At 46.0% G+C, this 288,358-nt stretch overlaps 1 protein-coding gene across 3 annotated transcripts; it reads right to left on the bottom strand.

Annotated features, from left to right (window-relative positions):
* Positions 1-75,259: 75,259 nt before the first annotated feature.
* GAL3ST1 (galactose-3-O-sulfotransferase 1) lies at positions 75,260-268,043 on the bottom strand. Of its 3 annotated transcripts, XM_073554809.1 has the most exons (4): positions 267,856-268,043; positions 173,568-173,694; positions 88,281-88,414; positions 75,260-87,003 (listed from the first exon to the last, which is right to left on the bottom strand). In XM_073554809.1, the coding sequence occupies exons 3-4, from the start codon at positions 88,412-88,414 to the stop codon at positions 85,848-85,850; spliced, it is 1,290 nt and encodes a 429-aa protein (XP_073410910.1). In that variant the 5' UTR covers positions 173,568-173,694; positions 267,856-268,043; the 3' UTR covers positions 75,260-85,847. The 3 variants fall into 3 exon arrangements, with proteins under 3 accessions (XP_073410910.1, XP_073410909.1, XP_073410908.1); XM_073554808.1 differs by lacking the exon at positions 173,568-173,694; XM_073554807.1 differs by lacking the exons at positions 173,568-173,694; positions 267,856-268,043 and adding an exon at positions 158,983-159,520.
* Positions 268,044-288,358: the final 20,315 nt, after the last annotated feature.

The following is a 288,358-nucleotide window of genomic DNA, read 5'->3' as shown; positions in this document are numbered from 1 at the left end:
GCCAGTAGCAACCACTAGGACTGAGTATAATGCTGTGCAGACTGAAAGTCGGACACAAGGGAATGACAGTGCGTCACAAGGTGGAGACGGGGAAGCTCCAGGAGTGGAATCAGACACTGTTAGCAATGGGGACCACTGGTTCCAGGATGACCGATTGGGGGGTGGTGACTCCCATTCAGACGGTGACGACAGTGGAAAAGAGTGCAGTAATACCTACTCAAGTTTAAACAGCAGGTCTTCCTCCCGTCGCCGGAGGCGTAAGGGCCGAAAAAGGGCTGAACAAACTGCACCCTCTGACAAAATGGAAGAACTGCCAGGGAAGCTGACCAATTTGACCGAGGTCACACGACAACTAAAGGAACAAATCAACACGCTGACAAAGGAAATATGCACGTGGAAAGAGCGAGATTACAGTATCCACCAGGTAGAAGCACGTGTCCAAAGCTTGGAGAAAGAGCGTGAGGAGCTCTGTCAACAATTGGCAAAGGAGAGTTTGAAGGGGGCAAGTATGGAAGTTGCCTACTCTGCGCAGTTGGAGCGGGTGCGCCACCTGGAACCTGAGCTTTCGGCAGTCAAGGTCTGGTTTGGAGAGAAGGAAGCACAGGAGGTCCAGGACCTCGTTAAAAAGTGCTCTGGTGAGAAGGAAAATGTGACAGATGTACAGGCTGAACTAAAGGCAATTAAAGAGCATAACGTACAAGAAAAGGCCCTGAGACAAACGGCTGAGCACAGAGTGGATGAGCTGGAGAAGGAAGTCTCTGAGCTCAGTAGTCACCTGTCAACATGGCAAAGTGTGAATCAGGCATTAAAAGAAGACGTGGAAGTGCTCAGAGATGCAGTAAGAGGTCTTCCACAGGTGGAGGCATTGGTGGTTGAAGATTTACAGCGGCCATGTCCGAGGGATAACAAGGCAGAGTTACAAATGCCTATCTTGGTGAGGGGGCCTGAAGAGTGTAAAACTAGGGATGACTGTGCTGAGAACGGAACAAGACAATTACCCGGTTGTAGAAGAGGTCTTGATGGAAAATTCCGTGGCCAAGCGAGAGCCTTCTGTCCATGAAGAGACTGGGCCCTCAATCTTCAAGTGCGTCATAGAGGTACCCGAAGACGTGCAAGAAACCTGTACCAGTGAGGCTTTTAAAAAGGCGGTCAAAGCATGTAGGGTGCACTGGCCACCTGAGACTCAGCAGTTGGTCGTACTGTCAACCAGGGAAGACACAGAGAAGCGGGTGGCTTTCCTGACGGATATGCATCTGCTATGTCTCCATGCAAAACAGATGATCATGTTGAGTAATGTGAAAGCCGATCGACGTCTGGAGCTTGCGAGGGAAGCAAAAAATCGTCTGGGCTTGGTGGTAGACGTAATTCCGGTACTCAAACATCTGGTGGGAAGTCATTGGAAGGCTTGGAAAAGTGATGCAAGACCTTGTGAATAGATCCAGTGTGGTGAGGGTGAGGATCCCACCTGATGATGAAGTGCAGGTATCTGGTGAAGATGGCATGGTTCCATTCGTTGTTGTTGGCTCCGTGGAAAGCCTTAGGAACTTCCGGATGCTCCTGGAGTATCGGGTAACGTACCTGAGGGAGATGGAGCAGCTAAAGCTGGACCGAATGCAGGATGATAAACAGATGTGGAACATAATGTGGTGGCCGCCTTCATCTTAGGGTGTAAGGACCAGAAGGTACCCTCCAAATAATGAAATGGCAGGTAGCCGAAGACTTTCGGCAAGACAAGAACGTTGAGAATCTGCAAGTGGCAGTTCTACTCTCTGTATGAGACTGAGAGACCTGGACAGTAGCTCCTGTGATGTACTAGATGGGTCAGACTCAGACCAGACAGTGGGCTCCACTGTAAGTGGGACTTATGACCGCACCAACCGGGAGAGCCGGTCATGTAAAGAAAAGTCGGGTGATGGAGAGTACTGGAAAACTGTTGAGACTAAAAAGGGTCTACTGACACAGACGGACTGTGACTTGAGGGCCAAAGCCCATGGCCGATATACTGACCGCTGGGGGCGGGGAGGCCTAACACAGTTATGATGCTGAATGATGCCCAAAACAGACTGAAACGGTCCTCTCGACTTGTAGCGCACTGCGACATTGGGTACCCGATCTCGAGGCACCTAGTGTGTGACAGATGTTCAACCCCACAAGTTTGAACAGGGGAGAGGGTATGTGGTGCAGTAACCTCTGTTAAAGCTAGGGGGCGCTGCATATGCGACTCAGAATATGAATATGCATGTGGGCATTTCCTTGATGGTGAAATAGTGACCGACATGGTTGTAAACGTCCGGTATGTGTCGCAGAGGTTCTCTGCGCTATAAGCCAAAATAGCGTTGTCATGCTGGGAGTTGTAGTCCACAAGTTATTTACCTATAAGGGCGGCTTATAGGGCTAGTCAGAGAGCTGGGCGGGATCGGCTAGTCACACATACACTGCCCTGGTATGGGGGTGGTTTGTGATATATAATGTGACTGAGGTCTGATCACATAGGTTGTGTGTTTGATCCTGAGTGGTCAGAATTCAAGGTCCCGGAAGGCCTTGGTGTGTTGGAAGTGTCTGGGATTGAACTTCCTGAAGAGCACATGGAAAGGCCCAGACCTAATAGAGTCTGTGACGACTCTGTGTAGGGAAGCTACTGCCCGGCTGTGGCTCTACAACTAGTGGCACTGTCTGGAACAGTGATCCCAGTGCGGCTGCTTCCCTGATAACCCGTGAGGGATAAACCATGAGTAATGCTGACCGGGGTCAGTAAGAGACTGTGTTCTGGCTATACAGCATGCGTGCTGGATATGGCACAGCCTGTGTGCCCACAGGCCTGAGAGAGCAAAGCTCTTCTTTAAGAATTCATCTGTCTGATGTAAGACTGTTTGCCTTGTGTTCCTGTAACATTGGTTTATGAAGGAAATAAACCACACAGACTGTTACTTTAAGCAAGAGTGTTCCTGTGTGCCTCAATATCGCAGAAAAGCGAGTTAATCCCCGTCCACTCATATGGCGGATCTCTACAATTGGTGGAGAATGCGGGCACTCTGGTAGCCTTGTTGCTAGGGGCAACGGACGAGGTCTACAAAGTCAGTTGCTACGGGCAACGGTCCAGGAGGCACATGTGAGGTGTTTTGCTGTGACTCGGCGAGGTCACAATGTTTTTTCACAAGTCAGCTTGCGGTGGCTCGGTGGGGTCACGAAGGTGACAAGTGTCTGGCTGTAACTCGGCGGGGTTACGAAGCTTGCTGTGGATCGGTGGATCATATGGTGGATCTCTACAACCCACACTCGAAAGTAACATCACTATTAATGAGATCTAAGGTGGAATCTGTGCTGAAAGAGATCCCAGAGTGAGTTAAACAAACAACATAATATAAAATAATTGCTTAAGCATATACTCTTAAGGGCCTGTCACACTAAGCGATATCGCTAGCAATATCACTATATCGTCACTGGTTTCGTGACGTTATAGCGATATTGCTAGCGATATCGCTATGTCTGATACTTACCTCCGACCGGCTCCCCTGCTGGTTATCGCTGATCGCGCGAGAACGGCCTGGACCGTTTCTCATCATCAGCTTCCTGCTGGGCTTCCTGTGGTGCCGACGAGCGACGCGTGGACGCGGGCGGGAGGACGTCAGGATCGCCGCGTCTGACAGGTAAGTAGCGACCGCCGACCACTGCTATGTCGCTGGTGAGATCTGCCTGTGTGGTAGCTTACTAGCGACCACTTAGCGATGCACCAGTGATCCATATCGTTGTCAGGATCGCTGGTGCATTGCTAAGTGTGACAGTACCCCTAGAGTATATGCTGCCTACAGAAGATAGGTGCAGGGTAAAGAACAAACAGCAGAGAGATAAACCCTAGCTGGTCTTTCACTGACTGGCTTAAGCTGTAGTAGTATGGCTGGACATTCAAATTAGATAATTACCAGCAAGTAATAGTAGCAGAGGGAAAGTATATAACGTCGCACCCGAAAGGTGATAGGGCAGACAAATTAGAAAATAAAAACACCTGTTACCCTAAAAAAACTCAAGCAAGGCTAACAGAAATTAAACACCCAGAGAAATTATGTATCTTTGTGGCTCGGCAGGCAGAGAAGCTGACCAATAAGCAAAGACTCAAGGCTTTGAATTCTGACGCATGATAGTTTAGGCTGCAATCAAAATCATTATTCTCAGCAGCACATCGCCGTGTGTAAACAATAGATTGTGCTGCCAATAACATGATTTATGAGGAGACAGAGCAATCTGTTAGTGATTGTTCTATCCCCATCATTTTTTGTTGGCCTTTGTAAAGAGACTGGTTAACAAGTGCCAAATGACTTGAAGATAGTTAATTGGTGCTTGTACAGTATATGTATCCATGTACGGTATGTGTATGTGTGTGTATGTACGGTATATGTATGTACGATGTATGTGTGATCCAGCAGATCATGGATAACTTGCTGATTACTGGGGATTCAACTACTGGGCCCCCAGCTCTATTCATTCACAGGTCTGCAACTAAAAAGCTGTTTGATTATTTTCATCTAATTTCTATGTATTTTGGTGTGCTGAAAACGAAAAAAATATTGAAAAAAATCCTAGACATCAGGATTTGCCACAAATGCAAAATTCTATTCAAATTTAGTAAATTTTTCTCAATTTTTTTTTTTTAATCTTAGGGTTTTGTAAGTCAAAATTACTATTAATTAATTCACATCAATGCATTGAAGATATACAATGCCAAAAAAATATAACTTTCAAAGAAAAGAACTTGCAGAGTGAGCTAATGAAACCAGCATCAACATGTTGCAAGCTGAACGAGTGGGCTCTGACATGCCCGGGCTTGTTTCAATTGTTTTATCTTGGTTCTCGCCTGTTCACACTTTTTAATCTCAGTTCGTGTTAGGTCGTCATATTCAATCGTGTTTCCCAAACTTAGCATTATGGCTCAGTGGAAGTGTATTAATTCGCCTGACAGTTTCTGTTACATTTGTGGTGAATATACAGTGTTGAAGCAACAGCTGAATATTACAGACTTTGTGAAAAAAGTATACTTCGCATATTTCGGAATAAAGCTTGGAGATCAAGATAAAGCTTGGGCGCCTCATAAAGTGTGCAAACGGTGTCTTGAGGACCTCCGAAATTGGTTCAAGGGTAAGAAAAAAGCTTTCCGTTATGGGATTCCTATGGTATGGCGAGAGCAAAAGAACCATAGTGACGATAATTACTTTTGTTAATGTGATGTGAAAGGGTATAATTCAAAATGGAAGCATTCCATTTCATACCCCAATATTCACTTAGCAATTCGTCCTATCCCCCATGGCACAGATATACCAGTACCCAAGGCCCTTGCTACCTTGGAAGAGATAACTAGCTCCAGATGATGAATCAAGTTCTGACTTTGAAGATGATACCAGACCAAAATTGTTTTCCCAGGAGGAGATGAATGATTTGGTAAGAGATTTGAATATTCCCAAAGATGCCGCTGAGTTACTCGGATCAAGGCTCAAAAGCAAGAATTTATTGTTGCCAGGAGTGTCTTTTTCATGGTTCAGACATCGTGAAGACGAGTTCGTTCCTTACTTTGCCCAGGAAGATAAGTTGGTTTATTGCATCGATGTCGAAGGTTTGATGGGTCAATTCAAAATCCAATATGATTCAGCGCAATGGCGTCTTTTTATAGATTCTTCAAAAAGAAGTCTTAAAGCAGTTTTACTCCACAACGGCGGTTTTTATGCTTCCATCCCTGTAAGTCATTCCGTACACCTCAAGGAAACCTACGAGAACTTGGAATTGGTTCTTCGTAAACTTAAATATGAAGACCACGGTTGGCAAGTGTGCGGGGATTTGAAAGTCTTGTGCATGCTGCTCGGGCAACAAGCTGGGTATACCAAATACCCACTCTTTTACTGTGTCTATGGGACAGTAGAGACCGACAAAATCACTGGACCAAGAAGAATTGGCAGCCGAGGGTGCTCACAATTGGTGAAAAATATTTCCTCCGAGAAACTTTGGTTCCTCCCCAAAAAGTTCTTCTACCACCTCTCCACATCAAATTGGGATTGATGAAGCAATTCGTAAAATCACTTCCAAAAGATGGAGAATGCTTCAAATACTTGGTCACCAAGTTTCCAGGCCTCTCGGAGGCAAAATTGAAGGAAGGTGTGTTCGTCGGACCAGACATTAGAAGGCTTATAGCTGATCAAGAGTTTATCAATACCATGCCGCATTCTCAAAAAAAAGGGTGGATTGCATTTAAAGAGGTCGTAGAGAATTTTTTAGGCAATAACAAAGACCCTGACTACAAAAAAATCGTCGGACGAATGCTGAAAGCATTTCAAGCTTTAGGTTACCTGATGAGTTTGAAAGTGCATTTCCTCCATTACCACCTTGACAACTTTCCTGAAAATTTCGGAGCTGTGAGTGAAGAGCAAGGTTAACGATTCCACCAGGACATTAAAGAGATGGAAAGAAGATACCAGGGAAGATGGAGCATTACAATGATGGCAGACCAGTGGCGTAGCGTGGGGGGGCGGTCCACCCCAGGCGGCACGTGTGTGGGGGCGGCGCGGCAACAGCAGCAATTCCTCACACCCCGAGGACAGACCTGTCTGCAGAGCCCTGTGTCCCACTGTCTGCTGTGTGCGCTGCTCTGCTGCAGTCCTGCCCGCCTCCACTGCTTTCCATATGCAGCAAGATTGCAGCACTAGCACAAATGACGGCAGCCATGACTGACAGCGGACCGTACCACTAACGTCTCTCCACAGGGGGAGCTTCCTCCCAAACAGACCTCTAGTGGCCAGTGACAGCATTGTTCCACTAGTACCTACTCTGCTACATAATTGTCCCCGCCCCTTTTCTGTAACCTAGCAACCGCTTCTTTTGTTGCTGGCTTCGCTGTCTCTCTTCCCGGCATGCTTTTCGAAAAGCAAGATGGCGGCTGCCAGCTCTGATGGTTTCCATGGCAGAGATTGTGATGATTCGTGAAAGAAATGGAGGAGACATCGGTGTTTCTGCTGTGCCTGACGGCCAGCAGTGGGGTGCCGCTGTACAGCAGGAGCAAGGGCAGCAGCAGGCAGGTAATGAAGGCACATAGGGAACTGGGATAAGTGAAGAGTCTCCACGAGCTCAACGATCACTGGGTTTTGGCCGTTGCAGCTGAAAAGAGGAAATCGGAAAAACCGGAATTTTGGCTCGTCTTTCATCGTTTTTAAGAAATCGCAAGATGGAAGGGGCCAGGAGCCATTTGGTGAGCTGCATTTCTTGCTACATGTTCACAGATTTACCAGTGGAAAAGTCAAACTTCACATGCCACAAATGCAAGCTTGTGTCCCTGTTGGAGGAAAAGTTGCAAAATCTCGAAGAGAGGTTAGCTACGTTGAAGATCATTAAGGAAGGTGAAGAGTTCTTGGACAGAGCAGAATTATCTCTTCATGTTACAGAAAGAGAAGAAATTCGAAGTGCACCTGAAGAAACAGAGGAATGGAGACATGTGACCCAGAGAAGCAGGAGGATCAGGAGGCAGTCAGCACCCATACTGCTCAGAAACCAGTACCAGGCTCTCACGCAGGAAAATGATGAAGAAATACATCAGGATAAGACTTTGCCAACAAACAGCAACCTTGTACGCCCTCAGAGTCCTCCTGGATGGAGAAAGAAAAATGTTGTGAAGAAGAAACGGAGAGTGGTGGTCATGGGGGATTCCCTGTTGAGAGGAACAGAGGCCGCTATCTGCAGACCGGATATAACTTCAAGAGAAATGTGCTGTCTTCCAGGTGCAAAAATTAAAGATGTGTCTGACAGGATATCAGGACTCTTCAGACCTACAGATGACTACCCATTCCTGCTACTACATGTGGGGACAAATGACACCGCAAGAAATGACCTGGAAACCATCTGCAGAGACTTTGAAGACTTAGGCAAGAAAGTGAAAGAACTGGGAGCGCAGGTGGTCTTCTCTTCCATCTTCCCAGTGGATGGCCATGGAACAAGGAGGTGGAATAAGATTCTGCAGGTGAACAACTGGCTACGTCGATGGTGCCGTCAGCAACGATTTGGACTTCTGGATCACGGAGTGAACTACTTATACGATGGACTACTTGCTAGAGATGGGGTGCACCTTACGAAGACTGGCAAGCATGTATTTGGAAGTCGCCTTGCTACACTTGTAAGGAGAGCTTTAAACTAGAACAACATGGGAAGGGAAGCAAAAGACCAGAAAAAGCCATACACCTGACAAATGCTATTGAGAGCTCTGCTATTAGAAGTGGAAAGGAAGAACAAAGACGAAAGAATCTAATTAATAAAAATATTGGAGAAAGAGAAACCAATCACAAACTAAAATGTTTCTATACTAATGCACAAAGCATGGGCAACAAACAAGGAGAATTGGAACTACTAACACAGGAAAAGAAATATGATGTCATTGGAATCACTGAAACTTGGTGGGACAATACACATGATTGGAATACAAGACTAGAAGGATACAACTTATTTGCAAGAAACAGACTTGATAAACGAGGAGGGGGTGTCGCATTGTATGTTAGAAACGCGTATATCTGCACAGAGATTGAAGCTTCAGAGACTGGGAGTTCTGTGGAAACTGTTTGGGTAAGAATACAAGGACAGAACAATGGAAAGGACACCATTGTAGGCATTTACTACAGGCCGCCTGTGCAAGCTGAAGATATGGATGAACTCTTTATGCATCAAATCGCCAAGTTCTCCAAAAAATATGACATAGTTGTCATGGGAGATTTCAACTATCCAGACATTTGTTGGGAATCTCTCTCAGGCAAAACTAACAGGTCAAGGAAATTCTTATCCTCTCTTGCTGACAACTTTATCTTCCAAAAGGTAAGGGAGAAAACAAGGGGAACTGCTACCTTGGATCTAATCCTTATAAACAGGGAGGAAATGGTTGAGGAGGTAAAAGTGGCTGGGACCCTAGGAGGTAGCGACCATGCTATTTTAGAATTTTGGATAACTAGAGGCGGAAGACCTGTGAAGACTCAGACGTCAAGGTTAGATTTCAGAAAGGCAGATTTTAAGGGATTCAGAAAGAGAAATGGAGGGATCCAATGGCTGGATATCCTAAAAGACAAAAATGTCCAGGAAGGATGGGAAATCTTGAAAAATGAAATTCTCAAAGCACAGTTGTTAACAATTCTGAAAAGAGGGAAGAATAGGAAGCATTTAAGGAAACCAGGATGGATGAACACAGAACTTAAGCACATGCTAAAAAGGAAGAAAAAAATGTTTATAAAATGGAAAGAGGGAGGCATATCTAAAGAAGAATATAATGCTGTCTGCAGAACCTGCAGGGCACAAATCAGATTACTAAAGCTGAAAATGAATTGAGGCTTGCAAGAGATGTCAAAAGCAATAATAAAGGATTTTGGGGATATGTCAAAAGTAAAAGAAAAGTCAAAGATGCTATAGGATTTTTACAGGATGAAAATGATGAAATGGTAAGACAGGATGTTGAGAAGGCTGAACTTTTAAATTCCTATTTTGCATCTGTTTTCTCTCAGAAAGGAAATGTAACATCAACTGTTATTCACTGTCCTATTAAGGGAATAGAAGAATCCAGGATATCTATAAACAGAAAGATAGTAAGGAAACACTTAGCTAACCTAAATGAATTCAAGTCTCCAGGTCCAGATGAATTACACCCCAGAGTACTGAAGGAGATAGCAGAAGAAATTTTTGAACCCCTCTCCATAATCTTTGAAAATTCTTGGAGAACAGGAGAAGTGCCAGAAGACTGGAGAAGAGCAAATGTTGTTCCTATCTTCAAAAAGGGGAAGAAGGTGGACCCAGGCAACTATAGGCCGGTGAGTCTGACTTCTATACCAGGAAAGATCTTTGAACAAATTATTAAACAACATGTATGTCAATACCTGGATAAGAATGAAGTGATTAAACAGAGTCAGCATGGGTTTGTAACTAATAAGTCATGTCAGACTAACTTAATTTCCTTCTATGATGGTATCACTGATTGGGTGGATCAAGGAAATGCTGTAGATATAGTTTATCTTGACTTCAGCAAAGCATTTGACAAAGTCTCTCATACAATCCTTATTGAAAAAATGACTAAGTATGGAATGGACAAGGCAACTGTTAGGTGGATTCATAACTGGCTTAGTGATCGGACCCAAAGAGTGGTCGTAAATGGCTGCACATCCAGTTGGAAGAATGTCTCAAGTGGGGAACCACAGGGCTCTGTCCTGGGCCCTGTATTGTTCAACATCTTTATCAACGATTTAGATGAAGGAATTGAGGGTAAACTGATTAAATTTGCTGATGACACAAAGCTAGGAGGGATAGCTAATACTAGAGAAGAGAGAGAAAGGATTCAAAAAGATTTAAATAAACTGGAGAAGTGGGCCGCAACTAACAGAATGGTTTTTAACAGGGAGAAATGCAAAGTACTACATCTGGGCAATAAAAATGAAAAAAGCATATATAGAATGGGAGGAATAGGGCTAAGTGACAGCACATGTGAAAAAGACTTGGGTATACTAATAGATCACAGACTGAATATGAGTCAACAGTGTGATGCAGCAGCAAAAAAGGCAAATGCAATTCTAGGATGTATTAACAGAAGCATACAGTCTAGATCACGTGAAGTCATTATTTCCCTCTACTCCTCTTTGGTCAGACCTCATCTGGAATATTGTGTCCAGTTTTGGGCACCACATTTTAAAAAAGACATCAACAAACTGGAGCAAGTTCAGAAAAGAGCGACCAGAATGGTGACCGGTCTGCAAACCCTGTCTTATGAGGAAAGGTTGCAGGAATTGGGAATGTTTAGTTTGCAAAAGAGAAGACTGAGAGGAGACTTAATAGCTGTCTACAAATATCTAAAGGGCTGTCACATTGTAGAAGGATCAACTTTATTCTCATTTGCACAAGGAAAGACTAGAAGCAATGGGATAAAATTGAATGGGAGGAGACACAGATTAGATATTAGAAAAAACTTTTTAACAGTTAGAGTGATCAATGAGTGGAACAGGCTGCCACGAGAAGTGGTGAGTTCTCCTTCAATGGAAGTCTTCAAACAGAGGCTGGACAGACATCTGACTGGGATGATTTAGCGAATCCTGCTTTGAGCAGGGGGTTGGACCAGATGGCCCAGGAGGTCCCTTCCAACTCTACGATTCTATGATTCTATGATTCTTCCATTGAAGTCTCCTTTTCTAAGAGTCCCAAATTCATCTGTATCACTAAACTGGTCATTGTATGGAGGCTGGGGGATCCTAAACAAGCTGCACAAAATCTAAGTCCTTCATGGACCTGCTACCGAGTCCCGAATATGGGGTCTGGTGTATCCGTGGTTATATACCATCAAGGGAGGAAACGGCTGAGATCCTGGCAGTGTAGCCCCTCACATGCCAAAGTCCTTGCAGCATCAATAGCTAAGGGCTCAGATGCCCTTGTTAGGTGTCAATGAGCTCCAATGGGAGCCACAGAGTTATAGGGAATGTGTCCATAGGAGTCACCCTCCAAAGCCGTCTGTATGGATGTTGTAGTTTAAGTCATAAGGTAGACTGAAGTTTAATCTATAGCCCAACATGTTGGTCCAGCGGAAGGCAAAAACCTCATGGGGCAGACACTAATAGCTCTTTATTAGGGGAAAATAATTCCTGATTCCATGTGGGAATCGGACTATTTCTGAGGATTAACATCCCATAACAGAATCTAGCACCCATAACCTGCAATAGTATGTTTATCAAGAAAGGCATCCAGGCCCTTCCTGAATTTCAGCAGTGAATCAACCACTACAACATCATGTGGCTGAGAGTTCCATAGTGTCACTGCTCGTACAGTAATGAATCCATGGTCTCACTGGTCTTACAGTAAGGAATCCATGGTCTCACTGCTCGTACAGTAAGGGATCCATGGTCTCACTGCTCGTACAGTAAGGAATCCATAGTCTCACTGCCCTTACAGTAAGGAATCCATAATCTCACTGCCCTTACAATAAGGAATCCATTGGCTCACTGCTCTTAGAGTAAAGAATCCATGGGCTCACTGCTCTTACAGTAAGGAATCCATGGGCTCACTGCCCTTACAGTAAGGAATCCATGGGCTCACTGCTCACGGAGTGCGGGAACCTGAGGCTGCAGGTCACAGGAAGGGTGATGAGGTGCAGCAATATAGCGCCCCCTGCCGGTGCCTCAAAACTGCTCTGTTCCCCAGAGCGCACTGGCACTCTCTCCGGTGACAGTGCCTCTTTTACACCATCTTCTCTGGTGACAGTGCCTCTCCTACACCCTCCTCTCCTCTCCGGTGACAGTACCTCTCCTACACTCTCCTGTCCTCTCTGGTGACAGTGCCTCTCCTATACTCTCATGTCCTCTCTGGTGACAGTGCCTCTTTTCCACCCTCTTCTCTGGTGACAGTGTCTCTCGTACACTCTCCTCTCTGGTGACTGTGTCTCTCCTACACCCTCCTGTCCTCTCTGGTGACTGTGTCTCTCCTACACCCTCCTGTCCTCTCTGGTGACTGTGCCTCTCCTACACCCTCCTTTCCTCTCTGGTGACAGTGCCTCTCCTACACCCTCCTCTCTGGTGACAGTGCCTCTCCTACACCCTCCTTTCCTCTCTGGTGACTGTGTCTCTCCTACAACCTCCTGTCCTCTCTGGTGACTGTGCCTCTCCTACACCCTCCTTTCTTCTCTGGTGACAGTGCTTCTCTTACACCCTCCTCTCTGGTGACAGTGCCTCTCCTACACCCTCCTTTTCTCTCTGGGGACTGTGCCTCTCCTTCACTCTCCTCTCTGGTGACAGTGCCTCTCCTACACCCTCTTCTCTGATGACAGTGCCTCTACTACACGCTCCTCTCCTCTGGTGACCATTCCTCTCTTATACCCTCCTCTCCTCTCTGGTGACTGTGCTTCTCCTACACCCTTCTCTCTGATGACAGTGCCTCTCTTACACTCTCCTCTACTCTCTGGTGACAGTGCCTCTCCTCTCTTCTCTTTTGACAGTGCCTCTCCCTACACTCTCCTCTCTTCTCTTTTGACAGTGCCTCTCCCTACACTCTCCTCTACTCTCTGGTGACAGTGCCTCTCCTACACTCTCCTTTCTGGTCACAGTGCCTCTCTTGTTCTCTCTGGTGACAGTGCCTCTCGTACACCCTCCTCTTATCACTCACCCACTATCCAACTTATGTTCTGACTAGGTCTGCCTTGTGCCCTACTATGCCTTTCCGATTTTTGCACCCCTTGCATATCAAATCTCCTACACTCACCTAAAGCCTTCTCTTTGTAGTCTAGTGGTATGCCATCCTTGCCAAATCTCCTGAGGCTCACCCCATAACTTATCATATCTGTGACTCCCTTACTCAAGGCGTGGGTAAAGAATAACACAATACAAAGCTGAGAATTTGCCTAAACGTAAATTAGTGTAAGTAGTCCTACATGATATATAAACTGTTGCTCCTCTCTCCAGAGCCCACCTATTTTTATTTTGCAGAGCTCTACAAATCATGCTGCTATATTGTCCACATGGATTAAAAGTATATTTCTGTACAGATCAACTTGGATGTCAGAATGACAGTTTTCTATTAAAATTAATTTTTACTCTGCTGCAAAGTAAATTTCACAGTACTGTGTTTCAAAGTCTAGAAATGTAGAAATAATAACAGCAGAGTTAGTAGCAGACTAAAAATTAGATCTTTGAGTGTAGTGTGGGCTCTTCGGATGCTTCCGGATTATCAGTGACCAAAGGGGCGGCAAATTTTTCGACCGCCCCGGCGCCACAAGCAGTTGCTACGCCACTGTGGCAGACTACTGTTGGACGCTTCAGAGAGACATTACAGATGCTGCTCACAAACGTAAATGTGCCAAGAGGAGCCTCACAGGGAAGAAGAATCAATTTTAGTGAGTGTTAGTAAGCTCATTGCAGTTAAAAAAATGATTTTCATGAAACATTTGTAATTAAAAATTAATTTTATGAGTCTATTTTCATTTATTTTAAGGTATTGTCTTATTTAACATAGTTACTTAAATTGTCAGAAAACGTGATGTCCTATGACAAAACGGAGGTCATTTTCGGATTCAGCGCAATCAAAAACATAAAGATTGCGTGGAATAACCAAAACAGCTCTTGAAAAATTTTTTTTTGCAGACCTGTGAATTATCTATAGAGCTGCTGAGCACTGCGCTCGGCTATTTCCATCAGTTTCATAGACAATGAATAGAGCAGAAACCAGATGATACAGGCACCAGACATAAAATGTAATATATACATTGTTGGGCTCTGCCACGAGGAGTCGCTCTGCACACTTTCCGTCATGTGCCAACTAAATTGTCAGCCATGTCTGCAGTGTTCTAGTCACTGACATAGCGGACACTAGTTGTTACCTGACTGCAAGACTGACTGCCTTGGGAGCCAGCAGAACTGCATGATAACGGATATATATATATTTATGTATTACACACAGTGAAAAAATATAAATAAATATATTTTTTAGATGTGTGGGGGCCCAAATGTAACTTTTGCTATTGGGCCTTGTGATTGCTACGTACGCCCCTGCTTGCAGGGCAGTAATAATGAGGGCAATCTGCCTTGTTTCTCGGAGCCCGAGACTCCAGGGGTCTCGTTGCCAGATTGCTCTCATCATAAGAAACGTAGCGGGCAGGGAGGCGGGCCCTGACACATTTCTTGCACAGGGGCCCCAAGCTGTCAGTGTCCGTCCCTGTGTTAACATATATGGTATTGCTTCACAGGGGAGAACCCACTTAAAGGGGTTCTCAGGTCTCATCATTGATAGCCTATACATTTGATAGGTACTTGATAGGAGATCAGAGGGGGTCTGACACCTGGCAGACTAACCGATCAGCTAAAAACTGCTCGATGTCTGGACAGAGCACAGCAGCACCTTGTCTGGCTTAGTGGTCGCAGACAAGTAATACACTTTATCTTCTATTGAAGTGAATGTATTGTAGCACTTGGCAGCAGCTACCAAGCATTTCACAGTGCTGATGTATTCCACCAATACATCATTTAGTTCTGGTCGCTGCAGTTTTCAGCTGATCATGCGAGTTTAGGACCCCCACCAATTTCACATAGAGATATTCTATTTAGCCTGTCTGATTTGTTCCACATGGGGTAACTACTTACGTCACAAATTGGAGTGATTTTTTTCATTGGGTCAGCTGGGTATTTAACACACACGTCGACTCTGTAGTAACGCCATCAGAAGAAGCAGGGCAAAATGTGCGCGTCGGGGCCTGGAGGCATGCTTTAAACAATTCTTCCACACTGCAGATGATTATAGGTATTGTATATAACTTTCCTTATGGCTGATTGATATCTTTTTTTGTCAGAACTCTTTTCCCATGACATGGTTTGCCATTGACATATGAAATTCTATTAGAGGAAAAAATAATGTCTGGATAATAGTGACCTGTACAGCCATTAGTTCTTGTCTAAAATTTGGCCATTTAACACACACTTCAGGGCTCTTTTTCCTATGCATGTGCACTTACAGTAAATATTAAGGTATGCTACAGCTTTCTAGTGGCCAAACACCACAATAACGCACAGTGACACTACAGGACTAATTTTTTGTTATATTGATTATATTGTAGATTATTTTTGTGAGTAATTTATGAATAATAATTTTTTGTTTTGAGTTTGGGATGCACTAGCACTTTAACAGCTGAATTTTCAAATGACTCTATAATCATGCTACTGAAATCCTGAAAATGGTGTTAAAATATCTTTATCTCAGACCTTGCTGCTACTTTTTACTTTTGTTAGTATTTATGCCTTTCATTTGAGTATCCATTCCTGAAATTGTAAGTGTTTTAATTTATAAACTAATAAATATTGTTTTAAATTAACCTTTTAGTCGCTTCAAATGTATGTTCCTGATTAACAGATCAGGAACAAGTCCTATGTTGTATTAATTTATCAAGGAAGCGCAGCCCAATACTTATGGGCAGAGTACTAATTATGGACAACTTGTGATTAATTAGGCAGTATAAATTCTGTATTATATTTCCATGCTGAAAAAAATTTGCAGGAATACTAGCACAGGAAATTTTGCCCACCTCAGATTGACTTGTTACAGTGCCGGAGCAATATAGCAATGTATTTCTAATCAACCAAGTCTGGCTTTTTATTTTGATGCACAACTGGCACAGTAGAAATGCCGTATTATATATATATGTTGAAAAAATTTTCAGGAATCCTAGCACACAAATATTTTTCCACCTCAGATTGATTTGTTTCAGTGCCGGAGCAATAAAGTGATGCTATTTCTAACCAACCAAGTCTGGCTTTTTTTTTGATACATAACTGGCGCAGTATAAATGCTGTATTATATTTCTCTGCTGAAAAAATTTTACAGGAATAAAGTGTCGGAGTGCTATTTCTAACCAATTAAGTCTGGCTTTTTTAATTTTAATGCACAATTAGCACAGTATACTGTATTTTGTGGTTTATAAGATGCACTCCAAATTTTAAGGAGAAAAATAGGAAAAAAAACCTTTTTAATAAAATGGTGGTTCTTCTTACAATGTTGGCATCTGATTGCTTATCGGGGTTGGTGGCTGCGAATATGCATGGCCGGTAAGGTATATTCGCATTATAAGATGCGCCCCAATTTTCCCCCAAAATTTTTTGGGGAAAAAATGCGTCTTATAATCCGAAAAATACTGTAAATGTCGTATTATATGTCTCTGCTGAAGACAAATCACAGGAATAGTAGCACATGAAAATTTGCCCACCTCAGATGGACTTTTTCATGGGGCTACCGTGACACAGAGTAAATGGTATCCATGTGCATATTTAAAAAAAAAATGTCATCTGCAGATTGAAATTATGACATTCGTGACAGGGAACTCTTGGCAATCAGGTGGGCTTCTGAAGAGTGGCATCATTTTATGGAGGGAGCAGTTCATCGGGTTATGGTAATCACGGATCATAATAATCTTGTATATTTAGAATCTGCGAATCGTCTAATGCCTAGACAGGCAAGATGGGCATTGTTCTTCACTAAGTTTAATCTTTTTGTTACTTATACAGAGAACAAGAATATAAAGGCAAATGCCTTATCTTGTTCTTTTCCTGGTGGTGGAGATAATTGTGGACTGGTTCCTATACTACAAAAATGGGTAGTTATTGTGTCTATATGCTCTGATCTTGAAAAAGAGGTTATTGATGCTCAGGGGGACGCCCCTGCTGCTTGTCCGTTAGGTAAACTGTGCTTGTGAATCTCTGTCTGAGAGTCCTTAATGAAAATCATGATTCGATCTTGGCCAGACATCCTGGTAATAAAGCCACCACTGATCTTCTTACTTGGTGTTTTAGGTGGTCAGGGGTACATCAGGATGTCCGGGAGTATGTAGCCGCATCCAGTGTCTGTGCATGTTCTAAGACCTCTCATACTCATCTGTCGGTGTCTCTCCAACCATCGGAGCTTCCCAGTACACCTTGAACTCACTTGTCAGTTGATTTTATCACAGATCTACCCATGTCAACTGGGAATACTGTCATTTTGGTGGTGGTGGATAGATTTAGTAAGATGTCTCATTTTATTGCATTACCAGCTTTACCTCTAACGCCAAGACTTTGGCGCATATTTTCATCAGGGAAATTGTAAAATCACATAATATCCCGACCGATATTGTGTCTGACCTGGGGGTGGAATGTAGTTTTGGAGGGCGTTTTTCACCCTTTGGGGATCCATCTGTCATTTTCTTCATTATACCCCCAGTGTAATAGGCAGATTAAACAGGTTAACTGGAATCTGGAGACTTAGGTGCTTTGTATCTGAAAATCAGGAGGATTGGGTTACCTACTTACCGATAGTAAATAATCGTTGTCAAGAGCCTGCTGGTAAGTCCCCGTTCTTCGGGGCATATGGATTTCATCCTCAGTTCAGCTCATTTATTATGAATAGTTCTTCTGGAACACTTGAAGAAGAATGATTTTCTTCCTCAATTACTTCTGTGCGGCAAGGGGTTATTGATAATTTGAGGAAGATGGGTTCTAATTGTAAGAGTGTGGCTGATTGGAGACGCTTGGTGAGTCCGGACCTGCGTGTTGGTGACTTGGTGTGGTTGTCCTCAAGGAACATTAAGTTGAAGGTTCCATCTTGGAAACTGGGTTCCAGGGTCATCAGTCCTTATAAGATTGAGGCCGTCATCAATCCTGTAGCATTTCGCCTTCCTTTGCCACCCACCTTTAGGATCCATAATGTGTTTTGTCGATCTCTTATCAAAAAATATATTGCGTCCTCTGTACCATCACTGCTACCTCCATCTCCAGTCATTGTGGATGGAAATTTAGAATTTCAGATAGCAAAGATCGTTGATTCTCGCTTAGTTCGTCGGTCACTTCAGTTTGAAGGGTTTCTAAGGGATACCATTATGGAATATCTCAATGTTAATAAATGTTTAACTCCATATCAACATGGATTTATGAAGGATCGCTCCTGTCAAACTAACCTGATCAGCTTCTATGAGGATGTAAGCTCTCAAATGGACCAAGGAGAATCATTGGATGTCATTTATCTCGACTTCTCTAAAGCATTTGACACTGTCCCACATAAAAGATTGATAAGTAAGATGAGAAAGCTTGGGCTAGGGGAAAATGTGTGTAGATGGGTAGGTAGCTGGCTTAGTAATAGAAAACAAAGAGTGGTTATTAATGGTGCATACTCAGATTGGGCCAGGGTTACTAGTGGGGTACCACAGAGTTCTATATTGGGCCCCCTACTATTTAATATATTTATTAATGATCTAGTGGATGGCTTACACAGTAAAATATAAGTATTTGCAGATGATACAAAACTATGTATGGTAGTTAACACAAAGGAGGACAGTTTGCAACTACAGACGGATTTGAGTAAATTGGAGAATTGGGCTGAAAAATGCCAAATGAGGTTTAACACAGATAAGTGTAAGGTTATGCACATGGGAAGGAGAAACAGATGCTACAATTACTTACTAAATGGGAAACTGCTGGGGAAATCAGACATGGAAAAAGACTTAGGCATCTTAGTCAATAAGAAGCTAAATTGGAGTGCCCAGTGTCAGGCAGCTGCCACCAAAGCAAATAGGGTCATGGGATGCATTAGAAGAGGTCTGGGGACATGAGATGAAAACATAATTCTCCCTCTGTACAAATTACTTGTCAGACCACACTTGGAGTATTGTGTGCAATTTTGGATGCCGGTGCTCAAGAAAGACATTACTGAACTTGAAAGGGTTCAAAGGCGGGCTACTAAAATAATAAATGGAGTTGGTTCACTACGATACCAAGAAAGTTTATCAAAATTAGGTCTATTTACTCTAGAAAAGAGAAGACTTAGGGGAGACCTAATATATATGTACAAGTATATTAGAGGGCAATACAGAGATCTCTCCAATGAACTGTTTGTACCAAGGACTGTGACAAGAACAAGGGGGCATTCTCTTCATTTGGAGGAAAGACAATTTCTGCACAAGCATAGAAGAAGGTTCTTCACGGTAAGAGCAGTGAGGCTCTGCAATTCTCTTCCTGAGGAAGTGGTGATGGCCAACTCACTGAATGAATTTAAGAAAGGAATGGATGCTTTTCTTGTGAGTAACAGTATAGATGGTTACGAATAACATAATATTTTAGGTAGATGGTTGACCCAGCTTAGGGGAAGGAATTTTTTTCCCTATGGAGAAAATTGGCTTCTACTCTGTGGGTTTTTTGCCTTCCCCAGGATCAACAATGCAGAACAGCTGCACTAAAAATAGGCTGAACTAGATGGACATAAGGTCTTCCTTCAGCCTTCAAAACTTTGTTACTTTTGTACTATGTTACTATGTTACTGGAAGGGATACGGTACTGAAGAGAGGATGTGAGCACCAGCATCTGATGGCCATGCGGCCAGGCTAATCCGGTCTTTTCACGTGGCAAATCCTGATAAACCCCGTCCTGAGGTTCTGGAGGTCCATCATAGAAGGAGAGTACTGTCAAGGGGTTACCGCGACAGAGAGGAGCCAGAAGACCATAGAGTCCGAGTTCTCCTATTCCTGCGCTGCATAGAAGCACTTCAGCTTCTTATTTAACTGTGTTAATTTCTTTGGGGAGTGCAGGGGTTAAACTGCTCTGTTGAGAGCTCCAGAAGCTAAGGCTGTCTTCTGTGCATTGTTAGCCACTCCCTTCCCCTATATAATCTGGGTCCCGACTAAAGGGGGTTTTACACATAGCGATATCGCTAGCAATATCGCTAAAACATCACTGATTTTGTGACGTTATAGCGATATCGCTATGTGTGATACTTACCTCCGACCGGCTCCCCCGCTGTCCGTCGCTGATCGCGCGAGATCGGGCGGCTCCATTTCTCGTCGAGCGCTTCCTGCTGGGCTTCCTGCTGTGTGAGACGAGCAACGCGTGGAGGCGGGCGGGAGGACGTCAGGATCGCTGTGTGTGAAAGGTGAGTATCGTGCGCTGCGTCGCTGCTGCATCGCTGTGAGATCTGCCTGTGTGGCAGCTCACTAGCGATCATTTAGCGATGCACCAGCGATCCTGACCGGGTCGGATCGCTGGTCGGATCGCTGGTGTATCGCTAAATGTAAAAGGGCCTTAACGCACATCATCAGAAAAACTTATGCTGCATGGCTTGGAGGGAAGTTGTTAGTGGTTGAGTAGACGGTTGGTGGATTTATCTGTGTCTGTTGCTTTGTTTTTATCAGTGAGATAATTCCCTTTCTTCTCCTACTTTGGTTTAACACCATCCTTCACTCCCCGCTGCATACCACTGTTATATGTGAGTGTATATTTGTACGTTTGGCATTTTTCTTTACCCCTGTTCGTATTACCTTGTGAGTCTGGTTGATGTACTACGGTGCACTACTACTCCCCTCATCCCTGGGTGGGGAAAGGGTACAGACTGAGGGCGATTCAGGAGCTAAGGCAAGGTAAGTAGCTCTGGCATCTTCAGAAGTCATCCAGGAAACAGAGTGAGCTAGGGAGCCCCCTACCGTTAGGGACAGGGAATTAACTCCTAGTCCCGGGACACCTGACAACAGTCGTGACAAACTTGTTACAGTGCCGGAGCAATGTAGTGATGCTCTTTCTAATCAACCAACTCTGGCTCTGGCTTATTTTGATGCACAACTGATGCAGTATAAATGCCATATTATATTTTTCTGCTGAAAAAATTTGCAGGATTACTATCACAGGAAAATGCATCCACCTCAGGTGGACTTCTTACATTGCAGAAGCAATATAGCGATGCTAATGATAGTCATCCAAGTGTTAGGAACGGCGGAACGCACTAAATAAATAATAAAGTGCGTTCGCCGCTCTGGGTCCACCATGCAGAAGGTGTTAACACTGCTGCTAAATAATGGCGAACACTAAATATGGCGGTATTATTGCACACGGGTTGGACATCACACGGTGTGCGCTGGGCACTGCTACATTTTGCAAGCCACTTTCTGGTAACACCATCTTACATGCATCTAGCAGCCACCCCCGGGCATACTATTAAATCTATACCAGTGAGGGAGCTCACTAGAATCACTAGAAATTGCAGTGATGACAATGCCCTAAAAGGAGAAACCGAGTCATGTTGCAACAAGCTGAGCAAAAGGGGTTACTCTAATTGGTGTCTTGATAGAGCAAAGAAAATTGTACAAAAGAAAAAAAGACATGATTTGTTATCATCTAAGGTATATAATAATGATAAAAATCCAGATAAGATGGTTTGTTCTATCCAATACAGCTCTCAGTTTAACACCATTAAAGCACTCATCTTAAAACATCTACCTATTCTGTTTGAAGATGAGGTTCTGTCTAACATTTTATCTAACGGCTGTCAAGTAGTTGCTAAAAAAGCCAACACCTTATCAGACATAGTGTCTCCCAGTTTTTTTAGTTCTAAAACTGGATCTCGGACATGGCTACACTGCTGCAGTTTTTACCGCTGCGGTCAATCTAGATGCAGAACATATGAACATTCTAATAATGTTCATTCCTTTTTTTGATGGTACTAATTGTAATGAACATAAAATAAAACAATATATCAATTGTAATAGTAAGAATGTAGTATATGTGATTGCTTGCTCCAAATGCAACTTGAGATATGTGGGCTGCACATCTCGCATGCTTAAGACTCGCATATCTGAACATATAACTGACATCTTATCTCCTTCCAGCATTAATCGCTCCATCTCATCTGCATCCAGACACTTCATTAATGAACACCAAAGAAGTACTGAATTTTTTCGTGTCATGGGAATTGAGAGAATAATACCACATATAAGAGGTGGAGATCTGAAAAAACGTCTTCTAACACGCGAAGCGTATTGGATTTTTTATCTAAATACATGCTTTCCTAATGGACTGAGTGCCAGAAGAGAAATTATGTTTCATTATTGATGTTATTATGAAAGTTGTATTTATATATATATGCAAAAAAAAATTTTTTTTACTTATTTAAAAAAATTTTTTAATTTTTTTCTCTCCCCCTTTTTCTCTAAAAATTGTGGTTTTTGTCACATTATTTCTTATATTTCACACATGTTCCCCTCCTTCCCTTTCCTTTTTTTCTTTTTTTTTTTCCTCCTTTTCCCTTCACAGGGGAAGTAGTTTTGAGAAAGAACAAGCTATTGTTCGGAACGCGTAATCTACTACTTGTTACTCATGTAAACACACCATTTTTTGCTCAGTCTTGGACTTGTTTTTAACAATAAATTGGACTTGAACTTGCAAAGCTGGACCTTTTTTTTTCTTTTCCTTGCGCTGGGCGTACACTGTTGGCTTCACAGTGACGCCTAAGGCATTAGCATAAATACTGAGCCTGTTGTCGGACGCTAGCACTGTGGAGGATGCTGTTGTGGCTTGTAGCTTGCCACTGGCTGGCACAGACTCTAAAGCTAAGTCCCTATACACACTCGTAATATCAGAGGGAGGGGATCTTAATAAGTCATTCGCAGGTTCATGCATCCATCATCATTCACACAGTAGCAACTAGAGACTATACTAACGCATGGCCGAGCGGCCATGCAGACCTTTTATAGGCGTGCGCTTCCGGGACCGTCCAGATCTCTGAGATGGACCAATGAGATCAGGAGAAGGACCTGAGCATGTGACTCCCGATCCCCAATGGGAGATCGTCTCGTGAGCATGCCCAGTAGCGCAAAGAGAGGACTCAGCCTCTGGAGCTTTTTGCTGTAATGCAGCCTGCATTGCTATTGCTGACCCGAAGGTGGCAGCAACAGCCAGACCCACAGAGCAGGTCTGGGCAAAGCGTCTGGGATGCTGAGACTGCTGAGCAATCTCCTCTGTGGTGGATAGACAATGAGAGACCGCAGAATATGAGGCTCTGAGCTGCTGCAGGAACCCGACACCTACATAACACCAAGTCTGTTTGTATGCTTTTGATGCACAACTGGTGCACTATAAATTGTGTATAATATTTCCCTGCTGAAAAAAATAGCAGGATTAAGTGAAGGGATTTTGCTATGATTTTCAGCAGAAAGGACATGTAATTAATATTATTTTGTCCTACACCATCCCTTAAGCACAATCTCTCCCTTAGTGCTGCTATTATAATTAGTCCCTGTACCTACTCTTCATGTGTCCGTTAGCACAGTGTGGCAAGCATGGCGTCACAGGTCTTATATAGACCCAATGACTCCATGCGGCCAGCAAGTCAAAATAATGCTGCCACCAAGATGGCTGTCTAAGAAATGCCAAATATGTCGGTCGGGGACTTGAACTTGCACGCGAGCATTCAAAAATACTCACGAAGTAACAAGCATCTCGAGCACACTGATGCTCGAGCGTGTAGCGAGCAGTAACAAGCTCATCACTAATGGTAACATTCTATCCACTGCTAAAAATTCAGAAAGGATTTAATCCATTAAAGGGCAGACCTATTGTGTCTGGTAATACTTAATATTGACCAAAACATCGGCATATCCCTAGATGAAGTATTAGCCCCTTCACGACATACGCATGTCGTGGCTCTCACTTTGATGTGGGCTTTAGCGCTGAGCCCACATCTTTCCCAGCACATGTCAGCTGTTTTTGAACAGCTGACATGTGCCCCTAACAGCTGCAGTGTAATCGTGATCCACCTGCGGCTGTTAATCTATTAAATGCCGCTGTCAATCTCTGACAGCAGCATTTAATGTGATTGAGCCAGAAGCGTGTCACTAATCCCGCCCATCGGCACCCATGTCACATGATCGTGGGTTGCCGATGGGTTAGCAAGACATCCTTGGGTCTGCAGCAGACCCCTGTGGTTGTCATTGCTGTATTGCTATAAGTGCCGCCCAGCAGTCGGCACTCATAGCAAGTGAACATTTCTGCTACACACAGGTGATCTGATGTATAGCTGAGGCGATCAGAAGATCGCAGCTTCTAGTCTCCCATGGAGACTATTGAAGCAAGTGAAATGTAAAAAAGTTTCAAAAAATTATAAAATAAAATAAAAAATATAAGTTCAAATCACCCCCCTTTTTGCCCCATTCAAAATAAAACAATACATTTTTTTAAAAAATACACATTTTTGGCATCGCCACGTTCAGAATCGCCTGATCTATCAAGATATGAAAAAAATTAATCCTATTGGTAAATGGTGTAGCGAAAAAAAGTCAAAACTCCAGAATTACGTTTGTTTGGTCCACGCAACATTGCATTAAAATGCAATAACAGGCGATCAAATTGTTGTATCTACACCAAAAGGGTACCATTAAAAACATTAGCTCAGCATGCAAAAAATAAGCTCTCACCCAGCCCCAAATCACGAAAAACGGAGGTCTCGTAAAATGATGCAATTTTTTTCACAAATTTTGTATTTTATTTCACCACTTAAATAAAAAAGAGCTTATACATGTTTGGTGTCTACAAACTCATAATGATCTGGAGAATCATAATGGTAGGTCAGTTTTAGCATTTGGTGAACATGGTACAAAAAAAAAATTGTGGAATTGCACTTTTTTTGCAATTTCACCTCACTGAATTTTTTAACCAAAAGTACAACTTGTCCCACAAAAGAAAAGCGCTCACATGGCCATATTGACAGAAAAATAAAAGTTATGGCTCTGGGAAGCAAGGGAGCAAAAAAAGAAACACAAAAACAAAAATAGACTGTGGCGTGAAGGGATTAAGACCTTTTATGTTGGTGCTCCCTTCGTACACTAGAGATAGAATGAATCTCCTGAAAAACTGGAGGGTATTAAAGTGAATCACCAGCCTTGGTTGGCAAATATAGATCAGGCCCGGATTGGCAATATAACCAACCGGGCATTTTCCCGCTGGGCCGCTGTCACGTGGGCCGCTTGCCAGCTGCTGCGGCCACTGTTGCTCCTGCCGCCGGCCCTCTGCGGGCATGGGGGTGATAGTTTCAAGTTCCTCCCGCACTGCAGGGAGATAAGCCGCCACGCCCCCCCTCGCACCCCATCCTCGCCTTAGCATGAGACCCCCTCCCCCCCGCAGCCACTCACAGCGTCGCACTCGCTTGCCTGCTCGCTCTGTTCGCAGGACCTGTGATGAGGTCACAGGAGGGGAGGAGTCAGGGGGGTCACATGATCAGGAGCCTTTGTCCAGACCCCCGATCATGTCACCCCTGACTCCGCCCCTCCTGTGACCTCATCACAGGTCCTGTGCGCTCAGCCTTTCCTCTACCGTCTGCAAGACTCTGCTTTGCTGTTGTCATGGTGCTGGTTGAGGTAAGTATGTGTGGGGTCAGGATTTACAGTGTGGATGTAGCAGAGCTGTGTGTGTACGAGGTGTACGGAGCGGAGCCGTGTGTACGAGGTGTACGGAGCGGAGCCGTGTGTGTAAGAGGTGTACGGAGAGGAGCCCTGTGTGTACGAGGTGGACGGAGCGGAGCCGCATGTGTACGAGGTGTACGGAGCGGAGCCGTGTGTACGAGATGTACGGAGCAGAGCCATGTGTGTGTGAGGTGTACGGAGCGGAGCAGTGTGTACGAGGTGTACGGAGAGGAGCCGTGTGTGCACGAGGTGTACGGAGAGGAGCCGCGTGTACGAGGTGTACGGAGCGGAGCCGCGTGTACGAGGTGTACGGAGCGGAGCCGCGTGTACGAGGTGTACGAGGTGTACGGAGAGGAGCCGCGTGTACGAGGTGTACAGAGCGGAGCCGTGTGTACGAGGTGTACGGAGCGTAGCCGTGTGTGTACGAGGTGTAAGGAGCGGAGCCGTGTGTGTACGAGGTGTATGGAGCGGAGCCGCGTGTGTACGAGGTGTACGGAGCGGAGCCGCGTGTGTACGAGGTGTACGGAGCGGAGCCGTGTGTACGAGGTGTACGGAGAGGAGCTGCGCGTGTACGAGGTGTACGGAGCGGAGCCGCGTGTACGAGGTGTACGGAGAGGAGCCGCGCGTGTACGAGGTGTACGGAGCGGAGCCGCGTGTACGAGGTGTACGGAGCGGAGCCGCGTGTACGAGGTGTACGGAGCGGAGCAGTGTGTACGAGGTGTACGGAGAGGAGCTGCGCGTGTACGAGGTGTACGGAGCGGAGCCGCGTGTACGAGGTGTACGGAGAGGAGCCGCGCGTGTACGAGGTGTACGGAGCGGAGCCGCGTGTGTACGAGGTGTACGGAGCGGAGCCGTGTGTACGAGGTGTACGGAGCGGAGCAGTGTGTACGAGGTGTACGGAGAGGAGCTGCGCGTGTACGAGGTGTACGGAGCGGAGCCGCGTGTACGAGGTGTACGGAGAGGAGCCGCGCGTGTACGAGGTGTACGGAGCGGAGCCGCGTGTACGAGGTGTACGGAGAGGAGCCGCGCGTGTACGAGGTGTACGGAGCGGAGCCACACGTGTACGAGGTGGACGGAGTGGAGCCGTGTGTGTATGGAGTGGAGCCATATGTGTACGGGATGTACGGAGAGGAGCCAAGTGTGTACAAAGCATACAAAGCGGGCTTTTCCCACGGACACAGGAGTACACGGCGGAGCCCCGAGGAGCATTTTAAAACACACACATGACGTTCCACCTGAAGTGATGTGCTGGAAGCTGACCGGAAATTAGATAATTTCTTGAGGAGATTGTGACGGAACCAGGAATGCCTCAGATCCATCACCGTGTCCTCCTCCGACAGCGCAGACAGCAGGATCGCCTTGGAATCGGGGATGTCGGCCATGTGAGCGGATCATGATAGGTCCTGCACCGGGAGGCTCAGGTGGGCACTACAATGGGAGCCGGGCTGCTATAGTATCTTTATAGAATCTTTCTTTATTTCTTTCTCTCTTTTTCTTTCTCTCTTTTTCTTTCTCTCTCTGTTCTTTCTTTCTCTCTCTAATCTTTCTTTCTTTCTCTCTCTGTTCTTTCATTCTTTCCCCTTTCTTTCTCGCTCTCTCTGTTTTCTTTTTTCTCTCTCTCTCTGTTTTCTTTCTTCCTTAGTGCCAGTCAGTGTGATCAGCAGTGCTAAATGGGTGCGATTAGGTGTGGACATGGGTGTGACTAGTTGTGAAATGGGTGTGGCTGGGCGTGGCCGAAAATTTGCAGCGCCGCGCTGCGCGCCGCAGTCTTTGTCTGTCTTTCCCTTCTTCAAAAGTTGGGAGGTATGATAGGGGTGGCTATGACCAGGGGGTCTGGTTGCCCAATAGAGAGCAGTTCTGCCAGGAATTCTGTAATCATGCATACAAAAGGGGACAGAGATTTGGGAGTACTGTACCTAAAAGCAATAAATAGGGCTGAGCTGAAATACTGAGCACAGCTATGACTACATGTTATATAGTCGTGTTAATCTCCTCACTTCTTGTAAACTACAAGTGTACAAAGATATTATATAGTCACCATGTGACTAGTGGGCCTGTGTAACTTCAAATGCCAGGGCTGAATTTTAGTCCCAGTCCGGCCCTGATATAGATATTGAGGTAATGATCTTCTCGATACCACATGAAAAAGGTATCGAGGCAGTATAATACTTTCTCTCATCAAAAGGTATTCAATTCCAGTCCCACATTGATATAGTACTTGACCTCATGAAACATACCCTCAGGGCCTACGTCACCACCTGGTACAAACGGGCAAGTGCTGGGGTCCTGATCAAATGGGGGGCCCACTTGCCATCGGGGCAATTTATGGGGCCTGTGAGTCAGGGGGGCTGATGCTAGCGCAGGGTCCCCATGTTGTGCTTTAAAGGGAATCTGTCACCCCTTTTTTGAGATATCATATAATGATATCATTCAATTGTGTCACATAAGGATGCTCTTAGTACTTTTGCTTCCCCATGACCCTGCACCTTTCATGCATAAATACCTTTTTTATATCGGTTCAGATGTATGTAAACTGCCACGGTCCGGTCCGATGGGTGGGGCTTATTCAACTGCTCCCCCCCGTCTTGCTATACACAAGAAGAAATGCGTAGAGCAAGACAGGGAGGGGGGGCAGGTGAATAAGCCCCGCCCAGTGGACCAGACAGCGGCAGTTTACATACTTTTGAACCAATATAAAAAAGGTATTTATGCATGAAAGGTGCGGGGTCAGGGGGAAGCAAAAGTACTAAGAGAATCCTTATGTGACACACAATTGAATGATATCATTACTGTATATGATATCTCAAAAAAGGGGTGACAGATTCCCTTTAAACTGTTTGAAATACCTTTCCCTGTTCCTCCACAACGCCGGTATCTTCCGCGTCTCCTGCATCCAGCAAGGAACAAGGAGAGGTGAGTATTTGACTAATTATTTTTATATATGGAGCAATATGAGGCCCATTCAGTATGGAGCATTATATGTGTGACATCGGCGGTTATGCCCGCCGATGCCCCTTTCGCTGCGGCGGCCGCTGCGGCATCCCCTCACCTGCGCGCTCCCGCTCAGTCACGTGGCCGCCGTCAGTTCCTCTTCTCCTCGGCTCCTCCTTCCCGCCCCCTGGTTCGCGCTCGCCGCCGTCTTTCCTCGCTCTCCCATGATGGGCGGCGCTGAGGGGCGGGCCTGGTCTCCCCTGCGATGGGCGGCGCCGAAGGGCGGGTTTGGGTGACGAGCATCCGGGGGCTGCTGTACTTCAGGCGTCCTCGCAGTTAGGAGGACGCCTGACGATCGTGTAGCTTTCCTGCACTCTCTGGCCTCTACAGTTCTACTGTAGCTTTCCGCGTTCCGCCTGACACTCCCTGTCGCTCTCTGTCTCCTGCGTCCTTCCCTCCCAGCCTGCCTGTGCACTGTCTCCCATCTCCGGTGCCGTCCTCCTCTTCTGCCCGTCTAGGTCCTCCAACGTACCATTGCCTTCCCTCTCCTTCTGTCCTTGGAGCCGTCCCTCTTGGTTCCGGCTGTCGCGCCTCCGTCCTCTGTGGTCCTGCCCCAAACGATCCCTGTATAGGGGTCGGTCTTCACCTGGTGTGCTCGACCCTGGGGCTCCGGATCCGCGATCCAGAGGGTCCACTCTCTATCTTAGGTACCGCTAGCGTTACAGTATCGTCAGGCCATGGACCCCGCCGGTGCCGCGGCTGCCACTCAAAAGGAACTGCTCTTCCTTAGAGAAAATCAGAACCGTATCATGTCATTCATGAAGTCCATGGACACCCGGCTCTCCGCTCTTCAGACCGCAGACCCAGCACACGCGCCCCTATTAGTCAGTCTCCAGCAGGAGCTCGCACAACAGCGCGATGCTCAGTCTCACATTTTGGGGTATATGGCCTCCGTGGATGATAGGCTGCTTTCTTTGCAGTCCTCTACGGCCGCTTCCACCCTAGCCCGGGACACCGTCTCTACTCCCCCTCCCCGTCTCGGTAAACCACCCAGGTACTGTGGGGACCCAAAATTGTGTAGGGGATTTTTAAATCAGTGCAGGTTGCACTTTGATCTTTCGCCCCAACAGTATCCCACGGACCGTGCTAAAGTGGCCTTTATAATCTCCCACCTTGAGGGGGAGGCGTTGGCTTGGGTGAATCCATTATGGGAGAGGGATGACCCGGTGGTGACCAACATCCAGTGTTTTTTGGAGACATTTCGCAAGGTTTTCGATGAACCTGGACGCCTTGCTTCCTCCACTGAGGCCCTTTTTAACCTCTGCCAGGGGTCCCTTACGGTAGGGCAATACGCCATCCGTTTTCGGACCTTGTCCTCGGAGCTGGGGTGGAATAATGAAGCCCTGGTTGGTGCGTTTTGGAGAGGACTTTCTGGTAAAATCAAAGACGAGTTGGCCGGGCGTGACCTCCCTACCACCCTGGAGGATCTCATCTCCTTGGCTACTCGTATTGATCTGCGTTTTCAGGAGCGCGCCCGAGAGTCGGCTAGGGAGAAGAGGTCCTTTAGGTTATACCAAGCTCCTATTCCGCGCACCGTTGCCCCTCCTAGTAACACCGCTCCTGAGCCCATGCAAGTTGATCGCATCAAGCTGTCTGAACAACGGCGTAGGGAGAGAATGTCCAAGGGACTCTGTCTCTATTGTGGAGGGGCCAACCACTTCATACGCACTTGTCCTGAGAGACCGGGAAACGCATCCGCCTAGGCCAGGTAGGAGAGGGCCCCCTAGGTGATTCTACCCCCTCTCTTCCACTTACTGTTTCAGCTCTGCTTATTTCAGGACGGGGGCGTAGCTCTGTGGAGGCGTATGTGGACTCGGGCGCGGCAGGCAACTTCATCCACCAGGAGGAGGTGGACAGGCTCCAGATTCCCGTGGTCGTCCTAAGTAATCCTCGAGCAATCACCTCCGTTGACGGCAAACCTCTTCCTGGGCTCGTCACCTCGGTAACCACTGAAGTAAACCTGCAAGTTGGCGCCCTCCACTCTGAAAGGATTGCCTTTTATGTCTTGCCTCAGTTGTCCCACGCCATTCTTTTGGGGCTACCTTGGCTCAGGCGGCATGAGCCTGTTATCGATTGGCGCTCCGGAGAGATCCTGCGCTGGGGGCACGCCTGCCATGCAAGCTGTTTACGTAACCTGGTTCGTCCCCAGCCTCAGCGCAAGCCTACAGACCTCCCTGGTCTTCCTGTGCCATATCACGCTTATGCTGATGTTTTCTGCAAAAGAGAGGCGGATTCCCTGCCACCGCACCGGTCTTATGACTGCCCCATCGACCTGATGCCTGGAGCGATTCCTCCCAGAGGTAGAACATACCCTCTCTCTCCAGCCGAGACCACTGCCATGACGGAATATATCCACGAAAACCTCTCCAAGGGGTTTATCCGAAAGTCTTCCTCTCCTGCAGGCGCAGGTTTCTTCTTCGTCCGGAAGAAAGATGGATCACTGCGGCCTTGCATTGATTACCGGGGCCTGAACAAAATCACCATCAAGAATCGTTACCCTCTTCCGTTGATTCCGGAGCTTTTTGACCGGTTGAGAGGAGCCCGGATCTTCACGAAGTTAGACCTGCGGGGAGCCTACAATTTGGTCCGAATCCGTGCTGGGGACGAGTGGAAAACGGCCTTCAATACTCGTGACGGGCATTATGAATATCTAGTCATGCCATTCGGCCTTTGCAATGCCCCCGCTGTGTTCCAAGAATTTATCAATGAGGTATTCCGGGATCTACTCTATTCTTGTGTTGTCATCTACCTGGACGACATCCTCGTTTTCTCCCCCGATCTGCCTTCTCATCGCAGGAGTGTACGCTTGGTCTTGCATCGTCTCCGAGAGAACCAACTCTACGCCAAGATCGAGAAATGCCTTTTTGAGCAGTCGTCACTACCCTTCTTGGGATATGTCGTTTCCGACTCCGGTCTAAGCATGGATCCCGAAAAACTCGATGCGGTTCTCAAATGGCCTCGTCCTGTGGGGATTAAGGCCATCCAGCGGTTTCTTGGGTTCGCAAACTATTACCGCCAGTTTGTGCCTCACTTTTCCACGGTTACCAAACCCATCACGAACCTGACCCGTAAAGGAACGAAGACCAACAGCTGGTCCCCTGAAGCGGAGGAAGCTTTCCAAACTCTGAAACGTTCTTTTGCCTCAGCACCCATTTTGCATCGGCCTGTGGCCAGCAGACCCTTTGTCCTGGAAGTGGATGCCTCCTCCACTGGAGCTGGGGCGGTCTTGTCCCAGCAGGCTTCGTCCGGACGGCTGGTTCCATGCGGTTTTTTCTCTAAAATCTTTTCACCGGCGGAGTGCAACTACTCCATTGGAGACCGTGAATTACTGGCCATTAAGATGGCCTTAACTGAATGGCGGTATTTACTCGAGGGAGCTGTACATCCCTTTACCATCCTCACAGACCACAAAAACCTGGCCTATCTGCAATCCGCCCAAAGGCTCAATGCCCGACAATCCAGGTGGGCCTTGTTTTTTTCCCGCTTTGACTTCCAACTTCATTTCCGACCGGGTAATAGGAACGTCAAGGCCGATGCCCTTTCCAGGTCGTTGCAGTCTTCTGAGAGGGACGAAATCCCATCCTGTATCATCGAGCCTTCCAGGATGATCACCGTGGCTCCTGTGAATTTTGCTACCCCTCCGCCCGGTAAGACCTTCGTCCCTCCAGGCAAACGTATAGAGGTGTTGTGCTGGGGACATTCCTCCAAAATTGCTGGACACGTGGGGACCAAGAAGACTCTCTTCCTGCTTTCCCGGTATTATTGGTGGCCTACGCTTCGCCAGGATGTGATGGACTACGTGGCCTCTTGCACAATCTGTGCCCAGAACAAGGTGGCTAGGACCTTGCCCGCCGGTCTTCTTCATCCGTTGCCAGTTCCTGAAGCCCCCTGGCAACAGATCGCCATGGACTTTGTGACCGATTTGCCCCGCTCGGCCGGATGTACCACCATCTTAGTCGTGGCAGATCGCTTTTCTAAGATGGCCCATTTTATTCCCTTATCGGGACTACCGTCCGCCCCAAAGTTGGCTGAGATCTTCATCCACCAGGTCTTCAGGCTGCATGGTCTTCCTCAGCGGATTCTGTCGGATCGGGGGGTCCAGTTCACCTCCCGCTTCTGGAGGGCACTTTGCCGGCTTATGGGTACATCTCTCGACTTTTCCTCCGCATATCATCCTCAGACCAACGGGCAAGTGGAACGAATTAATCAGGGGTTAACCACCTTCCTACGTCACTTTACCAACGCTCATCAAGACGACTGGGTTGCGCTCTTACCTTGGGCTGAATTCTCACACAATAATCATCCCAGTGAATCTACCACCAGGTCACCTTTTTTTGTGGTAACCGGTCAGAACCCAAATATTCCATTGCCTTTTTCTACCTCTACCGAGGTACCCGCAGCTGATTCTCTTGCTAAAAAATTCTCGCAGATTTGGAGAGAGACCCGGGATGCGCTCAAGAGTGCCAACGACCGAATCAAGAAGCATGCAGACAAGAGACGGAAGGACGTACCCCCGTACCATCCTGGTGACAAGGTCTGGCTTTCAACTCGACATATCCGTCTGAGAGTTCCCTCTTACAAGCTGAGTCCTCGGTACATTGGACCGTTTGAGGTGATTGGACGTATTAATGCCGTGGCTTACAAACTAAGGTTGCCTGCTTCGCTCCGGGTGCCCAACGCCTTCCATGTCTCGCTCCTGAAACCCGTAGTCCTGAACCGGTTCCAACCGGTTTCCATCGTTCCCCCTCCTGCCATCTCTGATAACGTCTTCGAGGTCAAGGACATCTTGGCTATGAAAAAAGCCCGGGGTAAGACCCTTTTTCTTATCGATTGGGTGGGTTTTGGCCCCGAGGAGAGGTCCTGGGAGCCCCGGGAGAATATCAACGCCCCTCGCATTCTAAAAAAGTTTTTGGCCAATCTCGCTAAGGGACGCCGTAAGGGGGGAGGTACTGTGACATCGGCGGTTATGCCCGCCGATGCCCCTTTCGCTGCGGCGGCCGCTGCGGCATCCCCTCACCTGCGCGCTCCCGCTCAGTCACGTGGCCGCCGTCAGTTCCTCTTCTCCTCGGCTCCTCCTTCCCGCCCCCTGGTTCGCGCTCGCCGCCGTCTTTCCTCGCTCTCCCATGATGGGCGGCGCTGAGGGGCGGGCCTGGTCTCCCCTGCGATGGGCGGCGCCGAAGGGCGGGTTTGGGTGACGAGCATCCGGGGGCTGCTGTACTTCAGGCGTCCTCGCAGTTAGGAGGACGCCTGACGATCGTGTAGCTTTCCTGCACTCTCTGGCCTCTACAGTTCTACTGTAGCTTTCCGCGTTCCGCCTGACACTCCCTGTCGCTCTCTGTCTCCTGCGTCCTTCCCTCCCAGCCTGCCTGTGCACTGTCTCCCATCTCCGGTGCCGTCCTCCTCTTCTGCCCGTCTAGGTCCTCCAACGTACCATTGCCTTCCCTCTCCTTCTGTCCTTGGAGCCGTCCCTCTTGGTTCCGGCTGTCGCGCCTCCGTCCTCTGTGGTCCTGCCCCAAACGATCCCTGTATAGGGGTCGGTCTTCACCTGGTGTGCTCGACCCTGGGGCTCCGGATCCGCGATCCAGAGGGTCCACTCTCTATCTTAGGTACCGCTAGCGTTACAATATGGAACCCATTCTGTATAGAGCATTATATGCTGCCCATTCTGTATGGAGGATTACATGGGGACCAATCTGTATGGAGCATTATATGGAGCCCATTATACAATATCAAACATTTTATGGGGCCCATTCTGTATTGATTATTATATGGGGACCATTTGTGATGGTGCTGCAGTGCAGTACAGCGCAACCTTCACCAGAGGATGCTGGGGAGGGAAGAGAGATTGCACACACAGCGCAGCACCACTGAGCAGAAGCACAGGCACCACCTGGTGGCGAAAGAGAGGTCAGACGAGCTGAGTCAGAGACCGAGATTGAATGAAGTACCAGAGGTCACAGCAATACACGTAGTCAAATACAAACCAGAAGTCAGAACCAGATGGGATCAGAGATAACAGAGACGTGAGACAGTCAAACAGGTCAGAATACAAGCCGGGTCACATACCAAGAGGTCCAAACACAGGGAGCGAACACTAAGGCTAGCGGGTTGGCAGGAAAGGAAAGTCACGGGGATCAGAGTACAAGGGCAGAGGATAAAACAAGGTATCAAGGGGTTAGCTGCTCTAGCCTGGGAGCATGAACTATCACTGACATTGGTTTGCAGGCCACAGCAGACTGAAGTAGCCCCACAGAACCCAAAACGAGGCAGAAAAGGTTAACTCCCACATGACTAGACCGGGGAGAGAATGGCAAGAAACAAACCCTGGCATGGATCATGACACCATTATTCTGTATGGAGCATTATATGGGGTCCATTTTTCTGTACGGAGCATTATATGGGGTCCATTATTCTGTATGGAGCATTATATGGAGTCCTTTATTCTGCATGGAGCATTATATGGGGTCCATTATTTTCTATAGAGCATTATATGGGGTCCATTATTCTGTATGGAGCATTGTATGGGGCTCATTATTCTATGGAGCAGTATATGGGGTTCATTATTCTGTATCGAGCATTATATGAGGTCTGTTATTCTGTATGGAGCATTACATGGGGCCCATTTTCTATGGAGCATTATATGGGGTCCATTATTTTGTATGGGGTCCATTACCTGTATGGAGCAACATATAGGGTCCATTATTCTGTGTTTACCATTATGTGGGGCCCAATATTCTGTATGGAGCATTATAAAGGGTCCATTATTCTGTATGGAGCATTATATGGGGCTCATTATTCTGTATTTAGCATTATGTGGGGCCCAATATTCTGTATGGAGCATTATAAATGGTCCATTATTCTGTATGGAGCATTATAAGGGGTTGTGACAACACAGCAATTCTTCTTAATTTTGCCAGACATAAATTCCGTAGGCCCAGAATCATAGACTGTTGTCTGAATTATTGACTCTTCTTGTCAGTTGAATTGATTTTTGTAAATTGACGAATGGTTGTTATTTACCTCTTGCATCAGCAGTTCAGTACAGTTTATTGTTCTGTTATCTTTGCAAAACAGTGACGCAAGGTCACTGAACAATGATGTTTGCAGAAATATTGACTACACATTATACCAGGTCATGCAGTTTATTGACTTGCAAACATTGAAGGATAAACTATAAGTAATCAAACAATGCGGGTTAACATCATCACCCCTTCCCCCTGTGAATGATCGCTTGAAGATGAGTTGTGAACTATATAAGGAGACCGAGCTGGAAGAACACAGATCTGCTCCATTGGCCAATATGAGTTCAATGGGATGATCCCTGATCCATACGGTCTCAAGTCAGCAGACTAGAGCAACTACTGACCCCGTTTTTCCACATGGGTTCACATAGAGCATTATATGGGGCCCATTTTACTGTATGGAGCAATATACAAGGCCCATTATACTGTATGAAGCAATATATGGGCACATTATTCTGTATGGAGCATTATATGGTACTCATTATTCCATGTGAAGCATTATGAGGTCCATTATTCTGTATGGAGAAATACACTCACTGGCCACTTTATTAGGTACACCTGTCCAACTGTGTGTTAAGACTTAATTTCTAATCAGCCAATCACATGGCGGCAACTCAGTGCATTTAGGCATGTAGACATGGTCAAGACAATCTCCTGCAGTTCAAACCGAGCATCAGTATGGGGAAGAAAGGTGATTTGAGTGCCTTTGAACGTGGCATGATTGTTGGTGCCAGAAGGGCTGGTCTGAGAATTTCAGAAACTGCTGATCTACTGGGATTTTCACGCACAACCATCTCTAGGGTTTACAGAGAATGGTCCGAAAAAGAAAAAAAATCCAGTGAGCGGCAGTTCTGTGGCCGGAAATGCCATGTTGATGCCAGAGGTCAGAGGAGAATGGGCAGACTGGTTCGAGCTGATAGAAAGGCAACAGTGACTCAAATTGCCACCCGTTACAACCAAGGTAGGCAGAAGAGCATCTCTGAACGCACAGTGCGTCGAACTTTGAGGCAGATGGGCTACAGCAGCAGAAGACCACACTGGGTACCACTCCTCTCAGCTAAGAACAGGAAACTGAGGCTACAATTTGCACAAGCTCATCGAAATTGGACAGTAGAAGATTGGAAAAACGTTGCCTGGTCTGATGAGTCTCGATTTCTGCTGCGACATTCGGATGGTAGGGTCAGAATTTGGCGTAAACAACATGAAAGCATGGATCCATCCTGCCTTGTATCAACGGTTCAGGCTGGTGGTGGTGGTGTCATGGTGTGGGGAATTTTTTCTGGGCACTCTTTGGGCCCCTTGGTACCAATTGAGCATCGTTGCAACGCCACAGCCTACCTGAGTATTGTTGCTGACCATGTCCATCCCTTTATGACCACAATGTACCCAACATCTGATGGCTACTTTCAGCAGGATAATGCGCCATGTCATAAAGCTCGAATCATCTCAGATTGGTTTCTTGAACATGACAATGAGTTTACTGTACTCAAATGGCCTCCTCAGTCACCAGATCTCAATCCAATAGAGCATCTTTGGGATGTGGTGGAACGGGAGATTCGCATCAGGGATGTGCAGCCGACAAATCTGCGCCAACTGTGTGATGCCATCATGTCAATATGGTCCAAAATCTCTGAGGAATGCTTCCAGCACCTTGTTGAATCTCTGCCACGAAGAATTGAGGCAGTTCTGAAGGCAAAAGGGGGTCCAACCCCTTACTAGCATGGTGTACCTAATAAAGTGGCCAGTGAGTGTATATGGGGCCCAATATACTGTATGGAGCAGTATATTGGCAATATTATTCTGTATGAAGCATTATATGAGGTTCATTATTTTGTATGAAGCAATATATGGGGCACATTATTCTGTATGGCGCATTATATGGGCCCATTTTTCTGTATGAAGCATTTTATGAGGCCCATTATTCTGTATGGAGCATTATATGGGGTTCATTATTTTATATGGAGCATTATATGGGGTCCATTATTCTGTACAGAGCCCCATGTTCTGAGGCGGAAATTTAAAAAAATCCTTTGTGAGGGTATTGTTCCCCGCGCTCTGAGGCTGAAATTTGTTAAAATATTCTGTGGGGATATTGTTCCCCATGTTTTGAGGCTGAAATTTTTAAAAATATTTTGTGGGTGTATTGTTCCCCTTGCTTTGTGGGTGAAGTTTGTAAGCTGCTTCTGTGAGAGTACTGTAACCCATGCACTATTATGAGAAGCTTGTGAAAGGATATCCCAAACATTTGACCCAAGTCATTCAAGAGCAATGGTACCAAAAACTAATGAAATGTATGTAAACTTTTAACTTTTTAACTTTGCAGTAAGTAATAAAAATGCCTTAAAACATTTTCTCTCTCTCCTTATTCTGCCATTTGGCAAATATTAATAATTATGGTAATCCTAATTAACCTAAAATGGGAAAGGTTTATTCTGATTTCATGTCAGATAATGAGGAAAACATACATATGTGTCTTTTTATATAAGTTAAGGTTTCAACTGCACTTACCGACCTTGGACTTATGGATACATCATATCCTTAATGCGACAGTCACAGTGATTGCATCCATGTGCCTATTGAATCTTGTAGCAGGGCAAATGGAATAAACTATGCTGTGATTGGCTATTCAATTGCAGCGTTTCTCAGTGTTTCAGGCAAGCAGCTTGCTTGAAACACCGAAGTCCAGCCTACGACCCGTGCTGTAAGAGTGCTGATCATAGGCTGGAGACTAGCAACCATGCTGTCACCAGAACCAGATTTAATTGTTGCAATTGATGATGACGTCAATTGCACCGGAGTGCAGATACGCGATCTGAACTCCCAGTAACCGCTCTGCACATCCTCATTCTCGTTCCCAGACTTAAGTAGAGTGGTCACTGAGACTTCTGTCGTGCTGTACTGGGCCTTGTGGTGCCACAGACTTTTTTCAAGTCTGTGCCATCATTTTTGCTGTTCCTGCTGCTGAAGAAGAAAGAAGATTTGCTTCATTACTTCCAGATCTTTTCTAATTCACCCCAATCCCCCTTTCACCCTTCCCCCTTTACACTCTTTTTCCCTTTTCCGTTCCTCGCAACCTCCCTCTGCCACCGATTGCTGATCACTACTTCATCACTGATCAGCAATTGATCCCAATTTTTGGCAGTTTTTTCTTTTTCATGCATCCTGCAGACGCCGAGTGTTGATTAGTGACGCAAATCACTGATCCGCACTCGTGCTCGTTGTTTTCCAGGACTTTTTCTTGTCCCTGTCTATTTTTTTCTCCTCCCCGCTTTGCACCACCTCCATGTGTGAATCCTCAGCCACTGATCAGACACACACTCGTGCTTGCTTTTGGCAAGGACTTTTTTTAATCCCCTTTTTGCACCAATACAGCTGCTGAATGCTGATCGCTGATGCACATCAGTGATTGGCCCCCGGTTGTTGTTTTTATTGTGTAAAAAAAAAAGGAATCAAATAGAACATAAATTAGATTAGTTGATAGGACTAGATTAGTAAGGGACAGAAAAATTTACTGTAGTAATCATAGTCTACTACAGTATTTTTTACTGAATTACCGTATATACTCGTGTATAAGCCGAGATTTTCAGCCCATTTTTTGGGGCTGAAAGTCCCCTCTCGGCTTATACACGAGTCATATACCTGGGGGGTCGGCGGGGGAGGGGGAGCGGGGGTGTCAGAGATCATACTTACCCCCCGGCGTGGTCTCTGCAGCCACCCCACTTATCCACGGTCTCCCTTCCTGCCTTCAGCAGTCACGTGGTACCGCTGAAGGTAGGAAGGGAGACGGTGGAGAAGCGGGGCTGCAGAGACGGTGCCAGGAGGGGGTAAGTATAGCGATATTTACCTGTCCGGGGTCCATCGCTGTTTGTTGCTGCGTCCTGTGTCAGTGATGTTTAGCCAGCAGAGGGCGCAGTGACGGCGTGGTTAGTGTGCGCCTGAACGTCACTGACAGACGACGTGGCAGACAGCGGTGAGCAGCGATGGACCCCGGACAGGTGAATATCTCAGGTGCCGGGTCCTGAGCAGGAGAGGTGAGTATGGCATTTTTTTGCAACAGCAGCATATGGGGGCATAGTATATGGAGCATCTTATGGGGCAGCATATGGGGGCATATTCTATGGATCAGCATATGGGGCAGCATATGGGGTATATTCTAAGGAGCAGCATATGGGGGCATATTCTATGAGGCAGCATATGGGGGCATAGTCTATGGAGCAGCATATGGGGGAATATTCTATGGAGCAGCATATGGGGGCATATTCTATGGAGCAGCATATGGGGGCATATTCTATGGAGCAGCATATGGGGGCATATTCTATGGGGCAGCATATGGGGGTATATTCTATGGAGCAGCAAATAGGGGCATATTCTATGGGGCAGCATAGTCTATGGAGCAGCATATGGGGGCATATTCTATGGAGCACCATATGGGGGCATATTCTATGGAGCAGCATATGGGGGCAGCATATGGGGGCATATTCTATGGAGCAGCATATGGAGGCATATTCTATGGGGCAGCATATGGGGGAATAGTCTATGGAGCAGCATATGGGGGCATATTCTATGGAGCAGCATATGGGGGCATATTCTATGGAGCAGCATATGGGGGCAGCATATGGGGTATATTCTGTTGAGCAGCATATGGGGGCATATTCTATGAGGCAGCATATGGGGGCATAGTCTATGGAGCAGCATATGGGGGAATATTCTATGGAGCAGCATATGGGGGCATATTCTATGGAGCAGCATATGGGGGCATATTCTATGGGGGCATATTATATGGAGCAGCAAATGGCATATTCTATGGGGCAGCATATGGGGGTATAGTCTATGGAGCAGCATATGGGGGCATATTCTATGGAGCAGCATATGGGGACAGCATATAGGGGCATATTCTATGGAGCAGCATATGGGGGCATATTCTATGGGGGCATATTATATGGAGCAGCAAATGGGGGCATATTCTATGGGGCAGCATATGGAGGTATAGTCTATGGAGCAGCATATGGGGGCATATTCTATGGAGCAGCATATGGGGGCATATTCTATGGAGCAGCATATGGGGTAGCATATGGGGTATATTCTAAGGAGCAGCATATGGGGGCATATTCTATGAGGCAGCATATGGGGGCATATCCTATGGAGCAGCATATGGGGGCATATTCTATGGGGCAGCATATGGGGGTATATTCTATGGAGCAGCAAATGGGGGCATATTCTATGAAGTAGCATATGGGGCAGCATATGGGGTAAATTCTATGGAGCAGCATATGGGGCATAGTCTATGGAGCAGCATATGGGGGTATATTCTATGGAGCAGCAAATAGGGGCATATTCTATGGAGCAGCATAGTCTATGGAGCAGCATATGGGGGCATATTCTATGGAGCACCATATGGGGGCATATTCTATGGAGCAGCATATGGGGGCAGCATATGGGGGCATATTCTATGGAGCAGCATATGGAGGCATATTCTATGGGGCAGCATATGGGGGAATAGTCTATGGAGCAGCATATGGGGGCATATTCTATGGAGCAGCATATGGGGGCATATTCTATGGAGCAGCATATGGGGGCAGCATATGGGGTATATTCTATGGAGCAGCATATAGGGCATATTCTATGAGGCAGCATATGGGGGCATAGTCTATGGAGCAGCATATGGGGGAATATTCTATGGAGCAGCATATGGGGGCATATTCTATGGGGGCATATTATATGGAGCAGCAAATGGCATATTCTATGGGGCAGCATATGGGGGTATAGTCTATGGAGCAGCATATGGGGGCATATTCTATGGAGCAGCATATGGGGACAGCATATAGGGGCATATTCTATGGAGCAGCATATGGGGGCATATTCTATGGGGGCATATTATATGGAGCAGCAAATGGGGGCATATTCTATGGGGCAGTATATGGAGGTATAGTCTATGGAGCAGCATATGGGGGCATATTCTATGGAGCAGCATATGGGGGCATATTCTATGGAGCAGCATATGGGTTAGCATATGGGGTATATTCTAAGGAGCAGCATATGGGGGCATATTCTATGAGGCAGCATATGGGGGCATATTCTATGGAGCAGCATATGGGGGCATATTCTATGGGGCAGCATATGGGGGTATATTCTATGGAGCAGCAAATGGGGGCATATTCTATGAAGTAGCATATGGGGCAGCATATGGGGTAAATTCTATGGAGCAGCATATGGGGCATAGTCTATGGAGCAGCATATGGGGGCATATTCTATGGAGCAGCATATGGGGGCATATTCTATGGGGTAGCATATGGGGGCATATTCTATGGAGCAGCATATGAGGGCAGTATATGGGGTATATTCTATGGAGCAGCATATGGGACATATTCTCTGGAGCAGCATATGGGGGCATATTCTATGGGGCAGCATATGGGGGCATATTCTATGGAGCAGCATATGAGGGCAGTATATGGGGTATATTCTATGGAGCAGCATATGGGGTATATTCTATGGAGCAGCATATGGGGGCATATTCTGTGGAGCAGCATATGGGGCAGCATATGGGGGTATATTCTATGGAGCAGCTTATGGGGGCATATTCAATGGGGCAGCATATGGGGCATAGTCTATGGAGCAGCATATGGGGGCATATTCTATGAAGCAGCACATGGGGGCAGCAATGGGGGCATATTCGATGGAGCAGCATATGGGGGCATATTCTATGGAGCAGCATATGGGGCATAATCTATGGAGCATTTTATGGGGGCATAATCTATGGAGCATCTTATTGGGGCATAATCTGTGGAGCATTTTATGGGGCATAATCTATGGAGCATCTTATTGGGGCATAATCTATGGAGCATCTTATGGGGACATAATCTATTTAGCATCTTATGGGGCCCATCATGAACTCTATGGAGCATTATATGGGGCTCCTGATTCAATATGGATATTCAAAAACATTTAACCTACTGATGTCTCAATTTATTTTACTTTTATTGGTATCTATTTTTATTTTTGAAATTTACCAGTAGCTGCTGCATTTTCCACCCTAGGCTTATACGCGAGTCAATAAGTTTTCCCAGTTTTTTGTGGCAAAATTAGGGGGATCGGCTTATACACGGGTCGGCTTATACACGAGTATATACGGTAAGTCAAAGTTAGTGTCAGACAGTAAAGAGTACAAAAAAAATTTAGATTAGTTGATAGAATTAGATTAGGGACAGTAAAAATATACTGTAGTAAGCTGTGTCTACCACAGTATTTATAACTGAATTGAGTCAGTGTCAGAGTAGAAAAAAAATCACATCTATGTGAGCGTCCTACAGCCGTTGAGCAGTGATGACTGACGCACATCAGTGATCATCCTCCGGTTGTTTCATTTTTTCTTGGGGTGGGAAAAAAGAATAAAACAAATTAGATTAGGGACAGTAAAAATATACCGTATTAATCTGTGCCTACTACAGTATTTTTTAATTAATCGAGTTAGTGTTAGCGTGGAAAAAGTATCACATGCATGCATGTGTCCTACAGCCGTCGAGCGCTGATCACTGACGCACCTCAGTGATCAACCTCAGGTTGCTGCATTGTTTTTTTTGGGGTGTGTGAAAAAAGAATAAAAGGAAAAAATTAGATTAGGGACAGTAAAAATATAGTGATATGTGCCTACTACAGTATTTTTTTACTTAATTGAGTTAGTGTCAGATAGTACAGAGAAAGAATCACATCCGTTCGTCCTACAGCCGTTGAGCGCTGATCACTGACATACATCAGTGATCAACTTCCAGTTGTTGCATTTTTTTGGGGTGTGAAAAAGAAAAAAGTAGATTAGGGACAGTAAAAATATACCATAGTAATCTATGCCTACTACAGTATTTGTTACTGAATTTAGTTAGTGTCAGATTGCGTGGAAAAAAAGAATCGGATCCATGAGTGGGTCCAACAGCCGTCAAGCGATGATCACTGATGCACATCAGTAAGGCCGGTTTCACATTAGCGCTTTTTCAGCACGCGCACGGCCGGGGGTAGCTCCGCCCCCGAGCCGGCTCTCTGCCCGGCGTGCCCGCCCCTTCCTTGTAGCGCCGCCTCCTAGCGGACAGCGGCGCCTGCGATCGGCGCACCCTATCTTTAGCATAGGGTGCGCCGATCGTGCGCAGGCCGTGCGCTAGTTGCGCTTTGACCTGCGCTGCGCACTTTTGACGGTGCGCCGTGCGCGCCAAAATCAAACTTTTCGGATTTTGGCGCGCACGGCGCACCGTCAAAAGTGCGCAGCGCAGGTCAAAGCGCAACTAGCGCACGGCCTGCGCACGATCGGCGCACCCTATGCTAAAGATAGGGTGCGGCGATCGCAGGCGCCGCTGTCCGCTAGGAGGTGGCGCTACAAGGAAGGGGCGGGCACGCCGGGCAGAGAGCCGGCTCGGGGGCGGAGCTACCCCCGGCCGTGCGCGCGCTGAAAAAGCGCTAATGTGAAACCGGCCTAATCAACCTCCGGTTGTTGTTTTTTTTGAAAAAAGAAAATTTAGATTAGGGACAGTAAATATTTACCTTAGTAATCGTCGTCTACTGTAGTATACTGCAGTATTCTTTACTGAATTAGGTTAGGGTTAGTGTCAGTGCGGAAAAAAGGAATCTCATTCGTGTTTCCATCGTATAGCCTTCGCTTCTAATCATCTAAAAAAAAAAAAATTACACCAAGCACTCACACACACCTGAATAAAATGTGGAACACACACAAACACAGCATACAGTACATGAAAAAATGTCCCGCTTGTCCCAATCACTCTATTCAGCGGACAAGGCATATACCTTCCTTTCCTTAGACACTGATAGCGAGGGAGAGGATCTCACCTTCCTTTATTTTTAAGCCTCCTCTTCCTGAAGTGATACTGAACCACCATGCAGACGCACCAGGGCAGAAAATGAACCAGCGCTGACCATTACTGACCCCGTATGAGCCACCGCTGCTCTAAGGCACCGAGTTTTGCTGTCTCCAGATGCATCAGCAGGTTGTTGTCGGTGTAGACAGTGAACTTGGAAGAAGCGAGGTAGTGCTTGAACCTCTCAGTCACTGCCCAGACGATAGCCAGTAATTCCAACTTAAAGGAGCTGTAGTTGTCAGGATTTTTTTCAGTAGGGCGAAGCTTTCTACTGGCATAGGTGATGACCTTCTCCTTGCCCTGGTGTATTTGAGATAGAACCACTCCTAGACCGACGTTGCTAGCATCGGTGTAGCGGATGAATGGCTGACCATAGTCCGGGTAAGCCAAGATCTCTTCTCCGGTGACAGGTTGCTTAAGGTTGTTGAAGGACTCTTCCAATTTGGGGTTCCACTCAATCAGGGAACTCTTGGTTCTGGACTTTTTGGGACTGGCCTACTAGGAGGTCTTGAAGGGGAGCAGCCATTTTTGTGAAGCCTTTGATGAAGTGTTTGTAATAGCCTATTAACTCCAAGAATTATCGAACCTCACTGACTGTGCTTGAAGAAAAAAGGGAATCCAGCTCCAAGGAATAAAATCAATTTCTTTTATTTAATTCCAAAGATAAAAGTATGACAAAATCATGCATCACACAGATACCGGGTATACCGGTGAGATAAAGTGCCTGGCTGAAACTGAACGCGTTTCGAACACACACATGTTCTTAGACTCAGTTGATTATACACAGGCATGAGACCTATTAACATAACAAAGAATAACAACAAATATAAAAACAATGCAAAAGATATATATGCAGAAAATATGCAAAAATTGACCTATATTAAACAAATAGCAAAAACACGCACAATTTTGAGAGCAACTAAAAAAATAATAATGTAGCATTAATCCTTTTTTCAAGTTTAGACCTAATGGAACTCTTGCATTGAGCCAGTAAATTCAGAAGGCTTCTTTATCCCGAAGTCTCCTCTATCTGTCGCCAACTCTTGGATCCACATGGATCTGTTCAATTGCAAAGACTTTAAAAAAACGTTGTCTGTCTGTTGTGAACAGTGAAAAAATGATTAGACAGATTAGAAATATTTTGAGTAGAGTGACATGATATATCATACAAGTGTTCTCTGATTCCACTTTTCAGATTGCGAATAGTGGAACCCACATATAATAAATTGCCTTCAGAACATTCCACTACATAAACTATATAGTTAGAATTACAATTCAAAAAATCTTTTATTTTGTAATTTTTTTCATTTTTGCTATCTGAAAGGATAAGAGCTGTCGGGTTAGCTATTGAGGGAGGGCTAAATTAACCCTTCACAGTTGAGCCAGTGATGTCCAAATTATTCCACAGAGTGTTGCTAGCAACTCAAATGACCACAAGGAGACGGGGGTCTCTGTACGAGAGGATCGAGACAGATCACTAGTCCCCTTTATTTTAGTCACTTTTATAATCTTTTGCTTAATTATGCAAAGTTCTCAACTACCTATAGCATCATGGTAATACTTCACTTTATAAGCCAATAATATTGCAAGAAAACCGGAAACTACATATATGTCCATATCCAAATAGAAAGTAGTGTAATGGCATATTCTTCAGAGTAATACACCTCCGGTTCCCTTATCTTGCACCTGATGGGAACAGTCTGGTTTCATGACAGCCCATCCCAATTATAAAAATTTATCTTAAAGCAACAAAAATGGAGAAACGAAACCTTCAGAGAATGGAGAAAATGAAACTTCAGCTCTGATTTTAGTTTTAACCCTTCACAGAACCGCACCTATAAAAACCTGTGGTGGATAACCAATGAGCTGATTTAGGATTTTTATTGGAATTATAAAAACTTGGAGATAGGCGATTCCCCAACGTGGGTGCACGCCCAGACACAATTTTTATACCGTTTTTTAAAATAGCATCCATGGTTTCATCATTTCTCAAAATATTTAGGTTGCGGTATATAATTTCAGAAATAGCCTTGAAATGAGAGCTATAAGTAAGAACCAAGACAGCTTGTTTTGTAGTTTCAATATTCAAGGTAGCGTTTTTTTGTAGTTTGTTGTAAATCGGACTGATAAGACTCTCCCTGGTTCTTTTATCTGCAATTTGAAAAGCCCGATTAATGGTCCAGATGGGGTATTTCCTATTTGTAAGGCGATTTTTTTTATGCTGTTCTTTTCAGCATTGACAGAAGAAATACTACTACAGTTTCGTTTTGCTCTCAATGTTTCCCCTAAAGGGATTGACTTAATTGTGTGGAAAGGGTGGAAACTCTGGGCATGCAAAATAGTATTACAAGCTGTTGGTTTGAGGTATGTACAGCTGGTGATGGTTTGTTGTGGAAAGCCTGATAAACATAGATGTAAAAAATTAATTAATTTTGTATAAAAAATATGTAAATTTTAAATTGAAAGGATTATTGTTGATATAATCAAAAAAGATGGACATTTTTGCAATATCGTCATTCCAGACAAGCAAGAGGTCATCTATATACCAAGAATATCATTATATAGATGCAAAAAATGGATTATCTGTGTTGAAAAAAGAAAAAAATATATATATATATCCAGGGAGCAGTCACCAGGCGAGGCATTCAGTCTGACACTGACAGACAGACGGACATGGACGGTGACAAGCCTTCACGCTCTGCGTCTGCGGAGCCCAGCGTACCCCCTCCTACTGTAAGTAGCAGGGTCGGACCTGGCTATCCAGAGTTTTTCTTTTCCTCAGTGGCTTAGCAAACTTTCTCTCTCTCTTATAGGGAGATCCTAAGAAGACCAGCCGCAAGTGTAAAATGTGTGCTGCCAAACTCCCCTCTACATATGGGAAAAAGCTTTGCCAGTCCTGTACAGATGAGGTCTTAAGGCCCCGTCTCACTAAGCGATCTCGGTAGCGAGATCGCTGCTGAGTCACAACTTTTGTGACGTAACAGCGATCTCACCAGCGAGATCGCTGTGTGTGACAGCGATCAGCGAGCGGCCACCCTGCCGATATCGCTGATCGCTGCAAGAAACCTCTGGACATTTCTTTGGTCGCTGATCTCCCGCTGGCCAGCACGCATCGCTGTGTGTGACAGCGGGAGACCAGCGATCAGGTGTAAAAAAATAATAAAAAAAATAAAAAATATAGTTATTCTCACCTTCCGATGTCCCGTTCAGCCATCCTGCCTCTCTCCACGCTCCGGTCCCAGTGATCCTTTGCATGAATGACCGTGAGACTTTGTTGTCCCTCAAGACCGTGACATCTCGCGGTCATTCGTGCAAAGGCTCACTGGGACCGGAGCGTGGAGAGAGGCAGGATGGCTGAACGGGACGTCGGAAGGTGAGAATAACTATATTTTTTATTTTGAATCTATTTTCTACAGCGATAGCCAGTGATGCCGGGCGCTCGGCATCGCTGTGCTGATCGCTGGTGAAGCTGTCTGTGTGACAGCTCACCAGCGATCACATAGCGACTTACTAGCGATCCTGACACCTTCATATCGGTGTCGGGATCGCTGGTAAGTCGCTTAGTGTGACGGGGCCTTTACTCTCCGAGCAGCCCTCTCTCCTGGATAGCATCAGAACCCTCATAAAACAGGAGGTGTAGACCTCCATGGCTACTTTCTCCCAGATCCCGGTACCACAACCACCTCCCTCTAGAAAGAGGAAGAAAGCTCCGGTAGAATCTGACTCGGACCCGGGCGAGATTCAATCCTCGGATTCGGTGGATGCTTGGGAGAATGAGGGTTCCACATCCACTACTACCCCTAAATAAGGGAACAAAAAATATTATTTTTCTGAGGACATGGGGGAACTGATCAGTATGGTTAGGGGCACCATGGGGGTAGAGGAAGAAGAAGTGAAGTATGATCAGATGCAGAAAGCTCCTACTGCAGAAAGCAACAGGTTTCCTGGCTGATGCTTCCGCTGAGTCGGTCCGGGTAGCCGCAAAGGCGGCCGTCCTCTCCAACTCCGCTAGGAGAGTGCTTTGGTTAAAAAAAATTTTGGGAGGGCAACTTCACCTCCAAATCCAAGTTGTGTGCCAACCCCTTTCAGGGACACTATGTGTTTGGGCCTGTCCTGGATGCCATCCTGGACAAGGCCTCGGACAAGGAAAAATCTCTCCCAAAACACAAGAATCCCCCCGTGACCAACCCTCACAGAGAGAGTATAGGGGAAAGGCAAAACAGGTAGATGGGGTTATCCCAAAGGAGGCAAGGGCAAGAACATACTTGTCCTTATCCAACAACAGACCCCAGACAAGCAATGACGGCGCCCCGGTCGGGGGTCGGCTCTCACTCTTCTTCATCAAGTGGCAGTCCATCTGCACGAATCAGTGGGTCCTCCGTACCATATGAGATAGACTAAAAATAGAGTTCGAGAATCCTCCTCCGCAATGCTTAAGGGTGACCTCCCTACAATCCCCACATCTCCAGGACTCCTTATTAAAGGACATACAAAATCTACTCCGGTCGAACGTAGTGTCACGGATGCCAAAACAGGAAGAAATATTAGGTGTAGGATTTCTGCGTTTACTCCGCAGGGATCCAGACCCTCACATTCTGCAGTCTCCTGTTGTTTATCTACTGCAGAGGAGATTGCAGAGGAGATTGCCTTGCAGCAAATCTCTCTTGAGGCTGTCCTTCTGTCTTCCTACTGAGCATGCTCATGGGACGATCTTCCATTGAAGATCGGGAGTCATGTGCTCAGGTCCCGCTCCAGATCTCATTGGTCCATCTCAGAGATCTGGAAGCTTGCGGAAGGTCCCGGCTGCTATAAAAGGCGCGCATGGCTGTTCTGCCATGCGCTAGTATAGACTTACTTGCTGCTGTGTGTATGAGGATGGATGTATGATTCTGGTGAATGACTCATTAAAAAATCCCTTCCCTCTGATATTACGTATGTGGTTAGGGACTGAGTTAGAATCAGCGCCAGCGCTCCTCTGCTGCAACATCCACAGCTGCTAGCGTCCGACATTGCACTTGCGCCTTAGCCTTGTAGTTTAGCGGCAGTGTCCACGCCACACTGCAGTAGCAGCCCCTTTGCATCCGCAGTTGCAACGCTCCACACACGGTAGGTCTAGACGGACGTAGTGCCGCCGTCTTGGGCTACTCCTGTGACCTGATACCGTGTGTGCGTTTTTCTGAGTACTGTGACCTCAACAGGCTCAGTCTTTTGTGTTTTTATACTTATTTGGCATCTCTGTGAATTAACTGAGATTGCTCTGCGCACCTGGGTGAAGTTTAACCCTGTGCGCTTTTCTGCCATATTGCTCCTGCCACCACTTAACAGCGGTTATATCACCTACTGCACGGTGGACTCTGAGCGGCGAATGCACTTTATTATTTTTGTTAATTAGTGCGTTCCGCCGTTCCTAACAAGAAGGACACGGCCATTACTCTCGTCTCTTCCTGGTAACGAAACCATCGGGGAAAAATAGGATAATAATAAACCTGAAGCCTTTTAAATGAATCGGTCCGGTACAGGCGATTCAAGATGGAATCGATCAGATCGGCAATCCCGCTCATCAGACAGAATTGGGTAATGGCAACGTGAATCTGAAGGATGCATACTACCACGTGCCAATCCATATAGAGCACAGGAAATTCCTCAGATTCCCTGTCTCTCACTGTCAACAAGTCAGCCATTTCCAATTCAACGTCCTACCTTTCGGCATCTCATCAGCGCCGCGGGTCTTTACCAAAATCATGGCGGAAGCAGTAATATTCATCCGGCGCCAGGGGATATGAATTATCCCATATCTGGACGACTTCCTTATCACTGCACCATCTGTCCCACGTCTGAAGATGGACGTGGCGAAAGTCCTGGAAATACTAAACTCCCTGGCTTGGATCCCAAACCTAGAGAAATCAGAAATCCATACCTCCATGAGGAGAAAGTTTTAAGGGGTTCTCTTGGATTCAAAGGAAAGAACATCCTTTCTGCTCAGAGATCGTCATGTCGACCTTGTCTGCAGAATAAACAGATTCAGGGACCAGAGGGCACCGACCCACAGAGAGTCAATGTCTATTCTAGGATCTCTGACCGCATGGATCCAGGCGATCTCTTGGGCTCAGGCCCATACACGTAGCCTACAGACCCACGTGCTTCTGCATTCCAGAAGACGTCAGATTCCGTTGACCCAAATAATTTCCCTTCCTGGTCATGTAAAATCAGCCCTGAGATGGTGGGTGAATTACCGAAATCTTCAGAAGGGGGTTGACTGGGATCAACTTCCCCTGAAAACACTTCACTCAGATGCCAGCCAACGAGGTTGGAGAGCAGTAGTAGAGGGATCCTACTTTCAAGGACGATGGCCACCGAGCATCAGCAACGCTTCCTCAAACTTGAGAGAACTGAAAGCTGTAGAGGAGGCCCTAAAAGCATCATCATCAATAATCCAAAACCACCTTGTCTGCATCTACTCGGACAACATGACCACAGGGAGGTACGAAGTACGCCGGTCTGAAGGTGATAGCACCCAGGATTTTCTCCTGGGCAGAGGCGACTCTACTATCAATTACAGCAGTACATCTGAAGGGGTTAGACAACACCCAGGCAGACTTCCTCAGCCAGAAAGACATCCATCCAGGGGAGTGGTGCCTAGACCAAGCAGTTTTTTTTGTCCCTAACCTCAAGATGGGGGTGGATCTATTTGCCAACAAGCACAATGTGAAAGCAGAAGCATTTTTCTCCCTCTACCACACGGACGGGGCTCAGGGAATAGATACCTTCTCCCAACTGTGGAATTTCAACCTCGCCTACGCCTTTCCACCCATACCCATGCTGGCAAAGACGTTACAAAAAATCCAGACAGACCGAGTCCCTACAATCCTAATCGCCCCTCTGTGGCCTGGAAGAAGCGGTACAGTGCCCTACTGGACATGGCTCAGGAAGGCCACTGGCTTCTACCTCAAAAGGTCAACCTACTTCACCAAGGTCCTCTACTACACCTGGACCTTCACAAACTGGACCTGGCAACATGGTTACTGAAGCCGAGATCCTGAGAGCCAAAGGTCTCTCGGATAAGGTAATCCAAACCCTCCAGAAAAGCAGGACACCAATAACCAATGCCATGTATGCCAAGGTCTGGAAAAGGTTTACGTCCCGGTAATCCTGGTGCTCCCCATACTCCCCTGACCCCTTCCATCCCAATATAGTGCAGGTCTTAGACTTTTTACAAAAAGACCTAGAGATGGGCCTTACTCCCAGCACGCTGAAGGTGCAAGTATCAGCTCTTAGCACCTTTTTTGATCTTGACCTAGCCAGCCACCGCTGGATCAGACGTTTTATGATATCAGCAGCCAGGATTTGGCCTAAACTCAGAAGCCAGGTGCCTCCTTGGGATCTCAACATCGTGCTCCACAGCCTAACCCAAGATCCATTTGAGCCCTTAGAGTCCCTGACCATAAAAAACTTAACTCTTAAAACCGTCTTTTTAGTCGCAATCACTATGGCTAGACGTATAGGAGCGTTACAGGCCCTGTCAATACGAGAACCTTACCTCTCAATTACTACAGATAGTATCATCTTCAGATTAGATCACTCCTTTCTACCTAAAGTGGTCTCAGACTTCCATAGGGATCAGGATATTGTGCTACCCTCATTCTGCCCAAGCCCTTCTAACCCTAAGGAAGAGACCTTCCACACTCTCGACGTTCGCAGAGTGGTCCTATTTTACCTACAGCAAACTGAAGCCTGGCGGATTGACCAAAATCTATTCATCCAGTTCTCAGGATGAAACAAAGGCAAGAAGGCGGCAAAGAACACGATTGCAAATTGGATCAGTCGATTTGCCTGGCCTGCTCATCACAGAAACTGGAGCCGCCAGCTTCACTGAAGGCGCACTCTACCCTTGCTATAGCAACATCATGGGAAGCAGGGTAACCCAATCGCAGGGGAGCGCAAAGAAAAGGGAGAAGCTTGAAAGGTTTTCTTCTTTATTAAGTTCCACTACGCGTTTCAACGGATAACCTCCATCTTCATCAGGTGAACTTATTAAAGAAGAAAACCTTTCAAGCTTCTCCCTTTCCTTTGCGCTTCCCTGCGATCGGATTACCTTGCTTTCCATGTTTATATCCTCTCTAGAGGCACCCGACAGGAGCAGCATCGGATTACTATTACCAGCGCCCTGAGACCTGTCAGCCTGGCGCTCCATATATCTGTCTCACTCTGACTATTTCATAGCAACCTCATGGGCAGAGAGGGGGAATGCTTCTTCAGAGCAAATATGCAGAGCCGCCACCTGGTTGTCTATCCACACGTTTACCAGACATTACAGGCTAAATTTCAATAGGGATTTAACATTTGGCAGACGAGTTCTGCAGGCCGTGATCCCTCCCTAGAGAAATTAGCTGTTGGTATTACTTCGATGTGGCTGTCGTGGAAGGTGACTAGAGAAAATAAAATTAGTCTTACCGGTAATTCGGTTTCTAGGAACCTTCCACGACAGCACTAATTTCCCTCCCTATCTGATGTTCTTATTGGATGATTCCTGCACTTTGTGGTAACTATATATGCTAGTGTGTCCAGGAAAACACTGGTGGTTGCAGGAAGGAGAGGGGTATTTAACCTCTTTGTGTTCATGTCCCCTATTATGGCGGGGAAGACAACCTCTGATGTGGCTGTCGTGGAAGGTTCCTAGAAACCGAATTACCAGTAAGGCTGGAGTCACACTAACCTGCGCAAAATACGGTCCGTAGTTTACTTGCGTAATACGGATGAATGACCACTAAATAGTGCTCCGTAGGTCATCCGTAAGCAGGGTGAGGTCGCGTATTTTGCGCATGTGTGCATCCATATGTAATCCGTGTGGCATCTGTATGCAATCCGTATGGCGAGATTTTCTCGCAGCCTTGCAAAATGGACATTTAACGGTTTTCAGGCCTGCAAACAATTTAAATCATTAGCCTGCACCCTATTTAGACACTCAGAAACAGGTGGATGCCTACATTCTGTACATTTGTCACCTTGCTTTCACGAGGTGTGTTGGTGTTCTTTGTGCAGCATGGCAGAGGGTCTGCGATTCAATACAACTGAGCAGGCTCTCTTTACCTGGCTTTTGTCATGGCGCTTTGGGCAACCATATCCTGTGATAGTGGATCCGCGGAGGAGGAGACGCATGTGGGTCCATCCACTTTTGAGGCAACGACTCACAAGAGGTCATTTTCACCGCCTCTATTCTTCTCTGCTGCAGCATCCGGAGAAATTTTACCAGTACTGTCGCATGAGCATTGCCACATTTGATCGACTCTTGGAGACAGTGCGCCCTGGGATAACCTTTCAGGATACAAGGATGCGCAAAGCCATATCTGCAGAGGAGCGACTTCTACTCACAATACGGTATGTACTACACAACCACATTCTCTCTATTCCTAATGTGTGTGCTAAATTATGTTTTTTGCCCTTCTTGGACAAAGTTGAATGCCATCATCTTACTCCAAATATGAAGCACCTGACACACCAGAATGTTACATCTAATATGTCCAGCATATCACTTAGTCATTGTGCCACCAAATATGTGTGTGTTCTTCTCTATCATTTCCTAACAAGTTTGGTCGGCAAGTAAATGATTTTTTTTTACTTTAGCCATTCTAAACTTTACTATTTCTGTTGTTCTACAGCTTTCTGTCCACTGGCCTGTCTTATGCCGCCCTCCACCATGAGTTTCTCATAGGAAAATCCACCATTTCAGGCATAGTGAGGTCTACATGTGCACAAATCTGGACAAGACTCCATCAAGTGGTCATGCCCGAGCCCAGGATGGAAGACTGGCTAAGGATATCAAGGGAGTTTGAGGAGGACTGCCAGTTTCCAAATTGTATTGGGGCCCTGGATGGCAAACATATCAGGGTGCGTAAGCCGCCGAACTCAGGCTCCCAATTCTTCAATTATAAACAATACTTTTCTGTTGTATTGTTGGCTCTGGTAGACCCTCAATACAAGTTTATAATTGTTGACATTGGGGCCTATGGAAGGACGGGAGACTCTAGAGTCTTCAATACTTCCATAATGGCTCGGCGGCTACGCACCAACCAGTTGGATCTACCCCCACCACGCCAGCTACCAGGCTCCCCCGAACAATTAGTCCCTTATGTCCTTGTGGCAGATGAGGCCTTTCAGTTATCGCGCAATGTCATGAGGCCATATCCCCGACGCAACCTTGACCACAGGCGCAGAATTTTTAACTTGCGCCTATCACGTGCTAGGCGACTGGTGGAGTGTTCCTTTGGGATTCTTTCTGCCAAATGGCGAGTACGTCAGTCTGCCATTCAGTTGAGTGAGCAAAATGTGAATGAAGTTGTGAAAGCCTGTGTTGTTCTGCATAACTTCACCAGGATACATGATTGCTCCTCCTCTGATGGTGTTATGCGTAGGCTGGACAATGTGCGCAGGGTGAGACCACCTATCAACCCTCAATGTAGACCGCTCTCAGGCCTCAAAGTGCGTGATATTTTCACTAATTACTTTATCTCACCTGAGGGGGCAACTTCTTGGCAAGAGCATGCTGTGTCTATGTTATAATTTGTTGCTTTAAGTGTGTCAAAATATATATTACTCAAGCCTTTATGATTCTATGAGTGTTTCAGTGCATTGGTTGGTGTCTGTTAGTATGTTGTGAGGGATTGTGAAAAATCACACAGAGACGTTAAGTAGAGTAGACAAATATTTAGTTTTGTCCTTTTTTTTTTTCGCTTAAAGGCAAACATAATTTTGCCATAACACAAATTTGGCAATGGCCAAAATGACCCTTTGTGCCTTCTTTAACTTGTTGTAAAATGAACATAACAGAACAAAACAGCCACAAACATTAGGCCAAAAAAACATTGCTGCATCACTAGATTAACCTAGATTTGCCAACAAAAGGTGAGCTCCATCACCAAAATAAAGGCAACGAGATAACACTCACATTTCCACATAATGTTAGCCAAACATAGAAAGATTCCACCATGACAGGCAAGGCTACCTCACAGCTTTCACACAGATATTACCTGTCTGTACACCAGACAATATTTAAGCATGCTATACCGGAAAGGATGAAAATACAAAACTCACTTGTTAATACATAGAGAAAGCGGGTTATTCTGAATGCTTGTCGCCTAGAAATTGTCAGAGACACCGCACTGAACTTGCTCACTGAGAAAGTGCACGTGTCCTGAGTAAAGCGAACAGTGCTCAAAGCTACCTGTGGAGCGGGCAGCAACCGAATAGATGCGTACTTCAGAGCTGCAGGACCTGAAGCACGTGACTGCTGGGGGCGTGGCCTAAACTCCACAGAGCTAGGAGCTGCAAGACAATTCCTAGCAGAGTAACTGCGAGACAAAGTTACCAAGGGGAATAGACAGTGAGAATAGTCAGGACGTAGCCAATGAGTCACACACAGAGATAGCTGTAGGGTACCAAAGGGGGCGAGCAGAGAGTAGTCAGGTCACATGCAATGAGCCATACACAGATAGTTGCAAGGTACAAGAGGGGTGAGCAGAGAGTAGTCAGGTCACATGCAATGAGTCATACACAGATAATAACGCAGTACAAAATCAACAGGCAAACTCACAACGGGAAACAGAATCGGGTCAGAACCATATAAATAAGCTATAGCAACAAACAGGCACACGGGGGTCAGCACACTAGGCCAATGGCAAAAGTATAACTGGCAGGGATTGAAGCTACCCAGGGGTTTATGAAGCTCTCCCAGAACCAGAAAGAGGCCACAATCATTAACCCCAAGTGTGCAGGTCAAAACCTGCACAGAGCTCCAGACATTAACCCCCGGTGTGCAGCTCAAAAACCGGCACTGGGATCATGACAGAAATTTTGTCCTAGAGATTGCTAACAAAAAAGGTGACTACTTAACTAAGGCGAGCACGCCTTTCCTATGCGTTTGCAAGTGAGTAGTGTATTTTCATCCTTTCAGTTTACAGCATAGCGCATTTAAAGATTCTCTTTTCTACACACATATAATATCTGTCTGAAAGGCGTGAGGTAGCGTTGCCTGTCATGATGGATTGTTTCATATGTTTGGAAAACATTATTTAAAAATGTGAATGTTACATTATGTTATAAATGTTGGTGAAGGAGAACACCTGTTTTTACATTTAGATTAGGAGCACCAGTTACATCTGACTGGACATCTCCAACCATCAGAATCATAAATCCTCATATGTTGGGGAAGGGGAACGTGGATCAACAGCCTGTGGGTGCTGCTGGACATTGTGGCCAACATCGCCCTGTGTGGGGCCATACTGGTGCCCATGATGCTGGAATTGTCCAGCCTCCTGGGACTGTTGGGGATACTGGCCAGAGTACTGATGATGGTGAGGGGCTTCTTGTTGGCTGTGGTAGGCCCGTGGCTCATACCCACCAAGATAGCCAGATCATCCCCAACCAGGCTTGGGTCCAGCCTCCAACACTGGGTGGGTACAAGTGGCCATATTGGTGGGGTTGGCTTGAGGAAGACATTTGGTGCTGCGGTATAGATGGTTGTGTAGGGGGAGGAAGGGGTTGAGGTGTTGGCACACGTATTAGGGGCTGTTCAGACCCTGCTTGAGCAAGCATCTGTGTAGATGGTCTCATGCGCATTAAATTTCGTGGTGAGAGCTGCCACCTCTCCAGAAATTCAAAAACCTCATATGGGGTATTGGGGGGGTGCTTGCATCAAGCAGGATCTGAATACATCCCCTAATATGGAGCCTGACCTCACGGGTAAGGGCACGGAGATAAAGGGTGAGGCTACGTGCATAGGCCTCCTCACCATCATCTGTTGTTACTCTGGACAGATAATTTAGGACCCCTTTGTCCACATTGGTCCTACTCTCTTGAAGAGTGACCTGGCACCTTCTTCTTGTTCGCCGTGATACTACAGCAGCCTGTGGGGAGGACCTGATCTGGGCAGTTGGGCTGCTGCTGAAGTTGCCCGGCTTCCAGGATGGGTGATGTGGCAGCAGCAGACCGTCCTGGTGGTGTGGTGTGTAGGGCAGCCATTGTGTGGTCTTGTGATGCCTCATCTTCAGCCATCCTTCTTGTAGGGGGAGAAGATGGGCCAGCCACCTCATCCCCTACAGGATCTATAATGGGCTCTGCCTCTGAGGCCGTTCCTCGATCCGTAAGGTTGGATTGAGTTCTGTTATGAAATAGAACAGAGGCAAAAATACATCAATATTTTTGTCCCTGTAAAGTATTTGTGTAATGTATTTGTGTAATGTGGTGTGAGCTATGTACTTACGGTCTCAGATCCAGAATTGGGGCGAGGAAGTTCAGCCGGTCATAGTAGATATATTTTCTCTTGACATGCCCAGCATCCCCACTCCTGGACCGCTGCTGGCGTTCCCGGCGGAACTGGTCCCTGATGCTTCGCCAGCGTTTCATCACATCTTCCACTGCAATGTGACAGGAAAGATTGTCAAAATCATATATTTGAGAGGTCACATTTTCTAACAGCAGTCTAGGCATGGGGCCTTCTGGGGTGTGCTTTCTACCCATGGTGGCATATGTAATTGGGCCGATACACAGGGTCTCATTAGCTACACTTAAAGTAATTTTATTGGCTAGGAGGATGAGGAGCTTGTGGCCTAACCCCTAATTATGGCTGTGTGAAGCCACGTGTCACATCCAAATGTAACGGCCTCATGAAGCTAATAAAATTACATGCCCAGGAAGGGGGGTGCTGATTGTAGAATCATTTTGAAGCGTGCGCTAAGGTTAATGATGTTTTTATGGTTGCACTTACGAATTTTATGCTGCTCATCACGTGGTCTGTCACCAAAGTCATGGTACATCTGGCGACAGATGCGCCTCCATGACGCCTCCTTTCTTGTCCGGTTCGCATAATTTGCATCACGTGGGTCCCATATTTCGGGACGCTCCTACACCAGCACAATGAGCATCTCAACGTTAATATATGTGGACGCCATGCTGCTGCTGTACTCCGTGGAGGCGTACTTCCTGGATGTCTGGAGCAGTTTTTGAGCTCATTTGCATGTCTAGGCTTCCTGATGATGGATTGGCCCATTTCCTGTCACCAGCCAAAAGACCTGCGTATTGCTCGCAGGTCACACGTGTGTTCCGTGTGTAATCCTTATTTTTTACGCAGACATTGACTTGCATTGGCGTACTACGGGCGTAGTACGCTGACAATCGCAGCATGCTGCGATTGGCACGGAGCGTAGGATACGGAAGAGAAAAATACGCCTGGTGCGAGTGACCCCATTGAAAATCATTTGTCCGTGTGTAATGCGTGTTTTTTGCGCCTCTCACGCGCCCGTATTCCTCGCCAGTGTGACTCCGGCCTAAGACTAATTCTATTTTCAATGCTGAAAAGAACAGCATAAAAAAATCATCTTACAAATAGGAAATTCCCCAGCTGGACCATTAATCGGACTTTTCAAATTGCAGATAAAAGAACCAGGGAGAGTCTTATCAATCCGATTTCCAACAAACTAGAAAAAAATGCTACCTTGAATAATGGAACTACAAAACAAGCTGTCTTGGTTCTTACTTATAGCTCTTATTTCAAGGCTATTTCTGAAATTATATACTGCAACCTAAATATTTTGAGAAATGATGAAACCATGGATGCTATTTTAAAAAACAGTATAAAAATTGTGGCTAGGCGTGCACCCACGTTGGGGAATCGCCTATCTCCAAGTTTTTATAATTCCAATAAAATTCCTAAATCAGGTCATTGGTTATCCACCACAGGTTTTTATAGGTGTGGTTCTTTTCCTTGCAAAACCTGTGCACATTCTAAAAAGACCATGTTTTTTTCAGATAGCAAAAATGAAAAATTTTTGTCACTGTTCACAGCAGACAGACGTTTTTTAAAGTCTTTGCAATTGAACTGATCCATGTGGATCCAAGAGTTGGCGACAGATAGAGGAGACTTCGGGATAAAGAAGCCTTCTGGATTTACTGGTTCAATACAAGAGTTCCATTAGGTCTAAACTTGAAAAAAGAATTAATGTTACATTATTTTTTAATTGCTCTCAAAATTGTGCGTGTTTTTGATATTTGTTTAATATAGGTCAATTTTTGTATATTTTCTGCATAAATATCTTTTGCATTGTTTTTATATTTGTTGTTATTCTTTGCTAAAATCTCTTGACACACCTGTTGAGCCTTTTATATAAATAGGTCTCATGCCTGTGTATAATCAACTGAGTCTAAGAACACATGTGTGTTCGAAACGCGTTCAGTTTCAGCCAGGCACTTTTTCTCACCGATATACCCGGTATCTGCGTGATGTATGATTTTGTCATACTTTTATCTTTGGAATTCAATAAAAGAAATTGATTTTATTCCTTGGAGCTGGATTCCCTTTTTTCTTCAAGCACATTTCCTGGTGTCTGGCGGAGACACCAATCCCTGCTCGGGGTCCATGGAATCAAAGGCTTTTTCCTTGGAAGGGGTGAGCTGAAACACTTTTGTCTATTGAACCTCACTGACTGCAGTAGGTACTTGCCAGTCTCCGATGACCTTGTCTGGATCTGGTGCCACTCCTTCTGCACTCACGACATGGCCTAAATACTGCACTTTGGGCTTCAGGAGATGACACTTCGATGGCTTCACCTTCAAGCCGAATTGGACAATGTTTCGAAGACTTCTGCCAGGTGTTTCAGGTGATCTTCATACGTCCTGGAATAAACAATCACCTCGTCCAGATACAACAGCACAGTTTCAGAGTTCTTGTGCCCAAGGCAGCACTCCATGAGTCTCTAGAAGGTTCCAGGTGCATTGCACAACCTGAATGCATACAGTTGAATTCACACAGCCCCATTGGTGTGGTGAAAGCAGTCTTCTCTTTGTCTGCCTCTGCAACAGGAACCTGCCAATACCACCTGGTTAAGTGTAGAGTAGAGAAATACTTGGCTGATTTTAATGCTGCTAGTTACTCTTCTATACGTGACAAGGGGTAAGTGTCTTTGTGAGTGATTTTATTTTTTATTTATTTGCCTATAATCTATACACATGCGCATGGCACCATCTTTCTTTTTGATCAATACCAGGGGAGCTGCCCAAGGTTTGCAGCTGTCCCTTATTACCCCTGCCTCCCTCATCTCTTTTAGCATACTTTTGGCAGACTGGTAATGAGCAGGAGGGACCGGACCATACCTCTCTTTAATGGGTGGGTGATCTCCCGTAGGGATGTGATGTTAGATCCTCTTGACTTGCCCAAAATCCAGGGGGTTCTTACTGAAAACCCTCTTGTACTCTTGAACTACTCGATAGACCCCATTTTTCTGGTGTGAAGGAGTGGAGTCAATGCCAATGTGCATTTTCTGACACCAATCCTTCAACTGACCAGAGGAGCCGTTGTCCTCGTCGACTCAGATGGGTTCAAGGGTCGTACTGTCTGGATAGCATTGTTACTCGCTATCACCGCTAAGTCTCCATCAGGGTGGTGAGTAAAATCAGTATCAGCCCAATATCATTTATACAGTATGTGAGGCATAGTGGTTATTATTATTATTATTATTATAGCTCCATTTATTCCATGGCGCTTTACATGTGAGGAGGGGTATATATAATACATACAAGTACAGTAATCTTAAACAATACAAGTCACGACTGGTACAAGATGAGAGAGGACCCTGCCCAAGAGGGCTCACAATCTACAAGGGATGGGTGAGGATACAGTAGGCGAGGGTAGAGCTGGTTGTGTAGCGGTTTGGTGGATCGGTGGTTACTGCTGGTTGTAGGCTTGTCGGAAGAGGTACGTCCTCAGATTCTTTATGAAGGTTTCCATGGTAGGCGAGAGTCTGATATGTTGTGGTAGAGAGTTCCAGAGTAGGGGGGATGCACGGGAGAAATCTTGTATGCGATTGTGGGAAAAGGAGATAAGTGGGGAGTACAGGAGGAGAACTTGTGAGGATCGGAGGTTTCGTGCAGGTAAGTACCGGGAGGTCACAGATATATGGAGGACTCAGGTTGTGGATGGCTTTGTATGTCATGGTTAGGGTTTGGAACTGGAGTCTTTGGGTAATGGGAAGCCAGTGCAGGGATTGACAGAGGGGAGAGGCCGGGGAATAACGGGGGGACAGGTGGATTAGTTGGGCAGCAGAGTTTAGAATAGATTGGAGGGGTGCGAGAGTGTTAGAGGGGAGGCCACAAAGCAGGAGGTTGCAGTAGTCAAGGCGGGAGATGATGAGGGCATGGACTAGGGTTTTTGCAGATTCTTGGCTGAGGAATGTACGGATCCGTGAAATATTTTTGAGTTGAAGTCGGCAGGAAGTGGAAAGGGCTTGGATATGTGGTTAGCTGATAACTGGTGTCCAAGAGGGCATTTAACGGGATGCGATCGATCACAACGGGTAGAATCGACCATCCTCCAACATACTTGTCTCTCCAGTTGTCTGGACCAGGCTGTCTTACTCCTGGGGGGTGGTCTGCTGCCTCAGGGGTTGCTTGTTTAAAGGACACTCTCTTTCGATGTGACCAATCTTGTCGCAACATCGGCAGATGGGTCGTCCAGATGAGTCGAAGCAGTCTGACGGCCCCCTCCTGGCTTAGGACGGGGGTCTCCTCCTCTGTTGTCGCCATGGCAGGTCATCCGGGCTCGATGCTAGTTGGATCCTCTCTATAGGGGAAGATGCCTGGAGAGACAGGACAGTTTTAAGCAAGGTAGCCATACCCTTAGTCAGTTCCTGTACTTGCAGGCGCAAATCTGCAGTGGAGTCAGAACCCTGTGTGTGAGCATATGGTTCAACAGGTGTTTGAGGCACGGACACTGCCCCCTGGTGGTACAGAATCTCTGGGAGGTTAGTGGGCCCAGTTTTGGCATAATTTGTCTCCTCTAATGCACAGATTGCCCTGTCTTTGAACTGATCAAAGTCCATATCAGGATTTTGCAAGGACATTAAGTGCATTTGGGACTTATGCGAGTTGGATAGCAAGCCCTTAATGAAGTGCTCCCTCCCTTCCGAGCCCTGCTGTGCGCCCAAACAGTGATTTCCCCCTAAATATGGGGTATCGGCGTACAAAGGAGAAATTGCACAATTTTGGGGGGTTCATTTTCCCCTGTTACCCTTGTGAAAATAAAAGAAAAATTGGGTCTAAAGTAACATTTTTGTGAAAAAAAGTTAAATGTTCATTTTTTCCTGCCACATTGCTTTAGTTGCTGTGAAGCACCTGAAGGGTTAATAAACTTCTTGAATGTGGTTTTGAGCACCTTGAGGGGCGCCGTTTTTAGAATGATGTAATTTGTGGGTATTTTCTGTCATATAGACCCCTCAAAGTCAGTTTTTTAGGGACCACGTTATATTTGAAGTGGTTTTGTAAATTTTGTTGGAAAAATGAGAAATTGATGGTCACCTTTTTACCTTTATATCTTCCTAATAACTAAACATTTTGTTTAAAAAATTGTGCTGATGTAAAAGTAGACACGTGAGAAATGTTATTTATTAACTATTTTGCGTGACATATCTCTCTGATTTAAGAGCATAAAAATAAAATTTAGAAAATTGTTAAATTTTCCAATTTTTTCACAAATAAATGCAAGTCATATCGACGAAATTTTACCACTATCATGAAGTACAATAGGTCACGAAAAAATAATCTAAGAATCAGCGGGATCCGTTGAAGCGTTCCAGAGTTATTACCACATAAAGTGACAGTGGTCAGAATTGTAAAAATTGGCTTGGCCATCAATGTGAAAATACGCTTCGGGGATATCAACCTATGGTAATTAAATATTAACTTCTATTCTGTGGGTCAGCATAAAGACATCTTTACCTTGCTTTACTTTTGTATACAGCAATACTATTCGTGGGAGCACCCTTGTCCCTCTAGGATTGTGTCCCTACCATGGGTTTTTGGTGAGTTTTTGACGCTGCGTATTTTCGCTGCATTGAAAACCCAGCGTCTTCCAGTTCCAGCAAAGTGGATGGGATTTTTGGAAGTCTCCTGCCCGCTGTGCTTGTATTTTACTCCTCGTAAACTCACCTGCAGTGCGTTTCATATCCGCAGCGTGTCAATTTCTCTTGCGGGTACTCTGAGTTTTATGTGTGGATTTCTCCCATAGACTTGCATTAGATGTGGAAAATCTGCTTGTAAAAAACGCACAAGTTTTTTGGTGTGTTTCCGACATGAAAATGCATGAAAAACTAATGTTATGCGCACATGACTGTATCAATAACGTTTTGTCAAAGCCAAATACCTGGAAGTATCAACCACAAAGCAACTTTATTTATAACATACCAACAAGAGACAAAAAAACAAAGCGTCAAAAGTGTGATAAAAATGCATGTAAAAAACCCCCTCAAAAAACGCTATGAAAAGATGCAGGTAACTAGTGATGAGCGAGTATACTCCCTGCTCGGGTTTTCCGGAGCATGCTTGGGTGGTCTCCGAGTATTTTGGTGTGCTCGGAGATTTCATTTTCATCGTCTCAGCTGCATGATTTGCGACTGCTAGACAGCTTGAATACATGTGTGGAATGCCTGTTTGTTAGGGAATTCCCACATGTATTCAGCCTGTCTACAAGTCACAAATCATGCAGCTGGGACGACGAAAACTAAATCTCCGAGCACGCCAAAATACTCGGAGGACACCCGAGCAACGAGTATACTCGCTCATCACTACAGGTAACCTAAATTACATATTAGGTGCAGAAAACCTGCAACATCAAAACCTCACCAAAAGCTCAACGTGAGAACGTTTCCTTATTGTCACAGCTGCTCTAAGGTGGCCGCACTCCAGGCAGCGGGCTACCCAGGAAGGAAATGTGTGATCATACTTTCCACAATATCTGAGAAGTGTGTTTTTTAATTAACTAATTCACATGATGGGGTTAGTAGTTTGATCAGCAAAATCGCATCACAATTAGTTCACAACAAAAACTATAATGGGTACATGCTCTGAGAAAATAGTGATAGAAAGTACACGAGAAACGGGACGTATGAATGACCAGGTCATTAGGGTATGTCCCATGATGCATGGTAGCTTTCCACAAAAGTGGGGCAATTGTAGCACAAAATGCCTCTAGTCAGTGACTGCAGTGCATTTCTGATGCTGGCCATCATTCTTTATGAATCCCTCTTATGACTTAATAATCTATGAAGCTTGTGCGAGTGCTAAGCACCTTTAGCAACTAGTAAAATTGTATTGGTGTCATAAATGCATAGGCCTAAAGTGAATGCTGCTATACTAGGGGCCATTTTTACATGCTTGAAGACCTTGAGCTTCACTATCTGACATAATGCCTACGATGATGTAATTTGGTGGATTATCATGGAAAACAGGTTGCATGATCATATGCATTTAGGACTAGGTCCCCAGCAAGGAATCCCCTTCCACTAGAACAGTTCTCTTTTGGAGGATATAGAGAGCCTAATGAGATCGGCGGATGCTGTGTACCCTGGCGTTATTTAGCCAAACAGGGTATCTATAGCAGACAACCCTATTACCAAATATCCAAATTTTTGATAGGTGGGCCAATGAGATAAACTTGAATTAGGTCTAGCCAAAAATGGGGTTCCCAAATCCAGTACATTATATTTTTCACTATTATTACTAATTGTCACGGGGCAGTAAGGGGAAAACAGGTGGCGTGGAAGCAGGGACCCTGAACTGCCCCTAAGGCTAAGGGGGTATCCTGACTTTCCTTAACTTGGGGGTACACTTAATGGTAGTGAAGCCCAAGTCCCCGACCTGTCCCTATCTCCTGTTTAGCCCTGATCTAAACCCCCAACCCCCTCCCCAGGAGATGAGACAGGGAAATAGTGCACTGCACAAAAACCAAAGGAAAGATCGAACAGACAGGTTAAAACAAAACAACTGTCATGATCCAGGACGGGGTTTTGCTTTGGCCCGTCCTAGTCAGACAGGGGGTTAATTGTTTCTGCCTCTCTCTGGCAGAGGGCGGCTATTTAATGCTCACTGGACCTGGGTCCGTTGTCAGTTATACTCCTGCCCTCGGCTGAGTTAAGTGACCTCTTATATACGTGTGCCTTGTGCCTGATAACTTGTTGCTTGTTTGGTTGTGATCTGGTTCTGTCCCTGTTACGAGTTCTGCCTGACCCTCTTGTACCGCACTGTCCTCTCGTGTATGACCGTCTGCTTGTGACTCGACTGCTCTTTGCTCTTCCTTTTTGTACCGCACCGCCCTCTTGTGTATGACCTTTGGCTTCGTCTGACCTCCCATCTGCTTGTCCCTCCTGTACCTCGTTCGCCCGTATTGTGTATGATCTCTGGTTTGCCCGACTCTGAGTGTTCTTCCATCTTAGCAAGCAGGACGCTAAGCCCCGCCCCTTGTGGTCACATGACCGTAGGTCCCGTGCCTGCTTGCTAATACTTCAGCGTTCAGGTCCTGTGCGTCTGTACTTTACAGCTGTTACTGTCCCCGGGACCCCTACAGCATTGGTGAGTCCCTGCTCAGCGCCGGCTATACGCCGGCGCTGTCAGGATCCTGACATTATAACTGACCATTACCAATTTTTTTTTCTCTGCTCCCATTCACCTGTGTATGTGATGGATCCTATGCACGCTTTTTCTGAGCAGGTTAAGCACCTAACTCTGATGTCTCAGAAACTCCTTGGAGAACAACGAGTCCTGGCTCAGTCTCAGCAGCTGATCGCTGACACTGTGCAGGGGTTTTTTTTATCGGGGGCTTGGGATGTTACATTAATTTCCCCGGAGTCTCCGGTTAAGTTACCAGATACCTTTTCTGGAGATAAAAAGGAATTCAGAGTTTTCAAGGAGGGATGTAAGCTTTTTTTTTCTTTGCGACCACACTCATCAGGGAGTGAAAGCCAGAGAGTGGGGGTCATTATATCTCTGTTAAGGGGGGCTCCTCAGGCTTGGAATTTCTCCCTTACGATTACGGCCCCTGAGCGTATGACTGTGGATGCATTTTTTGAGGCCCTGGGGCATATTTATGATGAGCCAGATCGGATACGTATGGCTGAGGACATGGTGATGAGTGTGTGCCAGGGGAAACACTCAGCCGAGTGGTTTTGTTCAGAGTTCAGATGCTGGGCTGCTGAGGTCTGCTGGAACGATGCCGCCCTCCGTGGTTTGTTCCATAGAAGCCTGTCTGAACATCTGAAAGACGCCTTGGCTCTCCACCCTCCACCTGATTCCCTGGATGAGGCTATGACACAGGCCATTCGAATGGATCGCAGACTACGGGCGAGGGGAGTGTTGCAGATTGAGACACCGTTATTTTTCCAAGGAAGGGGAGCCGGTCCTACATTGGAGACCATCGACCTGAAAGAGAAAGAAAGAAGACAACGACTTGTGGGAAAATGCTGTTTTATGTGTGGCGATTCTGGACATTGGAAAAAGGATTGCCCCTCCTGAACTCTGACCAACAAGCGACTGAGCCAGGGTGATTGCCATGGAGATCACCCAGGCTCTCAGGTACCCTTTTCTGCATTTTCAAAAATGTTGTTGCAAGTGGAACTTTGTTGTGAGAGTGTCTTCACATTCACTTCTGCCTTCGTGGATTGCGGATCGTCATTAAACTTTATTGACTCTGACTTGGTATCCAGGTGTAAGTTAGGGACAGTTAGGTTGGAGACTCCTTTTCACATTGTTGCCATTGACAAAACACCACTGGTTAAAAATGACGTTATGTTTCGTACAGAAGAGTTTCTCCTTAAAGTAAGTTCCTTGCACCAGGAGCATATTTCATGTATTGTTATGGACAACCTGCCTGCAGGACTGGTGTTGGGGTTCCCCTGGTTACAAGTGCATAATCCAGTGATTAATTGGGAATCTCGGGACATTGTTAAATGGGGTCCCTATTGTTCTGAGAAATGTCTTGTTACTGTGTCTGTGTTGTCCATGGGTCTGGAAGGTATTCCGGAGTGCCTGAAAGACTATACGGACGTTTTCTCCGAAAAAGAGGCCGAGGTTTTACCGCCACACCGCCCATTTAATTGTACCATTGACCTGGTTCCAGGTGCTAAATTGCCCAAAGCCCGCTTGTATAACCTTTCAGGTCCAGAACGGGCTGCAATGAAGGAATATATTTCCAAGAGTCTCCTTAAGGGACACATTCATCCTTCTGTTTCTCCCGTGGTGGCGGGGTCTTTTTTTTGTAAAGAAAAAAGACGGTGGTTTACGCCCATGCCTCGATTTTCGTGAGTTAAATAAGATAACTGTGAGGAATACGTATCCCCTTCCACTTATTCCTAATTTATACAACCAATTTTCCGGAGCTAAGTGGTTTTCGAAACTAGATCTACGGGGAGCGTATAACCTTATCAGAGTCCGGGACGGAGATGAGTGGAAAACTGCTTTTCTCACTACTGAAGGGTTGTTTGAAAATTTAGTCATGCCTTTCGGTCTGACCAATGTGCCAGCAGTCTTCCAAAATTTCATAAACTATGTGTTCTCTGATTTTATTGGACGTTTTATGGTGGTATATTTGGATGACATACTGATCTACTCTCCTGATAAAAAGGCTCACATTGGTCATGTTCGGGCAATTCTCCAAATGCTCCGGGAGAACTGTCTCTTTGCTAAACTTGAAAAATGTCTATTATGTGTTCAAGAACTGTCATTTCTGGGGTTCATTGTGTCTGCAGTAGGGTATTGCATGGATCCTAATAAGGTGTAGGCCATTGTCGAGTGGGTTCAACCTTGTGATTTGAAGGCTCTGCAGCGTTTCCTAGGGTTCGCCAATTATTATCGTAAATTTATAAGGGGGTTCTCACAGGTGGTTAAACCCCTCACAGACATGACTCAAAAGGGGGCTGATATCAAGAATTGGTCAGCCGCAGTGGTAGCTGCGTTTCAGTTTTTGAAAAAATGTTTCATGTTTCCCTCGGTTCTTATTCAACCGGACCCGTCTGAACCATTTATTGTCGAGGTAAACACCTCAGAGGTGGGGGTGGGGGTGGTACTGTCCCAGGAACCCGCCACTTTGACCAATTTGAGACCTTGCGCCTTTTTCTCGAAGAAATTATCTCCTGTGGAGAGAAACTATGATGTTGGGAATAGAGAACTTCTGGCCGTAAAGTTGGCCTTTGAAGAATGGAGGCATTTTTTGGAGGGGGCTGTCCATCCTATAACCGTAATTATGGATCACAAAAACCTAGCTTACATTGAGTCAGCTAAAAGGTTGACTCCCAGGCAGGCTAGATGGTCACTTTTTTTTCCCGATTCAACTTCTCGATCACTTTTCGGCCAGGATCCAAAAATGTCAGCACGGATGCCTTGTCACGCAGTCTAGATCCGGTGTGTCCCCGGAACCTCCATTCTTCAGCCTGGGGTGGTGGTGGCAGGTGCTTCTAACATGTTGGAACGGGAGATTCGGGAAGCCCAGTCTCTTGCACCTCCGACTGAGCCGGTGGATAAACTTTACGTGCCAGCTCAGTTTTGTCTCAAGGTCCTCCGAGAGTTCCATGACTCAGTTCTAGGTGGACATCCAGGGATTTTGGCTACCCGGAAGGCCATTGCTAGAGTTTTCTGGTGGTCTTCTTTAGCCTCTGATGTTGGGGAATATGTGTCTGCATGTGATGCTTGTGCCCGTACGAAAACGCCCCATAACCGGCCGGCCAGGGAATTGGTACCACTGCCAATTCCTGAGAGACCATGGACCCATTTGTCCATGGATTTCATCACCAACCTTCCCCCCTCCAAGGGTAATACCGTCGTTTGGGTTGTGGTGGACAGGTTTAGTAAGCAGGCACATTTTGTACCTTTGGCAGCTCTACCTAATGCGGAAACATTGTCCAGATTGTTTGTTGAGCATGTGGTGCGGTTGCATGGGGTACCCTTGAATGTGGTGTCTGATAGAGGAGTGCAATTTGTTTCCAGATTTTGGAGGGCTTTTTGTAAGAGGTTGGGTATTGGTCTGTCCTTTTCATCCGCTTATCATCCAGAGTCTAATGGGCAGACCGAGCGGACCAATCAGTCTCTGGAGCAAATTCTGCGTTGCTTGACCTCAGCCCGACAGGATGATTGGTGTTCTGTGTTACCGTTGGCCGAGTTTGCATTTAACAACCGCATTAACCAGTCTACAGGTACATTTCCCTTTTTTTGCAACTATGGGTTTCATCCACATTTTGGAGAATTTTCCCTTTTGAATTCTTGGTGTCCTGGGGTGGATGAGATGATCCAGTGGTTGGAGGAGGTATGGCGGGAGGTCCAGAGTAACATTACTAAGGCTCAGGATAAATTTAAATTTTTTGCAGACAAAAAACGATCTGTGGGACCAGTGTTTCAGGTTGGGGATAAGGTATGGTTATCCACCAAGAATATAAGGCTCAAGGTCCCCTCCGCGAAGCTTGGACCCAAATTTATAGGTCCCTATGAAATTACTGAAGCAGTTAACCCGGTGGCTTTTCGGTTGCGTCTCCCGCCATCTCTGTGGATCCCAAATGTTTTCCATAGGGCCCTTTTGAAACCTGTGAGGTCTGGTGGGGAGGGACCATCAGTTTCCCCGCCACTGGTTTTGGTAGACGGGCAGTCCGAGTACGAGGTGGAACGACTTGTCGACTCCAGGTTGGTCCGTCGTGCCCTTCAATATCTGGTACAATGGAAAGGCTATGGTCCGGAGGAACGCTCGTGGGTTCCTGCTCGATCGGTTCATGCGGATCGGTTGGTCCTGGCCTTTCACGTCAAGTATCCTGAGAAACCTGGGGGTCCGGTGGCCCCCCATTGAGAGGGGGGTACTGTCATGATCCAGGACGGGGTTTCGCTTTGGCCTGTCCTGGTCAGACAGGGGCTAAATTGTTTCTGCCTCTCTCTGGCAGAGGGCGGCTATTTAATGCTCACTGGACCTGGGTCCGGTGTCAGTTATACTCCTGCCCTCGGCTGAGTTAAGTGACCTCTTATATACGTGTGCCTTGTGCCTGATAACTTGTTGCTTTTTTGGTTGTGATCTGGTTCTGTCCGTTACGAGTTCTGTCTGACCCTCTTGTACCACACCGTCCTCTCGTGTATGACCCTCTGCTTGTTACTCGACTGCTCTCTGCTTGTCCCTTTTGTACGACACCGCCCTTTTGTGTATGACCTTTGGCTTCGTCTGACCTCCCATCTGCTTGTCCCTCCTGTACCTCGTTCGCCCGTACTGTGTATGATCTCTGGTTTGCCCGAGTGTTCTTCCATCTTAGCAAGCAGGACGCTAAGCCCCGCCCCCTTGTGGTCACATGACCGTAGGTCCCGTGCCTGCTTGCTAATACTTCAGCGTTCAGGTCCTGTGCGTCTGTACTTTCCAGCTGTTACTGTCCCCGGGACCCCTACAGCACTGGTGAGTCCCTGCTCAGCGAGGGCTGTACGCCGGCGCTGTCAGGATCCTGACAACACTTAGCTTGCTCTGCTGTAATGCTCCTGGACAGCAGAGTTAGCTACTTGAAAACAACATACAACTGAAGCACCAAAGAACTCTGCCAGCTCCTTCAGCTTGGTTGGTCTCCAAAGGGCAAAGAGTATCACCAACAGTGAGTTGCAGCACCAGGTGGCCTAATAAAGGGAGGTGGGAGTGGCACCCACCTGCAAAGATAATTAATCACCATGCAGTAACTCCAGCGGCCACCGGGGGGGAAACCACCAACAGACTAACTAAAGCTGTAGTAACACCATCGGCCATCGGGGGGAAAAATGACATTAACCCCCGATGGCCGGAAAGGAAAAAAGTTTAAATGTGAGCAGCCCAAACTGACAGATCCAAAAATGGATCGTGACAGTACCCCCCTTACAATGAGGGGCCTCTGGATCCTCAACACCGCATCTCACCAGAAAACCACCTACAGTGCAGATGCCTAGATCCACCAGCGATCACCTCAGCAACCATCTGACTCACAGGCTTATGAAAAAGGCGGTTATATATATGCTCCGGAGGTGACACACATCTCCAGAGCGCCGACCTGGGGAACGAATTGTGTATGGGCATAACAGTGGGTAACTCCAGCTGGTAGGTCATTGGGCCAAGAATGGCAGACACCCGATAAAGACCGATAACTCGAGAACTCCAGACCCCAGCAGCACACTTTCACCGGATGTTTTTGGTGGACACCCATACATACTCATTCACACACAGGTCCGGACCTGAACGTTTATTGCCATGCACATGTTTTCCACAAGATGGTGAACTCTTTAAGGGACTGACAACAGAGGTGTCCCCCGGTGTCACAACACTCACACCCCTACAATTCAGAGAGGGAACCACCTCCCTCCTCCGACCCCTCCTCCTATGAGGACTCCGCCTCTCAGGGTTGGCTAATGGTGAGGGTTGAGACTTGCCCCTACTCCCTGGCAGCACCTCTGCTGCCCCCACTGGAGGAGAAGGGGATGGTTGTAGAATGATGGCAGAGACAGTGGCCCCCGGGCAGAAGCCCTGACATGACTGACCTAAGCGGACTACTTCCCTGGACCGCCAATCTATCTCCGGGTTGTGTTTTTCCAACCAAGGGAGGCCTAAAACGATGGGTGATGGCATACCCCCCCAAGACGTAGCATGACAGGGACTCTTCATGCCGAGTCCCTATACGCAGATGTATATTTTCTATGACTTGGGTCAACCTCCCCTGGCTCAGTGGGACAGAGTCAATGTCCTGGACGCTTAAGGGTTTGGCCAGCATCCTACACTTCAGGCCATGAGTCTGGACAACGTGAGCATCCACCAAATTGACTCCGGCTCTACTGTCCACAAACACCGGTATGCTCTCAGGCACCCCGCCAACCACCACTTCTGCTGATATAGTACACTGAGAGGGCAAAATGGAGGAAATATACTCTCCCTGGTCGTCTCCCTCCACATGACCAGGGGGAGGCGGCTTCTTTGGTGGTACGGAAGATTTGGCGCGCACTGGGCAGACTCCTATAAAATGGCCAGTCTGCCCACAGTAAAATCATGCTCCCACACCACGGCGAACCGCAGGCAACCCCTTTTTGGAATCAACTGCTCCGAGCTGCATGGGTTCCTCCGACTGTTCAGGTGTGTCCTCCTCACTAGCAAGAACTATAGGGGGCACATATGGTGTATGCCTCTCCCTGATGTGTCTATCCATCCAGATGGCAAGGGACATGGCAGCCTCCAATGACCTGGGGGCGGCGTACTGCACCAGAGTATCCTGCAACTTTGGGGACAGACCCTGCACAAAATGACTCCTAAGGGCAGGGTCATTCCACTGTGTGTCAGTGGCCCACCTCCTAAACTCAGAGCAGTATTCCTCAGCAGGCCAGCCCCCCTGCTTGATCTTACGGAGTTGGGTTTCCGCCAGGGAGACGCCATCAGGATCTCCATACACCGACGCCAATGCCACAAAAAACTTGTCCACTGATCGTAGAGATGGTGAATTGACTGGCAGGGAGAAGGCCCAGGATTGGGGATCACCCTTAAGAAGGGACATAATGATTCCCACCCGTTGTTCCTCACTCCCTGATGAACGAGGACGGAGCCTGAAGTATAACTTGCAGGCCTCCTGAAAAACCAAAAATGTATCTCTCCCTCCAGAAAACCTGTAAGGGAGAGATATCTTAGGTTCTGGTTGAGCCTGTCCCTGAGCAGAGGTCCAGGTCCCCACCAACTGCTGCAGTTGTTGCACCATCTCACCCCGCAGCACCCTAAACTCATCGGTAGAGTCTGCAGCAATTGGACAAAGGTCTGCATTTGGGCCATGGCTTGCCAGAAAAAAAAAAAGGGTGGTTGGTGATAATGTCACGGGGCAGTAAGGGGAAAACAGGTGGCGTGGAAACAGGGACCCTGAACTGCCCCTAAGGCTAAGGGGGTGTCCTGACTTTCCTTATCTTGGGGGGTATACTTAATGGTAGTGAGGCCCAAGTCCACGACCTGTCCCTATCTCCTGTTTAGCCCTGAGCTAAACCCCCAACCTCCTCCCCAGGAGGTGAGACGAGGAAAAAATGCACTGCACAAAAACCAAAGGAAAGGTCCAACAGACAGGGTAAAACAAAACAACACTTAGCTTTCTCTGCTGCAGTGCTTCTGGACAGCAGAGTTAGCCACTTGAAAACAGCATACAACTGAAGCACCACAGAACTCTGCCAGCTCCAGAACTCCAGCTTGGTTGGTCTCCAAAAAGGAAAGAGTATCACCAACAGTGAGTTGCAGCACCAGGTGGCCTAATAAAGGGAGGTGGGAGTGGCACCCACCTGCAAAGATAATTAATCACCATTCAGTAACTCCAGCGGCCACCGGGGGGGGGACCATCAGCAGACTAACTAAAGTTGTAGCAACACCAGCGGCCACCGGAGGGTAAATATGACATTAACCCCCGATGGCCAGAAAGGAAGAAAGTTTAAATGTGAGCAGCCCAAACTGACAGATCCAAAAATGGATCGTGACACTAATATTGTATGTTGTATAATTCTTATTACCTATTATTGTTACATCATTCTCATTAAATCTGGTCAAAATTCTGAAACTTACATATTATTATGAACATTCTAAGCCCAAGTAAAGAACAATCCTTCAGCCATAGCTCCATATAAATTTCACAGTGAGTTTTCCCTCACCAAAATGTTTGAGGATGACTCATTGTGAATCAGGTTTCCAGGATTTTGTGATTTTTTTTTTTAGATTTATCTTGCTTAGGACTTGACAACCATGACATATGACAAAGTTAAAGGGCTGGAAATATACCTACCACATCATTGGCGGATACCGATAGATGAACATCAGGAACAGTATATGAGCCCTTTGCAGTCTAATAATGTGAAAAACTACTTTCTGCTTTGGAGATGGATGTGGACCCCCTTACAACCAGGGTCCCTGTGCTGCAGGACAGGTTGCATCAGTGATATGTCTGCCCCTGTACCACACAGAACCAGTGAGTGTGTTTTTACCCCAGTGGTTGTTCAAATTCTCAGGGGTCTTGGTAGCAATAAACTCTGCAGTGTTTGTAAAAACGTCAACATAGTTGTCTAGGCCAGATAAAGAAAAGAAGGAATGACATTAATCAAAAAAGACATGACCTGTGAGGCATTGGAGATCATCATTGTGTTTGATCAGTGCTTTAGTTATTTATGCTGTTTGCAGCGTCATACATTTCTACAGACCACCAGAACTGGTTTCTCACCCCCTTTATGGTCACTTTATGGCAGCATTAGTTACATTGGTCTTGTTAAGAGAACACCTATCTTTGTCCATGTGATTAGGTGTTTCTGCGTTCCACTCCACTTGGCAAAAACGGTGACCAAATATATAAGAATTTGGGTTGTGGATATTGCTTGATAGCACAGGGGAGTTTTTTATGGCCAGCCTGGCAGAAAATTTGCCTAAAAACCTCACTGAATAAAAAGTCGTAATCTCCTGTAATTGTGCTAGTTGTGATACGTAATGACAGAGAGATGACTTTCGCAGACTTCTGTAAGAACCCTTTTTTTTTTTTTTGCATTAATGCCCTGTGTACCTGACATCAAACACAATAGGGGACTTCCTGACACATGTCTTTTGAAGGGTGTCTTATTAGGACAACACCCGCCTATACTGCTACTATGTCTATAAGTCCAAAGAGGAGAGCTATGACTATGTGTCAAACTGACAGACTTGAGACATCAACATACAGTCTTTAGTATCAACGATCACTGTCAAATGTTTAGAAAAGTTTTCAAGAGCTGGGCTTGCCGCAATTATGGCTCATCCATGTGCACAGATGTAATATATATATATATATATATATATATACTAACAAGGAAAATAGTTACTTGTAAAGAGATACCTCTTAAGCGCAGTGATTAAAAACTCTTTCACACAGTTGCAGTCAATAGGAATTTTATACAAGTAACACAAAACTTAACATACTATGTAACAAAAATTACAAAGTCAGCTTGTTAAATGGATATCCAGTAAAAGACAATGTTTGTATGCAGTAAGAGATTGAAAAGAGGGACATAGCTAGGACACGAAAAACATGTATGAACAGATTAAAAATGTACACAATAAAATAGGGCCCATGTTGGGAAACAATACAAGACTTCACCGCAAAGTCCTGCAATTCTTCTTAGAGGTAAAACACCAGATAGAACAATAGTTTCACTAACGAATCACTAGCTAACTACAGTTATGTGCTTCTATGGCTGCATGTTCAGCATAGCACCAGAATACCTCAGTGTTCAAACTGTTGGTGGGTTAAAAGTCTACATGTTGCCTTCATCATTATTTTACTGTTTCAGAAAAACTAAACTTTTAAAGTATAAAAAAACCTGCTGGAGTGTAGACTACTGAAAAGAAAGTTGGTGTAGCAAAACTATCTCTTCAGAAGCCACAATTTTCTCTAAAATTGATCTCCACTTTTCACCTGAAAAATGTTCCTTCATATAATTAGGCCAAAGTTCAGGAAGGCATATTTCACAGTCTGCAGATGGACAGCAATGCCAGTGTAATAGGCCATAGTATATCCTGAGTCCAGGGGTTAAAGCGGCCTAGGCTTGATTATACCCCTGGTATATTATGGCCTAGGCCAAGTTATGCTCCGGGGTATAAATTGACGTAGGTCATTTCATACCCCCTCATACCAGATTATATCCACATTGATATCAGCAGTGTTGAGTGATATACACAAGAATAACTTAATTTTTCAACATTTCAGGTTTGTCTGTGAGAAAATAACTGACTTAAATCTTAAAGTTCTAAACACAGACTTTTATTACTCGGACCAGAAAAACTTCAGTAAAAGTATTAGACTTCCACAAAGATATAATGAGGTAAAGAATCCTGCCGCACTTCTCAGTAGTTACACATTGAATGCAGCTGTTAGTCTGAGTATGATAGAAAGAGATCTGCACATTTTTCAACCAGAGACAGGGTGAGAAAATCAGTGAAGTGATAAGATCAAGTTAGAATTGCATTCTAAGGGTCCCGTTACACTAAATGACGCACCAGCATTCCCGACAACAACACGACCTGGTCAGAATCGCTGGTGCATCCCTACATGATCGCTGGTGAACTGTCAAACAGGCAGACTCACCAGCGATCAGGACCAGCGAGAACTCTGGTAACCAGGGTAAATAGCGGGTAACTAAAGCGTGCGCGTCGCTTAGTTACCTGCTGTTTACCCTGGTTACCAGTGTGCTCGCGTTGGGAGCTGGTATCCAAGGTAAACAGCGGGTAACTAAGTATGCGCGGCGCTTAGTTACCCGCTGTTTACCTTGGATACCAGCTCCCAGTGCGAGCACGCTGGTATCCAGGGTACACAGCGGGTAACTAAGGGACGCGCGCTCTTAGTTACCCGCTATTTTTCCTGGTTACAAGCTCCCAGCGTCTGCTTACAGTGCTGGGAGCTCGCTGATCGTTTGTCTCCCGCTGCCACACGCAGCGATGTGTGCTGGCCAGCGGGAGACCAACGATTAAAAAATGGCCCAGGACATTCCTGCATGATCAGCGATACCCGGCGGGGAGGCCAGTCGCTGATGCGTGGCACACACAGCGAGATCTCTGGCGGGATCGCTGATGCGTCACAAAATCGGTAATGCATCAGCGATCTCGCTTAGTGTGAAGTACCTCTAAGGTAAAAGCACTTATCCTAATGGACAACAGTGTAATCTCAGACGTAAGGACTGTTGTCCACTACCTGTCACACTGTGTTGTAAAATTGATATTCATCATGGGATTAACAACAAAAATACCATCCCACTACGTGGAAGTCAGTTTTAAGTTCTTAAAAAAATAGCATCTAAAATCTACCTAATTAATAAGGGATCATAAAATAGATGTATTGTAGCCTGGATGGGCATAGTTTGACCTAGGACTGTTGATCCCCTGATGCATACTCTGACCTGGGCCAAACTACACCCGGGATTAATCTGGACAGGGGTGAATTTGGCCAGTTCCACCAGACAGACAGTGGGTCTCCTGACTCAAACTTACAATTTTCTATGTTTGTGAGGTTGTAAGTTTGGGTTAGTAGATCCGAGGACAGCCTGGATATTGTGATCCACATATGGACCGTCTGAACGTAGCATTAGGGTTTGCTCACACGAGCATATAAAAACATCGATCCCATTCTCATCCAAAAAATTGATATGATTTTTTTCTCAGTAGTCATCCATGTCCGTATACAAACGTTTTTTTTACTCAGCAGCTATTAATCATTTACAAGACCATTGTAATGGATCTGTAAGAATCGATGTCATACTGATGGTCAGTATGCCATCCATTTTTTTTCTCACACCCATCAGATTTCGGCATGAAATCGCAGCAAGCTATGATTTTTTTCTCATTCCAAATAAAGCTGAGAAAAAAATACACACATCTGCACTGCCTCATTGAATAACATTAGTCCGAGCGCAATCTGATTTTTTTCTTACATTGCACTCATCCGATTTATACAAAAGTGTGAGTGATCCCTTAGTTGTATCAACTACTTCTAGTATCAAAACTGTTTCCGCTTTTAATCTTACTTTATTGTATGCTCCCATAAATTGCAAATATAGCTGTTGATTTTGGTGGAGAAATGATTTGTATTTACCGCACATTTTTCCCTTTACATTGAAAATTCATATCCACACTTATGGTCAATTTATGTACTTTATTTTCATCTTACTCACTGTGCTGTTAATGTTATATGGATCAGAGAGAAATCCTCAATATGTATGTAGTAAAGGCAGGTACCCTCTCGCACCTACTCATAACCTATGATAACCCCTGCACAATGACAGTACCGGCATAGATTCCTGAAAACAAGGAGGTCTAGAAAAATTTTCTTTGCTTATACAACTGACACATTCTAAATATACAATTTTCAGGTTTATTTAACAAAAAAATAAATAGAGCAAAAAATAGAGCAAAGTACAATAGTACAAACAGTCATAGTCAATACCGGCCACAACCAATCAGACATGAACTATTCACTTTAGTGCAGGACAGAATAATTACATGTAGTGTCTTAGCAGTTGCTAAGTAACTGCACATTTACAGTGGTGTGAAAAAGTATTTGCCCCCTGCCTGACCTCCTTTTCTTTTGCATGTTTGTCACACTTAAATATTTCAGCTCATCAAATAAATGTAAATATTAGACAAAGATAACACAAGTAAAGTAAACACAAAATTCAATTTTTAAATGAAGGTCTTAATTATTTTGGGAAAAAAATATCCAAACCTACCAGGGCTCTGCGTGAAAAAATGATTGCCCCCTAAACCTAATAACTGGTTGGGCCAACGTTAGCAGCAACACCTGCAATCAAGCATTTGCAATAACTGGCAATAAGTCTTTTACAATGCACTGGAGGAATTTTGGCCCACTAATGCTTGCAGAATTGTTGTAATTCAGCCACATCAGAGGGTTTCCAAGCATGAACCACATTTTTTTTTTTAACCAATAATTTTTTATTAAATTTTCAGAAAATATTTGAACACACAAAGGGTCAAACAAAACCCATAAACACATACAATAACAAAATACAATAGGTACCTGTACACATTCTACGTATACTCAATAAAACTTGACTTCTTTACCATCCCACAGTGACAGCACGGGAACTCCTGGGTTAAAGCATGATGACATAATCCCAATAATGTAAATTTCATAGGGCCAAATAAGGTTTTACATCTTCAGTGGAAAGGGGCTGACCTCTGCTATCCAGCCATGGATCCCATATACCCTGAATTCTCTTTTTCGCTGAGATGGAATGAGCCAATGCCAATTCATATTGACAATGTATATTAACTTTCTCTTTTATGGATGGCAAACTCATCCCCCTCCACCTAGCCGCCAGAGCTAACCTGGCTGCAATCAAAATATGCGAGAAAGAACCTCTAAGCCCATGCGGTACTTTATCTATGCCAATATGTAAGACTCCCATATTGGACTCCAAAACCAACTGTACTCCATGGACCTTTCGTATTAGATCACCAATATTTACCAAAAAATTAGCAATAACCGGACATGACCATCACATATGACCCAGTGTCCCCTTTTGCCCACAACCTCTCCAACACACCTGAGATTGGTTAGGACCAAAATGAGCTAACTGCACGGACCTTGGTACCACCTTAAGTGCACTTTTTTAACTGTTCTAGGTGATTTAGGCAAGATGATACTCTTGGCACCTCTCTTAAACCCTCCCTCCAAGTCTCTGCGTTAAGGGATATGCCTAGCTCCCCCTCCCACCGAATCATATATGGTAATTTAGTATCAACAGCTGGTGTATTCAAAGCACAATATGGGATGGAAATTCCCTAGATACCGACTCTGGTCTTAGAACTGTGGTCCAAGGGAGTATTAAAAAACGACAACTCTGGTGATGTGTGGATCAGATGCCTAATTTGCAAATACTGATAATATAGGTATCGTATACCTGGATGTTTTGAGGACAGTTGGTCAAAGGAGAGGAGGTTCAGAGCACCATTCATCAAGTTCTGAAGAGTTTCAACCCCTGCATTGATCCAATTATGCAGACCAATGTAAGGGATATGCTGCTCAAAAGCTTTCAAAGAAACATCAGTGAGGGGGATTTTTAATAACTTCAAGGCTATTTGTCCCCAGAAGTCTAAAGTAACCGCCATCGTCAGAAGGGGTGGGGTAAACGAAGTTTTCTTAATCGTCTCACTTTCTAGTGTAAGATGGGTTGAGCCCCTACGAGCATAAAATACTTCAATCTGTAGCCACTTATGAGCATTATCCATTAACCACCAGTCCCTTGCCCTAACAAGGACTGCTGCCCTATGGTATGCAAGCAAGTTAGGGACTCCCATTCCTCCTGCATCATGCGAGTAATACATCAACTTTCTAGCCATCCTCAATCTTTTATGAGACAAAATAAAATGAGTAGCCATTTTTTGAAGAGACAAGATAAATCTAATAGCAACTCTGACTAGAATACACCTAAATTAATATAAACTCTTAGGGAGAACCATCATTTTAAAAATATTAATCCTGGCTATCCATGATGCTGGAATAGATTGAAATTCGTCTAATTCTAACTTGGACTCTTTCAGGAGGTTGGAGACGTTTCTCTTTATAAGCTGTTTAGAGTGTGTAAGAACTATAACTAAATAAGGGATCCCTTCATCTACTCATTTAAAAGGGTATTTACATTCCAATAATCCTCAAGTCATGGACGGAACCAAAACAGGAAAACCTAATGATTTAGTGGCATTAAGTTTATAGTACGATACTTTAGCGAATTCCTCTAACGTGGTGACAATGGCAGAAAAGGATGATTCTATATCGGTGCACAAGATAATTAAATCATCCGCGTACAGTTCAATTTTGTGAATTATCGGCCCAATTTTAATGCCCACTATATTTGAAGAAGCTTGTACTCTTTCAGCTAGTGAAAGTGAAGATGATGGGAGACAGGGGGCAGCCCTGACGTGTTCCGTTAGTTATTGCAAATGAGTTTGACAAAAATCCCGACAACAATACCCTAGCATTGGGGTTGGAATACATGGCACAGATCGCTGACAATATGGGGCCCACCAAGCCAAACTTCGTCAAAACGCTCCTAAGATATCCCCAATGCACCCTGTCAAAGGCTTTTTCAGCATCCAAATACAGGAATGCACTGGGGAGTCCACAGAGCTCCGCTACTTTGATTAAGTTAATCATTCTGCGTGTCCCATCTTTTGTTTCTCGACCCGCCAAAAAACCAACCTGATGATGAGAAATTAATGTGGAAATAATGTGATGTAATCTTAAAGCTAATATTTTAGACAAAATTTTTACATCGCAGTTTAGGAGTGCAATAGGCCTAAAGTTGCTAGGACACGTTGGGGATTTCCCTGGTTTTGGCAGAGTAGAGATTGTAGTTTCTAAGTAAGTTTTAGATATAGACTCCTTATCCCACCATAATGTATACACACGTAGAAGAAAGGGGGTTAGAATCTTCTGGAACTGACCATAGTACTCATTTGGCAACCCATCTGGACCTGGGGCGTTATGACCTTTGGTGGACCTAATGATGGTCCAAATTTCCTCTTTAGTAAAAGGCACCAAGGAAATTTAATTGTTCCTGTGAAACTTTTAGTAAGTTAATGCTTTGCAAGTACTGATCAATCACCACTGGAGAGGGCTGGGGCTTATCAGGTACTTCCCCTGAATTAAAGATGAGTAAAATATCTAGCAAACTCATTCACAATCTCCATTGCCTGAGATGGGGATGATATTTAGAGATTCCAATTGCTTGAGATGTTGCACTTTAAATAGGACGCTTGCTGTAAAAAATCCCCCTTATAACAGCCTTATGCGCTGACCACAGGGATTCATCAGTTACTTCCCTATTATCATTTTCATGGAAATTATGTGTCAATTCCGCCGACACTCTCTTTACTACTTGTAAATCCATAAGGAGAGACGTATTCAGCCGCCAGTGTAGCCTGGTGACGCAGAGCTAATTTCAGGGATACAGGGACATGATCCGACCATGAAATCAGACCAATATTCACTGAAATGCATCTACCCAATGCCTTATTGTCCAATGATGGAAGGAATAGACAGTATAATCCTTTTCATCAGCATGGGATTATCTCCAAAAATCTTGTAGATGGTATTCATTTATTAATGATTTCAACTCCCTCCGGACTCGGACTGTCATATTGGAACAATATGCAACTCTGTCCCCACATATGATTCTCTCACACTTGGCTAATTCTGATGTTTTCTGGAAAACATTACGGATGAAGGGGTATTGTGCTTCATTTGGGGCATATAATACTACCAGAGTGCATACCTCTCCATTTAAGGAGCAAATTAATATAAGAAATCTGCTGGGTCTGCATGCATATGGAGATTTTTAAAAGCAACCGTATTTTTGATCATTGTACAAACCCCTGCTTTTTTACTCGTATTGTTAGCAAAAAAATGTATGAGGGAATTGTGGATGATGAATCCTGCAATAGTCAGCCTACAACAAATGCGTCTCCGGTAAACAGATAATTTCGGCTCGTGACTTTCACACTTCCCTCTATAACATAGATCTTTTCACCGGTGAATTCAGTCCCCATACATTCAGGGATAAAATTTGGATACTCATGATATAACACAAAATTTCCTATACCTATTCATCTTAAGCACAATTAACATTCCCCGCACCCCCACTATCAAGACCTGGTTATGTGTACACAAGCCTACCCAACATATACAATACTGTGCGAAGATATCAAGTATACAAGTTCTAAAGTATAGCTCATACAAAAGACAGCAAAGCTGAACAAACATGAAAAACAAAAGCATGAACCAAAAAGCAGGATGCAAATTTTCAGATGTATCCTACAAACATCAGTTATATTCTGCAGACACAATAACTGCATGAGACATCTCCACCTTCTCTCTCAAGTGAAGTTGCTCACAGTCCTGGATCACAAAGATAGTAACCCTCCACAAGGCTCTAGAAAAAAGAACCATATTCCCCCCTCCATATCAGGCCAGAAAACCACTCCTGGGCAATCTTTTTCCCTTGTGACTGCTGCTTAGGAACAAAATGAATTTTCCAACTGGTACGTTTATCCTCCACTTGTTTAGGGGAATGACAGACCACAATCCGCCCATCATATAAAATCAGCAGCTTTACTGGGTTAAACCCCCATCTATAACTTGTACCAACATCCCGAAGGGCTTAACACATGTGTGCAAACTCTCTCCTTTTAGCCAAAGTCACAGCAGATAAGTGGGAAAACTTGGAGACTCTGCAGCACCTCAGGCAACACTGGACTCTTTCTCATATTTTGCATGAATACATCCTTGGTGGTAAAAAAGTGCAGTTTTGCCAATGTATCTCTACGGAGATCCTGATCCACATGTCTTGGCTTAGGTGTTCTGTGAACTCTGTCAACCATCAAATCTCTGGGGGATAATTCATGAAGAACAGCCTGAAGACATTTTTGCATAAAGACAGGTAACTCTTTATCAGTAACCCCCTCGGGTATACTGCTTACACGGATCTTGTTCCTACCGGGTCTATCTTCAAGGTCATACACTTTATCACTGAACCGTGACAATTCCTCTCTGAGCACCTTATTTTCATCCACCAGAGCATTAAACGATGTAGTGTATTCAGCTGTTTTATTTTCCATATGGCTTGTGCGCTCTACCAGGGCTGATATCTCCCCTTTCATTTCATGTAGCATAACATGCATATCTTCCTTCAGGAAGGCCCTTAGGGAAGTGAGAAGTCCCTGCATATCTTCTCTTGTTAGTGGGCCAGCACACTGCTGCTGATCTCCCGCAGCACCCGCACCTCCCCCAGAGCCCAGCGAGGAGTGCAAGGACCCGATGGAGAAGCCGGCACCATTTTACCTGCGGTCCCCACGGGCCTTCCCCTGGCAAGCAAGTCGGGCAGTCTTGGCGGGTACCTGTGCTTCTGGGCTCGGCCACGTGTCATCATGTGCCTCAGGCAATGTGGAAGCTGATGCCGCTTATGCTGAGGAGCAGGGAGGTCTGTAAAGGCCGATTTGAGCTGGTTTAGCTCCGGTGTCTCAGGAGCTCTTTAGCTATGCAGCCTCCACATTCAGCTTGCAGGCCACGCCCCCATGAACCACATTATTATTATTATTTATTATTATAACGCCATTTATTCCATGGTGCTTTACATGTGAGGAGGGGTATACATAATACATACAAGTACAGTAATCTTAAACAATACAAGTCATGACTGGTACAGGATGAGAGAGGACCCTGCCCGCACATTTTTAAGTCATGCCACAGCATCTCACTAGGATTAAGGTCAGGAATTTGACTAGGCCACTCCAAAGTCTTCATTTAATTTTTCTCAAGCCATTCAGAGGTGGATTTGCTGATGTGTTTTGGATCATTGTGCTGCTGCATAACCCAAGTGCGCTTCAGCCTGAGGTCGCGAATAGATGGCCAGACATTCTCCTTCAAGATTTTTTTGGTAGACAGCATAATTGATGGTTCCATTTACCACAGCAAGTCTTCCAGGTAGTGAAGCAGCAAAATAGCCTCAGACCATCACACTACCATCACTATATTTAATTGTTCTTATGATGTTCCTTTTCTGAAATGCTGTGTTACTTCTATAACAGATGTAATGGAACAAACACCTTTCAAAAATTTTAACTTTTGTCTCATCAGTCCACAGATTATTCTCCCAAAAGTTTTGGGCATCATCAAGCTGTTTTCTGGCAAAGCTGAAACAAGTCTTTATGTTCTTATTGCTCAGCAGTTGTTTTCGTCATGAAACTCTGCCATCCAGGCCATTTCAGCCCAGTCATTTTCTTATGGTGAAGGTATGAACACTGACCTTATCTGAGGCCTGCAGTTCTTTGGATGTTGTTATAGGGTCTTTTGTGACCTGTTTAGACCTTTTTCCATATTGATAGATCTCAATTACTTTGTTTCAGAATTTATTTGGATCGTAGCATGATGTCTAGCTTTTGAGAATCTTTTGGTTTAATTCACTTTGTCAGGCAGGTCCTATTTAAGTGATTTATTGATTTAGAACAGGTGTGGCAGTAATCAGGCTTGGGTATGACTAGGGAATTTGAACTCAGCTTCTCAAAGATGTGATAAATCACAGTGAATTTATATATATATATATATACATATATATTTTTTTTTTTTTTTTTTGGGTGGGGGGAATCACTTTTTCACACAGGGCCCTGTAGATTTGGATTTCTTTTTCCCTCAGTAAAAAATGCCTTCATTTAAAAACTTCATTTTGTGTTTACTTGTGTTATTGTTGTTTAATATTTAAATTTGTTTGGTGATCTGAAACATTTAAGTGTGACAAGCATGCAAAAGAATAGGAAATCAGAAAGGGGCAAACACTTTTTCACACCTTTGTATGTCTCTGGTAGCATAATATAAATTCTCAAAATGTAATTATAAAATGAGTTCATTTTATAGACCTTATTGTGATAGCAGAGCAAGACTTCCTAATGGATAGTCATCTTATTGGGCTGCTATGTGTCATTATAATAAGAAAAAATATGCCATCAGTGTAATTAGTCTTGGAGCTGGGGCCTCATACGTGATCATAAAGATACATTATCCACCCCTCTCATCAGAAAGAGCAATTTTTTAAATTATTTTTATAGAGTCTTCTATTCATAAAATCCTCCCAGCTGTCCATGTCATGTGACTCAGTCCGAGCCATCATGAATTGAAAGGAGTGCACAGTTAATGATTCTCTCAGTGTTTCATTGGTACAAAGATACCCTGTTCAGAAGCTGTCTAGGCTCCACAGTTTACTCACCCTGCCGAAAAATACTGATTCTAGGAAAATATTTTATAGGTTATATATAATATGACATCATAAAGCTTTTACGTTTCTTAGCATCCTGTTGTTATCTTGGATACCAGATTGCTTTTATTCCATTTTCACATATACGGTCATCTGAAATACTGTTTGTAAGTCCCAACACATGAATTCCTTTGTACACACCAATTACCAGTTCAGCAGAGACCTAATGTTACCCCAAAGTCGTGTGACCCACAAGTCTGCCCCCAGCCGACTCATGTACTGTATTTCAGGAGTCAGCATATTCCAACACAGCTGCTTGTGCTTGGGTGAAATGTTTTTTCTGAGATTATATCCTTGGATAGACACTTGTCCTAAAGGTTGCCATGGCTGTAGCCCAGATTCTTGTATTTTGCTTGCATCTACTGGGCCACCTCCTGCTATACATTCTTGTTTAAGTTCTTCATTTCTCCGCCTTAATTCTATGACATCCGTTTTCATCCTTTCCACTCCATACTTCTCTACCTTTCTCCAGAATGTTGCGTTGAAATGTTGGTAGATAAGTGTGTCTAGTGCATTCCATTCCTGGGCTAGTCGGTATAGCTCTGGGCTCAGACGTGAATGACTGGAGTCTTTCCGGGCATTCAGTTTAAAGTAAAGTATGTCATCCATTTTCCAACACATTAAGTCACGCAATAGCAGCAAGGACTCATCAAAATACTCTAACAGCATGACCAAATGAAAGTGCCTATCAAGGTGATTTAGTAACTCTGATACCCTGGTTTTCTCTATTTCCATTTCATTGTCATAACCCAGATCAAATGTCAACAAGTTATGTAGGTAGTGAGCATTGAATCCGCCAGAGTCATAGTAGTTTCTTGGGCTCTGTAGAAAGGTGTCCATCTTCTGCTCACTAGAAGCACCTGGTAACTTCCAAGTTAAAGGCACAACATGTGAAAAGTAGTGAAATGAAGATTCAAAAAGCAGAGCTGGATTTCTCAGCACTGTGACAAACACTGTGTCTGGGGGTATAAGTAGGTTCACCTCTGAATGGCGGTATCGCATGTGGTTGCATATTATATTATAGCATATGCCAGGATGGTATCCCTCAACCTGCCAACGCTGGAAATAGCTTGGGTAGTCAAAATCATTGCGACCTCGTGGGAAGGCAAAGTGGAGCCTATGCTTCTCTCCATAACGGAACAGGATGTTAAGGATTGTGCTGCTACCTGTCTTGTGAGTTTTAAGAAACATAAGATTATAGTGGGGGAGGCATCGTAGTTTGGATCTTTCAGTGGAATTGGAGTTGGTTAATAGGGATTTAGGTAGTGCAGGTGGATGACACTGGAAAGATGCAGGGTCTCTGAGAAGAAAAGAAAGTTTTCAATTAAACAAATCTTTTACATATTACATAACTAGGCTAATTAACAGGCAGCCCTACTTGCTATACCTCCCACAATTTTGTAGATCCACAGAGAAGGAACCCTTGGTGGATTAACAATGAGAATAGAGGACTTTGAATATCACACTTATTATATGTCTGTAAAGCTGTTTCTTCCTTTTGGATTTACAATTTTTGTGGGTCCCTTAGAAGGCCTACCATCAGCAATAGTAATTGCCTACAGCTGTCAAAAGTCAGTACAATAGGAACAGGATGTACAGAGTCAGTCCCACACTAAAATGAGCCACAAAGACTGGATTGGGACCCATCGAGACTTAACCATAATGAAGGGTTTCAAGTCACTTCTTTTGAGCACTAATAATACACAAAGTTGATCTTTAGGTAGATATTATTATATCGCCTTTATATAGGCATTATAAGTGCGCTCCTGACCTCTGCCCTGTTTCTGTTCAAGCAGATTTGTCACTGGATTTCACAATACAAAATAATTTCATAAGGTATGCAATCTCTCACAGCTGGTTGGGCGAATGTGCTTACTAGGAAAATATGAATCTGAAAATATGAAAATGTCATAATGGCTGTATAATCTTTTTTAAGGTTTAAACACAATTCCGCCCACATAACCTAACTGACATCTCCTCTGTGTCCATCCGCCTTGCAACTCTCATACTGCTCAGCCAGTCTGGGTGGGTAGAGATTGAATACAGGTTGACTATTAAGCTCTCTCTCTTTAGATGGACTAATAAAATGATCAGTATTATATTAGGATTATACAACCATTCTGACATGGATTATCAAAGAAATCATACAATCACACAATGGGTGTAAGAAATCTATGGAACAATATATGGAATTTGCATTGTGAAATCTGGTGATAGATCCGCTTTCAGAATCTATGTGTAATGGACAGCATACCAATTTAAACTTAGACCACAGAATAAATAGTGAGCTGTCAAGTCAGACTAGGTTTACACACATACAGCGCTCTCTGCTAAGCAATATGTTGCAGTTTTTGTTAAAGTCCCTGTAAAAAAAAAACAGTATTCTGATGGAAACATGGCCATAGTGACTCCGTCAGGTTCATTGAAGTGAATGATTCCGTCGGAATACTGATTTTCAGAGATTCTGAAAACCCCTGAGCTTTGTATATGGTTGAACCTAGCCTAAGTTATAATTATATAAACAGTATATAAGATTAATAACATTTTACATGTTTATACTGAAGTCAGATTACTTACTCTGTGCTGCTGAAACTAAGTGGAGGAGCTGCATATGAATACAGCAAGATCAAAAAAGTGGTAAGAAGTGTTCCCAAGACTAATCCTTTCCATACTGATCGGCAGATCTTGCCCTGGGTCTGTATACACATCATCTGCAAAAGAAGACACAGATAACTGTTATGCTGGATGACTATTATCTGGTTTATGTATGTACTGTATGAAAAATACATGCAATAGAGAAATTGCAACCAACTAGTAACGTAAAGAATTCATATTCGTCTGCTACCTGAAAGAAACTCATAGCATACCAATCCACAATCATCAACATTTAGGATATCGGTGTAAATATTTCATGTTTTTATGTCTAAATATTGCAATTAAATCAATAAAACCCCATAATAATTGACCATGACAGTAGTCATTGAATACAATTTTCCAAGTAACACACTTCAGTGGAGATGTTGACCTCTTATGCACCTTGGTAGCTGAAAAAAAAAGTCATTCACAAGCACAGTTTGAGGTGTTAATGATTCATTAATGTTTACCCTAACAATAACAATTCTACATACCCGGCCAATTGATTTCATGAAGAATAGTTAAAATAATTGTACTCACTTTCCTGTGTATACATGCTCAACCGCAAAATGCCTTCAGGAATGTCTATGGAAATGTTAGACTAGGTTGCTTGTCTATTGCCACTTAGTTACTTTTTAGTTTTGGAGGCTGGGTATTGTATAATATTTCTGACCTTGAGAGCCACATTCAGCTTTGAGAGAGAGTAGCGAGGCACATTTAGGTCTAAGAGAGAGTCGCAGGCCATATCCAGGTCCCCCCCCTCACAGTAGCAACACAGAGCCCCCATTACTGGTATAATGACAGCCAAAGCTTTTCCACAGAAATCACACCGCGACAGTATACCAAGATCCAAAGGCTCTCACCATGCCTCCATTCATTAACAAACAAATAGGGATGCACTCTGTAGTGCTAAAGCATGTAAATATGAATAGCATTAGTGCTCTAGATAAGAAAAAAATGGAGATATTTAGCACATAATTTGGCCAATTCATGCATGCCCAGCAGCCAATGACAAGGCAACTCCGGATTGCTGTGAACATGATTTTGCCCTACAGAGCGCAACTTTGCTTGTTTGTTATATATAGAGATGGCTACTCCTATTTTGCACCTGTACACACCAGTTTTCTGATTTAGAAGTGCCAATCAGTGTAACGGGCTGGGTGGTGGAACCCCTGTGCCAAAGCCCAAGGAAGACCTGGTGGGGCATGACTAGGAGCCTCACCCAATCCGACCACGGACACGCAGCAGTTAACGACACCACAGTCTGTGGGGAAACATTGCAGGTGATCCAGGTGCTACTCCAGGACTGACCTTGGGTAGATGGTGGCTGACCCATAGGAGCGGAGAGCTGGAATGGCCCCGGGGGAATGTCCAACAGATGTAGGCAGGTAAAGATGATGAAAGGAACCGCAGGTATAAACAGGACAGTGTGAAGGAGAAGTGAGAATTGGTGTCTGCAGCTGGCTCTGCTGCTGTCAAGGTGAGCACTGGCAGGTGCAGTTGGCTCTGCTGTCATCGAGGTGAGCACTGGCAGGTGCAGCTGGCTCTGCTGCCGTTGAGGTGTGCACTGGTGGGTGCAGCTGGCTCTGCTGCTGTTGAGGTGAGCACTGGCATGTGCAGCTGGCTCTGCTGCTGTTGAGGTGTGCACTGGTGGGTGCAGCTGGCTCTGCTGCTGTTGAGGTGAGCCCTGGCGTGTGCGGCTGGCTCTGCTGCCGTTGAAGTGAGCACTGGCAGGTGCAGCTCGCTCCGCTGATGCTGAGATGAGCACTGGCGGGTGCTGCAGACTTGGATACAAGTGCAGGGACCTGAGAACTGACAAGCGGGTGAAGAACAAACTCACAACATTGTACAGGCACCTCCATGTTGGAGGAGGCGGTTTAAATAGAAAGAGACCTCCAGCAATTGGCTGGGGACACTTTAGAGGAACGCGCATGGCCCCTTTAAGAGAGAGGACATGTGTGCGCGTGCACTCTAAGCACAGTGCCTGAATATCTGCTATGAGTGTGTGCACCCCAGGCAGTAGACAAGGAAAGAGCAGGACGGGAGACTCGTCGGTGAGTACGCTGGTGTTTCTGCACAGAGAGGGACTACAGGCAGAGATGTGGGCGCTACAATCAGTTTTTGTTATTTGTATATTAGCTGTTTGAACGAGCACTCCGCCCTCCAGCCTGTGGCGTTTTTAATTGCAGCAGGATCCTACTTACCCATAAATTCAGGCTTTAGCCTAAGAGAGGTATTCACACTAGACACATAGGTTCCCAGCAAACTGGAGATCGCCTTGTCATTGGCTGCTAGGCATGCATGAATTGGCCAAATTATGTGCTAAGTATCTCCATTTTTTCTTATTATCTTGAGCAGTAATGCTATTCATTAATATTTCATATTTATGTGCTTTAACACTGCAGAGTGCAACTTTATTTGTTTGTTATATATACAAATGGCTAGTCCTAGTTCGCACCAGCACACATCAGTTTTCAGATTTGGAAGTGCCAGTTTTTTGCTATTTATACCTCCATTCAGTATTATAGCATCAATCGCTCCCACCACATCCACAATACATGTTTCAACCAGCTTCAACCACATCCTCATCATCCAATCTCCAGCTTACCATACTTAAATTATCTCGAAACCCCCAAGGCTACAATACACACATTCAGATCTGCACTTCTTTGCTGGGATACTCACAAAATTCCCAAGCTGGAGACATGCTCTTCATATTTGTTTGCTAGATCTGGTGGTAATGAATCAAGCTGGCAGGAAGCCGCGAGCCACACATCATGGGCCCACGAGCAACACGTGGCTCCCGAGCCACAGGTTGAGGTCCCCTGCCTTAGAGAGAAGCAGATAATATAGCATAGAGCTTGCAAGCTCTGCCCTCTTTACCTAGCGTTCAATGATGACAGACTGCCGAGCAGTCTTATAACCTAGACAGAGAGCAGTAAACTATATGTAATGTCTGTCAGAATCCACAAGCTCAAAAAAGCTACCTCAGACAGACTTGACTCGAACCAGTCCATCTGGGAAATTCCAGAGGAACCCTGGCCTTTATGCTACAACCCCTGTATAGGCATTCAGTCTTACAATGGTGTCCACTGGATTGCTTCCACGAAAGGGCTGTTGGCCGGAGGAGTACATCAGAGGCAAGAGAATGGTCCAGTATCAGGGTCTGAAATAGGTGGTTGGTGCAGGAACAAAGTCAATAGGCAGAAAAGTAGTTAAAAAATGAGCTAAAGTCAAAATCAGGAATTTCAACAGGGAATACAAGCAAAATAACTAGAAGTTCACTTAATCTAGTCAAAATATAACTGGCAGTGGACACAGGATTTCAAGAGCTTAAGTAGCCTTCACCCCCACTCACATCCGACAGCAGGGAGCAAACACAGACATAAGTTAACTCTTAATCTCCTAGCACATATGGATCTATAAATCCCAGAGGATACAAAACTAAAGTTGCCAACCCGCAATGAGAGAAGTTCCGCCTGGAGACAGGAGCAGTGACAGGAATGGCAGGCACAGCAATTCCAGCCATTATGAGCGGCCTCTAGACCCTTGGGGCCATTCTTATATGGAAAAGATCTATGAAATCTGTTGAAAAGGTTGTCACTTTGAAGTTATTAGATCACAACCATTATTTTTCCTCTGGTCCATAATCCTTTCATCGAACGAGATATTGAAGAGAACCTCTCACAATCCAAGAGTTGAGGATTTACTTTATTGTACCTGATATTCAATACAGGCCAAGAAAAGAAGTTTTACTGACATAGTGATCAGGCAAATGATATATCTTAGGCTAGTTTCACACTAGCGTTTAAACGACGCGCGCATGGCGCCGCTAAGCCACGCCCCCTGCCGGCTCCCTGCCCGCCCCTTCCTGTTATCACCTCCTCCGAGCGCAGAGGGCTGCATGCGTTATGGGCACCCTATCTTTAGCATAGGGTGCGCAGGCCGTGCGCAACTATCAATATAGCGTGCGCTGCGCATTTTTGAATGTGCGCCGTGCACGCCAAAATGCAACATGCTGCGTTCGGCGCGCACGGCGCACCTCCAAAAATGCGCAGCGCACGCTATATTCATAGTTGCGCACGGCCTGAGCACCCTATGCTAAAGATAGGGTGCGCATAACGCATGCAGCCCTCTGCACTCGGAGGAGGCGATAACAGGAAGGGGCGGGCAGGGAGCCGGCAGGGGGCGTGGCTTAGCGGCGCCGTGCGCGCGTCGTTTAAACGCTAGTGTGAAACTAGCCTTAAGCAGGGATTTATGGAATATGTTGGGTATACGAAAGAGGGAAGTTTTAAACGGAAGGCTACAGGTTTGATTATCTCAATGATTTCATATGGACCAATGAAATTGGGCCCTAGATTACCAGAGGGAACCTTAAATTTAATACTCTTGGTACCCAAATCCAAAGCAAGGTCCATCAGAGTGTCTTCTACTTGCCGAAAAGGCGAGTCAAGTCTGTGCCCTCCGCAGGTTTCTCAGACCAGATTAGACTTAATTTGTCTTTGGATTTTACAACTTCAGGCGTGTTCAATTCAAAAGTAGAACAGGAACCAAAGATACAGTTGTGCTCAAAAGTTTACATACCCCGGCAGAATTTTTGCTCTCTTTGCCTTTTTTTCAGAGATTATGAATGTTAACACTAAAACCTTTTCTCCACTCATGGTTAGTGGTTGGGTGAAGCAAATTAATGTCAAACTACTGTGTTTTCTCCTTTTAAATCAAAATGACAACCCAAAACATCCAAATGACCCTGATGAAAAGTTTACGTACCCTGGTGATTTTGGCCTGATAACATGTACAGTAGTTGACACAAATGGGTTTGAAGGGCTACTAAAGGTAACATTCTCACTTGTGACCTGTTTGCTTGTAATCTGTGTGTGCATAAATGCTGAGTAAGTTTCTGGGATCCAGACAGACTCCTGCATCTTTTATCCAGCTACTGACGTTTCTGGAATGTGAGTCATGGGGAAAGCAAAAGAACTGTCTACGGATCTATGGGAACAGATAGTTGAACTGTATGAAACAGGAAAGGGATACAAAATGATATCCAAGGAATTGATAATGCCAGTCAGTAGTGTTCAAACAGTGATTGACAAATGGAAAATCAGAGGCTCTGTAAAAACTAAACCACAGTCAGGTAGACCAACAAAAATGTCCACAACTGCCAGGAAAATTGTTCGGGATGCAAAGAAAATCCCACAAATAACATCAGCTGAAATTCAGGAGTCTCTGAAAACTAGCAGTGTGGCTGTTTCAAGATGCACAATAAGGAGGCACTTGAAGAAAAATGGGCTTCATGGTCGAGTTGCCAGAAGAAAGCCATTACTGCACAAATGCCACAAAGTATCTCACCTACAATACACAAAACAGCACAGAGGCAAGCCTCAAAACTTCTGGAACAAGGTACACTACCATTCAAAAGTTTAGGATCACTTACAAATTTCCTTATTTTTTGAAAGAAAAGCACAGTTTTTTCCAATGAAGCTAACATTAAATGATTCAGAAATACACTCTATACATTGTTAATGTGGTAAATGACTATTCTAGCTGCAAACATCTGGCTTTTAATACAATATCTTCATAGGTGTATAGAGGCCCATTTCTAACAACCATCACTCTAGTGTTTTTATGGTACTTTGTGTTTGCTGACTGTGTAAGAAGGCTGATGGATTGTTAGAATACCCTTGAAAACCCTTGTGCAAGTATGCTACCACAGCTGAAACCAGTTTGGCTGATTAGAGAAGCTATAAACCTGACCTTGCTTTGAGCTAGTTGAGAATCTGGAGCATTACATTTGTTGGTTCCATTAAACTCTCAAAATGGCCAGAAAAAAAAAAGAACTTTCATGTGAAACTCGACAGTCTATTCTTGTTCTTAGAAATGAAGGCTATTCCATGCGTGAAATTGCCAAGAAACTGAAGATTTCCTACAACGGTGTGCACTACTCCCTTCAGAGGAGAGCACAAACAGGCTCTAACCAGAGTAGAAAGAGAAGTGGGAGGCCCCGCTACACAACTGAGCAACAAAACAAGTACATTAGAGTCTGTAGTTTGAGAAATCGACGCCTCACAGGTCCTCAACTGGCAGCTTCATTAAATAGTGCATGCAAAACGCCAGTGTCAACATCTACGGTGAAGAGGCAACTCCAGGATGCTGACCTTCAAGGCAGAGTGGCAAAGAAAAAGCCCTATCTGAGACTGGCTAATAATAGGAAAAAGAACACAGACATTGGACAGAGGAAGATTGGTAAAAAGTGTTATGGACAGACTAAATCAAGTTTGAGGTGTTTGGATCACACAGAAGAGCATATGTGAGACGCAGAACTGAAAAGATGCTGGAAGAGTGCCTGACGCCATCTGTCAAGTATGGTGGAGGTAATGTGATGGTCTAGGGTTGCTTTGGTGCTGGTAAAGTGGGAGATTTGTACAAGGTAAAAGGGATTTTGAATAAGGAAGACTATCACTCCATTTTGCAACGCCATGCCATACCCTGTGGACAGCGCTTGATTGGAGCCAATTTCATCCTACAACAGGACAATGACTCAAAGCACACCTCCAAATTTTGCAAGAACTATTTAGGAAAGAAGCAGGCAGCTGGTATTCTATCTGTAATGGAGTGGCCAGCGCAGTCACCAGATCTCAACCCCATTAAGCTGTTGTGGGAGCAGCTTGATCGCAGCAAGTGCCCAAAAAGTTACCATCAAGCCAAACCAACTTGTGGGAGTGGCTTCTGGAAGCATGGGGTGAAATTTCTCCAGATTACCTCAGCAAATTAAATGCTAGAATGCCAAAGGTCTGCAATGCTGTAATTGCTGCAAAGAAAGCATTCTTTGACGAAAGCAAAGTTTGAAGGAGGAAATTATTATTTCAAATAAAAATCTTTTTATTCGAACCTTGTCAATGTCTGGACTAGATTTTAATTCCTTTGTCAACTCATTTGATTAATAAAAGTATGAGTTTTCATGGAAAACACAAAATTGTCTGGGTGACCCCAAACTTTTGAACGGTACTGTAATTTGGAGTGATGAGACCAAAATTGAACTTTTTGGCCACAACCATAAACATCTGGATGGAGGTCATCAAGGCCTACGATGAAATGAACATCATTCCTACTGTAAAGCATGGAGGTGGATCGCTGAAAGCACAGGAAACTTGGTCAAAGTTGAAGGAAAGATGAATGTAGAATGAATGCAGCACATGTTATCAGCAAATACTGGAGGCAAATTTGCACTCATCAGCCTGAAAGCTGCGCATGGGACGTACTTGGATGTTCCAACATGACACCGATCAAAAACACAAGGCCAAGTTGACCTGGCATTGGCTACAGCAGAACAAAGTGAAGGTTCTGGAGTGGTCATCTCAGACTCCTGACCTCAATATCACTGAACCACTCTGGGGAGATCTATAGCGTGCAGTTGATGCTAGACAGTCCAGGAATTTACAGGAACTGGAGGCTTTTTGCCAAGAAGAGTGGGCAGCTTTACCATCTGAGAAAATAAAGAACCTAATCCACAACTATCACAAAAGACTTCAAGCAGTTATTGATATTAGCGGGGGCAATACATGGTATTAAGAAATGGGGTATGTAAACTTTTGATCAGGGTCATTTGGCTGTTTTGGGTTGTCATTATGATTTAAAAAGAGAAAACAGTAGTTTGACAATAAATGGCTTCACCCAACCACTAACCATGAGTGGAGAAAAAAGTTTTGGTGGTAACATTCATGTTCTCTGAAAAAAGGCCATGTAAGCAAAAATTCTGCCAGGTTATGTAAACTTTTGAGGACAACTGTAATCTTCATGACCTGAAGTTCTGGACCAGAAACATTATATATTTTACCCAGGGGAGATGGGAGTTTGGTACCAAATGTAAAGGATAATCATAATCTGTGTAAGGCCGGGGTCACACTTGCGAGTGCAATGCGAGTCTCTCGCATCAATACCCGACAATGCCGCTGGCACTCGGGACTGCAGTGTGCGGCTGCATGTATTTCTATACAGCTGAACGCTCCGGTCCAAGTGCCGGGTAATGATGTGAGAGACTCGCGCGAGTTTCTCGCATTGCACTCGCAAGTGTGACCCTCCGAAGAGTAATTTTTCAGATTCAGATACTGAAAATACATCAGCAAAATTTCTAAATATATAGGGTAAACCACTGGGTATGGCTTTAGACAGATTCACAGATAAAGACATACATTTGTTCTAACAATCGGGGCTCCAACGTACAATATCATCCTGGTGCCAGTCAATAACCAGGTTATGTTTACATAACCAAGGCAAGTCTAAGACCACCGTCACTAACAAGTTTTCAATGACAAAAAAAATGACATAAGATTTATAACAAAAAGTACCCTCAAATAGGGACACATACCTAGTGATATTCTTTATCACACTCTGGTATATCATCAATAGCAGTGTCTTTTATAGGAAAACATAATATCAGCAAAAATAAACTGAGCTACTTTGGCATTTACAAAATGTGTTTCAGAACTGCAATCAATAAAGACCTTCAGCAACACAGATTTTTTTTAGATAAGATAAGATAAACAAACAGTAAGCAAAAATTTTGCAGAAACAGAAATACACTGCACCTACACTACCGCTCAAAAGTTTGGGGTAACCCAGACAATTTTGTGTTTTCCATGAAAACTCATACTTTTATTAATCAAATGAGTTGCCAAATGAATTTAAAATTTAGTCCAGACATTGACAAGGTTCGAAAAAAAGATTTTTATTTGAAATAATCATTTTCTCCTTCAAACTTTGCTTCCGTCAAAGAAATGCTCCCTTTGCAGCAATTACAGCATTGCAGACCTTTGGCATTCTAGCAGTTAATTTGCTGAGGTAATCTGGAGAAATTTCACCCCATGCTTTCAGAAGCCCCTCCCACAAGTTGGTTTAGCTTGATGGGCACTTTTTTCGTACCATACGGTCAAGCTGCTCCCACAACAGCTCAATGGGGTTGAGATCTGGTGACTGCGCTGGCCACTCCATTACAGACAGAATACCAGCTGTCTGCTTCTTCCCTATATAGTCCTAGCATAATTTGGAAGTGTGCTTTGGGTCATTGTCCTGTTGTAGGATGAAATTGGCTCCAATCAAGCGCTGTCCACAGGGTATGTCATGGCGTTGCAAAATGGAGTGATAGCCTTCCTTATTCAAAATCCCTTTTACCTTGTACAAATCTCCCACTTTACCAGCACCAAAGCAACCCCAGACCATCACATTACCTCTACCATGCTTGACAGATGACTTCAGACACTCTTCCAGCATTTTTTCAGTTGTTCTGCTCACAAATGTTCTTCTGTATGATCCAAACACCTCAAACTTGGATTCGTCTGTCCATAACACTTTTTACCTATCTTCCTCTGTCCAATGTCTGTGTTCTTTTTCCCATATTAATATTTTCCTTTTATTAGCCAGTCTCAAATATGGCTTTTTCTTTGTCACTCTGCCCTGAAGGCCAGCATCCTGGAGTTGCCTCTTCATTGTAGACGTTGAAACTGGCGTTTTGCGTGCACTATTTAATGAAGCTGCCAGTTGAGGACCTGTGAGGCGTCGATTTCTCAAACTACAGACTCTAATGTACTTGTCTTGTTCCCCAGTTGTGCAGCGGGGCCTCCCACTTCTCTTTCTACTCTGGTTAGAGCCTGTTTGTGCTCTCCTCTGAAGGGAGTAGTACACACCGTTGTAGGAAATCTTCAGTTTCTTGGCAATTTCTCACATGGAATAGCCTTCATTAATAAGAACAAGAATAGACTGTCAAGTTTCACATGAAAGTTCTTTTTTTTCTGGCCATTTTGAGAGTTTAATGGAACCAACAAATGTAATGCTCCAGATTCTCAACTAGCTCAAAGCAAGGTCAGGTTTATAGCTTCTCGAATCAGCCAAACTGGATTCAGCTGTGCTAATATACGTGTGTGGCGCCCCTGAGGCTTCAGTCGCCACAGAGGTACTGCACCTTCTCCGAAAGTGTAGTGCCCCACCATCCAGGTAGGCTGGGAACTCCTTTCCGCATTCCAACACCTGCACCCCACACACAGGATAGTTCAGCAGGGACCCATCCATGCTTTATGCTGGAATGGTCATAGGGTGCCTTTTGTGGTCCCTGGCTTCGTAACACGAGAGGTGCTGGGGAGGCGGGTGGCGTTAGATATAAAAGAGAGGGAAGGTGTAGGATTTCAAGTCAGTCTGGGGTGAGTCCCAGAGAAGGAGGTCAGTCAGACGAGGGTCTGAGAGAGAGAGAGAGCAGGCTGACAGCAGGTCAGCCTGAGAGGAGCTCAAGGCAGGAGGAAGGCAGTCAGTCAGGAGAGGCTGAGGACTGGTCTTAGTGGAACGAGCTCCCTAGGGAAGGAAGAGAAAGAGAAAGAGACATAGACTGGAGACTACAGATTCCATAAGAGAGATAGAACAGATCGGAACGAAGGAGAATAGAAGGACGGTGGGAAGCTGGTTGAAGAAAGATAGAGAACCCTTCCAGTCCAGAGAGCGCAAAGGCCGGGGCCCGGTCCCCGAGGTTGATTGGATCTTTATGTCCGGCAACAGACACCGGAGGAGTAGTGAGCCGCTAACGCCTTGCTCCCATCATAGACTTGGGACACAACAGCAACTGAATAGAGAGCCAGGACGCAGTGAGGAGTCCCCGAAGCAGGCTACAGCTGTCTGTCATACAAGTAAAGACTAGGAACACCTAGAGAGAGGCATTCCAGGGTAACTAAGTACTGGAGTGCTTCGCACCTAAAGGCGCATTGGAGGAGTCGTTCAGTAAGGTACACGTTGGCAGAGTGTGGAGGGGAGAATCCTATCCTGCCTGGAGGTTGGCTGGAGCCCTGACCTGGAGAACACGGTACAGAGACAGGCAGTTGAGTGAACTGAAAACAGTGAGTAAAGCTTTGGAACCGCATACTCGGGTGTCCTACAGTTATTCCCGCACCACTACACCTGCGTACCAGCATCTATACCATCCTGCACCTCTCCTCCTCTCCTCATCCATTGCACCTGCACGGAGGCAGGCAACAGTGGGTACCACGAACTGTGAGTAAAGCGTTGAAACTGCAAGCCCTGGTGTCCTCCATTCATTCGTCGCTAACACCTCCAGCACCGCTACATCTGGGTAACAGGATCTATACCATTCTGCGCCTCTCCTCATCCATTGCACCTACACTGCCCTGGGACTACAGCTCCACCTGTGGGGAGCTATACCATCTTTGCTGCACCACACCATCAGTCCCAGCGGATCTGTATGCAGCGTTGGCTCAACATCTTACTTGCCAAACACCACGGGTGGTGTCACGAACTATTCTAATAAACTTTAACACCATTAACATCACCGCCATTGATATTGGGCGCCCAGGGCCACGGGGTGGGTCACCGCTGCTGTGACACATTCCCACCTTGACACCGGCCCAGTACCGAGTACCCCGCTGCCCTGGGTGTGCGAGGGCAACCCACTTGCACAAGGGTTTTCAACGGTATTCTAACCACCCATTAGCCTTCTTACACAGTTAGCAAACACAAAGTACCATAAGAACACTGGAGTGATGGTTGTTGGAGAAGGGCCTCTATACACCTATGAAGATATTGCATTACAAAACAGACATTGCAGCTAGAATAGTCTTTTACCACATTAACCATGTATAGAGTATTTCTGAATCATTTAATGTTAGCTTCATTGGAAAAAAATGTGCTTTTCTTTCAAAAATAAGGAAATTTGTAAGTGACCCTAAACTTTTGAAAGGTAGTGTAGGTGGGCATTGTAAGGTTGCAGCTGGACAGGTCATGGATGGAAGGTATGTGTCCCTGAGGTGCCAAATCTCGGTGATGTAGGACCCAGAAAAGCAGGCTACAGCACACAGTGAGATGTTTTAATGGGCCCAGATAATGGGTCTGGTTTTGTCGAGCAGCTGAAAGTGCTGGGTGGGATCAGCTGCTCACTTACCTCCTATCCAGGTCTTGGTTTGTGTGATTTAAGGCAGCTGAAGATGTCTCACTTGGTCTGTGTGTTTTGCAAGGTGAGGAGGCCTAGATTATGCTGCTCAGACCCTGCTGGATTCTGAGAGGAACAGACTCATGTTTAAATGGGCAAGCCCTTGTGTTATATGGACTAGTTATTTTCTGTTTTGTTCTGTTATATCTTTTGTTCACCTGGAAGAGGCTGCTTTATTTTTATTAACCCTGACAGTTTATGAACTTTTAATAAACCGCTTGTTTGTTTTTAATCATCAAAATAAGTTCTGTGTGTGAACAAAGTCTACCGCAGAGTTAACAGGGGTAACAGTGGTTTAATTTAACAATTACAGGGAGAAGTCTCCTCTGCAGCCGGGAGTTCTTCACAACAATCTCCCGCTCAACGTACTCTGCGATCAGGAGTCTCGCCTAACAATCGACATTCGGCATGCTCTGCAACCGGGGTTTCGCACAACAACCTCCTGCACGACGTGCTCTGCAGTCGGGAGTCTCACACAACAATCCCAGCCCGGTCTTCTCTACACTCGTGTCCTCTCACTGCCACGCGGACTAACGCTACCCGCAGTGCGCCACAGGTCTTCTCTCTTACTTCTCCCCAGCGGGAACTCTGTCCTCTTCCCGCACAACAGCCCCTTGGCTCCCCCTGGCTTACCACGCCCCCTCTCTGCAGGTCATGGGTCCTCTCTGTCCTCAATTTCTTTCCCCCCTGCAACACGAGGCACTGCCCCAGCAGTTCCGGACCAAGTGCTCTGTCAGCACCCACAGCCCGGTGTTCCTACTTACATATAATTGCTAAGAATGAGTTTTTGTAGCCTGATCCCTACAGATGAGAGTTGATGACAGTGAGTCACCCCTATCTGCATAAGCTCCTCAATAAGAGAGATGCAGTGAGTACGGAAAAAATTCAGACCCCTTTACATTTTTAATTCTTTGTTTTATTGCAGCCATTTGGTAAATTCAAAAAAGTTCATTTTTTTCTCATTAATGTACAATCTTCACCCCATCTTGACTGAAAAAAAATAGAAATGTAGAAATTTTTGCAAATTTATTAAAAAATAAAAACTGAAATATCACATGGTTATAAGTATTCGGACCCTTTGCTCAGTATTGAGTAGAAGCGCCCCTTTTGAGCTAGTACAGCCATGAGTCTTCTTGGGAATGATGCAGCAAGTTTTTCACACCTGGATTTGGGGATCCTCTGCCATTCTTCCTTGCAGATCCTCTCCAGTTCCATCAGGTTGGATGGTGAATGTTGGTGGCCAGCCATTTTCAGGTCTCTCTAGAGATGCTCAATTGGATTTAGGTCAGGGCTGGTTGGGCCAGTTAAGAATGGTCACAGTGTTGTTCTGAAGCCACTCCTTTGTTATTTTAGCCGTGTGCTTAGGGTCATTGTCTTGTTAGAAGGTGAACCTTCGGACAAGTCTGAGGTCCAGAGCACTCTAGAAGAGGTTTTCATCCAGGATATCTCTGTACTTGGCCGCATTCATGTTTCCTTGAATTGCAACCAGTCGCCTGTCCATGCAGCTGAAAAACACCCCCATAGCATGATGCTGCCACCACCATGTTTCACTGTTGGTATTGTATTGTGCAGGTGATGAGCAGTGCCTGGTTTTCTTAACACATACCGCTTAGAATTATCACCAAAAAGTTCTATCTTCGTCTCCAGACCAGAAAATCTTATTTCTCATAGTCTGGGAGTCCTTTATGTGTTTTTTAGCAAACTGTATGCGGGCTTTCATATGTCTTGCACTGAGGAGAGGCTTCCATTGGACCACTCTGCCATAACTGACTGGTGGAGAGCTGCAGTGATAGATAACTTTGTGGAACTTTCTCCTATCTCCCTACTGCATCTGTGAAGCTCAGCCACAGTGATCTTGGGGGTTTTCTTTACCTCCCTCACCAAGGCTCTTCTCTCTTGATTGCTCAGTTTGGCTGGTTAGCTAGGTCTTGTAAGACTTCTGGTGGTCCCAAACTTCTTCCATTTAAGGATTATGGAGGCCACTGTGCTCTTAGTAACCTTGAGCACTGCAGAAATTCCTCTGTAACCTTGGCCAGACGTGTGCCTTGCCACAATTCTCTCTCTGAGCTCCTTGCTCAGTTCCTTTGACTTCATGATTCTCATTTGGTCTGACATGCACTGTGAGCTGTGAGGTCTTATATAAACAGGTGTGTGCCTTTACAAATCTAGTTCTATCAGATTAATTAAGCACAGCTGGACTCCAATGAAGGAGTAGAACCATCTCAAGGAGGATCACAAGGAAATGGACAGCATGTGTCTTAAATATGAGTGTCTGAGCAAAGGGTCTGAATACTTATGATCATGTAATATTTCAGTTTTCCTTTTTTAATAAATTTGCAAAAAAGTATACATTTCTGGGGTTTTTTTCGGTCAAGATGGGGTGCAGAGTGTACATTAATGAAAAAAATGAACTTTCTTGAATTTACCAAATTACTGAAATGAAACAAAGTGAAAAATTTATAGGGGTCTGAATACTTCCCGTACCCACTGTGTGTATATATATATATATATATATATATATATATATACAGTGGGGAAAAAAAGTATTTAGTCAGTCAGCAATAGTGCAAGTTCCACCACTTAAAAAGATGAGAGGCGTCTGTAATTTACATCATAGGTAGACCTCAACTATGGGAGACAAACTGAGAAAAAAAAATCCAGAAAATCACATTGTCTGTTTTTTTTTTAATTTTATTTGCATATTATGGTGGAAAATAAGTATTTGGTCAGAAACAAAATTTAATCTCAATACTTTGTGATATATCCTTTTTGGCAATGACAGAGGTCAAACGTTTTCTGTAAGTCTTCACAAGGTTGCCACACACTGTTGTTGGTATGTTGGCCCATTCCTCCATGCAGATCTCCTCTAGAGCAGTGATGTTTTTGGCTTTTCGCTTGGCAACACGGACTTTCAACTCCCTCCAAAGGTTTTCTATAGGGTTGAGATCTGGAGACTGGCTAGGCCACTCCAGGACCTTGAAATGCTTCTTATGAAGCCACTCCTTCGTTGCCCTGGCGGTGTGCTTTGGATCATTGTCATGTTGAAAGACCCAGCCACGTTTCATCTTCAATGGCCTTGCTGATGGAAGGAGGTTTGCACTCAAAATCTCACGATACATGGCCCCATTCATTCTTTCATGTACCCGGATCAGTCGTCCTGGCCCCTTTGCAGAGAAACAGCCCCAAAGCATGATGTTTCCACCACCATGCTTTACAGTAGGTATGGTGTTTGATGGATGCAACTCAGTATTCTTTTTCCTCCAAACACGACAAGTTGTGTTTCTACCAAACAGTTCCAGTTTGGTTTCATCAGACCATAGGACATTCTCCCAAAACTCCTCTGGATCATCCAAATGCTCTCTAGCAAACTTCAGACGGGCCCGGACATGTACAGGCTTAAGCAGTGGGACACGTCTGGCACTGCAGGATCTGAGTCCATGGTGGCGTAGTGTGTTACTTATGGTAGGCCTTGTTACATTGGTCCCAGCTCTCTGCAGTTCATTCACTAGGTCCCCCCGCGTGGTTCTGGGATTTTTGCTCACCGTTCTTGTGATCATTCTGACCCCACGGGGTGGGATTTTGCGTGGAGCACCAGATCGAGGGAGATTATCAGTGGTCTTGTATGTCTTCCATTTTCTAATTATTGCTCCCACAGTTGATTTCTTCACTCCAAGCTGGTTGGCTATTGCAGATTCAGTCTTCCCAGCCTGGTGCAGGGCTACAATTTTGTTTCTGGTGTCCTTTGACAGCTCTTTGGTCTTCACCATAGTGGAGTTTGGAGTCAGACTGTTTGAGGGTGTGCACAGGTGTCTTTTTATACTGATAACAAGTTTAAACAGGTGCCATTACTACAGGTAATGAGTGGAGGAAAGAGGAGACTCTTAAAGAAGAAGTTACAGGTCTGTGAGAGCCAGAAATCTTGATTGCTTGTTTCTGACCAAATACTTATTTTCCACCATAATATGCAAATAAAATGAAAAAAAAACAGACAATGTGATTTTCTGGATTTTTTTTTCTCAGTTTGTCTCCCATAGTTGAGGTCTACCTATGATGTAAATTACAGACGCCTCTCATCTTTTTAAGTGGTGGAACTTGCACTATTGCTGACTGACTAAATACTTTTTTTCCCCACTGTATATATATATATATATATATACTGTATATACAGCTCTGGAAAAAACTAAGAGACCACTGCAAAATTTTCATTTTGTCTGATTTTTCTCTTTATAGGTATAATTTTGAGTAAAATGTAAATTGCTCTTTTATTCTATAAACTACTGACATGTCTTTGAATTTCCAAGCACTAAATTTTGTATTTATTTTCAGAAAATGAGAAATGGTCAAAATAACCAAAAAAAATACAGAGCTTGCAGACCTCAAATAATGCTAAGGGAACTGTCAAAGACACCGCACTGAACTTGCTCACTGAGCCAGTGCGCGTGTCCTGAGTAAAGCGAAAGCGTGCTCAAAGCTACCTGTGGAGCGGGCAGCAACCGAATAGATGCGTACTTCAGAGCTGCAGGACCTGAAGCATGTGACTGCTAGAGGCGTGGCTTAAACTCCACAGAGCTAGGAGCTGCAAGACAATTCCTAGCAGAGTAACTGCGAGACAAAGTTACCAAGGGGCATAGACAGGGAGAATATTCAGGACGTAGCCAATGAGTCACACACAGAGATAGCTGTAAGGTACCAGGGGGGCGAGCAGAGAGTAATCAGGTCACAGGCAATGGGTCATACACAGATAATAACGCAGTACAAATTCAACAGGCAAACTCACAACGGGAAACAGAATCGGGTCAGAACCATATAAACAAGCTATAGCAATAAACAGGCACACGGGGGTCAGCACACTAGACCAAAGGCAAAAGTATAACTGGCAGGGATTGAAGCTACCCAGAGGTTTATGAAGCTCTCCCAGAACCAGAAAGAGGCCACAATCATTAACCCCAAGTGTGCAGGTCAAAACCTGCACAGAGCTCCAGACATTAACCCCCGGTGTGCAGCTCAAAAACCTGCATTGGGATCATGACAGGAACAAGTTCATAATCATTTAGAAACAACAATACTAATGTTTTAACTCAGGAAGAGTTCAGAAATCAATATTTTGTGGAATAACCATTATTTTTAATCACAGCTTTCATGTGTCTTGGCATGCTTTCCACCAGTTTTGCACACTGTTCTTGGGTGACCTCATGCCACTCCTGGTAAAAAATTTAAGCAGTTCTTTGTTTGATGGCTTGTGACTATCCATCTTCCTCTTGATTACATTCCGCAGGTTTTCAATGGGGTTCAAATCTGGAGATTGGGCTGGCCATGACAGGGATTTAATGTGGGGGTCCTTCATCCACACATTGATTGACCTAGATGTGTGGCATGGCATATTGTCCTGCTGGAAAAACCAGTCCTCAGAGTTGGGGAACATTGCCTGAGCAGAAGGAATTAACTGTTTTTCCAGGATAACCTTGGATGCGGCTTGATTCATACGTCCTTCGCAAAGATTAACCTGCCCAATTCCAGCTTTACTGAAGCATCACCAGATCATCTCCGATCCTCCACCAAAATTTTACAGTGGGTACAAGACACTGTGGCTTGTACGCCTCTCCAGATCTCCGTCTAACTATAACATGACCAGGTGTTGGGCAAAGCTGAAAATTAGACTTACCAGAGAAGATTACCTTACTCCAGTCTTCTATGGTCCAATCCTTATGGTCTTTGGCAAACTTCAGCCTGGCTTTCCTTTGCTTCTCATTGATGAAAGGATGAAAGGCTTTTTTCTAGCTCTACATGACTTGAGCCCTGCCTCTAGGAGTCTGTTACGAACTGTTCTTGCCATACATTTCACCCCAGCTGCCATTTGCCATTCCATTTGTAGGTCACTTGATGTCATCCTGTGGTTACTGAGTGACATTCGAATAAGATGATGGTCATCCCCGTTAGTGGAAAGTTGTTTTCGCCCTCTGCCGGTCTGTAGCTTTCTTGTCCCTGATATAGACAGGTTTTAATGTTTTGCCTTTAATTGCTAGAGTTTGCTAGAATGTGTTTAGAATGTGTTTAGTCATGTCAGCAGTCTGGTAGGCTCCTATTCAAGGAGACCGCACTTGGTAAATAAAATGTGACCTTGGGTAATGGGGGGGCTACATGAATTACACTGAGTACATTAGTTGTAAATGGTATAAAAATTGTCTCGTGTTTCATTATATTAGAAAAAGTGACTTGCTCACAACCTGTGTGCAGTTTCCTTTTTCTCCAAGTGCTTGTCAATTAAGGGTGTAACCTTCTGATTTGGCCTCACTTAGTCATCTGGCATGCCTAACTTTGGGTCAGAGCACAAACAGCTACAACAGTTTTTGGCCCCCAACGTGGAGCCGTGGTAACCAGCCTATTCGGAATCCGTATGTGGGAGCTTCCTGGGAGATTGGACATGCAAATCCAGCTGCAGCAAGGTGAGAAATTTTATTCTTAGACTGTTTTGCACTTGCAATCTCTCTGGATCTCTCCATATCTTTGGGTAAAGGCTGCAAACACGGTTCAAAAGAACCTAGATCACCAGTGAGTTTTGTGTTTTGTCTGTTTATGTCCATATGAGAGTTGAATAACAGAGTAATAAGATAATAATTGTCATCTGTATTATCTGTCAATATACTAACTGGTTGCGTACTGTGTAGTACAGAGCTGGGATAGACCCTGTGCAGTGTTGTTATTTTGGTTATTTTGGATTGGCAGTACATCATATGTGGCTGTATTTTGTATAGTGCTGTGGTTCTCTCTCACCCATGACAGCACCACGGAGAGAGGGGATCTGCACTTCAGGGACAGGAACCTACAGATAAAAAGGGTGGTACCTCTCCTCCGCCTTCAGTTGGGGTCCTGTCCCTGACGGGTGACCCACAGGACGGTACCTACCTATTCGTCGTAATACAGATCCAGGGACGGCCTGACCGATGCATGGCAGTGGGAAGGCCCCTGCCACGGGGAGGTGCGGTGCCCGAAGCCGCCACTGCTAGGGCCGATGTGGGCTGCCAGGTGAGCAGGCGGGAGAGACGTCGGAGCCGCCGCTCCGGAGAGGAGGTCGGGTCTCGCAGGGACCCGGCAAACATGTGGGCGGCACCATCGTATAGAGGTGTACCAAGATGGCGCTCGCCCCGGAAATAGAAACCGGCTTCCGGGTCCCGGGAACTGGCGCATGCGCATGTGGCGCCCCTGAAGCTCAGTCGCCACAGAGGTACTGCACCTTCTCCTAAGGTGTAGTGCCCCACCAACTAGGTAAGTTGGGAACTCCTTTCCACACTCCAACATCTGCATCCCACACACAGGATAGTTCAGTAGGTCCACATAGCAGCTTCAGGCTGGGGGTAGTAGAGCACCCTTCGTGGAACCCTGCTTCGTAACACGAGATGTGCTGGGAGGTGGGTGGAGTTAGTATAAAAGAGAGGGAAAGTTGAGAATTGTAGGTCAATCTGGGCTGAGTCCCAGAGAAGAAGGTCAGTCTGACGGGAGGTCAGGCGAGAGGAGTTCGGTTCTGAAGTTAGTTTTGAGTTCAGTTTGAGTTCAGTTTAGAAAGAGTGCTGCAGCTGCCTCAGTGATCTGAGCCAGCTGGCATGGGAAAGAGAAGAGAAGGAGAAAGACATAGACCTGCATCCTAAGCTTCCATAAGAGAGAGAAGGAACAGCACGGAACGAAGGAGTAGGAGAACAGAGAGGAGTTGTGGGTTGGAAGAGGAACCCTGCCTATAGGTTCTCAGCGCAAGGCCGGGGCCCGGTCCCCGAGGTTGTATGGACACTTATGGTTCTGCAGCAGACACCGGTGGAGTAGTTGGCTGTAAATGCACTACTCCCATCAATGACTTGGGACACTACAGCAACTGGATAGAGAGCCGGGACTTCTGAGAAGGGAGTCCCCGATAGAGGCTACAGCTGTCTGTCATACAAGTAAGGTTCTAGGAACATCTGACAGGAGGAATTCCAGAGAACTACGGTACTGGAGTTCTTCACACTAAAAGGCGCAATAGAGGAGTCGTTCAGGAAAGGCACATGTTGGCGGAGTGTTGGAGAGGAGAACTCTGACTTGCCCAGGAGGTTGATTGAGTCTCTACCCCAGGGGACACGGCACGGAGGCAGACACAGTGGGTACCACGAACTGTGAGTAAAGCATTGAAACTGCAAGCCCTGGTGTCCTCCATTCATTCGTCGCTAACACCTCCAGCACCGCTACATCTGGGTAACAGCATCTATACCATTCTGCGCCTCTCCTCGCCCATTGCACCTACACTGCCCTTGGACTACAGCTCCACCTGTGGGGAGCTATACCATCTTTGCTGCACCACACCATCAGTCCCAGCGGATCTGCATGCAGCATTGGCTTACCATCTCCCTTGCCAAACACCACGGGTGGCGTCACAAACTATTCAAATAAACTTTAACACCATTAGCATCACCGCCATTGATATTGGGCGCCCAGGGCCATGGACCGGGTCACTGCTGCTGTGACACCTTCCCCCTGACACCGGCCCGGTACCGGGTACCCCGCTGCCCTGGGTGTGAGGACGACCCAATTTTGGCGTCACGAACAAGATGACGAGACCCGATGCCATCGGGTTCTGTGCGCCTGAAATTTGTGGGACTTTATGCTTTTGAGAATGTGCGGAAGACCTAATTTAATAGACTGAAAAATGGACATTAGAAATGGCCGCTGGCAAGGAGAAGAAGGGCGTGAAGAGATGGGAGGTCCTAAGAAAAGATCGTGAAGAGTATTGGGCCTTCCATGCCTGAATTACTATGTGACAGATACATGGCCCACCCCCGAGGGGTTCGTATACTGGCTTGGTATGGAGGCACTGGAAGAAGACGCCGCCCCCGGAAGGAGGGGCAGAAGAAGCCAGTGGCGGGAAAGGGGCCGAGGCAGGAAGAACGCCAGAACGCCATTTTGGAGAGTGAGGGAAGGAGGCCTGCGGAGCGCGGGGAAACAAATCCCCCTGGCGCCATTTCTGACAGCTCCAGCCCGATCTGCGAGATGAACCGCTGGCATTTGGAAGAAGAAATAGTCACGCTGACCACCCGGCTGCGGCTGAGGCAGGAGGCCTAGGGGAGACTGAGCCGGCAGCGCGCCCAGGAGGGGCCTACACCTGCGGTACCCGCGACACTGGTACCTGTCGCTGCTGCACCGGATCTTTTCCTGGCCGACCTTGCGGAGCTTGGAGCCGCTGCCATGCCACCAGCAGCGTACTCTGTCCCCTCTTTGCCGCTAATACCGGAGGAGCTGTATGTGGCCCAGGGAGCTGAAGCGGAAGAGATCCCCCTGCCCGGGCCTGGCGCGGCTGCGCAGGTCCCGCCAGCGACCCCCACGAACTGTAGCTGATATTGGCTCCACCGCCAACCCCGGTGTCTCACCGGGCAGCACCCGCTGCCACCACACCTGCACCGGAGCAGAGGCCGCACCGTCGGGAACTCCCAGGTATATACCCCGGCCTTCCTAATGGGTTGATGTGGAGGACGAGGAGGACCATGCTGGTGGGGGTACGGTTGGAGCCGGCGTGCCCGATTCGACATCTACAGGCCAGAAGGGGGTTTGGATCGTTTTGGGACGGTGATTTCGGGATTCCTTCACTGCCAAGTCCCCAGGTAGTGGTCTGTCAGAGCCGGCAAGCTGCAGAAGCCCTAGGAGCTAGACCGCGTACCAGAACAGTGGAACCACCTATTGAGGAAGAACGGTTGATGGGCATTGAGATACATCATGGGTTCCATTTGCCACAGCTTCAAGGCCCTTTAATAAGAAACCAGAATCACGATGATACCACCTCTGAGAACAGTTCCAGTTCTTCCAGAACCCCAGGAGGGGACCACAATTAAAGTAAACACAATTCAAAATTTCTCGTTACCCAGGAGGGTTTGTTTGCACCAGTTGTGCTTTGTTGTTTTTGTTATCATGTTTTTCTGGTAGCACTTTTGTTGCCTAGTTTTTGCAATGGCAGCGTTTTCACAATTTGAACTAGCGATCATGAACTTGGAGTGATCCAAAAACTCTTACTTGTAAATAGTTGCACCTCTTTAGGTGCCCTCTCTTGGTTTTACATTTAGAGACTCTTTGCGAAGATAATGTTTCTGCATGGACACTTTTCGAAGATGATGTCTACCTCAAAGGACACTGCAAGAAATCCCAGCTGGGAGCGGTGTCCAGCACCTTACAAGTATAACTGTTGAATGTTTTACTGTGAAGTATTTGATAATGTGTTTTATGAGTATTATTAACTGAGAAATGGCTTTTATAGAAGAATTAGGAATGCCTGATTTAGAGATGAGTGTGAATAAAGAACTGAAAGTAGACAGGTGACAGACCAGGTATTTGCGGTCAGTGTCTTGCGTCTAGAAGAGAGAGAGAAAAATGAGAGAAAATGTGTTACAGAGGATAGCACTTTGAATTGAGAATTGCACTTAGAATTAAAAATTTTAGATAGAATATAAGATAGAATTGTTTGTAACGTTCAAGATGCATACCTCCTATACTAGGAAGATTAGTATAAGAAAAGTTGTTATGCATTACAAAATTTTTGTATGTTTCTTTGCTGTCTACTTTGTTATCTTGCAGCCTGCGGACGTGCTGTGTTTAACGGGGGGGTATGTTGCGCCCCTGAGGCTCAGTCGCCACAGAGGTACTGCACCTTCTCCTAAGGTGTAGTGCCCCACCAACTAGGTAAGTTGGGAACTCCTTTCCACACTCCAACATCTGCATCCCACACACAGGATAGTTCAGTAGGTCCACATAGCAGCTTCAGGCTGGGGGTAGCAGAGCACCCTTCGTGGAACCCTGCTTCATAACACGAGATGTGCTGGGAGGTGGGTGGAGTTAGTATAAAAGAGAGGGAAAGTTGAGAATTGTAGGTCAGTCTGGGCTGAGTCCCAGAGAAGAAGGTCAGTCTGACGGGAGGTCAGGCGAGAGGAGTTCGGTTCTGAAGTTAGTTTTGAGTTCAGTTTGAGTTCAGTTTAGAAAGAGTGCTGCAGCTGCCTCAGTGATCTGAGCCAGCTGGCACAGGAAAGAGAAGAGAAGAAGAAAAACGTAGACCTGCAACCTAAGCTTCCATAAGAGAGAGAAGGAACAGCGCGGAACGAAGGAGTAGGAGAACAGAGAGGAGTTGTGGGTTGGAAGAGGAACCCTGCCTATAGGTTCTCAGCGCAAGGCCGGGGCCCGGTCCCCGAGGTTGTATGGACACTTATGGTTCTGCAGCAGACACCGGTGGAGTAGTTGGCTGTAAATGCACTACTCCCATCAAAGACTTGGGACACAACAGCAACTGGATAGAGAGCCAGGACTACTGAGAAGGGAGTCCCCGATTGAGGCTACAGCTGTCTGTCATACAAATAAGGTTCTAGGAACATCTGACAGGAGGAATTCCAGAGAACTACGGTACTGGAGTTCTTCACACTAAAAGGCGCAATAGAGGAGTCGTTCAGGAAAGGCACATGTTGGCGGATTGTTGGAGAGGAGAACCCTGACTTGCCCGGGAGGTTGATTGAGTCTCTACCCCGGAGGACACAGCACGGAGGCAGGCACCAGTGGGTACCACGAACTGTGAGTAAAGCGTTGACACTGCAAGCCCTGGTGTCCTCCATTCATTCGTCGCTAACACCTCCAGCACCGCTACATCTGGGTAACAGGATCTATACCATTCTGCGCCTCTCCTCGTCCATTGCACCTACACTGCCCTTGGACTACAGCTCCACCTGTGGGGAGCTATACCGTCTTTGCTGCACCACACCATCAGTCCCAGCGGATTTGCCTGCAGCATTGGCTTGCCATCTCCCTTGCCAAACACCACGGGTGGCGTCACGAACTATTCCAATAAACTTTAACACCATTAGCATCACCGCCATTGATATTGGGTGCCCAGGGCCATGGACCGGGTCACTGCTGCTGTGACACCTTCCCCCTGACACCGGCCCGGTACCGGGTACCCCGCTGCCCTGGGTGTGAGGACGACCCACGCAGGAGCGCTCTCCCTGTCGAACGCGGTGCAGGATGGGAGCAGTGATGTCACACGCCAGGAAATTTAAAATGGTGGGCCAGAAACACTCCTGGCTGGAAGTGATCCTGAACAATGGGGGATAGCGACTAGCAACTGGAGCAGCAAGCCAGGCAGCAGCTTAAGCAGCAGCACCACCACCACCATCATCGCCAAAAGGAACGAGACAGGAATGGCCGTTCCAACAGTCACTCCACACAGCGTAGCACGTCAACTGCAAGGAGCAAATCGCCACCAGGAGATCAGCCTGTACAGGACCTGACTCCATCTCCCGAATCGGTACCTGCAGCCGCATGCTTTTGGGTGAGTGATCTTCGTGAATGTTCACCATTGTAATAGAATTCCTTTCCCTTACTAGGGAAAGAAGAAGGGGAAAAAAGAACAGGGAATGCCCCACTTGTATAGGTAGAGGTCTAGACAAACTAGTGAAAGTGGTAAGGTCTACCATGGGGGTGCTGGACCCTAGGCCCGATAAAACAGTCCAGGACATAATGTTCGGGGGACTAGGCCAGAAAAAGCGGAGAGTGTTCCCGCTAAATGAAAATGTTCAGGGCCTAATCAAAAAAGAATGGGATAAACCGGACAGGAAAAACACCACTGTCCCTTCCCTTAAAAGAAAATATCCCTTTGAGGAAGAGGCATCTACATCTTGAGATAAAGCCCCAAAGCTTGACGTAACCATCGCAAAGGCCTCAAAGAAATTCACCCTTCCATTTGAGGACATGGGCACCCTCAGGGATCCCCTAGATAAAAAGGCAGATACCTTTCTTAAAGGGGCATGGGAATCAGCTGGAGGCAGTAGCTTAGCTACCGGGGGGGGGCAGGGGGGGGCGGTGGCCCCGGGCCCTGCACTCTGAGGGGGCCCACCAGAGCTACACTACACTACACCACTATTCTGCGGCAGAGCAGGGAGAATCGATCTCCCTACTCTGCTGCCCGGCCGCTAAGGGCCCTTGAGAAGGCGGTGGGGGGCCCCGGTGACAGCAGTGGGCCCCCCACCTCTCAGCCAGCAATGTCGTCCTGGGCTATTCTGTGCGCACAGGACCTGTGATGAGGTCACAGGAGGGGCAGAGTCAGATGATCAGGGGCATCAGTGGCTGCAGGACTCTCTGCTGTGCTGGTTGTCATGGTGCTGGCTGGATGAGGTGAAGTTTCTGTGTGGGGTTAGGAGGGGTTTACAGGGTGGATGTAGCTGTGTGTGTATGAGGTGTAGAGAGCGGAGCCATGTGTGTAGAAGGTGTACGGAGCAGAGATACGCATCTATGAGGTGTACGGAGGAGCGGAGCCGTGTGTGTATAGGGTGAGCGGAGCTGTTTGTGTACAAGGTGTACGGAGCAGAGCTGCGTGTGTACAAGGTGTACGCAGTGGAGCTGTTTGTGTACAAGGTGTACGGAGCAGTGCCGTGTGTGTATGGGATGTACGGAGTGGAGCCGTGTGTGTATGGGGTGTACAGAGCAGAGCCGTGTGTGTACAAGGTGTACGAAGCGGAGCCATGCGTTTATAGGGGGTGCGGAGCGGAGCCATGTGTATATAGGGGGGTATCAGGTGCAGTAATAGGGACACATGCGGCAGCAGCGGCTCAGCATTGGGGTATCAGGTGTAGTAATAGGGACACATGCAGCAGCAGCGGCTCAGCATTGGGGTATCAAGTGCAGTAATAGGGACACATACAGCAGCAGCTCAGCATTCGGGTATCAGGTGCAGTAATAGGGACACATACGGCAGTGGCTCAGCATTGGGGTATCAGGTGCAGTAATAGGGACACACGGCAGCAGCGGCTCAGTATTGGGGTATTAGGTGTAGTTATATGGACACATACTGCAGCAGCAGCTCAGTATTGGGGTATCAGGTGTAGTAATAGGGACACATGCAGCTGCAGCGGCTCAGCATTGGGGTATCAAATGCAGTAATAGGGACACATACAGCAGCAGCGGCTCAGCATTGGGGTATCAGGTGCAGTAATAAGGACACATATGGCAGTGGCTCAGCATTGGGGTATCAGGTGCAGTAATAGGGACACATGCCACAGCAGCGGCTCAGTATTGGGGTATCAGGTGCAGTAATAGGGACACGTACAGCAGCAGAGGCTCAGTATTGGGGTATCAGGTGTAGTTATATGGACACATACTGCAGCAGCAGCTCAGTATTGGGGTATCAGGTGTAGTAATAGGGACACATGCAGCAGCAGCGGCTCAGCATTGGGGTATCAAATGCAGTAATAGGGACACATACAGCAGCAGCGGCTCAGCATTGGGGTATCAGGTGCAGTAATAGGGACACATACGGCAGTGGCTCAGCATTGGGGTATCAGGTGCAGTAATAGGGACACATGCCGCAGCAGCGGCTCAGTATTGGGGTATCAGGTGCAGTAATAGGGACACGTACAGCAGCAGCGGCTCAGTATTGGGGTATCAGGTGCAGTAATAGGGACACATACGGCAGCAGAGGCTCAGCATTGGGGTATCAGGTGCAGTAATAGGGACACATACGGCAGCAGAGGCTCAGCATTTGGGTATCAGGTGCAGTAATAGGGACACATACGGCAGCAGCGGCTCAGTATTGGGGTGTCAGGTGCAGTAGTAGGGACACATATGGCAGCAGCGGCTCAGTATTGGGGTGTCAGGTGCAGTAGTAGGGACACATATACGGCAGCAGTGGCTCAGCATTGGGGTATCAGGTCCAGTGATAGGGACACATACGGCAGCAGTGGCTCAGCATTGGGGTATCAGGTCCTGTAATAGGGACACATACGGCAGCAGCGGCTCAGCATTGGGGTATCAGCAGGATGAGGGGTTTGTGCAGGTTGGAGATACATGGTGATGGAGCTGGAATATGAGAAGTGAAATATGTCGTTGTTGTATTCTCTGTAGTAGAGTCGTGGCTGGAGGAGCTGTCATGTCGGTCTGGGCCAGATGGAAAAGACGTGAAAAGTGAACGATTCCATCAGAAAGAACGTCAGCGGTAAGACACCAACTATAACTGTGCAGTAATCACTTATATGTTTTGTAGGACTGGTATTTACCACTGACCATATGGTGGTAATATCAATATTGGTCTTTATATAGGGATAATTTTCAGTAACAGCGCAGTCATCTCCTACATCCGCTATTAGGGGGCGTCACAGAGTTGTAATCAAAGTTACCTAGTTAGGGGCCCATTCAGAAGTTTCGCCCCCCTGAACCAAAACCCTAGCTACGCCTCTGGCTGGAGGTAACCTCAGGCCAGCCATAGCGGCAACATGTACCTCAAGAACCCTAATGGTTTGGGTTGACCAACTCGAAAGCAACTAAGGGAAGGGACGCCAAGGGATAAAATCCTAGACTCTATCCCAGTAATAAGGGGAGCGGCTGTCTTCTTAGCGGACTCATCGGCCAATTCAGTCCGGTTATCCTCCAAAGCAGCAGCACTCTCAAATGCAGCCCGTAGAACACTATGATTTAAAAGTTGGCCAGGGGACCTACAGACCAAAATTAAACTGTGTTCAATCCCCTGTGAAGGGAAATTTCTTTTTGTGGAGACGTTAGATGACATCCTCCAGAAAGCGGGGGACAAGAAGAAAGGGTTCCCATATTTGGGGCCTGCAGCATTTAAAAGGCCCTTTCGGAATAGAAAGTTTTTTCAGAGGAGACCACCGAGGGAACAAAAGTGGGATGACAAGAGAAGAGATAGAGGGTTCCTCGTTGGTATCTCGTCCCGAGACAAAAAGCCCTCTAAGTGACCGTTTGCCCAGGGTGGGGGGAAGGTTAACCCTTTTCCTGCCAGCCTGGAAGAGAATCTCAAACAACCCATGGATAGTAAACCTAATCCAGGAGGGCCTAAGAATAGACTTTCTCTCTCTCCCACCTCAAAAGTATGTAATGACTCTGCTGAGATCCAGTACGCAAGAGCAGGAAGCCCTAGAAAGCGAGGTCCTAAGCCTGGTAAAAAAGGAGTCCTCAAGAAGGTTCCGCTACAGGAAAGGGGCAGGGGGTTCTACTCCCCTCTTTTCCTGGTGACCAAGCCAGACGGCATGTTTCGGACAATCATAAATTTAAAAAAATTAAACAGATACGTTAGGAACCAAAGCTTCAAAATGGAGTCAATCAGGTCCACCACCAAAATCCTGTTCCCGAACTGCTTCATGACGGTGTTAGATCTCAGCGACGCCTATTATCACGTCCCCATTCACAAAGACTCCAGAAAATATCTCAGGTTAGCCGTCTTGATAAAGGGCGAGGTAAAAGAATTCCAGTATAGAGCCTTGCCGTTCGGAATATCTGTAGCTCCACGGGTATTTACCAAAATAGTAGCGGAAATGATGGCCTATATAAGGGAGCAAGACATAATAATAATCCCGTATCTAGACGATTTGTTAATAGCAAGCAGCTCGGCTCAAAAAGGCCAGGAACAGAGGGACAGGGTGATGGACACTCTACAAGGCCTGGGCTAGCTCCTAAATCTGAAAAAAATCAAGATTGGAGCCCAGCAGAGTGCAGGAATTCTTGGGTCTAACACTGGACTCAAACATTCAAGAGTTCCACCTCCCAGACAGGGAGAACAGGAGAAGTCCCAGAAGACTGAAGAAGAGCAAATGTTGTTCCTATCTTCAAAAAGGGGAAGAAGGTGGACCCAGGCAACTATAGGCCGGCGAGTCTGACTTCTATACCAGGAAAGATCTTTGAACAAATTATTAAACAACATGTATGTCAGTACCTGGATAAAAATGAAGTGATTAAACAGAGTCAGCATGGGTTTGTAACTAATAAGTCATGTCAGACTAATTTAATTTCCTTCTATGACGGAATCACTGATTGGGTGGATCAAGGAAATGCTGTAGATATAGTATATCTTGACTTCAGCAAAGCATTTGACAAAGTATGTCATACAATCCTTATTGAAAAAATGACTAAGTATGGAATGGACAAGGCAACTGTTAGGTGGATTCATAACTGGCTTAGTGATCGGACCGAAAGATTGTCATAAATGGCTGCACATCCAGTTGGAAGAATGTCTCAAGTGGGGTACCACAGGGCTCTATCCTGGGCCCTGTATTGTTCAACATCTTTATCAACGATTTAGATGAAGGAATTGAGGGTAAACTGATTAAATTTGCTGATGACACAAAGCTAGGAGGGATAGCTAATACTAGAGAAGAGAGAGAGAGGATTCAAAAAGATATAAATAAACTGGAGCAGTGGGCAGCAACTAACAGAATGGTTTTTAACAGGGAAAAATGCAAAGTACTACATCTGGGCAATAAAAATGAAAAAAGCATATACAGAATGGGAGGAATAGGGCTAAGCAACAGCACATGTGAAAAAGACTTGGGTATACTAATAGATCACAGACTGAATATGAGTCACAGTGTGATGCAGCAGCAAAAAAGGCAAATGCAATTCTAGGATGTATTAACAGAAGCATACAGTCTAGATCATGTGAAGTCATTATTTCCCTCTACTCCTCTTTGGTCAGACCTCATCTGGAATATTGTGTCCAGTTTTGGGCACCACATTTTAAAAAAGACATCAACAAATTGGAGCAAGTTCAGAAAAGAGCGACCAGAATGGTGACCGGTCTGCAAACCCTGTCTTATGAGGAAAGGTTGCAGGATTTGGGAATGTTTAGTTTGCAAAAGAGAAGATTGAGAGGAGACTTAATAGCTGTCTACAAATATCTAAAGGGCTGTCACATTGTAGAAGGATCATCTTTATTCTCATTTGCACAAGGAAAGACTAGAAGCAATGGGATGAAGCTGAATGGGAGGAGACACAGATTAGATATTAGAAAAAACTTTTTGACAGTTAGAGTGATCAATGAGTGGAACAGGGTGCCACGAGAAGTGGTGAGTTCTCTTTCAATGGAAGTCTTCAAACAGAGGCTGGACAGACATCTGACTGAGATGATTTAGCGAATCCTGCTTTGAGCAGGGGGTTGAACCAGATGGTCCAGGAGGTCCCTTCCAACTCTACGATTCTATGAATCAGACCGCAAGAAGGAGAAAATCGCTCAAATTGTAACAAGAGCAATCCAAAATCCCTCCATGGCATTAAGAAAAGCTATGTCACTGCTGGGTTTTCTCTCCGCCTGCCTGCCAGCAGTCCAATGGGCTCAGTTACACAAGAGAGATCTCCAGTGGGATGTACTAACCAACCAGTCAGCAATAGGGGGACACCTAGAGGGTCATATTACCCTAAATTCAAAAACTACTCATTCCCTAGCCTGGTGGAGAAGCCAAGACCTTTCCAAAGGGATCCCCTGGGTAACAAAAATAACACACATAGTTACCACGGACGCCAGTCCCACAGGATGGGGAGCACACATGAACAACGAGGTGGCTCAGGGTGTGTGAGAAGGTCAAGAATTAGAAGCAGGGCTGTGGAGTCGGAGTCGTGGAGTCGGAGTCGGAGTTAGTTTTGGTTGGAGTCGGAGTCGGATTCGGAGTCGGTAGAAATGTACCGACTCCGACTCCAGCTTTAAAAAAAATGTATTAATATTTCATAATTGAACTTTCATATGAATTTTATAAATGTTACTCAAATATATATGTTCTATCAAACTATGAACAACAGTGATAAGCAGTTCTGCTGGAGATAGAGACATTTCTTGCTTCTTGTGTGTCACTGTTCTCCACTGCCCTTATCTAATCTTATACTTGGTTAACCTCATGCTGCCCCAACCCCCCTACTTACAATGTATGAAACTGAAAGTGAAAATGTGTTGCAAATTCTTAGTAGTAAAGCTCCTCCTCTAGACTAGATCATACTAGGTGTGCGTCTTCCAAGCATCTCACAGCTGCCTGCTACTCAGAAGAGGAAGACTGTAAGAAGTATTATCCTTTCAACAAACTTTGCATCAGTTAACTGTGAGTACATGAGGAATAATAACAGTATTACTGACCACTATATCAGTTGTACGACCTGGCAATAATTTTGTACAATTGTTTTTAGGAAAAACAATTGTCATTTGGATTGTGAATGCAGAATTAAAAACCTGAGAATGTCAAAGAAGCATCACATTAAATCAGCTGTATTTGAACATTTCACCATCACTCAAGATAGAAAACATTATGTCTGTCAGTGTATGACAAATGATCCAGACGAAAACAAATGCTGTGAAGCCAAGATGAGTGCATATTCAGGCAAAGATAAAAATGCTCCTACCAGAGCTTCTAATCTAAAGAGACATTTACAGCGCTTTCATCCAGAAGTACTGAAAGCAGTGGATGAGATAGACTGCATCCAAACCAATGAACCAGTGCCCAGCTCTTCCAGCCAAACAAAGGAGTAGAGAACTTTGCAGCCATCAGTTGCAAGATATTTTGTCAGTGACAAAGTTACTGTGACAATGACAGTAGATACATTTAAAAAACAGATCATAGAGCTTGTTGTAAAGGATAGTGTGCCTATTTCATTATTTTCACGACCAGCTTTTATGTGTCTGAATGGGGAAATGGCCCGCAAGCTTGGTGTTTCTCTGGAGAGAGAGAGTATTAGAAAATTAGTAATCGAAGAAGCTTTTAAACAAAAGGAAGAACTTAAAAAAACTCTCAAGGGACGCTTTCTGTTTCTTAAAATGGATGCCTGCACACGTCACAGAGTGAACTATTTTTCCATCAATGTCCGATTTGTTTGTGACAAAAATGAAATAGTTACCAAGACATTGGCAGTAAAAGACACCAAAGCTCATCACACCAGTGAGTTTCTCCAGGTCTTGGTGGAAAAGGTTCTGCAAGACTATGAACTTAAAAAAGAGCAAGTTCTTTCTGTCGTAACCGACAATGCTTCAAATATGATAAGTACTATTAAGCTAATGAATGAGAGTAATGATGGTGACCAGCAGCTAGAAGAACATTCTGGGTCCACAGACACAGAAATGTTTGAAATAGAGGAACACAGTATTGTAACTGAGGAGCAAACTGAAGTTGCTTCAGATGAACAGCAACATGATAGTTTAGATGATCTTGTTGAAACTGTGTCAATATGTTCTTTCATTCATCACATGCGCTGTGTTTTGCATACGCTACAGCTGGCTATAAGAGACAGTCTGCAAGAAGGACATGCTGCTGCACTGATTGGCAAGGTGAGAAAATTGGCTACTGTTGCCAGAACCCCTAAAGTTGACTCAATTTTGAAGAGACGTGCTGGAAAAGGGGCAATTATTGATCAAGCCACACGATGGGGCAGTACTTACTTAATGATTCAGCGCTTGGTTGAACTGAAAACCTTTCTTGTAGACATGGCTAACCCTCAACTGACGCTAAATGAAAGTCAGTGGAATCAGGTGACTGAGCTGGAAAAATTGCTAGAGCACACATTTACAGTGACTAAAAAATTACAAGCAGAGGACTTAACTCCAGGTATTTTCTTAAAGGAGTGGAAGAACCTGATGTTTCGCCTGTCCCAAAGAGGAGGGTTAATTGCAAGTGGCATTGCTACATCAATGAAACGGAGAGAGGAGCTACTATTACAAAATAACATTCTTTTGGCAGCTGTTTATGTAGACCCAATGCATCGGATTCTTCTAGATGATCAACAGCTAAGTAAAGGAAAAGAAGCTCTGTTTGAAATAGCAGTAAGGATGAAAGGGTTGCAGAACAGTCAGGAGGAACAAGAAGAATTTGGTCGTCCTGCCACATCTTCACCCTCATCATCAACTGATGAAGAATTTAATTTCGAAAAATATTTGGATCACAAGGACCGTGCAAAGCGTTCCCGCATAGAAGAAGAGTCATCCCCATCAAGGAACACAGCCAGTACATTTCAGCAGAATTTTTCATGTGCACTAAAAGAAATTGAGAAATTTGACCGTTCATCAAAAATAACAGTGCAACAAGCGATTCCTCTGTATCCTGACATTGTCAGAGATGTTGCCCGAGTGGTTACTGCTTTGCCACCAACACAAGTTAGTGTAGAGAGGTTGTTCTCTGCTCTCAAAATAATTAGATCAGATTTGAGGGCATCCATGAAGGAGGATCTGACAGAGGCAATACTTTTTCTGAGGACAAATTTAAAGATTTCTTCTTATTAACTGCATAAAAGTGTTTATTGCATATTTACTTACAGTTTAAAAAAGTTTATAAAAGTTATTTGCTATATTCTAATTGTATTCTAATAAATGTAGTTTTTGCTCTAAGTGGTCTGATTACTTATATGATGGTGAGAAACTGAATAAGCACGATGTTTAATATTTTACAACAGTTAATTTGTTGTTATGAATTGGCCATTTATGAAGGAGTCGGAGCCGGAGTCGGAGTCGGAGTCGGAGTCGGAGCCTGATAAAATCCAGGAGTCAGAGTCGGAGTCGCAACTGTGGCTTACCGACTCCACAGCCCTGATTAGAAGCCTCCTCAAACCAGAAAGAGCTCTTAGCAGTGGGCTACGCGTTAACACACTTCCTACCCCTGCTCCAAGGTCATCATGTCTGCATATTTTCAGACAATCGAGTCACAGTAGCCTATATAAATCATCAGGGGGGAACCAGGTCCCGAGCCCTAATGGACACATCCTCCAGAGTCCTCAAACTAGCAGAGGCAAACCTGCTATCTCTGTCAGCGCTACACATCCGAGGCATGGAGAATCAAAGGGCAGACTTTCTGAGCTGCACCCAATTACTGCACGGGGAATGGGTCGTAAAGTGGTCCGTTTTGCGGCAGATTGTAAAAATGTGGGGGGCCCCGGACATTGATCTGTTCGCCAACTTCAGAAACAAAAAAGTGAAAACTTTCTGCTCCCTAGACCCCAGGGGGAATCCTCTAGCTCTGGACACCTTCATGCTCCCATGGACACAGAGCCTAACATATGCCTTTCCCCCGATCATGCTTATTCCGGCAGTCCTAAGAAAAGTCAGGGAGGACGGGGCAAGAATGATATTAATAGCCCCCTTCTGGCCCAAAAGAACTTGGTTCTCCTGGCTAAGAATGCTCTCGGTAACCGACCCATGGATCCTACCGGATCTCCCGGACCTGCTATCGCAGGGCCCAGTGTTAAACCCTCAGGCAGGGAACCTCCCTTTAACAGCATGGAATTTAAGAGGGCGCTGATGAGAGGCAGAGGGTTTTCAGAGAACCTGATAACTACGTTACAAAAAAGTTGAAAACCGGTTACGATGATAGCTTATGGGAGAACGTGGAAAAAATTCTTATCCACTTCCGGGGTAAAGGTTCAGGACGGGGTTCACATTGATAAAATCCTAGAATTTCTACAAAGGGGCCTAGAACAGGGTCTAGCGGTCATCACATTAAAGGTGCAAGTAGTGGCTTTGGGCACCCTTTATAACCATGATGTGGCAGGTAATCTTTGGGTGGCAAGATTTATTAAGGCCGTAACCAGATCTAGGCCAATAGCTAGTCAAAGATTACCGTCATGGGACCTGAATCTTGTACTGTCCACACTAACAGGCCCTCCGTTCGAACATATTCACTCTGCATCCCTAAGAATCCTGTTGTTAAAAATAGTGCTCCTAGTGGCACTAACATCAGCTCGCAGGGTGAGCGATATTCAAGCTTTATCAGCAGGGCCACCTTTTACAAAAATTCTAGAGAATAGAGTCATTTTAAAACCTGACCTGACCTATCTACCAAAAGTGTCATCACATTTTCATAGGTCCCAAGAGGTAGTCCTTCCTTCCTTCTGGCCAAATCCTAAAAATAAGGGAGAAGAAAAATTCCACACCTTAGATGTGAAGAGGTGCCTAGTACAGTATCTAGAGGCCACCAAAAAATATAGGACGGAAGGCTCTCTCTTTGTGTGTTTCCAGGGACCTCGGAAGGGACTCAAAGCATCTAAGAGTACCCTGGCAAGGTGGATAAGGGATGCAATTGCCCTGGCATATTCATCCAGTGGAAATACCATCCCGGAAGGGTTGAGAGCCCATTCCACAAGAGCGATGGCGACTTCATGGGCTGAAAGATCTGAGGTATCGATAGAACAAATCTGTAAGGCGGCCACCTGGTCATCACCTTCAACCTATTTCAGACACTATCGATTAGATCTAGGCTCTACATCTGACCTGACCTTCGGGAGAAGGGTCCTTCAGGCGGTGGTCCCTCCCTAAGCTACCAATCTCTGTAATTCTCTCCGTGGTGCTGTCACGGGTGAGAGAGAATAGCTTAGTTACTCGCCGATAACGGTGTTTCTCGGAACCCATGACAGCACCCGCTTATTCCCCTCCCCTTCACGTGTGGTGAGCATGTTTTACTGTTTGTAGAGTGTTTCCATTTAGGCACGGTGCTTCTGATAAATAAGCAATACTATAATGTTGTGCATATATTTCTGTTGCTTAACTAAATTGGAGACCCTCTGATGCTCTGTAACCAACTGAAGGAGGAGAGGTACCGCCCTTTTTATCTGTAGGTTCCTGTCCATGAAGGGCGGATCCCCTCTCTCTGTGGTGCTGTCATAGGTTCCGAGAAACACCGTTATCGGTGAGTAACTAAGCTATTTTTGTTATTTTTGTTGTTTAAGAAGTTGGAGTGGGTTCTCTCAGAGTGTCAGTGGACACTGCTGTAGTTTCATAAGTTGTGTTAATTCCAAAGTGCAAAATAGGCAGGCTGTGCGAATCCTTGAATGAAAGTCTATGAGAACCTCTGAATGACATAATTGGTGAGTAATTGGGTGTAAGGGACATAAATAAGTCCCTGATTGATGAGGGGTTCCGTTAGGTGTGGTCCTCTGTATGTAACAGAGGACATTTTTCAGCTCACTTTGAAGTGAATCAGGCACAGTGATTGAGATAAGGGATTTTGTTCTCTTCTTGTAAAAATTAACTGATCGCAGATAAGTGAAAGAAAAAAAAAATCCCTGAATGAGCACGTATGTTACCTTTCCATTTCTTGTGGGAGGTCCAGGACGAATGCGTTATAGATATTTCAATCTACATCTGAGACTGAATGAATTGAGTAATGATATGGCTTGTGTTATATGTGGCATGACATTGGAAAGTTTCCTGGATGCATTTGGCCAGAAGTGGGCAAGGCTCGGTTACTCACATTATACAGTTATCTGCCTTTACAGTGAAGTCCCATGGTTTTGAGGATTTGCAGAAATTGATTTTGATTAAGTCTAAGAACTGTTGCACTCTGTTTCTGTGTGAAGGACACAAAATTTCTAAAATTCTTATGGGAGTGGTGAATGAAGCAACTGCGCGATTGCTTGTGAGTTTCTCCTATCTATTCTTATCTTCGCTAAGTGTCTGACGGGAGGGGTAAATTATGCCGCTGCTAGGATTCTCTATATTTCTATTCTTGGTGTAATGCTGTGAGCACAACCACCATCTGTGGATGTTGCACACTCAGACCATCCTCATGGAGTCGGTTTCTAACCGTTTGTGCAGACACATGCACATTTCAGGCCTGCTGGAGGTCATTTTGCTGGGCTCTGGCAGTGCTCCTCCTGTTCCTCTTTGCACAAAGGCAGAGGTAGCGGTCCTGCTGCTGGGTTGTTGCCCTCCTACGGCCCCCTCCATGTCTCCTAGTGTACTTGCCTGTCTCCTGGTAGCGCCTCCAGCCTCTGGACACTACGCTGACAGACACAGCCATCCTTCAGCCACAGCTCACATTGATGTGCCATCCTGAATGAGCTGCACTACCTGAGCCACTTGTGTGGGTTGTAGAGTGCGTCTCATGCTACCACGAGTGTGAAAGCACAACCAATATTCAAAAGTGACCAAAACATCAGCCAGAAAGCATTTAATGAGATGTGGTCTGTGGTCTCCACCTGCAGAACCACTCCGTTATTGAGGGTGTCTTGATAATTGCCAATAATTTCCATCTGTTGTCTATTACATTTGATAAAACTGAAAAGGAAAGAGCGCAATAGGGTCTTATCTGAGTGGAAGATAGAATAAATTCAAATGTAATCTACTCACCTTTCCCAGAACGAATAAAAACATGTAAATCAATGTCAGCCTGCTGCACGCCCGAGGTTCACAACCGTGACCGCCAATATAGTTCCTTTTGGATAAATATTTAGGCTTACTGTGCGCTGCTGAGACCAGGATAAAGTCACCACATGAGAATCTTTATCCTGGTCTCAGCAGCGCACAGTAAGTCTATTACATTTGCACAACAGCATGTAAAATTGATCGTCGATCAGTGTTGCTTCCTAAGTGGACAGTTTGATTTCACAGAAGTTTGATTTACTTGGAGTTATATTCTGTTGCTTAAGTGTTCCCTTTATTTTTTCAGAAGTGTATATATATATATATATATATATATACATACATACATATATATATATATATATATATATACACACACCATATTTTTTGCACTATAAGATGTACTCTTTTCCTCCAAAAATGTGGAGGAAGATTGGGTGCATCTTGTAGTCCCAATGTACCTGTTGTGGATGGGGAGGTAGGGGAGCAGCAGCGGGTCACAGGAGGCTGGAGCAGCTTGCTGCGGCTAACTGCTGTGCCCACTGCTAAAGAGAAATGAATATTCACTGCATTCTACACCCATGGGTGCGGAGGGCAGTGAATATTCATTTTTCTTTAATAGCAGGCACGCTGTTAGCCGCAGCAGTCAGCTTCCTGCAGCTGCCGTGTGTTCGCGTGTGCCCGCTACTGAAGACAATGAATATTCACTGCTCTCCACTCTGATTGGCGTGGAATGCAGTGACTATTCATTCTCTTTAGTGGCGGGCATACGTTTCCAACAGTTCATCAAGTGAGAGAAAGAGGGAGAGAGACAGAGTTACCTCCTCTATATAAGCTCCACCCTCCTCACAGTAACACACCAGGCACAGACATACTGTGCTCCTTGCTCTTAAAGCAACATCACTCTTGCTTAAAATCGACATTGCTATACAAACAAAGCTACAGTAGTTAAAGGTCCACCTGTCATGGTCCATGCTGGATCAGGACTGATATAAAGCACAGGTAACCTTTTTTTTTCCCTAAGCTGTGCTTGAGGTTGGTTTTTGCCCCCCGGTGGCCATTAGGATTATTGCACTGTGGTGTCGTTTGTTCTAAGTTTGCCCCCGGTGGTGGTGAGCGTCATTGCACTCTATTTTCTTTAGTTAAGTGCACATGATTATAATGCAGGTGTGATTGCTGGCTGTGCTATAAAAGAGTCACAGGTGTTGGAATCAGTGTTGGTGATAGTGTTCATTTCAACCATCCTTGGTGGAGGAAGGAGCTGGAGAGCGTTCCTTGCAGCACTGTCTTAGCCCTGGTTGGAAGGAGTCAGAGGGGATTTCCTTGCAGCTCTGACAGAGCTTGGTGGCAGCTATTCAGGAGGAAAGCTGCATTCTGGTGGTGAACTCTGTTGCCAGGAGCAAGTGCAACAGAGTAAAGCTAAGTTGTGTTGCCCCGTTTGTGTTTTCCTTAGTGTGTATTAGTACAGCGGTGGGGCCAGTGCCTGCGCCACCCAGCTCCCTAGCAAGTGATAGGTGTAGTGTGTGCTAGGGCGAGAGGTTCGTGATCGGCGCCCGGTGCGGAACCGGCATAGGGAACGTTAGGAGCATTAGGGACACTGACTCAGGGGAGTGTAGGAGGTCTCCACGTCCCCTTTCCCTATCGCAGGGCCCACCATTGTAACTGTTTCCCTACCCCTTGTCTTGTTGTTTTAGTTACCGGCCTGCGAGCCGTGTCACACAGGACAGTATCACCTGCCGCGTCCTGTTGTTTTAGTTACCGGCCTGCTGGTCGCGTCACACAGGACGGGTCCACGTGACACCACCCCTCCCAAAGTCATGTCCTCCTCTGTTTAGTGCTCCAGTGGTTTCTTGACTTTTGGATATGGGATGGACACCCACTAGATCTTAAAAGAGGCATAACTACAGTAAACCTAGACACTGGAATAATACACAAAACACATTATTTTGGTTGTTAAAATGGCCACAGCTTTATTTAAATCACAGGATTAAAGCAATCACAGTAATTACTACCGTATTTTGGACAACATTTTTGTTGGTCTACATGACCATGGTTTTCTTTTTACAGAGCCCCTGATTTTACATTTGTTAATCACAGTTTCAATGCTGCTGACTGGCATTATCAATTTCTTTTCTATTTTTTTATATCCCTTTCATGTTTTATACAGTTCAACTACCTTTTCCCATAGATCCATTGACAATTCTTTTGCTTTCCCCATGACTCACAATCCAGAAACGTCAGTGGCTAGATGAAAGATGCAAGAGTCTGTGTGGATCCCAGAAACTCACTCAGCTTTTATGCACACACACTGATTACAAACAAACAGGTCACAGGTGAGGATGTTACTTTTAGTAGCCATTCAAACCCATTTGTGTCAACTTCTGTGCATGTTATCAGGCCAAAATCACCAGGGTATGTGAACTTTTGATCAAGGTCATTTGGATGCTTTGGGTTGTCATTATGACTTAAAAAGAGAAAACACAATACTTTGACAATAAATGGCTTCACCCAACTACTAACCATGAATGGAGAATAAGCTTTGGTGTTATCATTCATATTTTCTGCAAAAGGCCAAGAAAGCAAAAATTCTACCGGGGTCTGTAAATTTTTAAAAATAATAATCTTTATTTATATAGTGCCAACATATTCCACAGCACTTTACAATTTAACAGTTTAAAAAACACAAGTCATAAGTAACAACGTTAACAATACAATAATTAAAGCAAAATATGACGACCCTGCTCATGAGAGCTTACAATCTACAATGAGGTGGGGCAGATACAAAGTACAGGTGTGTATTTACAATGATGTATTTACAATGATGGTCCAGCCATCTTGAGGGAGTGAGGGATAGATGGAGATAGTGAATTAGCCACACACTCACACTTACACCTAAAATGACTTTGATTAGTGAACGTGATAGGCTGCCCTGAACAAATGCGTTTTGAGGGAGCGCCTAAAACTATACAAATTGTGGATAGTCCTAATTTCTTGGGGTAGAGCATTACAGAGGATTGGCACCGCGCAGGAGAAGTCTTGGAGTCAGGAGTAGGAGGTACGGATTAGTGCAGAGGTTAGTCGAAAGTCGTTTGCAGAGCGCAGCGGTCAGTTAGGCCGATAGACAGAAATGAGGAAGGAGCTGTAGGGGAGTGTTGCACTGTGGAGAGCTTTGTGGGTGAGAACAAGTACTTTCAATTGGATCCTATAATGAATGGGCAGCCAGTGTAAGGACTGGCGAAGAGCGGACGCATCCTAGTACCAATTAGCCAGATGGATGACCCTGGCTGTGGCATTAAGTATGGACTGGAGAGGGGAAAGTGGATTCGTGAGCAGGCCAATTAATAAAGTGCTGCAGTAGTCCAGGCAGGAGTGGATCAATGCGACAGTCAGGGTTTTCGTTGTTTCCATGGGGAGAAAAGGGCAGATTCTAGAGATGTTCTTTGGGTGTAAGTGGCAAGAGCGGGCAAGAGATTGTATATGGGATGTGAAGGAGAGATTGGTGTCAAGCATAACACCTAGACAGCGCGCCAGCTGCTGGGGTGTTATTATGGTGTCACCCATGGAGAGGGAAATGTCAGATTTAAGGAGGTTAGTAGACGGCGGTAGCAGAAGAAGTTCAGTTTTTGAGAGGTTGAATTTCACATAGAGTGGACATGATGTTGGAGACCGCGGACAGACAGTCACTGGTGTTCTGTAGTACAGCGGGGGTAAGGTCAATGGATGACGTGTATAGTTTTGTGTCATCAGCATAAAGATTTTCCTGAAAGCTAAATCTGCTGATCGTCTGTCTAATTGGGGCCATGTAGAAAGAGAAGAGAAGGGGGCCAAGGACTGAGCCCTGAGGTACCCCTACAGCGCGAGGAACAGGAGATGACATGGAGCCAGCGAACAAAACACTGTAGGAGCGATCAGAAAGATAGGAAGAGAACCAGGAGAAACCAGTGTCCTTAAAGGGAATCTGTCAACCCTTTTTTGAGATATCCTATAATGATATAATTCAATTGTGTGTCACATAAGGATTCTCTTAGTACTTTTGCTTCCCCCTGACCCCGCACCTTTCATGCATAAATACCTTTTTTATATCGGTTCAGATGTATGTAAACTGCCGCTGTCCGGTCCGCTGGGCGGGACTAATTCAACTGCTCCCCCCCTCCCTGTCTTGCTCTACGCATTTCTTCTTGTGTAGAGCAAGACAGGGAGGGGGGAGCAGTTGAATAAGCCCCGCCCATTGGACCGGACCATGGGTCTAGGAGGTAGTGAGTGGAGAGGTAATGGGTAAGGCAGGAGTAGACTAGGCGCTCCAAAAGTTTAGAGATGAAGGAGAGATTGGAAACTAGTCTGTAGTTGTTTGTGCAGGATGGATCAAGAGCGGGTTTCTTTAATAATGGAGTAACGATAGAGTGTTTGAAGGAAGATGGGAAAATGCCCGAGGAGAGGGAGAGATTAAAGATTGTAGTTAGGTGAGTTGTGATGACTGGAGAGAGACTGAAGGAGATGTGAGGGAATGGGGTCGGTAGTACATGTAGTCGGACGAGAAGAAGAGAGGAGTCTGGAGACTTTCTCTTCTGGGGTGAGATCAAATGTGGAAAGTGAGCCAGGGGAAATGTAGGGAGGGAAGGGAGTCACAGTACTTGGTGGTTGGGAGCGTATTTCCTGACGGATATTATCTATTTTCTCTATAAAGTGGGAGGCCAGGTTATCAGCACAAATGTCTGTGATAGGGGCTTGTGCTTTTGGCCTGAGGAGGGAGTGAAAGGTTTCAAAAAGTTTCTTGGGGTTGTTGGCTAGTGAGGAGATCAGGGTGGTGAAGTAGGTCTGTTTGACGAAGTGTAGGGTAGAGTTATAGGTTCTTAACATAAATTTGAAGTGGATGAAGTCTTCTGGTGTGCGGGTTTATCTCCATAAGCGTTCAGCACTCCTAGAGCATCGCTGGAGAAGTTGAGTTTGCGATGTGAGCCAGGGCTGTTTTACTCTGTGTTTGGAGGTTCTGAGGGTGAGTGGCGCTACTTGGTGAAGGGTGCTTCTAAGAGTGTTGTTGTAGTGATAAACAGCCAGATCATGACAGGAAAAAGAGGAGATTGGGGACAGGGATGAGTGTAATGAGTCTGAGTGTGTCTGAGGGTTAATGGCTTGTAGCTTTCTGAATGTGTGGTAGGTAGGAGTGTGCTGGGGTGGGTGAGGATTTGTGAGCAGGAAGGAGAGAATGTTGTGGTCAGAGAGAGGAAGCGGTGAGTTATTTAGGTAGGAGATTGAACAGAGCCAGACAAAGACCAGGTCAAGGGTGTTACCGTCCTTGTGTGTCTCAGAGGTTGAAAGCTGTGAGAGGCCTAGAGAAGTGGTTAGTGATAGAAGCTGGGATGCAGATGTGGAAGTGGGGATGTTAATGGGGATGTTGAAGTCTCCCAGGATAAGGGTTGGTAGTTCTGGATGGGTGAGCCTGGGGGCCGATATATGACCGCTACTCTGAGGGAGAGGGGACGGAAGAGCCTGTTGGTGTGGACTTCAAAAGAAGGGAATGAGAGTGATAGAACTGGGGGGATGACCTGGAAAGTGCATTGTGGGGACAGGAGTATGCCGACTCCACCACCAAGTCTGTTTGTGGGTCTCGGGGAATGGGAGAATTGTAAGCCACCAAGGAAAATGGAAGCAGGGGAGACAGTGTCAGAATCCTGAATCCAGGTTTCAGTGAGGGCCAACAGATTCAGAGAGTTGTTGAGAATGTAATTATGCAGGAAAAGAAGTTTGTTACATACAGACCGTGGATTCCAGAGGGCACAATTAAAAGAAGGAGATGAGGGAGTGCAAGTAATATTAATAAGATTATTATGGTTTTGATATGAGGTAAGGTAGGGGTTGAGGTTAGGGGATGGTGGACCAGGTTTGGAGGAGATGTCCTCTGAAATCAGTAGGAGTAGGAAGATAAAGAGCAAGTAGTTATTGGAAGTGTAAGAGAAGGAAGTATAGAGAGGCTGATGTGCATGAGTTGGGATGGGGCGGTGAATGTGGATGGCAAGGGAACACAGGAGAATAGAAATAAAGCACATGGCTAAAACGGAGTACAAAGTGTGGGTTACCTGACTCCTGCCCTGAATAACTGCCACAGAATAACTGACTTTTACTTGATGCTTAGCTAATGCCATGGAATAACTGTCTTTTGCTTGATGCTTAGCTAATGCGATGCTTTGCTGAATGCATGCGACCCCCACACATGCCCCCCTTAGAATGATTCTAAATTTATAGGCCCCAATAAAGGCTCAGGAGAGATGGATTGTGGGAGCTGGTTTGGGACAATTTGGCATCTGGAGCCAGCACAGCAGGGGGTGGTTAGATGATCAGAGACATTGGGCCTGGCTACATCTATATTCTATAGCACCTTCCACCAGATAACATCTAGCCTGACCCCCCCGCTCATGGATATATGACAGTGAGTACTGAGAACAATGCAACAGATGAATTATAGCAAACATTCAGTAAGCACAGTTCATTAAAATATATTGCAGGTGATATGTAGCAGAAAAGACAGCCAGCAGAGGTGGGGATTTTTACCATTAGGATATATTGCAGCAGAAAAGACAACTAGCAGAGGTGGAGATTTTTACTATTAGGATATATTTCAGCAGAAAAGACAGCCAGCAGAGGTGGGGATTTTTACTTTTGAGCACAACTGTATATATACCACCACCCCCGACTGCTGCCCTCTTACCAGTGTCTAGCACATGTGACTGCCGAGCTCCACCATAGATAGCATAGTAATGGCAGACACTGTATGTGTCCATGCTCTCTCCTATCATACATATACCACCCCCGACTGCTCCTCTCTCACCAGTGTCCAGTACATGTGACTGCCCAGCTCCACCATACAGAGCATAGTAATGGGAGACACACTGTATGTGTCCATGCTCTGTCCTCCCACACTTATACAGTGATGGCAGATATTTGCTCAGAGCTCTTGTTCCCCATATAAAACAGTCACCAACACCCCGAATTTACGAAGAATCTGTATACTACATCAGTAATGTGTGATATATCAGCCATGTATGCAGGGAGGTCGCATAGGAGCAGCCTCTGCAGTGTCTGAGGTAAGTTGTAGCAGACACATGATGTAACATGGCGGTTACATGAATTTCTGAGGTAATATTGATCCCATACATGTTCATGGCTCCTAACCATCCCGATTCCTGCAGGAGAGTCCTGTTTTTGACACCCCCCTCCCGCGTCCCGAACGGGACGCTATTTTTCCCGCATTAACTGAGCCGCCACACCACGCCCCCATCCACCGATGCCATATTCGCCGTCCCAGATAGACGCACCGCAGCCTGCAATGATGTGGCTGGGCTGTGTCTGTTCTGTGTGCGCACAGGACGTGTGAAAGGGGAGGAGTCAGGGGTCACATGATCAGGGGCCTCCGTGTTTATGTGGTTGGGCTGTGTGTGTTCTGTGCGCACAGGACCTCTGAGAGGGAAGGAGTCAGGGGTCACATGATCAGGGGGCCATGTCTGCCTCCCTGTCTGTCTGCACTCTGCAGGACTCTGCTGTGCTGGTTGTCATGGTTCTGAATGAGGTAAAGTTTGTTTCTGTGTGGGGTCAGGAGGGTTTTACAGTGTGGATGTAGCAGAGCTGTGTGTGTTCAAGGTGTACAGAGCGGAGCCGTGTGTGTACGAGATGTACGGAGCAGAGCCGTGCGTGTACAAGGTGTAGAGCGGAGCCGCACGTGTACGAGGTGTACGGAGCGGAGCTGTGTGTATACGAGGTGTACGGAGCGGAGTCGCGCGTGTACAAGGTGTACTGAGCCACGAGTATATGAGGTGTACGGAGCGGAATCGCGTGTGTACGAGGTGTGGGGAGCGGCGCCACATGTGTACGAGGTGTACGGAGTGGAGACGAATGTGTACGAGGTGTACAGAGCGGAGACGCGCGTGTACGGGGCGTACGGAGCGGAGTCGCGTGTGTACGGAGCAGAGGCGCGTGTGTACGGAGCCACGCGTGTACGAGGTGTGCGGAGCGGAGTCGTGTGTGTACTTGGTGTACGGAGCGGAGCCGCGTGTGTATGGGGTATGCGGAGTCGTGTGTGTACGGAGTGGAGCCATATTTGTAGTGGATGTACGGAGCGGAGACAAGTGTGTACGAGGCATATAAAGTGGGCTTTTCCCACGGACACAGGAGTACACAGCAGAGCACTTTAAAACTCGCACATGACGTTCCACCGGAATTGATGTGCTGGAAGCTGAACAGAATTGAGGTAATTTCATGATGAGATTGTGACGGAACCAGGAATGCTTCAGATCCATCATCATGTCCTCCTCCGACAGCACAGGTAGCGGGATTGCCGTGGAATCTGTTTCTTTCTCATTCTCTGTTCGGTCTTTCCCTCTCTTTTTCTTTCTCTCTCTCTGTTCTTTCTTTCTTTCTCTCTCTAATCTTTCTTTTTTTTCTCTCTCTCTGTTCTTTCTTTCTCTCTGTTCTTTCTTTCCCCTCTTTCTTTCTTTCTTTCTATGTTCTTTCTTTCTTTACTTCTTTCTTTCTCTCTCTCTGTTCTTTCTTTTCCCTCTTTCTTTCTCTCTATCTCTCTGTTCTTTCTTTCTTTCATTTTTTTCTCTTTCTTTCTTTCTCTTTCTTTCTCTCTCTGTTCTTTCTTCTCCTCTTTCTTTCTCTCTATCGCTCTGTTCTTTCTTTCCCCTCTTTCTTTTTTTTCTCTCTGTTCTTTCTTTCTCTCTCTCTATTCTTTCTTCTTTCCCCTCTTTCTTTCGCTCTCCCTCTTTTCTTTTTTTCTGTCCCCTCTTTCTTTCTCTCTCTGTTCTTTCTTTCCCCTCTTTCTCTCTCTCTCTGTTCTCTCTTTTTTCTTTACCCTCTTTCTCTCTGTTCTTTCTTTCCCTTTTTTTCTCTCTCTTTCTGTTCTTTCTTTCTATCTGTTCTCTCTCTCTTCTTTCTTTCACCTCTTTCTTTCCTCTTTTTCTCTCTCTGTTCTTTCTTTCTCTCTCTGTTCTTTTTTCTGTCCCCGCTTTCTTTCTCTCTGTGTTCTTTCTTTCTCTTTCTTTCTTTTTCTCTGTTCTTTCTTTATTTCCCCTCTTTATTTTTCTTTGTTCTTTCTTTCTTTCCCCTTTCTTTCTCTGTTCTTTCTTTCTTTCTCTCACTGTTCTTTCTTTCGCTCTCTGTTCTTTCTTTCCCCTCTTTCTTTCTCTCTGTTCTTTCTCTCTGTTCTTTCTTTCTCTCTCTCGCTCACCTTCCTTTCTTTTTATTTCTTTCTTTTTCTCTCTCTCTATTTTCTTTTTTCTCTCTCTCTGTTTTCTTTCTTTCTTTTCCTTAGTACCAGTCAGTGTGCCCACAGTACCAGCCACTGTGCACATAATGCCAGCCACTATGCCCCTAATACCAGTCAGTGTGATCAGCAGTGCTAAATGGGTGTGACTGGGCGTGGTCATGGGTGTGACTAGTCGTGAAATGGGTTTGGTCGGGGGCGTGGCCTTAAATTTATCCCTCTTTCCCTTCTTCAAATGTTGGGAGGTATGCATGTTGGAGGAGCTGATACTACATTAGTACACAATGTCTGAGATGCATGTGGTGTAGTATATCAGCCATTTCTGCAGGGAGGTCACACAGGAGCTGCCTCTGCAGTGTGTGAGGTAACTTGGTCACATAGGAGCAGCCTCTGCAGTGTGTGAGGTAAGTTGTAGCAGACACATGAGGGAACATGACAGCTACATTAATTTTTTAGGTAATATCGATCCGATATATGATTTAGGCGCTGATACTACACTAGTACACAATGTCTGAGGTAAATGTGCTCCTATCATCTGTAATGTGAGGTAATGACCCCAGTATTATACTCCCTGACACTGCAGACATATTTCCTCCAGTTCATCCGGTGAGAGAAAGAGGGAGAGAGACAGAGTTACTACCTCTAAATAAGCCCCACCATTCTCACAGTAACACACCAGGCATAGACATACTGTGCTCCTTCTTGATAAAGCAACATCACTTTTGCTTAAAATCTACACCTCTACACAAACAAAGCTGCAGGAGTTAGGGTGAGTGCATACGCTGCGGATTCTGCTGCGGGTTTTTTCCCGCGGAAGCGCAGGTAAAACCGCAGGTAAAGTGACCTGCGGTTTTGCTGCGGTTTGGCCTGCGGTTTTGCCCTGCGGTTTCACACCTCTACTATGTTAAAGGTGTGAAACCGCAGCAGAATCCGCAGAAACAATTGACATGCTGCGGAAAAAAACCCGCAGCTTTTCCGCAGGTAAAAAACCGCAGCGTGAGCACTGCGGTTTTGAAAACCCATAGGCTAACATGGTAAAGTACCATGTCTGCGGAACTGCTGCAGTTCTGCAGGGCCAAAAACGCAGCAAAACCGCAGCAAAACCGCAGCGTGTGCACGTACCCTTAAAGGTCCACCTCTCCTAAAGTCATGTCCTCCTCCATTTAGTGCTCCGTTGGTTTCTTCAGACTACATGAAGGAAGCATACAAACAACTGATGTACACAAACTACTATACAAAATTCAGGTCTGACAGGACCAGGGTCGGACTGGGGTGTCTGGGGCCTAAAAGTGGAATTGACCCTAGGAGCTCACCCTGCAGCTATATGCAAATAACATAGCCATTGTCCTCAATATAGTGGTACGTCGACTGTAAAACACAGGCGGCTCCTGCACATCTACTGTGCGCAACCATAACTGTGATGTACAATTACGGTAGTTGGCATTAAAGGTGTTCTTTCATGAAAGCAAGTTATCCACAGGTTAGGAAGGTGATAACTTATTGATCGGTGGACTCCGACCACTGGAAACCGCAAAAATCGGAAGAATGGGGAACTTTTATCCCTGACAGGACACTTTTATCCCCCATTTTAAAATACAGCCCCCCTTAGACTATAATATAGCCTCCCATAGACTAAAAAACAGCCCTCCCATAGACTAAAAAACAGCCCCCCCAGAATGGCCCCACAGTTCAGTACTCACTGATATATTAAAAACAAAAAAAACACAATCCTCACCTCTCCTCATGCCCCGTGCTGCTCCAGGCTTGGCTCTGGAGTCAGATGCTGCACTGTCTGGGCCCAGCACACAGTGATGTGCCGCTAGCTGGGGGCCCCTGATGGAGCAGGGGCCCTAAGCAGCTGCCTGGTCTTCTTGCCGCTAACGCCGGCCCTGGCTCCTCCTCCATATAGTACATCATGGGCCCCATGTAATGATGTACACATGAAAAAAAAATTCAAGTACTCACCTATCCTGTTCCCACCACAGGTCCAGTAAACTCAGCATCTCTCCAGATTCTGCAGTGCTCAGGACAAAGAGGCTCGCTGAAGACACTACAGATGCTGGGAATGAGGAGAGGTATTAGAGTGAGGGCCCGTGCCAGCGCTATGGACCCTATATCGTGTGTCCCACCCCCATTCGCCCAGGGTCCCAGCACTTACCTGGGTTCACTGGGTGGCTGGGTGGTGGTGCCACTGGCCCTGGTCATGGCAGCGGGTTGGGATTGAGTGCACGCGCCCACGCGCGCCTCCTTCTCCTGCACTTTTAAAGGGCCTGTGTCCCTAAAAAAAAATATTTTTTTCTTCTTCTTCCTTCTTCTCTCTGAGGGACACCGGTGAAACATATTTGGTAACTCCTACTCCCATTGACTCTAATGACGTTCAGCTGTGTTCGACGAATATTACAAAAACAATATTCGCTGCCGATCGTATTCAGATCCGAATCCGAACAAATTCGCTCAACTCTACTAAAGACGTTCTATGAACACTTTAATCAGTTTCATCTCACCATCAACTTGAAAATAAGCAATGAAATATGAACAATTGAAAATCAACAATGAAATAGAGATGTACCTGTATCAGAAGCCAATTGACCATCCACATAACTTAAATGGAGCAATTTTCATTCAAAATATATGTTCCAATAGTACAGATAGAGACAAACACATTGGTGGCCTCAGAAAGACCCTTTTCAATCGGCGCTACCACCCAAGAACAATTGAAAACCAGATTGAAAGACAACCAGAATATAAAGGAATCATCTTGTACATTACAAATCTAAAGAAGAAAGCAACAGGATGTCTCTGGTAGTCACCTATTATCCACATCTGCAGGTACTAAGGGGAGCTGCATAGAAACTACAAGTGTTATTAAAAAAAGATGCCCAATTAAAATCTATATTTCCAGAGATCCTCACTTCTGTGTTTTAGGAAGCCCCAAAATCTAAGACGCATCAATGTCAAAAACTTCCCTGTCTCTCCAAAAGGAATCTTTGCCTGCAACTAGAAAATAAGTAAAATCAGTCCATTTATAATGACAACAGACAAGATAAAGATCCACAGGTTACATCAGGACTAACTACAGGATCCCAGGTACTTTCAGCTGCATCACATCTAATGTAGTGTACTTAATATGTACTATATGTTCAGCTGGGGGTCTGTATTTGGGAAAGACAGGGTAAAAACTGAGAACAAGGATGAATTCTCATCACCACGCAATAAAAGAAAAAAGAATAGATCTACCTGTGGCCACAGACTTACACCACAGCATCATTGACATGAAATTGCTGGTATTGAAAGGTAACTTCAAATCTCAGGGAGACAGAAGAGTCTAGGAATAAAAAGTTATGATGACCTTTGACACATTCACACAAGGAATTAATGTGTTGCATGGATTTATGCCTTTTTACATCAATTAAATATGCAAATTGTCCTTTCAAAGAGGAAGAGGACTTGAACTATAGGGCCACCTACTGAACCTACTGAAAAAAAGCAATCCTACAAGTCAATATTGACCCTTTAACGAGCCTTGCAATATGACTTAGGATAAAATCCAAATCAGAATCTAAATTTGCAGACACACTGTTTTGGGATATTGCCCCTCGTTAGTGCAAAGTATGACAACTGTTTTGGCTGGATGAAATGCTAAGACTGGGATCCAAGGGGTAAGTTTTCTCCTTATGGAGAGTGACATGCCGGTATGAGGAGACTTAAACCCCTTGCATGCTCTTCTAAGAAATGAAATATGCAAATTGTCTTTTCAGAGAGGAAGAGGACTGGAACTCTAGTGCCAAATATTGGAAAAAAGCAATCCTACATGTCAATATCAAAATCAGGGCCGTTTTTAGGGGGGGACGGGGCGTGCGATTGCCCGGGGCGCCACCCAGCCAGGGGGCGCCTGCCTAGTGCTTAGCTGTCTGTGTGGGGTGGGATTCAGCAGGTTCTCCCCGGTTTGGTGGAACCGATTGTTAAAAATGCAGCCGGTTCCCCGAACCGGGGAGATTCAGAGCCACAATCCGGTACTGTGCGGCCGTGCGCTCTGTTCTGTGACGCGGCCGTCAGCATAAAGCCGCCCACGTCACAGTGTATCGTGCAGGGAGCTGTGCACGGCCGTCACCTTCCGGGTCAGGTGTCGGGCCTGCGCGATGATGTCATCACGCAGACGCCGACATGTACCCGGACGCTGGCTGCAGAGAGGCGCTGCTGGGAAGCGGCTGTGAGGTAAGTATGGGAAACTTTTTTTTTTTTAATGAATTCAGTGGGTGAGGGGGCTGTACATGGAGGGGGTGAATATGCTGCACATGATAGAGGGGGGGTGAATGGGGCTGAGCCTGTACATGATGGAGGGGGGTGAATATGGCTGCACATGATGGAGGGGGGTGCGGGGGCTGAGCCTGTATATGATGGAGGGGGGTGAATATGGCTGCACATGATGGAGGGGGTGCCGGGGCTGAGCCTGTACATGATGGAGGGGGGTGAATATGCTGCATATGATGGCGGGGGGGTGCGGGGGCTGAGCCTGTACATGATGGAGGGGGGTGAATATGGCTGCACATGATGGAGGGGGGGTGAATGGGGCTGAGCCTGTACATGATGGAGGGGGGTGAATATGGCTGCATATGATGGAGAGGGGTACAGGGGGCTGAGCATGTACATGATGGAGGGGGGTGCGGGGGCTGTACATGATGGAGTGCGGCTGCACTTGATGATGGGGGTAAGGGGGATTTCACATGATGAAGGGGGACTGCACATGATGAAATGGGGGGTAAGGGGGACTGCACAGGATGAATTGGGGGGTAAGGGGGACTGCACAGGATGAATTGGGGGGTAAGGGGGACTGCACAGGATGAATTGGGGGGTAAGGGGGACTGCACAGGATGAATTGGGGGGTAAGGGGGACTGCACATGAATTGGGTAAAGGGGACTGCACATCATGAAGTGGAGATAGGGGGCTGCAAATGATGAAGGGGCACTGCAGATGAAGTGAGGGGTGATAGGGGACTGCAACGGATGAAGGGGACTTCAAATTAAAGTGGGGGATGGCAAATGATGATGTGGGGGAGAGGACGGGGGACTGCAAATGATGAATTGGGGGGTAAGGGGACTGCACAGGATGAATTGGGGGGTAAGGGGGACTGCACATGAATTGGGTAAAGGGGACTGCACATGATGTGGGGGTAAGAGTGACTGCACATCATGAAGTGGGGATAGGGGGCTGCAAATGATGAAGGGGCACTGCAGATGAAGTGAGGGGTGATAGGGGACTGCAACGGATGAAGGGGACTTCAAATTAAAGTGGGGGACGGCAAATGATGATGTGGGGGAGAGGACGGGGACTGCAAATGATGAATTCAGTGTGAGTGATGGGGCACAGCAATTTAATTGAAGGTGGGGGGTGAGGAGAGTGAATGATAAATTGAAGGTGGGGGGGAGAGGAGAGCAAATTATCTATCTGGAGAATAAATAAAGAATTTTGAATGTGGGGGAGTAAGTGATGTATTGAATGTGGGGTAGAGCAGTTGATAATGAATAGAGGGTGGAAGAGAAAGACATGACAATGAATTGAGGCAGGAGGGGCATGTAAATATAATGAATCGGTGTTAGGGTTAGAGCGGGAGGTACATAGTTGAGGTTGAAGTGCCTGGTAATGAATTGGGGGAAAGAGTACAGGTGCTAATTTATATATTAAATGGGGAAAGTGACATTTATAGTTAGTGGGTGCACAGTGGTGGATTATAATTTATATTTGGAATGGTGGGTTGCATAATAACCAATTATGTATTAATGGTGGGTGCACGTCTGTATTCAGATGTGTAGTGTAGAAGGGAAAAAGTGGGGAATGTGCTCTGGAAGCCGTGCTCTAGGTAACTGTGTTATTTCATGCAGAGACGAGTCTTGGCTGGAAGAAGTGATGGCGGTCTGTGCTGGATGAAAAAAGCAAAGATGAAGGACTTCAGCTAGAGACGTCACTGGTGAGTCAGTGTGTTACCTGCACACTGACAGTAAATATAGAGTTCCTGTATACAATTGCACTTAGTATTGTGTTTTTAATTAATGATCAGTATTGTAGTATTCAGTCACTATCTGGTGGTAATATGTGGTCTGGTCATGGTGTGGCGCTATTTGTTTCTTGTATGTGGTATTAATCGGTGACTATGTGGTCTGGCCATGGTACGGCGCTATTTGTTCCTTGTATGTGGTATTATTCGGTGACTATGTGGTGGTAATATGTGGTCTGGTCATGGTGTGACGATATTTGTCCGGGTATTCAGCATGTTAATGTTCGGGGGGGGCGCTTTTTCAATGTTCGCCCTGTTGGCAAAATTCCCTAGAAACTGCCCTGCCTTTAATGAGCCATGCAATATGACTTAGGATAAAATTCAAATCAGAATCTCAATTTGCAGACACAGTGTTTCAGGTTATTACCCCTCGTCAGTGCAAATTATGATATCTGATTTGGCTGGGTGTGAGGCTAAGACTGGGATCTAAAATGTAAGCTTTTTCCTTATGGAGAGTAGAAATAAGCGAATATTTCAATGTTCGGTTCAGATTACGATCGCCGTACTTGCAATATTCGCCTATTAATTCATCAAATATTTGCCGAAACATAACCGAACGCCATTCAGGTCAATGGGAGGCAAAAACAAATGCATGCACAGCACCTTATAACAGCATCAAAAGCTGCCAAAACACATGAAATGAGGGGCAGACACCAGGAAAGTGGCCTCAATTCACCCACAGTACTAATTGCAGAATGGCACTGCAGCAATCAGGCATGAGGTATCGGGGTCTGGGACAGCATTTACAGCTTTCAATTGAACTTCACATTAAGACAAGGTGGGTGAGGGATCGGTGTAGGCCTCCTTTGCTGGGAGCCCTGATGCCACATGCAACACCTCTACCTGCTTTGATGTTGAGCCACACTTTGTAGACTGCTATTGTCAGAAAAATTTAAGGATAGTAACACGGGTAGTTGAGTCCAAGGAAATGGAGGCCTGACGTCTCGGAGGCCTACTGCTACAGGCAACACCCATGAAGGAGACCCAACTAGGAGTGGTCACGTTTCCAAAAATTACTGGCAGACAATACCAAAGTGACATCAATTTCACCACAGTATATACTGTACAGAGTGGGCCATTTATATGGATACACCTAAATAAAATGGGAATGGTTGGTGATATAAACTTCCTGTTTGTGGCACATTAGTATAAGGGAGGGGAGAAACTTTTCAAGATGGGTGGTGGCCATTTTGAAGTCGGCTGTTTTGGATCCAACATTATTTTCTCCAAAAGGAAGAGGGTCATGTGACATATCAAACTTATTAAGAATTTCACAAGAAAAACAACGGTGTGCTTGGTTTTAACGTAACTTTATTCTTTCATGAGTTATTTACAAGTTTATGACCACTTATAGAATGTGTTCAAACTGCTGCCCATTGTGTTGGATTGTCAATGCAACCCTCTTCTCCCACTCTTGACACACTGATAGCAACACCGCAGAAGAAATGCTAGTCTAAGGGGGTCAGATTCCTTGTAGGAATGCTCGGAACAGACACCCATAATGTGGTGGTGCACCATCTTGCTGGAAAAACTCAGGGAACATGCGCCATCTTCAATGCATAAAGAGAGCAACACATCATCATGTAGCAATTTCAGATATCCAATGGCATTGAGGTTTCCATTGATGAAGAATGGCCCCACTATCTTTGTACCCCATTTACCACACCATACCATCAATTATGGGTGTCAGGTCCTAGCATTCCTGCATGAAGAGTTTCCTGGACAGTGGATTGGTCGTTGTGGGCCAGTTGAATGGCCATCAAGATCTCCCAATCTGACCCCCTTAGACTTTTATCTTTGGGGTCATGTGAAGGCAATTGTCTATGATGTGCAGCATCTGAAACAACGGATACTGGAAGCCTGTGATAGCATTTCTTCTGTGGTGTTGCTATTAGTGTGTCAAGAGTGGGAGAAGAGGGTCACACTGACAATCCAACACAATGGGCAGCACTTTGAACACATTTTATAAGTGGTCATAAACTTGTAAATAACTCATGAAAGAATAAAGTTGTGTTAAAACCAAGCACACCATTGTTTTTCTTGTGAAATTCCCAATTAGTTTGATGTGTTACATGACCCTCTTCCCATTGAAAAAAAATAAAGTTGGATCCAAAATGGCCGACTTCAAAATGGCCGCCATGGTCACCACCTATCTTGAAAAGTTTCCCCCCTCCCATATACTAATGTGCCACAAACAGGAAGATGATATCACCAACCATTCCTATTTTATTTAGGTGTATCCATATAAATGGCCCACCCTGTATAATAAGGACCAACAGGTCTTCCACTACATCCAATCCAAGAGATGGACACCCAACCAGGAGTTTTTACATTTACAAAAACTATTGGCAGACACCACAAAAGTGGCATCAATTTCACCACAGTATAGACAGTATAATAGGTACCAACAGGTCTTCCACTTCACCCAATCCATAAGATGGACACCCAACCAGGAGTGTTCACATTTCCAAAAATTAGTGGCAGACACCACAAAAGTGGCATCAATTTCACTACAGTATAGATAGCCTTACACCACAGAAGTGGCATCAATTTCACGGGAGTAAAAATATTATAATAGGGACCAATAGGTCTTCCACTAAACCCAATTCAGTTTTATGGACACCCAACCAGGAGTGTTCACATTTCCAAAAATTAGTGGCAGACACCACAAAAGTGGCATCAATTTCACCACAGTATAGATAGTATAATAGGTACCGACAGGTCTTCCACTACATCCAATCTAACAGATGGACACCCAACCAGGAGTGTTCACATTTTAAAAAATGATGGTCTGACACCACCGAAGTGGAATAACTGTCACGAGAATAGAAATAGTATAATTGGGACCGAGACATCTTCCACTACAGGTAACCCAGCCAATGTAGACCAACCATGACTGTTCACATTTCCACAAATTTGCGTTAACATCAGCAGCAGCCACAGCAGGCACTAGGAAAAGAAGAATTTTTGGTGGCGTCTGGATCAGGCCTCTATAACACACTAGATGCTACAAACTATTTTAAAGTCAGGTCCCTTACTGTATGACGTTAAGGTAGAACAGAAAAAAAATTTGTGACCTCTGGATCAGGCCTCTATAACACACTAGATGCTGCAAACTATTTAAAAGTCAGGTACCCTACTGTATGACACTAGGAACCGAAGAATTTTTTGGTGGCCTCTGGATTCGGCCCCTATAACACACTAGATGCTACAAACTATTTTAAAGTCAAGTGCTCTACTGTATGACGTTAAGATTAGTGATGAGCGAGTATGCTCGTTGCTCGGGTAATCTCCGAGTATTTGGAAGTACTCGGAGATTTAGTTTCTGTCACCGCAGCTGCATGACTGGCGGCTACTTGACAGCCTGAATACATGTGGGGATTGCCTGTTTGTTAGGGAATTCCCACATGTACCCAGCTGTGGCAACAGAAACTAAATCTCCGAGCACTTCCAAACACTCGCTCATCACTAGTTAAGATAGAACAGAAATTTTTTTGTGGCCTTTGGATCAGGCCTCTAGAACACACTAGATGCTATAAACTATTTTAAAGTCAGGTCCCAACTGTATGACACTAGGAACAGAAGAATTTCTTGGTGGCCTCTGAATCGGGTCTTTATAACACACTAGATGCTAAAAACTATTTTAAAGTCAGGTTCTCTACTGTATGACACTGGAAACAGAAGAAATTTTTGTAGCCTACTGATCAGGCCTCTTTAACACACTAGATGCTACAAACTATACTGTATGACACTAGGAACAGAAGAATTTCTTGGTGGCCTCTGAATCGGGTCTTTATAACACACTAGATGCTAAAAACTATTTTAAAGTCAGGTTCTCTACTGTATGACACTGGAAACAGAAGAAATTTTTGTAGCCTACTGATCAGGCCTCTTTAACACACTAGATGCTACAAACTATACTGTATGACACTAGGTACTGAAGGATTTTTGGTGGCCTCTGTATCAGGCCTCTATAACACACTACTAGACGCTGCAAACTACAGCTCTGGCAAAAATTAAGAGACCACTGCAGTTTTATAAAAATCAGCTTCTCTACATGTCTGACAGCCATTCCATTCCAGTGTCAGTTGAATTCCAACCAGAGTATAACTCATTCTACTTAATGTGCTTCTTATTAGGTGATCACCTGAACTAAATCTTATTTATCGAAGGAAAATATAAAACCCCCCTGCTGTGGTGTTCGCAATCCTCATGCAATAGGACAAGCTAGATGGCAAAACAAGTGCTAGTAATATCCCAAAAGTAATAAGAATGAAAAAATAGCTTTTAACCATGTCAAAGGAGTTGGAAAGAAAAGTCTTGAGTGAGGAAAAGAAGGGCTCAATTCTGTCTTTACCAACATAGGGATACAGTGAGCATCATGTTGCCTCCATCCTTAAAATTTCTAAGACGGCAGTCCATTACAACAAGGTCAAGCAGCAGATATTGGGGATAACAAAGCTACAGACTGGCAGAGGGCAAAAACGACTCTCCACTGACCGGGATGACCGTCATTGTTAGGGTCGGCGGAACGCACCAGATATAACTAATAGGAGGTGCGTTCGCCGCCCGGGGTCCACCGTGCGGTGGGTGACAAGACCGCTGCTGAGTAATGGCGGATGCACCGAAAGGTGAGGTACTGCGCTCGGGTTAACGTCACCCGAACGCTAAGTACGGCTCTGTTCACACACAGAGTCGCTAAAACAACAGAGTTGTATGAGGACGCTGGCCCTGTTTACTTCACAGGATACCCAGCGAATGACGCTGCAACCGCAGACGCCAAGAACGCTGCAACCGCAGCGCGGCAATAACTATCGCTGCTGAGCGACGGCGCCGGAACGACCGAGCACCGTCGGACGCTAGTGTGTCGTGCAGGAGGCACAGTGGCGTGTAGCTGGCCACAACCTGGAGCTGACTACCCAACAATCTGTCACCATTCGTAATAACCGAGGGAAGGGGTTTCAAATGAGTCAGTCACCAGTCCATGCATCCATCACCATACACACACACACAGCATAATATGCTACACTAGCGCATGGCCGAGCCGCCATGCGGGCTTTTTATAGCCATGCGCTTCCGGGACCTTCCAGTACTATAGGAAGGACCAATCAGATCTGACATAGGACCTGCACATGTGACCCCTGCTCTCCACTGAGAGGACAAGTTGTGGGCATGCCTAGTAGCACGGCATGAGGACTTAGCCTCGGGAGCAGTTCCCTGCAAAGCAGGTTGCGTCACCATTGCTGCACCAGAGGTGGCAGCAACATCCAGGCTCACAGAACGAGTCAGAGGGAGATGCCTGGCCAGCCAAGATTGCTGAGCAGGAGTCCGAGCGGTCGGAGAGGAATGGGAGACCGCAGGATGTCTGGCTCTGGATTCCCGCTGTGCAGTGCCAGGAATCCGACGCCTAACAGTCATCTTATTAGAATGTCACTCAGGAACAGTAGGATGACATCAAGTGACCTACAAAAGGAATGGCACCTGGGGTGATGTGCATGGCAAGAACAGTTCATAACAGGCTTGTAGAGGCAGTGCTCAAGTCATGTAAAGCTAGAAAAAAACCTTTAATTAATGAGAAGGAGAGACAGTATGGTTGTAGATGATGAGGAAAAAGCTAATATATTAAACACCTTCTTCTCCACGGTATTCACGGTGGAAAATGAAATGCTAGGTGAAATGCCGAGAGACAAAGAAAACCCTATATTAAGGGTCACCAATCTAACCCAAGAAGAGGTGCAAAACCGGCTAAATAAGATTAAAATAGATAAATCTCTGGGTCCGGATGGCATACACCCACGAGTACTAAGAGAGCTAAGTAATGTAATAGACAAACCATTATTTCTTATATTTAGAGACTCTATAGTGATGGGGTCTGTTCCACAGGACTGGCGCATAGCAAACGTGGTACCAATATTCAAAAATGGCTCTCAAAGTGAACCTGGAAATTATAGGCCAGTAAGTCTAACCTCTATTGTTGGTAAAATATTTGAAGGGTTTCTGAGGGATGTTATTCTGGATTATCTCAATGAGAATAACTGTTTAACGCCATATCAGCATGGGTTTATGAGGAATCGCTCCTGTCAATCCAATCTAATCAGTTTTTATGAAGAGGTAAGCTATAGACTGGACCAAGGTGAGTCATTGGATGTGGTATATCTTGATTTTTCCAAAGAGTTTGATACTGTGCCACACAAGAGGTTGGTACACAAAATAAGAATGCTGGGTCTGGGGAAAATGTGTGTAAATGCGTAAGTAACTGGCTTAGTGATAGAAAGCAGAGGGTGGTTATAAATGGTATATTCTCTAACTGGGTCGCTGTGACCAGTGGGGTACTGCAGGGGTCGATGTTGGGACCTATTCTCTTCAACATATTTATTAACGATCTGGTAGAAGGTTTGCACAGTAAAATATCGATATTTGCAGATGATACAAAACTATGTAAAGCAGTCAATACAAGAGAAGATAGTATTTTGCTACAGATGGATCTGGATAAGTTGAGAACTTGGGCCGAAAGGTGGCAGATGCAGTTTAACAATGATAAATGTAAGGTTATACACATGGGAAGAAGGAATCAATATCACCATTACACACTGAACGGTAAACCACTGGGTAAATCTGACATGGAAAAGGACTTGGGGATCCTAGTTAATGATAAAATTACCTGGAGCAGCCAGTGCCAGGCAGCGGCTGCCAAGGCAAACAGGATCATGTGGTGCATTAAAAGAGGTCTGGATACACATGATGAGAGCATTATACTGCCTCTGTACAAATCTCTGGTTAGACCGCACATGGAGTACTGTGTACAGTTTTGGGCACCGGTGCTCAGGAAGGATATAATGGAACTAGAGCGGGTACAAAGGAGGGCAACAAAATTAATAAAGGGGATGGGGGAACTACAATACCCAGAGAGATTAGCAAAATTAGGATTATTTAGTCTAGAAAAAAGACGACTGAGGGGCGATCTAATAACCATGTATAAGTATGTAAGGGGACAATACAAATATCTCTCCGAGGATCTGTTTATACCAAGGAAGCTGACGGTCACAAGGGGGCATTCTCTGCGTCTGGAGGAGAAAAGGTTTTTCCACTAAACATAGAAGAGGATTCTTTACTGTTAGGGCAGTGAGAATCTGGAATTCCCTGCCTGAGGAGGTAGTGATGGCGAACTCAGTCGAAGGGTTCAAGAGAGGCCTGGATGTCTTCCTGGAGCCTAGCAATATTGTATCTTACAGTTATTGTTAGGTTCTTTAGAAGGATGTAGATCTGGGGATTTATTCTGACAGAATTTTATAGGCTGAACTGGATGGACTAATGTCTTTTTTCGGCCTTACTAACTATGTTACTATGTAACTGTAACAACCCTGCTGGCATCACTACATGGCCTCCCATCCCCCGCACACCAACTTACTTTCTGCTTCAAGCCATGCTGTGAATACTGTCTGTTGCCAGCCTTGTGCTCCATGTGCTATGCCTCGTGTTCTCCTGCTTGCTCTCCATGTTTACTGACTGTGTGTATAGGGGGCGGCGCCTGAACTCTCTGGTTCTTATGCAGTCAGGGTGCACCTGGGTAATCTGTCCCTGACCAATCACCTGGAGCCCTTGACTATTTAGTTTCACCACTCCCACTGAAACATTGCCTGTGCAATGTCTAAACTCAGTTAGCTCCTTGCTGCTGAGCCAGCCAGGCCCTGTCTTGCCTTCTCTGAAGGCTCTTACTGTGTACGCTTGTGTCTTGGTACCGTGCCTAGCATTTCTCTGTCCGCCTGCCAGGAGGCAGAATATCCTGGCCCTTGAGTCTTGGTCCTTGTGTCTTTGTGTCTCTGTCCGAACTCAGTCTTACCTTTGTCTATCAGTCTCCCTTTCTCCTTGTCTGTGGCTCCCTTCCTTGCTGTGTCTTTCCTTGTGTCCTCCCTGTATGTGCATCTGCACTCTCGCAGCTCTGTCTGCACTGCTCTTGCTGCCACTGCAGAACCTCTTGCTGCAGCTTCTCTCCACAGACCTTGTGGTTCTGCTTTGCTCCAGTCCTGCGGCCGCTGCAGAATCTCTTGCTGCAGCTTCTCTCCACAGACCTTGTGGTTCTGCTTTGCTCCATTCCTGCTGCCGCTGCGGAACCTCTTGATGCAGCGTCTCTCCACAGACCTTGTGGTTCAGCTTTGCTCCATTCCTGCTGCCACTGCAGAACCTCTTGCTGCAGCTTCTCTCCACAGACCTTGTGGTTCAGCTTTGCTCCATTCCTGCTGCTGCAGAACCCCTTGCTGCAGCTTCTCTCCACAGACCTTGTGGTTCTGCTTTGCTCCAGTCCTGCTGCTGCAGAACCCCTTGCTGCAGCTTCTCTCCACAGACCTTGTGGTTCTGCTTTGCTCCAGTCCTGCTGCGGAACCTCTTGATGCAGCTTCTCTCCACAGACCTTGTGGTTCAGCTTTGCTCTACTCCTGCTGCCGCTGCAGAACCTATTTGTGCAGCTTCTCTCTCCACTCCTGCCTTCACCTGCACCTCCTGTGTGAACAGGTCCAAACCTGTTCCTTCTTATTTCACTCTTGCCTGCCTGCATCCATACCTGCACCTCCTGTGTGAACAGGTCCAAACCTGTTCCTTCATATTCCACGCCTGCCTGCATCCATACCTGCACCTCCTGTGTGAACAGGTCCAAACCCGTTCCTTCAAATTCCACGCCTGCCTGCATCCATACCTGCTGTGTGAACAGGTCCCTACCTGTTCCTTCTCAAGCCGTGCCCGCCTGTCCTGTGTTTCAAGCCGTGCCTGTTTGCCCAGTGTCTCCAAGCCACGCCTGCCCTGTATCTCAGTCTGCCTGTCAGTCACATCTGTCCAAGTAACTTGTCTCCAAGTGGGATCAGCAGCCACAGCCAGACACCACCCTGGAGTGGCACCCGACAGCTATCTGCCGCACAAGCCTGACCTCACCATCAGAGGCTCCAGTGAAGACCAAGGTAGCTGTCGCAGTCACGCCTCTTCCAGGGTAGTCTGGTCTGTGGCACAGTGGGGCCACAACCCCCGGCTCGTGCCATTCAGCCAAGGCGCGAGCGTGACAGTAACTATGTTACAGGCTGAAGTTTGCCAAAGACCATAAGGATTGGACCATAGAAGACTGAAGTAAGGTAATCTTCTCTGATGAGTCTAATTTTTAGCTTTGCCCATCACCTGGTCATCTAATGGTTAGACAGAGACCTGGAGAGGTGTACAAGCCACAGTGTTTTGCACCCACTGTGAAATTTAGTGGAGGATCAGTGATGATCTGGGGATGCTTCAGCAAGGCTGGAATTGGGCAGGTTAATCTTTGCGAAGGACGTATGAATCAAGCCACATACAAGGTTATCCCGGAAAAACAGTTGATTCCTTCTGCTCAGGCAATGTTCCCCAACTCTGAGGGCTGGTTTTTCCAGCAGGACAATGCGCCATGCCACAAAGCTAGGTCAATCAATGTGTGGATGAAGGACCACCACATCAAATCCCTGTCATGGCCAGCCCAATTTGCAGACCTGAACCCAATTGAAAACGTCTGGAATGTAATCAAGAGGAAGATGGATATTCACAAGCCATCAAACAAAAAACTGCTTAAATTTTTGTACCAGGAGTGGCATAAGGTCACCCAAAAGCAGTGTGAAAGACTGGTAGAAAGCATGACAAGACGCATGATAGCTGTGATTAAAAATCACGGCTATTCCACAAAATATTGATTTCTGAACTCTTCCTGAGTTAAAACATTAGTATTGTTTTTTTCTAAATGATTAGCATTATTTGAGGTCTGCAAGCATTGCATTTTTTTTTTATTTTGACCATTTCTCATTTTCTGAAAATAAATACAAAATTTAGTGCTTAGAAAGATATGTTGTCAGTAGTTTATAGAATAAAAGAGCAATTTACATTTTACTCAAAATTATACCTATAATGAGAAAAATCAGACAAACTGAACATTTTGCAGTGGTCTCTTAATTTTTGCCAGAGCTGTAATTGAAAGTCAGGTCTCCTACTGTATGTCACTAGGAACAGAACAATTTTTTGGTGGCCTTTGGATCAGGCCGCTATAACACACTAAGTGCTACATACTATTTTAATAAAGTCAGGACCCCTACTGTATGACACTAGGAACAAAAGAATTTTTTGGTGGCCTCTGGATCAGGCCCTTATAGCACACTAGATGCTACAAACTATTTAAAAGTCAGGTCCCCTACTGTATAATACAAGGAACAGAATATTTTTTTTTGGTGGACTCTGGATCAGGCCTCTACAGCTAAATTTCAACCCAACAAAATGAAAAAGTGTGATACGGTGGGTTGTCTGTTTATAACTGAAAAATTATAAATTTTTATAATGTGCAGTAAGGCCGGTTTCACATTTGCGCTTTAAAGCGCAGCGACGGCCTGCGCACGGCCGCCGCTAAGCCCCCCTCCCGGCTCCCTGCCCGCCCCATCCGGTCATCGCCGCCTACTAGCGCACATGGATGCTTGCGATCTGCGCACACTATCTTTAGCATAGGGTGCGCAGATCGTGCGCTGGCCGTGCGCTAGCAGGATTTTGCCGTGCGCTGCGCACTCTTGAAGGTGCGCCGTGCGCACCGAAATGCAACATGCTGCGTTCGGCGCACACGGCTGCACCTTCAAAAGTGTGCAGCGCATGGCAAAATCCTGCTAGCGCACGGCCAGCGCACGATCTGCGCACCTTATGCTAAAGATAGGGTGAGCAGATCGCAAGCGTCCATGTGCGCTAGTAGGCGGCGATGACCGGATGGGGCGGGCAGGGAGTCAGGAGGGGGCGGGGCTTAGCGGCGGCCGTGCGCAGGCCGTCGCTGCACTATAAAGCGCAAATGTGAAACTGGCCTAAGTCTGCAGACAGATTCATATCACCACCAGAAAATGACAATGTGGGATACAACAGGCTGTTTCACATTTAGCAACAGGAAAAATTATATTTTTTTTAATGAGCCTTAGGTCTTTAGACAGTTTCATATAATGCAATGTATAGATGCAGGGTGCACCACAAAATGTAGACAACATATAATAAAAAGGTGCTACAACACAGAGACTATATGGACAAGAAAAAGACCACTGCGTATGAATGTGTGCACATCTAAATGCAAAGGTAAAAAAAAGACTATATTTATTGACAACAAAGCAGAAACAGGTTAAAAGCATTTAAAAACAAGATTTCAACAACACCCCATTGTAAACAGTATTCATGTAAGTACAGCCCTCAAGAGCAATGTCATGGTGGTGCAGATCAATATGTCAACACATGAAGTGCCGTGTAAACATGCAAGGAGGTCAGCAAGATACAATATACAGAATTGACATTAATGAGAACAATATATAATAAAGGAAAGTATATGTAACAAGCTGGCCAAATAGAAATACTAACAGTGGGTGTCCCCACAAAAATGATCAGCACCAAACATAGTCACAAAACGTCATGCACCTTAACCCCTTCACCCCCAAGGGTGGTTTGCACGTTCATGACCGGGCCAATTTTTACAATTCTGACCACTGTACCTTTATGAGGTCATAACTCTGGAACGCTTCCATGGATCCCGGTGATTCTGACATTGTTTTCTCGTGACATATTGTACTTCATGTTAGTGGTAAAATTTCATTCAAATAACTTGCGTTTATTTGTGAAAAAAATGGAAATTTGGCAAAAATTTTGAAAATTTCGCAATTTTCCAACTTTGAATTTTTATGCCCTTAAATCACAAAGATACGGCACACAAAAAACTTGATAAGTAACATTTCCCACATGTTTACTTTACATCAGCACAATTTTGGAACCAAAATTTTTTTTTGTTAGGAAGTTATAAGGGTTAAAAGTTGACCAGCGATTTCTCATTTTTACAACACCATTTTATTTTTAGGACCACATCACATTTGAAGCCACTTTGAGGGGTCTATATGATAGAAAATACCCAAAAGTGACACCATTCTAAAAACTGAACCCCTTAAGGTGCTCAAAACCACATTCAAGAAGTTTATTAACCCATTAGGTGCGTCACAGGAATTTTTTTGAATATTTAAAAAGAAATGAACATCTAACTTTTTTTCACAAAAAAAATACTTCAGGTTCAATTTTTTTTATTTTACCAAGGGTAACAGGAGAAATTGGACTGCAAATGTTATTGTGCAATTTGTCCTGAGTACGCTGATACCTGATTTGTGGGGGGGAACGACTGTTTCGGCGCATGGCAGAGCTCAGAATGGAAGGAGCGCCGTTTGACTTTTTCCAATGCAAAATTGGCTGGAATTCAGATCGGACGCCATGTCACGTTTGGAGAGTCCCTGATGTACCTAAACAGTGGAAACCCCCTACAAGTGACCCCATTTTGGAAACTAGACCCCCCAAGGAACTTATCTAGATATGTGGTGAGAACTTTGAACCCACAAGGGCTTTACAGAAGTTTATAACGTACAGCGGTACAATTAAAAAATCATATTTTTTCCACAAAATTGATCTTTTCACCCCAATTTTTATTTTCCCAAGGGTAACAGGACCCTAAAAGTTATTGTGCAATTTGTCCTGAGTATGCTGACACCCCACATGTGGGGGTAAACCACTATTTGGGCGCATGGCAGAGCTCGGAAGGGAAGCAGCGCCATTTGACGTTTTTGGCTGGAATTGAGATCGGACATCATGTCGCGATTGGAAAACCCCTGATGTACCAAAACAGTGGAAACCCCCCACAAATGACACCATTTTGGAAACTAGACCCCCTAAGGAACTTATCTAGATGTGTGGTGAGAACTTTGAACCCCCAAGGGCTTCACAGAAGTTTATAACATAAAGCCGTACAATTAAAAAATCATATTTTTTCCACAAAAATGATCTTTTCACCCTCAATTCTTATTTTTCCAAGGGTAACAGCACCCTAAAAGTTATTGTGCAATTTGTCCTGAGTACGCTGATACCCCACATGTGGGGGTAAACCACTATTTGGGCGCATGGCAGAGCTCGGAAGGGAAGCAGCGCCATTTGACGTTTTTGGCTGGAATTGAGATCGGACACCATGTCGTGATTGGAAAACCCCTGATGTACCAAAACAGTGGAAACCCCCCACAAATGACACCATTTTGGAAACTAGACCCCATAAGGAACTTATCTAGATGTGTGGTGAGCACTTTGAACCCCCAAGTGCTTCACAGAAGTTTATAACGCTCGGACGTGAAAATAAAAAAATCATTTTTTTCCACAAAAATTATATTTTTGCCCCCAATTTTTTATTTTCCTAAGGGTAACAGGAGAATTTGGACCCCAAAAATTGTTTTGCAATTTGTCCTGAGTAGGCTGATACCCTACATGTGGGGGTAAAACACTGTTTGGGCGCATGGCAGAGCTTGGAAGGGAAGGAGCACCATATGACTTTTTCAACTCAGAATTGGCTGAAATTGAGATCAGACGCAATGTTGCATTTGGAGAGCCCCTGATGTGCCCAAACAGTGGAAACCCCCAATTCTAACTCCAACCCGAACCCCAACACACCCCTAACCCTAATCTCAGCCCTAACCCTAACCCAAGCCCTAACCCTAGCCCTAACCCTAGCTCTAACCCTAGCCCTAACCCTAGCCCTAACCCTTACCCTAACCATAGCCCTAATGGAAAAATGGAAATAAATACATTTTTTTTTATTTTATTATTTTTCCCTAACTAAGGGGGTGATAACGGGGGGTTTGATTTACTATTTATGGCAGTTTTTATGTTTGGCAGCTGTCGCACGCTAAAAGACGCTTTTTATTGTAAAAATAGTTTTTGCATCACCACATATTGAGAGCTATAATTTTTCCGTATTTTGACCCACCGAGTCATGTGAGGTCTTAATTTTTGCGAGACGAGTTGACGTTTTTATCGGTACAATTTTCGGGCACGTGACATTTTTTGATCGCTTTTTATTCCGATTTTTGGGACGCAGAATGAACAAAAACCAGCGTTTCATGAATTTCTTTTGGGGGGTGCGTTTACACCGTTCCGCGTGCGGTAAAATTGATAAAGCAGTTTTATTCTTCGGGTCAGTACGGTTACAGCGATACCTCATTTAGGTCGTTTTTTTATGTTTTGTCGGTTTTATGCAATGAAAACTATTTTATATAAAAAATAATTATTTTTGCATCGCTTTATTCTGCGAGCTATAACTTTTTTATTTTTTCGCTGATGATGCTGTGTTGTGGCTCGTTTTTTGCGGGACAAGATGACGTTTTCAGCGGTACCATGGATATTTATATGCGTCTTTTTGATTGCGCGTTATTACACTTTTTGTTTGGCGGTATGATAATAAATCATTATTTTCTGCTTCGTTTTTTATTTTTATTTTTTAAGGGGTTCGCTAAACGGGTTAACTAATGGGACAGTTTTATAGGGCAGGTCGTTACGGACGCGGCGATACCTAATATGTGTACTTTTATTGTTTGTTTTTTTTATTATTTTCAAAAAATGAATTTATTGGGGAATATTTTTTTTTTTTTTTACTAATTTATTTGGCGATTTTTTTTTTTTATTTATTTTTACATTTTTTTTTAATTTTTTTTTTACTTTATTACATAGTCCCAGGTGGGACATCACTGTCCTGTGACAGATCGCTGATCTGTCACATCACAGATCACTGTGACAGATCAGCGATCTGTCACAGGCAGTGCCGAAGGCTTCCTCATGCCTGCGCTTTGCAGGCACTGAGGAAGCCAGCTTCCGAAGGCCCCCGAAGGCCCCCGTCGCCATCTTGGATTCGGGGGCCTGGAGGAAAGGAGCCCCCCGCAGCAGCGCTGCACATTGCGCTGCCGTGGGGGGCTCAGGGAAGCACGGAGGGAACCCCATACCTGCCGATGCTTCCCTTTAACTCCCAGTACACCGCGATCATGTTTGATCGCGGTGTGCAAGGGGTTAACGTGTCGGGGGCGGTCCGTGACCGCCCCTGACACATTGTGCCGGGTGTCAGCTGTGATAATCAGCTGACACCCGGTCGCGATCAGCGGCGCTCACCACGTGGGCGCCGCTGATCGCGGTAGACGTACTATCCCGTCCACGGTCATACGGGCCCGGGTACCGTGGACGGGATAGTACGTCGGATGTCAGGAAGGGGTTAATACAGGACTGTGAAGATATCCCCCGGCAGGACATCAGAACATAAGCAAGACACGGATAGCACAAGTCCATTAACGCTGGCACTACTGCACCGGGCATCGGCTGGTCAGGTCTAGGGCTCACTGGCTGGACTGTCACCGGGAAACAGAGCTGGAGACTCCCGGGAACCACAGAGGAGGAGTCTATCCTGGAACACGAGCGGGACCGACTCAAGAGCACAGACTGACGAAGCTGTTAGACAATGATAAGCGTGGGGTTTTCCCACACCCCCGTTTATTTGTACCATCTGTTTTCTTCTCCCCCCTTCTTATTCTTTTTTGGACCATCTGGAACCTTAGTCCCTGCTCCTTCCGGGGTACACAGGCTCTTCACTTGAACGCCTACCTGGTTTATCCTTTTTACTACTATTGCACAGCATACGCATTCTGGGTATTGCAGGCCTAACTTCAAGGCTGACAGTCTATTATAACTGTCCTTGGTTTCGGCTGTGCTTTGCTTCCTTGTTGGGTATGTGTTGTCCCAGGCACATCAGGAGTTTTTTTGGGGGGATATCTTCACAGTCCTGTATTAAGGTGCATGACGTTTTGTAACTATGTCTAGTGGTGATCATTTTTGTGGGGACACCCACTGTTAGTATTTCTATTTGGCCAGCTTGTTACATATACTTTCCTTTATTATATATTGTTCTCATTAATGTCAATTCTGTATATTGTATCTTGCTGACCTCCTTGCATGTTTACATGGCACTCCATATGATGACATATTGATCTGCACCACCATGACATTGCTCTTGAGGGCTGTACATATATGGATACTGTTTACAATGGGGTGTTGCTGAAATCTTGTTTTTAAATGCTTTTAACCTGTTTCTGCTTCATTGTCAATAAATATAGTATTTTTGTACCTTTGCATTTAGGTGTGCACACATTCATTCGCAGTGGTCTTTTTCTTGTCCATGTAGACAGGTTCATATCACCACAGCACTAAATGACAAGGTGGGATAGAGCAGGCTGTTTCACATTTAGCTAGTGAAAAATATTATTTAGAACGCCATACTCGTGCATGGAGCACAATAGAAACAGTGCACTTGTAGGACATGTGCCCTGCTGGCTTTGTCTGCGGACCTCAGTAATAGCCAAAAAAAAGTGTTGGATGGTAAATTTAACAGCCTCACTGGACACTAGCTAGCTACACTATCTGACTGATATACAACCACCTAACTAGCTAAAATCTTGCTGCTAACAGTGCCAGTGTCAGGAGCAGCCTCTCTGCGCTGTTACAGCGTCAAAATGTCGCTAAACAAGATGTCCGCTTTTTATATGGAGAGGGACATGTGATTTCAGCAGCCAAAGACACAAGCCATTGTGTCAGGACATTGTGGGTGTTTTCTGCACCCTGATTGGCTAGCCACAATGTGCACACATAAAGTTAGGGAAAAAAATAAAAAATACTGTTTACAAGAACGCCACACCTCTGAGCTCTGCAAACCCCATCCTTGCATTCTCCTCTAGGAAATTAAATATGCAAATTTTCTATTCGCAGAAGAAGAGGGCTTACACTCTAGTGCCACCTATTGGAAGTAGTAATTCTACAAGTCAATATCGACCCTTTAATGAGCATTGCAATATGACTTAGGATAAAAGCCAAATCAGAATCTCAATTTGCAGACACAGTGTTTTGGGGTATTGCCCATATACTTCCAATAGGTTGATAATGGCAGCACTGGCACACTCTGGCACTCCGCTCTATTAACACACGGTAGTTCACTCACTTGCAAGTCAGGGTCCATTCCACACGGCCAGGAGTCCTTTTTCTTTAACACCACACAATGACAGTCAGAGTCCAGGGTCATCTTCAACAAAACAATTTTACTCAGCTCGTTCAGTTTAGTCACAGTAACAGAACAAGATTCCCTGCAGAATATCACCATTCCTTTCCCTGTGCTGTCCCTCACTCCTCCAGAAATATCCGCTAGATTTGCCGGTCCCGCAGCTTCCTTACTGTTCAGACTAACCGGCTTCAGGAGTTCCCCGCCCATTTCCCTCTCCAAAGGTGAAGTCGAGAAATGACTCTTCCATTCCTTACCAGACCCTAGGCCTTGGATGTTTAGGGTTGTTCCCACAAAGTTAGCTGCTACCATTCCGATGCTTCCAAGATATTCCTCACCACGTGTGACTGTCAGCTCTAGGCCCTAGACTGCTGGGCTCCTCAGCTTAAACATTCCCCCCTGGACACGACTGTCCTGTCCTTACTCCAGGCTCACACTCCTTCTCCACATTGACTGATTCCAGGAAGCTCCCCAAACTAACTTGTCTTAGCTCCTCCTAACTAACCTAATTCTATTGGACTAACTTAACCCTTATCTTATTCTATTGTGCTCCCCCTACTGGTCTAAGTCCTACACTATCCCTATGTCAGGGGCGGACACTGACAACTTGGGGCCCCTGTGCAAGAAATGTATCTGGGCCCCATTCCTTTTATGCAGGGCTGCCACTAGGAATTTCGGGGCCCCATACTGGCAAAATTTTTGGGGCCCCCTTTAGACTCCGCCCAGGCTCCATCCAGCCCCGCCTCCACCACTCAAACTGTCCACAGTCCCACCGCTCTCTCTTGGATAAACTCCACTTCTCACCTATCACACATTAACAGTTCCCATCACCAGGTCACACATATAGCCAGCAGCTTTTGCTTTGGCCAAAAGATTGTTTTAAGTCGCCACCATAACAGGGTAGACACTTTTGGTCAGGCCCTACTCTACTGTAACCTATTAAATATTTGTTAAAATATGCAATACAATTTAGGTATATTTTTATTTATTTTTCAATTTTTTAAAATGACCAATAATATCACATACAAGGAACAAATACCACCGCACCATGTCCAGACCACAACTTACCACCACATACAAGGAACAAATACCGCTATACCATGTCCAGACCACATATTACCACCACATAGTGACCTATAATAAGACATACAAGGAACAAATACCGCCATACCATGACCAGACCACATATTACTACCATAGTGACCGAATAATATCACATACAACGAACAAATACCACCGCACCATGAACAGACCGCAAATTACCACCACAAAGTGACCAAATAATTGAATATACAAGGGACAAATACCACTGCACCATGCCCAGACCACATATTACCACCACATGGAGACTGAATACTACAATACTGACATTAATTAAAAAAACATAATACTATGACCATAAGAGACATTATACACACAAGATCTGTACTTAGTATGCAGTGTCTGTGTACAGGTAATATAGTGATCAATGACATTATACACAGGAGCTCTGTATATAATGTACAGGTAACACAGTGATCACCGGTGACATTATACACAGGACCTCTGTACATAGTGTCAGTGTACAGGTAACACACTAACTCACCAGTGATGTCTCTAGGTGAAGTCCTTCATCTTTGGTTTTCATCTTCCATCCAGCACAGATCGCCATCACGTCTTCCAGCCAGGACTTGTCTCTGCAGGAAATAACACAGTTATCTAGAGCTCCGCTTGCAGAACACATTACTTATTTTTTCCCAACTTCTACATTACACCACATGAAGAAAAAAAGGCGACATAGTATCACTCTACACAGTAACAGGACCGCCCCCCCATTTACAACAGTATCCTCAAGAAAATAAAATAAATACATCACTGCAGTAATAATATCCCTTAATCAGCCCCTATGGTAATAATATCCCCCATCCTGACCCCCGTGTGTCTCATTCCTGGCTTCAGCCATATGTTCTCCCATCCCACCCTCATCAGTATCCATTCTGCCCCATATGATCTCCCCTCCTGACCAATCTGTCTAAATCGTATCCATCCTGCCCCATGACCCTGCTCCATCTATCTCCAATCATGCCCAGTGTCTCACATTCTGCCCCCTCCTGTGTCTCACTGTCACATTCTGCCCCCTCCTGTGTCTCACTGTCACATTCTGCCCCCTCCTGTGTATCACTGTCACATTCTGCCCCCTTCTGTGTCTCACTGTCACATTCTGCCCACTTCTGTGTCTCACTGTCACATTCTGCCCCCTCCTGTGTCTCACTGTCACATTCTGCCCCCTCCTGTGTCTCACTGTCACATTCTGCCCCCTCCTGTGTCTCACTGTCACATTCTGCCCCCTCCTGTGTCTCACTGTCACATTCTGCCCCCTTCTGTGTCTCACTGTCACATTCTGCCCCTTCTGTGTCTCACTGTCACATTACGCCCCTCCTGTGTCTCACTGTCACATTCTGCCCCCTCCTGTGTCTCACTGTCACATTCTGCCCCCTCCTGTGTCTCACTGTCACATTCTGCCCCCTCCTGTGTCTCACTGTCACATTCTGCCCCCTCCTGTGTCTGTCACATTCTGCCCCCTCCTGTGTCTCACTGTCACATTCTGCCCCCTCCTGTGTCTCACTGTCACATTCTGCCCCCTTCTGTGTCTCACTGTCACATTCTGCCCCCTTCTGTGTCTCACTGTCACATTCTGCCCCCATGTCCAGCATTCTGCCCCAGTGTCTTGCATTCTACCCCCAGCGTCCACCATTCTGCCCGCAGCGTCCAACATTCTGCCCCAGCTCACAGCCTGCCCCCATGTCCAGCATTCTGCCCCCAGCGTCCAGCATTCTGCCTCAGTCTCCAGCATTCTGCCCCAGCTTCGAGCATTCTGCCCCATGTCCAGAATTCTGCCCCAGCGTCCAGCATTCTTCTGCCCCATGTCCAGCATTCTGCCCCGTCTCACAGGCTGCCCTCATATCCAGCATTCTGCCACCAGCGTCCAGCATTCTGTCCCCAGCGTCCAGCATTCTGCCCCATGTCCATTCTGCCCCCAGTGTCCAGCATTATGCCCCATGTCCAGCATTCTGCCCCATGTCCATTCTGCCCCCAGCATTCCTGCCCCATGTCCAGCATTCTGCCTCCAGCATTCTGCCCCCAGCATCCAGCATTCTGCCTCCAGCATTCTGCCCCCAGCGTCCAGCATTCTGCCTCCAGCATTCTGCCCCCAGCGTCCAGCATTCTGCCCCCAGCGTCCAGCATTCTGCCCCCAGCATTCTGCCCCCAGCGTCCAGCATTCTGCCCCCAGAATTCTGCCCCCAGCATCCAGCATTCTGCCCCCAGCATTCTGCCCCAGCGTCCAGCATTCTGCCCCATGTCCATTCTGCCCCCAGCATTCCTGCCCCATGTCCAGCATTCTGCCCCCAGCATCCAGCATTCTGCCTCCAGCATTCTGCCCCCAGCGTCCAGCATTCTGCCTCCAGAATTCTGCCCCCAGCGTCCAGCATTCTGCCCCCAGCATTCTGCCCCCAGCGTCCAGCATTCTGCCCCCAGCATTCTGCCCCCAGCATTCTGCCCCCAGCATTCTGCCCCCAGCGTCCAGCATTCTGCCCCCAGCGTCCAGCATTCTGCCCCCAGAATTCTGCCCCCAGCATCCAGCATTCTGCCCCCAACATTCTGCCCCCAGCGTCCAGCATTCTGCCCCCAGCATTCTGCCCCAGCATCCAGCATTCTGCCCCATGTCCATTCTGCCCCCAGCATTCCTGCCCCATGTCCAGCATTCTGCCTCCAGCATTCTGCCCCCAGCATCCAGCATTCTGCCTCCAGCATTCTGCCCCCAGCGTCCAGCATTCTGCCTCCAGCATTCTGCCCCCAGCGTTCAGCATTCTGCCCCCAGCGTCCAGCATTCTGCCCCCAGCATTCTGCCCCAGCGTCCAGCATTCTGCTCCGGGCCCCCTGGATAGCCGCTCTCAAAAAAAAAAAAAAAATTCTTCTTACCTTGTTATCTGGCTGTGCTCCAGCGGCGAGGCTCTCCCAGACCCACGTGGCACACTGACAGAATGAGGAAGTGGAGGAGCAGAGCAGTGTGTGATGTCAGGTGAGGGCGGAGCTGTGGCTGGACCATTGTGCAGGGGGGGATTTCGGCGCTGGCTGGACCATGGTGCGGGGGGGGGGCCTGCCCGAGGGGCCCGGGGGGCCCGGCAGGCGCTGAGTCTGAATTTAAAATAAAGCTGCAGAAGCCTGTATAAAATGTAGGGGGGCCCCAGCGCGGATCGGGCTGCCAGCATGGTCGGGCCCCCCTAATCACCGGGCCCCATACACATGTAAGGCCTGTCATGCCCTGATGGCGGCCCTGCTTTTATGGCATCAAAGCTACATATATATATATATATATATATATATAGTGGTACAGTAAAGGGTGTTTTACTGGATGGGAGATACATTTCTCCCAGCAGATTAATGTTTGGCTGGGTTTTTCCCTAAAGAAAGGACCTGCAATGATGTCATGGTCACGTGATCAGCCCATTGTCACGCTCGCACCTTGGCTGAGTGGCGCGAGCCGGGGGGTTGTGGCCCCACTGTGCCACAAACCAGACTACCCTGGAAGGGGCGTAACTACGGCAGCTACCTCGGTCTTTGCTGGAGCCTCTGATGGTGAGGTCAGGCTTGTGTGGCAGGTAGCTGCCGGGTGCCACTCCAGGGTGGTGTCTGGCTGTGGCTGCTGATCCTACTCGGGAACAGAACACCTGGACAGGTGTGAGTGACAAGCAGGCTGGGACACAGGGCAAGCGGACACGGCTGGGACACAGGGCAAGCAGGCACGGCTTGGTACACTGGCAGGCAGGCACGGCTTGAAGACACAGGGCAGGCGAACACGGCTTGGAGACCCTGGACAGGCGGGCACGGCTGGGAGACACAGGACAGGCGGGCACGGCTTGGAGACACAGGACAGGCGGGCACGGCTTGGAGACACAGGATTTAATGGCGCCGGTCATAACCGCCGCCGTCCCCCTAGCCCCGGGCCCCCCCCGCGGCTAGTTCTTACCTGCTCCGGCGCGCGCCGCCGCTTCCTCCCTCCTCCGGTCCACGCACGCCGCCTTCCTCCTCCTGCTCACGCGCGCCCCACCTTCCTGGTCTCCCAACAGCGGCGACCCTGCACATGCGCACTAGGGCGCGGGCGTGCGGCCGTCGGGAAGTTTAACCCTGCGGTGGGCGGCGGCCGATTAGTGGCCATCCTATCGCCTACCAGCAGGGGATATATCAGGCGTCTCCCACAAGGGGAGGACGCCTGATTATTGTGTGTCCATACCTGCTCTAGGTTCCTATAGGTCTCTTTTCTTCTCATACGTTCCCTAGTCTTGCTGTCTCTACCTCTGGTGTTTTGCCCTGTCTTCCTGCCCTTCATCTGTCCTGCCTACTTCTAGTGCCACTACCTTCGTCTCCCCGGTTCCCTGTCTCTGTTTCGTCCTCCGGCGTCTGTTCTGTTCCCTGCCCAGCATCCTGCCCTCTGTCCTCATCCTCCTGCACGGAGTTCCGGGCCTTGGTAAGCCTCACCAGCCGGTTGCCTTCTCCAGTCCCCCGAGCCGCCCCTCTCGGTTCCAGCAGTCGCGGTTCTGCCCTCTGCGGTCCTGCCCCTAACGATCCCTGTACAGGGGTCGGTCATCACCTGGTGCGCTCGACCCAGGGGCTCCGGATCCGCGACCCAGAGGGTCCACTCTTCGACCTTTATCTCCTCCTGAACGTCACACAGGACAGGCGGGCACAGCTTGGAGACACAGGACAGGTGGGCACGGCTTGGAGACACAGGACAGGTGGGCACGGCTTGGAGACACAGGACAGGCGGGCACGGCTTGAGACACAGGACAGGCAGGCATGGCTTGAGACACAGGACAGGCGGGCACGGCTTGAGACACAGGACAGGCGGGCGTGGTATGAGAAAGAACAGGTAAGGACCTGTTCACACAGCAGGTGTAGGCAGGAAGGAGTGGTGTATGTTGGAACAGGATTTGGACCTGTTCACACAGGAGGTGCAGGTACGGATATAGGCTGGAGTGTGGAGTAGGCAGAGCCGCTGGAGTGTGGAGTAGGCAGAGCCGCAGGGGTGCGGAGCAGGCTGGGCTGAAAGGGGGCCGTGCAGGCAGAGCGGCTAGGGAGCCGTGCAGGCAGAGCGGCTAGGGAGCCGTGCAGGCAGAGCAGCTAGGGAGCCGTGCAGGCAGAGCGGCTAGGGAGCCGAGCAGGCAGAGCGGCTAGGGGGCCGAGCAGGCAGAGCGGCTAGGGGGCCGAGCAGGCAGAGCGGCTAGGGGGCCGAGCAGGCAGAGCGGCTAGGGGGCCGAGCAGGCAGACTGGCTAGGGAGCCAAACAGACAGAGCGGCTAGGGAGCCAAGCAGGCAGAGCGGCTAAGGAGCCGAACAGGCAGAGCGGCTAGGGAGCCGAACAGACAGAGCGGCTAGGGAGCCGAGCAGGCAGAGCGGCTAAGGAGCCGAACAGGCAGAGCGGCTAGGGAGCAGAAAAGGCAGAGCGGCTAAGGAGCCGAACAGGCAGAGCGGCTAGGGAGCCGAACAGGCAGAGCGGCTAAGGAGCCGAACAGGCAGAGCGGCTAGGGAGCTGAGCAGGCAGAGCTGCGAGGGTGCAGATGCACAGACAGAGCTGCAAGGGTGCAGATGCACAGACAGGGAGGACACAAGGAAAGACACAGCAGGGAAGGAAGCCACGGACAAGGAGAAAGGGAGACTAAGGTAGGACAGAGTACAGACAAGGTACTGGAACCAAGACTCAAGGGCCAGGATATTCAGCCTCCTGGCAGGCGGACAGAGAAGTACTAGGCAAGGTACCAAGACACAGGAATATGCAATAAGAGCCTTCAGAGAAGGAAAGACATAGGACAGGGCCTGGCTAACTCAGCAGCAAGGAGCTAACTGAGTTTAGACATTGCACAGGCAATGTTTCAGTGGGTGTGGCGGAACTAAATAGTCAAGGGCTCTAGGTGATTGGTCAGGGACAGATTAGACAGGTGCTCCCTGACTGCATAAGAACCAGAGAGTTCTGGCGCCGCCCCCCTTTACACACATAGCCAGGAAACATACAGAAGAGCAGAGGCACAGAGCACAGGGCTGGCAATAGACAGAATTCACAGCATGACCCGGAGCAGTGAGTAAGTTGATGTGCGGGGGATGGGAGGCCATGCAGTGACGCCAGCAGGGTTGTTACACCCATGTGATGTCTACCTCACCGGTGGGAGGAGTTATGGGCTATGTAATGGAGGATTGTATTTGGCACATGGTGAGTGTGTGTGGAAAATACAGGAACTTGGCTGGAGTTAGTCTGAATCTGTTTGCTGGACTGCACGTGCTGCAGAGCTATAGCAGCAAGACTCCAAACAACCCTGGGAATGGCATCTGGCGGATGCCGCAGGACCTGGCTGCCGCTTAGTTAAGCCCGTCCTGTGCAAGGGGTGAGTCTGGGACCAGTGGTTCTCCAAGCTGGAGTAACATAGTAACATAGTAACATAGTTTTGAATGCTGAAGGAAGACCGTATGTCCATCTAGTTAAGCCTATTTTTAGTGCAGCTGTTCTGCATTGTTGATCCTGGAGAAGGCAAAAAACCCACAGAGTAGAAGCCAATTTTCTCCATAGGGAAAAAATTCCTTCCCCTAAGCTGGGTCAACCATCTACCTATAATATTATGTTATTCGTAACCTTCTATACTGTTACTCACAAGAAAAGCATCCATTCCTTTCTTAAATTCATTCAGTGAGTTGGCCATCACCACTTCCTCAGGAAGAGAATTCCAGAGCCTCACTGCTCTTACCGTGAAGAACCCTCTTCTATGCTGGTGCAGAAATTGTCTTTCCTCCAAACGAAGAGAATGCCCCCTTGCTCTTGTCACAGTCCTTGGTACAAACAGTTCATTGGAGAGATCCCTGTACATCTGTACATCATGTACATTCTCTGTACATTTATGTTTTTCCCTTATTTTCTGTTAACCTGCTGTTTGCAAAGTGACATTAATCCACTAAAATTGGACTTTAAGCCTGTGTGTTGCCTCGTTACTTCAGCCCTGCCATTACCTACCAGAGCGAATCCCAACAATTGGTGGAGAATGCGGGCAAACACAGTGAGGCCAGGCTGTTTTTGCTTATTTTTGATCTGTACCCCAGCCTATGTCCTGGGTGAAACAAGTGGCAGAGACCCAGGCGGGGAACTTTCCAGAAATGGAGGCCACGGTCAAAACTATCATAGAGGCCATGCCACAGCAGCAGCAGGCTATGCAGCAACAGGCTACACAGCAGCAGCAGGCTATGCAGCAGCAGGAGGCCATGCGGCAGCAGCAGCAGGAGGCCATGCGACAACAGGCTATGCAGCAGCAGGCTATGCAGCAGCAGCAGGAAACCAATCAGCTGTTGATACAGCGTATCACGACAACACAGACAAAAGGAACTAACCGGGGAATCCATGATGTCCGGAAAGCGGTTCGTACTGCAGTTCCCAAAATGGAGAAGTCGGACGATGTGGAGGAGTACCTGGAGATGTTCGAAGGAGTCGCTGAGAGAGAAGCTACCCCGGGACCAGTGGGCAGAAATCATCGTCCGTTTCTGGCCCCAGGACCTTTGAAAGCATATCAGGACCTATCCACGGAGCAAAGGGCAGACTACACGGTCGTCAAGGGTGAGATACTGGCACGTCTTGGGGTAAATGATGTGTTAGTTCGGGCCCAGCGGGTACACCAGTGGGAGTTTACCCCCTCCAAGCTGGCTCGGTCACAGTATTACGACCTGTTGCACCTGTCACGAAAGTGGACACAGCCTGAGGTGTTGTCCCCCACGGCCATGCTGGACCACATAGTGACTGATAAGTTTTGGATGGCTTTGCCCCACTACCTCCAGACATGGGTTGGACAGGCATCCCCTACTAATGCCATGCAAATGATAGACCTCATAAAAAGGTATGGGGTTACCAAAGAGCTACAGGGAGGGACTCCCCGGAAGGTACCAGGAAGGTTCCCTAAGTCTCCAACCCCTGCTTCGGCGAGCAGAGCCCAGGAAGGCCGCTCAGGACTTATCTGGGGAAGTAAGGAGCCCCATAATCTGCTGGCGGTGCCAGGAGCCAGGGCATATGAGAGCTGATTACCCCCACCTGGCTGAGCCCACGGACACCAACTTTGGGTACCGCCAGTCTCACTATGCCGAACCAATGTGTGCAATGGGTACCACGAAAGGTCCCAATATGAAACATTTATGTCAGGTTGAAGTGGAGGGCATCACAGCTGTGGCCCTATTGGGCTCAGGGAGTCTTGTAACCCTGGTACGAGCCAGCTGAATACAAACCAGCGAGTATACGGGTCGGAAACTTGGGGTGTTGTGTATACATGGGGACTTAAAAGTCTATCCCACCGCACTTGTGGTGATCAGCACGCCAGCGGGGAGGCGGTGCCACGAGGTGGGGGTTGTGACTAATTTGCATTATGAGGTGATAATTGGAAGAGACTTTCCTTTATTTTCTATGCTGTGTCCATCTGTTTTCTCACCCACGGAGCAACTGCCGGCACCAGAGGCAACCAGGTTACATTCTCCAGAAGTAGGGCATGAACCTGGTGGCCCGGAGGAAGAAGTGCTGGCAGTAGGGGTAACTGTTGTGAGCTCTCTTGATCCAATGTTTGAGGCAAGGCTCCCTCTGATGGATACTGCTTGTAGTGGTTCTGATCAGCATGATGTTAACCCAACAGCTGCAGAAGATAATTGGAGGAGTGGTGGTAGTGACTGGGACTACATAAGCGAGCAAACTTCACTCAGTGACTGCCGGTGATACTCCTTTCTTTGCTTACTGAGGATTTCTGTCTGCTGCCTGATCCTGCATTTTTTCAGCTAAGTGTCATTTGCTAAACCCTTTGCATCTGTTTTTGCCTTGCTGTCAGGGGCCAGCTGCTCCCCCTGGGAATGCTGGCTCCTGCCCTGTATTTTTGTATCTTGTGTTTGTTTGCTCAGTCCCCTGCTGTATTAGCCTGTTGCTAACCGCCAGTTCACACCTGAGAGCTGAGTCGTGTTGGAATTATTAGGATTTTTGCGTGATTGCAGACAGTGCCTTTACTGCCCTGTCCTATCTAGTCAGTGTGGGCCCCATCATTTGCTCAGTCTATTTTCTGTCTGTGTTTGTGCTTCATCTTGTCTCACCGACAATATATGTTTGGCGGCTGTCTATTCCTTTGGGGATCTGCTCTGGGGCAGTTTAGATTTCACCTTTCTGTCTTTAGGCTTAGTTAGTCCTCCGGCTGTGACGAGGCATCTAGGGCAACGTAGGAATGCTCCACGGCTACTGCTAGTTGTGTTGTTAAGATCAGTGGTCTGCAATCCGCTGAGCGACCAACCTCTCTGGTGTTCTGGTGCCATAGCCTATTGCGCTCTCCTCCTCGGTGACCCATTCATAACAGGTAACCTTCCCTTCGGTGGACAAGGGGAAGAGTTCTCCCATAGAAGTATTGGCTGGAGAGGTGGAAGACTTGCCACCGAGACACGAGTTGTCAGACTTGAATGTGCCAGGTGACAATTTTGGTATTGTGCAACTACGAGACCCTACTTTGGCCCGGGACAGAGAAAATGTACTGTTTGTCAATGGGGAACCCCAACAACCTGGGGCAGCTACAGTGCTGCCATGCTTTGAGCTACACCAAGATTTGTTGTACCGAGAGGAGAAAATACATGGGGAACTGGTAGAATAGTTACTCGTACCTCAGACATATCGTAGGTTGGTAATGGACATAGCACATGCGCATGTACTTGGCGGGCATTTGGGCCAAAAGAAAACCCTAGACCGAATTCTGCAGTGGTTCTACTGGCTAGGGGTCCATGAAGAAGTTAAACGGTACTGTAGTTCCTGTCCAGTGTGCCAGGTAACCAGTCCCCAGCCTCGCTTTCGGAGTCCTTTAGTGCCTTTGCCAATTATAGAGGTACCCTTCGAGAGAGTGGCAATGGATCTGGTGGGGCCTCTTAATAAGTCAGCAAGGGGACACCAACACATCCTGGTAGTTCTAGATTATGGTACCTGATATCCTGAGGCCATTCCTCTACACCACACATCAGCTAAGCTTATAGCAAAGGAACTCATGGGTATGTTTTCGCGGGTGGGAATTCCTCAAGAGATTTTAAGGAACCAGGGAACCCCCTTTATGTAAATAATTATGAAGGAACTCTGCCGTTTACTAAATGTTAAGCAGTTGCGCACATCGGTCTATCATCCCCAAACAGACGGTCTGGTAGAAAGGTTCAATAAGACGCTGAAAAGCATGTTAAAAAAGGCAGTTTCCAAAGATGGGAAGGACTGGGATCTCTTATTGCCATATTTGTTGTTTGCAGTGCGGGAGGTGCCTCAGGCGTCTACGGGGTTCTCGCCTTTTGAATTATTGTACGGCAGACATCCACGGGGCTTACTCGATATAGCCAAAGAGGCCCGGGAGAACCAACCTACTCCCCACAAAAGTGTGATAGAACATGTTGCAAAAATGCAAGAAAGAATGGGGACAATCCTATCCTTAGTCCGGGAACATATGGGGGTAGCACAACAGTCACAGTCGGGTCTATAACCGGGAGGCTCGGGTAAGAACCTTTAGCCGATCGGGTGTTGGTATTTTTGCTTATCGTAGATAGCAAATTCCTTGAAAGGTGTCAGGGACCCTACGAGGTCATGGAAAAGGTGGGGCCAGTAGACTACAAGGTACACCAGCCCGTGTGACGGGACCCGCAGGACGGTAACTAAAACAACAAGACACGGCACGTGACAATGTCCTGTGTGACACGGCTCGCAGGCCGGCAACCAAAGCAACAAGACAAGGGGAAGGGAAAACAGTTACAACGGTGGGAAAGGGGAAGTGGAGACCTCCTGCACTCCCCTGAGTCAGTGTCCCTAATGCTCCTAACATTCCCTATGCCGGTTCCGCACCGGGCGCCGATCAGGAACCTGTCGCCCTAGCACACCCTACACCTATCCCTTGCTAGGGAGCAGGATGGCGCAGGCACTGGCCCCACCGTTGTACTAATACACACTAAGGAAAAACACAAACAGGGAAACACCACTTAGCTTTACTCTGTTGGACTTGCTCCAGGCAACAGAGTCCACCACCAGAATGCAGCTCTCCTCCTGAATCACTGCCACCAAGCTCTGTCAGAGCTACAAGGAAATCCCCTATGACTCCTTCCACACCAGGGCTAAGACAGTGCTGCAAAGAACGCTCTCCAGCTCCTTCCTCTACCAAGGATGGTTGAAATGAACACTATCACCAACACTGATTGCAACACATGTGACTCTTTTATAGCAGAGCCAGCAATCACACCTGTATTATAATCATGTGCACTAAACTAAAGAAACTAGAGTGCAATGACGCTCACCACCACCGGGGGCAAACTTAGAACAAACGACACCACAGTGCAATAATCCTAATGGCCACCGGGGGCAAAAACCAAACCTAAGCACAGCTTAGGGAAAAAAAAGGTTACCTGTGCTTTATATCAGTCCTGATCCAGCATGGATCATGACACCAGGACGGAGAAAGCGAGAACAGGTTTACCATGTTAATTTGCTTAAACCATGGAAAGATAGAGAAAACCTTGGTGGGGATAGTCTGCTGCCTGCGTTTCAGATGGAGAAGGTTCCATTACCTCGGGGCGAGGCAGGAGAAGCCCAACCCGCAGTCAAAATTGCCAATACTTTGTCTCCTAGACAGGTTCAGGAGGTCCGGGAGTTCATTAGCCGAAATACAGATGTTTTTTCGGAGTTCCTCGGACACACTTCCCTAATCCAACATGACATTGTCACGGAACCACAGGCCAAAGTCCGACTAAAGCCATATCGGGTGCCTGAGGCCCTGTGACAAGCCATCTCGGAAGAGGTGAAAACTATGCTACAGTTAGGGGTCATAGAAGAGTCCCAAAGTGAGTGGGCCAGCCCAATAGTCCTAATACCCAAGCCTGATGGGTCTCTAAGATTCTGTAATGATTTTAGAAAGCTTAATGACATTTCAAAGTTTGACGCCTACCACATGCCCCGGGTTGACGAGTTGATAGAGCGATTTGGGCAGGCACGGTATTTTACAACTCTGGATCTCACAAAAGGTTATTGGCAGGTACCCCTAACAGAGGCGGCGAAGGAAAAAACGGCTTTTGTAACACCCGAGGGGCTGTTCCAGTATTAAGTGCTACTCTTTGGGTTGCATGGCGCTCCAGCAATGTTCCAGCGATTAATGGATATTGTTCTCCGTCCCGATCGCCGCTATGCCTCAGCCTATCTAGACGATATTATTGTGTACAGCACCGACTGGGAAAGTCACTTAGCAAAAGTACAGGCAGTGATAGACTCTCTGCGACAAGCAGGGCTAACTGCCAACCCAAAGAAGTGTTCCATAGGGTTGGAGGAAGCTCGGTACCTGGGTTATGTCATTGGGAGAGGAGTTCTCAAGCCTCAAGTAAACAAAGTGGAGGCAATTCAGAACTGGCCCCGTCCTCTCACAACAAAACAGGTAAAAGCCTTTTTAGGTTTGGTGGGATATTACAGGAGGTTCATTCCCAACTTTGCAACCCTGTCCGCGCCTTTAACAGACTGCTTAAAAGGGAGGAAATCTGTGATGGTCCACTGGAATGATCAGTTAGAGGGGGCCTTTACAAAGTTAAAAGGGGTACTGTGTGGTACACCAGTCCTGGTCACTCCAAATTTCAAAAGAGAGTTCGTTGTGCAGACGGATGCCTCTGAGATAGGGCTCGGTGCCGTGCTGTCTCAGGTTAACGGGGAAGAGCATCCCGTTAGTTTACTAAGCCGGAAGCTTACCTCAGCTGAAACCAGGTACAATATTGTGGAGAGAGAGTGCCTGGCCATCAAGTGGGCACTGGAGTCATTGCACTATTTCTGAGGAGAACATTTCGGTTGGTGACAGATCATTCCCCTCTTACGTGGATGAGTCAAGCTAAGGAGAGGAATGCCGGAGTCACCAGGTGGTTCCTGTCACTGCAAAATTTTACATTTTCAGTAGAACATCGGGCAGGCAGACTACAGGGGAATGCAGATGCCCTATCCAGAGGTCACTGTATGTCATGTGTCCACCCCTCTAGGGTTGAACATAGGAGGGAGGTATGTGGTACAGTAAAGGGTGTTTTACTGGATGGGAGATACATTTCTCCCAGCAGATTAATGTTTGGCCGGGTTTTTCCCTAAAGACAAGGACCTGCAATGATGTCATGGTCACGTGAACAGCCCATGTGATGTCTACCTCACCGGTGGGAGGGGTTATGGGCTATGTAATGGAGGTTTGTATTTGGCACATGGTGAGTGTGTGTGGAAGATACAGGAACTTGGCTGGAGTTAGCCTGAATCTGTTTGCTGGACTGCACGTGCTGCAGAGCTATAGCAGCAAGACTCCAAACAACCCTGGGAATGGCACCTGGCGGATGCTGCAGGACCTGGCAGCCACTTAGTTAAGCCCGTCCCGTGCAAGGGGTGACTCTGGGACCAGTGGTTCTCCAAGCTGGAGTACATTTATATTTTTCCCTTATTTTCTGTTAACCTGCTGTTTGCAAAGTGACATTAAACCACTGAAATTGGACTTTAAGCCTGTGTGTTGCCTCGATACTGCAGCCCTGCCATTACTTACCAGAGAGAATCCCTACAATATATATATATATACTAGCTGAAGAGCCCGGCGCTGCCCGGGCATAGTAACTAACTGTGGTTAGTTATAGCAAATTATAATTATCCTCCATCCCATAGTCCCGTGCCCATATACCCATCATACATATCCACGATCCCATAGGCCAGTGCCCATATAACCATCATACATATCCTCCATCCCATAGTCGAATGCCCATATACCCATCACACATCCTCCATCCCATAGGCCCGTGCCCATATACCCATCATACACTTCCTCCATCCCATAGTCCCGTGCCCATATATACCCATCATACATATCCCCCATCACATAGTAGAGTGCCCATATACCCATCACGCATCCTCCATCCCATAGTCCAGTGCCCATATACCCATCACACATCCTCCATCCCATAGTCAACCATTATGACATCATAATGAGCGGCGGGGCTTGTAACCTATGATGAATCAGTGTCGCCATGGAAACCACTGTGACATCATACATATTCTCCATCCTATAGTCCCATGCCCATATACCCATCACACTTCCTCCATCCCATAGTCCCATGCCTATATACCCATCATACATATTCGCCATCCCATAGTCGAGTGCCCACACACCCATCACACATCCTTCATCTCATAGTCCCTTGCCCATATACGCATCATACACATCCTCCATCCCATAGTCCCGTGCCCATATATACCCATCATGCATATCCGCCATCCCATGGTCCCATGCCCATATACTCATCATACATATCCTCCATCCCATAGTCCCGTGCCCATATGTACCCATCATACATATCCTCCATCCCATAGTAGAGTGCCCATATACCCATCACACATCCTCCATCCCATAGTAGAGTGCCCATATACCCATCACACATCCTCCATCCCATAGTCCCGTGCCCATATACCCATCATACATATCCTCCATCCTATAGTCCAGTGCCCATATACCCATCACACATCCTCCGTCCCATAGTCAACCATTATGACATCATAATGAGCGGCGGGGCTTGCAACCTATGATGAATCAGCGTCGCCATGGCAACCATTGTGACATCATAATGAGGGGCGGGGCTTGATACGCACACACTGTTTCCCCATTGTGTAGATAGGGGCATTATGACACCATAATGAGGGGTGGGGCTTGACGCGCACACACTTTTTCCCCAGTATGTAGATAGGGGCAAAATTGTTTGGTGAATTGGAACGCGCAGGGTTAAAATTTCGCCTCACAACGTAGCTTACGACGCTCTTGGGGTCCAGACGTGTGACTGTGCCAAATTTTGTGGCTGTAGCTGTGACGGTGCGGATGCCTATCCCGGACACACACACACACACACATACACATACATACATACATACATACATACATACATACACACTTTGAGCTTTATATATTATATATATATATATACTGTGTATATATATATAGCCACACACACACATTTATATATATTGCATAGTCTTCTTTATTATGTATATTGCTGTCCCTTACACAGTGCCCTCTCTTGTTATGTACAGTACCATCCCTTACATATTGGATTATATAGAGCTCTGTTTTTTATTACATACCGTCCTGTCTTGTTAGCTGTATAATGCAATGATGGCTGATGGAGCATGGGAAAGCTTCCTTTCTAATGCAGGAGCTGATGAACTGGAAGTCTGGTCACCGGCTCCTCGATCAGCAGTCATTTTAAATCTAAAAAGAGAGGGGACTATGTAATAAAAGAAGGCGCTGTGAATAACAAAATTAACAAGAATACACTATGTAAGAGACAGCACTATACAAAACAGCAGAGGAAGCTATTTAATAAGGGACAGCACCATATATAACTAGAGAGTATGGTACGTAATAAGGGACGGTGTTATACCTAATAAAAGAGGAAACTATGTAACTATGGATGGTGTTATACAGAATTAGTGAGTACATTATATGCTAAGGGACTATATGAAGCTCAAAGTGTGTATGTATGTATGTATGTATGTATGTGTGTGGGTCGCCCTCGCACACCCAGGGCAGCGGGGTACTCGGTATCGGGCCGGTGTCGAGGCTGGAATGTGTCACAGCAGCGGTGACCCGGTCCGTGGCCCTGGGCGCCCAATATCAATGGCGGTGATGTTAATGGTGTTAAAGTTTATATGAATAGTTTGTGACGCCACCCGTGGTGTTTGGCAAGTAAGATGGTAAGTCAACGCTGCATACAGATCCGCTGGGACTGATGGTGTGGTGCAGCAGAGATGGTATAGCTCCCCACAGGTGGAGCTGTAGTCCCAGGGCAGTGTAGGTGCAATGGATGAGGAGAGGCGCAGAATGTATGAAGGCTGGTACCCAGGTGTAGTGGTGCGGGAATAACTGGAGGACACCAGAGTATGCGGTTCCAAAGCTTTACTCACTGTTTGCAGTTCACACAACCGCCTGCCTCCATACTGCGTTCTCCAAGTCAGGGCTCCAGCCAACCTCCAGGCAGGATAAGATTCTCCCTTCCTCACTCCACCAACATGTACCTTACTGACCGACTCCTCCAATGTACCTTTAGGTGCGAAGCACTCCAGTACTTAGTTACCCTGGAATGCCTCTAGGTGTTCCTAGTCTTTACTTGTATGACAGACAGCAGTAGCCTGCTTCGGGGACTCCTCATTGCGTCCCGGCTCTCTATTCAGTTGCTGCTGTGTCCCAAGTCTATGATGGGAGCAAGGCGTTAGTGGCTCACTACTCCTCCGGTGTCTGTTGCCGGACATAAAGATCCAATCAACCTCGGGGACCGGGCCCCGACCTTTGCGCTCTCTAGACTGGAAGGGTTCTCTCTCTTTCTCAACCTGCTTCCCACCATCCTTCTGTTCTCCATTCCGATCTGTTCTATCTCTCTCTTATGGAATCTGTAGTCTCCAGTCTACGTCTCTTTCACCTTCTCTTCCTTCCCTAGGGAGCTCGTTCCACTAAGACCAGTCCTCAGCCTCTCTTGACTGACTGCCTTCCTCCGCCTTGAGCTCCTCTCAGCCTGACCTGCTGTCAGCCTGCTCTCTCTCTCAGACCCCCGTCTGACTGACCTTCTGTCAGACTGACCTCAAATCCTACACCTTCCCTCTCTTTTATATCTAACTCCACCCACCTCCCCAGCACCTCTCGTGTTACGAAGCCAGGGACCACAAAAGGCACTCTATGACCTTTCCAGCATAAAGCATGGATGGGTCCCTGCTGAACTATCCTGCGTGTGGGGTGCAGGTGTTGGAATGCGGAAAGGAGTTCCCAGCCTACCTGGATGGTGGGGCACTACACCTTAGGAGAAGGTGCAGTACCTCTGTGGCGACTGAAGCCTCAGGGGCGCCATATGTGTGTGTGTGTATGTCCGGGATAGGCATCCGTACCGTCGCAGCTACAGCCACAAAATTTGGCAAAGTCACACGTCTGGACCCCGAGAGCGTCTTAAGCTATTTTGTGAGGTGAAATTTTAACTCCGCGCGTTCCAATTCACCAAACAATTTTGCCCCTGTCTACATAATGGGGAAAAAGTGTGTGCGCATCAAGCCCCGCCCCTATTTATGTCATAATGCCCCTAACTACATAATGGGGAAACAGTGTGTGCGTATCAAGCTTCGCCCCTCATTATGATGTCACAATGGTTGCCATGGCGACGCTGATGTCATCAAGCCCCACCGCTCATTATGATGTCATAATGGTTGACTGTTATGAGTTCATTTTCCCCTTCACCATTGAGGTCTGATGAACTCCCTCTTCTGGTGAAGGAAGGTAGTGAGGCTGATTACCAAGCACCTGAGCTGGGAGAGGATGACTGGGCGACGGGGATCTCTGACTGGATATAAGGCAGCCGACGCCTTTCTGCCTCGCTGGTGATTTCTCTGTGGAATTCTAGGAGACCAGTCTGATTCCTGCTCCTCAAAAGCTAAGTTTTCTGCTTTGCCTTTTTGCATTTGTGTTTTGGTTTTAGTTTGCCTTGCTTTTCTGGATTCTGCCATTCCCTGCTGGGGTGAGATGAATTCCTTTTTTGTCTGTTTGCTCTGTCTTCAGAAAATACCTGAGTACTGACATAGTCTTTTTGAAGCCTAGCGTCTTCAGGGCCTTTTTCCCTGTCAGTCAGTTGGCTCTTATTTTGATAGGGTTTTTCGCGGATTGCAGACAGCAGCTTTCCTATCCTGTCCTATCTAGTTAGCTTGGGCCCCATCATTTGCTCAGTCTATCTTTCTATCTGTGTTAGTGTTTTTTCTTCTTGCTTCACCGTCATTATATGTTGGGGGCTGCCTATTGCTTTGGGGTCTGCTCTGGGGCAGTTTAGATTTCCCTTTCTGTCTTTAGGCTAGGCAGTTCTCCGGCTGTGATCGAGGGTTCTAGGGCATCGTAGGAATCCCCCACGGCTACTGCTAGTTGTTGTTGATAGGCTCAGGGGTCTGCAATCCGATAGCTGCCAACTTCTCTGGTTTTCTGGACTTAGCTAGCATTTCTGTTTTTGCCTCCTATGGTGACTCATTCATAACAGAATCACCAGCCATACCGCAGATCCTAGGGTACTCAATAGCAGGAAAGAATTAAAAAAAAAAAAAAGGGTGTATATTTTTTCCTCTATATCTCTGAGGCCGTAGGGGGAATTTTTTTTTCTCTCAATGGAGATAAAGCAATTGTCTGATCGTGTGGAGTAGCTTGCTGCGGAAGTGCGGGGAATTTCCACCTACCTTGCTCATTCTCATGCTGCTGAACCAAAGATCCCTACTCCTGATATGTTTTTTGGGGATCGGTCTAAATTTTTGAATTTCAAAAATAATTGTAAATGATTTTTTGCCTTGAAGCCCAACTCGTCAGGGAGCTCTGCGCAGCAGGTTAAAATTGTCATCTCTTTGCTGCGTGGCGATCCCCAGGATTGGGCATTTTCTTTGAAACCTGATGATCCTATTCTGACTAATGTGAACGCATTTTTTCAAGCCTTGGGGTTGTTGTGATCAGGCTGAAAAGACCCTGTTGGCATTGAGCCAGGGTCGAGATTCTGCAGAATTGTACTGTCAAAAATTCCGAAAGTGGGCGGTCCTTACTGCCTGGAATGATAATGCCTTGGCAGCTCTCTTTCGGAAGGGTTTGTCAGAAGCCGTAAAAGATACTATGGTGGGATTTCCTGTTCTCTCTGGTCTGGACGATTCTATGTCATTAGCCATTCAGGTTGATCGGCGTTTACGTGAACGCAGGACTGCACGAGAGGTGTTGCCACATGTTGAACAAGTGTCTGAACCTATGCAATGTGATAGAGTTTTGTCCAGGGAGCAACGTCAGGAGTTCAGAAAGCGTAATAAGCTGTGTTTTTTTTTGTGGAGATGCCTCGCATATTATTTCTGTCTGTCCTAAACGAGAGAAACGTTTTGCACACACGTTTTCTGTGGGTGGTGTTCAACCTAAGTTTCTTCTGGCAATTACTCTGATCTGCTCCCTGTCCACATTTTCCACCAAGGCTTTTGTGGATTCGAGAGCAGCCCTGAACCTAATGGACTTGGATTTCCTATGACACCTCTGCGGACGCCTATCCCTTTGAGGGGGATTGATGCTACTCCTTTGGCGAAAAGTAAACCTCAGTTTTGGACCCAGGTGGTAATGCGGGTCACCCCAAACCATCAAGAAAATTGCAGATTTTTGGTGTTGCATAATTTGCATGATACATTGTTCTGGGGTTTCCCTGGTTGCAAATTCATAATCCAGTTTTGGACTGGAAATCTGTGTCTGTGGTGAGTTGGGGTTGTCGGTGTGCCCTTAGTGAGGCTCCGATTTTTTCCACCTCTCCTCAGTCGCATGATGTTCCTGACTATTTGGCGAACTTTTATGATGTATTTAGTGAGAATGAGTCTGCGTCTTTGCCTCCTCATAGGAGTTATGACTGTGCAATTGAACTGAGCCCGGGGTGTAAATTTCCCAAGGGTCGGCTCTTCAATTTATCTGTACCCGAGCACGAGGCTATGTGATCCTATATTAAGGAGGCGTTGGAGAAGGGTCATATTAGACCATCATCTTCACCATTAGGTGCTGGGTTTTTTTTCGTGGCCAAAAAGGATGGTTCATTAAGGCCTTGTATTGATTATCGTGCCCTCAACAAAATTACTATTAAATATCAGTATCCGTTACCCCTGATTTCTGACCTATTCTCCAGAGTTAAAGGTGCTTGCTGGTTTACCAAGCTTGACCTCAGGGGGGCGTATAATCTTATCCGCATTAAGCATGGGGATGAATGGAAGATGGCATTTAATACTCCAGAGGGACATTTTGAGTACCTGGTGATGCCTTTTGGGCTCACTAATGCCCCTTCTGTCTTCCAGTGCTTCATGAACGACATTTTCTGAGACTTTGTGGATAAATTTTTGATTATCTATCTGGATGATATTTTGATCTTCTCCAAGGATTGGGATTCTCATGTGGAACATGTTCGGACGGTGTTCCGGATCTTGAGGGAGAATTCCCTGTATGTCAAAGGATCGAAATGCCTTTTTGGGGTACAGAGGATTTCATTTTTGGGATTTATTTTGTCTCCGTCAACTATTGAAATGGATCCGGCCAAGGTACAGGCCATTTATGATTGGGTTCAGCCCACTTCTTTGAAGGCCCTTCAGAAGTTTTTGGGTTTTGCTAATTTTTATCGGAAATTTATAGCAAAATTTTCTAGTATTGCCAAGCCATTGACTGATCTGACTAAGAAGGGTGCTGATGTGTTGAATTGGTCTCCGGAGGCTGTTTCTTCCTTTCAGGAGCTGAAGCGAAGATTCACTTCTGCCCCGGTTTTGCGGCAACCTGATGTCTCACTCCCGTTCCAGGTAGAGGTGGACGCTTATGAGATTGGTGCAGGAGCTGTTTTGTCCCAAAAGGATCCTGTAACATCTAAAATGAATCCCTGTGCTTTCTTTTCCCGAAAGTTCTCCCCATCTGAACGTAACTATGATGTGGGGAATCGGGAACTGTTGGCCATGAAATGGGCATTTGAGGAGTGGAGACATTGGTTGGAGGGAGCTAAACATCAAGTCGTGGTCCTCACTGACCACAAAAATTTGATTTACCTGGAGTCGGCCAAACGCTTGAACCCTAGACAGGCTAGATGGGCCTTGTTTTTTTCACGTTTTGATTTTGTGGTCTCTTTTCTTGCTGGCACTAAGAATGTCAAGGCTGACGCTCTTTCTAGGAGCTTCTTTGCTGATTCTCCTGTGGTGGCCAAGCCTGCTACCATCTTAGGCGAAGGGGTAGTTCTTTCTGCCATCTCGCCCGATTTGAGACGTGCTCTGGAAGAGTTCCAAGAGGACAAACCTGAGCGTTGTCCCAGTGGAAAGTTGTATGTTCCTGACCAATGGAAGAAGAGAGTGATGTCTGAAGTTCATTGCTCTGCATTGGCTGGTCATCCAGATATTTTTGGTACTAGAGATCTGGTGAGTCGGTCTTTTTGGTGGCCTGCCTTGTCTCGTGATGTCAGGAATTTTGTGCAGTCCTGTGGGACTTGCACCCGGTCTAAACCTTGTTCTCGCTCTAGTGGGTTGTTGATGCCTTTGCCGGTCCCCAGGAGGCCATGGACCCATATTTCAATGGATTTCATCTCTGATATGCCTGTCTCTCAGAGAATGACTGTTATTTGGGTGATTTGTGATAGGTTCTCTAAGATGGTTCATCTTGTACCACTCCCTAAGTTGCCATCTTCTTCTGAGTTGGTGCCCCTGTTTTTGCAACAGGTGGTTCGCTTGCACAGGATTCCTGAGAACATTGTATCTGACAGAGGAGTTCAGTTTGTGTCTAGATTTTGGAGGATGTTCTGTTCCAAGCTGGGAATTCAGTTGTCCTTCTCCTCTGCGTTTCACCCTCAGACCAATGGGCAGACGGAGAGAACAAACCAGACCTTGGAGTCGTATTTGAGATGTTTTATTTCCGCTGATCAGGATGATTGGGTTTCATTTTTGCCCTTGGCCGAATTTGCTTTAAATAATAGAGCTAGTTCTGCCACTTTGATGTCACCCTTTTTTTTGTAACTTTGGGTTTCATCCTCGATTTTCTTCAGGGCAGGTGGAGCCTTCTGCCTGCCCAGGTGTTGACACTGTGGTGGAGAGAATACACCAGATCTGGGACCAAGTGGTGGATAAGTTATCTCTCTCCCAGGAAAAGGCCCAGGGGTTTTCCAACCGACATAGGACCGTTGGTCCCCAGTTTAAGGTGGGTGATATGGTTTGGTTATCATCAAAAAATATCGCTATGAAGGTAGCTTCTCCTAAGTTTAAGCCTAGATTTATTGGACCTTACAAGATTTTGGAGATCATTAATCCGGTCTCTTTTCGGTTGGCTCTTCCTGTCACATTTAAAATCCATAATGTGTTTCATAAGTCCTTGTTGAAGAGGTTTTTTGAACCAGTAGTTCCTGGGGTGGCACCTCCGGAACCTGTATTAGTTGAAGGTAACAGGGAATATGAGGTAGAGAAGATACTGGATTCCCGTCTGGCTAGACGGAGACTCCAGTATTTGGTTAAGTGGAAGGGTTATGGTCAGGAGGATAATTCCTGGGTCTCTGCCTCTGATATTCATGCCAAAAGATTGGTGCGTGCCTTTCATCGGGCTCACCCTGATCGCCCTGGTGGCGTGGATGAGGGTTCGGTGACCCCTCCTCAAGGGGGAGGTACTGTTATGAGTTCATTTTCCCCTTCACCATTGAGGTCTGATGAACTCCCTCTTCTGGTGAAGGAAGGTAGTGAGGCTGATTACCAAGCACCTGAGCTGGGAGAGGATGACTGGGCGACGGGAATCTCTGACCGGATATAAGGCAGCCGACGCCCTTCTGCCTCGCTGGTGATTTCTCTGTGGAATTCTAGGAGACCAGTCTGATTCCTGCTCCTCAAAAGCTAAGTTTACTGCTTTGCCTTTTTGCATTTGTGTTTTGGTTTTAGTTTGCCTTGCTTTTCTGGATTCTGCCATTCCCTGCTGGGGTGAGATGAATTCCTTTTTTGTCTGTTTGCTCTGTCTTCAGAAAATACCTGAGTACTGACATAGTCTTTTTGAAGACTAGCGTCTTCAGGGCCTTTTTCCCTGTCAGTCAGTTGGCTCTTATTTTGATAGGGTTTTTCGCGGATTGCAGACAGCAGCTTTCCTATCCTGTCCTATCTAGTTAGCTTGGGCCCCATCATTTGCTCAGTCTATCTTTCTATCTGTGTTAGTGTTTTTTCTTCTTGCTTCACCGTCATTATATGTTGGGGGCTGCTTATTGCTTTGGGGTCTGCTCTGGGGCAGTTTAGATTTCCCTTTCTGTCTTTAGGCTAGGCAGTTCTCCGGCTGTGATCGAGGGTTCTAGGGCATCGTAGGAACCCCCCACGGCTACTGCTAGTTGTTGTTGATAGGTTCAGGGGTCTGCAATCCGATAGCTGCCAACTTCTCTGGTTTTCTGGACTTAGCTAGCATTTCTGTTTTTGCCTCCTACGGTGACTCATTCATAACAGTTGACTATGGGATGGAGGATGTGTGATGGGTATATGGGCACTGGACTGTGGGATGGAGGATATGTATGACGGGTATATGGGCACGGGCCTATGGGATGGTGGATATGTATGATGGGTATATGGGCACGGGACTATGGGATGGAGGATGTGTGATGGGTATATGGGCACTGGACTATGGGATGGAGGATGTGTGATGGGTATATATATGGGCACTGGACTATGGGATGGAGGATATGTATGACGGGTATATGGGCACGGGACTATGGGATGGCGGATATGTATGATGGGTATATGGGCACGGGACTATGGGATGGAGGATATGTATGATGGGTATATGGGCATGGGACTATGAGATGAAGGATGTGTGATGGGTATGTGGGCACTCGACTATGGGATGGCGACTATGTATGATGGGTATATGGGCATGGGACTATGGGATGGAGGATGTGTGATGGGTATATGGGCATGGGACTATGGGATGGAGGATGTGTGATAGGTATATGGGCACTCGACTATGGGATGGAGGATATCTATGATGGGTATATGGGCACGGGCCTATGGGATCGTGGATATGTATGATGGGTATATGGGCACGGGACTATGGGATGGAGGATAATTATAATTTGCTATAACTAACCACAGTTAGTTACTATGCCTGGGCAGCACCGGGCTCTTCAGCTAGTGCATAATAAGTACGTATACTATATGCTAAGGGACTGTGTTATACATAAGTACATGCACTATATGCTAAGGGACTGTGTTATACATAATAAGTACGTACACTATATACTAAGGGACTGTGTTAGACATAGTAAGTACACTATATACTAAAGGACTGTGCTAGACATAATAAGTGAGTACACTATATATTAAGGGTCTGTGTTAGACATAATAAGTGAATACACTATATACAAAGGGACTGTGTTAGACATAGTAAGCGATAATGTCTTCCTCCACCTCCCCCTGTTCCTAAGGCCATAATAAGTCCCCCTTCCTCCCATCCCAATCCCCCACACCCCTCATTTTCCTCCTCCCCCCACATCCCATTATTGTCCTCTCCCCCACCCCATCATTGCCCTCTTCACCAGCTCTATCATTTTCTTCTCACCCACCACTATCTTTGCTTTCTCCCCCACCACTCCCATCATTGCCCATTCCCTCACCTCCATTTCCTCCTCCTCCACCACCCCCATTATTGCCCTTTCCACCCCCTCCATCAATGCATTCTCCCCACCACCCCATTATTGCACTCTCCATCACCCCCATCATTGCCTTCTCCATCACCCCATCATTGCCTTCTCCCCATCACTCCTATCATTACCTTCTCCATCACCCCCATCATGGCCTTCTCCCCATCATTGTCTTCTCCCCATCACTCCCATCATTACCTTCTCCCCATCACCCCATCATGGCCTTCTCCCCATCACCCCATCATGGCCTTCTCCCCATCACCCTATTATGGCTTTCTCCCCATCACCCCCATCATGGCCTTCTCCCCATCACCCCATCATTGCCTTCTCCCCATCACCCCATCATTGCCTTCTCCTCCACCTACACACACACATACATACATACATACACACATACATACATGCACACACACACACAGCACCTCTCACCTCTCCGCAGCATCACCGGCGCCCGTGCTTCCTTGCTCTGGCTCAGCGGCCAGTGAATGATGACGTCATCCAGCAGTGCTGCTCTCTGTGTCAGAGACAGGAAGTGCTGGTGCCGGGCAGGAAGCAGGACGGATCCTTACAGCTCCGCTCCTGCTATTTTCTCTTGCAGGCAGCGGAGCTGCTGGGATCGCTCCCTGCCTGCCGCACATGAGGGCAATCTGGCCAGGGGCCCCCCCGGAGCCTCGGGCCCGGAGAAACTGGCCAGATTGCCCTCATCATTAGCCGCCCTGCAGGGGCCCCCTGGAGCCTCTGGGCCCCGGTGCAGCCACATCGGTTGAACCGGCGGTATGTCCGCCCATGCCCTATATCTATACAGCACATGAACATCAGTACACTTGCAATACACAATATTTATATACATTACATGACATATGAAACACACTGTTGCTATCAGGAACATATTTACACACCATAAGACATTCCACCAGGGACATATGCAAGGAGTGCAGGGCATTGAACTGACCCCTGTACCCCTTACATCATCTCTCCACATTACCAAGACTAGCATCTCTAAATTCCAAAGGCTTCATCTCCGGTAAATTGACCTACTCTGGGGAAGTTTAACAGGCATCCTGTGGTTGACCACGTCTCTCACGGATTTTGTTGTCCATTCGTACGGCCTGAGTCATGATCTCTGCCAGAGAACAAGGGATGACATAAAGAGCCAGAGCATCCTTAAGAGTCTCAGGAAGATCTTTTTGGAACTGGCACCTAAGATCTACATCATCCCACAGAACTTCAGTGGCCTCCCTGTTTTAGGTTCATGATCTTTGCCTCAGCGACATGGATTCTGTCGGATTCGTCATAGATGAGACCTAAAGCGTCAAAAATGGCATCCACAGAAGACCGTTGTGGAGCCTGTGGGGACAAGGAAAATGCTCAGGTCTGAGAGCCTCCTCGCAATAGGGACATGATTATTCCCACCCGCTGGAACTCATCCCCTGACGACTAGGGACGCAGAATAAAACATAATCTGTAGCTCTCCCTGAACACCATAAACAGTTTTTTTCTCCTGAAAATGAATCTGGAAGGGCCATTACAGATTCATGAGAGACCAGCCGTACAATATAGGGTACTGACATCACAAACACTGCCAGAAGTGAAGGGCTGGAGGAAGTTTTCATAAAACTAATTATCTGACTCTGCAACTGGTACAGTGATGAATCCAGTTTTGTGTCAACTACTTCAACATCACCATTTAAAATCACCACTTAGCCTAGCATGTCAACAAATAGTTTAGCTTATTTTATTATTGGGAAACTCTATGGAATAAAAATAAATTCTATATACCGTATATACTCAAATATAAGCTGAGATTTTCAGCCCATTTTTGGGGGCTGAAAGTCCCTCTCTCTGCTTATATTCGAGTTATATACACCAGGGGGTCAGAGGGGGAGGGGTGGCAGGGGTATCAGGTCATACTTACCCGTCCTGGCACGGTCTCTGCAGCCCCCAGCTTCTCTGCTATCTCCCTTCCTTCCTTCAGCGGTCACATGGTACTGCTCATTAAACTCATGAATATGCGCATATTCATGATTTAATGAGTGATACCACGTGACCGCTGAAGACAGGAAGGGAGATCGCGGAGAAGCTGGGGGCTGCAGAGACCATGCCAGGATGGTAAGTATAGAAATACTCACCTGTCCGGGGTCCATCGCTGCTTGCTGCTGTCTGGCACATCATCTGTCAGTGACGTTCAGACAGCAGAGGGCACGGTGACGTGGTTAGGGCGCGCCGTGCCCCCTGCAGTCTGAACGTCACTGACAGATGACATGCCAGACAGCAGAAAGCAGCGATGGACCGGGGGACAGGTGAATATCTCAGGCGCCAGCAGTGACACCAGCACCTGGCCCCAGTGACGGAGACGTGAGTATATCATTTTTCTATTTTTAAATGCAGCAGCGGCAGGACATGGGGGCATAATCTATGGAGCATCTTATGGGGGCAGCATATGGGGGCATAATCTATGGAGCATCTTATGGGGGCATAATCTATGGAGCATCTTATGGAGGCAGCATATGGGGGCATAGTCTCTGGAGCATCTTATGGGGGCATAATCTATGGAGCATTTTATGGGGCCATAACCTTTATGGAGCAGCATATGGGGCATATTATTCTATGGAGCATCTTATGGGACCATTATTAACCCTTGTGCAGCATTATATGGGGTGTATTTTGTATGGAGCATCTTATGGGGCCCATCATAAACTGTATGGGGCATTATGTGGGGCTCCTGATTCAATATGGATATTCAAAAACATTTAACCTACTGATGTCTCAATTAATTTTACTTTTATTGGTATCTATTTTTAATTTTTAAATTTACCTGCAGCTGCTGCATTTTCCACCCTAGGCTTATACTTGAGTCAATAAGTTTTCCCAGTTTTATGTGGCAAAATTAGGGGGGTCGGCATATACTCGGGTAGGCTTATACTCGAGTATATACGGTAATTAAATCTTGGAAAATCCATTAATGCCTGAATAGAAAATATGTTTGGGTCATGCTGAATGAAAACACAGGAGGGATTTTATTCTTTCTTTTTTTAGTTTTTAAGTGACTTGTCCAAATTCAGTAGCAATATTTCCATATCTAGGAACCCATCATTCAATATGAATTCTGTGTTCAGGGCTTTTATTGACAATGAAGTGTATATTTCAGCTCCTAGTCACAGTATAGAATGAGGCTGTCAGTGTGAATCCCTGATCCTGTCCATGACTGCATACAAGAATGTGCAATTTCTTCAAACTCAAGTTTCAGGCACAGGAACCATGCCATAAAGGATTAAAGAGGTGGTGCAAAACTAAAATTAATTTTAATCCTAAATACTTATCTATTTAATATAATAACATATATTTAATATAATAATGTCTACAGCCAAAGCCATCAGATACAATCGTATATGTTCCAACCCCATGGATAGAGACAAACACCTTGGTCGCCTCAGAAAGACCTTTTTGAATCAGGGCTACCATCCAAGAACAACTGAAAACCAAATTACAAGAGCCACCAGAATATCAAGGAATCACCTGCTACATTACAAAGCTAAAGAAGAAAATAACAATCCATATTTCCAGACTCCCCACTACTGTGTTTTAGTCAGCCCCCGAATTTAAGAAGCATAATTGTCAGAAGCTCCCTGTCCTCTCCAACAACTGCAGGAACCTTTCCTTGCAACCAGAAAAAATTTAAAACCTGCCCATTTATAATGACCACGGACAAGATAAAGATCCCCAACTGACATCAGGACTACAAGATCCCAGGTACGTTCAGCTGCATCACATCTAATGTGGTGTACTTAATTATTTGTACTAAATGTCCAACTGGGGGTTTGTATGTGAGGGAGACAGGGCAAAAACTGAGAACAAGGATGAATTCTCATCATCACACAATAAGAGAAAAAAGAATGGCTCTACCTGTGGCAAAACATTTTTGTATCCCTGGCCATAGCATGATGGACATTAAATTACTTGTATTAAAAGGTAACTTCAAGTCTCAGAGAGAGAGAGAAGAATCTCTGAGTACAAATTTATGAAAACTTTTGACACATTCAGTGCAGGAATGAATGTGTCGCATGGATTTATGTCTTTTTACATCAATTAAGGAATTTTCTCTTCAGACCTTCTGAGGTCATCACAACACAGAAGTAGACCCCATCAGAGGGCAATAAAACTTTCATGGTCCTTATCTATGAACTGCTCCAATATTTATGTTTAACCCTCTCCCATAATGACAATTCTGCTTCACATCACTTGTCTTTTCTATTGCATTATTTCTGTGCTGTCTTGTGCATAAATATGTGATTCTTCAGATGTTGTATTAGTACAGCCCGATGAAGAGACCGGAGTAGTCTCGAAAGCTTGCAATTTGTTACCATCTTTTCAGTTAGCCATTAAAAGGTATCAACCACTGAGGACTCTCAATTCTAAATATTCTTCTACCCAACATCCCTACAGTCCCTATCCCTATTCCATTTTGTACACTTGCTTTGGCAAAACTAATGTGTATTTAGTCCTGCCAATAAAGCTTCATTGAATTGAATAATCTAATTGCTTTTCTAATATGTCCGTCCCAACATTTGCAGTATATACACGTCATGGTCGGGAAGGACTTTGCAACCAATTCTGTATATATACGTCCTGGCGATTGCCCACACACATGAGGCTGTGCGCGGGCGATCGCCCCCAGGTGTTCAGATGATATCACAGCTGACACCCAGCTCTTGCTGCACCATTATTTAGAAGGCAGGCAGAGAGAGCAGGGTTTTCATTGGCTGTAAGCCATAATCACCAACATGAACAGAAATAAGCACGTGAAATAGATCACTCTGTATTTAATGACTCTATATAATATATGAGATTTACTTTTTGTATTGAAGAACTGAAAATGATATTCTCATTTTGTGAGAAGCACCTGTATATACTGTATATAAATAAATATTTTTATAGAAAAGAAAATAAGCCAAAAAAGTATACATATTTGGTATTGTCATGTCCGGAATGACTCGCCCTATAAAAATGTCAGACTAGTTAACCATTTCAGTGAAAACCGTAAAAAAAAAACCCCAAGGTATAAAATGAGGCTTTATCATCATATCGCTGAACAAAACGCGATCAAAGAGACAAATGTAAATAAAAATGGTGACTTAACCAGGTTAGGCACCAACTGTACCAGCTTACACTTGTTTGTTAGACCAAGTCGTCATATATCCCTCATTGAACTTTTCAGGATATCTTCAGGGTGGTGCATTCACATAGTAATTGTTCATGTATGACAAGAATAACAAAGAAATGGAGCACTCACCCGATCCTTATTAATGCATATCTTTAATCCACAAAGAGGATGACATCAAAATCATGTTAAAGTGCGGTGTGCAGGTGGAAGGGGAGTTTAGCAGCTGAAAGAGCCTGACGGACTATACGGCCGTTTCGCGTTAATCATGTTCTTCTATGGATGAACCCGTAGAAGCGCATGATTAGCGCGAAACGGCCGTAGTTCGTCAGGCTCTTTCAGCTGCTAAACTCCCCTTCCACCTGCACACCGCACTTTAACATGATTTTGATGTAATCCTACTTGTGGATTAAAGATATACATTACTAGTGATCGGGTGAGTGCTCCATTTCTATTTTATTCTAGTGATACGTAAAAGTAAAAATGGAATTTCTGAAAATGAAATCTTGTCTCGCAAAATAAGAAGCCGCCATACAGCTCCATCAGGAGAAAAATAAGAAAGTTATAGCTCTCAGAATAAAGTGATGCAAAAATAATTATTTTTTCTATAAAATAGTTTTTATTGTGTAAAAGCGCCAAAACATAAAGATATAAATGTGATATCGCTGTAATCGTGCTGACCCGAAGAATAAAGCTGCCTTATCAATTTTACCACACACGGAACAGCATTAAAAAATTCCTAAATTGCTGGTTTTTGTTCATTCTGCCGCACAAAAATCAAAATAGAAAGTGATCAAAAATTTCATGTACCCAAAAATAGTACCAATAAGAATGCCAACTCGTCTCGCAAAAAAACAAGCTCTCACATGACTGTCAGCAGAAATGTGGAAAACGTATAGCTATCAAAATATGGCGATGTTCTTGCAAAAAAAGTTGTATTAGTTTGTGACAGTAGCCAAACAGAAAAAAATAACTATATAAATCTGGTATTGCTGTAATTGCACAGACCAGAAGAATAAAGTCGTCTGATCACTTGTACAGCACGAGGGACAGCTTTAAAAAAATACATAAGACCAATTCTTGGGATGCACAAAAATCCATAAACTATGGGAGCGCATTCATGCAGAAGTTCAGCAGATGTGCGGAATAAGGCCGGGGTCACACTGGCGAGGAATACGGCCGAGTGAGAGACGCTAAAAGCCAGCATTAGACACGGACCAATGATTCTCTATGGGGTCCCTCGCACCAGCCGTATATTTCTCATCCGTATTCTACAGTCCGTGCCAATCGCAGCATGCTGCGATTGTCAGCGTACTACGGCCGTAGTACGCCAATGCAAGTCTATGGGTGCGCAAAAAATACGGATTACACACGGACCGCACATGTGACTTGCGAGAAATACGCACCAGGTGTCTTTTACCAAAGCCGGCAATTCAGTGTGCTATACAGTAAACTCACACTGACAGTTTTAATAAAGAAACGAAAGAATAGATATAGACACATAGAATACATACATACATACTGTGAGAATCATGTGGGAATAGTGGATGAGGGCAGGTATATCTCGCCCAGATTCCTTTCCTATGTGGCCTAGTCTGGTCAGTATCGCACCTGCTTGCTAATGAATAATGGGAGGTGGATATAAAAGGATGCCAGGTGGTTGTGTGAGTGTCTGAGCCTGAGAACACAGAGAGCCTGTCTGTGTGAGAGACACACGTGAGTGGAAGCAGTGCCCACTGCAACTGTGGTATGGCTGGACGGGAGAAGCCCGCCAGTTGGCAGTTAGGTTGTCCATTGTTTAGTTAGTGCCGGACAGGCAAGGATTTGTTTTATGTTTTATTTCCTTTTGCATTGCTTTCACCGTTAATAAACCTGACCCAGGGTCAGTTACACCCGAATCCCAGCTCTGCGCCTGAGTTTCTTGCTGAATGCACGTGACCTTTGGCCCCAGCAAAGGCGATCCCGGAGTGTTTTATCACATTGTGGTGGAGAACGCGGGCATCACGTTGCAAGCATGAGCATGGAGGACGTGGTGAAAGCGCTGGTACAGTCCACTGCCGTCCAGCAAGAAGCTAATCGGGTGATGATGGCCCAGCTGAAGGAGTTGGTGGACATGACAGTTACCGATCGTTCGCTTCTCCAGCAGGTGGCGCAGCGCTTGGCAAGCTTACCTGAGGTTAACCTGGAGGCCGAGTCGAGAGTGATTCACGTGAGTCGGTACTGGCAGAAGATGACGACAGAAGATGACATCGAGGCATACCTGACTACGTTTGAACGGACGGCGTTGCGAGAAAAATGGCCGAATGCAAGATGGGCCGGCCTGATTGCCCCGTTTCTTTCCGGTGAGGCCCAAAAGGCTTATTATGACTTAGAGCCTGAAGCTGCGCAGGACTTTGACAAACTGAAAGCCGAGATCTTGGCCCGGCTGGGAGTGACGACCGCTGTCCGTGCACAGAGAGTGCATCAATGGACTTATCAGCCGGATAAACCACCGCGGTCACAGATGTTCGACCTGATCCACGTGACGAAGAAGTGGCTACAACCCGAGGTGCTGACAGCGCCAGAGATAATCCAGAGAGTCGTCATGGACAAGTACCTGAGAGCTCTACCGCCAGCCCTGAGGAAGTGGGTAAGCCATGGAAATCCTACGACGGCAGATCAACTGGTGGATCTGGTTGAACGTTACTCCGTGGCGGAAGGACTCCGAGACGACGCTACCCCACCTCGTTCTTCATCATCTCCACGTGGAACCGGTAAGACTGTTCCAGGGCGTAGGGGAGATGGAAAAATCTCTAAGACAGTGGGGGAGGAAAACGGGACTGCCCGCACTGCGAGGCCGAGAGTAACGAACTATGGTCTAAGCAAGGGGCCCGTTAGGTGTTTCCGCTGCCAAGAGATGGGACATATTGCTGCGAACTGTACGGTCACTACTGAACCCATGCAGTGCGACGTCACAGACTCTAAAAACCGCATGTTTATGGTTGCACGGCTAGTGAGTGTGAATGCCGGTCAAAAGGATGTGGAAAAACACTTGTGTGATTTAACTGTTGATGACAAAAATGTGGTGGCATTGTTAGACTCGGGAAGTGTGGTGACTCTGGTGAAGGCCAGTCTGGTGTCAGCCCCGACTGGACCATCAAATTTTCTGTAATGTGTATGCATGGAGACACCTGTTGGTACCTCACCACGTTCATATGCATTACAACTTCCTATGGGTCTGTGCAACATAAAGTGGGACTCGTCCCGGCGTTATTGCATGATGTTATCCTGGGCCGGGATTTTCCCCACTTCTGGCAATTGTGGGAGAATCAGTTGATGCCTTTGGGTAATAGTGTACATGATTCTTCTCCCAGGGCGTGTGTGGGTCCCGAACCCCGGGAAGAGGTCTCCCCGGAAGACTCGGGTGAAAAGTCTGCGGGAAATGACCTGCAGTTCCCGTTTTCAGTCATGGCGGGTGATACAGAGGAGACAGGGGAAGAGGAGGAGGCTGACAGCCGTCCACCTCCCCGTTTGCCGGATTTAGAAGTTCAGAAAGATGACTTCCAAAGCGAGCAAATAAAGGATCCTACCCTTTCTCAGGCTAGGACAAATGTAAAAGTGATAAATGGGGTACCCGTAGAACCTGGCTCTAGGCTGGCATATCCTTACATGGTTCTGGAGAATGATTTACTCTATCAGATAGAGAAAAAGGGGGAAGATACGGTGCAACTATTAGTCGTGCCAAAACCCTACCGGCGGCAGGTGCTGGACCTGGCCCACGGACATGTGATGGGAGGTCACCTGGGAGTCCAGAAAACCACCGAAAGGATATTACACTGTTTTGTTTGGCCAGGCATGCATCACGATATCCGTGTATATTGTGAGTCTTGTCCTGACTGCCAAGCCTCTGCACCTAAGCCCCGGTTCTGTAGCCCTTTGGTACCCCTACCTATTATTGAAGTCCCGTTTGAGAGGATTGGGATGGATTTAGTTGGGCCCCTTCCACCGTCTGCACGTGGACACCAACATATCCTGGTCATCTTGGATTATGCCACTCGTTACCCGGAGGCAATCCCTTTGCGTAACACGGCCACCAAGACGATTGCCAAGGAACTGGTGCATGTGTTTAGTCGGGTCGGTATACCAAAACAGATACTCACCGACCAGGGGACCCCCTTTATGTCCAGGGTAATGAAGGAGCTCTGCCGATTGTTACAAATCGAACCGTTATGCACATCCGTGTATCACCCTCAAACAGACGGGTTGGTCGAACAGTTCAATAAAACTCTGAAGCAGATGCTGAGAAAGGTGATAGACAAGGATGGGAAGAACTGGGACTATTTACTTCCGTATTTGCTTTTTGCCATCAGGGAAGTACCCCAGTCTTCCACGGGATTCTCGCCTTTCAAGTTATTGTACGCCCAACGTCCTCGCGGACTGTTAGACGTTGCAAAAGAAACCTGGGAGGGTCAGGTCACTCCGTTTAAAACAGTGATAGATCACGTCACACAAATGCAGGACCGTATTGCGGCTGTTATGCCTATCGTCAAAGAACACATGATACAGGCTCAAGGAGCCCAAAAAAGAATCTATGATAGGGGCGCCAAGATCCGTACGTTTGCACCCGGAGATAGGGTGTTGATCCTGGTCCCCACGGTGGACAGTAAGTTCCTGGCAAAGTGGCAGGGCCCCTTTGAGATCAAGGAAAGAGTTGGTGAAGTAAACTACAAAGTATACCAGGCAGGTAAATGGAAACCTGAACAGATTTATCATGTAAATCTGATAAAGCCCTGGAAGGATCGGTCTGCCTTGTCAGCGGAGCTGGCCCGTCCTGTCTGCTCGCATACCGTACCGGAGGTATGGGTTGCAGAGACTCTCTCGGAGCGGCAAAAGACTGAGGTCAGGCAGTTTCTACTTCACAACCAAAATTTTTTCTCAGAAAAACCCGGGCAGACTACGCTAATAAAACATGACATCATAACGGAACCTGGTGTCACAGTTCACGTAAAGCCCTACCGAATCCCAGAAGCGCGCCGTGAAGCCGTTTCCCGAGAAGTGAAGGCAATGTTAGAGTTAGGTGTCATTGAGGAATCGCACAGTGCTTGGTCCAGCCCGATTGTGCTAATTCCTAAACCGGACGGCACCATCCGGTTCTGCAATGACTTCAGGAAACTGAATGCGGTCTCAAAATTTGATGCCTACCCCATGCCCCGGGTCGACGAGTTGATAGATCGGTTAGGAAAAGCCCGGTATATTACGACCCTAGACCTAACAAAGGGGTATTGGCAGATCCCTCTGGTGGAGGCTGCCAGAGAAAAGACAGCATTTGCTACCCCAGAAGGTCTATTTCAGTATGTGTATATGCCGTTTGGTCTGCACGGAGCACCGGCGACCTTCCAAAGACTGATGGATCGAGTCCTGAGGCCACATAGGCAGTACGCTTCGGCCTATTTGGACGACATTGTCATTTACAGCTTGGACTGGGAGACTCATCTCCAGAAAGTACAAGCTGTGATTGACGACCTGTGGGAGGCAGGTCTAACCGCGAACCCCAAGAAATGTCACCTCGGGCTAGAAGAAGCCCGGTATTTGGGGTATGTAATTGGGAGGGGTGTTGTTAAACCCCAGGTTGATAAGATTCAGGCGGTTCAGGACTGGCCACAACCTGTCAACAAGAAGCAGGTGCAAGCCTTCCTGGGGATCGCCGGTTATTATCGCCGGTTCATACCCAATTTTGCAGCCATCGCTACCCCCCTGACGGATCTTACAAAAGGGAAAGACTCCGTCATGATTAAATGGAGTTTAGCGGCTGAAGAAGCCTTCCATAGCCTAAAACGGGCACTTTGCTCTCAGCCCGTACTGGTGACTCCGGACTTCCGCAGTGAGTTTGTGGTACAAACGGATGCCTCTGATACCGGTATCGGGGCCGTACTCTCACAAGTGAGGGACGGAGTGGAACACCCAGTCCTCTATCTCAGCAGGAAGCTGAATAAACACGAGCAAAGGTATGCAGTCGTAGAAAAAGAGTGCCTCGCCATTAAGTGGGCTCTAGAGGCCCTCAAATATTACCTGGTGGGCCGAAAGTTCAGGCTGATCACTGACCATGCCCCTCTCAAGTGGATGCACTTGAACAAGGAACGGAATAGCCGGGTGACCCGGTGGTTCCTTGCCCTGCAGGCCTACACTTTTAAGGTGGAGCACCGCCCAGGGTTACAGATGGGAAATGCAGATGCCCTGTCCCGAGTGCACTGTTTGGCGGGTGTCATTGCTCGACCGGAGTGGTCTGAGCAGAAGGGGGGGATATGTGAGAATCATGTGGGAATAGTGGATGAGGGCAGGTATATCTCGCCCAGATTCCTTTCCTATGTGGCCTAGTCTGGTCAGTATCGCACCTGCTTGCTAATGAATAATGGGAGGTGGATATAAAAGGATGCCAGGTGGTTGTGTGAGTGTCTCAGCCTGGGAACACAGAGAGCCTGTCTGTGTGAGAGACACACGTGAGTGGAAGCAGTGCCCACTGCAACTGTGGTTTGGCTGGACGGGAGAAGCCCGCCAGTTGGTAGTTAGGTTGTCCATTGTTTAGTTAGTGCCGGACAGGCAAGGATTTGTTTTATGTTTTATTTCCTTTTGCATTGCTTTCACCGTTAATAAACCTGACCCAGGGTCAGTTACACCCGAATCCCAGCTCTGCGCCTGAGTTTCATGCTGAATGCACGTGACCTTTGACTCCAGCAAAGGCGATCCCGGAGTGTTTTATCACAATACATACACTCACTGGCCACTTTATTAGGTACACCTGTCCAACTGTGTGTTAAGACTTAATTTCTAATCAGCCAATCACATGGCGGCAACTCAGTGCATTTAGGCATGTAGACATGGTCAAGACAATCTCCTGCAGTTCAAACCGAGCATCAGTATGGGGAAGAAAGGTGATTTGAGTGCCTTTGAACGTGGCAAGATTGTTGGTGCCAGAAGGGCTGGTCTGAGTATTTCAGAAACTGCTGATCTACTGGGATTTTCACGCACAACCATCTCTAGGGTTTACAGAGAATGGTCCGAAAAAGAAAAAAAATCCAGTGAGCGGCAGTTCTGTGGCCGGAAATGCCTTGTTGATGCCAGAGGTCAGAGGAGAATGGGCATACTGGTTCGAGCTGATAGAAAGGCAACAGTGACTCAAATTGCCACCCGTTACAACCAAGGTAGGCAGAAGAGCATCTCTGAACGCACAGTGCGTCGAACTTTGAGGCAGATGGGCTACAGCAGCAGAAGACCACACTGGGTACCACTCCTCTCAGCTAAGAACAGGCATCTGATGGCTACTTTCAGCAGGATAATGCGCCATGTCATAAAGCTCGAATCATCTCAGATTGGTTTCTTGAACATGACAATGAGTTCACTGTACTCAAATGGCCTCCTCAGTCACCAGATCTCAATCCAATAGAGCATCTTTGGGATGTGGTGGAACGGGAGATTCGCATCAGGGATGTGCAGCCGACAAATCTGCGCCAACTGTGTGATGCCATCATGTCAATATGGTCCAAAATCTCTGAGGAATGCTTCCAGCACCTTGTTGAATCTCTGCCACGAAGAATTGAGGCAGTTCTGAAGGCAAAAGGGGGTCCAACCCGTTACTAGCATGGTGTACCTAATAAAGTGGCCAGTGAGTGTATATATATATATACAGTGGGGCAAAAAAGTATTTAGTCAGTCAGCAATAGTGCAAGTTCCACCACTTAAAAAGATGAGAGGCGTCTGTAATTTACATCATAGGTAGACCTCAACTATGGGAGACAAACTGAGAAAAAAAAATCCAGAAAATCACATTGTCTGTTTTTTTTTCATTTTATTTGCATATTATGGTGGAAAATAAGTATTTGGTCAGAAACAAAATTTCATCTCAAAACTTTGTGATATATCCTTTGTTGGCAATGACAGAGGTCAAACGTTTTCTGTAAGTCTTCACAAGGTTGCCACACACTGTTGTTGGTATGTTGGCCCATTCCTCCATGCAGATCTCCTCTAGAGCAGTGATGTTTTTGGCTTTTCGCTTGGCAACACGGACTTTCAACTCCCTCCAAAGGTTTTCTATAGGGTTGAGATCTGGAGACTGGCTAGGCCACTCCAGGACCTTGAAATGCTTCTTACGAAGCCACTCCTTCGTTGCCCTGGCGGTGTGCTTTGGATCATTGTCATGTTGAAAGACCCAGCCACGTTTCATCTTCAGTGCCCTTGCTGATGGAAGGAGGTTTGCACTCAAAATCTCACGATACATGGCCCCATTCATTCTTTCATGTACCCGGATCAGTCGTCCTGGCCCCTTTGCAGAGAAACAGCCCCAAAGCATGATGTTTCCACCACCATGCTTTACAGTAGGTATGGTGTTTGATGGATGCAACTCAGTATTCTTTTTCCTCCAAACACGACAAGTTGTGTTTCTACCAAACAGTTCCAGTTTGGTTTCATCAGACCATAGGACATTCTCCCAAAACTCCTCTGGATCATCCAAATGCTCTTTAGCAAACTTCAGACGGGCCCGGACATGTACAGGCTTAAGCAGTGGGACACGTCTGGCACTGCAGGATCTGAGTCCATGGTGGCGTAGTGTGTTACTTATGGTAGGCCTTGTTGCATTGGTCCCAGCTCTCTGCAGTTCATTCACTAGGTCCCCCCGCGTGGTTCTGGGATTTTTGCTCACCGTTCTTGTGATCATTCTGACCCCACGGGGTGGGATTTTGCGTGGAGCACCAGATCGAGGGAGATTATCAGTGGTCTTGTATGTCTTCCATTTTCTAATTATTGCTCCCACAGTTGATTTCTTCACTCCAAGCTGGTTGGCTATTGCAGATTCAGTCTTCCCAGCCTGGTGCAGGGCTACAATTTTGTTTCTGGTGTCCTTTGACAGCTCTTTGGTCTTCACCATAGTGGAGTTTGGAGTCAGAATGTTTGAGGGTGTGCACAGGTGTCTTTTTATAATGATAACAAGTTTAAACAGGTGCCATTACTACAGGTAATGAGTGGAGGAAAGAGGAGACTCTTAAAGAAGAAGTTACAGGTCTGTGAGAGCCAGAAATCTTGATTGCTTGTTTCTGACCAAATACTTATTTTCCACCATAATATGCAAATAAAATGAAAAAAAAACAGACAATGTGATTTTCTGGATTTTTTTTTCTCAGTTTGTCTCCCATAGTTGAGGTCTACCTATGATGTAAATTACAGACGCCTCTCATCTTTTTAAGTGGTGGAACTTGCACTATTGCTGACTGACTAAATACTTTTTTGCCCCACTGTATATATATATATATATATATATATATATATATATATGCATTCTATGTGTCTATATCTATTTTTTGGTTTCTGTTAGAAACCCTGTCTTAGGGCTCCATTATATGTCCATTTTGCAAGCCTGCGAGAAAATCTCGCCATACGGATGCCATACGGATTTCATACGGATGCTGACATGCGCAAAATACGCGACCACACCTTGATTACGGATGACATACGGAGCACTGTTTAGGGGCAATTCATCCGTATTACGCATGTAAAATACTGACTGTATTTTGCGTCGGTTAGTGCGACCCCGGCCTAACGTTCAAACGCACTTCTCAATGGGCGCTCTTTAACATACTCGGTCAGAGGTCAGACAAGCTTCCCAAACATATAAAAGCCACACTGATACTATGGGCCTCCGCAGCTAGAAAGAGCATTCTACAGCACTGGTTGAACCCAATGCCGCCACCTAAGACACTCATACAATCTAAGATAATGTTTCTTTTTCGCATGGCTTGGTTGGATGCCTTGACCTGTAAGGAGAGAATGGTGGGGAGGTTTTTGACCACATGGTTGTTATTTGTCCCGACACTACCTCAGGACACCAGGGACCAGCTCAGATCCCAATTTGAAAACACTCAATGGTACCTTTTTAAAAGAATTGGTGGTCATACACCAATACCATAAACATCTTCTAACCAATTAAGAGTGCAGAGGACTATGAAGGGGGTTGGGGAGGGAGGGCGGAGGGAAGAAGTTGGGTATTTGAGGAATTTATAAGTTACTAATGTCTTGCTTGACCAAACGAATTGTATACCTTGAACTTGTATACCTTGAACTTGCTTTGAAATGCCGTTTCTTTTCAATTCTGTATATTATTGAAACCAATAAAAATATATTTAAAAAAAAAAAACAATTCTTCACCTATTGTTGATTTTTTTCTTTCTGCCTTCCAAACACCGCAGTAAGGTTCTGCTCACATTTATCCTGCGCTCTGCACTAAGCATTTAAATCAAGGTTTCTGTGTAAATCTCTGCAATACGTGATTCAGACGGAACCCCCGGCCTAAGATTGCTTATAATGAGGAAGATGGAGGCACTGTGTCTGTCCTATGGTCCGGCGATGTCTTCCCTGTTAGTCATGCATAAAAGTGCTGTCGGACTCAGTTTTGTGCAATTCTGAAAAGAAGGACACCGCTGAACAGATTCCAGATGGAGTCCAGAGTAATTCTGCTGCCTCAATACAGTAAATGAATCCTTTGAGATTTCATCTGAATCACATCACTCAGAGATTTAGATGGAAACCTCGTTGTAAATGCTCATCATAGTGCGGCGGATAAATGTGGTCCCCACTTAGGTCCATCATCTGTCAATGAAAATATGAGTCTTCCACATTACTAGTGTTAGCAGAAATGCTCAGGAAAAGCAAAATGGCTCCTCTCCCCTCAAAAGAAATTCAGCAAATTCTGGGCTCCCAAATCCAAATGCCCCGTCCCTTCTCAGTCCGTGTGCCTAAACCACATTTAGCGTCCACCTGTTTGGCGTTTCTGTAGCAATGAGAGCCGCCTAATTTACTTCTGCATGTCTCCAGAAGCAAGAGCTCTGCAGTACAACCTACTGGTCACTACAACATACTGATCACTACAACGTACTGGTCACTACAATGTACTGCACACTACAAGGGGCGCTTGCAGTTTACACTCAGCAACATTCACTGCTGCTTGTTTCTGGAAAATACCCATGGAGTAAAAATCGTCACTACATCTGTAGATAAATTCCTAAAGTGGTATATTTTCCAAAATGGAAAAAGGAAAATCTGCGCTCCAGGAGGAAAATAGCACTCCGTTCCTCCCGAATCTCGCCATACAGCTAAGCAGTACTGTACAGCCACATTTGCGGTATTTTCACTTTCAGTAGAAATTGTGGGACAAATTTTGGTGCCATTTTTAACCGTTTCCCAGTGGAAAAATGTAAAATGTGGAGCTCAAACAAAATGTTGATGGTAAAAATGAAATTATTTTTTCTTCACTGCCCAATGGTCTAAAATTCTGTGACACACCTGTGGTGTCAATATAATCACTGCACCCCTAGATTAATTTGTCAGGTGTAGTTTGGAACATGGGGTCAGTTATGAGGCGTTCTGCTGTTCTGGCACCTCAGGGGCTCTCACAGTGGGTCATGGCACCTACAAACCATAATAGTAAAATATGCACTATAATATGGAGCGCCTTCCCTTCTGAGCTTTGCACTATGCCTGAAAGGACTTTATCGATTACAGGCGCAATCAGAAGGAATTTTTACAACAACCTGAGATCCATTTTTTGCTATTAGTGCTATTAGCCCTTAGAAAAATTAAAAACTTGGGGCTAAAACAACATTTTAGAGGAAAAAATGTAATTATTCTTTCTTTGCTGCCAAATGGTATAAAATTTTATGAAGCACATGTGGTACCAATACGATCACTGATTAATTACAAGTTGACAATGAAGGCAACAGATCCCTTACTAAAGATGGTTAAAAATTAACATTTAATTAACTATTTAAAGAAAAAGATTAAAAGATACGACATTCATTGTGTATAAGGGGACACCGGGATATGACCCCTTTTCCGCTTTGTTCACAATATAGTAATTCCCTATATCCCACACTAGTGAATACTGATAAGCATAAGGCCGCTTTCACACTTCAGGCTTTCGGTATCCGGCATGGTGCGGCGAAAAACCGGACAGCCGGATCCGGCGCCTGTTACGACCAGATCCGGCTTTTTCCCCGTGCTGTTTCATTGCTGAAGCATTGTGCCGGAAGGCAATGCGGCGTGTCCGTTTTTTTCCAGATCCGAAGAAAATAGCCGGTCCGGCGTCTGGAAAAAACGTTGCATGCAACGTTTTTTCCCAACGCCGGACCGGTTTTTCGCACTGCGCATGCCCGGAAACCTTCTCTGCCAGGAATATATCTGGCAGAAAGAAGGATCCGGTGTCTGCGTATGCGGCCGGATCCGGCAGTCCGTTTTTTCGCCGCTCCATGCCGGATACTGAAAGCCTGAAGTGTGAAAGCGGCCTTAGCTTGGTGCGGCTACTACCAACTACTCTCTAATATTATCGCCAATAACACAGACTTACTGAAGCTAGTAAAACCTAAAAGTGTCAGTGTACATGTACTACCGTTATCACCGGTGACATTATACACAGGAACTCTCTATATAGTGTCAGTGCACAGGTAAAGTGTAAGGCTAAGTGCACACGTAGCAGAAAATTTCTGCTGAAAAACCTGACTCCCTTCCCAGAAACTGCGTTTTTTCTGCGCGTTTTCTGCAGAAAACGTGCGGTTTTCATGCGTTCTTTTTCCGCGCGTTTTCAAAACGCATAGAAATAGCCAGAAACGCGGAAAGATCCGCAAAATTAATGAGCATGCTGTGTTTTTTACCGCGATGTGGTTTATTCGCGGTAAAAAACGCATCAGTATGCACAAAAAAGGGAAGCTTATTTTTAGCGGTTTTATAGGAAAAACCGCTAAAAATACCGCTAAAAATAACGCTGTGTGCACACAATCAGGAATGGCTCTGTATTTGCTCAGGATTTGACGCAGATAAAATCTGCACCAAATCTGCATCTGAGGTCACTGGCAGGTCACCTGTGTTTTTTACATGCGTTTTTTCATTGCATGCGTTTTTTTTTGGTCACTTGAAATAGAGCTAATTGAAAGTTTTCTTCTGGGAAGGAAAAAAAGTGATTTCCTATTTGCAGATATATTGGGGTATGTGCACACGGTCAGTAAACGATGTGGGTTGGATGCTGCGTACATCCGCAGTGTCCAACCTGCAGTGTTCAGTTGTTACAGCATAGTGGATGGGATTTCAAGAAATCCCAAGCACACTATGCGTGCCCGCGGCTCACCCGCAGAGACAGACATGCGGCGCGTCTTTTCAGACCGCAGCATGTCAATTTATGTTGCAGAGACGCTCAGTCTCTACTGCGTAAATTACCCATACCCTTTCATTAGATGCGGTAAAACCACATTATCTTCCTAGTCACATGTGTATTAATTGCGGGAACGCAGCTTACTACTCAATGTGTACTAATTTAAATAATGGTGAATCTTGTGACACAGCCAGAAGTACATGACACAAGAAGTGGAGGAAAGCACAGAGAGACGTTCCCTCCTTTTTAATAAATAAATAATAATTTAAAGAAAAAATGCTGTGGGGTCCCTCTATATTTGTTAAACAGCGAGAGTAAAGCAGACTACTGATACTGGTTTTTCAGGCTGGTAAGGATCCAATATCCATGAACCTTACCAGCCTGATAATACCAGGCTGCAGCAGTCTGCTTACCCTGGATGGTTAGCCAAAATAGTTTGATCCCCTCCAATAAAGAATAGTGTGGGTTCCCCCTATTTTTGTTAACCAGCCAAGAAAATGGCAGACAGCTGCAGTCTGGTATTCTCAGGCTGGCGAGGCCAATGGATTTTAGCCCTCACCAGCCTAAAAATAGCAGCCCGCAGTTGCCCCACAATTGGCACATCCAATCCAATCCAGCTCTTCTCACTTGCCCTGTAGCCGTGGCAAGTGAGGTAATATTTGTGGGGTTGATATCACCTTTGTATTGTCAGGCGACATCAAGCCAACGGCTTAGTAATGGAGAGGCATCTATAAGACACCTATCCATTACTAATCCTATAGTTGTATAGTAAATAAACACATAGCCAGAATAAAGTCCTTTAATTGAAATAATGACAAAGACTCGTTTAATGGATCTTAATTAAACCATTCTTACTGCATCGCCTATTCCACTGACGCCCTTGTCTCCTGGAAGAGAATTAAAATAAAAAAGCAACAATATCCTTACCTGTCCGCCTAGATGATATGCATACTGTGCCACAACGAGTCCAGCTTTGCTACATCTGGATGCCTTTGGCTTAACGGAAGCATTATGTCAACAGAGGAGCTTGAAGATGATCACTGGAGATAACTCGGTCATCGGCGGTCACGTGCACTTCAGTTCTCATGATCAGCTGATCGTGAGAACTTGGCTAGTAACCAGAGATAACCCCGTCCCAGGCGGTCACGTGCACGGCAGTTCTCGCGATCAGCTCAGCTCATCGCAAGAACTGCAGTGTACGTGTTCTTCCAGCTGAAACAAGGTACACATTTATTTAAATTAGTACACATGCGTAGTAAGCTGCGTTCCCGCACTTAACACACATGTGACTAGATAGATAATGCGCATGGGTGGGATTACTGCGGTCGCAGCTGCAACGGGGCCCGGGGCCCTTAGGGGCCCAATCGCGGAGCTGCAGCCGCTCATTGGCAGTGTTTCACGTGCCCTGTCCTGAGTGACACGGCCAGCAGGCCGGTAACTAATACAACAGGACGCGGCACGTGTAATTGTCCAGTGTGACACGGCCCGCAGGCCGGTAACTAATACAACAAGACACAGGGGATAGGGAAACATTTAGAATGGTGGGCCCTGCGATAGGTAACGGGGGACGTGGAGACCTCCTGCACTCCACTGAGTCAGTGTCCCTAACACTCCTAACGTTCCCTATACAGGCTCCTCACCTGTCGCCAATCAGGATACCTGTCACCCTAGCACACCCTACACCTATTCCTTACTAGAGAGCTGGGTGGTGCAGGCACTGGCCCCACGGCTGTACTAACACCAACATGAGGAAAAGTGACAAACAGGGAAACACTTAGCTTTGCTCTGGTGCACTTGCTCCACGCAACAGAGTCCAACACCTGAGTGCATCTTCCTCCCACCGTGTCCAACATCTGAGTGCAGCTGTCCAGCAACGGAGTCCAGCATCTGAGTGCAGCTTCCAGCAAAAGAGTCCAGCAACTGAGTGCAGCTCTGCACCATAGCTGCCACTCCACCAAGCTTTGCAAGAATTCTTCACTGACACCATAGCTGCCACTCCACCATGCTTTACACGAACTCCTCGCTGACACCATAGCTGCCACTCCAGGACTTTGACTGAGCTGTCCTGGACTCTCCTTAGCTCCTTCCTTCACCCAGCATGGTTGGAAAAGACCAACAATATCACCAACGTCAGTGAGCACAACTGACACACCTTTATTGAGTAAACACACCTGATAGTGAATCCCGTGCAATTACACTAACCACCACTGGGGGCAAAACTATCTCTAAAAACACGAGTGCAATGACCATACTGGCCACCAGGGCAAAACTATCTCTAAGCACACAGTGCAATAACCATACTGGCCACCGGGAGCAAAAATATCTCTAAAAACACCAGTGCAATGACCATACTGACCACCGGGAGCAATACTATCTCTAAGCACAAAGCTTAGAGAGAGAAAAAAAAAGGTTACCAGTGCTCTTATCTGACATGATCCCGCATGGATCATGACACAGTGCAGCTCCGTTCTTTGATTGGCTGCCAGGCTGCAATTGGCCTGACAGGATGGCTGCCCTGTGCGCACAGGACCTGTGATGAGGTCACAGGAGGGGAGGAGTCAGAGGTCACATGATCAGGAGCCTCTGTGTCTGCAGGACTCTGCCGTGCTGGTTGTCATGGTGCACTGCTGGATGAGGGTAAGTTTATGTGTGGGGTCAGGTGGGGTTTACAGTGTGAATGTAGCAGAGCCGTGTGTGTACTAGGTGTACGGAGCAGAGCTGTGTGTGTATGAGGTGTACGGAGCTGAGCTGTGTGTGTACGAGGTGTATGGAGCGGAGCGTTACGAGGTGTATGGAGCGGCGCGTGTACGAAGTGTAAGGAGTGGAGCATGTACGAGGTGTATGGAGCGTAGCCGCGCGTGTATGAGGTGTATGGAGCGGAGCGTGTATGGAGAGGAGCCGCATGTGCATGAGGTATGCGGAGTAGAGCCGCGCGTGTACGAGGTGTACAGAGCGGAGATGTGCATGTGTTTTTTGGCATGGGGGGCAATTTGAAAGTTCGCACCGGGGCCCATAACTTACGCCACTGATAATGCGGTTTTACCGCATCTAATGATAGTGAATGGGTAAATTTACGCAGCGTAGACAGAGCATCTCCGCTACATAAATTGACATGCTAAAAGAGAATAGAGTAAAAAAGATCCACAAAAGAAATAGTAAAAAAGGGGAACTTTTATTAATCACTAAGATAGAAATCACCGATACATATATCACAAAAATAAGGTCACCATAATTAAAAATTCCGTCAGAGGAGGGATACAGGTGCAGAAAAAACACATGCAGCCGCACAGAACAACCAGGCAATAAAGTGACAGTGCTTCAATTAAACTCAAGATAAGTAAAACACCTAGTGTGCGGCCTTATAAAGAAAAAATATATACCTAGCCCAGCTTAGTAGCACATATGTGAATAGAAAAAAACAACCACAACACAGGACATGATTAAATAAGCCGCACCACCATCTTGGCGCCTGTTGCTGACGCGAATTCCGGGCCTTGCGTCATGGTGACATGCGCCGATAATGTGATCTTCTGCAGCTGGTGTGGGGGTTTATAAAGGAGGGAGGGACAGATTACACCATCACAACCCCCCGACGAAGCCTACGCGAAACGCGCGTAGGGGCTACACGTGCGGCGCACATGGCAACCATGGGTAAGATTATTTAATCATGTCCTGTGTTGTGGTCATTTTTTTCTATTTACATATGTGCTACTAAGCTGGACTAGGTATATATTTTTTCTTTATAAGGCCGCACACTAGGTGTTTTACTTATCTTGAGTTTAATTGAAGCACTGTCACTTTATTTCCTGGTTGGTCGGTGCCGCTGCATGTATTTTTTCTACACCTGTATCCCTCCTCTGATGGAATTTTTAATTACGGTGACCTTATTTTTGTGATATATGTATTGGTGATTTATATCTTGGTGATTAATAAAAGTTCCCCTTTTTTATTATTTCTTTTGTGGATCTTTTTTACTCTATTCTCTTTTATGTATATAAAGTATTTTGTGAGTAATTCCATTGCTAGTGCATGTGAAGATGTGGACTTTTTAGGTCAGGGCCACCTTCCCCAATATGCATATTGTCTGTAATTGTTTGTTTGCTATTATTATCTGTGTTTTCACAGTTTCCACAGTGGACAAATGGATTTCTGCGAACGCGAAAAAGCGTGGCGCATACAACTTGATCAAGTATTTAATGAGGGTTCAGGTGCTGGTAATGATCATAAATCCAAGAATGGGGGAGAACGTTTTAAGAAATATAAAGATTTGTTGCTCAAAAGAGCCCGTTTGTGGAGGAACAAAGCATTCCTAGAGAAATACATAACATGTGGACTTATCCCTAGAGGATTAAGAGTTCAGGTTTTCCCTTCATTTCCGGTTAGTGATGAGGATTTTATTAAATCATGGGAAGAAGCAGCATCATTATGCTCTAAGAAATTTATGGAATTACTAGCTAAATCTAACCAAACAAAAATTGATGAACTGGATGAAGAACTATAAAACATTCAGGATGATATGAATCAACAACTCAGTCCTGATGAGGTTTTAAAAATATAAGAATGATTTGGATATAGAATCTCAAAAATGGGAAAAGGAGATTGTGCAAAATAAAACTAAAAAATATCAACGAGATGTGACAGATTTACAAAATGGTCGAGTATAGAGGTGGAATAAGAATAACTCCACTTTGAGGTCACGATCTAGAACTCGATCTGTCTCATTCTCATCAGTCTCCTCAATTGAGGAGAGACCTCAGAACTCTGAACAAGGAAGATCCCTTTGGGACAGAAGAGATTTCTTCAAAGACTCTTGCTCTGGAAAGACTAGAAGTAATCGGAAACGTAAAACTTCATCTTCTCCTCCTGCTGATAAAAAAAAGCAAAAACTAATGCTCTACAGGTAATTAATCTATCCTCGCATGTGCTGACGGAAACACAAATAGAGGTCCTCGAGCTTGGTTTATCTTTCTCTCCGTGTAACAATTTTAATTTTTTCACAGCGCTGAAAGATCTACTCTTATTTTCTCACAAGGTTTTAAAAAAACTACACTCCAGATCCTCGGATGCTTCTGAAAGGATAATAACTGAACAAGAGGCCCTTGAGGCACTGGAGAAACTGGAGAGAGAATCTACTTCCAGGGTTGCAAGTATTTCTTTCCCTCCGATTTCCTCCAGGTCGACCATGTTCCCTCCCTTGTCAATTTGTTCCCAGGTAGAGATTTTTACACGGCTGGTCACAGACGAATTTAAAATGATTAAGAATAGTAGAAATAGGGACAATTTGACCCATAAACAAAGGAAAGCCTTGGATGAATTAAGGAAACTTGGGGACGTAGTTATTAAACCAGCTGATAAGGGGGGAATGTGGTGATTTGGCCGGTGGAAAAATATGAGAGGGAAGCACTAAGACAACTTAAAAATAAAGATACGTATGTCCAATTAACAACGAACCCATTGGTTTCTTTTAAAAGCGCTTTGATGACGATTTTGGAAGTTGCACAGGAGAGGGGGATAATTTCAAAAAAGATTCTTGAGGGATTATCTGTTAAATTTCCTGTTGTGCCCACGTTCTATCTGTTGCCCAAGGTCCACAAGGATCCAGTTTCGCCTCCAGGTCGTCCGATTGTATCTGGCATAGGAGGGCTATGTGATCCGGTTTGTAAATTTGTCGAGTACTAACTCAAGCCACAGGTAGAAACCTTGCCCTGCTATGTCAGAGACACTACGGATGTCCTGAGGCGTCTTGATGGTTTGTCTCTTGATTCAGATATGTTTCTAGTAGTGGCAGATGTAGAGTCATTGTATACAAGCATAGGCCATGATGATGGGATCAGAGCTGCACAATTTTTTCATGAAGGTAGCACTCTGGAGGCTGATTTGAGGGAACTGGTGTTGGACTTATTGCGATTCATTTTCACCCACAATTTTTTCACATTCAGGGATCATTACTACCTTCAGATATGTGGTACCGCAATGGGGGCGGCGTGTGCGCCTTCGTATGCAAACCTCTTTTTGGGTTATTGGGAGAGGGGTTTGTTTTATGATGGCGCACACGCCGTTCCCCAGATCCTTGGATGGTTTCGCTATATAGATGACATCCTGTTTATATGGCAAGGTACCACTGAGGATTTACCTCAATTTATGGTGGGTCTGAATCGCAATGACTCCAACATCAGGTTAACCTACAATTTTCATCAAGAAAGAATATCCTTTTTGGATATCGAACTTAGGGTACACTCTGATGGTTCCATCTATACAGACATGTTTCATAAAGAAACGTCAGTCAATTCCTTATTACATGCCTCATCTGCACATCTGGATTCGACAATCAATGCTATTCCGGTGGGCCAGTTTCTCCGAGCCCGGAGAATCTGTTCATCGGATGCATTGTTCGAGAGACAGGCCCTGGATCTTGGGGACAGATTTAAAGAACGTGGGTACAGCAAAAGGAGCATTAAGAGGGGTTATTCCAGAGCGAAAAAGTCTAAGAGGAAGGATCTTTTAGTTCCACGGAATAAGAGCAAAGACAGTGATGTAGGAATACGTTTTATTTCCACGCTGAATCAACAATGGGAGACTATGCGGATGATTTTAAAAAAACATTGGCCGATATTGATGGCAGACCCTATATTGGGTAAAAATCTATCTGTGACCCCTCTGATGACAGCTCGTCGCAGTCGTAATCTCAAGGATATGATACTTAAGAGCCACTACGTGACTAAATCCCCAACTTTGTTTGGAATTGAGAATAAAAAGACAGGATTTTTTCCATGTAGAAGCTGTTTGGCGTGTAAAAATCATATACATGCCACATCATTCACATCATCGGATGGCTCCAAGATTTTCTCGATTAATGAATACATCACGTGTACAACTACACATGTCGTGTACTATGCAAGATGTAGCTGTAATTTGATATATATAGGGTTAATATCACGAGAGCTACGCATTAGGACACGTGAACATGTGAGGGATATTGTAGTCGCTCATGATGTGGATGATGTGGAGGGTCTAAAATCGATTCCTCGGCATTTCAAGTTGAAGCATAATTGCAACCCCAATGATCTTGTTATTTATGGTATTGACCGCATCCGATTAGGTATTAGAGGTGGGGATGCGGCGCGTCTTCTGATGCAGAGAGAATGCCGATGGATTGCGGTTTTGGACACTCAAGCACCGACGGGCCTAAACGAGCAACTTAGTTTCTCCTTGTTTTTATAGATGTTTCTTTTGTGTCTTTTTTGGATTTATTTTTAATTGTGTGTTTTTTGTCTCTTTTTTTAGAGTAATCATGTTATTTGTTGTTGAATATTTTGTAATATCCTCCTGTGAACCCCTTTAGTATCCAGTGACTGGACCAAGACCTCTAAGTGTGAAGCACCGTCTTAGCACTATGAGATTCAAATCGAATGCATCCAATGATGTTTTTTAATTTTTATTTTTTATATAATTTTTATATATTTTTTATTCTGTTATTATTATGTAATTGTTGGCACTAGTTTTTTCACTATGTATTAGTATACCACACATAATTTTTGTGGAATAATTCTATATAGAAAGAATCTTTGTGGGGACTTTGTAGTAAATGTTTCCACCTTATTAATTTCACTATTTTTTCTTTTTATACTTACAATTTTTGATGTTTGAATAATGTGGCACAGTATCTATTCACATATTTGGCTGTATTTAATATGTGCTTATGGTTTTGAAAAGGTCTTTTTACTGGTCGCGGTGTTTGTATTGAAATATCTTTATGCAGACACCTGTGGCGCTCCATCTGCTAGGAGATTTACAGTGCGCATGTCCTCCTGGCAGGTCTCACCGGCGCGTCATCCTCGGCGCCGCCACATGACGCGTGCGGCTCAGTGACGTCACCGGGATTCCCGGGTGAGCCGCACCGCCATCTTGGCGCCTGTTGCTGACGCGAATTCCGGGCCTTGCATCATGGTGACATGCGTCGATAATGTGATCTTCTGCAGCTGGTGTGGAGGTTTATAAATGAGGGAGGGACAGATTACACCATCACAGCCCCCCGACGAAGCCTACGCGAAACGAGTGTAGGGGCTATACGTGCGGCACACATGGCAACCATGGGTAAGATTATTTAATCATGCCCTGTGTTGTGGTCATTTTTTTCTATTTACATATGTGCTACTAAGCTGGACTAGGTATATATTTTTTCTTTATAAGGCCGCACACTAGGTGTTTTACTTATCTTGAGTTTAATTGAAGCACTGTCACTTTATTACCTGGTTGTTCTGTGCGGCTGCATGTGTTTTTTTCTGCACCTGTATCCCTCCTCTGACGGAATTTTTAATTACGGTGACTTTATTTTTGTGATATATTTATCGGTGATTTATATCTTGGTGATTAATAAAAGTTCCCCTTTTTACTATTTCTTTTGTGGATCTTTTTTACTCTATTCTCTTTTTTGTACATAAAGTATTTTGTGAGTAATTCCATTGCTAGTGCATGTGAAGATGTGGACTTTTTAGGTCAGGGCCACCTTCCCCAATATGCATATTGTCTGTAGTTGTTTGTTTGCTATAAATTGACATGCTGCTGTCTGGAAAGACACCCCGCAGCAGGATACGGTGGTGCAATCGCCCTCGGAAACCGGTTGCATTATGGACTGTCTCATTTCCCGGTTGTGATCCGGAGGATACCGAGTGCTGCACACTTGTGTGAGTTTTTGACATTAAACACGTTTTGCTGTGAACTTTCCCTGTGGTCACTGCCTGTCACACTGCACCCACCCTGCTGCACTACAGGGCTTTAGTCACTAATTTATCATGCTCCTAGTTATAACATGAAACTGGTAACAGATTACCATGAGGCTCTGTGCCCACGTTGCGTTTTCTATTTTCTTAAAAAACGCTAATAAAACGCACCCCCATGCAATCCTATGGGATTACGCAGTTACTGTGCCAATGCTGCGGATTTTACCGCTGCGGAATCGCAGCATATTCATTATTTCTGCAGAATCGCAGTGATTCCGCGGCTATAAGATTGCATTGAAACGCTCACTTTACGTTTAAAAAATAAAATAAAAAATCGGGATATACTCACCTTCTGTCGGCCCCCGAAGTCCTTCCTGCCTCTCAGCCACGCTGCCAGCATCTTCCGTTCCCAGGGATGCATTGCGCCTTACGCGAATGACCTCTGATGACGTAGCGGTCTCGCGAGCCGGCTCCGTCATCATGTCGCAAGGCATCCCTGGGAACGGAAGTTGCCGGCAGCGCTAATGAGGGGCGGGATTACTCCGGGGGCCAACGGAGGGAAAGTATATCTCTATTTTTTATTTTTTTTATTTTTTTTTAACATTATATCTTTTACTCTTGATGCTGCATAGGAAGCATCAATAGTAAAAAGTTGGTCACATTTGTCAAATACTATGTTTGACAAGTGTGACCAACCTGTCAATCACTTTTCCAAGCGATGCTTCAAATCGCTTGGAAAAGCACAAGCATTCTGCAAGCAAAAAACACTTGCAAAACGCTTGTGTTTAGCGGGATAACGCATGCGAATTCCGCATGCGTTTTACCCGCGGCAGGGAGTTGCGGAAATGCTGTGGACTTTTCCGCAGCATTTCTGCAACGTGGGCACATAGCCTGACAGTGAGCCACATATTGAACAGAAAGACGTTAAAGGGTTTTTCAAACTTCTGCAGCATACATGTCAGGGAGAGGTGGGCTTTTGTGCTAAAATAATAAGAGAAGCAGTGATCCACTGATAAACCCTCACTTACCCCTGAGGGCCGCGGTCAGCTACCGCATTCACCTGTATAGATTGGCCTCGTGACATCAGGGAGCACTGTAACACGGAGGGATTTATCTGCTGTTTTACTGTTTTTATTATTTTACCACATTGTCTACCTTCATAGTTGTTAGGCTGTGTCTGAGGAAGAGTTCATTCATAAGACCCCAATATAAACAAAGCCTTTATTTCAGTGCATAGTGACCATGGTGAAAATTTAACAAAACTGAGGTGAAGGTAAACTGAGTTAGTTGGCCATAAGGGTGTGTGCACACATTGCGGATTCTGCTGTGGATTCGTAGCGGATTTGGCCCTGCGGATCCGCAGCAGTTTCTGCTGCGGTGTACAGTACCATTATAACCTATGTAAATTAAAAACCGCAGTACACACGTTGCGGAATTTTCCGCTCGGATTTGCTGCAGTTTTAAATTCGCAGCATGTCACTTCTTTGTGCGGATTCCGCAGCGGTTTGGCACCTGCTCCATGAAAGGTGTCAAACCGCAGGGGAAAACCCGCTGGCAAATCCACAGAAAATCCTCAAGGTGCACACACCCTAACAACCAAGCAGAGAATCCTCAGGGTGCACACACCCTAACAACCAATCAGATTCCACCTTTCATTTTTCAAAAGAGCTCTAAAAATGAAAACTAGGATCTGATTGGTTACTATGGGAAACTAACCCAGTTTCCCTTCACACATCTTTGACAAATCTCCCCCATCTACCTGCAGATTTAGACAAATCTGCGCGGAAAATTCCGCATCAGAATCCGCAACGTGTGCACACACCCTAACAACCAATCAGATTCCACCTTTCATTTTTCAAAAGAGCTCTAAAAATGAAAACTAGGATCTGATTGGTTACTATGGGAAACTAACCCAGTTTCCCTTCACACATCTTTGACAAATCTCCCCCATACGGCTCCCTAGTGCAGAGCATCCATGTTCAGCTACTGTACAATAAGATTCGATAATCAATTACATGATCTTGCCCATGTCAATTATTTCAGTTACCTCGTTTGCAGCTGGCACTCTAGTACCCAGTTCCCCTGCTCTTTAGTTGTTGAGTCCCCCATCTGCATCCGCATCCCACCATTATCAATTGCAATAAAGAAGTTGCTTAAAGCGAACCAGTCATCAGTTTTGGCCGATATAAGATATGGCCACCGCCTTTCAGGGCTTATCTACAGCATTCTATAATGATTTAGATAAGCCCCCGATCCGACCTGAAACATAAAAAAAAATAAGTTTTTTTTATACTCACCGGGGGGGGGGGGCGGTCTGGTCCCATGGGTGTCGCAGGTCCGGGTCCAGCGCCTCCCATCTTCTTGGCAGAGGAAAGTACTGCAGGCCCCAGGGAAGGTCAGAGATGCCCAGCGCCTGCACACTGCATGAATCTACTCTGCCCTCAACAGGGCAGATAAGTATGCCTGCGCAAGAGCGCAATGCCAGGAGCGAGGAAGCAAGCAGGACGTCGGCATCGCAAGAAGATGGGAGGCGCCGCACCAGGACCCGTGACACCCATCGAACTGGACAGCCCCCCGGGTGAGTATAATAAAACTTATTTTTCTTATCTTTCAGGTCGGATCAGGGGTTTATCTGCAGCATTATAGAATACTGTAGATAAGCCCCGAAAGGCGGTGGCCGCATCATATGTCGGCCAAAACTGATGACAGGTTCCCTTTAACAAAAAACATTTTGATATAGTGCAGTGCACAATACAGTTCTCTTTTGCACATTGTACAGTTTGTTAAAAGGCAGACATTTAGTGAGAGGTCGGAAAATGAACAAGTAATAAAACCGTTTATGGTAGCTGTAGTGTAGGCCTCTAGAATCAGTTCCACTGGTGGGCCCTAGGCACCCCAGTCAGATCCTGGCTATCAGCCAAACATTCTGAAGCATATTACCGGTTGGAACCTATCACTTGATTTCAAACCAGTTTTATTTAAAGGGGTTATCAACTTTGGCACTTTGAAAATCTCTTTTATCTGTTGTAACAGTGGCATCCATATTGGAGATGAATATTATATTATATTTTCTAAATAAAGTTCTAACACAATGGTTTCATGTTTGAATTTCTGAAAATATATATCTACTGCATACACTAGCTTTTAGACTATTTCTGAACATTATGTTTTAGGCCGGGGTCACACTTGCGAGTGCAATGCGAGAAACTCGTGCGAGTCTCTTGCCTCAATACCTGGCGGTTCGGACGGGAGCATTCAGCTGCATAGAAAGACTTGCAGCTGCACACTCCAGTCCCGAGTGCCGGTGGCAGTGCCGGGTATTGAGGCGAAAGACTCACACGAGTTTCTCGCATTGCACTCGTAAGTGTGACCCCGGCCTTAGGGCAGTTTCACACGTCCAGATAATTCCGGTACTGGAAAAACCAGTATCAGAGCTATCCGTGTGTCCGTGTGCATACGTATGCCATCCGTGTGACATCCGTGTGCTATCCGTATGTCCGTGTGTACGATCCGTGTGCTGTCCGTATGCTGGCCGTGTGTCCGTGTCCGTGTTTTTGAAAAATTATTTTCAATGTTAACACTTTGACTTTTAAAAACGCACAAGGATCACACACGGACAGCACACGGACAGCATCCATGTGTGGTACATGTTTACACGGACCCATTGACTTGTATAGGTCCGTGTGATCCGTGCTGTTGCACAAAAACGGACATGTCAGCGTGTTTTGCACACGGACACATGGTCCGTGAAAACCCGCTGACATCTACATAGACACATTCATTCGAATGTGTCTACATGTGTCAGTGTCTCCGGTACGTGAGAAAACTGTCACTACACGTATCGGAGACACTGTCGTGTGAAACTGCCCTTATAGATACTGATGTGAAATACTGACCAAATACTGAATGTGTGAACGTCGCCTAAGCAATAGACAGGGTTTTTAGTGCTGAGGTTGTTGAGCCAACAATCCAAACTAAACTTCTTATAAACCTGAATTTTGTTAAAGAGATAGGTTCCCTATAAATGGAAATTGAAACTGCTGCAAAATTCTTGACGATGTTGAAATTCTTGTATCACTTGTTTTTTTTCCGCTTATGGGGAACCATGGAGGTCATGAGGGAACCTGTCACGTCTCCAAAAGCTATTAACCTGCAGATATGGTGTTAATATGCAGATTAATAGCATTCTAAGGCTGCCCAGCTGCTGGATTGAAAGTCCGGCTACCGGGAGTGAATGAACTCTACATGTGACACTTACCTCTGACCGGCTCCCCCGCGATGATCGCTGATCGCGCGAGAACGGCCTGGGCCATTTCTCATCGGCCGATTCCTGCTGGGCTTCCTGTGGCGCCGACAAGCGACGTGTGAACGCGGGCGGGAGGACGTCAGGATCGCCTCATCTGACAGGTATGTAGCGACCCCCGACCCCTGCTATGTCGCTGGTGAGATCTGCCTGTGTGGCAGCTCACTAGCGACCACTTAGCGATGCACCAGCGATCCATATTGTTGATTCTAGGCAGCCTCAGGCTATCAGTCATAGAGGAGATCAGGTACAGCTTCAGTCACCGCTCAGTACAAAGTAAGCAGCACCTGTAATCAGTGTAATCAGCATTGACTGAGAGTAGACTTGGTACTGATGCACTGGTGAGATGGCTGTGAGTCAGTGCCAGGGTGCATTGTCAGTCGCCACTGACTATGTACTGAGGGGTGACTGAAGCTGCATCAGCTGTGACTCTAACTGAAAGCTGGAGACTGCCGGGAGGAAGGAATTAGGCCAGGGCCACACTGGCGAGGAATACGGACGAGTGAGAGGCGTTAAAAGCACGCATTACACACGGACAAATTATTCTCTATGGGTTTGCTCCCAACAGCCGTATATTTCTCATCTGTATTCTACGGTCCGTGCCAATCACAGCATACTGCGATTGTCAGCGTACTACGTCTATGGGTTCGCTAAAAATACGCATTACACACGGACCACACATGTGACTTGCGAGAAATACGCACCCGGTGTCTTTTAGAAAAGCCGGCAATTCAGTGCGCTATACAGTAAACTCACACTGACAGGTTTAATAAAGAAACGAAAGAATAGATATATACACAGAGAATACATATATATATATATATATATATATATATATATATATATACATACATGTCATTGTGACAAACATATATTTATATTTCACAGAGTTCTTCATAGCAGAATAGCCGCTAATTAAATTGCCGGCTTCTATCAAATCATTCCCCAACCCGACATGAAATGACACATGGTTTACATTCAGTAAAGCATTTCATTTCATGTTTTTTAATATGTCCCTGACTAATAATTAGATGAGGGTTTGTGTACAAAATTTGGGAGTTGTAGTTGTTATTTTAAGGGGTTAATTCGTTGTTAAAAATGTGTTGGCTTCCCATTGCCCTATAGTGGTGGCGAGTGGGTTAATCTAACACAGGGTTAATGTCACCATTCGATTGTAAGGTGAAATTAACCCTTTGTTAGATTAAGCCATTCGCCACCGCTACAGGGCAATGGGAAGCCCACACATTTTTTAACAACGAATTAACCCATTAAAATAACAACTACAACTCCCAAATTTTGCACACAAACCCTCATCTAATTATTAGTCAGGGACATATTAAAAAACATGAAATTAAATGCTTTACTGAATATAAACCATGTGTCATTTCATGTCGGGTTGGGGAATGATTTGATAGAAGCCGGCAATTTAATTAGCAGCTATTCTGCTATGAAGAACTCTGAAATATAAATATATATATATATATATATATATATATATATATGTTTGTCTCAATGACTTGTGTATATATACACCACTTCTCCTCAACACACACCTCCTCAACACACACTCCTCTCACCATCTCCACTCACGTCTCCCTCCTCTTTCACTCCACATACGACCTTTTCTCTCACTCCGTCTCTCATACTCACGCCGTCATCGCCGCTGCTCCACGATCCCCGACAACTTCTTCCGTCGGCGCTATCCTGGATCCAGACGTCCACGCCGGCAACATGTTCTTGCGGCGACGCCATCTTGAGTATCATGAAATCCAGCGATACTCAAGATGGCGTCGCCGCAAGAACATGTCGCCGGCGTGGACGACGTCGGGATCAAAAATGGCGTCGGCACGCCATTTTGGATCCCGACATCGTCCTTGCGAGATTTCGCCAACGCCATTTTGGATCCCGACATCGTCCACGCCGGCGACATGTTCTTGCGGCGACGCCATCTTGAGTATCGCGGGATTTCACGATACTCAAGATGGCATCGCCGCAACAACATGTCGCCCGCGTGGACAACGTCTGGATCCAAGATGGTGCCGGCGGAAGAAGATGTCGGGGATCGTGGAGCAGCGGCGATGACGGCGTGGGTATGAGAGACGGAGTGAGAGAAAGGGTCGTATGTGGAGTGAAAGGGGGGGGACGAGAGTGGAGATGGTGAAAGGTGAGAGGAGTGTGTGTTGAGGAGGTGTGTGCGTTGAGGGTTAACATGACAAGAGGTGTGTCACTATCCTCCCGATGCGATAGCATCGGGCCTTAATCTAGTATATATATATATGCATTCTATGTGTGTATATCTATTTTTTCGCTTCTGTTAGAAACCCTGTCATAGGGCTCCATTATATGTCCATTTTGCAAGGCGGCGAGAAAATCTCGCCATACGGATTGCATACGGATGCAGACATGCGCAAAATACGCAACCACACCTTGCTTACGGATGACATACGGAGGACTGTTTAGGGGCCATTCATCCGTATTACGCATGTAAACTACGGACCGTATTTTGCGTCGGTTAGTGTGACCCCGGACTAACATTAGTTTCCTCCCATTAGCCGAGATTTCAGTGCAGAAGCCAGCAGCTTTAGAACACTATTAATCTGCAGTTTAACTATATTTCAGCAGGTTAATAACACTTGAGGATGTAACAGGTTCCCTTTTACTCAGTTGTTAACATTGTTGCTTTTCAGCGCTGGGGTCCTGAGTTCAAATACCACCAAGTACAACATCTGTATCAAGACTGTATATACTTCCCATGTTTGAGTGGGTTTCCTCCCACACTCCAAAGACATAGATATAGACTTTAGATTGTGAGCTTTTATAGGGTCAGAGCTGATAATGTCTGTAAATTGCTTTGTAAATTTATGGCGCTATATAGCCGAGCAAATTAAATTCATGAATTCCCTAAAATGATAGCTTTAATAAAGTTATCAGTTAAACAAAACACGTTTAGAGCCATGCATATTACTGAATATTATTTAAGTTTCTAAAAATATTTTTTCTCTATCTTAACATTTACAGTTCAATAATTGGACAGATTAAAGGGGTTGTTGGGTCCAAAATGATGTCTTATAAATACCCCCTGCGTACACACTGTGCACTGCGGGGATTCAACGATTTCTGAGCTGGGCTCGGCGGGTACGTATGTGTTATACCTACCCCTGACCAGAGCCTGTCTAGTTGGCACGGCCTTAATCCATACACTTGTATTAAGCGAGGCTGCGCCCCATCTAGAGAAGCGGCTATCCAGTTGGAATGGCCAACTAGTGAGCGAGGCAGCGCCAACTAGACAGGCTCTAGCCGGGGATAAGTATGGTATACTGCAAACCGGCAAAATCCCCGTACTGTACAGTGTGTGCACTGGAAGGATTTATAAGTCTTATAATTTTGGACTGGACAACCCCTTTAGGCCTCATACTCACTGGCGATAAAATCGGATGATTGCAATCCGATTTTTAATCGGATTGCAATCTGACCCATGTTAGTGAATGGGTGACATCTCACTTGCGATTTTTTTCTCAGCCATAATCGCTCTGAGAAAAAAATCGCAGCATGCTGCGATTTGCAGCGATTTTTGACAATAGAAGTCAATGGGTGCGATTAAAAAAACGGACCAAAAACGGACCATCCGTTTTCCATCCGTTTTTAACGGATCCATCACCATTCTGTGGTATAGAACACTGTAAATTGTCCTGTAAATGACTGTAGAAAAAGAGTGGCTGGGAAAAAAAACAGATGGAAAACGGATGGAAAAATAAAAAATCGCATAGAAATCACATGACACTGGTATAACACTCCACCCTTTTTTCCAGTCCAGAAATCGGACCGTTTTTTTAATTGCCAATGGGTATGAGGCCTTAAGGCCAAATTCGGACGTTCGTGAGTCTGTTGATTTTGGGCTTGACAGAACTGGGGCCATCCATATGTCATGGTCTGTACACAGACTGTGCATCACAGATGTCTGAATTCTGCTTTAAGCTATGTTCACTAGAGCATATTTTCGGTCCATGTGTGGAATGGACTTCACTTGGACCAATGTTAGCCAATATGCGAGTGCATACAGACTATTTTCCCCACAGATCTCAAATCCATGTGGAAATATAGCAGCATGTGTTAGCCTAGACAAATTTATGGACCAAACTCGTGCATGTAAGGCTAGGTTCAGAAAAGTATAAGTAAAATTATCTGTTTTTCTTCAATAAAAAATATCCATATATCCATTTTTTCATCCATATGACATCTCCATGACATCCATTTTCATATATCATCAGTGAAATAATAATACAAGGCAAAATACACTTTTACATGTTACTAATTGCAATGGATTAGTTAAAAATGGATGTTATACTTTATAGTGTTCGATTGGCATGTTTTTTCTATGCATCCATTGATTTTAATGGAACCTTCAGTCTCAGTGTAAAAATGCTCATGGAAACCACCTTTTTGACTCTCACTGGTTCGAGTTCTGTGCAAATGCTATCCATTTTACACACAGCACATGAATGTAAAAAACTCTTGTCTGAATGATCCCTGAATACAAGGCAGCGTCTGCACACATCCGCAAAGTTGCAAAGTTCAGCACGTGCCTGAGCTTAGAAATTCACAAGCAATCCAATATGCAATCTAGCACTTTCTCTATAATCACATCTTCTTTATGATCGAATTTAGCCTTAGGGCTAATGAATGTGAGGTTATAAATTGGACTTGTGCTGTCAAATTTTTATTGGATAGTTGATGGCAGCTCACGTTATTCAATAGTGATATTCAAATGAAAGATTTTTCTCCGAGTCCGACAATCCATGATAAGAAAATCGAAGCATGCACTACTTTCTTACGTACATTCGACATTCAAGGATATGGGTGCTTTAAAAAAATCAGATTCCGCACAGAACTTCCATGTGGCATTAAATTCTTATGGATAAATTTCTATTACTAACTTAGGAAACTGTATTTGCACCCGTTCTGAGGAAGAACAGCTGAAACGCGCGTAAAGGGGTCCACTGTCGCAAAGCCTACTCTGAGTAAGGGTGAGTGCACACAGTGCGGATTCATCACCTGCGGATTTTTCAGCGCGGATTTGCAGGTAAAACCGCAGGTAAAGTGACCTGCGTTTTTCCTGCGGATTTGCCAGCGGTCAAACCACTGCGGAATCCGCAGAAAGAATTGACATGCTACGGATTTAAAACCGCAGCAAATCTGCACGAAAAAATCCGCACCGTGGGCACTGCGGTTTTGAAATCCCATTGGCTAACATGGTACTGTACATTGCTTGCAGATCTGCTGCTGATCCGCAGGGTCAAATCCGCTGTGGATCCGCAGCAGAATCCGCAGCGTGTGCACATACCCTAAATATACTTTAGGGTAACCCTTGCTAATAAATGTCACTTATATAGGCACTGCCTGGCCTGCTTACGGATCATAGGGCTCGGACTAATGCTATTATAGCTTTATTCCTGACATATGCTCCTTCTGATCCGCAATACAGGTTCGGGACATCTCATCTCAAGCACTTTTATAATACTGCTCTGCACTTTATATATTATGCAGCTTTCTGAGATGTTTAGCAGGATATTTGTCATCTGTCAATAGTTCCCGCTGTTCTACTAGGAATTTTTGCATTAGGCGTTTTACCCATTTCTCTAACATAATATGATTTAGAAATGATTTATTTCTTTGCTCAGTGTCTTTTGTATTCTGCATAGCATGTGTTGTCATCTCCTTTGCTTTTGTTATTTAATGTGTTTTAACCTACATTGGTAACTAAATAAAGATTAACAAATGTTTGTATATATTTTGGTTTTGGAGGATCTTTATTCTCTCCATAGCTAGCAGGGGCTCAGAGGGCGTGGTCGCCCCAGGCCCCTTGCTCTGAAGGGGCCCACCCACACCCAGAGCTTCTGCCACTGTTAACCATGTCAGCGTGTTCAGCTCACTGATGTAGTTAAGCTTCTCTGTATAGTGCAGGGACACTATACCTTTACGCTTTCTCCAGCATACTGTAGATACGCCCACACTGCTCCCTGTGTGTCTGCAGGTCAGGAGAGACATCACCAGCAGCCTTCAGAGCAAGACAAGATGCTGTGAGAGTGTAAGAACTGTGCAGTGATGAGGGGCAGGACGCTGCTCTACTCCTTACAAGTCATGAATGGTTTATTGTTTGTGTTTGTGGTCGTGTATCTGAAGCACAGTAGATTTGTGGGGGCTACTTGAACTTTTATACAGCTCAGAAGATGTCTTTGTCAGTGCAAATCAGCTGCCATAAATCTCCTTGTGCCTCAGAGCCACTGACAGGAGTGGTCAGCATCATGCACTGCCCTAATAGAAGTCACCTCGGCTACAGGACAGCACAGATAAGAATATGTGACTCTTTATATACATATATATATAATATATACAAAGGTAAATGTAAAAATCTATAGTAGCAAAAAAATGAAGGCAGAGCACCATTAACAAAATTAAAAAATAGTGTTTTAATAGCTCATTGGGGCTCAGCAATGTTTCGGTTTACTGAGAACCTTTTTCCAGGAGAACCAAAACTCTTTTTTTTTCATTTTGTCTAAATGATGTGCAGCCTTCATTTTTTTGCTGCTATATTGAAGATCGGTAAATGCCTGGAATGTTTGGCAGCCGTATATTTCAAATATCTCTCTACATATACAGTATATGTATATATATATATATACAGTACACACACACACCCTGTGACTTGGTCCTGTAGCATGGGTGAGGGTCCTATCATCTCATATTGTAAATCCAGGGTGGCAAGCATGAAAACCCAAATACGGTATACAACTTTATATTAAAAAAAAATAATCCCCACAAAGATGAGGATGAATATATATATATATGATAAAGAGCCAAATAGAAGAAAATATAAACAGCCAGCAGGTGCGTATAGCTGATCACCCCTGAACGTATACTCTGGACAAGACCCCCCCAAAGGCAGAAAAGGGAATAACAGAGAAGACGTACCAGGGGTGCATTTTCTTCTTTACATGAGTAATATTTTACCTCCCTCTTTTCTAATTCCCTCTTTCTTTCCGGTTCCCTCTTTGGGGTCTTGTCCAGACAAGAGTATTTCTTTTAGGGTCACCTGGGTACATTCAGGGAGCTGTACCTATATCCTGGCCTCTATACGCACCTACTGGCTGTTTCTAGTTTCTTCTATTTAGTTCTTTGTCATATATATAAGAGCTGTGCAGGTTGTAGCCACAGAAAGGGACCGACAGAGACCAGAATCAAAGGAATGAGAGCTACAACGGGGGCCATTATACAGTGTTAGAGCTAATTCGGGGGTCATTGTACAATGGATGAACTTATGCGAGAGCCAATATACAGCGTGAGAGCTAATGCAGGGGTCATTATAGAGTATAGGGGCTAATATGGGGCCAGTGTATGCAGGGGCCATTATACAGTATAGGAGCTAATATGGAGCCAGTGTATGCAGGGGTCATTATACAGTATGGGAGCTAATATGGGGCCAGTGTATGCAGGGGTCATTATACAGTATGGGAGCTAATATGGGGCCAGTGTATGCAGGGGTCATTATACAGTATGGAAGCTAATGCAGGGGTCATTATACAGTGTTAGAGCTAATTTGGGGGCCATTACACAGCCGATGAACTAATGCAGGGGTCATTGTACAGCATGGGAGCAAATGTAGGGGTCATTATACAGTATAGTTTAAAGGCTACTGTGGGGGCCATCAAACAGTATGGGGGCCTATATACAGTGTGGGAGTTACTGTGGGGTCTGTCATAAACTGGGAGTTATATACAGTATGGGAGCTATTGTGAGGGCACAAAAGAGACATTCTGCTATGGTGGCATTATTATGTGAGACAGTTAGAGGAGCTCTGCTTTAGTACCACACAGCAGGTACAATAGTAGGGACACATACAGCAGCAGGGGCGGCTCAGTATTGGGGTATCAGGTGCAGTAATAGGGACACATACGGCAGCAGCGGCTCAGTATTGGGGTATCAGGTGCAGTAATAGGGACACAAACGGCAGCAGCGGCTCAGCATTGGGGTATCAGGTGCAGTAATAGGGACACATACGGCAGCAGCGACTCAGCATTGGGGTATCAGGTGCAGTAATAGGGACACATATGGCAGCAGCGGCTCAGCATTGGGGTATCAGGTGCAGTAATAGGGACACATACGGCAGCAGCGGCTCAGTATTGGGGTATCAGGTGCAGTAATAGGGACACATACGGGAGCAGCGGCTCAGTATTGGGGTATCAGGTGCAGTAATAGGGACACATACGGCAGCAGCGGCTCAGCATTGGGGTATCAGATGCAGTAATAGGGACACATACGGCAGCAGCGGCTCAGCATTGGGGTATCAGGTGCAGTAATAGGGACACATATGGCAGCAGGGGCTCAACATTGGGGTATCAAGTACAGTAATAGGGACACATATGGCAGCAGGGGCTCAACATTGGGGTATCAGGTGCAGTAATAGGGACACATACGGCAGCAGCGGCTCAGCATTGGGGTATCAGGTGCAGTAATAGGGACACATACGGCAGCAGCGGCTCAGCATTGGGGTATCAGATGCAGTAATAGGGACACATACGGCAGCAGCGGCTCAGCATTGGGGTATCAGGTGCAGTAATAGGGACACATATGGCAGCAGGGGCTCAACATTGGGGTATCAAGTACAGTAATAGGGACACATACGGCAGCAGGGGCTCAGCATTGGGGTATCAGGTACAATAGTAGGGACACATACAGTAGCAGGGGCTCAGTATTGGGTGAGTACTTTGTGCACGTTGGAGATAGATGGGTTCTGGGCTGTAAATGTGAGAAGTCAGATGTGTCTTTGTTGTAATCTCTACAGATGAGTCCTGGCTGGAGAAGTCGTCATGTCGGTCTGAGTAAGGTGCAAAAGTCAGCGATTATCAGAAAGAACGTCTCCTGTAAGTTATCATCTGTATCTGTATAGTAAACTCTTGTATATTCTGCAGGACTGGCATCTACCACTATGAGGTCACCATATGGCGGTAATATCAGTATTGTTTTTTGTATAGAGATTTGTTTCAGTTTCAGCGCGGTCATCTGCTGAGCTTCCCCTTTACTCATGACTAGACTGTGTCAACCTGAGTTGTAATCAGGGTTACTGGTTAGGGGCCCACTCAGATTTTTTGCCCCCCCTAAGCTGAACCCCTAGCTACGCCTCTGGTTCTCTCTCTTGGTTTTTCGGTTCTCAGGTCCTCCGTGTTATTATATCAGGCACCAGAGGCCCTGTATTTGCTCATGTACGTTTTATTGTAGATGTATGAAAATGGATCGCACATGGAAGTCACACGAACAAAAGATGAAAATCGTCTGAATTTTCTGGATGAGATTGGGACAATTTTTCATGAACATCTACAGTTGGCCTCATTATATAGAAATATAATTATCTTCTGCCATACTAATTATTTTTTAACTATTAAGATTGTTGCACTGACCGGAAAGTGAAATTCTCAGTCCATATAAATGCTACAATCTAGTGTTGAATTGTCCTATCAAAGTAGTAGAGGATTCCTCATTGGATGCTGGTCTAGACACAATGGGTCGCAAAAATCCAGAAACACTTTGAAGACAGTTACTTTCTCTAGGGTCTTATATCTTATGAATTGATTCGCAAATAAACTAACCTTATGATACAAATAAAACATGCCCATGTGGGACTAAAGATGGAGGTTGACCTGAGGGTGAAGAGTGGCTGAAGGTGGAGGGCAGCCCAAGGGTGGAAGGTGACCCTAGGATAGCCTCAGGCTAGAATGTAGTGCAAAGGTAACCAGAGTTTAGAGGGTGGCCCAAAGGTAGCCTGAGGGTGCAGGTGGCCCAAAGTTAGCCTGGGCCGAGAGTGGAGGGTGGCCAAGGGTGAAAGTCGCCTGTGGGGCTGAACCCAAGAAACCTCAGTATGACATTGCTACAGCTGATAAAGATTAGGCAGTAGCTGGCCATACTGGAAACATTTTGATAGACTAGATGAGGAGGCTATTGATTGTTCACTTTATAGTGACTTTTTACATAAGTTTAAGATTATTTTTTTGTGAAAATGGTGATCTGGTTACTACATAAACTCCTGCCAGATATGGAGTAATGCTAGTTTACACTATTTCAAGCACACAGTGATGGTGCGTTCTCATTATATCTGCCAGAAATGAGCCAAAAGGTAACAGCCATAATATACATGGGCAAGATAAGAGGTTTTTCCCCAATCAATAGTATAAATTGCCATCGAGTGGGACTATCGGCCATAGAGAGGATGACTGCTACTAACACAACCACAAATGAGCTTTTTAGCTCAGTGTCACAATTTCAGTAGTAAGAACAATGATAAACTCCACATAAACCTCCATTTCATATGCTGAAAGTGCAGACGTTCGTGCTGTGTGCACGCGCTTCCTCTGGAGACAATACAGTGCTGCACACAAGGGCCCTCAGTAATGGGTGAGGGTCGGCGGCCATGCACCTGCCGCTCTGCACTCACCTCGGGGCCGGGTGGTCGTTATCTGGGTGGTAAAGCTCCGTCCTACTGCCCAATGTCGCAGTGTGCCATACATCAGAGGTCACATAGTCCAGACCCGGGGAGCCATGTCGTGTCACAGCAGTGTCCACCCTTCTGTCCGCCGCGCCTCTTCTCTGACAGGACTCTGTCTCTCCCTCTCACCGTCTCTTTCCTCCCTCACGCTGTCTCAGTGCTCATGACTCCATTAGCGGAGTTCAGAACTTGAAGTCATTTCAATCCTGCCGCTTTATACAGTATCACTTTCTCCCTAGCTAATATATAATTGATAACTCTTGGTTTCCTCCACCTCCCTCATAACTCTCCGTCTCCTCCCTTCTTGTCCCTCAGCACAGAGAGTCCATTCAGCGTCCAGCGAGAACAAGGCTTGTCTTATCTGCTGATAGAACAAATAGCAGTCTCACTAGCCAGTCTCTGGGGGTCTCAATGTCACAGGGAGGGGACACTGGGACCTACAGGTGGGTGTCACACATAATGCCAACACTATGTCTGCTCCTCTTCTATAGGGGATGGCATTGGCTTCATTGCTGCTTATTAATATTAAAAAATCCATGAAATATCAAGTGTATAAAAAGGAGCTTTTAATAGAGATGACAAATAACAAGCAAAGCAAACAGGTCCTGACACCCAAACCTAGGACTAAAGATGATACCTCACCTATGTGGTGACATCACTTATTAATGGAAGGCTGGGGTCGCGCTCGGAACAGTACCAGGGGTGTCTGCTAAGCTGCCATTTCCTAATTGTTGCTGAGGCTGTCCGCTACATCATTAGAAAACAATTGTTAATGTTTTACTATTGTTAAAGGGGATATAGAAAAAAAAAAAGATTAAAACGTCATTAACATTAAATTGTAAAATATCCCTTTAAAGAAGCAATCCCAATAATTATTTTATATGCTAATCTTGTCTAAATAAGTGAGTTGTGCAAAAAAATACACACTGATCGCCATTTCCCTGGTTTCCAGCAGTACTCTGGTCCTATCAAGGCCGGTTCCAGGTTTTCGTGGGCCCTGATAGGACCAGAGTAGTGCTGGAAACCAGGGAAATGGCGATCGGTGTGTATTTTTTTGCAGAGAAAGAGTTTTGGTAGGCCTCTTTAACACATACCACAATTCATGATGCACATACACAGCAGATAAAGATACATATACGATGCCAAAGATTTCACTTCTTACATTACATGGTGATATCTATTGTAAATTCTTCAATAGCTCAGAAACCAGACAGCACAGTCCTCCATACAGTATTATGGGCACCACATAGTGCTTCATGCAGAATAATGAGCCCCATATATTGCTCCATACAGTATTATGGGCACCACATAGTGCTCCATGCAGAATAATGAGCCCCATATATTGCTCCATACAGTATTATGGGCACCACATAGTGCTCCATGCAGAATAATGAGCCCCATATATTGCTCCATACAGTATTATGGGCACCACATAGTGCTCCATGCAGAATAATGAGCCCCATATATTGCTCCATACAGTATTATGGGCACCACATAGTGCTCCATGCAGAATAATGAGCCCCATATATTGCTCCATACAGTATTATGGGCACCACATAGTGCTCCATGTGGAATAATGAGCCCCATATATTGCTCCATACAGTATTATGGGCACCACATAGTGCTCCATGCAGAATAATGAGCCCCATATATTGCTCCATACAGTATTATGGGCAACGCATAGTGCTCCATGCAGAATAATGAGCCCCATATATTCCTCCATACAGTATTATGGGCACCACATAGACCTCCATGCAGAATAATGAGCCTCATATATTGCTCCATACTGAATGGACCCCATATAATGCTTCATACATTATAATGAGTCACATATATTGCTCCATACAGTATAATGGACCCCATATATTGCTCCATACAGTATAATGACCCCATATATAGCTTCATGCAGTATTATTGGCACCACATAGTGTTCCATACAGATTAATGAGCCCCATATATTGCTCCACGCAGTATTATGGGCACCAAATAGTGCTCCATATAGAATAATGAGCTCCATATAATGCTCAATATATATTGGGCCACATAAGATGCTTCACATATAATGGGCTCCATATGATGTTCCAGTGTATGATGGACCACATATGATGCTCTATATATAATGGGCCCCATGTGATGCATCAGTATATGATGTGTCTCATAGTGCTCCATATACAGTGGGGAAAAAAAGTATTTAGTCAGCCACCAATTGTGCAAGTTCTCCCACTTAAAAAGATGAGAGAGGCCTGTAATTGACATCACAGGTAGACCACAACTATGTGAATCAAAATGAGAAAACAAATCCAGAAAGTCACCATGTCTGATTTGGCAAGATTTATTTTACAAATTATGGTGGAAAATAAGTATTTGGTCACCTAAAAACATGCAAGATTTCTGGCTCTCACAGACTTGTAACTTCTTTAAGATGCTTCCTCTGTCCTCCACTCATTACCTATTGTAATGGCACCTGTTTGAACTTGTTATCAGTATAAAATACACCTGTCCATAACCTCAAACAGTCACACTCCAAACTCCACTATGGTGAAGACCAAAGAGTGGTCGAAGGTGAGGTGTCTCTCTCCTCCTAGACATTAGGAGTGCCTTGGTGGTTCCCTGCATGGAACACTGGATGTGCTGGGAGGTGGGTGGAGTTGAGATTCATATAAAAGATGGGGAAGGTTTAGAATTACAGGACAGTCAGTCAGGAGAGTCTGAGGATGGGTCCGAGAGGAGTGCTGCAGCTGCCTCAGTGATCTGAGCCAGCTGGCACGGGAAAGGAACAGAAGGAGAAAGACGTAGAACTGCAACCTAAGCTTCCATAAGAGAGAGAAAGATCAGTACGGAACGAAGGAGTAGAGAACAGAGAGGAGACGTGGGTTGGAAGAGGAACCCTGCCTATAGGTTCTCAGCGCAAGGCCGGGGCCCGGTCCCCGAGGTTGTATGGACACTTATGGTTCTGCAGCAGACACCGGTGGAGTAGTTGGCTGTAAATGCACTACTCCCATCTAAGACTTGGGGCACAACAGCAATTGAATAGTGAGCCAGGACTCCGGAGAAGGGAGTCCCCGAGAGAAGCTACAGCTGTCTGCCATACGAGTAGAGTTGTTAGGAACATCTGACAGGAGGAACTCCAGAGTACCATGGTACTGGAGAGCTTCACACTAAAAGGCGCATTGGCGGAGTCGTTCAGGAAAGGTACATGTTGGCGGAGTGTTGGAGAGGAGAGCCCTGACTTGCCCGGGAGGTTGACTGAGTCTCTGCCCCGGAGGACACGGCATGGAAGCGGGCACCAGTGTGTACCACGAACTGTGAGTAAAGCGTTGAAACTGCAAGCCCTGGTGTCCTCCATTCATTTGCGCACTAACCTCTTCAGCACCGCTACACCTGGGTACCAATCCCCTCACCGCTTGTGCCTTTCCTCTAATCTTACTTCCACACTGCCCTGGGACTACAGCTCCACCTGTGGGGAGCTACACCATCTTTGCTGCACCATCTCATCAGTCCCAGTGGATCTGCATGCAGCGTTGGCTTAACATCGTACTTGCCAAGCACCACAGTTGGCGTCACAAACTATTCCATTCCACTTAAACTTCATCACATCCCCGCCATCACTTGGGCGCCCAGGGCCACGGACCAAGTCACCGCGGCTGTGAAAAAATCCCCTGACACCGGCCCGGTACCGAGTACCCCGCAGCCCTGGGAGGGCGACCCAACTTGGCGTCACGAACAGGATGACGAGACCCGATACCATCGGGTTCTGTGCACCTGAAATTTGTGAGACTTTGAACTTTTGAAAATGTGCAGAAGACCTAATTTAATAGACTGTAAAATGGACATTAGAAATGGCCGCTGGCGCAGAGAAGAAGGGCGTGAAGAGATGGGAGGTCCTAGGAAAAGACCGCGAAGAGTATTGGGCCTTCCCTGCCTGAATTACTATGTGACAGCGACATGGCCCACCCCCCGAGGGGTTCGTATACTGGCTTGGAATGGAGGCGCTGGAAGAAGACGCCGCCCCCGGAAGGAGGGGCAGAAGAAGCCAGTGGCGGGAAAGGGTCCGAGGCAGGAAGAAGAATGCCAGAATGCCATTTTGGAGAGTGAGGGAAGGAGGTGTGCGGAGCGCGGGGAAACGGATGTCCCTGGCGCCATGGCTGAAGGCTCCGACCCGATCTCAGAGATGAACCGCCGGCAGCTGGAAGAAGAGATAGTCGAGCTGACCATCCGGCTGCAACTGAGACAGGAGGCCTTGGAGAGGCTGAACCGGCAACATGCCCAGGAGGGGCCTACACCTGCACTACCCGTGACACCGGGACCCGCCGCTGCTGCACTGGATCTTTTCCTGGCAGACCCTGCGGAGCTTGGAGCCGCTGCCATGTCACCGGCAGCGTGCTCTGTCCCCTGTTTACCGCTGATACCGGAGGAGTTGTACACAGCCCAGGGAGCTGAAGCGGAGGAAGAGAAGCTCTTGCTCGGACCTGATGCGGCTGCGTAGGCCCCGCTAGCGACCCCCGCGGAACCGGAGCTGCTGTTGGCCCCACCTGTTATGAGTTCATTTTCTCCTTCACCTCTGATGTCTGATGAACGCCCTCTGCTGGTGAAAGGAGGTAGTGAAATTGATCTGGATGGGAAGAACCTGTCATCTGAACAGGTGGAGTGTAATTGGACATCCGGAATTTCTGAGTGGATATAAGGCAGCCGACGCCCTTGCAGGGTTGCTGGTGATCCTTTCTGCTCTGAGCTCTGGCATCCAGTTTAGTTCCTGTCTACTAAAAGCTAAGTTTTTGCTCTGCTATTTTTCATGAGATTTTGTCTGTTTACTTAGTGTTTGTGTTCAGCCTGCCCTGGTTGGGACGGGCTGAACTCCATTTTTGTCTCTGATCAGTTGATCTCTTTGCTCTGTCTTCAGAATATACCTGAGTGCTGATATAGTGATTTTGAAGTCTAGTGACTTCAAGGCCTTTTCTATCAGACGTGTTGGACATTATTTTTGGCAGGGTTTTTTGCGTGATTGCAGCCAGCATCTTTTCTGTCCTTTCCCATCTAGTTAGTTGGGCCCCATCATTTGCTCAGCTTGTCTTTCTGTCTGTGTTTGTGTTTTCATCTGTTTTTCACCGATAATACATGTTGGGGGCTGTCTATTGCTTTGGGGTCTGCTCTGGGGCAGTTTAGATTTCCCCTTTCTTTCTTTAGGCTTATTTAGCTCTCCGGCTGTGACGAGGGGTCTAGGGCACCATAGGAACCCCCCACGGCTACTGTTAGTTGTGGTGAATAGGATCAGGGGTCTGCAATCCGCTAGCTACCAACCTCTCCGGTTTTCTGGACTTAGCTTGTGTTTTTGTTTTTCCTCCTCCAGTGACTCATTCATAGATTCTAGGGTACTCAATAGCATGGAAGAATTGTAAAAAAAAAAAAAGTGTCAGAATTTTTTTTTTTGTGTATATTTTTTCCTCTATTTCTCTGAGGCCGTAGGGGGAATTTTTTCTCAATGGAGATTAAGCAATTGTCTGATCGTATGGAGCAGCTCACTGCTGAAGTGCAGGGAATTTCCGCCTATCTTGCTCATTCACATGCTGCTGAACCAAAGATCCCTACTCCTGATGTGTTTTTTGGGGATCGGTCTAAATTTTTGAATTTTAATAATAATTGTAAATTATTTTTTGCCTTGAAGCCTAACTCATCGGGGAGCTCCACGCAGCAGGTTAAAATTGTCATCTCTTTGCTGCGCGGCGATCCCCAGGATTGGGCGTTTTCTTTAAAACCTGATGATCCTATTCTAACTAATGTGAACGCATTCTTTCAAGCCTTGGGGCTGTTGTATGATGAACCTAATGCTATTGATCAGGCTGAAAAGGCCCTGTTGGCATTGAGCCAGGGTCAGGATTCTGCAGAGTTGTACTGTCAAAAATTCCGAAAGTGGGCAGTCCTTACTACCTGGAATGATGGTGCCTTGGCAGCTCTCTTTCGGAAGGGTTTGTCAGAAACCGTAAAAGATACTATGGTGGGATTTCCTATTCCCTCTGGTCTTGACGATTCTATGCCATTAGTCATTCAGGTTGATCGGCGTCTGCGTGAACGCAAAACTGCACGAGAGGTGTTGCCATCTGTTGAACAAATGTCTGCACCTATGCAATGTGATAGAGTTTTGTCTAGGGCGCAACGTCAGGAGCTCAGAAGGCGTAATAAGCTGTGTTTTTTTTGTGGAGATGCCTCTCATATTATTTCTGTCTGCCCTAAACGAGAGAGACGTTTTGCACACACATTTGCTTTGGGTGGTGTTCAACCTAAGTTTCTTCTGGCAATTACTCTGATCTGCTCCCTGTCCACATTTTCCGCTAAGGCTTTTGTGGATTCGGGAGCAGCTCTGATCCTGATGGACTTGGATTTTGCTAAACGTTGTGGATTTCCTATGACACCTCTGCGGACGCCTATCCCTTTGAGGGGTATTGATGCTACTCCTTTGGCGAAGAAAAAACCTCAGTTTTGGACCCAGGTGGTAATGCGGGTCGCCCCAGACCATCAAGAAAATTGCAGATTTTTGGTGTTGCATAATTTGCATGATACCATTGTTCTGGGGTTTCCTTGGTTGCAAATCCATAATCCAGTTTTGGATTGGAAATCTTTGTCTGTGGTGAGTTGGGGTTGTCGGTGTGCCCTTAGTGACGGTCCTGTTTTCTCCACCTCTCCCCAGTCGCATGATGTTCCTAACTATTTGGCTGATTTTTATGATATATTTAGTGAGAATGAGTCTGCATCTTTGCCTCCTCATAGGAGTTATGACTGTGCAATTGAGCTGAGCCCTGGGTGTAAATTTCCCAAGGGTCGACTTTTCAATTTATCTGTACCCGAGCACGAGGCTATGCGATCCTATATTAAGGAGTTGTTGGAGAAGGGTCATTGTTATGAATGAATCACCGTAGGAGGCAAAAACAGAAATACTAGCTAAGTCCAGAAAACCAGAGAAGTTGGCAGCTATCAGATTGCAGACCCCTGAACCTAACAACAACAACTAGCAGTAGCCGTGGGGGGTTCCTACAGTGCCCTAGACCCCTCGATCACAGCCGGAGAACTACATAGCCTAAAGACAGAAAGGGAAATTTAAACTGCCCCAGAGCAGACCCCAAAGCAATAGGCAGCCCCCAACATATAATGACGGTGAAGCAAGTTGAAAAAACCCTCACACAGATAGAAAGATAGGCTGAGCAAATGATGGGGCCCAAGCTAACTAAATAGGACAGAATAGAAAAGCTGCCGTCTGCAATCCGCCAAAACCCTCTCAAAACAAGAGCCAACAGACTGATAGGGAAAAAAGCCCTGAAGACGCTAGGCTTCAAAAAGACTATATCAGTACTCAGGTATTTTCTGAAGACAGAGCAAAAAGGAATTCAGCTCACCCAGCAGGGAAAGGCAGAAATCCAGAAAAACAAGGCAAAACAAAACCAAAACACAAATGCAAAAAGTAGAGCAGAAAACTTTGCTTTTGAGGAGCAGGAATCAGACTGGTCTCCAACAATCCCTCAGAGTAATCACCCGCAAGGCAGAAGGGCGTCGGCTGCCTTATATCCAGTCAGCAATTCCAGTCACCCAGTCATCATCATTCTGCTCAGGTGCTTTGTAATCAGCCTCACTACCTTCCTTCACCAGAAGAGTGAGTTCATCAGACCTCAATGGTGAAGGGGAAAATGAACTCACAACAGGTCATATTAGACCATCCTCTTCACCCTTAGGTGCTGGGGTTTTTTTCGTGGCCAAGAAAGATGGTTCATTAAGGCCTTGTATTGACTATCGTTCCCTCAACAAAATTACTGTTAAATATCAGTATCCGTTACCCCTGATTTCTGATCTATTCTCCAGAGTTAAAGGTGCTTGCTGGTTTACCAAGCTGGACCTCAGGGGGCGTATAATCTTATTCGCATTAAGCATGGGGATGAATGGAAGATGGCGTTTAATACTCCGAAGGGACATTTTGAGTACCTGGTGATGCCTTTTGGGCTCACTAATGCCTCTTCTGTCTTCCAGTGCTTCATGAATGATATTTTCCGAGACTTTGTGGATAAATTTTTGATCATCTATCTGGATGATATTTTGATCTTTTCCATGGATTGGGACTCTCATGTGGAACATGTTCGGACTGTGTTCCGGATTTTGAGGGAGAATTCCCTGTATGTCAAGGGATCGAAATGCCTTTTTGGGGTACAGAGGATTTCATTTTTGGGACTTATTTTGTCTCTGTCAACTATTGAAAGGGACCCAGTCAAGGTACAGGCCATTTATGATTGGGTTCAGCCCACTTCTTTGAAGGCCCTCCAGAAGTTTTTGGGTTTTGCTAATTTTTATCATAAATTTATAGCTAATTTTTCTGGTATTGCCAAACCATTGACTGATTTGACTAAGAAGGGTGCTGATGTGCTGAATTGGTCTCTGGAGGCTGTTTCTTCCTTTCAGGAGCTGAAGCGAAGGTTCATTTCTGCTCCGGTCTTGCGGCAACCTGATGTCTCACTCCCGTTTCAGGTAGAGGTGGACGCTTCTGAAATTGGTGCAGGAGCTGTTTTGTCCCAAAAAGATCCTGTAACATCTAAAATGAATCCCTGTGCTTTCTTTTCCCGAAAGTTCTCCCCATCTGAACGTAACTATGATGTGGGGAATCGGGAACTGTTAGCCATGAAATGGGCATTTGAGGAGTGGAGACATTGGTTGGAGGGAGCTAAACAGCAAGTCGTGGTCCTTACTGACCACAAGAATTTTATTTACCTGGAGTTGGCCAAACGCTTGAATCCTAGACAGGCTAGGTGGGCCTTGTTTTTCACATGTTTTGATTTTGTGGTCTCTTTTCTTCCGGGCACTAAGAATGTCAAGGCAGACGCCCTCTCTAGGAGTTTCTTTGCTGATTCTCCTATTGTGACCAAGCCTGCTACCATCTTAGGTGAGGGGATAGTTCTTTCTGCCATCTCGCCTGATTTGAGACGTGCTCTGGAAGAGTTTCAGGAGGACAAACCTGAGCATTGTCCCATTGGAAAATTGTATGTTCCTGACCAGTGGAGGAAGAGAGTAATGTCTGAAGTTCATTGCTCCGCATTGGCTGGTCATCCAGGTATTTTTGGTACTAGAGATTTGGTGAGACGGTCTTTTTGGTGGCCCGCCTTGTCTCGTGATGTCAGGAATTTTGTGCAGTCCTGTGGGACTTGCTCCCGGTCTAAACCTTGTTCTCGCTCTAGTGGGTTGTCGATGCCTTTGCCGGTGCCCAGGAGGCCATGGACCCATATTTCAATGGATTTTATCTCTGATATGCCTGTCTCTCAGAGAATGACTGTTATTTGGGTGATTTGTGATAGATTCTCTAAAATGGCCCATCTTGTACCACTCCCTAAGTTGCCATCTTCCTCAGAGTTGGTGCCCTTGTTTTTGCAACAGGTGGTTCGCTTGCACAGGATTCCTGAGAACATTGTATCTGACAGAGGAGTTCAGTTTGTTTCTAGATTTTGGAGGACTTTCTGTTCCAAGCTGGGAATTCAGTTGTCCTTCTCCTCTGCGTTTCACCCTCAGACCAATGGGCAGACGGAGAGAACAAACCAGACTTTGGAGTCGTATTTGAGATGTTTTATTTCTGCTGATCAGGATGATTGGGTTTCATTTTTGCCCTTGGCCGAATTTGGTTTAAATAATAGAGCTAGTTCTGCCACTTTGATGTCACCTTTTTTTTGTAACTTTGGGTTTCATCCTCAATTCTCTTCAGGGCAGGTGGAGACTTCTGCCTGCCCAGGTGTTGACACTGTGGTGGAGAGAATGCACCAGATCTGGGACCAAGTGGTGGATAAGTTGTCTCTCTCCCAGGAAAAGGCCCAGCTGTTTTCCAACCGGCATAGGACCATTGGTCCCCGGTTTAAGGTGGGTGATATGGTTTGGTTGTCATCAAAGAATATCTCTATGAAGGTGGCTTCTCCAAAGTTTAAACCTAGATTTATTGGACCTTACAAGATTTTGGAGATTCTTAATCCAATCTCGTTTCGATTGGCTCTTCCTGTTACATTCAAGATCCATAACGTGTTTCATAAGTCTCTGCTAAAGAGGTTTGTTGAGCCAGTAGTTCCTGTGGTGGCACCTCCTGACCCTGTATTGGTTGAAGGTAATGTGGAATATGAGGTTGAGAAGATACTAGACTCTCGTCTGGCTAGACGGAGACTCCAGTATTTGGTTAAACGGAAGGGTTATGGCCAGGAGGATAATTCTTGGGTCTCTGCAGCCGATATTCATGCCGAAAGATTGGTTCGTGCTTTTTATCGGGCCCATCCTGATCGCCCTGGTGGCGTGGATGAGGGTTCGGTGATCCCTCCTCAAGGGGGAGGTACTGTTATGAGTTCATTTTCTCCTTCATCTCTGATGTCTGATGAACTCCCTCTGCTGGTGAAAGGAGGTAGTGAAATTGATCTGGATGGGAAGAACCTGTCATATGAACAGGTGGAGTGTGATTGGACATCCAGAATTTCTGAGTGGATATAAGGCAGCCGACGCCCTTGCAGGGTTGCTGGTGATCCTTTCTGCTCTGAGCTCAGGCATCCAGTTTAGTTCCTGTCTACTAAAAGCTAAGTTTTTGCTCTGCTATTTTTCCATGAGATTTTGTCTGTTTACTTAGTGTTTGTGTTCAGCCTGCCCTGGTTGGGACGGGCTGAACTCTATTTTTGTCTCTGATCAGTTGATCTCTTTGCTCTGTCTTCAGAATATACCTGAGTGCTGATATAGTGGTTTTGAAGTCTAGTGACTTCAGGGCCTTTTCTATCAGACGTGTTGGACATTATTTTTGGCAGGGTTTTTTGCGTGATTGCAGCCAGCATCTTTTCTGTCCTTTCCCATCTAGTTAGTTGGGCCCCATCATTTGCTCAGCCTGTCTTTCTGTCTGTGTTTGTGCTTTCATCAGTTTTTCACCGACACATGTTGGGGGCTGTCTATTGCTTTGGGGTCTGCTCTGGGGCAGTTTAGATTTCCCCTTTCTTTCTTTAGGCTTATTTAGCTCTCCGGCTGTGACGAGGGGTCTAGGGCACCGTAGGAACCCCCACGGCTACTGTTAGTTGTGGTGAATAGGATCAGGGGTCTGCAATCCGCTAGCTACCAACCTCTCCGGTTTTCTGGACTTAGCTTGTGTTTTTGTTTTTCCTCCTCCAGTGACTCATTCATAACACCCACCGCCGTCTCCGGTGTTTCACCGAGCAACACCCTCTGCCACCACGCCTGCACCGGAGCAGAGGCCGCGCCGCCGGGAACTCCCAGGAATATACCCCGGCCCTCCTAATGGGTTGATGGGGAGGTGGAGGAGGTCCCTGCTGCTAGGGGTACGGTTGGAGCCGGCACGCCCGATCCAACCTCTTCAGGGAAGAGGGGGGTCTGGATCATTTTGGGACGGTGATTTCGGGATCCCTTTACTGCCAAGTCCCCAGGCAGTTGCTTATCAGCACCAACAAACTGCAGAAGCCCTAGGAGCTAGACCTCGTACCAGGACAGCAGAACCACCTATCGAAGAGGAGCAGCTGATGGGCATTGAGATACATCATGGGTTCCCTTTGCCACAGCTTCAAGGCCCTTTAGCAAGAAACCAGAATCAGGATGAGGACAGTTCCAGTTCAGCTTCCAGAACCCCAGGAGGGGACCACAATTAAGAAAAATTTACAGTAAATCTCGTTACTCATGAAGGTTTGTTTGCACCATTGTGCCTGTTTCTATTTTTGTTTGTTATCATGTTTTTCTGGTAGCACTTTTGTTGCCTAGTTTTTGCAGTGGCAGCATTCTTCAATTTTGAACTACAGTGATCATGAACTTGGAGTGTATCACAAACTCTCTTGTAAATAGTTTGCGCCTCTTTAGGTGCTTTCTCTTGGTTTTACATAAGGACACTTTGTGAAGATGATGTAACATAAAGACACTTTGCGAAGATGATGTTTTGCATGGACACTTTTCGAAGATGATGTGTACCTCAAAGTACACTGCAAGGAATCCCGGCTGGGAGCGGTGTCCAGCACTTACAAGAATCTTTGAAATGTTTTATTGTGGATAATGTGTTTTATAAGAGTATTAGTAACTGAGAAATGGCTTTTACAGAGAATTGAGAATGTCTTGATACAGAATTAAGAATAAAGAATTGAAAGTAGACAGGTAATGGACCAGGTACTTGCGGTCAGCGTCTTGTGTCTAGAAGAGACAGTGAAAGTAGAAAAATAAATGTGTACTAGAGAAGGAAAAGCTGAATAATACTGAAGTGATAGTGAGTCACAGATAATGGCACTTAGAATGAAAAATTGCACTTGTTGACTTGAAATTTAGATAGATAAGAATTGTTTGTAACATTCAAGAATAAGTACCTCCTATACTAGGAAGTTTAGTATAAGAAAAGTTTGTTCTGCATTACAAAATTTTTGTATGTTTCTTTGCTGTCAACTTTTTTTACCTTGCAACCCGTGGACGTGCTGCGTTTAACGGGGGGGTATGTGGCGCCCCTGAGGCTCAGTTGCCACAGAGGTACTGCACCTTCTCCTAAGGTGTAGTGCCCCACCACCTAGGTAAGTTGGGAACTCCTTTCCACACTCTAACACTCACATCCCACACAACAGGGTAGTTCTGCACATCCACAGTGAGGTGTCTCTCTCCTCCTAGACATTAGGAGTGCCTTGGTGGTTCCCTGCATGGAACACTGGATGTGCTGGGAGGTGGGTGGAGTTGAGATTCACATAAAAGATGGGGAAGGTTTAGAATTACAGGACAGTCAGTCAGGAGTGTCTGAGGATGGGTCCGAGAGAAGAAGGAGTGCTGCAGCTGCCTCAGTGATCTGAGCCAGCTGGCACGGGAAAGGAACAGCAGGAGAAAGACGTAGAACTGCAACCTAAGCTTCCATAAGAGAGAGAAAGATCAGTACGGAAGGAAGGAGTAGAGACCAGAGAGGAGACGTGGGTTGGAAGAGGAACACTGCCTATAGGTTCTCAGCGCAAGGCCAGGGCCCGGTCCCCGAGGTTGTATGGACACTTATGGCTCTGCAGCAGACACCGGTGGAGTAGTTGGCTGTAAATGCACTACTCCCATCTAAGACTTGGGGCACAACAGCAACTGAATAGTGAGCCAGGACTCCGGAGAAGGGAGTCCCCGAGAGAAGCTACAGCTGTCTGCCATACGAGTAGAGTTGTTAGGAACATCTGACAGGAGGAACTCCAGAGTACCATGGTACTGGAGAGCTTCACACTAAAAGGCGCATTGGCGGAGTCGTTCAGGAAAGGTACATGTTGGCGGAGTGTTGGATAGGAGAGCCCTGACTTGCCCGGGAGGTTGACTGAGTCTCTGCCCCGGAGGATACGGCATGGAAGCGGGCACCAGTGTGTACCACGAACTGTGAGTAAAGCGTTGAAACTGCAAGCCCTGGTGTCCTCCATTCATTTGCGCACTAACCTCTTCAGCACCGCTACACCTGGGTACCAATCCCCTCACCGCTTGTGCCTTTCCTCTAATCTTACTTCCACACTGCCCTGGGACTACAGCTCCACCTGTGGGGAGCTACACCATCTTTGCTGCACCATCTCATCAGTCCCAGTGGATCTGCATGCAGCGTTGGCTTAACATCTTACTTGCCAAGCACCACAGTTGGCGTCACGAACTATTCCATTCCACTTAAACTTCATCACATCCCCGCCATCACTTGGGCGCCCAGGGCCACGGACCGGGTCACCGCTGCTGTGAAAAAATCCCCTGACACCGGCCCGGTACCGAGTACCCCGCAGCCCTGGGAGGGCGACCCAACTTGGCATCACGAACAGGATGACGAGACCCGATACCATTGGGTTCTGTGCGCCTGAAATTTGTGAGACTTTGAACTTTTGAAAATGTGCAGAAGACCTAATTTAATAGACTGTAAAATGGACATTAGAAATGGCCGCTGGCGCGGAGAAGAAGGGCGTGAAGAGATGGGAGGTCCTAGGAAAAGACCGTGAAGAGTATTGGGCCTTCCCTGCCTGAATTACTATGTGACAGCGACATGGCCCACCCCCCGAGGGGTTCATATACTGGCTTGGTATGGAGGCACTGGAAGAAGACGCCGCCCCCGGAAGGAGGGGCAGAAGAAGCCAGTGGCGGGAAAGGGGCCGAGGCAGGAAGAAGAATGCCAGAACACCATTTTGGAGAGTGAGGGAAGGAGGCCTGCGGAGCGCGGGCAAACGGATCTCCCTGGCGCCATGGCTGAAGGCTCCGTCCCGATCTCAGAGATGAACCGCCGGCAGCTGGAAGAAGAGATAGTCGAGCTGACCACCCGGCTGCAGCTGAGACAGGAGGCCTTGGAGAGGCTGAACCGGCAACATGCCCAGGAGGGGCCTACACCTGCGGTACCCATGACACCGGGACCCGCCGCTGCTGCACTGGATCTTTTCCTGGCAGACCCTGCGGAGCTTGGAGCCGCTGCCATGTCACCTGCAGCATGCTCTGTCCCCTGTTTACCGCTGATACCGGAGGAGTTGTACACAGCCCAGGGAGCTGAAGCGGAGGAAGAGAAGCTCTTGCTCAGACCTGATGCAGCTGCGCATGCCCCGCTAGCGACCCCCGCGGAACCGGAGCTGCTGTTGGCCCCACCGCCGTCTCCGGTGTTTCACCGAGCAACACCCGCTGCCACCATGCCTGCACCGGAGCAGAGGCCGCGCCGCCGGGAACTCCCAGGTATATACCCCGGCCCTCCTAATGGGTTGATGGGGAGGTGGAGGAGGTCCCTGCTGCTAGGGGTACGGTTGGAGCCGGCACGCCCGATCCAACATCTTCAGGGAAGAGGGGGGTCTGGATCGTTTTGGGATGGTGATTTCGGGATCCCTTTACTGCCAAGTCCCCAGGCAGTTGCTTATCAGCACCGACAAGCTGCAGAAGCCCTAGGAGCTAGACCTCATACCAGGACAGCAGAACCACCTATCGAAGAAGAGGAGCAGCTGATGGGCATTGAGATACATCATGGGTTCCCTTTGCCACAGCTTCAAGGCCCTTTAGCAAGAAACCAGAATCAGGATGAGGACAGTTCCAGTTCACCTGTGGGGAGCTACACCATCTTTGCTGCACCATCTCATCAGTCCCATTGGATCTGCATGCAGCATTGGCTTAACATCTTACTTGCCAAGCACCACAGGTGGCGTCACAAACTATTCCATTCCACTTAAACTTCATTACATCCCCACCATCACTTGGGCGCCCAGGGCCACGGACCGGGTTACTGCTGCTGTGACACAATCCTCTGACACCGGCCCGGTACCCCGCAGCCTTGGTAGAGCGACCCAGGAGCAATAATAAAAAAATGGAAGACATACAAGACTACTGATAATTTCCCTCGATCTGGGGCGTCACACAAGATCTCACCCCATGGGGTCAAAATGATCAGAAGAACGGTGCCAAAAATCCAAGAACCCCACTGGGGGACCTAGTGAATGACCTGTATAGAGCCAGGACTACCGTAATAAAGGCTACTATCAGTAACACACTATACCGCCAGGGAATCAGATCCTGCCGTGCCGGACAAGTCCCCTGCTTAAGCCAGTACATGTCCGGGCCTGTCTGCAGCTTTCTAGAGAGCATTTGGATTATCCAGAAGAGTATTGGAAGAATGCCTTATGATCTGATGAAACCAAAGTAAAACTGTTTGGTAGAAACAAAACTTGTCGTGTTTGGAGGAGACAGAATGCTGAGTTGCATCCAAAGAACACCTTACCTACTATGAAGCATGATGGTGGCAATATTATGCTTTGGGGCTGCTTCTCATGCAAAGGGACCAGGACAACTGATCCGTGTACATGAAAGAATGAATGGGGCCATGTATCGTTGCTGCGTTGCTGAAGAGATCTGCCTGTTTGGCAGCTTACTAGCGACCATTTAGCGACGCACCAGCGATCCTTTCCATGTCGTATCGTCGGGATCGCTGGTGCGTCGCTAAGTGAAAAGGGACCCTAACTTAAGCACACCTGGTATCTCCAGTATTAGATCAGAAAGACAAGATGGACAGCATTGTGTGCAGCCTCTCCTTACTTCAGCACTCCTGTTATCTCCAATATTAGATCAGAAAGACATGGTAGATAGCAGTTTGAGCAGCCTCTTCTTACATCATCAATTCTGGTGTCTCCAGTATTAAATCAGAAAGTCATAGTGGACAGCAGTGTGAGCAGCCACTTCTTACCTCAGCACCCTTGTTATCGCCAGCATTAGAGCAGAAAGATAGTGTGAACAGCTTCTTCTAACCTCAGTACCCATGCTATCTCCAATATGAGATCAGAAAAACTGGATAGACATCAGTGTAAGCAGCCTATTCTTATTTCAGCACTCTTGGTATCTACAGCATTAGATCTAAAAGACAGTGTGAACAGTCTCTTTTTTACTCCTAGTATCTCCATTGTTAAATCAGAAAGACTGGAAAGCCAGCAGTGTGAACAGCCTCTTCTTAGTTCAGCACTCCTAGTATCTCCAGTATTAGGTAAAAAAAAGGGAGCAGCATTTTGAGCAGCCTCTTCTTACATTAGCAATCCTGGTATCGCCAGTATTAAATCAGAAAGACAGTGTGGAGAGCAGTGTAAGCAGCCTCTTCTTATCTCAGCAACCTTCAGCATTAGACAGGGTGCACAGCAGTGTCTGCAGACTCTTATTACCTCAGCACTCCTGATATCTAGAGTATTAGTTCAGATAAACTGATGGAAGGTAGTGTGAGTAGCCTTCTTTTTTTATTCCAATAAATTTTTATTAAGTTTTCAAAATTCAATACAAACAAGCCACCTGCCAACATGGCTGACAGAATCACATAACTAACAGAGTATATCTGTGCAATATATCAATAACACTGTGCTCTCAGGTTGTCCATCAATTAATCATGTATTGTATATTAACTTTTGACTATTAAGCAGTAAACATAATGTATTGGACAAGGAGGCAATATGAACTGTTACTCCATAATTACACCCAAACTCAACATGTACATGATCACAGAGGAGCTGGATATTCCACCATTACTTTTCTGTTTAAATGTTTTTATTAATTTTTTTTTAATAAAAACAGGGAGGTAAAGAAGGAGGGGGAACCTGGAGGGGGAGGATAAGGGAGAAGAGTAAATATATAGGGGTGTAACTACCGCGGTCGCAACTGCGACGGGGCCCGGAGTGCTTAGGGGCCCGCTCACCTGTGCCCTCTGTCTAGCAAAGATGAAGAAAAAAGAGAAAGAGGGAGCGCAAGTGAAGGACCCTACCACATGACCTGGAGGGAGGATTCACTGGCCGTGCGTCACCGCATGTCCTTCAGCCACACCGAAGGGGAAGGATGGGCCGAAGGAAGCTCCCATTGGGTGAGTGTGAGTGCGGAGGCCGGCCGAATGTAAAGTGAGAAGCAGCCGATACGCCCCCTCTTGTATCAGGGCACGCCCTCTCTCATCCCCTCTTCTCTTGTTCAGAGAGCTCAGCTCATCTCCTGCTTATCTTCTCCTGGACTGAGGTAATTCTGCAGCCAAAGCAAGAACAGTGACCTCCAGCAGCAGCAGTTCCTCTGTACTCCATTGTGGCTGCTTTCTGAGGCCCTGTGTACCTGCATATCATGACAGTCAGTCACAGCAGTGAAGAAGCAGGCACACACAGGACTCTGCAGCCAGAATGAAGCATGCTGATACTGAGGTGACCATGAGGAGAAGACACAATGGTCTCCTCTTTTGCAGGCACAGCATTATACCAGAGACTTCCATGTACCAGAGACTACGAGGCTGAAGTTGGTTTATTCTTCCAGTTTCTTATTTAGCAACTTTTCCTTTTCTGTTTTTTAGAGGTTTAACAGCAAAAAATAATCATCACAATAATAACATACAGTGCAGCGAGGGGCCCTGATGTGAATATGTGACACCCCAGAGTCCGGTTGTCACAGTGACATTGCCTCCCTCTAAGGGGTAAAGTCATGCTTGGAGGCAGAAGGGGGGCCCCCATGCCAGGTAGCATAGATTAAATCACAATTCCTGCTGCAGGTCAGAAAAGGGAGCTGCCTTATAAATTCTGGCCAGCAGAGGGGGTTGGTGTGTCAGCTAGAAGTCAGCTGAGGGAGTTGTCAAGGAAACGAGAGCAGCTGTGAGCAAATGACAAGACAGTTAAAACCTGAGGTAAAAAGATCTTTCTGGAAGATCCAGTCAGTTGGTGAGGGGAAGCTGATCTGTGAAGAGGGAAAGGACACGAGCAGAGACAGAGAGGCTCTGAGGAAGCTAAAAACTGCGTATAGCAGACCCCAGAGCGAAGCGCTAATAGAGAGAAGAGGGACACCAGAGTCCTGGGTGGACAGGAGCTGCATGTCCTGATCGCCGAATCTGAAACTACGGAGGACTGTAAGTTCCTGTGTGACATTGAACACCTGAGGGCACGGCAGCAGATAAGGAGCCCGGGGTTGACGGTGAAAAGGACGGTACCCGTGGAATAGGCTCACGCTGACAGTCGTACAGGTTAGAGGAGGGTCACAGCATAGTTACAAACAGCAGAGATCCGCACACAAAGCGCAGAAGGAAGGTCCCAAACCCCCACCTGGCAGGGTGGATCCCCTGAATGCCTCCAGGAGAGCCGGACTCAATCCATCACCTGTATGTGGTACTCCGGATTGCAACCAATTGCCAGTAAAAGGTAAAGAAACTGCACCTCTCTGTGTCCTTCTCTCATTTCTCTGCACCCTAACGTTCACCGCCATCTTCACTATTAATCAAACATCTTTTCCCTGGGACTATTGCTCTACCTGTGGAGAGCTATTTTCACCTCAGCTGCGACACACCAACAGTCTCAGGGGAACAACACCGCAGCGCTGGTCACCTCTGACCAGAATACCACAGGTTGCGTCACGTATTTAATCATCTATAAACTTTATCTTCATTTTTGCCACACTTCAACATCACACAACTATCCCCCCTATTATTAATTACTGGACGCCCCAGGGCCACGGACCGGGTCACCGCCGCCATGACGTCCCCCATTGAAGTCGACAGGCCCGGTACCAAGTACCCCACGGCCCTTCGCGGGGCGCTCTAACTGGCGTCACAAACAGGATTTAGCGAGCCTAGCAAAGTTGGGTACAAGGAGCCTGGCAAAGCTGGGTACTGTGCACCATAGACTTTATTAAATTGAGTGCTAAAGACTTTACGGAGCTTTCAAATAACCGCCATAACTGCATCAGACAGTGCGTGCGAGCAGAGAGGGGTGTGCCAGAGAAGCTGGAGCTGCGCTCTATTGTGAGCAAGTGAAAAGCAGGAAGAAAATGCCCAACTTGGGTGAAGATTCAGCGGCAGTCGCAGCCTCCATAATGCCACTATCAATGCCATATATACCAGGAGCGGCCTGGTTACCACAGTACTCAGGGGAGTCGCACACCCTGAGCGATTTTAAAGAAAGACTATGTAGTCTATTCAAAGTGTACCCCCGTCTGAGAGTCAAAAAGTCAGTATCCTCATTGGCCAGTTAACTGGTGCGGCTTAGAGGGAAGTAAAGTCTTGGCTGGACACTGATAAAGGAACTGTCAAACAAATCTTGGCTAGACTGAAAAACACTTTTGATACCCGCACTGCAACAGAGATAAAAATTAGATTCTTTGGGTGCAAACAGAGGGTGCAGGACAGTATACGGGACTATGCCCTTAATCTTCAGGAGGCACTACAGGCCATAAAGCAGGTTGACCCTGAGAGCGTGCAAGATGAAGATAGATTACTAACGGAGCAGTTCATAGAGGGACTCCAGTCTAACAACCAAAGGACACAGCTGCGCATAATGGCCCTACAAAATCCTGAATTGGACTTTGCACACTTTAAGGATAGAGCCATCCGAGTGCTGAGTGAACCAAATCCTAGCATCACAGAGCCCTCTAAGCATCCAGCAATTACATACCAGCAGGAGGCAGCATCCTTTCCAAAGACCTCTATTGAGACTGACAAGCCGTCTCAAGATGATGATTCTGCTGCAGACTTACGTCTCCAAGTCAAGGAAGTAACCAAAAGTGTGGCTGCACTCACAAAAACTGTGCAGTCCCTACAAGTGGCTCCAAGGAAGAAGATCTAGCTGGCCTCCAGTCCAGATGATGTCCCGTGGCGACAGCAGAGGAGAATCCTACCGACCAGAGGGAGAGATAGTGATTGTTACGATGAGGACGGACGACTCATCTGTTGCCGCTGCAGCATGGCAGGACACCTAGCAAGATTCTGTCATTTAAACAAGCAACCCCTGGGGCAAAGGGCCAACCCTCAGGAGTAAGACGACCAGGCCCACCAAATTGGCGAGACAAGTACGTAGGAGGACGGCCAGTCCTGCCTATCGTGATTGACGGCTTTCCGATGAATGCTTTACTGGACACCGGCTCCCAGGTGACAACAATGCCATATGTTCTCTTTAAGCAGTACTGGGCTGATTCAGACATTACTCACAGCCCAGATAAAAAACTTGCCATCTTTGCCAGCAATGGTCAGCCCTTGCCTCAGATGGGATATAAAGAGGTGACCATCAAGATTGGCCGAGTAGAATTGCAATTGCAAGGTTTGATTATAGTTGATATTGACAGGCGAGAATGCCATCCTATGATCACTTTAGGTACTAATGTAATTGAAAATTGTCTTGGAGAAATTATTGTTTTGTTACAACAGGTAGCCGAGACCGCCAACTCCAGTCAGCAGCGGGTCTTGCAAAAGGAGATCAGAGCCCTGATGCAGAGACAACAGGTAGAGCTGTCTGGTGGAGAAGTCGGCAGTGTCAGAGTAAGTGATCCTTTCCCCATTGCAGTACCTCCCAGAAGTGAAATGTTAATTTGGTGTCAGGAAGCAATAGGCCTCAGGGGTCAAGATTACCAAGCCCTGGTAGAACCCATGTACTCTGATAGTAGGCCCACTATCCTGACAGCCAGAGGGGTTGAGTACCAATACGCATCTTAAATTGTAGGGAGAGGTCCAGTTACCCCGGTATGCCACCCTTGCTAAGCTGTTCACTGTCAGTAACAATGCAATAGAGGCACTAGAACCCTTGCTTCCATCTGACAAGGTGGAAGAGAATGGCTCTGAAGGGCAGCAGGAGGATTGGTGTCAGCAGGTACACGTAGGTACTGACTCCACCCCTTCGCACCAAAAACATGGGGCTTACCCGGTGGCTCGAGAATTTGAACGGGTCTTCAGCAAGCATCCTATAGACTTTGGGCAGTCAAAAGGGGTTCAAGATCATATCCCCACCGGAGATCATCCACCCATTAAAGAGAGGCACCGGCCTGTACCCCCAGCACACTACCAATGTGCTAAGAGTATGTTACGGGAGATGAAGGAGGCTGGGCTAATCAGAGATAGTTGTAGCCCCTGGGCAGCTCCATTAGTCCTCGTTAAAAAGAAAGATGGTAATATGAGAATGTATGTAGATTACAGGCGGATTAACAACATTACACATAAAGACACTTACCCATTGCCTAGAATTGAGGAATCACTAGCTGCACTGAGAACCGCTAATTATTTCTCTACCTTAGATCTCACCAGTGGGTATTGGCAGGTTCCTGTGGCAGAGGCAGACAAAGAGAAGACAGCATTTACAACACCAATGGGCCTCTGCGAGTTTAACTACATGCCGTTCGGGCTCAGCAATGCGCCAGGAACATTTCAGCGGTTAATGGAATGCTGCCTTGGACATAAAAACTTTGAAACCGTTCTGCTGTACCTGGATGACATCATCATCTTCTCCAAAACCTACGAAGACCATTTGAAGCACCTAGCCGAGGTATTCAAAGCCCTGTCCAACTTTGGCTTGAAAGTAAAGTCGTCCAAATGTCACCTTTTGAAACCCAAGGTGCAGTACCTAGGCCATATGGTGAGCGCGAAAGGTGTGGCACCCAACCCTGACAAAGTCACCATTATCCGGGACTGGCAAAGACCCAGCACTATTCATGAAGTAAGGCAGTTTCTTGGGTTAGTAGGCTACTACCGAAGATTTATCAAGGACTTCACCAAAATAGCTGCACCCTTGCAAGATCTTCTAGTGGGCCAATCCAAGAAGGCCAAGAACAAGAGTCTTCCGTTTGAGTGGAACAAAAGGATAGAAGAGTCCTTCATCAAGTTGAAATTGGCCCTCACGGGAGATGAGGTCCTGGCCTACCCTGACTATGATCAACCAATTGTACTTTACACTGACGCCGGCAACGTGGGATTGGGAGCAGTGCTGTCACAAGTGCAGAAAGGCAGAGAGAGAGTGATTGCCTACGCCAGCAGGAAGCTTCGTCCCACTGAGAGGAACCCTGACAACTACAGTTCCTTTAAACTGGAGTTCCTTGCCATCGTCTGGGCGGTAACAGAGCGCTTCAAGCACTACTTGGCTTCAGCAAAGTTCACCATCTACACGGACAATAATCCGTTTACTCACCTTGAAACTACAAAGCTAGGGGCACTTGAGCAGCGATGGATGGCCCGGCTGTCCAACTACGAGTTTACCATCAAGTACTGAGCAGGACATAAGAACGCTAATGCGGATGTGCTGTCCAGGATGCCCAATTCACCAGACGGGGAGAAGATCCAGAAGAACTTGAAGAAATCGAGTTACCAGCCTTCCACTGTCCAATTGCAGCCCAACGCTCCCAAGGGGTGGGGAATAAGCGCTTTATCGTACGAGAGGTAACGTTGAACCCATTACCTCATCATGAGTGGGCAGAGACACAAGATAGTGACCCAGCTGTTCGCCTAGTAAAGGAGTGGCTGGCACAAGCTGATTCACAGCCTGGTCTAGATGACCCACAGGAAGCACAGCAGTTATGGAAGGAAAGAGGCAAGCTGTTCATCTACGAGGGTAAACTGTGTCGGAGGAACATCAACTCGCGGACACACAAACTGGTCTGGCAGGTGGTAGTCCAGAAGAGGGATGCGCCAATGGTTTTAGAGGCGTACCACAATGGAGCAGGACACTTTGGGTGGAAGAAGTTGGAGGTCCTACTTCGTGAAAGATTCTACTGGGTTGGCATGAGGAGTTCCATTCAGAAGTGGTGCCGAGAATGTGGCCCATGCAACCTGCGCAGAAAAGACCGAAACAGCCAGCGAGCCCCATTACAGCCGATCATCACAAAACAACCGCTTGAACTGGTAGCCTTGGATTACGTGAAGTTAACTCCGAGTAGGAATGGCTACACCTATGCTTTGACCATCGTGGACCATTACTCAAGGTTCTTGGTAGTTGTGCCTGTTAAAGACCAAACAGCGAAGACAGCAGCCAAGGCATTTCAGCAGCACTTTTGATACCCTGAACAAATGCTCACCGACCAAGGTCCAGCCTTTGAGGCAGAAGTGTTCCAGGAGTTCTGTATCATGTACGGTTGCAAGAAAATCAGGACGACACCGTACCATCCACAGACAAATGGCATGTGTGAGAAGATGAACCAGATGGTCATTGACTTATTGAAGACCTTACCTCTGGAAGAACGAAACCAGTGGCCAGAGAAGTTGCCATATCTGGTAGATCTATATAATCATATACCGGTAAATTCCACCAATTTCACTCCGGCCTACCTGATGAGAGCAAGACCTGGCAAGTTACCCATTGATTTAGACATGGGAGTCTTAACACCTGAGACAACATCACCAGATGCAGACTGGGATACAGAACGGCAGCAACAATACCGCAAAGTGCAAGAATGTGTGGAGAAAAGTTTGTCCCAAGCAAGACAGAGGCAGGAAAGGAATTACAATCAACATGCCCCTGCAGTTCCCTTGACACCTGGAGAACTAGAACTCAAAAGAAAAAGAAGAGTTCACAAACTAGATGACTAGTTGGAGGCAGAGCCATACACCGTTATACCTTCAGACTTTAATAACACCAAGGTATGCCTCATCAGCAAAGATGGAGGAGAAATCTTAGAAGCAGTCTCAAGAGATCATCTAAAGGTGTGCCCTGATCAATTGAAGGACAAGAAAGCAGTCCAAGACACTCCACGGCCCACAGTAGAGGTGGAAGAGAATATCCATACTATACTTGGAGAATTTCCTCGGACGTGGACACAAGTAAATCAGGCTATCGTAGTTCCAGTCTTAACCTTTCATCAGCCTACTGCACCAGATGAAGTAGAGACTCTAAGTGAAATGGCTCCAGTAACAGATACTACATCTGCAGTGGAATGCGGAAATCTGTCCCCTGCTAACAGCGAATCGGTCAATCTCATGGTGAGTCTAGTAGTCAAGAGAAGGCAGTCCAGGATACCTATATTACACAAGTCTACTTCTAGCGTAGTGACTAGTGCACCAACAGTAGACATCAGAGAACAAGTCAGGTCATCAGAGATACCTATACTGCGTAGATCCACTCGTAGTACTAGAGGTCAAATCTCTGCCCGTTATAGAGATTACATAATGTAAATAAAGTAATAAGAATGTATAGTAGTAACCGTTAAGCATGAGAGCCTACAGAGATTTACTGTATGAACTTTTTAAAGTATTCGTAATAACCAGTTAAAGGACAAATGGACCACAGGACTATGTGTGGTCAGAACTTTTATTTGTAAATAGTTACTCCAACTTGGCCTTGAAAATAAGCCGCTGGCATGGCTGAACAACCAGGTCCATCTACAGAGTGCCCTGTAGCCACGTCCAGGGACGACACACAAAGTGGGCTAAGGCGATTCCCACCAACCAAACTCCAGGTACAAGGACAAAGACAATTCCTGGATAGCAGCGTAAGGACTGGTCGCTGCAGTAACTGTGCTACTGTTTCTTTTTCTTGTCTGGTTTTTGATAATTTTTCCATTTTTAAGACTTTGTAGATTTTCATTCATTGTTGTTGTTAACAATTCTTGTTATGTTTCCTCAGTCCGGGAGTACTGAACTTAACTGGGGGGGAATGTGACACCCCAGAGTCCGGTTGTCACAGTGACATTGCCTCCCTCTAAGGGGTAAAGTCATGCTTGGAGGCAGAAGGGGGGCCCCCATGCCAGGTAACCTAGATTAAATCACAATTCCTGCTGCAGGTCAGGAAAGGGAGCTGCCTTATGAATTCTGGCCAGCAGAGGGGGTTGGTGAGTCAGCTAGAAGTTAACAGAGGGAGTTGTCATGGAAACGAGAGCAGCTGTGAACAAATGACAAGACAGTTAAAACCTGAGGTGAAAAGATCTTTCTGGAAGATCCAGTCAGTTGGTGAGGGGAAGCTGATCAGTGAAGAGGGAAAGGACATGAGCAGAGACAGAGAGGCTCTGGCGAAGCTAAAAACTGTGTATAGCAGACTCCAGAGCGAAGCGCTAATAGAGAGAAGAGGGACACCAGAGTCCTGGGTGGACAGGAGCTGTATGTCCTGATCGCCGAATCTGAAACTACGGAGACTGTAAGTTCCTGTGCGATATTGAACACCTGGGGGCACGGCAGCAGATAAGGAGCCCGGGGCTGACGGTGAAAAGGACGGTACCCGTGGAATAGGCTCATGCTGACAGTCATACAGGTTAGAGAAACCATCACGCAATAGAGGGTCGCAGCATAGTTACAAACAGCAGAGACCCACACACAAAGCGCAGAAGGAAGGTCCCAAACTCCCACCTGGCAGGGTGGATCCCCTGAATGCCTCCAGGAGAGCTGGAGTCAATCCATCACCTGTATGTGGTACTCCGGATTGCAACCAATTGCCAGTAAAAGGTAAAGAAACTGCACCTCTCTGTGTCCTTCTCTCATTTCTCTGCACCCCAACTTTCACCGCCATCTTCACTATGAATCAAACATCTTTTCCCTGGGACTATTGCTCTACCTGTGGAGAGCTATTTTCACCTCAGCTGCGACACACCAACAGTCTCAGGGGAACAACACCGCAGCGCTGGTCACCTCTGACCAGAATACCACAGGTGGCGTCACGTATTTAATCATCTATAAACTTTATCTTCATTTTTGCCACACTTCAACATCACACAACTATCCCCCCTATTATTAATTACTGGACGCCCCAGGGCCACGGACCGGGTCACCGCCGCCGTGACGTCCCCCATTGAAGTCGACGGGCCCAGTACCGAGTACCCCACGGCCCTGCGCGGGGCGCTCCAACTACACTTAACAGCAGCTACAAAAACTATAAAACTTGCACAAAAATGGGCACCAAAGTGGGCATCGACGGGCATTAATGATAGGGTTAAATGACTTTGGGCCACTGATATCACACTGCAGACATATAGAACAGGGAGCCCCATATCAAAACCAGGACCCTCCAGCCTGGCCCAAATGGGTTCTGGGCATCAGAATTGTCATCAAAGTGGGGCAGACATTCGATTTTGGCTATTTGAATAAGTAACTGATGTTTTTAAGGGGTTGAATGACTTTGGGCCACTGATATCACATTGCAAACGTATACATAACAGGAAGGCCCACATCAAACCCAGGTCTCTCCAGCCTGGCCCAAATGGGTTCTAGCCATTAGAACTGGCAAAAAGAGGGCAGATATTAGATTTTGGCCATTTGAATAAGTAACTGGTGTATTTAGGGGTTAAATGACTTTGGGCCACTGATTTCACACTAAGATTACACAGATAGTGATGACACACATAAAACCCAGGTCCCTCCAGTCTGGCTCAAATGGGTTCTGGGCATCAGAACTGGCATCAAAGTGGGCAAACAGCCGATTTTCACAGATTTTAATAAGTAACTGATTTTTTAAGGGGTTGTTGCGGGGCATCACTATCTGTGTATTCTTAGTGTGAGATCAATGGCTTAAAGTCATTTAACATTTAAAAATATCAGTTACTTATTCAAATCTGTGAAAATGTCTATTAGCCCACTTTGATGCCAATTCTGATGCCCAGAACCCATTTGGGCCAGGCTGTAGGGTCCCTAGGATTGATGTGGGGCTCTCTGTTCTATATGTCTGCAGTGTGATATCAGTAGCCCAAAGTCATTTAACCCTTTCATTAACGCTCTTTGGTGCCAACTTTGATTCCCATTTTTGTGCCAGTTTTATACATTTTGTAGCTGTTTTTAGGTGTATTCACATCAGGGCACCTCACTGCATGCATGGTATGTTATTATTGTGATGCTTATTTTTTGTTGTTAAAGCAGAAAAGTAAAAATTGCTGAATAATTAACTGACGATTAAGAAAACAACTTTAGCCTCGTCCAGAAACTGCTGTGTACCAGAGACTGCTGTGTACCAGCAGACTGCTATGTACCAGAGACTGCTGTGTACCAGAGACTGCTGTGTATCAGAGATTGCTCTGCACCAGAGACTCTGACATGTCAGATGTGTGCACTGGCCATAACATGCATCCCGCATTTCTCCCAGGCATCGGCTCTCATGTGTAAATGGTTTCTTTCAGCATGGCCGCCTTCCTTAGTAGTCAGCAAAACAGGATACTTAACATGGTACACAATATTCACCCCATCGCCTGCTGCAAAAATACCCATGTCTATAGAGACAATGCTGGGATTGAACCTTGTGCTACCATACAGCGCTTGAAAAGTAATCCTGGAGTTCATCTGTAGTACTGGAGTTGTAGAAATAAAAGGATAATGGAGGTCATAGAGGTTGTCACCTCCCTCCCCCATATATCACTGATAAATAATGGAGATTCTAATTGAATTTTTGTGGAAAATATTTTTGCATGGGGGGGCCCCATTTGAAAGTTCACACTGGGGCCCATAACTTTGTAGTTACGCCACTGTGAATATACATAGGGTGGGTAAAGGGACATAAAACTAGAGAACCCTTGTAACAAAGCTTAAATTAACAAGTATAAAATATACTTATATCAGCAAGTAATACAAGAATGCATATCACTTAGGGAGGAGATGTCTGAAGGCGATCTAGTCCAACCACTAAGGAGGTGTACTGGTGAAATTTAAACTTGTCTGAAATTACTATTCCAGAACTTCCACTTATTAGTATAGTCAAGGTTATTGTTATTACTAACTGCAAACCTCCATTCGATAACATTATGTTGGTAGATTTTGTTTAAGATGTGTGAAAATTTAGGAGGGTCAGGCTTCTTCCAGAAGTAAGCCAAGTTATTTTTAACTACCAGAAGGATATGTATAACTACCTTTCTCACCGACAAGTGCAATTGTTCAAAGTTCAATGAAAGCAATGCTTTCAGGGAATCAAGGTAAAATTTTCGGTAAAGGAGTTAATGTGACGTGAAACCTGGAGCCAGAGATGTTTTAGTTTCGGGCAACACCAAAAGATGTGGTAAAGATTCCCCTGTTGTCCGCATCCTCTCCAACAAAGGGGGGAATGGTCCTGGTTAATGTGGGAGAGTCTGATGAGGGTGAAATACCACCTTGTAAGTAGTTTGAATAAGACTCGTGAAGAGTCATTGATATGGTGGATTTGTATGTATTTTTAATGGTGATGTCCCATTGCTCAATCGGTATGTCAATCCTAAGGTCAGATTCCCACCTCCTTATATATATGTTCTTACGAAAGAGAGCCTCTTTATTGAAAAAGGAGTATATATTCTTTAAGCTCCAAGTATTCTTATTATATAGGTTGTACAGCAGTGAAGACACAATTTCATAGTTAAATGCTCTGCCTATTAATAATTTTTGTACATTGTCTTTCAGCATTATATCAGTTTGGTGGACGGGATATTAGATTTGGATTTTATTTCGCTGAATGTGACCCATTATGTATGTTTTTTATTCTTTTAATACCTAAATTACTCCAGATTTCTGAGAGTGGGAAATTAAATGTGAAAGCCACTAGTTGCAATGGAAATTTCAAGGCCTGTCTGATCGATTTTGTTAAATTTTTTTATATGGTTTGATCAATGATCTCCATGCAGAAATAATGGGACAGAAAATAGGATGAGAGGATACTTTTCGAGATTCTTGAAATAAGAAGTAAAAAAGTAATTCTTTTAGAGAGTTAAATTTGCTTATGTCCCTCTCCAGGCAAAACCAAGCTGGAAATTTATGTTTGTTGTTGAGCCAGTACCAGTTCTGTTTAATTAACAAGACCGCATAATATGCGTGTAGGTTAGGTAGGCTCGTGCCTCCTCTGCTTTTATGTTTATAGAGAATTTCTGATGACACCCTAGGCTTCTTATCATTCCATACGAAAGATTTTACTAGGTTTTGAAAATTTTGTATAGATAGGAATGGTGTCAGGAACACCGCACTGCACTTCCTCACTGAGCCAGTGCGCGTATCCTGAGTACAAAAACTGCACAAAGATACCTGTGGAGCGGGGCAGCAGTGGTGACGATGCATGCTCCAGGCTCACAGGACCTGAAGCATGTGACTGCTGAGCAGTGGCGGATTAAGTGGACTATGGGCCCGGGGCTGTTCATAAAACCTGGGCCCCTGTACCCCCCTTCCCACCTGAGCGCTGCGGTCCCCGTGCAGGAATTGACAGCCGTACGGACCGCAGCACTTGGTTTGCTGCGGGTCCATACGGAAAACCCGCCACCATTCCACCACGTGTGGACATGGCCTAAAAAGACGTTGCACATAAGCTGTAGACCTACGGCCAATACGCACAAAATCGCCCAACGTGATCCTGGCCATAGGGGATCTACTTTAATGTCCCCTCTTTAATTTGAAGTCCCCTTACTTCATCCATTGCAGTCTATCACCCACTCACTTCATCTGCAGTGCCGCTTCATCATTTGCAGCCCCTTATCCCCCCTTCCATTTCATCATGTGCAGTCCCCTTCCCCCCCAACTTCATGTGCAGCCCCACTCCCCCACATCATGTGCAGTCCCCCTTACCCCCACTTCATGTGCAGTGCCCCTTACCCCCAATTCATCATGTGCAGTCCCCCTTACCCCCAATTCATCATGTGCAGTCCCACTTACCCCTTAATTCATCATGTGCAGTCCCACTTACCCCTTAATTCATCATGTGCAGTCCCCCTTATCCCCCACTTCATCATGTTCAGCCCCACTCACCCCCCCTTCATCATATGCAGCCCCACTCACCCCCCTTCATCATGTGCAGCCCCACTCACCGCCATTCATCATGTGAAGCCCCCACTCATCCCCCCTTCATCCTGTGAAGCTCCCACTCATCCCCCCTTCATCCTGTACAACCCCAGTCACCCCCCTTCATCCTGTACAACCCCTGTCACCCCCTTCATCATATACAGCCCCCAGTCACCCCCCCGTCATCATATACAGGCCCCTTCATTGTGTACAGCCCCCACTCACCCCTCCCCCATTTAATTCATTTTATAAATAAAAAAAAATAAAAAAAGTTCCCCATACTTACCTCACAGCCGGCTCGCTTCCCAGCAGCGCCTCTGCTTTCAGCATCCTCCGGGACATGTCGGCGCGTGCACGATGACATCATCGCGCACGCCCGACATCTGACCCGGAAGTACACCCGGGTGAGCCGGAGCTGAGCAGCCGTCAAGGTGACGGCCGTGCACAGCTCCCGGCCCCCGGCCCCGGCCTCATAGAATGTGACGCGGGCGGCTGTCTGCTGCCGGCGGCGTCACAGCACAGGGCATGGCTGGCACTGTACAGGTGCTGGGGGAGCGGCCCGGGGGGCATTTGCCTCTCTGACACCCGGCCCAGCCCGCCCCTGCCCCTGGGCCCCCAAAAAACCTTGGGCCCGGGGCGACCGCCCCATCCGCCCCTATTAAGATCCGCCATTGCTGCTGAGGGCGTGGTCTAAACTCCAGAGAGCTAGGAGCTGAGGAAAACTTCTAAAAGGGTAACTACTGGACAATGTTACCAAGGGGCACAGACAGAGACAGAAACCAGATCAAGCCGAGGTCAAAGCACGACAATACCAAAGGGTTAGACAGAATGGATAGTCAGGACGTAGCAATAGATCAGAAACCAGAACAGGCAATAGATGGTACAATATGGACAAACTGTAATGGAGTAACGATAGCCAAGCCAGGTGGTCAGAACCGGAGAAGACAATAGTACCAAAACGAGAGACGGAGTACAGAGTGAGGGGACAGACCGGGTCATACACGGGAAGCAAACAAGCAATGCAGTATACACGCACACCAGGGGGGTCAGACACACAGCCAGAACAACAGTATAGCTGACAGAGAACCCTGGTAAAGAGTGAGTATAAATACCCCTCCCAGATCCAGAAAGAGGCCACGAACACTTAACCCTGTGAGTGCAGGGCAAGAACCCTGTTCAAACCATGACAAATGGAAGGGTGATCGGGAGCGTCCTAAAGAAGTAGATAATCTTGGGCAAAATTATGGATTTCACAACCATCACCCTACCGAACAAAGAAAGTTCCGTTTGCTTGAAAAAGGAAATATCTTGAGAGACAGTTGTAAGGATCCCTTTTAAATTTGCTTTGACAGTTGCTTGGATAGAACTAGCTAAAGTGATTCCTTTTCTTCCCAAGCAAACTCAGTACTTCTCTTTAGCTCCTCAAGTTCCACTTTATACATGTTGAGGGTGAAGAATTTTGACTTGGGAGAATTGATTTTGAAATAAGAGTCCCTCAAGTACATTTTCAGGTCTGCAGTAAGTGCCTTAATGGAATTTAAAAGGTCTAGTAAGGTTAGAAAGAGGTCGTCGGCAAATAATCCTATTTTAAAACGACGGGAAGGAAAGCAAAATCCTGCTAGATTGACTCCGGATCCCCCTTAAACTCAAATCATGTAATCTATTTCGATCCTCAAGATCGATTAGTTTGTTTTTAAGAAGACCTCCTGTATGACCGAATTCTGTTTAGAGAGGAATGTAGTGTCTTCCTCTACTGTAGTTTATCTTTTTTCATGTATTTCAAGTTTTTGGTTAAAACTGTTACATATTTCCTGAAGTGTTCTGGTTTGAGTTTCGAAATCCAACAGGATGAGTTCTTTCAATTTTGAGGTTACAGTATTTGAAGGCAGTGAGATTTCAGTTTTACCCTCTCTTTCACCCTTTAAGTGGTGCAAGGGTTGTAGATTTCTCCAGAGGATCCCCCTATTGAAATCCCGATGTGACCTCAATGATATCTGAGGGAAGAGTTTTGCATGATCTGTTGTTGTATTAATTGGCTACCAATCCTGTTGTCTGCCAGGGGAAGACAGACAGACCTGTGGAGTTAATAGGTATACACTCCTATTGCGGAGTGCTCTTTGATAATTATGCAGACAGAATAATAATATCCAGGACACCTATTAGTAAATGACACCGGTATTTGTAAACTGGCTTCTGTATAAAAGAGCCTAAATGGGTTAAGAGCAAGGACCTCTGTGAGCTAATAGCACAAAGTATGTGATGATATGGTCTTCCTATTGCCGCTTTGGAAATACTGCAGAGTGACCCGTGCACCCCGCAGGTAAATTATGCTCAAAAAGCAGATGACGGGCCCCACAAAGTTCTTATTAAGGCACTGGGAGATGATCAAAGAGGGTAGAGAGATTTAGTGGAAGTAGACCGGGAGCCGCTGCCCCTCGGAGCTGGCCCCGCTGCTGTGTGTTCAAGTATCGCCGCCGGGACTATTTTTACATGCTGCGTATGTAGATTCGTCCGACGTCTTGTCTGATCACCGGTTCTAATGAGCTGGGAACCGGGTGTGCCTGTTAGGGACGGTGGAACGCACCAAATATAAATAATAGGAGGTGCGTTCGCCGCCCGGGGTCCACCGTGCGGTAGATGGGAAGACCGCTGCTGACTAATGGAAGACTCGCCAGGAGGAGGTTAGCGTCACCCGAGGCACTTAAGGCAGGCTTCTGTTAAAGGCACAGAGAAGCCCTAATATAATTTAGGAGTACGCGCTGGGCCTGTTAACTTCACAGGGGTAACCAGCATGTGGTGTCGCAGCCGCGAACGCCAAGAGGTGCTGCTGAGCGCAGCGCAGCAGTAACAGCAGCCGCATAACGACAGTGCCGGAAGACCGGACACCGTCGGACGCTAGTGATAGGCGCGGTAAGCACAGTGGCGCATAGCTTGCCACAACCTGGCGCTGACTAATACCAACACTCTGTCACCATTCGTAATATCAGAGGGAAGGGGTTTCAAATAAGTCAGTCACCAGACACATGCATCCGTCACCATACACACATAGCAGATAAGTCTACACTAGCGCATGGCCGAGCCGCCATGCGGGCTTTTTATAGCCATGCGCTTCCGGGACCTTCCAGTACTTTGGGAAGGACCAATCAGATCCGACGCAGGACCTGAGCATGTGACCCCTGCTCTCCACTGAGAGGTCATCTTGCGGGCATGCCCAGTAGCATGGCAAGAGGACTTAGCCTCTGGAGCGGTTCCCTGCAAAGCAGGTTGCGCTACCTTTGCTACATCTGAGGTGGCAGCAACATCCAGACTCACAGAGCGGGTCTGAGCAGGACGCCGAGATTGCTGAGCAGAACCCTGAGCGGTTGGAGGGGAATGGGAGACCGCAGAATGTACGGCTCTGGATTCCTGTTGTGCAGTCCCAGGAATCCAACGCCTAACAGTGCCCTGCTTTAACAGGTAGCTAGAGGTAACTTGCGGTTGGGAGAGCTGGTCCTAGTAGTCCCCTCAAGGAGAGAAGCTTGCACTCGTCTTCAAATCCTTTCCTTATGGGAGTTCACGGAGGTGAGCGGCATTCCTCCACCCCTCAACACCGCTGTGCTGCAGGCCCGCTGTGATTATTAGGCAAAGTATTTGATGTGCCTCCATTTGGAGGGTAGAGACCTGTACCTCAAGGCAGGGGGAGATGTTTTTAGCAGTCCTCTTGTCAAAAAACCACTGCAATCGCCCTCAAATAATCTCCTCAGGAAGGTACAAGAGGGTGAGTGATATCCTTCTGCCACTTCCACACTGCTACCGCAGTCGGCTCCTGAGGAGCTGGTATTTAACTTTTCCCTGAGGAAAGGGGCTTGATAGGAGAAAAAATTTGGTCCAGGTTGATCAGGAATCTTTTCTAGAGCGAATAGGGCTGTTTAGATAAACCACCGGGAGCTCTGGACTCCTGTCTCCTACATAGCCAGGATCCTAGGCCACGCCCCCCCACCATTACTTTTCCAATTCTCGTACTGTCTCAGTGAAGCAGGGTGGACGTAGAACTGCCTAACCAGGGATCACATATGTGGGATATTCTATTCTTAGCTCCTAAGGACGGAGCAAAGATAATTCATGTTGACAATTTACGCTAATTTTTTCAACCACTTCTCTAATAGTAGGTACATTCTGACCTTTCCATTTAGAGTTAATCTAGCCACAATTAAATATGAGTTAGGGAACCTCTAAGGTCAAAAGGAACCTTATTCATTCCAATGTGAAGTACCATTAAGCTGGGGTCCAATAATATCTGCATCATGAGAACCTTTTTAATAAGATCGGCTACCCCTTCCCAAAATGTTGTGACTATGGGACAAAACCACCACAGATGACCCAATATACCTTTCTTCCTACATCCTTTCCAATATAGTGAAGACTTGTGGGCCATGCACATAAATACCATCCACTTCAGCGTGTCCACATCGGACATTACCTGTCTGAATCCTGCTCATATAGGCACTATGCACATGATCAGGTTTTTAAATACATCAATTAGGGACTGCTCTGCTATGGGTTACCTTGAAGTTTGGTAGAGCGGCTTAGAATACATTTTTTGCAAAAAACATATCAACCAAATTTTTATTATTTTGTCAGTATTTTGTAAATCCACCTTTGGCTTTCAACACTGCCTGAATCGTTCTAGACATGCTCTTGATCAGATTCAAACATGTCTCGACCGAAATCTGATGGTCTCTTCTACATGTTCCCAAAGTTAGTGAATACTGTAGGATACTCACATATACTGTAGCTCAGCACTGAGACTACCATTGATCCTGGTCAAATATACAACATCTTTGGCTGTGAAACAACCACACATCAACAGTCTTGCTCAACCGAACTTGAATTCTCCTTCAATTTCTCGATCTGTTAGCCCCTTTTCCCTTCTTTCTTACAGACCAATGTGCACCTATTAGAGCCTAATCTATTGACTTTTGCCTAATCACTTCAAATCATCAATTTCTAATCTTCCACTGTCACATTTTTGTAAACTTGAGCTAAGGCTTCTTTGCATTTTTGCAAGCCATCATTCCAGACTTATGTAACGTGCATCACACGGTGCTTGCATGGACGTCTATGATCTCACTATTCTGAAGCATACGGGCCACCTCCACTGACGTGTGTCAGAACTGGTAGACGTTGTGATGAGCCGACTTGTTGACTCCAATATTTTACCTGGATGTCCACCTCCTGGCTTTTGAATGGAGGGACGGCCTTCATTTGTTATTCTTCTAACTGTCATGGCACTTACATGATGCAATTTTGCAATTTCTTGGCCTGGAGACCGCCATCCATGAGCTGGATGATGCAGTTTCTCTTTTCTATGGGAATCGTCTTCATGGCTGCACCTTGATTTGAACCAGTGACCTTACACTTGGGAATCAACCTAATAACACACTGAGCTATTAGGAAATGTGAGATGAGGTTGTATTTTGTAATACACAAGAAAAAAGATTTTCCATCACCAGGAGTAAAACCGTAACAATTCAGAATGACAAGAATCTGCATAACTAATCATATGCTAAATAGTTTCAAGTGATATTTATGTATTAGATAGCCAAGATGATCGTCTATAAAATGATGGTAGTCTCACATTCGAAGCAGTAATGGATGGTGAAATATGGAGCCTGAAAGTCAAAAGTTCAAAATATGGTTACGTGTACGTCCCCACAGCCAGATCCACGTTTATTCCCACAGCTAGCCCCTCTTATGTCCCCCATTCATTGGCAAACTAATGTAAGAAAAAAAAAAGCTTTTTCTCACCTAATACAGGCTCCTCATACAGTACAGCCCAATTTATTATATGAAATCAAAATTAATTTGGTGCGCTAATCCTTATAAATAACTACCAATAAATGAATAAAAGAGTGCCCTTAATGGTGTCAAAAAACCAGGATAGAACAAACGTAATGACCCTAAAAATTAACTTTTAATTAAATAATTAAAAACTTGAGACAATCCCAACTTATAGGGTGTAGAGCAATACTTCACACAGAATTTTTTTTTTTTTTAAATAATCAAGATACCAGGGGCAGCTATACTCGCCCTGTTAGACCCTAATAGATCCCTTCCTGACTGCGGAGGTTGGCACCCTAGTTGTTGACGATGTGGCGCCCCCGCTCAACGTCGGTAGCCCTAAAACACCCTATTGATCTCTGCTAAACAGAGAAGGATACACAGAAAAAACACAAAAATACATATACACCCGAAAAACCCCTAGTGGAGAGACTGAATAATGAATGTTCTATGTGTAGATTTTTTTTGAGCTTTTTTGTGAAAAAAATCCCCCTTATGGTCTGTCATTGTTTGCAGCAGAAGCTCTTTTCTACTCCGAGATAAGATATATAAGCTGCATTATTTAAGTTTTTTTTACTCCGAGATAAGTCTACCCTATTGTTATATATATTTTTGTGGGTCGAGTGCTCATTTTTGTACTACGAGATAAGTTTTCAGCACTGTTGCACCTTCTTAAGAGACATTATTCAGTCTCTCCACTAGGGGTTTTTCGGGTGTATATGTATGTTTGTGTTTTTTCTGTGTATCCTTCTCTGTTTAGCAGGGATCATTAGGGTGTTTTAAGGGTACCGACGTTGAGCGGGGGCGCCACATCGTCAACAACTAGGGTGCCAACCTCTGCAGTCAGGAAGGGATCTATTAGGGTCTAACAGGGCGAGTATAGCTGCCCCTGGTATCTTGATTATTTAAAAAAAAAAATTTCTGTGTGAAGTATTGCTCTACACCCTATAAGTTGGGATTGTCTCAAGTTTTTAATTATTTAATTAAAAGTTAATTTTTAGGGTCATTACGTTTGATCTATCCTGGTTTTTTGCTCTTGATGCTTTTTGAACATATATTGTTTCTGAGGTTTTTTTGGTTTGCCCTTAATGGTGTCACAATAATCAATATACTGTAATATAATCCAATAGTTATTAGTAACCCATATAGAAGATTGGCTGCATATGAAATTGTTCACTTTAATTCTTCAGATTTTGTATTAGTCTATGCCTGATGAAGAGACCTGAGTAGTCTCGAAAGCTTGCAATGTGTTACCATCTTTTCAGTTAGCCATTAAAAGGTATCAACCACTGAGGACTTTCAATTCTAAATATTCTTAACTTTAAAAATATTCATCCAACAATGCTTTTGGTGCCAAGAAATTGTGCCTGTCTGCTGGGCTGAAGTGTACAGAATATACTGGATGAAAAATGGCAGTGTCGGACAGAGAGAGGAGAAATAATGTGCAGCTGTAATAGCTGACAATCTAACCTGCTGTGGTTCTGTTGCAGTCCTTGATGTCATTCTGTTGTCGCAAACACCAGCAGGTTTATCCCATGAAAGGTTCCAGAGCTCCGGAGATCACAAAGAAACCGCGCAGAGCCAGGAGCGCCCCAGCCGGTGGCGTCCTTGGTTACACGGCAGAAAAAAATGGCCGACACGTGCTGACCGACGTGTGACATCACTGTGCTACGGATCGCGAGAGAGGCCAAAAAGCTTCCGACGCGTTTCGTGGAACCGTGTATTTTTCTACTTTGAAGTAGTTTGGAAACCAAGTTTGCGGAAAAACTCAGTCCCTCAAAAGCGCCCTTTCAAATTCCACGCTGTTAAGTGTATGTTTGCTGCCTGAGGGCGATACACTGATCCCTGAGAGAGAAGGAATTTCTGGTAGTACCCAAGGATCCCATGGAATCATAAAGGCATCTAGAGCTTGAGGGATCCCTCTGGGATCTGCGGAGCAAAAGGAGTCTACCTGTGTGTTGTTGATGCTGGCAAAGAGATCTATGACTGAGAGACCAAACATTTCAACAATCTGGTTGAAAATGGACTCTTTAGCACCCACTCGCCCTGTTTAAACTAAGTGTGGCTCAGGAAGTCTACCTTGTGGTTGTCAGGAACACCGCACTGCACTTGCTCACTGAGCCAGAGCATGTGTCCTGAGTACAAAGACTGTGCACAAAGATACCTGCGGAGTGGGCAGCAGTGGTGACAATGCATTCTCCAGGACCTGAATCACGTGACTGCTGGGGGCGTGGCCTTAGCTCCACGGAGCTAGGAGCTGCAGGGAAACTCCTAGAAATGTAACTACAGGACAATGTTACCAAGGGGCATAGACAGAGACAGAAACCAGATCAAGCCGAGGTCAAAGCATGAGATAGCAATACAGTACCAAAGGATTAGACAGAATGGATAGTCAGGACGTAGCAATAGATCAGAAAACCAGATCGGGCATTAGACGGTACAATAGGGGTAAACTGTAACGGAGTAACAATAGCCAAGCCAGGAGGTCAGAACCAGAAAAGACAATGGTACCAAAACGAGAGACGGAGTACAGAGTGAAGGAACAAGCCGGGTCATACATGGGAAGCAAACAAACAACGCAGAGTACACGCACACCAGGGGTCAGACACACCAGAAAAGCAGTATAACTGACAGAGAATGCTAGTTTGGAGTGAGTATAAATACCCTTCCCAGATCCAAAGAGAGGCCGGCAAAAGTTAACCCTGTGAGAACAGGACATTAACCATGTCCTAACCATGACAGTACCCCCCTCTTAATGGGGGGGCCACTGGACCCCCAGGTTTCTCAGGGTGCCTGGCATGAAAAGCCCGCACCAGTCGATCAGCGTGCACCGAACTGGCCGGAACCCACGACCGATCCTCAACGGAATATCCCTTCCAATGGATAAGGTACTGAAGTCTCCGGTGCACCCACCGCAAATCAACGATGTGCCCTACCTCGTACTCCAGTTGACCCTCTACCAACACTGTGTTAGGAGTGGCGGAAGACACTAAAATAAAAATATAAATAAAGTGCCTTCGCCCCTCGGGGTCCACCGTGCGGTAGATGGAAAGACCGCTGCTAGGTGGTGGCAGAGCTATATGGCGGTAGAGTGCACCGGTTTAAGTGCGTCACCAGGTGCACTGAACAAACTCTGTTGAGCTCACAGAGCTGTAATAATAAACGGTAACACAAAAGACGCTGAGTCTGTTCAGGACACAGAATCTCAGCGCAACACACGCGGTATGCGGTCACCGGAGAAGCACAAGGTGGCGGTACAAACTCCATAGGGACCTACCGGGAAGCGTGTGGAAGGCGTCGCAACCGCGAACGCACCAAGGAGCTCAATCTGCAGCGCGGCGATAACTGAGCCGCTGCAAAGACACTGCTAGCTAGCAGGCGCAATGCTGACCCTTAAGCTGCTGTGGTATGGAGCATAGCGCGCTGGCGCTTGGCACTGAGTACTGGCACTAACACAAACACTCACACATGCATAGTATCAGAGGGTAGGGGTTTCAAATGAGTCAGTCACCAGTCCATGCATCCATCAACAATCATACAGCAGCAGTATGGCTATACTAGCGCATGGCGGAACGGCCATGCGCGCTTTTTATAGCAAGCGGGACCTGCCGGAAATCTCCAAGTCTCCAATGTTAAGGGGAGAATATATGGCACATGAATATATACAAGAATCAAAACTGTACCACTATATAGATGCTTTTGGGATCATGTTGCTTTAAGATATTTCTGATTTTCTGCTGAATTATTTCTGTGTAGGACCCACCTAGGCTTCATGTAATACCACAATACGGGGTGGATAAGGGTGGATCGGGCTAAAGAACAATACTTATGTACACAGTGATTATGTAGCATATGAGAACAGTAAACAGTAACTCAGAAACGTACATAGTGATATGTAGCGGCATGGGAACGGTAAATAATAACTTAGAAATGTACCCATGATGTAATAACACAAACTCTGTATAAAAGCTGTTCATTTTTGGATTAAAGACAGAGAAGAATCATACTGACACGATACACCTTGTCTTGTGTATTCTTTTCTCCGTGCACGTACAATCTCTACCAAAGATCCAATTTGGCCACAGACAATTAAGACGGGCCACACCCTAGTGCGGCAGAATCAACAGTTGGCGCCCAAAGTGGGGCTCAGGACGATACCAGACGATCACAGCCGCAACAAAATCTCCCCCAGGACGGACGTCTTTCCAGCAGGACGAGGCTGCAGCTCGAGACCTGGTAAGAAAATATATCATCTTACCTACCCTTCTGTATTCACGTCCGGCTGGGAGGAGATAGTTGGCTGTCTTCTCTGAACCCTTAAACTGACCACGTTTGAAAGTCCTGAGCCTACGGACCCGGTCAGGTATATAATTCCTTAATTGTCTGTGTGTATTATCCGGTCTAACCAATTCGGAGGGTGTATCTAGAATCCACCTAGTATCTGATAAAAACTATTTCATACTGCACTAGGTCTACTAGAAACAAAACAGAGCAGAGTACAAAGGGGGTGTTCACACTGGGTTATCACCCTGGTTCCGACCTTAGACGGTCGAAGAAGTTATATATATATTATATATATACACATATAGGTGCTCACGTCCGGCCATACGCCCACGGTATAAACTGGGCCCGGTGACGTGAATGACACGGCATATATATATATATTTTTAAGGAAAGAGGTGATTACTATTTTTTTCCCCCTCTGCTGAAGTATCAACCACCTATCTAGAGGTGATTTCCACTATTTACTACACCTAAAGTGACGAAAAGCCCAGCTCTAGTTGCCTTGGTAACAAAAGAACAGTGAAAGGGATAAGGAATACATTCATAATAGTTTTTTATGTTTTGAAGTATTGATGCATTGTTGAGACACGCCTGTCCGCAGCTCTCATATTGAATATACTGCCATACTGGTTAGACTGCTATTTCAGCTGCATTTCCTGAATTCAAAGTGTTTAACAATTACGCTAAATTATCTGTATTCAGTCCGGAGGATATAAAATTATATTTTATAGAGTGTAATAAGTTGTTTTATAGTATACACACAGTAACCCTTCAAGCATATTTATAATTACGGTAATCTAAAAGTTTAATTGTCTGCCTTATCTGCTTTGCCTCTCTGCTTTGCTGTTTTGGTTGTTTGCATACGTGATTGTTACCTCAGCCAGCATGAAAAGGAAAAAAAAAAAATATAGATAGGGAGACGTACTGAGCAAATTCACTGTCACTCTGGTTCCGGTCCTGCTCTCGGCTTGACCGATGATCGCAGAAGTCTGAACTGTGTCTCTCCCAGTGGGCAAGTGGGAGTAGGGGCTTGATTACTCTGAGTGATTTTCCAACCTCTAAGTGGTTGGTGACTTCTTGCGGGTTTCCCACCGGACATCATCTAAGGTGATGGTGTTTTAGCTGCAGCATAGGTTCATAAGTTATATGGGTGGAAGGGTAATTTCAATTACCGTGTTGATGTGACTGAGTGATTGCTCTCTCCCTGAAAAGTATGGTTTGCCCAGGTGTAGATTTTTCACCTCTACAAATCAGTCTGGCATATGGATAGGTAAATTGCGAATTGTTTTGGTGTCAAGGATTCGCAGTATTTGATGTCAGTACCAGTTTTAAATTCATTGTCTTTTGTCTTTTGTAGTGTGTATAATTTGCAGGAGGCGTACTAGCATGTGGTTAAAATTTTTGAATGCATTCTATGTGTGTATACATATATATATGTTGTGAAATTAGAGAATTGGATAAACTGGTTTTGTTCTGCATACTATAATTATAAGGTTAGTTGGTTCAGGTAGAAAGAGAATTACTTGAATGGTAATTGCTTGATTTGTACAGATATCTCTGTGAGATCCGAGGTCTATTGTTACTTTTTAGTTATTGTTTTACTAATGTCACTACATTTCTCTATGAGATGGTTTTCTTTGAAATGTTTTAGAGCGAAAGTTTTGAGGAAACAGAAATTTTAACAATTTCTAAGGTATTTTTATACTACGCAGTTTCTGGATACACAAGATTTGTGAAATACTCTGGTGTTAGTTGTTGGTTAATTCCCTATATTACTGTGTTCAAGATAGCTAGACATCACTATGTTCACTGAAGACCCCTTTACTCGGACATAAGGAGTACATACAGCTTTTACAGTCACATATCAAACTGTTCATAACCCCGTGAGAATTTGTTTTAAGACGCACACATACACATGTTTTTCAGATATACTCAGAATTCAGATGATAGAATGGGTGGGAGCGGTCAGTCGATATCTATAAGACAGATATGACCCATAGTGGAGTGAGGAAGAAAATGTACGTTAAGAAACCCTCCGATCACGAGGGGAGGAGCATTAGATAAGAAGGGATGGAAGAATGTGTTAAGGGCCTGTCACACTAAGAGATATCGCTAGCAATATCGCTATAACTTGTGACGTTATAGCGATATTGCTAGCGATATCGCTATGTGTGATACTTACCTACGACCGGCTCCCCCGCTGGTTATCGCTGATCGCGCGAGAACGTCCTGGACTGTTTCTCGTCGACAGCTTCCTGCGGCGCTTCCTGCTGTGGAGACGAGCGACGCGTGGAGCCGGGCGGGAGGACGCAGGATCGCCTGGTGTGACAGGTAAGTAGCGACCCCCGTCCCCAGCGATGTCGCTGGTGAGATCTGCCTGTGTGGCAGCTCACTAGCGACCACTTAGCGATGTACCAGCGATCCTGACCGTGTCATATCGCTGGTCGGGATCGCTGGTACATCGCTAAGTGTGACAGTACCTTTAATGAGTGGAGAGCAGCATCCCAGCCTCAGGTATTATGAGGTGTTACAGGACCCTGAAGCATTTTATAAGATGGCAGAGGAAGTTAGGAAAAAAGGGATGAGGAGAGGAATATAACAAGATTGCTGAATTTTGTGCAAAACAAATATTTACACAGGAAGATGTCAGCTGCAATATCTGCATTACAATCATTTATACTTCTATATACATTCCCGATGACTGGACGTGTGCCAGCTGTCAAACGCAGAATGCAGAATATCGTGAGACTTGTTCTGACTGTCAGATGACCAACCCAAAGAGCCGTACCTTCTTTCCAACTATTTATATAGACGGCACGTCTTATGCTACATCCTGTCCAGCATCCATTATAGGTTTATTAATTAATGTCGTTTATGAAAAGAATAATGAAGAAAAAGATTAATATGACATGGAGGTATATAATTAAACAGAACAGGAGGAGACAGGAAATAAATAGCTCAGACTGATAATCTACAGTATTTATCGTTATATGGTGAGGGGACATAATTATCATCATCATCTTTTAAGCCTCAAAGCTCATACTTTTGTACACAATCTACTACATTCAAGGACTCCTGGAAATACCAGGAGACAGATACCCTAGTAAGCAGCTTGCCAGACCCCCATTCTCCAGGATGTCATGCAGGGAAAAGGAGAACCTGTGGATAATTTCTTCCACCAATGTAACAAAAAGTTTCTGGATCTCAGATTTGAAATGCAAATTAGTTCCCAGTTGGAAGAAGCTTGACACCCACCAACATCGAGCTCCAGATTTTAATTGGGTATTGGCATACTGAGTCCACAACCCATGAAAGTACGTATTCTCTTACAGCTCGCCCCCCCCCCACAAAAATACAATAGAGAAACAACATCTCTCACCCAGACAGAGGCTGAGGATACTCCTCTCAAATTCCTGGTGGGTCCCGATGCAATCAGAAAAGTGATCAGGGACATTGATCTACTTGCTGAAGAAGTATGTAGTCTTTTCTTTTTTACAGGACACATCTGTAGATCATGTGGGCGTTGAACTAATGGCACTGATCCCAGACTCAATATTGGCAGGCTGAAAATCCAGTTTTTAAAGGTGGAGCCGAAGCCAGTAGTCCTGCTACCAAGGAAATTGCAATATTCACCCTCCATTTCACAATCTGCAATTATTTCTATGAAGTTATGGATGATACATGATTTGTGTGCTGTCAAACCCACACACTATGTTTTGTTTTTATCAATTCTATTTATTTTTCTATGGTTTACGGTGATTGACCTGGCCAATGCTTTCTTCAGTTTATTTCTACATGCTGCAAGCCAGTACCTGTTTGTTTTTACATATGGTGCCAGCAATATATATGGACTATGATGCCTCAAGGGGCACAGTATAGCCTCTCTATGTTGACCCGAGCCATGACCACGGTCCTGGAGCCCTGGAAGAGGATACATCCCACAGTCATTTTTTTCTTTTACAATACATATGGATGACCTCCGACCCTGACTGAAGACAGCCAAGACAATACTGCTCTTCTACACGTGCAACCTTTTTATGACTATTTTAAGGTTAACCAAAGAAGGCATCAATGGGTTTTATATGCTAAATTGCAATCACATTTTTACAGCTCTAGGACTGCCACGCTATACTGAACTGTTTTGTCTGTTTGTCATGAAGAAGCCTGACCATGTAAATGGAGTCCTAACACAGCTTCACGGAGGAAGACAATGCCCTCCTGGCTTGCCTGACCATGTAAATGGAGTCCTAACACAGCTTCACGGAGGAAGACAATGCCCTCCTGGCTTCTCCTCTCCAAGACTTGACCAAGTGACTCGTAAAGTCCAAACCTGCATGAGAACCGTGTTTGCAACCCACCTGTGCTGGACAAAGCTTCTGATATTTTTATGGGTCACCAGTTGAAGATCCTGGCCCAAAGCACCTGTCTGCAATGCCCTACTCTGCTCCCGGACAACGTCACCATCTCCAGATGTGCTGTCCATAATCCAGCTACTCTTCTACCTCTGCCAAAGGGGGGAGGAAGATGGAGGATGAAAACCACATCTCTGACACATTAGTGGAAGAGGTAGTCGACTCTGAAATGGCTGAACGCGATTGTCTTGCTGTCATGAGGCAAGAGAACACCTGGAAGATCCTGACCTGATGCTCTTTGTGGATAGACCAAGGTATGCAGACCAAGAAGGCCGTTCGCACACTGGTATAGCAGTAGCCACAGAAGTAACTTGCTGCCAGCAAAACCACTGCCTACATCCAAAGGCAGGACTGCGGGCCTTGACAGAAGCATACGAGAGGTCCACTCAACATGAAGCTGTCAAGATCAATCTGGAGGGAAAGAGGCTTCATCACGGCTAACGGAACCCCAGTCTGACACCACAAAGCCATACAAGAATTAATGGAGTCCTTGTTGATGCCAGGAAGAGTTGCGGTGGTAAAAGTAAAAGCACACACACTGGAGACACTTCAAGGGAAGCAGTGGGCAACAGACTAGCTGAAGTAACAGCAAAAGAAGCAGCAGTAATACCGGTTGACACGGAAACAGAGGAAAAGGAATAACCCTGGAAAAAGATGTTCTGACACTCCAGAAACAAGTATCCAAGGAAGAAAAGAAGAAATGGACCTAAGATGAAGTTATACAGGATGAAATATGCCTAAGGATGAACAAGGAAAATTTAAGGCCTTGAACAAAACTCTACATATTTGATGCTATACAGGAAACAGGGAAGTCATAGCATAAGAGTTTAGTCTTTCCCTTGGGTCACATACACGCACAAGTATAATTGCCTATATGTAGACTAAGTTTAAAAACATGTGACTAAAATGCATTTTCGAGTCTTTTCATCCATCCCAGATCCTGAGGACATAGGAGCCCACCAGATCCTGCCCGGTGACTGAGTCCTCATCACCAAGAGGTTCAACAGACGTACCCTTGAACCTAGAGATGACAGCCTGTTCCAAGTCCTGTCAACTATTGCAGCAGTCCATGGGTCCTCGCTTCCCACTGCAAGGAGATGCCGGATCCAGAGTCCAGTAGCGGCTGCCACTCTTCATCCGTCTGGCACTTATCCTTTTCCTAGCTCAAGGGGTAGTCAGTCACCAAGGGGTAGTCACTCATGAGAAGGGCATACTGACTTTCTGGTATAATGTCTCCACCCCAAGAGTAACATATCAATTTGACTACTGTCTCACAATAAGAATGTCCAGGCCCCATGGCACAGTTTCATATCAGGTTTAATACACAATTCATCTGTGTCACTACTGCTGAAATAGGGGAAGGTTCAAACTGGGAGGATTAGTCTCTTGTTGGGTGGCACACTGGTGAAAGTGACTAGAGACATCAACCAGCCCAGGCCCTACAGCGAAGGGACAAATGGGGAATAAGCCTATTAAGTCGCATGACCCTGTCCAAAGCCCATTTTAAGGGTCAGAGTGGCCTTCCAGATGCAATACTCCCCGTCACTACCGCTCACTGCCCCAAGGAGGGATGCATAGTTCTGTACCTCACCATTGAGAACCCCTCACAGAATGAGCAAGGGTTATATGTACTAGGCTCAAGTACTAAACTTGGGAGGGAAAATGGTGACACAAAAGGTAAATTTTGGCTAAGAAGCATAGATACCAGTGGGGGCACACAGGGAGCACCTGACAAATTCAAAGTCGAGAACGAGACAATAGTTGTGTTTAAACCCACCATCCCCGTAAATAAGAATGCAAAGCGGATAAACTATTTATACAATAACCAACAACGGTTTATAAAATACACTGGGGATGCCATAAAGGCAAATATTGACCCATTAAGTTTGCAAAAGTTATTTTATGTCCTTTGATCATATTTTCCTTAATTCTACGCTGCATAGTTCCATGCCTTAAGAAAATGATGATGAAAACTATGGAAACCACTGTGATGACCATGCATGCCGATTTTGAAGATCCCCTGTATGAAAGATGTCCTAATGAAAACATGCAAGCACCACCTCCGGAATATGCCTGCTTGAAGCAAGCCAACGAGGGAAAGTCCAGGATCTGACTTCCTCCTGTGCAAAGTCCGTTAGGAGGGGGTCCATCTACTAGAGATGGGTCGTCTCGTATATACGGTGAAGATTAGTTAGTTAGGTTCCAGCATTGTTGAGATAGGTAGGCCGGGAGGACAGATCGATAGGTTCGACGAGATTAGGATTTTGATTTTGCATATCTCCAAAGAAGGGACTGTTAAGGGGAGAATATATGGCACATGAATATATACAAGAATCAAAACTGTACCACTATATAGACGCTTTTGGGATCATGTTGCTTTAAGATATTTCTGATTTTCTGCTGAATTATTTCTGTGTAGGACCCACCTAGGCTTCATGTAATACCACAATACTGGGTGGATAAGGGTGGATCGGGCTAAAGAACAATACTTATGTACACAGTGATTATGTAGCATATGAGAACAGTAAACAGTAACTCAGAAACGTACATAGTGATATGTAGCGGCATGGGAACGGTAAATAATAACTTAGAAATGTACCCATGATGTAATAACACAAACTCTGTATAAAAGCTGTTCATTTTTGGATTAAAGACAGAGAAGAATCATACTGACACGATACACCTTGTCTTGTGTATTCTTTTCTCCGTGCACGTACAATCTCTACCAAAGATCCAATTTGGCCACAGACAATTAAGACGGGTCACACCCTAGTGCGGCAGAATCAACACCAAAAGGAGCCAATAGGATCCGGAGCAGGACCTGAGCACCTGACTCCCGAACTCCAATGGGAGCTCGTCCCGTGGGCATGCTCAGAAGCTGGAACAAAGGAAATAGCCTCTGGAGATAAATGTGAGAATCTGGATTTCTGCATAGGCATAGTAGAAACCAGATTCCTAACACACTGGTGGAGCCACAGATGAGGGATCTTCTCTAACTGTCCCCACAGGTTTTAATAGGGACCTGTGGAAGACGTTAGAGATTTTGAAGGAGGTGGGCAACTGTAATCTGTATGCCACCGGGTTGATCACCTCTACAATCTTGTATGGGCCAATAAATTTGGGGCCCAACTTCATAGAGGGTATTTTAAGTTTGATGTTACGGGTGGACAACCAGACTTTTTCCCCCACTGTCATCGCAGGAACCACCCCCCTCCTCCTGTCTGCAAAATGCTTGAACTTCTTCTGGGCTTTGGAGATGTTCCCCTGTACCTCCTTCCAGAGGATTTTTAATTGTTGTACCATCCCCTCGGCACCAGGGCAATCCAAATCCATGCGGGAAAATTCCCCAAACTGCGGAACAAACACATAATTGACCAGAAAGGGAGACTTTCCGGTAGACTGATTAATCTGACAGTTGAATGCAAATTCTGCCATGGGTAATACCTCACACCAGTCTTCCTGTCTGGAGGAGGCCAGGCCCCTCAGAATCTGCTCCAATGACTGGTTGGTGCGTTCCGTTTGGCCGTTGGATTCCGGGTGATAGGCAGAGGAGAATGACAACGTGACCCCCAACTTCATACAAAACGCTCTCCAAAACCTGGCCACAAATTGCACACCCCTGTCCGACACCACGTTCACAGGCACTCCATGCAGTCGAACAATGTGCTGTATAAACAAGCGGATGGTAATGCAGGTAATGGCACAAAGTGGGCTTGCTTCGAAAATCTATCAACCACTACCCATACCATTGAGTTGCCCTTGGAAGGTGGAAGGTTAGTGATAAAGTCCATGGACAGGTGTGTCCATGGTTTATCCGGAATTGGCAAAGGCACCAATTCCCCGGCCGGCCGGACCTGAGAGCTTTTAGAGCGCGTGCACACCCCATAAGTATTCACAAACCTTTTTATATCAGTACCCATAGAGGGTCACCAAAAACCCCTAGCTACTGCCCCCCGGGTAGTTGCAATACCAGGGTGTGCACTTAACACAGAGTCATGAAATTCTTGAAGGAGTGTGGGACGGAATTGTTCGGGTACAAACAATTTAACTGGGGGTTTATTCCTGGGAGCTTGTGCTTGTGCTTCCAGAATCTCTCTCTGTAACTCAGAGGAGATTTCGGCTACAACCACTCCCGGTTGAAGAATGGAGGAAGGAGGTTCTGGAGGGGACACAGAATCAAAACTTCAGGATAAGGCATCTGCCTTTACATTTTTAGACCCTGGTCGGAACGTGATGGTAAAATGAAATCGAGAAAAAAAAAGTGCCCACCGAGCCTGTCTGGGGGTCAATCTCTTAGCAGACTTGATATAGGCCAGGTTTTTATGATCAGTGATGACCGTAATGGGATGAGCAGCCCCCTCCAAAAAATGCCTCCATTCTTCAAAGGCCAATTTAACTGCTAACAATTCCTTGTTACCGACATCATAGTTTCTCTCGGCCGAAGAGAACTTCTTAGAGAAAAAGGCACAGGGTTTGAGGTTAGTCAGGGTAGAGGGGCCCTGTGACAATACTGCCCCCACCCCCACCTCCGAAGCGTCGACCTCGATGATAACAGGTCTTGACGAATCGGGTTGTACCAACACAGGGGCTGTAGTAAAACACTTCTTTAATGCCAGGATGGAATTTTTTGCGGCCACGGACCAATTTTTTACATCTGCCCCTTTAAGAGTGAGGTCCGTCAAGGGTTTTACCACCTGCGAGAACCCTTTAATGAACTTCCTATAATAATTAGCGAAGCCCAGAAATCGCTGCAACCCCTTCAGGTCATGAGGCTGCACCCAATCTGTAATGGCCTGAACCTTCCCTGGATCCATGCGGAATCCCTCCCCGGATTCAATTACACCCAGAAAAGACAGTTCTTGCATAAAAAATGAGCACTTCTCCAGCTTAGCACACAAATGGTTCTCCCGGAGTCTCATAAGCACCATACGCAGATGATGCAAGTGTGACTGACTGTGCTCAGAGTAAATCAAGATGTCGTCCAGGTAAATGACTATGTAACGTCCAATCAAGTCAGAAAAAACAACATTAATAATGTTCTGAAAAACTGCAGGAGCGTTAGTGAGGCCAAAGGGCATAGCCAGGTTTTCAAACAGCCCCTCAGTTGTCAGGAATGCTGTTTTCCATTCGTCCCCCTCCCGGATCCTTATAAGGTTATAAGCCCCTCGTAGATCGAGCTTAGAAAACCATTTGGCCCCCGTGAGTTGATTGCATAGATCAGGAATCAACGGGAGAGGGTACGTGTTCTTAACAGTAATTTTGTTCAGTTCTCGAAAGTCGAGGCACGGTCGCAACCCACCATCTTTTTTCTTTACAAAGAAAAACCCCGCTGCCACGGGTGAGACCGAGCGACGAATATGCCCCTTGCGAAGGCTTCCTTTAATGTACCCTTTCATAGCTTGGCGCTCAGGCCCGGACAAATTAAACAAACGAGCCTTGGGTAATTTGGCTCCAGGTACTAAATCGATAGCACAATCATATGGTCTATGTGGTGGGAGCGCCTCAGCCTCGCTTTCAGAAAACACATCTTTAAAGTCTCTCAGGTACTCCGGAATACCTTCCAGACCGACAGATGACACAGATACGGATTTTATCAGATTGACAAAAGGAACCGGGTTACAACACAGACCATTATCATTACATCCCCATCGGGTGATCTCCCCCTTCACCCAATCAATAAGAGGATTGTGGCGTTGCAACCAGGGCATTCCCAATACCAGTTCTGCAGGCAGATTATTCATAATGAAACAACTTAAATTTTCCACATGAGTGGAACTCACTTTCATAGAAAAAACTTCAGACATAAAATAAATTCCATCCCGGGTAAGAGGGGATGAATCCACAGCCACAATTTTAACAGGGTCTTTTAACCTGACTGTCCCTATCTTATTAAGAGTCACAACTTGGGCATCAATGAGATTAATGGAGGAACCACAGTCAACAAAGGCGGTGGTCATAACAGGACCGCCAGCAATTTCCAATTCAACCTGGAGCACCATTTTTGTACGTGAGAAAAAATGTACCTGGGAGTCTGGACAACCTCCTCGATTGTTGCCCAGACTCAGTCGTTTCTCTGCTGGTTTCTCTGAAGAAGGGCAGGAGGGGCAATTCCTTTTCCAATGTCCAGAGGCTCCACAGTAAAAGCATAGTAGTCTCTACTGTGCCTTCTCTCTTTCTCCTTAACCGAGACTGACCCAACCTTCATGGGCTCAGATACAGGTGCAGTGTCACACAATTTGGGGTACAAGGGAGACTCTTGTTGCATCATTCCTCTAGCACGGAATCTCCGGTCCATACGGACCACCTGCATCATGGCGTCCTCCAGGGTATCAGGAGGCGGATGTAATGCCATAGCGTCCTGCAGACGGGCAGAAAGTCCCCTGCGAAACTACCCCCTCAGGGTGGCGTCATTCCAGGATACTTTGGCGGTAGAACGTCTAAACTCTGAGCAGAACCGTTCAGCAGAGTGCCCCCCCTGTGTCACACTCATCACCATATCCTCAGCCAGATGCACTCTATCAGGTTCGTCATAGATGTGCTCCAGAGCCTCAAAGAACAAGTTCACTGACATATGTTCAGGAGCAGAGGAAGACAGAGAGAAAGCCCATGCTTGCGGAGCCCCCCCGCAAGAGCCCCATAGAGAAATAATGACCCCCACCCTCTGGAACTCATCCCCGGAGGAGCGGGGCCTTAGAGAAAAAAAAGCTTGCATTCTTCTCTGAAAGACCTGAACTCCTTTTTATCCCCTGAGAAAGGGTCGGGCAATTTGACCGGAGATTCGGGGGACGCTAATGACACATCCCTAGAACTAGAAGCCCCTGCATCGACAGCCCCCTGCACAGTAACCACCAACTGTTGCTGGGTATGGGCCATCATGCGCTGTTCCACATTGAGTTTAAGGAACATTTGGGTCAGGTGCTTGACCTGATCAGCCAAGGCTTGTATGGGATCCATAAGGATAACACACACTTTTTTTCTTTTTTTTTTTCTTCAGAGGAAAAAAAAGCTGAAACGGTCAGTTATAATGTCAGGAACACCGCACTGCACTTGCTCACTGAGCCAGAGCACGTGTTCTGAGTACAAAGACTGTGCACAAAGATACCTGCGGAGCAGTCAGCAGTGGTGACATTGCATGCTCCAGGACCTGAATCACGTGACTGCTGGGGGCGTGGCCTAAGCTCCAAGGAGCTAGGAGCTGCAGGGAAACTCCTAGAAAGGTAACTACAGGACAATGTTACCAAGGGGCATAGACAGAGACAGAAACCAGATCAAGCTGAGGTCAAAGCGCGAGATAGCAATACAGTACCAAAGGATTAGACAGAATGGATAGTCAGGACGTAGCAATAGATCAGAAAACCAGAACGGGCATTAGACGGTACAATAGGGGTAAACTATAACGGAGTAATGATAGCCAAGCCATGAGGTCAGAACCAGAAAAGACAATGGTACCAAAACGAGAGACGGAGTACAGAGTGAAGGAAGAAACCGGGTCATACACGGGAAGCAAACAAACAACGCAGAGTACACACACCAGGGGTCAGACACACCAGAACAGCAGTATAACTGACAGAGAATGCTAGTTTGGAGTGAGTATAAATACCCCTCCCAGATCCAAAGAGAGGCCTGCAGAAGTTAACCCTGTGAGAACAGGACATTAACCATGTCCTAACCATGACAGTGGTTTTCTATCCCCCCGAAAGTGGAGTGCCGTCAGGGAGAGGAGATTGCTTTTTACCAACCTTAAAATCTGAGTTGTTGTATCCATCAAGGCCCGTGACCTGGTTCCCCCCTGATGGTTCAGATAGGCCACCACCACCCGGTTGTCCGAAAATACTCGCACGTGATGACCCAGAAGGGTATCTAAGAATTCTGCTAGGGAATATCTGACTGCTAATAGCTCCTTTTGGTTCGAGGATACATCCAACTGCTGACCCGTCCAGACCCCGAGTAAGCCGGTTATCCAAATGAGCCCCCCACGAGGTTGTGCTTGCATCCGTGGTGACTACTTGAGACACTTTGGTCACCCAAGGGACCCCTTTGGTTAGATTGCCCATCTCTTTCCACCAACTCAAGGAACGAATGGTTGTCGAAGATAGTCACACGACCTTCTAATTAACCCTCTAAGGAGACCTTTTTTTTTTTTTAAATGTCCCACTGATGTGTATCTGGGCCCACTGAACTGTTGGCAGACATGTGATTAGGGAATCTAACAGGGACATGACCTTTCTCAAGGTCATGGATGGGTATTGTGACGTCCTCAAAACCTGACCCGCAATATTTTCCCTTTTGTCCTCCAGAAGGCGAAACTCTTGCTTCTGGGAGTCCAACATAAGCCCAAGGAACTCATGAACAGTCTTTGGCTTGATCCTTGATTTTTTTAGAGATTCAATAGCCAGCCTAGGTTTACTAAAGACGTCATTATTCTTTCTAGCTGTGTTTTGCAATGTTGGGCCGAGTTGCCTATCACCAAGAAGTCGTTCAATTAAGGGACGATTAAAATGTCCTGTTCTCTCAGGCACGCCATTGCCTCCACCAATAGATTTGTGAACACACGAGGGGTTATCCACAAGCTGAAGGGAAGGGCCTTGTGTTGAAAAAAATTTGTTTCTCCTTTTATGGAGACCGCTATCCTGAGGAACTTTTGAGAGTCTTTGTGTATGGGAACGTGATAATATGCATCGCTCAGATGCAGTACCATCATAAAACAGATGGGAAACAATATTTTGATGGTTGATTTTATTGATTCCATCTTGAAAGTTTGAGTTGTTGCATACTTGTTCAATTTAAGTTTATAATTGTCTGGAATGATCCATCTGGTTTGTTTACGAGAAATAATGGGGACTAGAATCCTTCCATCTTTTCCCAAAGAGGGACCTCCTGGAGAACAGCTTTGCCCACTAGGTCCAACACCTCGCATTCCAAGGCTCTTTGTTCCTCCGGGGAGGATCGTAGGGGAGTTATTATAAAGTTCTGGGGAGGGAATGAAGGAAAGTCTATCCTCAGGCCTGACCTGATTATGTTTAGTATCCTAGGACTGTTGGAAATATTTTCCCAGGCCGGAAGAAAACGGGATAGTCTGCCCCCCACCTTTCAAGGACCGTCACTTGGAGAGCTTTCTATCATGAGAGGAGCTTCCAGACAGAAAACCTTTATCCTTTTTTTCACCCTTCCCACCTATTCTGTTCTCTCGGGGGTCTCCTACGGAAAAATTTCCTACTCCGAAAAGACTGTTTGCACGCAGGGGTGGGCAGGTTAGGAAACCCCCTTTTCTTATCCCCTGCCTTCTGAAGGATGTAATCTAATGTTTCCCCAAATAGAAAATTTGCTTCACAGGGGATGGAACATAAATTTAATTTAGTTTGTAGGTCTCGACCAGCATTTAAGCCAAAGTGCTCTACAGGCTGTGTTAGAGAGAGCTGCAGACTTGGCCGCTAGCTGAACAGAGTCGGCTGATAAATCCGCCAAAAAAATTGCAGCCAAACACATTAAAGGAATGCACAATAGCACCTTGTCTCTGGACACTTATCCCAGGTGAAAGGTAAATCTTTCGTTCACATTGGGCAACTTCTCTGTTTGGTTTTAGCCAAACTTTTTCCTCCATAAGAAACGAAAGAGAAAGGAGACCCCATTTACAAGGTGAATTTTCACAAAAATCACTCCCCAATCAGATGCAGGTAGCGGTTTTGGAGGATGAATAGGGTCCGCTGATGGGCCTTTTGAGGCTGGAGACTTGTCCACTGCGCCGGAGCTTCTGCTGTGCTGGGTGGAGTGGCTTCTGCTGAGGCTCTCTATCCTGTTCCTCCATCCTATAGGGGACCACTAGCTGCAGGGATAGTCTTACCCTGCTTCCTTTTTTCTAATTTGCTGCCCGGCATCCCCTGTACAACTTCCGGTTCCATACCCTAAGATCCTCTCAGTCATGTGACCCCCGGCTTCAGGACACTGCACCAGTCGTGGCAGAGGATCCCCACTGCTGGTACCAGTCTGACTAGGCCTGCACATCTTCTGGTCTTCTTGGACTTCAGGTACGCCTGTTGTGGAAATTTGATTGGGTAGATATACCCTTGTGTGTGCTGCGGCCTGTCCTAATTAGACAGAGTCTTATTGAGCGCTCAAGGAACAGAAGAAGCTACACCTGGTTAGCAACAACTCATTCCAGCAGAACTCTGCTAGTTTATTGTACATACATATATTTATAGATGCATGCAGTAAAGGGTGGCTACCCCATTAACATGAGGCTGAACTTCTTATCTTACTGGCTAGTTTGAATACATGAACATATATGGCAGTGTCCGGCATGAGGGTGACTTAACATCATATGATTTACTCCTATGCATTGTCTTGCAATGTCAGCAAGACTCCAATATCGGCTTGGAACATCTGTTGTTACTTCCTCATTTGTCATGTCTGGTAAAGCACCAAGGAGCTAATCTGGCTTGCACTGGTCTAGGTCACAAGTTAGCTAGGTCATTCTGAACAATTGATTACAAAGTTCAAGATAGCTGTGAATGTATATCTATGTGGGCATATGAGTATATAGAGTATATAGCATATAGCTTATAGCAGGCAAGTGAGATCTAGATGAAATACATAAATATATATATTTCTATCACAATCCCCCCTTAGATATCACTAAAAATCCTGCTCCTGGCCCAAAGCGCTGCAACTCTGTTATGCTGCCAGTGGACTGACTCACGCCTAGCACATACGCCCCCCTCTGCACAGACTTCCGCAAATGGGAGGTCAGGAGATCTGTCCCTAACGGGGGTTTGGTGCAATGCAATCAAAGTCTCTCAGTTAGCAGTCTATGCAGTCAGTGTATGCGTATTCTCTATCAGGTAGGAAATTTATTCAGTCAGGTAGGACATACACAGCATCATTCCAGCTCAGGTGTATCTTCTGGTATGAGGGCTTCCCTACAGTGGGGTGCGTGGATCCAGGTGGGGGTTTCTCCTCCAGGTTGGTGGCATTAGCACTTGGAGAAGGGCCATCAGATCTGGGATCGAGTGCTTCTTATGGACTTTTTCCACCAACACTCAGTTTCCTGACTTCAGGGCGTGCATACCAGGCACCGAATCTGGACCTGGCAATGAAGGAAAAACTAGAGAATGGACATTAGCAAGATTCTTGATAAATTCAATTATACATGCAGACAAAGTATCACATTGCATAGTCAACTGCTAAGTAAAGAATACCCCTAACCTGGGTTTAGACCCAAATAAAATTTCATATTGGTGACAGCTCTTTCTGAGCCTATGGGAGTGTCTAATGCCATGGCTTGTCTGTCTCTTGGGCAATTTTTTAGCATGCTGCTCTTAAGTGTCCCACTTAGTCTATGGTGCGAGATGGTGGGAAGTGTGTAGGCCTAAGCCTGACCCTACTGCTAATCAGATCTCCTGTGTCAGGTTTGCTGTGAATGTAGGTCCCTGATTACTTGCTACCACTTCTGGAACCCCCATGTCTGCACACTATTTTCGAGAGTAGCTTCTTTGCAGTAGTCTTCAGCAACTGGTTCCTTACTGGGAAAGCTTCAGGCCAGATGATGTGGGGGAACTTTTCCCACTTGTCCGATGTTGCATTTGTCAGAGGCCAGACAGCTGCTGGAAATTGGCTGTTAAGGTGGGAGTCGAGTCCAATCAGGTCATTCATCTGTGTCTTCAATTCTGTGCCCATTGAACCACCATAGGGTACATACTCTTAGGTAGACTGGGTCTGTCTTGAGGTAGATGTTTGAGGTAGACGCTTGAGGTAGACGCTTGTGGTAGACAGCTTGAGGTAGACAGGTTTTTTGGAGCCCAGTGCTTTGGCCCTTCAGCATCCAGCTTTCCTTCTCCTCCTTTTGAGTCTGGTCCTGCTACTTCTTGTACAGGTTTCAGGAAGTCATTTTGTCAGGTTTTCTTGTCTTCAGTCGTCATGTAGTAGCCGTCCGGCTCCACAACCTCTCCCATTTTTCCATATTGTCTTCTTCTGGCTGCTTCTTTGGCTGCCACGTCTGCCATGTTGATCCAATGTCTCTACTGTGTTCAGTTTTCCGTGTGCCTTGACCTTTAACAATTTTCCCTGATGGCTCCATGATGCTTCACGGTTGACCCACTTGCTGTGGTGAAGTCTCTTCCAGCCCAGATGGGTCCGAAGTCGTGTGCTATGCCATGCGAGTACCTGGAATTGGGAATTGGTATAGACGTTTGCAGTTTTGTCCTTCGCAATCTGGTAGGCCTTTCGTCAGCTCTATCGGTTCCGCTTCTTGGGCTGACAAACTTCTGGACCATAGGATGTCTTGATTGCTGGTCACTGCACATCCCATGTGGAAACCTACCTTCATCATCTGCAAAACTGGAGCCATCTACGGTATCTTGCAGATTTTTTCTCTGAAGAGCCCGTATCCACATCCCCCCTTTGGGAGTGGTAGTAGAGACAGGTAACGGCTGAGAGCACTGAAGAGTGGTGGAGAGCGGATCTCCAGTGGTTGTCCAAGAATGACATCAGCAGCCTTGTCAGGAGGGCGTGTGCCGCAAATATTGTTTTTGATGCAGGAGGGCCCCCCTTGCAACTGGATCCAGGCCGGCTGAGAGGTAGTCTAGGGGCCTCTGGTTTTCCTCCGTGGGTCTGTTTTAAGACACCAGTAGCATGACCTCTTCCATTTTTGTCCTTCTTTTTCCGTTCGGCAAAGTCGGGATGGCTTCCCGTAGTCAGGGAGGCCTAGAGCTGGCGCAGAGACTATGGAGTCTTTTAGCTTCCTGTACGAGATGAAGGCTGCAAACAACAGGAGGTACGGGGTTGCGTTGATGCAGTCGTACAGAGGCTGCATTAAGACTGGAGCACCAGTTCTGCAGCACGAAGCTGGTCCAGGAAGGCCTGCATCTTCGGAGTTGTGGAGGGAGCCTGCTTCTCCTCAGCGGTCTTCCAGTCATCTGTCAAGCATTTCGTCTGGCGGGCAATATGGTGTCTTCAGGGAGGTAACTTGTTTCTGACACCACTGGACTATGTTCTTCCAGAACTTGCATTGCTGCTCCGCCAGGTAGAGTAGAGGAGACAAGGAAAGGGATGTGCAGGTAGTGATGTCGATGACTTCTGCATGTTCTGCAATACAGTTGACGAGGATGGAGGACAATGCTTTGGTGAGCTATGAAAGGCTGTTCTGGGCCCTCTTGGGCATCACTGTCCATGTGCTCTGCACCCCCTTGTGCGTTTTCAGGGACTGGTCGTCCAGGTGAAGGGGGAACATTGAGGGAAGCTTTGGACAGATCCATCACCGTGAGTATCGTTGCTGTGGCTGGCACGTTTGTCAGTAGAGTGTGCAGATCTGGCACAACTGGGGTTTCAAACACGGTTGCTTCGTTCACAGCCCTTAGGTTATGCACCATTCAGTCCAGTCTGGACTTGCTCTTCACAATGCCTTGAGTGACTCCCATCTTCTGGCATAGGGCCGGCAGGGAAACAAGCTGTTTACTGGGGTCCTCTTCATCAGAGATGACATCCAGCTGAGCTTTCTTGCTTTCCCAGGGGGTCTTTTTGCTGGGACGTCTTCTTTACCAGCCAGCAGCCGTTCCCTTCACCCAACTTGATCTCAGGTCAGCATTTGTTAACCAGTTTGCGGAGCTGAGTGGCTGTCTTCTGGTCCAGGGCCTGGATAAGCTTCAGGGAGCACCTTCAGAATCTTGTCCAAGATGATCCTCTGGCGCTGGAGCCGGAAGCAGTGCAGCCATTTCACAAAGCGGGTATGGTCCCTCTGGGTTGAGAGTTTCCTGGCCCATGTCAAAGTTCTTAGGCCGTTTCTTGAACAGCAGTTCCACTTAAACATCCAGTTGGTCAGAGACAGTTTGTCTCTGGGTGATGAGCAGGGGATACTTGGTCTTGTGAGCGTACGGGGTTCCAGACTTGAGTGACACCCGCACTGGCGCAACTTGAAGTCTCCCGTGGACCATAGGCTTCCGGGTACAATGTCCAGCACCTCCTTGCGTAGGCTTGCACTGGTTGTTCGAGGCTCTTGTAGGGCCACCAGCATGATTAATTCTTCTTTGGTCAGGGTTGGAGAATATGTCATGGTCACATCTTCATGGAACACTTTGGTCACCTTCATTTCCTGCAGTAGGTCTGCTCTCATCAGGTGAGGTGGGCAGGTCTCCACCATAAACTGGAACAGGATGGAGTGTCCTGGCTGTGTCTCCACACTCAGGGGCTTGTAAGTTGGGAATGTCTGTCTTGACCTTCAGTCCCCATACAAGACACAGAGTGCTCTGATAGACTGGTGGGGTCGGGGATTTCCACATGCCTCATCACACTTCTGACTGCACCAGTGTCCAAAAGGAAAGATATGACAACCCCCAGTGAGTTGAGGTATTGGGTCCGTTGATGGGGTTTCACATGTCAGGGGGGTGACGTCTTGCGGACCTGGCTTGCCTCTGTCCTATGGACAGGGTTCTTCACTGTTTTCTGAGTTTCTTTCTTGGCCTATTCCTCTGCGTGATGCCCTGGGTTGCCGAGATACTGTGCACTGGTTCCGGAAATGGCCAAGGTTGCCACAATTGTAACACCTGACAGATCTCCTGTCCCTGCAGGGTGGTGGCTCTTCTACATCAGTGGCCACCCTAAGAGGGGCTGTCCACCTCACTCCTGGGTGGGACTCAATTCTTCTGGCAACTGCGAGCAGAGCATCTACTGCTATTATCCTGTACTCAGGCCTGGCCACTATCAGCAGTTTCTTGATTGGTTCTCTTATTCCATGTACAAAGGCCTGTGCCAACATTTGTCCGTGTATCTGATCATGAATAGTGAAGCCTAAAACTTGGAATACTTGCATCACTCTTCCGTGAAACTCGTCTACAGACTCTGTCTTGGCCTGGCTCATGTTATGTAGGCTGAGAGCTTGTCTGGCTTTGGCCCACTCTCTGAGCTGCTCAATTAGCTTTGATCCTGACTCCCAGGAGTGCACATCTAATCCTGATGGAAGCTTGAAGTGTTCCTTCATGATTGGCCAGAGTGTTTCACCTGCTTTTATTTCCATTATGGACCAGAGATCACTCCAGATTGCAACATATGTCTGCTGACTCTGCTGCATTCTTCGGTAAAATGGCATGGGGTCCATATCTGGGTCTGGTAGATTTCTCAGAATACTGAACACCTGACTAGGGGTGAAGGGCAGATAGTGTAAGAGTTCTGGCTCTATCTGCCCCTGCCTACTTGGTGTCTGTGGGTTACCCTCCCCAGTACTAGGCAGCATGTATGATGTCCCCTCTTCATATTCATCAGAGGAACTGTGCCATTGTGTGTTTGTCTTTCTGTGTGTGGGTACTCCCCCCCTCTGAGACTGCAGCTCCGTCTGGCTCATAGTTTCCCCATTCTCAGACCTAGCAAGTGCAGTCTCTGATGGCCCACACCTCCCTTCTGCTAGCTGTTATATAGGGGGGCACCTGTGGTGTTGTGTGTGGGGAGTGATTCACTTTCTTCTCCCGGTATCATAGCTGTCTAGAGGGTGCCCTGTGGAGATAGGGACACCTCATTTTCTAGATTTGGCACTGGCCCAGCTGGTGACCATGAACAAAGAGGTGGAAGGGAGAGAGAGAATGCGGAGCAGGGAGGGGTGTAGGACAGATTGGGAAGATGAGGAAAGAGAGATAGGGGAGGAGAGGATGAAGGAGACAGAAGAGGACGAGAGAGTGAAGACGAAGGGGATGAGGGAGGATGAGAGGTGGGTGTTGGTGATGGAGAGGAAGGAGAGGTAAGAGAGAGAGGAGGATAAATAGGCAGGGTGGAGAAGATAGAGAGGGGAGAGAGGTGATGGAGGGAGGAGAGAGATGAGAGAGATGGTAGGAGGGAAAAGTGGGGAGAGAGGAGAGAGGGAGGGAGCGGACTCGTTCTCCTTTTCTGCAGTCAAAGAAGGCATGTTTGGACTTGTGGTGCCTCTCAGACGACACAGATTAGAATGCCACTGAAAACACTTTTTTCTTCTCTTGTACACGTAAAAAATAATCCTTTCCTGTTCACATTAACTCTCAGTACCTTCTACGCTGTAAAATCCGCTGTTACTTTAAAAAATGCAGACAGCAATTAAGCTCAACTAGCTACTTCCTTTTTTCTTTTCAATACATTATGCCATGATACAGCATAAGAAGATGCCCTTGGAAATCCTCATGCTTATCTTTCTAAATAACACCTACTATGTCTGTTCCAAAAACTGCAAAAAAAAATTCAAAAAGCTTCACAACCCCTTTTCTAAATTTGCTTAGAAAGGAAGGAAAAAAAACAAAAGGAAAACCAAAATATTTATTAAAAAAAAAACCTTCAAAAGCAGGGGGACAAAATGAAAAATCAAAAAATTTACAAGAGAAAAAAGGAAAGAACTCAAAAGCAGGTAAAGATTCTCTTTTTAACAAAAAAAAAAAGAAAAAAAGACGAAGTGAAAACCAAAAAAACTGATTAAACACTTAAAAATGGTAAAACCCAAAAGAAAAAAGAGAAAAATGATCAGGGAGTAAAAGATTTTAAAGGAAAAAATAAAAAAGTTGATAAAACTTAAAAACCACTCCGAAAAACAAAAATCAATACAAGTACACTTCCAACAGTAAAAGCGTCCGTGCAGAATGCAGAACACACACTTCCCCTTTCCTTTTGCCTGCGTTTCTCAGTAAAATCTTCTGAGAACAATGGAAGAGAGAAAAAAAACAAACGGAGACAACAGTATGTACTCAAAAAACCCAGCTTTCCCAAAAATTCTCACACTACAGTAAGAGACTTCCACCAAATGCAAGAGATAAAAAAGGGAAAAGCAAAGTACAGAACAAATGTGACAATATGAAAAATATCAGGGACGCACCCTATAGGCAAAAGAGGAAGTGTAAAAGATAAGGAAAAAAAAAACTTTTTCTGCTTCATGGAAACCAGCAGTGAATTCACAGGTTGATGCACATATAGACGCCCGGGGAGAAATCGAAGCCCTTTTTTGCGACACGTATGTCAAATAGCTGCTGATAACCAATAACTGCCAATCACCCGTGGCGCTTTGGTTAGCACCGGGATGTATCACCCTCCGCCGTGGGAGACGGGCACCGTGATATCCCACTAGATTATCACCCTCCGTGTGCACTCGGGAACCGTGATAATCTCTCCAGGCTATCAGCATCCGTGTGTGTGCAGGAACCGTGACAGCCGAGGGACTCCTTAGGGAGGTGTACACTAAACTCCCATGTAGGGAGAATTGTAGTAGATTATGCCATCACAGATATGAACCTGGCAAATATCAGCACCTTCATAGTCTCCCCACAAAGGCACCTGTCAGACCACAGCCAACTTCTGTACTTGAAACCTACAGAGAAACCATCCACTCAAAAGCCACAGCAGAGCGGCCTCTTCACTCGCCCTCCATTCTATAAATGGCACAAAATGTCGGCATTAAAGTATAAAGAGGCTCCCAGCAGACCTGAAATACAGCGGATGCTCCACTACTTCTACAACTACGAGTACCAGCCTAACCCAAAGGGATTGAGTCAAGCTGCAAAAGACCTCAACAATATATTCTATGCAATAGCCAGACTGTCCGACCTTAAAAAAGTCAACTACAAGAGACCAAAAGACAAACAGATCAACGGATGGTTTGACAGAAAATGCAAAGCCGTACGGAAGACCCTGAGAACAGCCTCAAACAAGAAACACAGAGACCCCAACCACCCAGGTCTGAGGGAAGCCTATGAAACCATACAAAGGCAGTACAAAAAAATCCTCAGGAGGAAGCAGAGTTACATCTCCACCAAAGTTAACCAACTCCAAGATGCCCTCCAAGACAACTCCTTCTGGGAACTATGGAACCACATGGGCACAAAAGACAAGAAAAACAACATCCATATCCAAAATGGCAACATCTGGCTATAGTACTTCAGAGACCTCTATAAAGACATTCCAAAGGAAGAACTAAGCCAAGAACAGGAAAGCATAATGGCAAAACTAAAAGCAATGGAGGAAAAAGTAAAAAATTTCCAAACCCCGTGGATGCACCTATTACATTACAGGAAGTAGCAGAGAGAATCTCTTCCATAAGATGTAGGAAAGCCGGTGGCCTGGACGGAATCCTACCAGAAATGCTGAAGTACAGCTCACCAGAAATACAGGCTGCAATGGTTAAACTCTTCAATATTGTGCTAAGTGCCGGCTACTTCCCTCGTACCTGGAATCAAGGTCTCATCACACCCATCCACAAGAATGGGGACAGGTATGACCCAGCCAACTACAGAGGCATATGTGTCAGCAGCAACCTGGGAAAACTGTTCAACAGCATCCTGAACAAGAGGATCCTCAGTTTCCACACCGAGCACAACGTCCTCAGCAAGAGCCAAGCAGGGTTCATACCAAACCACCGCACTACTGACCACATCTACACCCTGCACAGCCTCATTCAGAGACACGTTCACAATACAAAGAACGGGAAGATATACTCCTGCTTTGTGGTCTTTAAAAATGCCTTTGATTCGGTGTGGCACCCAGGCTTATTGCTGAAACTGCTGGAGAGCGGAATAGGAGGAAAGACCTACGATATTATCAAAAGCTCCTACACCGACAACCTCTGCAGTGTGAGTGTGAGCGGCAGAAGAATGGCCTATTTCCAGCAAAGTCGGGGAGTCAGACAAGGCTGCAGCCTAAGCCCAACGCTCTTCAACATTTACATCAATGAGCTGGCTACCGCTCTAGAATCTTCCACAGCACCAGGTCTCACCCTCCACGATGCGCAGGTGAAATTCCTGCTGTATGCAGATGACCTGCTGCTCTGTCACCAACCGAGAAAGGCCTTCAAGACAACCTGAAAATCTTAGAGAAATTCAGCTCCACCAGGGCACTACCGGTCAACCTAAAGAAAACCAACATCATGGTGTTCCAGAAGAGGAAGAGAAAATCAGACCAGCACCCTTCATTTGTCCTCAACAACTGCGCCCTTACAGGAACGGACAAATATACCTACCTGGGCCTAGAGATTCACTGGTCAGGGAGCTGCAAACAAGCCATAGAGACCCTGAAAGACAAGGCATGCAAAACCTTCTATGCCATCCTTAGGAAACTCTACCATCTGAAGCCACCAGTGAGGGTCTGGTTAAAAATCTTCGACTCTATCATTGCCCCAATCCTCCTGTATGGCAGCGATGTCTGGGGTCCTCACACCTACCCAGACTGGTCAAGGTGGGATTCAAGCCGAACAGAAATATTCCACCTGGAATTCTGCAAGCACCTTCTCTAAGTCCATCGGAGCACCTCCAACAGTGCTTGCCGGGCCGAGCTGGGCCGATTCCCTCTACACCTAACGGTTCTAAAAGAGGGCACTATCATTCCGGGCTCACGTATGTAGGAGCAATCCAAGCTCCCTGACACATATAGGTGAAACAGAAAAACAAGGACCCTCGGAACAGCTCACCCAAACCCAACCTGACCAGAACACCAATCACAGCAACCTGACAAAAGCCAGAATCAGGAAGATGGTAGACGAAGGCC

Source organism: Dendrobates tinctorius, unplaced genomic scaffold (assembly GCF_039654945.1).
Source record: "Dendrobates tinctorius isolate UK_male_01 unplaced genomic scaffold, ASM3965494v1 ptg000213l, whole genome shotgun sequence".
In the NCBI taxonomy this organism is placed as follows: domain Eukaryota; kingdom Metazoa; phylum Chordata; class Amphibia; order Anura; family Dendrobatidae; genus Dendrobates; species Dendrobates tinctorius.
Note: the sequence above shows the minus strand (reverse complement) of the source record. Positions and strands in the feature narration are given on the sequence as shown.

Coding starts and splice junctions, on each gene's coding strand:
- GAL3ST1 (XM_073554807.1), bottom strand. CDS start 159,120: ATGTGTTCTGCAAGCGGAGCTCTAGATAACTGTGTTATTTCCTGCAGA. Junction 88,415..158,982: donor TTCACCTAGAGACATCACTG/GTGAGTTAGTGT, acceptor CTTCTTTTGCAG/ATGATGTGTATACAGACCCA. Junction 87,004..88,280: donor CTTAGTTTCAGCAGCACAGA/GTAAGTAATCTG, acceptor TTTTCTTCTCAG/AGACCCTGCATCTTTCCAGT.